General features: G+C 36.2%; 1 long non-coding RNA gene across 2 annotated transcripts; it reads right to left on the bottom strand.

The window, feature by feature from the left end:
- Positions 1 to 172546: 172546 nt before the first annotated feature.
- On the bottom strand, positions 172547 to 283022 carry LOC309835555. Of its 2 annotated transcripts, none has more exons than XR_014298024.1 (3): positions 282827 to 283022; positions 227160 to 227261; positions 172547 to 172732 (listed from the first exon to the last, which is right to left on the bottom strand). It is a non-coding gene; the product is annotated as an uncharacterized lncRNA (long non-coding RNA). The 2 variants fall into 2 exon arrangements; XR_014298025.1 differs by lacking the exon at positions 282827 to 283022 and adding an exon at positions 230844 to 230938.
- Positions 283023 to 288358: the final 5336 nt, after the last annotated feature.

The following is a 288358-nucleotide window of genomic DNA, read 5'->3' as shown; positions in this document are numbered from 1 at the left end:
AATTTGTGACTGTGTCTTGCCAAATGCTTAATATAGATAATTTATTTTACTCATTACAATCATGTCAAACAATGTAAAATAATCTCCATTTTAGAGATGAGAAAATGGACTATCAAACTCAAATATCCAGGTTCTTGACAACCGTATGTACAGTCCAAGTAATACCGATAAAATCGTACTTTGAGGCCATCACATAGACAATTTTAAATATTTTCATGGGCATTAAAACAGGAAGACAATAAATAATGCAAAGTTTGGAGTCATACAAGTTTAATTTCAACTTCAGTTATAGCATTTAGTAGTTGTGTGAGACGAAACTAAATATTTAATGTATCTGAACATGTTTCTTCACCGGTAAAATATGCAAAGTAAAATGCGATTTATAAGGGTGTTTCAAAATTAAATGATTATCAGAATGAATAAAAATTATTGTAAATTTGAGTTGATTCAATTTTAAAATTTCTGCTCTATGAAGACACTGTTAAGAGAATGAAGACAAACCACAGATTGGGAGAAGGTATTTGTAAAACTTATCTGATAAAGGACTTGCATCCAACTATTAAAAGTATCCTTAAAACTCAACAATAAGGAAGCAACCAACGCAATTAAAATGGGTAAAAAATATGACAGACATCTCATGAAAGATATAAATATGTCAAATAACCATATGGAAAGATGTTCAACCTCATTTGTCATTAGGAAATTACAGTAACCATGAGATACTATTATGCACAGGGATCAATTGAAGGAGCTCCCAATGGCCAAAGCTGGAACAATTAGAGCAATAAAAGAAAGTTGTATTAGATTATAACCCAAAGTGTAAAATAAATACCGAGTCCATGCTGATGTAAATACAAGATTGAGTAAATTAATAAATGAAGGAGAAAAGACCAATCTCCTGTGCAAGAGAATTCCAAACAAATTATAGAGATACTTCACCCTAAGGTGGGGGGAGCATAACTTCCCACTCTTCAAGTGTTGGCAACACATAGTCACTTTCTTCCAACAAGGGCAGTATAGAAAGGGGTGAACAAAGAGTAACATTGCAATGGAGAAACCTGACAGATACTCCTTCAGCAGGTGGTCAAGGTCAACATCAACATACATGAATCATGTAGATAGTATGTTTCCTTCATCGGATGTGATGAAAATGGCACTTCACTTCTGTGATGTTCTTCCTGAAAAACCCATAACATAACTCCAATCTAATCATGAGAAGAACATCAGACAAATTCCTATAGAAAGGCATCCCACAGTATACCTACACAGTACACCTCAAAACTGTACAGTTCATCAAAAGGAAGGGAAGTCTGAGAAATATCACATCGAAGAGGAGCCTAAGGAGACAAGACTACTAAGTCTAACATCTTATCCTGGATGGGATCATGGAACAAAAAACGTACATTAGATTAAAACTAAGGAAATTAATCAATCTTGGACTTTAGTTAATGTATAACAAGTGTACTATATTAAATAATATGTTAATAATAGGGAAAAATAATAGGTATAGGAACTCTGTACTATCTCCTTAGATTTTTCTGTAATCTGAAACTTATAAATTCTAGCAATAAAAAGGTAAAAAAATAAATAATTTGTCATATATATTACACTGGTGCAATTTGACACATGGCAAGTACTCAGTAAACTTGATGCCTTGTCGTTTTAATTTCAGACAAGGACGAACAGAATAGGCTAAAATGAGTCTGAATGGGTCCTCCTAAACTAGTAAATTGTTACCAACACAAATTCAAGTATTGAACTGCAGATCACATTATTTATGGGGTAGGGAGTTTTGCTATGTGTGATTGGCTGCCTAGTAAATATTAATGCAGTTTTATCCAGATTACGGATATTAGATTAATCTCAAATAAATATTTTGTTGTTGTTGTTGAGTAATTCTATCTTCAAAAAAATCTTTCCTTGTGAAATAACTTAAAATATTATTCAGAGGAATCTAACATCCTAGAATGAACTGTAGTCACCTAGAGATAATGTCATCTTCACGTAATGGGTGGAGAAGAATCTATGTGTAGTGGTTGGGGCTCAGGGAGAGAAGGAGGCTGAGGATAAAGTAGATTTCAAACAGAACATGATAGGAACCATTACTTACTTCTAGCTAGTAAAAGACTTTAAAACCATTTTTTCCTACATAAAAAGTTCCAGATATGCCAGTGAGATGTATTTATTTTCATCTTCAAACCTGATGGAAAGAGACCTCTTGATTAAAATCCCATAATGTCCACTTTCTTAGAGAAAACATTAAGTGGGATCACTTGCAAAGTTTGCATCAAATCATACACATTGTTCTGCTCATCAGGGAATTTATTCTCAATTTCTTCATAGTCTTTTTCAATGGAGTTGCTGTCTAATAACACTGATATCTATGCATGCTGGTGGGAGCTTTTAGTTTTTCTTTATTATTCAAGAAATCCTAGAATATTACTTGTGAAAACAATTGCATTTCAGCACTGATATAATTAATTTGTACAAGCAGAGAAGTTCAATTATAAGAAAGTTCTGTATGAAAAATATGACAATGTGGCAGGGGAATAGGAAAAAAGGATAAAATTTTAAAATACTCCTCTGTTGAAAGTTAATTCCCTGTTTAAATTATTTAAGAATCTGAAAAATGTTTAAAGTAGCAGTTCTTAGAAAATATGCTGGCATACCTAAAGATATAAAAATAAAGTGAAATTAATTCTTACCCTATATTTAAAATAATATCAGTTGTCTCTTTTAATTTAGAACTATACTTATTAATATGTGAATAACCAGGCATTTTTCACAAAGTTAACAGAGAATCATTGTCTGATGGACTCTGGATTCTTTTATCTTCAAGTGGAATTCACTGGGATCTCTAGCCATTTTATAGTACAAATAACAAGAACCAATTTTGGAATATTATCCTAAGATCATATATTTCTTTAATGGTCACTATGAAACAGTACCATTCACATCCAAGTCATAAATGTGGGCTGTTTCTGAATTCGTCTGCTTCACTGGGCACAAATGGGCAGAGCAGAGGGATTCAGCAAGGCTTCTATTCTTCAGAGATTAAAAAGACATCTTTATTCTTTCTTTCTCCAGTTAAACCAAGAATATTCTCCTTCTTTTCTTTTCCTTTCTTCTTTTTAAATTTTTTTTTAGTGCACTTAAGAGAAATCATTTGGCCTCTTTTCAAAACTGGAATTTACTAAGTGACAGTGTTTCTCTATCCACCTCCTATCATATATATATATATATATATATATATATATATATATATATATATATATATATATATGATATCTAACATCTAATCTCTTTCTAGATAGATAGATCTTAAAGAAATATATATATATATATATATATATGCTATGTATATATATTTATAGAGAGAGAGTGAGAGAGACAGAGACAGAGAGAAACAAAGAGAGCTGGTTCTTGCTCTACTGTGGTTTTGATCTATTTTGCATATCTGTTAATACATTACTATTGCTTATTGGCACCTTAAGTTTGGATGCCACCTCGTAGACTGCCACCGCATTCACACTAAAAATCAATCTAATTAGTTATTGATCCTTTGCTGCTTGTCTAGGGCTTTGCTGCTTTTCTGTTGGAGAAGGCGTAGAAGGATTACATGTGACACATATGACATAATTTCCCACATCAAGAAGCCTATGATCATGAGGATGTAAGTGTTACATGCAAACACTCTAAAGAATAACACATTATGGAGTAATGAATAGGATAATGAGAGCTAAATGAACTTCCTCCTATTCTCATTTTCACTGATTTCTTCTTTCATTTATCTCTCTGGGATGCTGCTGGTCTACTATTTTTCTCTTTCCTCATTTCTCTTTTATTCTGTATACATGCACACATAGGCATGCCCCATACTTGCCAAATATAATAAGTATGTGTATCCTTCAAATTTAAGTACAGTAGGAAAAACTATCTGCCTCTAAGGCAGTAGTTTTAGCAGTCTCATGGCACCTTGGCTTCCAGCAGGTCACACACCTACTTTCCATCAATCTTTAAGGCTAGGGAAGGTGAGACACTGATGAATCAGGGATGACTAAGTTCCATTCCATCCTCAAGCTAGAGGTTGATTCAGATCTATCTGAATAACATGAGCTGAGTGGAGAGGATGGACCTCTAAACAAAATTAAGGGAAGTTACTGGGATACTTGGAAATAAATACTGAGTGGTTTAAGAAAATCTACCTTCACATAGCTTATTAATCTGCATAAGATTATCTTCTTCATAGCTCTCTTCCCCTCCGCTCTTGACACCCTTGTTCATCCCCCTATGTCACTGTGCTTTATGCACATTGATCTTTTAGTTTTTTCAAATCTCTATGCTCCTACCCACTGAAGGACTTTTGAATATACTTTTTCTTCAACTTGGAATGATCTTCCCATCCCAGTCCCTTCATTTTCCACCCCTTCTTCTCCATCTCTTTCACTATAGATGACCCTTATTCTTTTAGTCTCCATTAAAATATACTTCCTTAGAGTCTGTTCAGCTCTTTTAATTTACTGCAGCCCATATTAGTCCCATATTTCATTCTTTCATAATACCAATACACTCCTACAATGTACTCATCATTATATTAAACCAAATACATAATTTATGGTTATCATAGGTATTTTAATAACAGTATCCCCTACTACAATTTGTAGGCTTCATGAACATAAGAAATTTGTCTCGGACTCTGGGTTGAAGGGCCGTGCAAGGCCTCTGCATGAGGCACCCTGTGAGCAAGTGAAACTCGACTCAGCTCCAGAATTGTTCGGCCAGGTTAGGAAGCCTGGTTTCTGCACCCAAGTGGCTTTCCTAGGGATCTGTCTGTGCTTTCTTCAGGATACAAGCTGTGTGGATTAAAGGCTCTTGGTGCTCCAGCCAGGAGTCAGTGCTATGCCTCTGAGGTGGGAGAGCCAACTTCAGGAAACCGGTTCACAAGAGATCTCCCAGCTCCATGTAATATCAAAGGGTGAAAATCTCCCAGAGATCTCCATCTCAACACCAACACCCAGCTTCACTCAACGACCAGCAAGCTACAGTGATGGATACCCTGTGCCAAACAACTAGCAAGACAGGAACAAAATCCACCCATTAGCAGAGATGCTGCCTAAAATCATACTAAGTTCACAGACCCCAAAACACACCACCAGAGAAAGGCCTACCCACCAGAAAGAGAAGATCCAGCCTCACCCACCAGAACACAGGCACCAGTCCCCTCCACCAGGAAGCCTACAAACTCACTGAACCAACCTTACTCACTGTGGGCAGACACCAAAAATAACAGGAACTACGAACCTGCAACCTGCAAAAAGGAGACCCCAAACACAGTAAGATAAGCAAAATGAGAAGAAAGAAACACACACAGCAGATGAAGGAGTAAGATAAAAACCCACCAGACCTAACAATTGAAGAGGAAATAGGCAGTCTACTTGAAAAAGAATTCAGAATAATGATAGTAAAGATGATCCAAAATCTTGGAAATAGAATAGAGAAAATGCAAGAAACATTTAACAAGGACCTAGAAGAACTAAAGAGGAAACAAGCAACGATAAACAACACAATAAATGAAATTAAAAATACTCTAGAGGGCATCGATAGCATAATAACTGAGGCAGAAGAACGGATAGGTGACCTGGATGATAAAATAGTGGAAATAACTTCTGCAGAGCAGAATAAAGAAAAAAGAATGAGAAGAATTGAGGACAGTCTCAGAGACGTCTGGGACACTATTAAAGGCACCAACATTCGATTATAGGGGTCCCAAAGAAGAAGAGAAAAAGAAAAGGACTGAGAAAATATTTGAAGAGATTATAGTTGAAAACTTCCCTAATATGGGAAAGGAAATAGTTAATCAAGTCCAAGAAGCACAGAGAGTCCCATACAGCATAAATCCAAGGAGAAACACACAAAGACACATATTAATCAAACTGTCAAAATTAAATACAAAGAAAAAAATAAAAATAGCAAGAGAAAAACAACAAATAACATACAAGGGAACCCCCTTAAGGTTAATAGCTGATCTTTCAGCAGAAACTCTGCAAGCCAGAAGGGAGTGGCAAGACATATTGAAAGTGATGAAGGAGAAAAATCTACAGACAAGATTACTCTACCCAGCAAGTATCTCATTCAGATTTGATGGAGAAATTAAAACCTTTACAGACAACCAAAAGCTGAGAGAGTTCAGCACCACAAAACCAGCTTTACAACAACTGCTAAAGGAACTTCTCTAGGCAAGAAACACAAAAGAAGGAAAAGACCGACAATAACAAACCTGAAACAATTAAGAAAATGGTAATAGGAACATACATTGATAATTACCTTAAATGTAACTGGATTAAATGCTCCCACCAAAAGACACAGACTGGCTGAATGGATATAAAACAAGACCCGTATATATGTTGTCTACAAGAGACCCACTTCAGATCTAGGGACACATACAGACTGAAAGTAAAGGGATAGAAAAAGATATTCCATGCAAATGGAAATCAAAAAAGCTGGAGGAGAAATTCTCATATCAGACAAAATAGACGTTAAAATAAAGACTATTACAAGGGACAAAGAAGGAGAGTACATAATGATCAAGGGATCAATCCAAGAAGAAGATATAACAATGGTATATATTTATGCACCCAACATAGGAGCACCACAATACATAAGGCAAATACTAACAGCCATAAAAGGGGAAATCGACAGTAACACAATCATAGTAGGGGACTTTAACACCCCACTTTCACCAATGGACAGATCATCCAAAATGAAAATAAATAAGGAAACACAAGCTTTAAATGATACATTAAACAAGATGGACTTAGTTGATATTAATAGGACATTCCATCCAAAAACAACAAAATACACATTTTTCTCAAGTGCTCATGGAACATTCTCCAGGATAGAACATATCTTGGATCACAAATCAAGCCTTGGTAAATTTAAGAAAATTGTAATTGTATCAAATATCTTTTCCAATCACAATGCTATGAGACCAGATATCAATTACAGGAAAAGATCCATAAAAAATACAAACACATGGAGAATAAACAATACAATACTTAATAACGAAGTGATCAGTGAAGAAATCAAAGACGAAATCAAAAAATACCTAGAAACAAATGACAATGGAGACACGATAACCCAAAATGTATAGGATACAGCAAAAGCATTCTAAGAGGGAGGAAGTTTATAGCAATGCAACCCTACTTTAAGAAACATGAAACATCTCAAATAAACAACCTAAACTTGCACCTAAAACAATTAGAGAAAGAAGAACAAAAAAACGCCAAAGTTAGCAGAAGGAAAGAAAGCATAAACATCAGATCAGAAATAAATGAAAAAGAAAGAAAGAAACGATAGCAAAGATCAATAAAACTAAAAGGTGGTTCTTTGAGAATATAAACAAAATTGATAAACCATTAGCCAGACTCATCAAGAAAAAAAGGGAGAAGACTCAAATCAATAGAATTAGAAATGAAAAGGAGAAGTTAACAACTGACACTGCAGAAATACAAAGGATCATGAGAGATTACTATAAGCAACTCTATGCCAATAAAATGAACAACCTGGAAGAAATGAACAAATTCTTAGAAATGCACAACCTGCCAAGACTGAAAAAGGAAGAAATAGAAAATATGAACAGACCAATAACAAGCACTGAAATTGAAACTGTGATTAAAAATCTTCCAACAAACAAAGGTCCAGGACTGGATGGCTTCACAGGTGAATTCTATCAAACATTTAGATAGAGCTAACACTAATCTTTCTCAAAATCTTATAAAATGTAGCAGAGGGAGGAACACTCCCAAACTCATTCTATGAGGTCACCATCAACCTGATACCAAAACCAGACAAAGATGTCACAAAGAAAGAAAACTAAAGGCCAATATCACTGATGAACATAGATGCAAAAATCCTCAACAAAATACTAGCAAACAGAATCCAACAGCCCGTTAAAAGGATCATACACCATGATCAAGTGTTTATTCCAGGAATGCAAGGATTCTTCAATATATGCAAATCAATCAACGTGATACATCATATTAACAAATTGAAGGAGAAAACCATATGATCATCTCAGTAGATGCAGAGAAAGCTTTCGACAAAATTCAACACCCATTTATGATAAAAACCCTGCAGAAAGTAGGCATAGAGGGAACTTTCCTCAACATAAAAAAAGGCCATATATGACAAACCCACAGCCAACATCGTCCTCAATGGTGAAAAACTGAAACCATTTCCACTAAGATCAGGAACAAGACAAGGTTGCCCACTCTCACCACTATTATTCAATATAGTTTTGGAAGTTTTAGCCACAACAGTCAAAGAAAAAGAAATAAAAGGAATCCAAATCAGAAAAGAAGAAGTAAATCTGTCACTGTTTGCAGATGACATGATACTCTACATAGAGAATCCTAAAGATGCTACCAGAAATCTACTAGAGTTAATCAGTGAACATGGTAAAGCATCACAGTACAAAATTAATGCACAGAAATCTCTGGCATTCCTATACACTAATGATGAAAAATCTGAAAGTGAAATTAAGAAAACACTCCCATTTACCATTGCAACAAAAAGAATAAAATATCTAGGTATAAACCTACCTAAGGAGAACAAAGACCTGCATGCAGAAAATTATAAGACACTGATGAAAGAAATTAAAGATGATACAAATAGATGGAGAGATATACCATGTTCTTGGATTGGAAGAATCAACATTGTGAAAATGACTCTACTACCCAAAGCAATCTACAGATTCGATGCAATCCCTATCAAACTACCACTGGCATTTTTCACAGAAATAGAACAAGAAATCTCACAATTTGTATGGAAACACAAAAGACCCCGAATAGCCAAAGCAATCTTGAGATAGAGAAATGGAGCTGGAGGATTCAGGCTCCCTGACTTCAGACTATACTACAAAGCTACAGTAATCAAGACAGTATGGTACGGTCCAAAACCAGAAATATAGATCAGTGGAATAGGGTAGAAAGCCCAGAAATAAACCCACGCACATATGGTCACCTTATCTTTGATAAAGGAGGCAGGAATATACAGTGGAGAGAAGACAGTCTCTTCAATAAGTAGTGCTGGGGAAACTGGACAGGTACATGTAAAAGTATGAGATTAGAACACTCCCTAACACCATACACAAAAATAAGCTCAAAATGGATTAAAGACCTAAATGTAAGGCCAGAAACTATCAAACTCTTAGAGGAAAACATAGGCAGAACACTCTATGACAGCAAGATCCTTTTTGACCCACCACCTAGAGAAATGGAAATAAAAACAAAAATAAACAAATGGGACCTAATGAAACTTCAAAGCTTTTGCACAGCAAAGGAAACCATAAAGAAGACGAAAAGACAACCCTCAGAATGGGAGAAAATATTTGCCAATGAAGCAACTGACAAAGGATTAATCTCCAAAATTTACAAGCAGCTCAATAACAAAAAAACAAACAACCCAATCCAAAAATGGGCAGAAGACCTAAATAGACATTTCTCCAAAGAAGATATACAGATTGCCAACAAACACATGAAAGAATACTCAACATCATTAGTCATTAGAGAAATGCAAATCAAAACTACAATGAGATTTCATCTCACACAGGTCAGAATGGTCATGATCAAAAAATCTACAAACAATAAGTGCTGGACAAGGTGTGGGGAAAAGGGAACACTCTTGCACTGCTGGTGGGAATGTAAATTGATACAGCCACTATGGAGAACAGTATGGAGGTTCCTTGAAAAACTACAAATAGAACCACCATACCACCCAGTAATCCCACTACTGGGCATATACCCTGAGAAAACCATAATTCAAAAAGGGTCTTGTACCAAAATGTTCATTGCAGCTCTATTTACAATAGCCAGACATGGAAGTAACCTAAGTGTCCGTCATCGGATGAATGGATAAAGAAGATGTGGCACATATATAGAATGGAATATTATTCAGCCATAAAAAGAAACGAAATTGAGTTATTTGTAGTGAGGTGGATGGACCTAGAGTCTGTCATATAGAGTGAAATAAGTCAGAAAGAGATAAATGAATACCATATGCTAACCCATATATATGAAATCTAAATATATATATATATATATATATATATATATATATTATAATGGTCATGAATAACCTAGGGGCAAGATGGTAATAAAGACACAGACCTACTAGAGATTGGACTTCAAGATATGGGGAGGGGGTAGGGTAAACTGTGACAAAGCGAGAGAGTGGCATGGACATATATACACTGCCAAACATAAAATAGCTAGTGGGAAGCAGCCGCATAGCACAGGGAGATCAGCTCGGTACTTTGTGACCACCTAGAGGGGTGGGATAGGGAGGGTGGGAGGGAGGGAGACACAAGAGGGAAGAGATATGGGAACATATGTATATGTATAACTGATTCACTTTGTTATAAAGCAGAAATTAATACACCATTGTAAAACAATTATACTCCAATAAAGATGTTAAAAAAAAAAAAAGGTACCATGAACTTCTGCACCACTCATCTGGGTGGACCAACTGAGATAACAGTTACAAAAGTGTTTTCTAATGTGGAAAATTCTCTTCTCACTTGCAGAAATGATTACAATAAAATGTTACTGGTGACAAAAAAATAAATAAATTTGTCTCTTTTTTTCACTGCTGTATCTTGAATTTGTAGAAAAATATTTGCAGAGAGAGTGTGCTCAATACATATTGCCAAATGCATGTATGTAGGAATGAATGAATAGTAGGATTAACATTAATGAGAAAGTTAATATGAATTTTTTTGCAAACTATATGTAATATTTCATAAATGTGAAACTTTGTTATTATCTTCATGATTATTATTAGCTAGGTAACAATGAAGTTAACTATAGGGTAAATTGACAAATATTCAATGTTGTTCCAAGACAAAATAAAAAGGTAAAATATTGTGACTTTTGTAACACATATACATTGCTGTGAGAAAAATTATGACTGTGAAAGCTTTAAACTGTAGGTGTTTCTTTGGTTGTTGTTTTTTTAACTGCTGCTTCAATTAAATAGCTTCAGGTAAAGGTATTCTGAGGAAGAATCCTAGAAAATAGTAAAATAAGATAGTTACAGAATAAAACAAACCATCTTTAAATCAAGGTAGCCTGATGGTGTTAATAAGGAACACTTTTATTAGCATGCCAGGGTTCTGAGAAGCAACCTCAAACCAATCTTCCAGCAATAATGTTTTGTCACTCTTCCCAGTATTTATTTTCTACAATCCTGCTTCATTTTTCCTCTATTTGTTTGCTCATTCCCTAAGTTTTGAATGTCATTCCACAACCATAGCCCTACTGCCTCCATTAGTTAAAACTGGAAAGGCTCACATTAATTAACACCCCTGGTGTTATCCCAAGACTCTTTCCTACCTCTTTGTCTGTATCCTATGCTGCTTTCCTGGTACCCAAATCCCATCACCACCTTCCTGGTTTCACTTTTGTTCTGTTCAATGTGACCCCTTGTGCACTCTTAAATTTGTGGCAATTGTATAACCTTGGCATTATCGTCATGTTAAACACTACAGAGTTTGTCTCATAGTAAAATTATTTGCACATTTATGCCCTGTGTTGGGATATCATCACATAGATTACTTTGTATTTTCCCCTCAAATTATTTATTGCAGTAATTGTATTGTTTTAACCATAACATGTTTTTAAAACTCTATTTTACATTTTGTACATTTATTGGTGTGAGAATTGGCAATTTTACAGTTCTGTTTCAATGCATGATTATTTTTGTAACAAAAATAAGTGTTAGATTGTAAAAGACACTGTAATGGGAACCAAGAGAAAGGAGGTCATTTACCTCTCTTACATCTCTGGTTCTTCTCATGTGAACCAGGATTTAGATTAACTGATCAAGAGGTCTTTTGGTTCTAACATTCAATGATCCCACGTGTGCTGGTCCTTCCCTAGGGAAGCTTCTATGCAGGACAGAATACGTCCAGGCTAAACTGATGTGACATTTCAGTATTGTTCTCTCTGCCTTGTCATAGAAGTCTCTTCATTCTCTCTTTATGGAAATATGGTTAATTGGACCCCCTCTCTCCCAAACTATAGAATAAGTGGAGCTAATAGCACATGAGATCGTTTAAGCAGATAAGTTTTTAAAACTTTTACTTTTTCTATCTTAAAATTTTACATATATATGCCATATATATGAAAAACGATCACATCAAACTCCTGATTTTATACATGTTAACATTTAGGTTGAGGCTAAATTTATTTAAGGTCAAAAAGTGAGTAAATCCAAGGAAAATTGTTGAATAAATATGTTACCGAGTCCAAGCTTGTACTACTTGTCTTACAGCAGGACAATAAATTGAGAGACCAGTTGTTGGGGCAATGAATAGTGACTTTATTTGGAAAGCCAGCAGACAGAGAAGATGGTGGACTAGTGTCCCAAAGAACCATCTTGCCCAGGGTTTGGACATTAATTTTTTTCATAGAACAAAACGGGAAAGGTAAGGAGATAAAATAAAAAGGCAGTAAGTTGTTGCAAATATTTCCTGGCTCAGGTCAGACTTTGGAGCGGATGTGTTAATTTCTTCTTTCCTGCAGCCATTCACAGGTGGGCCTGGTCATGATGTTTCCTGTGAGCTAAACAAAGGTATTTTAACTTAATGCTCAAGCATGGGAGGCAGGGCTCCTGGAAATGGGCCATTATGTATACCTTAAGCTATAGGAAACATCCCTTTATTGATTAACTTGTAGCAAAAGCCATAGAACACAAAGGTTAAAGTAAAAGAAACACATCCAATATGGAGTCAGATTTGTTCTTTCCTATTCCAAATTCATTTTATGTACTTAATCCCAGTGATACTTGTATATGGCAAAAACTATGAAAAATCTGCAGACATAGAAACTTTGGCTACATCAGTCCTAAAAGACCTAAGCAGATCCTAACCTGCTGGCTTTTTGTAATTTTGTACTTTCTCCTATATTCCTCTAATGCTGCTTTCCAAGGTTTCAGAGTCTACCTTTGCTCTTTTGCATGCTCAACTCTTTCACCAGGACACAGAAGAGTGTGTTGATGATGTTTATTTTGCCTATTTGTATGTTGGAATTTATCATTATTAAAATCCCTGCTAGCTTTGCTTCATTGGAGAATATTACATACATAGCCCCTTCAACACTAATGGGTTTTCTACCCTACTGAATTTTACTGTGACTTTGTCCCATCTCTAAAAATTGATCTGACAACATAGGCAACACCACCACACAGGAACTGACAGTCAGTGACAGTTACTGGGAGGAAGAAGGGACAATGGAATGTAACACTAAATAAAAATCTTTTTCAGAAATGCATCTGCAAGGCTACAAAAGGCTTCATTGTTTTAGGAAGCATCACTTCATTAATAGATTGGGGGTTTGAAGCTGAATTCAGCAATATTTTGAAAAATTCAAGTTCTCTTCATTAAATTATTTGTATCTGAGTTTTAAGAGATTTTTTAAAGGGCCATTTTACCGCGAATTTTGTAGATAGGGTAACTGAAATTCATTATCTTCTCAGCTCTATTCCCAGACTAACTTTAATCAAAGAGAGTTTTATACTGAAGACATACAATTTCTATTTAATTAGATGGTCTAGGGCATATAGATGAGCTAATATTTCTAGAGGCATCTCTAAGGCTTTTTACAAGGGCCATTGTGTTTTACAGTGTCACAGAAAAAAAGGAAGTTAAATCATGATTTTTACTAGGGCTGTAGGGAAAAAGAAAAGCAATTGCCTTGCATTGTAAACAGGGTTATTCAAACCCCTTCTGCCTTAAGCAAAAAGTATAACGGCAGCTTTTAATCAGGTTATTACCTAAAGGTTCAGCATAGTCTCAGTTTTTAGAGGATGGAAATCTAACGCACTGTACAGGTAAATTAAAGAATAATATGTAGATGCTCAAGGAGCGTTATTAAGCAAAAGAACAAATCTGATTTTAGGTGGCTAAAGACAGTTGAGCAATTTGGTTGAGTTTCCCAATTTTTACATATTCATGTTACCTATTTATGGTTCTCTGTTTTAGGTCATCTTAATAGTGAAAGATACAGATGATACTAAATCAGTATTGAATACAGTTTGATAAACGAGGCTCTCTGCATTCCCTCGTTTTTACAACATCCTTCAAACAGCTTCCTGGACTTTCTTAAAGGGGATACTCATAAAACCAGTAATACACATTAGTGTTTTATGTAAATGGTACTCGTTCTACAACCTATCTTGATGTTTTAATCCAACTGTTACACTGATCATAATCATTTTTGAATTCTCTCTGACTTCTAAAGTTATGAGAATAAATCAAAGTGTTTATGTATGGGAGACCAGTTGAGTCTTTTCAGATTTCACTTAAGTTGACCTCAAGCATATTTCTTTTTATTTTTATTTTTCTTTCTTTATATCTGACCTACAGATGCAATTTTGTTTCTATTTGATGGGAGAGCAAATACAATATCTTTGATACTATAGTAGTCTCTGATGTATTGTTATGCTCAGGTTTGTCTTAATTTTACTACAGATAAACTCTTACTCTTTTAGCCTAATAGTCTTGTTAAATTTAACCTTCAAAAAAATGATGAAATCTTTGCTAAGCAAAGAAAATTGGCTTTTTTCTTATTTAATACTAACATTAAATATGGAAGAAAACTCAATATGTTGTATTAGCCAATAAATCAATTCTAATTTCTTGAGCACTTAGTATATGTCAATAACCATGCTATAAGAAACATATACAATATTTCCAGCTGTTAACCAGCTACTTTTTAGTTTCAGACATAGCAGTAAAACATAATAAGATAAATTGACAATATTCTGAAACAATTTATTACTGAAAATTAAATTACCTGGACAAAAGTGGTATAGGCTTTGAAATTAAGAATACAGTAAAAACAGATGGAGGCAACTTACATAGGGAGAGGAATGATACAAGAAAAGTGAAGGAGGAAGGAAGAGGAATAGAGGTTTTTCCCATAGTGAAGGGAGCATCTCAAATGCTAAACTGACAACCACATCACTAAAAATGAATGTAAACTCCTTAGCCACGTGCCAGAACAACTGTGGAACCACTGAGGTAGTCATTACTGGAATTTGAGTTTGCTTCCACTTGATGGTGCTATTTTATTATCCAAGATTTGCTAGCTAAAATTAATTGATTACATTTAGAAATAAACATTCCGAAGTTAATTTTCTTGTTTCACAAATAAAGTAAATATTAACACTAATGTATTGGCAAACCATCAGAATACTTAAAACTATAAAAATAATGTAACAAAAGAGATACCAGTTAAGTATGAACAGATGAGATATAAAATATAGACCTAATTACATCTGTTATGTCTATATTCAGTTGTTCCCCAAAGAGACCTATAACGTACTGCATATTTTGTTATAAAAATTAGTTTCCTATCATTTTTCCCCCTTAAATCCGGTAACATCATTATTGCATTCCTTCTAGAAAAGCAGAGTTCAAACCACTGATTTGGCTGTCATCAGTTTCATTCAAGTTATCATCTTAAATGACAAATAATCTTTATTTCACTTTCATTTATATTTTTACTTCTGTTTGTCTTGTATTCAAAGTATGCATGTTCATATTTGAAGATCTGGAAAACACAAAGGAATATAAAGCACCAAAAAAATCAAAATTTGTTCATTGATTCACTTCTCAAATATTTACCCAACCCTTTACCCAGCACTGGCAACTCAACAGCAATTCAGATGCCATAGCTGACCTCAGGTCACCAGCAGTAGAGCAGAGGGGGCAAACATGCAAGCTGGCATTTCAAAGCAGAGTAATATGGACACTACAGGAGCACAGAAAGCCATGTAAGCTGGGCATAAAGGAGGCAACATACAAACTGAATCTTAGCAGTTTTGCTCCTTTTTTCTTCTTTCCTTTTTTGGTTAAGGAAGGAGGGAGTCAAATAAGTGTTTTGACTGAAAGACAGATGAGAGGAAATATTTAGGTAGGAGATTGGAGCCCAGGGTTTGAAACACTTGTGAAGGGGTTGGGCTTGAGTAGGCATAGAGGCAGACCCCTCATTCTTGGAGACTGATAATCAAACTCTTTTGATGTGGGAGAAGGCAAGTTGAAAATGATGGAGATAAATATTGGATAGTGACTCCTAGAGAAGAGTAATGAAGATTTGAAGTAGTCATTGGAAGAAATAGGGGAGTTTGTTGATCAAGAATTACTACAAAGGATTATACTGGAAGCTGAGATTCTAACTGAGACTCTAAAAGATGGGTTTGCAGTGAACCTGATCACCATTGTTTTTGTGTTTTATTAGAAGCATTGGTTTAAAAAAAAAGATAGATAGCTGCCATGTAAAACCTAGTAGCATTTATTATTATCATAGTAGTATTAATTCATTTTTGGCTTTAACAAGTTAATCCAAAACTATGAAAAACCAAGAGGGTGGAAAATTTACTTTTCTCAATTATAAATTGGAATGGAGTCTAAGAGTTTACTGTCTACCTTATTTTTAAGAACTCTAGAATTACATGAGTTAAGATATACCCTTTCAGGGAATATTCTCCTTAATATAATATTTCTTCATCACCCTAACTTCCAAGAATGTTAATAATAAAAATGTCTTTCATCCTCAACTCTGCATCTTCAAAACCTACCCATCTATCAAGTCTAAGTTTAGATCTTACCTTCTGCATGAAGCATTCCTTATGTCTTTACTTATGGCTTGAAATCCCATTTCAGACAAAATAACTCCTCCTCATGTAAGAATTCAGTATTTTATTATATTTAGTCAGTTTCAAGGTAGAAGATTGTATTGAGGTTAGTAGTGAATAGACCTAATTTCCTCTACTATCTATAAGCACATTTAGGATTAAATGCTAGTCTGTCCAGCTTTATACCACTCAGTGCAAACCATGTACACAGCAAGGGCCACTAAATCAATCAAGACTTTAAAAACATTGTGAACTGAGCAAATTGAGTAATTACTTGTTTTTATTCCTAAAAATTCTGGGGCTGAGAGTAAGAGGCCAAATAGAAATCTGGGTTTTAAGGGAGGAGTTCAATCAAAGTGTAGAGAAAGGTATTTTCTATGAAATGCAGTATCAATTTCCAACCACCAGCACATTGAAAATTGTAGTTGTCAATGTAGTGCACTGCTTTTAAGTTTTGAGAAGGATTAATATTATTCTAATGTATAGGAAGTACATACTACAAAAAAATGTTTATTAGCTCATTTCCATTTAAAAATGCAGAATATTAGGGCCCTCAGAGAACAAGTTAAAATCTATCCTAAGCCTACTATAAGCTTCCTCTTGGCACTAAACTTGTTTATGTAATATCAAATTGAACTGTACTTTTTTATTCTTGTTCATATGTCTAGAAATAATCTGAAATATCATATAAAACCGGGTCAGTCAGTTCTGATCCATCCATTTCCAATTGATTGATTTTTCCTTGATAGCTTCATTGTAATGAGAGATGTACTTTATATCAAATGTGAATATTTGGTCTGACAAATGCACTTTAATTTCTAAAATGAGAAAGGGCTATAAAGGAAATTTCCAATAGCTTTATCAGAAAAAAGAAAAGAAAACTTAATGGATTTCAACCATAGCTTGTCAAAAAAAACCCCCAGAAAACAAAAATCTGAATATAAACACTGAATTTCATATACTACAATAGAAAAATTTTTTTTTTCCGTTTTATCTTTTCAATAGTATCTCTGGATTGTAATTTTACCCCAGTACCGTAGAATCTTTGTCTTTATGTTTCTACCTGCTTTCCACAACTGGAGCCAATACTTCTAACTTGTCAGTCATATATGCTAGACTGGAACAAGCAAACTGTGGAAAACACAGGGATATTTCGAATAATCACCGTGGCGTATTGGGAGAATTGTTTGGGTGAATTGACACAGCATTCACCAGTTCTGTTTATACTATTTGCCTGCTGATTTTGTTACTGTAGTTCTTTTTGTTTAATATACAGAAACAAGCTTAGGCACCTGGCAGAGATTCTCGAAATAAAGCAAGCCTCCAACTACAGACAAGCAATTTGTTTGCATTTTCTTAATTCAAATAAAAATTTATTTTCTCCAGTTTTTCAAAGCATATGGCACAGCATGCTCAATTTCTACAAAATTCCATCCAAATAGTGTTGCAGTAGCAATGTTGTTTTTTCAAGCAAGATTGCTCTGAGAAGAAGAAAAGAAACAGCATTCTTTTTCTTGAAAACACAAGCATCTCCCAGGCCACCCAGGTGGGTCTGGCTTTAGTTTCCAAAGGAGCAGCAGCATAACCTAGTGGAAAGACCCCGGACAAGAGCCCGCAGATTCAAGTTCTCAAGTCAGATCTTCAGACTGCTAATCACTCATTCAGGCTGTCTCTCTAGTACAGGGTGAACCAAATAACTGGTGTAATCAGCTCACTGAGAGAAAATAGAAATTGCTTTTTGCTGTTAGGAATTGTGTACGTCGAACAGAGCTTTAAAAAAAAAATCTGGTCAACATAGTCAAATGAAATTATAAAGGTAATCATATTCTAAACATTTGCTTCTAACCTCAGAAACATAATATTGTCAAACTATCTGTGAAACTTAAAACTGTGGATAAAAGTGACTACAGATTTAAATGAAATTTGTCATAATATCTTGTGTAATATATATGACTTCTTTGATATTTTATTTTTTAACTATTTTCAAACATTATATGTGTATGTATGTGTGTGTAATATATTATATGTAATCATAGGTCAACATTAATCCACACAGTACATTTTCTCAACTTTAAACCTCCTAATTTTATTAGGTTATTAGTTAGGAATATATTTTAAATGTGTAACAGGCATTAGAGTTTTTAGTAAATAATTTAATTTTATGTGATCTAGAAATTTATTCACATAAATTATTGCAAAATATTCATCTGCATTAGGTAGTCCAGAAAAAAAATGTAACACAAGTGAGGGAAAAAATATATTTTCTACAACATTTTTTTAAAACCAGGAATAGATTTAGAAAGTTTATCTTTAATTGTATGCTATTAAAATTACTTATAAATGCATGAATAAAATATAAGGGCACTGGAGACTGAAAATGAAATTGTGTTGCAGTTCCAAATCTCAAATCCTATCTATATATATTGAGAAAAATAAATAGCAGCGTTAGCAATCATGAATATTCTATATTTAATCTATGAAGCCAATTGAGATATATTGGATATCTCATTTCCAGATGAAGAATTTGGGAGCAAAACATGTTACAGTATCAGCTGACAAATACAGCATGAATAGTAAAGGTACCTTTCAAATTACAGCAATCACCCCTGCCATTTTTATCCCTTTCTGGCTGGATCTTTAGTCAGTGGTTCATAATTTCACTGGGATTAATTTGCCAGCATTCTGAAGACACTTATCTTATTTTCTGGAATTCAGAAAGGGATCAGCCTCCACACAATCTATTTCACTTATCTTTCAGAACAGCAGCACATGATGAAAGGAGATTCATGTTGAATGAATATATTTGTCATTGTCCGTGGTGCCTAGATTATATGAATATGACCTAGATGATTTTTCTTTCTGAACACAATGGGACATACTTATGCATAAATAAATCCTATGCAGTTTAAGAACTATCCTTCTTACTAATTCCCATTTTAGTCATAATTGATATCCTCACCTTGATCATAAGTTATTTGCTCTTATAAGAATATTTTCTTGACTATGAAATAGAAAGTCTAGTTTCATACAAGCATTTTTACAATAAGCCATTAAATTATCTATTTGAATTCATTTATTTTTGAACCCAGATTATAATTACAAACTGCCTTGCTCATTTGGAGTCTATTTAGATGTCAAAATTAGTGTTATTATATATATATATATATATAATTTATATGATAGAGAACTAAAGATAAGATAAATATTTCTAAATATTTATATCCTTCTTTTTATATATATGAACCTGGTTTCATTGGTTTTTCTTCATTTTCTAAATGAAAAGGAAAAGAGCAAGTGAGACAAGCAGACTCAATAAAATATAAAACAGTGCTAAACTTGGGAAATCTTGATAGATGCAACTTCTCAGGAGTGACAATATAGGGGACATATTTCACTTTTAAACTTTTTTCCATTAGTTTTTTGACAGGAGTACACTAGTTCAGCTTTAATGAGATTCTAGTGTAAAAACTTCAGGGCTAAATAAAAGAAACAAATCAAAAGGACCGAATGATTGCCATTTAATGTGAGAGAATGAAAGTGCAAACAATCATTGTATGACATCTAGCTGTGCTAGTCACTGCAGAATGACAGGTAGAACAATTCAAAGTTACTGATCTAAAGACGGAATAACGGCTTATATGTTTGAAGTGCTTAGAAGATAAAGAAATAAAACAGACTCTGAGATGAGACATGGTTAAACCTTTTAAATTCCATGCCCTATTGTCAGTATCATTTGAATGGTTTTGTACACATTTTTTTCTGAAATAATGTGATTGAGGGAATTAATTTTAGAGCTTATTTTATGGTTTTATGCCTTGAGCTTCAGAGATTTTTTTAAGCTAAATGAGAATATCACATATAATACGCTTGCATAATCAAAAATACATTTTGCTGATTTGCTAGTCTGCATTGTAAGAACTCACGTTTGGGGTTATATTTGTAGGTAAACTTAATGCCATCTGAGTTCTGCTCTGATTTAAAAGAAGCCTGATTATTTTCACACTTAAAAATAGTTTTAATTTCATACCGTCCTTTTACTTATTTTTTTTTTATTTTAGAAGGAAAAAATCACCAATTCTTTCTTTCAATAAGCCTTTTTATCAGTGAAATAACCCATTCTAGTTACTGCTGGAAACAATAATCTGTAATTGCTGCTTTCAGTCCTAATTTGGCCTGTCCTTACTTTTTCATCTCAATCTAATCTAAACCTATTTGAGCAAATAAAATGATATTTACCTCATCCTCTGTTACAAGCTTTCAAGATTACAGGCTTCAGGAAAAATCAATACAAAATACCATCTTAGCAGCGGGCTTGTGCTCAGTAAGAATGCTAACTTTTCTCCCCAGTATTTCTGACTCTCAGCTATCCTGGAGTGAAAGCAGAACTCATACCATTAAAAACAGAAAAAAATTTAAAAAAGAAAGAAAAACAAAACCACTTTAGTGATGCACTTGGTGCTGCATTAGTGGCAACTTTCAGCTTACAAGCCAAAGTGGAGTGTGTGGTCAAGCTCCCAACCTTTAACTCCTGTTTCTGCATGACGCATCTTACAGAGTTCACAAAAAGGAGGTTCTTGACCTCACGGAAGATTTTTTTCAGACTCAAATACCATCTTCATTTATTATTTATTTGCTTCAAGCAGTTGGGACTTGAGGTATCATCATACCTGACTGGTTGATTTAAGGAAGTGGCCACCTCTCTGTGGGAGAATCTCATGAGAATAAAATCCTATTACTTTCCAAAAAGATTACTTCATTTACTTCCCAGAATAAGCTTTTGATGAAAACATTAGAATGTTGAGTTTGTAAACAACCAAGAATTCTCAAAAGTATTGCCCTTTTTTTGATGTTTCAAATGGAAGCTTATTTTACTTTTTTTTTTTTTTTGGCAGGGGTGGGGAGCATGTGGGTTTTTTAAACTTAGAACTTAGTGAACACAGATAAGTTAGCTCTTGTAAGCAGACCTTGCTGGAATATTGGATTGTGGCACATGCCTGTTCTTTAGTGGTCTAAAGGATAGGACTCCTACCTTTTCAAACTTCTGGTGGAATTTTTCTCTTGCATCTATCAACATCCCTTGATTTTTGAGTAGACTCTGATTTGAAGATCTATGGCAGAAGATTAATTTGTCTCTATAGGGTATTAAGATGCATGATTAGAATGTTGTTGTTTTTTTTTTTTAATCAAGCTGTAGACAAAAATTTTTGAAATATTTTTTTCAAAAAAAAAAAAAATCCTTTTCCCCCATCCCCTATTCCATTAAAGAAGTAGAAGAAGATGTCTGGCAAATAATTTTTTCCCTAAGCATTATCATAGAACGGTAAACACTATAGAATTCTCAATAAATTTTTGAATTAGGAACATGTGCTATTTCTTCCATGTTTAATTGGTATTGCTTTTAAGAGTATCATATTGGACACAAGTTAAAAAACTACTACTTTAAAAAGCTAGTAGTAAGAATACTATTCATTTTCGTAATACAAATTCCACTGTAACAAAGGCCAGTATATAACTGCTCTTGATTCAGCAGTATTTGATTTTAGAAAACACATTTTTCAAGATACTTTTTATTGAGAGTTATTCTTTTTATAAAGATGATTTTAAAGCTCCAAATGGTATAATTATATAATGTCATTAGATTTTATGACTCTCTTATAAATTGATATTTATTGTTATCCAAAAAAATTGATTAAACACCATTTTCTGATGATATTTTATATTAAGAAAAACATGTTTTCAGTGATAACCTCAGGTTAAATTTTTTTCAGACTTAAATTCTTACATAGTTAGTTTCAGGAACATTCAGTTCAGCAAAATAATAACACAGTAAAGCAAAATAATTTTGATTACCCATTGGTTCTTGCTGAAATGCAATCTGCATTTATTACCTAATTACTGGGTAAATACATTAAAACATTTTCAAGATTCTCCAATATCAATTCCTATATTATCACTTAATCATATCTGAAAATGTTCATTATGTAAAATCATATGCAAAATGGTGGATAAGCATACAATATATCCATTTTGAAAATTCTAAAACTAAAACATGGAAATTTTAAAACCTATTGGGCCGACCAAAAAGTTTGTTTGGGTTTTTCCATAAAATATTACATACATAAAGACAGAGCAAATGTTCTGGGTTTTTAATTTATTGTCAACCATTATATTCATCATTATAGCAATCCAATATCCAATCCAAGCAGAATATAAAGATATATACACATTTTCTATTTTATTCTATTGGGTGTATACATAGCATAATCTTTTATGTAGATGCACTAAAACAGTCTTAAAGTAATATAAATCTAAACACAGAATAGTAATTTCTGTGATTCTTTCTGAAATCTTGATTTTATTTGACAAATTTCATCTATGCATTATTTGAAACAGTTAATAAAAATGGTTAAATCACATGAACTTTTTCTTTTGGTAAAACATTTATGCTGCTGCAAGTAATACATAAGGATTTTTCACATAATATAGTTTAAGTCAAGCGTTACTTTTGAGGGCCTTCATTTCTAAAGTTAGTTGATCACCATATCACCTAGGCTTGAAAGTAGCTTTATATATTAAGGAAAATAATTATCATTTGAAAGACATTTTAGTTCTTCTGCATTTACTCTGTGCCATGTTTTTGTTGTTTTTTTCAAATGTGGAAAGCAGACAAGAACTTAATACAATCTAATTTTTAATTTCCTTTTTTTAATAAAAGGAAATGATAATTTCTTTTTCTTTCATGTGTTTTGATGGAATAGCACATAAATAATATGTATAGACATATATGCATATGTACATATATATTGTACACACATATGGATGCAGACACACTGCACATGATCAGAGTTCAGTGGAATGTGTCCTATGTTTAGCCACTGCAGTGTGTAAATAATCACCATTTGGTGAGTACATGACTATCACACATTATTTAATAGATGACACTGAAATTTAGATAGTGGCTGTTTACATAACGTTAACCATCTTTGGACCATTGTAAATTAAAGCTTAGAATTTCTATTGCATGGGATATTAAACTCAATATCTATTAGAATTTAATTTTTGTACACAACTAAATTTTTAATAACTGACTGCATTTTGGAATATTTATTTCCTTAGTAAGAGAAAATAGTCTTTTTAAGAATTTTATCTTAAAGAGTTAACCCCAAGAAGAGTTTTAAGACTATTTTTTAAACATGATTATCATGGCTTTGTGTACTAACTAAATTAATAGTCATTCCTTAATATTCATTCCCTATTCACATTTCCTTGACTGTCTCAAACATTTTTTTCTTATAAATGGTTTGTTCAAATAAGTACTCATCATCCACTTGCAGCATTCAGCTAATTTAATTTTTTTCCAGTTTTATTGAGAAATAATTGATATACAGCACTTATATGTTTAAGGTATACTAGCTGATATATTTCTAAAAGAGCTTTTATTCTATAGGTCTTCTGTTTTTCTCTTTTTTAAATTTTTCCCCCTTTTTTTTTTTTTGTAAGAACTGAGTCATTTGACTTGTGAAATGTTCAACTGTTTCTTTGTGGCATTGTTTAACTGGTTCTTTTATTTTCAGTGTTTGAATGGATTAGATTAAGGTGCAATTACTTAAAGAAAGCACAATTTTTAAGTTGTGTTACATCCTTCATATTGCATCACAACATGAGGTATACAGCGTTAGTTCATCTCATTTTGTGTCAGTGAGTTATTAATACAAAAATATTACCAAATATATTTTTGTGAAAAAGAAAGTCATGAAATCTCAGTGGTACACAATGAGAAGCATTTATTCTCATGGATCTGTGAGTCAGCTGTGCTCCAGCTAATCAGCCATAAGGAAAGTTGTTATATATAAAACTCTGATATCTGTGAAAACTCAGCTTCAAATGACTCTCATCTAACTAGGAATATCAGGCTTAACTCTTCTCAACAGAATTGAAAAGTCACAGGAGGATGTGGGGAAACCCACTAAATTTCTTAAAGCCTAGGTTTGGAACTGGTATAGTATTTCCACAAATATGCCATTGATCAGAGCAAGTCATATGACCAAGCCAAGTCAAACTTGACAATAAAAGTGGATACAAAGAGGGTTAAAGAATTGGGACCATTCAATCTACCAAACACATCCAGTGATGCTAAGATGGATCATTAGGTTTGTAGTGTTGGGCCTATTCATCTAATAAAAATTTGTCCTTAAGATTTTTATTCCATGGATTTAGCATTCATGAATGATTGTTATCTAGGTACATATTTTAATTGTTTTTATTTTTCAGAGGTTGCAAAATGCTAAATTTCTATTTTATCATTCCTTCTGTGTTTAGCAACTAGAATTATTTTTTTTAAAATTTCCCTCATTGTTAGGGATTGAATATTTATGCCTCAACAAAATTCATATGTTGAATTCCTAACCACCAATGTGATGGTATTTGGATATGGGGCCTTTGGGAGGTAATTCGGGTTAGATGAAGTCATGAGGGTGGGGCCCTCATAATATTAGTGCCCTTATCAGAAGAGAGCAGAGTTGATCTCTTTCTCCCCACTGAGGAAAGGCCATGTGAGGCCACAGCAAGGCTCCCATCCACAAGCTGGGAAGAGAGTTCTCACCAGAAACCAAATTATCCAGCTCTTTGATCATGGCTTGCCTAGCCTCTAGACTGTGATATATAAACTTCTGTTATTTTAGTCACACAGTCTATGATATTAGCAGACTACTATACTCATCAACAATTTCATTACCCTTTTCTTGCATGCAAGAAAAGAAAAATAAATGCTTGATAATTTCCTTGTACTTATCAATTTTCAGAATAATTAGCTGATATTCTAGTAACATTCACAGTGAGCAATGTTATTTTTAAATCTAGTATTTTTAAGTTCTCATTTTTTACATATATTTGGTGTTTCAATTTATTACACTCATTAAAAAATATTACTGTTTCAGGTTAGGCTATATAAACTCACTAAACTACCCATTTCTTTGCTGTGAACCCATGAATATTTGATATTTTTTCTTCCTTTTCAAAAAGTAAAATATCTCAATTTCATCCTGTATATTTCCTACCTTATATCTGGAACTAGCAATTTATCAAGGATTTCTGATTCCTTTCATTGGGAAATAGTGTTTAGACACCATAGTCTGACTGTTAAAGCCAGGAAATACCTTTTTAAGAGAAAAAAGAAAGCACAAGTTGTTCTCAATTACAAAGTAAAGATTAGGAAGATTTTATTTCTTAGATTCATAAGCAAATAACCTTTTTACTTACATACTTAGATAATGCTACTACTATCCTTAATATGACATGAAATTATGCTTATCTTTTCAGTGATTTATTGAGACTTTCTTGCTGGTGTGTGTGTGTGTGTGTGTGTGTGTGTGTGTGTGTGTGTGTGTGTGTGAGACTAATGGTAAAACTAACTAAAATTACTAATCTGGATATAGTTGATGTCTATGGCCATGGTGATCCATGAAGTAATCAAATTCATTACATAAACACCATTAAATCATAGAAATTTTGAGTTGGAAATCACCTAAGAGAACATATAGTTTAATAATAAAATTAAAATATGCAGGGAAGAGAAGTATGAGATACATAGAGAGCAGAAGCAGAGAACATACGAATCAAAATTCAGTGAAGACTGGGGATGGGAGAAGAATTGACTACACAGGGTCATGAGGGAAGTTTTGAGAGTGATAAAAATGTTCTATGTGTTGATTGAGGTGATGGTTACATGGGTGTGTGCTTTTATGACCTCATCATGTACATTTTAAATGAGTTAATATTACAGTATGAAAATTATATCTCGATAAAGTTGATTTCAAAAACTCCTATGGAGAGTTCAGTCAAAATTTTTATACCAATGGTCTGCTCAGACCTGGTAGATTCCGAGCAGGGATCTACAAGCAATTCTTCTGAGAAGCAGTTACCTCATTCTGCAGATGAAATAAGTGGAAAAAGGGGAAATTGAGTGACCATCGGCATAAAGGCAGAAGCTAACCAGGACGAGGATGAGTCTCCTGATTCCAGTTTCAGTGCTTTGCCTACAATGACAACAAATTGAGCTCACTGGTCTCTGTGTCTATAATTGGAGTCATTTTTGAGCCTTATAATAATAAAATTGTTCAAAAACTGTTGTGAAGAGCAAGAAGCCAATCTGGAACTGTTGTCAAAGTTAACTGGTTTTAAATCTATTTTTAAGGGAATCCATGGCTAATATATTTTGTAAGCATATTTTTATTCCTAGATAGTTGTAGAGTAAAAAGTTCCAAGTATGAACTATTTTCATGCATTTGGAAACATTATGCTGGATTTGTCAGGAAGGGAAATACTTTCAAAAGCTATTAAACTGTTTTGCCTAAAGTAAATGGATTTAGAGAAGATTGTTAAATGGAGAGGAGATGAGATGATAAATGAAATGCTTATGTGAGAATTGTGAATCAGTTTGAGATAAATACAAAATAGTAAATGTATAAGCAGAGCATCACTGTACTTGACATTTATACAAATATGACTTTAAAATAAGGATATTGAGAAGTTGAAGAAAAACACGAATTCCTTGACAACGGAAACAATAAAATAGTGGAATCATTTACATTTATTTAACTGCTATTCATATTTAATATTATTCTATTACTAACAAGTTAAGTGAATTACGTCAACAGAGAAAAGGCTTGTTCAAATGTTAGTCCCTCTTGTTAAGTTCTTTACATGTTGAGGGTCAGGTGCCTTCAGTTCATCTTAACTGTCACTAGGTGGCACTCTGGCACCCGTGGGAGCATAAACCAACCACCTGCTTCCATTGGTTGGTGGAATTGGGAAGTATCAACCACTCCCCCTAACAAGTTGCACATTTTTTTTCCAAAATATAACCATGGAGGGCTTCCCTGGTGGCGCAGTGGTTAAGAATCTGCCTGCCAATTCAGGGGACACGGGTTCGAGCCCTGGTCCAGGAAGATCCCATATGCCATGGAGCAACTAAGCCCGTGTGCCACAACTACTGAGCCTGCGCTCTAGAGCCCGTGAGCCACAATTACTGAAGCCCGCGTGCCTAGAGCCTGTGCTCTGCAACAAGAGAAACAACTGCAATGAGAAGCCCACTCACTGCAGCGAAGAGTAGCCCACACTCGCCGCAACTAGAGAAAGCCCGCAACAAAGACCCAATGCAGCCAAAAATAAATAAATAAATAAATTTATATTTAAAAATATATATCTATATATATAACCATGGAAATAGCTAATGACTTCAAGTTCTCTTGAATCCTCTCTTCAAAGTTCTTTACAATTTTTCCTCGTGGTACTTACTGAATACACTCTTAACCTGGGACTAAGCTTTGATTAGGGATAAAGTCTGGCTACATTCTTAGGTATGAAGTAGGTGCCACTCTGTTAAAGTGTCTCAAATAGACCAAGGCTTCTACCAAACTTGCTCTACAATAGTTAGTTCTTAATAATATCAACAACAAAAATATTATCCATGGAAAATTTCTAGGGACAATCCTAAGTATATGCATGCCCAAATCTAAAAGAAGCACTTATATTCTAGCCTAATCTTTAAAATATATTCTGAAATTCTCTCAGTAAAATATCCCTGATAACATCTATTAATACAACTATTTTTTCTTTATTTTATTACTTTGAGCATCAATCTTTCTGGATTTCATGATCCCAAACTCTGTTTAAAAAAAATCTTGTCTTAATAGCCTATTGCATCAAGATATCAGCATTTTTCACCTTATTAAATAGCAATTTAAATTTTACCATTTATACTGATTAAAGGTTTATGTTAAAAGAATCTTGTCTCTTTGGCACTTCTCTAAATCTGTTACAAATTAAATTATGTAACTCAAAATATGGGAACTTCTGTTGTCTCCAAAAACCCATGACATTTCTTTTCACCTTTCAGTGAAAGTAGGACAGGGATCAGTCTGGTAAGTGTAACTTGTGTTTTGTATAGTCTTTTATATATATCTGGAACTCACTTGTTAAATATGAAAAGGATAATTTAATTAACACACTATGATTAAAGTCAACAAAATCTACCAAAGCTAAAGGTGTTTTATACTCTTTGAAAACCATTCTACTTGGTAATAAGGAATTCTACTATATTTCTCAAATACAAAACATAGGCAATGACAGAAGATACCATTTGCCCCACAGTGCTTCTCACTGATGGGTTATCAGAGCAAGCATTTTCACAAGAAAATTGTTTAAACTAAAGAAAGCTAACTGTTTAGTTCACATACACTGTTGGAATTCTATGCATAACTGCCTAAAGAGTACTCCAAGTAAACATTCCAACTGGAAAAAATTGACTTGACAACTTTGTTACTTAGTAAATTATTCAAATCAAGTTTCTGATTTGGTATGTAGGAATTACCTCAACAATATTTCATCTAAGGTTATGATTACATTGTCATTGAAAAGAAATGAGCAATTTGGTTTCATTCTTGACTCTTGGAATGGTAGGACAAGACTTTCGGGGGGATACATTTATATATCTCTATACATTGTCTGTAAATTTACCACATTAAAAAAACGGTTACCCCTAAAGTTGTGACTTTAAATATGCCTTTCTCACTACCTTATTTTAGCAATAATCACTTCTTTAGTTTTCTTCCACATAAAGTATCTAGTGAATTCAGAATTCTACTTTGATTTTGCTTTTTGGCTTTGATTTTTTACTTTTCAATAAAGAAGACTGAAAGTAACTCTCTATAGTACTATATAGCTAAAGCACATCTAAATGAAAGGATGGAAAAAGAATCACTAAGACTTTCCTGGGAAATTTCTTAAGAATGATAGACATGAAAGAACTAAAGGTAACAGATGTTTCAAACAAGGCAATATAAAGCCCAGATGTCTGGCACATTCACGTAGTGGTAACTGGGCAAGTGAGAGTCATATTTTCCTTTTTCCAATAATCATTATGCTTTCCCTATTTAAAAAATCTTTTTAAATAAGCAATGTTGGTGAGAGAAAGAAAAACATCAACACAACAATAAACTAATTTACTGTCTCTCATAGTTTTTGACAATTGTGTGGTGAATTCCAGAGAAAACAGATATTTATACAAATGAATATATATTTTTTAAAGAAAGCATTACTGAAACTGAGATAACATAAAAGGAAAAATATTTTTTCTGCAGTTATTATTTTAGACATGTTGGGAGTAGGCTAGCACAGTTAATTGTTCTGTAGAATGTGTTCATTTCTGTATACCCAGATTGGAGAAAACAAGTTTTGGGATCATCTAAAAATATTGTATGTTTCTCAGGAGTGGAATAATAAAAGCCTTAGTCAAGAATAAAAGGAAGTATATAAATACGTTCTCTTATAAGGCAAAACTTCTGGCTGGTTGTCTTATCATATGTTCAACTGTTGTAAAAAGAAATAGAGTTTTATAAACAGCTTTAAGTAGTCAGACTATTTCTCTTTAAATTCTCTAGAAAATTTGTACTTATACAATTTTCAAATTATCCACTGTTGAATTAGGATAAAAATACAACAGCATTTAAATTTCCCATCCTACTCTCAAGAGATTATTGATTATATTTCATATGTAACCCTTGATTTTTAAATAACTATTCTTCATGGTTAAAATGAAAGAAAAGAGCCATTCAATATAATATTTTGTGCACTAAAAAATATACACTTATTTAAATAGAACCAATATCAGGTTTTGAAATAGAATATTATTTTCTTTATGGGAGGAAAATAAAGTTTTTACCTTTATAGACTATGTATCCCAGGATGATATCAAAGTATTTTCACATAGAAAAACTAGCTGCTATTACATATGAATTTTCAAGGCTTGCCAGAGCTTTGGAAGGAATGATGAAAATTACTATTGCACGACCTTCAGGTTTTCTTTGTTTCATAAAGGGCTAAGATAGCATTTTTGTCATTTTTCTTTCAGCTCTGGTCTTTCATCATAAATATCAAAGCATGCAATTATGCCTTCTCATATCCTACCATATTCTGCCTATTTTTCTATCCATGGTGATGGTGTTTTCTCTCTTTTTCACAAGACTTTTATTTTGTTTACTGAAACTCTGAAAAAACTCAATGTGTTGACTAAAATAGAATGAATGTTATACTGATAAAATATTATTAAAACAATAATAATATTTTTATCAAAGTCTACATCAGAAGCTGAGAGATTGCTCTACTATTGCTGAGTAGATTGCTGAATGTCATATGTACCGTATTCATACTAGAATGATTTGACCTACAGGTGGGATATTATTATTAATGTTTATTATGAGAAATAGGCTTATCTAACCCCATGCAGTCCTGAATTTTCCTATTTTCACTTTATTTCTCATATTGAATTTGCTTTCTAAATGAGTCTTATTTATTCCATCTTAATATATATTCCAGGTATTTTACCCTAAATTTTCCCAAGGTTTATTTATTATACTTATCTTAAATTAGAACTATCCTAAATAAGTCAGTGTGATAAATTGGCAATAACTTTCTATTTACTTCTTAGAAACTATAAATTAAAATAACATACAAGATAGATTAAGGCATGGGATACAATAATAGTTTTGTATACAGTATGTCCTGTCTCCAAGCACTGATAAAATCCTGAAAAGTTATAAGCCAGGTGAGTATATACATTCGGCTTTATTTCTATATTTGTTTCCATTAATATTAAAGAGTGCATTTATAAAAAAAGATAAGTTGTCCCTTAGTATAATACAAATCATACTTAAGCATCTGATTATTCACCTAAAGGATGAATAATTGATAATTGGGCACTGGAGCCAGACAGACCTGAGTTGAAATCCCTATTTCTTTTCTTATAAATGAACATCTTTTGCCAAGTTATTTAACCTAAAAATGGACACAGTAATGATAGCTATCACCTGATAAAGACATTGGAAGTTTTCAATGAGAATATGCTTGTGAAAAGTTGGGCCCATTGCCAGGCAAGTAATGAGTTAAATGTATTATTACTATTAGCTATTATTACTTTGTTGATTTTGTCACTTTGTTACAGTTTGTACATGTGAGAAAATTCTGATATATAATCATGTGTAAGGGGTGCGTTTAATAAAGAAGGATGATCATCCCTTCTTTGCTCAGTAAGAAAGCTGGCTTTAGAAAGCTCAACTGTGACGAGAGAACAGGCTGCTGCTTTGATCTGAGGTAGTGAGATCCTGCAAACAAGGATGAGAAAGGCAAGTGCAGAAAGATCAAACAACACTTACCACAAAAATGAAATAGCTACAGATTAATAAAAGCAATGAGAAAGTGTGCTGAGCTTGGTAAAAACTGAATAACATTCAAACACATGAAATAAGGGAAACATCACAGTCATGTTGGAGTTTGAGAATAGCTAGAAGAAAAATGTCAGATTTTCTTACAGTGGCTATGAACAATCTGTTATTGCTGAGTTAGGGCATTTAAAATGACATTTCGTATTGCACAAGATGCCCAAAGATATGATTTGCATGGGAGGAAAACTAGGTTTGGAATCCGGGTTTGCATTCAAGTTCACCTTTCACTTTACCAACAAAGTCTGTTTCAACAAATCAGTAACCTCTCTGATCTTGTTTCATTGTAAAACTGATGATATCAAGGGATGTGTTGAGGAGAGAGTGAGCCATTTTCAAGAGGAAGGGAAGAGAGTGAGACAGGGTCAAGAAAAGGCATTACAAGGATAGTACAGAAAGAGGGGTCCATGGCAGTAATTTGCAAGAGTAAAGAACCCAAGACACCCAACATGCCCATCATTGGAGGAATATTAAATTAGAGTTTCATATCTATACTATTAAATATTATGTGTCCATTGAAAACAGCTAGTCATAGCTGCAGTTTCCAAAGTGAAGTGTTTGTGTTGGAAGAACAGAGCAAGATGCAGGAGTGCATCTATAAAAAGACTCCATTTTTGTTTATTAAGAAAACGTTCTGGAAGTATACATAGCAATATATTTATAACATCTAAGTCTGGGGATTGGAAAAGGAAGAAAAGGTGGGAGGTAGGAGAAAACTTTCACATTTTTTTCCTAACATACTTCTATATTTTAAATTTTTTAATGAAAATAATAAAGCACTGTATAACTGTAAGTTATTTACATGGACGTTGACATTATCTATATATAGTTATACCTGTATTTGTATCGCAAGCTTTCAAAAAGCTGGCATGTAATTAAAATGTCAGAACTAAAAAAGCTGCTAAATATTACTAAATCAATTAACAACTAAATATTATAAATTACCAATTAAATGGACAAAGATTAATATGATTGGTAATGCTCAGTGCTGAAGAATATAAATATAAACCTAGATAGAGGTCAGTCTGCCAATATGTATCAAAAGTTAAAAAGGGCATACCATTTTCTTCAGTAATTCATTCATAGAACTTTATCCCGTGGAAGTGAATCATATAGTTCACTGTATGTATAAGGATTTACCGCAAAATTTTTTCTAATTTGGAGAAAATCTGCATTTTCTGCTGCAGGGGATTTTGTATAAATTATGTATATTCTGTACAACTGAATACTTTGTAGTAATTAAAAATAATATGGTAATTCTCTGTGCATTAATAAAGAAACATGCCCACGATAATTTTGGTGTGAAAAAATCTGGCTACAAATGAAATTTAAGGTATAATAACTTGTTGTTATGTTTGTGTTTTGGATGCAAAGATTTACATGAATGACCAAACTGTTAACAGTGATTATCTCTGGCATGTGAGATTCTGGGGATGGGGGCGAGTGGAGAGGGAGTGGTTAACTTTCTATTATTTGCAGGCTTTTTGAAATGAGGTGCATATTATTTTCTAATTTCAAAACAATAAAATAAATCAATTTTGGAGGAACAAAAAATGAAGTAATATGTTTTCTTCATGGAAACATAGAACAATAGAGAAATTAATCATCTGAGATGAATGTGTCTGTTGTCCAACTAAAGAGTAGATGGCAGTGTGACAGTTGGAATGAGAGAAAACAGAGACCAAGATCCCAGAGAATGGGAAAGGCAGTCTCCAAACATTGGAATAAGATCAGGCTTTAGTGGTGCAAAGACTAAGCACACAGATATATGAGTTTAAATGTAATTCCAAAACCACTGTTCAGTCTTCAAGAGAAATGGCAGGTGGGTCATGATGCCACCAAACAAAAGCAAAACCTAGGTTCCAGATAAGTGGAGTTTCTTTCCACTAAAGGTAAGGAACATTATGGGGGAGGGGAGGAAATGGCCACATAATAGGTAATTGGTGAAGAACAGGGCATCTAGTTGTCAGCAACATAGAGTCTGACAACCTCGACTTTAGTCGAAGAGAGGAGATATTTCTCATTCTGAGGCAGGAAATCTAGAGTCTGAGGAAACAAGATAATAAAACAGAGAAGAACAAGAACACATTTACTTAAAAGAAAATTGAGTTTCCAAGAGAAATATGGGACTAACATTAATCTGATTCTGTAATAAGTTTGTTTTCAAGTTTACTTTTCAGTACTTTTAACTAAACAAATATATGTGGTTGACTTCCACTTCTGGGAAAGTGGCAGGTTAGAAATATTAAAAATCTTCACACTAGAGGATACTGAGAAATTACAAGTAAAACACAGAAGAGAAACATTTTTAAATGCATTTCGGAGTGCACAAGGAATAAAGCAAAATCCCTCAGTCCAGAAAAGTGCATAAAGGAAAAAAGCAAATAGCGTTAAGGATGTAAAAGCAACTTTGGTGCCGTGGATGTCTGCCACCCTCAGGAATGTAAAGTCTTGATTTTCTAGGGCTACATGAATAGGATGGAAGTCTCAGGGCTTGCATGTGATAGAGAGCTAGAACTATGACTTTGTTCATAAATCAGGATCCTCAGAGGGCCGTACTTCAGTTAGAGTGCACTAGAAAAAAAATTCTATTTTCTGGCCAAGGAAGACAATAGGAAAATACAGTTCTTTTGGCCTGAGCTCTGGATTGGAAAAAAAAAAAACAAAGAAGAAGAATAAAAAGAATCCTGCACCTCCCTGCCTCCAAACTTTCCCACAAGGCCTCCCTGAGAATTTATAATCCCAGGTTTAACACTGCCTACATGGACTGGGAAACTTCAAACTGCAAACTTAACTTTCAATGGATTCTTGTTTCCCTTAACCTAGAAAGAGGCACACATTCTTTGAAGGACTATCCCTTCAATCTCAACCTCGCAGAATTCCTATAGATTTAAGTCAGTCAAATATGAGCTCAGACACATAATTTGAAAACACCAGAAAATAGTCACCATGGTCAAGGGTCAGCAAAACAAAAAAAGAGCAAAATTAGACTCTTAATAGAACTACAGATCCTAGAATTTTCACCTATAGAATTTAAGATGAGTATGTTTAAAATGTTTATAAAATGAAAAATAAAATTACAAATGAGTTATTATAGAAGACTTTAAAAAAAAGAAATAATTATAAAAAGATCAAGTAGAATTTCTAATATTTAAAAAAGTACATTGTTACATATTGTTCATTAAACACAATAGACAAGTTAAACAGTTTATCAGACACACCTAGAGAAAGAATTATGAACTGGAGAATAGGTGTGATGAAATTACCAGAAGCATTTGAAGACACAGACAAAATATGAAAAATCTGAAAGATTATGAGACATGGATGACAGAATGGAAATGACAAACAGCTAATTGGAGTCGCAGAAGGTAAGAATAGGGAGAATACAGGAAAAACCATGCTCAAATAACACATTTTCAGATTTAATAAAAGACATACAATCTCAGAATCATGAAGCACAAAAAAATCCTAATCATAATAAATAAAAATTGGGCTTCCCTGGTGGCGCAATGGTTAAGAATCTGCCTGCCAATGAAGGGGACACTAGTTCGAGCCCTGGTCTGTATAGATCCCACATGCCACGGAGCAACTAAGCCCATGCACCACAACTACTAAACCTGTGATATAGAGCCCACGAGCCACAACTACTGAGCCGCGTGTGGCAGCTACTGAAGGCCACGCACCTACAGCCCATACTCCAAAACAAGAGAAGCCACTGCAATGAGAAGCCTGTGCACCACAACAAAGAGTAGCCCCCATTCACCACAACTAGAGAAAGCCTGTGCACAGCAACGAAGACCCAACACAACCAAATATAAATAAATTAATTAACTTTAAAAAACTTAAAAAAAAGAATAAATAATAAATCAACAACTAGAATATTCTAGTACAAATTGAAAAGCAACAAAGACAAAAAAAAAAGTGCATAAAAGTAATCCAGCCTCATAGTTTCAAAAGATAATAAGAAAAGAATAGAGTATAAGATTTAGTACTTTTTAATTTTTCTATTTATTTCATTTTATTTTTTTTACATCTTTATTGGAGTATAATTACTTTACAATGTTGTGTTAGTTTCTGCTGTATAACAAAGTGAATCAGCTATACGTATACATATATCCCCATACCCCCTCCCTCTTGCATCCCCCCCCATCCCACCCCTCTAAGTGGTCACAAAGCACCAAGCTGATCTCCCTGTGCTATGCGGCTGCTTCCCACTACCTATCTATATTACATTTGGTAGTGTATATATATCAATAGTACTCTCTCACTTCATCCCAGCTTACCCTTCCCCCTCCCTGTGTCCTCAAGTCCATTTTCTACGTCTGCATCTTTATTCCTGTCCTGTCACTAGGTTCATCAGAACCATTTTTGTTTTTTAGATTCCATATATATGTGTCAGCATAAAGTATTTTTCTTTTTCTGACTTACTTCACTCTGTATGACAGGCTCAAGGTCCGTCTACCTCATTACAAATAACTCAATTTCATTTCTTTTTATGGCTGAGTAATATTCCATTGTATGTATACATGCCACATCTTCTTTATCAATTCATCTGTCTATGGATACTTAGGTTGCTTCCATGTCCCGGCTATTGTAAATAGTGCTGCAATGAACATTGTGGTACATGTTTCTTTTTGAATTTGGTTTTCTCAGGGTATATACCCAATAGTGGGATTGCTGGGTCATATGGTAGTTCTATTTTTAGTTTTTTAAGGAACCTCCATACTGTTCTCCATAGTGACTGCATCAATTTACATTCCCACCAACAGTGCAAGAGGGTTCCCTTTTCTCCAAACCCTCTCCAGCATTTATTATTTGTAGATTTTTTGATGATGGCCATTCTGACTGGTGTGAAGTGATATGTAATTGTAGTTTTGATTTGCATTTTTTTAATGATTAGTGAAGTTGAGCATCCTTTTATGGGTCTGATGACAATCTGTATATCTTCTTAGGAAAAATGTCTGTTTAGGTCTTCTGCCCATTTGTGGATTGGGTTGTTTATTTTTTTGATATTGATCTGCATGAGCTGCTTGGATACTTTGGAGATTAATCCTATATCAGTTGCTTCATTTGCAAATATTTTCTCCCATTCTGAGGGTTGCCTTTTCGTCTTGTATATGGTTTCCTTTGCTGTGCAAAAGTTTTAAGTTTCATTAGGTCCCATTTGTTTATTTTTGTTTTTATTTCCATTTCTCTAAGAGGTTGGTCAAAAAAGGTCTTGCTGTGATTTATGTCATAGAGTGTTCTGCCTATGTTTTCCTTTAAAGGTTTAATAGTGTCTGGCCTTACATTTAGGTCTTTAATTCATTTTCAGTTTATTTTTTTTGTACAGTGTAAGGGGGTGTTCTAACTTCATTCTTTTACATGTAGCTGTCCAGTTTTCCCAGCTCCATTTATTGCAGAGGCTGTCTTTTCTGCATTGTATGTTCTTGCTCCTTTATCAAAGATAAGGTGACCATATGTGCGTGGGTTTATCTCTGGGCTTTCTATCCTGATCCATTGATCTATATTTATATTTCTGTGTCAGTACCATACTCACTTGATTAGTGTAGCTCTGTAGTATAGTCTGAAATCAGGGAGCCTGATTTCTTCAGCTCCCTTTTTCTTTCTCAAGCTTACTTTGGCTATTTGGAGACTTTTTTGTTTCCATAAAAATAGTAAATTTTTTTGCTCTAGTTCTGCGAAAAATGCCATTGATAATTTGTTAGGGATTACATTGAATCTGTAGATGGCTTTGGGTAGTACAGTCATTTTCACAATGTTGATTCTTCCAATCTAAGAACATGGTATGTTTCTCCATCTGTATCATCTTTAATTTCTTTCATCAGTGTCTTATAGTTTTCCGAATACAGGTCTTTTGTCTCCTTAGGTAGGTTTATTCCTAAGTATTTTATTATTTTTGTTGCATTGCTAAATGGGAGTGTTTCTTTAATTTCTCTTTGAGATTTTTCATTATTTGTGTATAGGAATGCCAGAGATTTCTGTGCATTAATTTTGTATCCTGCTACGTTATCAGATTCATTGATTAGCTCTAGTAGTTTTCTGGTAGCATCTTTAGGATTCCCTATGTATACTATCATGTCATCTGCAAACAGGGACAGTTTTACTTCTTTTCCAATTTGGCTTCCTGTTATTTCTTTTTCATTCTGATTGCTCTGGCTAAAAATTCTAAAAGTATGTTGAATAATAGTGGTGAGAGTGGACAACCTTGTGTTGTTCCTGATCTTAGTGGGAATGGTTTCAATTTTTCACCATTGAGAACAAGGTTGGCTGTGGGTTTGTCATATATGGCCTTTATTATGTTGAGGTAAGTTCCCTCTATGCCTACTTTCTGGAGTGTTTTTATCATTATTGGGTGTTGAATTTGTCAAAACCTTTTTTCTGTATCTATTGAGATAATCATATGGTTTTTATTTTTTAATTTGATAATATGGTGTATCACATTGATTGATTTGAATATATTGAAGAATTCATGGATTCCTGGGATAAACCCCACTTGATCATGGTGTATGATCCTTTTAATGTGCTGCTGGATTCTGTTTGCTAGTATTGTGTTGAGGATTTTTGCATCTATATTCATCAGTGATATTGGTCTGTAGTTTTCTCTTTTTGTGACATCTTTTTCTGGTTTTGGTATCAGGGTGATGGTGGTCTCATAGAATGAGTTTGGGAGTCTTCCTCCCTCTGCTATATTTTGGAAGAGTTTGAGAAGGATAGGTTTTAGCTCTTCTCTAAATGTTTGATTGAATTCACCTGTGAAGCCATCTGGTCCTGGGCTTTTTTTTGTTGGAAGATTTTTAATCACAGTTTTAATTTCAGTGCTTGTGATTTGTCAGTTTATATTTTCTATTTCTTCCTGGTTCAGTCTCAGAAGGTTGTGCTTTTCTCAGAATTTGTCCATTTTTTTCCAGCCAGGTTGTCCATTTTATTGGCATATAGTTGCTTGTAGTAATCTCTTATGATCCCTTGTATTTCTGCAGTGGCAGTGTTACCTTTCCTTTTTCATTTCTAATTCTATTGATTTGAGTCATCTTTTTTTCTTGATGAGTCTGGCTAATGGTTTAACAATTTTGTTTATCTTCTCAAAGAACAAGTTTTTAGTTTTATTTATCTTTGCTATTGTTTCCTTCATTTCTTTTTCATTTATTTCTGAACTGATCTTTATGTTTTCTTTTCCTCAGCTAATTTTGGGGTTTTTTTTGTTCTTTCTCTAATTGCTTTCAGTGTAATGTTAGGTTGTTTATTTGAGATGTTTCTTGTTTCTTGAGGTAGGATTGTATTTCTATAAACTTCCCTCTTATAACTGCTTTTGCTGCACCCCATAGGTTTTGGGTCATCGTGTTTTCATTGTCATTTATTTCTAGGTATTTTTTTATTTCTTCAGTGATCTCTTGGTTATTTAGTAGTATATTGTTTAGCCTCCATGTTTTTGTACTTTTTACAGTTTTTTCTTGTAATTGATATCTAGCCTCATAGCATTGTTGTCAGAAAAGATAATTGATACAATTTTGATTTTCTTAAGTTTATCAAGGCTTGATTTGTAGCCCAAGATTTGATCTATCCTGGAGAATGTTCCATGAACCCTTGAGAAGAAAGTGTATTCTGGTATTTTTGGATGGAATGTCCTGTAAATATCAATTAAGTCCATCTTGTTTAATGTGTCATTTAAAGTTTGTGTTACTTATTTATTTTCATTTTGGATGATCTGTCTATTGGTGAAAGTGGATTATTTAAGTCCCCTACTTGACTGTGTTACTGTTGATTTCCCCTTTTATGGCTGTTAGCATTTGCCTTATGTATTGAGGTTCTCCAATGTTGGGTGTATAAATATTTACAATTGTTATATTTTCTTCTTGGATTGATCCCTTGATCATTATGTAGTGTCCCTCTTTGTCTTGTAATAGTCTTTATTTTAAAGTCTATTTTGTCTGATATGAGAATTGCTACTCCAGCTTTCTTTTGAATTCCATTTCCATGGAAAAATTTTTCCATCCCCTTACTTTCCATCTGTTGTGTCCCTAGGTCTTAAGTGGGTGTCTTGTAGACAACATATATATGGGTCTTGTTTTTGTATCCATTCAGCCAGTCTATGTCTTTTGGTTGGAGCATTTAATCCAGTTACATTTAAGGTAATTATTGATATGTATGTTCCTATTACCATTTTCTTAATTGTTTTGGGTTTGTTTTTGTAGCTCTTTTCCTTCTCTTTTGTTTCCTGCCTAGAGAAGTTCCTTTAGCATTTGTTGTAAACTGGTTTGGTGGTGCTGAATTTTCTTAGCTTTTGCTTGTCTGTAAAGGTTTTAATTTCTCTGTTGAATCTGAATGAGATCCTTGCTGAGTAGAGTAATCTTGGTTGTAGGTTTTTCCCTTTCATCACTTTAAATATGTCCTGCCACTGTCTTTTGGCTTGCAGAGTTTCTGCTGAAAGATCAGCTGTTAACCTTATGGGGATTCCCTTGCATGTTATTTGTTGCTTTTCCCTTGCTGCTTTTAATATTTCTCTTTGTATTTAATTTTTGATCATTTGATTAATATGTGTCTCGGCATGTTTCTCCTTGTGTTTACTCTGTATGGGACTCTCTGCACTTCCTGGACTTGATTATTTCCTTTCCCATATTAGGGAAGTTTTCAACTATAATCTCTTCAAATATTTTCTCAGTCCCTTTTTTTTCTTTTTTTCTCTTTTTCTTTGGGACCCCTATAATTCAAATATTGGTGTGTTTAATGTTGTCCCAGAGGTCTCTGAGATTGTCCTCAATTCTTTTCATTCTTTTTTCTTTATTCTGCTCTGCTGTAGTTATTTCCACTATTTTACCTTCCAGATCCCTTATCTGTTTTTCTACCTCAGTTATTCTGCTATTGATTCCTTCTAGAGAATTTTTAATTTCATTTATTGTGTTGTTCATCATTGTTTGTTTGCTCTTTAGTTCTTCTAGGTCCTTGTTAAACAATTTTCTATTTTCTTCATTCTGTTTCCAAGATTTTGGATCATCTTTACTGTCATTACTCTGAATTCTTTTTCAGGTAGACTGCCTATTTCCTCTTTATTTGTTTGGTCTGTTGGGTTTTTACTTTGCTCCTTCATCTGCTGTGTATTTCTCTGTCTTCTAATTTTGCTTAACTTACTGTGTTTGGGGTCTCCTTTTCGCAGGCTGCAGGTTCGTAGTTCCTGTTACTTGGTGTCTGCCCCCAGTAGGTAAGGTTTGTTCAATGAGTTTGTAGGCTTCCTGGTGGAGGGGACTGGTGCCTGTGTTCTGATGAATGAGGCTGAATCTTCTCTTTCTGGTGGGTAGGTCTTTCTCTGGTAGTGTGTTTTGGGGTGTCTGTGAATTTAGTATGATTTTAGGCAGCCTCTCTGCTCATGGGTGGGATTGTGTTCCTGTCTTGCTAGTTGTTTGGCATGAGGTGTCCACCACAGGAGCTTGCTGGTCGTTGAGTGGAGTTGGGTCTTAGTGTTGTGGTCGAGATCTCTGGGAGAGCTCTCGTCTATTGATATTATTTGGGGCTAGGTGGTCTCTGGTGGTCCAATGTCCCTGAACTCAGCTCTCTCACTTCAGAGGCCCAGGCCTGACAGCTGGCCAGAGCACCTAGACCCTGTTAGCCACACAGCTCAGAAGAAAATGGAGAAAAAATAAAGAATATAAATAAATAAATAAAATAAAATAAAAGTTATTAAAATTAAAAAAAAAAGTTATAAAAGAAATGAGAGCAACCAAACCATTAAACAAATCCACCAATGATAACAAGTGCTAACAACTATACTAAGATACACATAAAAATTAGACACTTGTCAGTCGCATACAGCAAACCTCAAGTCTATAGTTGCTCCCAATGTCCACTGCCTCAATTTTGGGAATATTCATTTTCTATTCAGGTATTCCACAGATGTAGGGTACATCAAGTTGATTGTGGGGATTTAATCCCCTGGTCCTGAGGCTGTGTGGAGATATTTCCCTTTCTCTTCTTTCTTCATGCAGCTCCTGGGGTTCAGCTTTGGATTTGGTCCTGCCTCTGCGTTAGCTCGCCCTCTGGTGTCTGTTCTTCACCCAGACAGCAGGGGGTTGAAGGAGTGGCTGATTAGGGGCCTCTGGCTCACTCAGGGCAGGAGGAGGGAGGGGTATGGAAAGTGAGGCAAGCTTGCAGCAGCAGAGGCCAGCGTGACATTGCAGTAGCCTGAGGTGTGCCTTGTGTACTTGCAATGAAGTTTTCCCTGGATTTCGAGACCCTTGCAGTGGCAAGCTGCATAGGGAGGTGTGGATAATGACCTGTGCTTGCACACAGGTTTCTTGGTGACTGCAGCAGCAGCCTTAGCATTTCATGCCCCCCTCTGGTGTCTAGGCTGATAGCTGCAGCTCGCGCCCATCTCTGAAACTCATTTAAGCAGTATTCTGAATCTCCTCTCCTTGTGCACCATGAAACAATGACCTCTTGACTCTTAAGCAGTTCCAGACTTTTTCTCGGACTCCCTCCCAGCTAGCTGTGGCACACTAGCCCCTTTCAGGCTGTGTTCATGCAGCCAACCCCAGTCCTCTCCCTGGGATCTGAACTCCGAAGCCCAAGCCTCAGCTCCCAGCTCCCACCCACCCCAGCGGGTGAGCAGACAAGCCTCTCAGGCTGGTGAGTGCTGGTCAACACTGATCCACTGTGCAGAAATCTCTCCGCTTTGCCCTCTGCACCCCTGTTGCTACGCTCTCCTCTGTGGCTCTGAAGCTTCCCCCCACCCATCCCCCTTTTCCACCAATGAAGGGGCTTCTGGGTGTGTGGGAACTTTTCCTCCTTCACAGCTCCCTCCCACTGGTGCAGGTCCCGTCCCTATTCTTTTGTCTCTGTTTTTACTTTTTTCTTTTGCCCTATCCAGGTACGTGAGGAGTCTTTTGCCTTTGGGAAGTCTGTGGTCTTCTGCCAGCATTCAGTAGGTGTTCTGTAGGAATTGTTCCACATGTAGATCTATTTTTGAGGTATTTGTGGGGAGGAAGGTGATCTCCAGGTCTTACTCCTCCACCATCTTGAAGGTCTTCCTCTATAAGATCTTTTAAAATGGTGGTTACCCTGGCTGGAATCGAGTGTCTTTGTGTGCTTCCCATCGCCCTCTCTCAGAAAAACTTGTTCTCAGGAAGGACCTGATAAATTCATTCAGTCTCAAGGGAGAGAGAGATGACCACTTTTAATAATTTAGAACTTATTCCTCATGATATTTTTATGTAGATACAGAAGAAGAGATGAATAGATATAAAAGCGAGTACTTAATTATTGCATATAGCTAAAATTATATAATTTTAAATGCAGAATTTTTTTTCCTGATTGCTGGATTTTTTTCACACAATTGCTTTAAAACTAATGTATTTTACTGTTAGTAGAAAACATACTTGCATCTATATTTTATCAATAATTAAATTGTATTTATAAACCCCAGCATGTACCACATAATCCAATTTTATACCACTTATTCCTTCATATTCTTTCTCAAGATTAAAGTTAAGATGGAACCCATAGTTGGACACAGGGACAGCCCAATATTCTGGGGTCAATAGACCCTATTTTCAAGTAATCCTCATGACAATTTTGTGAAGCAGATGCTATTTTTTCACCCCATATCACATATAAGATGATTGAGGCTTAATTAAACATTTTGCCCAAGATACACTACTAGTAAGTAAAAGATTCACACCCAGGGTTTCTTGTTCCAAAAGCCATGTAATCAACAATTCTACTCTACTATGTCAGTTTCCTTATTTAACCCATACGGATTTTTGTTTTCTATTTTTAACTCAGTATTTTCTTCTATAATCCATATATATTATACCATATAATTTTATTTAATTCACATGTTTTCTGGTAGCTAATGAGAGAAAACTCTATTCTCAAAAATGTATCTTAAGTTAGACTATCAATTATATCTATAAATAAAATCTGATGATTTATCACTACTAGTTAACAAGCAACAATAGCAACTAAATTTGCCAATAGTTGCTTCTTTCATGTGTCGTAAACCAAACTCTGCACACCAGTAAAACAAAGCAGAAAGATGAATTTATTGCAAGAGTTTCGATCTGCAAGCTGGGAAACCCAAGGTTTCAGGAGCAATGAGTTGTTAGTTGCTGACACACTAAGGGATGTTTATATGATAAATGTGGAAGTTACTTGGCTTTTTCAGCTGATTGGTTGCCTAGTGGTCTTTTTCCTTATTTGATCAGGGTAGCTGAGTCAGGGGAACAAGGAAGTCCAGAGATGGTGTAGACAGACTTGGCAGTTTGAATATTGGTTTCCTCTGCTGACTTCTGAGAAAATCTGTAAGTTCCTGCAACTGAGGCAAGGTTAAGTTTCATTTTCTGTGATGTTCCTATTTTGGATGAATCCATTTTGTACCTGTCATAAATGACTCCATTTTAGTTTGGTTCTACATCTGAATCAGATCATCTATTGTGGGGAGATGTCTCTAAATATGTTCCATTAAGAAGCTTCAGAGTGTACTCCTACCCTTGAAGAGTATGCAAAACAGTTCAAACCTCAGTTCTGTGATTCAAAATTCACTACACGCTTTTTTTCTCACAATATATGTTAGAAAAATTGAAAAGACAGAATCCAGGTGCATATCTCTAAAAGCAGTACACTATCTTTAAAAACAGATATATCAGTGATTAATATTTTTAACTTCTGGCAGTCAAAGCTATTCACACATGAAAATTGAATTTCATGTGGTGGTTCTATTTATGACATTCCTAATTATTATCAAATTTATTCTGACACAGAAATGCAATGTTTTCATGAATATGAACAGAGATGTGATGAGAATGTCAGAAAACATATATTTTCCTCACAAATAAAAGTTTTTGTAACCTCTGATAAAACAAAGCAAAGAATACTAGAAAAGGAGATAATGTCATTAACTCTTCTTTAAAAGCGAGGTTCTTAGATTTCAGCAGCACTTCATTTTTTTGGCATAAAAAGTACTTCAAATAATGCTTATTTATCTATGAAAGCCCTAGTCTATTGAAATAAGACATCATCAGATAATCCATTTAAAATGCTCCATGGTATATAGAAAATGTGATAGTTCATTGTCTCGTGGATAAAAGACAAAATTAAATTAAACTTTCTGGGTAATTTTTTTTTTTTTTGCGGTATGTGGGCCTCTCACTGTTGTGGCCTCTTGCATTGCGTAGCACAGGCTCCAGATGCGCAGGCTCAATGGCCATGGCTCACGGGCCTAGCCGCTCCGCAGCATGTGGGATCTTCCCAGATCGGGGCACGAACCCGTGTCCCCTGCATTGGCAGGCGGACTCTCAACCATTACACCACCAGGGAAGCCCTCTGGGTAAATTTTTAACTGACAATTTGCTTTAAACATAGAATAGTAAACATAATAGTAACGGTATTGTTATGATTGTTGATGAATTGACACTTGTATCACTATAATAATCTCTCCTTATCAATTTTAGGACTTTATATTGTCTATTTTGATATTAAAATGGCCACACCAGCTTTCTAATATTGACTTTTTGTGTGCTACATATTTTTCCAACCCTTTAACTTATTTGTGTCCCTATATTTAAAGTGTGTAGATATTGCATAGAAAGATGTAGGGAAGAATGAAGAGTGGGATTTGAAATGATCATAAGCAAATTTTGAGGGATGGTGCTATACTTCATGGAATATATCAGAATTCCCTGAATCTTACACTCTATTTATTTCTTAATTTGTTATTCCTCTCAGTTCTTTTTCTTTTTTTAAAATCTGTCTATAATTTTTTTCAGCTTTATTGAGGTATAACAAATTAAACTGTAATATTAATGTACTTTAATAAATAATAAATAATAATTAAATTGTACATATAAAGTATACAATGTGATGATTTGATATATGTATACATTGTGAAAAAAATTTCAAATTCAACTTAACACATTCATCCCCTCAGATATTTACCTTTTGAGGGGAAGTGGGCAGAACACTTCAGTGCCACTCTAGGCAAATTTCAATTATACAATATCATATTATCAACTACAGTTACCATGTTTTACACTAGATCTTCAGACCTTATTCATCTTATAGCCAAAAGTTTGTACCTTTTTACCAGCCTCTCTCTATTTTCCTGACTCCTCTTCCCTCTTCCTGACCCTGGCAAACACCATTTTATTCTCTACTTCTGAGTTTGACTTTTTTTTTTCAGATTCCATACATAAGTGATGGCATGCAGTATTTCTCTTTTTCTGTCTGACTTATTTCACTTAGCATATTGCTCCAGGTTAATCCATGTTGTTCCAAATAGCAGGATTTCCTTCTTTTCTAAGGCTTAATAATATTTCATTGTGTGTATGTGTATATATATATATATATATATATATATGTGTGTGTGTGTGTGTGTGTGTCTATGTGTGTATATATATATAGAGAGACACACACACACAGACACCTGTATCCATTCATCCATCACCAAACACTTACGTTGTTTCTGTATATTGACATTTGTGAATAATGTTGCAAAGAACTGGAGGGTGTAGATATCTCTTCAACATAGTGATTTTTTTTCCTTCAGATATGTACTCAGAAGTGGGATTGCTGAATCATATGGTAGTCCTATCTTTAAATTTTTGAGGAACCGCCAGACTATTTTCCATGTGGCTAGACCAGTTTACATTTCCACCAACAGTGTACACGTGTTCCCTTTTCTCTACATCTTTACCAGCATTTGTTATCGCTTTCCTTTTTGATAGTAGCCATCCTAACAGATGTGAGGTGAAAGCTCATCATGGTTTTGATTTGCATTTCCCTGATGATTAGTGATGTTGACCACCTTTTAATGTACCAACTGGCCATTTGCATGTCTTCTTTGGAAAATTACATATTCAATTCCTTTACCCACGTTTTAATTGGGTCATTGTTTTTGTTTGTTTGTTTATGTTATTGAATTGTATTATTTCCTTGTGTATTTGGGTATTAACCTCTTATGTGGACTGCAAATATTTTCTCCCATTCCATAGATAACCTTTTATTTTGTTAATAGTTTCCTTTGCTATGCAGAAGCTCTTTAGTTTGATGTAGTCCCACTTGTTTATGTTTGCTTCTGTAGACTTTGCTTTTGGAGCCAAACCCTCCAAAATCACTGCCAAGTTCAATGTCAAGGCAAATCTTCCCTATGATTTCTCCTAGGAATTTTACAGTTTCAGATTTTATATTCAAATCTTTTTCCATGTTGAGTTAATTTTTGTGTTCGATGTAAGATTGGGGTCTAATTTTATTCTTTTGCATATGGTTGTCCATTTTTCCAACACCATTTATTAAGACACTATCCTTTCCCTGTTGGATATTCTTAGCTCCTTTGCCAAAATTAATTGACCATATATGCATAGGTTTAATTCTGGGCTCTCTATTTTGTTCTATTCATCTATGTGTCTGCTTATATAACAACACCATACTGTTTTAATTACTATTAATATAAATTTGTAATATAGCATAGAAATCAGGAATTATGATACCTCCAGTTTTGTTCTTCTTTCTCAAGATTGCTTTGCCTATTTGTGATCCTTTGAGGTTCCATACAAATTTTAGGATTGTTTGTTCTATTTCTGTGAAAAAGTGCCATTGATATTTTGATAGGAGTTGCATTGAATCTGTAGATAATTTTGAGTAGTATGGAAATCTTAACAATATTAATTCTTCCAATCCATGAACATAGAATATCTCTCCATTTATTTATGTCTTTTTCAATTTCATTCATCAGTGTCTTATAATTTTCAATGGACAGTTCTTTTACCTCCTTGAATAAATTTATTTCTAAGTATTTTATTATTTTTTAAGCTTTTGTAAATGGGATTATTTTCTTAACTTCTCTTTCTGATTGTAGTTAGTGTATAGAAATACAACTGATTTTTATACATTGATTTTGTATACTGGAAATTTACTGAATTCCTTTATTAGTTCTAAGAATTTTTGGTGGAGTCTTTAGGGTTTTCTATATATGTTATCATGTCATCTGCAAACAGAGACAATTTTACTTCTTCCCATCTAATTCTGTTGTCTTTTTTTCTTTTTCTTGCCTAATTGATCCCTCTAGGATTTTCAGTACTGCAGTGAATAAAATTGGCAAGAATGCACATCCTTGTCTTATTCCTGAACTTAGTACAAGGTTAGCTACAGGTTTGTCATACATAACTTTGATTATGTTGAGGTACCTTCCTTCTATATACAATTTATTTATAGTTGTTTATCATGAAAGTATGTTGAATTTCATCACTTTTTTTCTGCATCTATTGAGTTGATTATATGATTTTATCCTTCATTTTATTAATGTGGTATATCCTATTTATTTTTTTGCATATGGTGAAACATCCTTGCACCCCTGAAATAAATCCATCATGATCCTTTTAATATACTATTGAATTTGGTTTGCTAATATTTTGCTGAGTATTCAAATCTTATACTTTAAGTAGTTCAGTTTATTGTACATCAATTATACTTCAATAAAGCCACTTGAGAGAATAAAGGATCTATTTTCTTACTAGCTTCAGTTTTTTCTCAATTTAAAACAGTCACAATTATATTGCTTACTTCACAGTTTTGCAGCTATGGTTAGAGGAAAGAATGCATGAAAAGTGTCTAGCGCATGTTGAGTTGTTAGTAAATACTTGCTTTATTTTTAAAGTATTTTGAAGATTTTACTACATTGATTTTTCTGCTTATTTATACACCATTCATTACTCCAACATTTAAAAATGTATTATAGTTTTATAAATTCTAAATATTTTTCTTAAGTCTTCTTCTCTCCTATTGTTGATTTCAAAAAGTGTATTTTTTATTTTTGCCTGATGAGTTTTTCTTCACCATCACAAAAAGAATAACTTTGATATTTCTGTTGATGAATATTTTCATTGAAATTGTGTTAAATTTGAAATTATTTTGAAGAAGTGCTGTCCTTATAAACTCTTTTTTGGTATTAGAATTGTAATTATTTTAAGCTGGAAAAAAGTTTAACTTTAATTAAATTATAGGACAATTATTTGCTGAGATGATGCCAAACAGCTGGTTTAATTTAATTTTTAACATTTAAATCGGTTACTCAAAATTACCACATGTGTTGGGATTTAATATACTGATTAAATACGTGCAATAGAATCACCTGTTTAGAATTTCAAGTTGCTTCTGCTATCGCTCATCATTTTACAGATCCTGCGAGTTTAGCCTGCTTTGGAAGCATTCTATGAGTAGATGACAAGCATCCCTGCATTTAGTTATCAGAAAATCATTTTTTCCCCAGATTCTTAGTGAAGTCAAACAATAAACCAAGGATAAATCATGGGAAATTTCTCTTCAAAAACTTAACATATTCGGCTGATCTTGGTAGCATAGTCCATAACTAGGAGTCAACATATCAAAAAGAGTTCTTAATAAAGGCTAGCCAGTATTTCACTGCAAAATTACAGTATAACTAAGATTTTAAATGTGCTTCTGTAACAAAACGATTAGAATATGTGGACTCAGCTTGTTATGGAACCTGCTGTGGCTCTGACTGAAGTCAAGAGGCTGATAGATGAGCTTTGCCTATTCAGGTCTTAAGGGCCTTGAAGTCACTTAGATGGATGACTGCTTAACAAGAACAACATAACATTTTTGTACAGGACAAGAAATCTAGCTTGGTGCCAATAGACTGTGATGCTTGCCTAAACTCAATATTCAGATCATGATTATTTAAGTTATCTGTCAATGGCTTTCTCCTGATTTGCATTACACCTATTTGGCATTTCTATGCAGAGTACAGTATCGCAGTTTTGTGTTCAAGGTGATGTAGAAGGAATGTTCTGAGCATTTAAGAAACACTATTTTTCTTCTAATCCTATTTTTATTTCACTGAGATATTTATATTTTAATTGATGTGGCTAGAAATTAGATATGGTGACATATGAAATGAAAACCATAAATATTCCAATAACTTGGCAGTCTTGAGATGGTTTAAATTAAGATATGGGATTCAAATGTTAACCCAGCACATCAAACAAAAGAGGATAGAAAGAGAGATTATTGCAAAAAGGTCTAATATAATATAGAAGAATAAATTTTAAAATTTTATTTAATAGATAGAGTCCCATTTATAATTAAATAGAATGTAAGGCCATATTCCTATAAGCTTCTTGGAATAAAGTGCTCCTTCTAAGTTATAGAAGTATGTTAAATCATGCATTTATTATATCAAATAATGTTTGGCAATAGTCTGGATATATAGGGCATGCTTGGTTTTAATAATTTATGTCTAAGATAAATTATTATTAACTTGCTTTCTACTGATACCATAGATATGTTTTATATCTTCTAGAAAATTTAGAACTAACATACAAAATGATGGTTAGGATAATAAATTCTGATAGGTGCAATCTATTAGTCTGCTTAAGCTACCAAAACAAAATACCATAGACTGGGTGGCTTAAACAGTAGAAATTTATTTCTCACAGTTCTGGAGGCTGAGAAGTTCAAGATCAAGTTGTGGCAAGTTAGGTTTTATTCTGAGGTCTCTTCCCTTGGCTCATAAACTTCCACCACCTCTTCATTTGCTGAAATTACCTCTTCTTTGTGCATATGCAAAGAGAGAGAGATCTCTCTGCTGTCTCCTCTTATAAGAACACCAATCCCATCAGACTGGGGCCCCACTCTCCTGACCTCATTTAGCCCTTCCAAAAGCCCCATCTCCAAGTAGCATCATATTACGGATTAGGGTTTCAACATATTAATTTGGAAGGACACAAACATTTAGTCTATAACATTTAAGAAGAGATTTATTGACTAAACCATTCCAAATATACAAGTCTGTAGTAAGCAATATACCATTTGTATCAAGCATTTGTTATAGAAAGTTTCTGTAAGTAGTATAAAGATGAACTTGATATGGTTCTTGCCCTGTGGGAGTTGACAGTCTAGTGGATAAGGCAAATGTATGGATTCAATTTTCATCTGAGTTGAACTAAATTTTACAATAGGAGTACAAACTAAATGTTTTCACTGCACAGAAGAGGGAAAGACCAGGTTTTCCTGAGACAGTCAGGAAAAGTTTACTAGTAGTAATGTCACCTCTGCTTGCTCCTAAAGTTTGAGTGGAAGGGGTGTAGTACCCTTACCTAAGAGGATAGACCTATGTGAGTGATATTAAATCCAGTTTATGAAAGCAAAAACTATTGCATATTAATTCTATTTTCAGTATGCCTCACTAGTTTGCTGCTCTACAAACCAATAAACATACATACTAATGGCTAGTTATGGGTACAACTACATGGGTAGATTGTGATAGATTTTTAAAAAGGATTTTATTATTATTTGTGCTTTTATTCTGTTCTCAATACATATTTGATAAGATATTTTTTCATTTTTCTTGCTGAAACTTATTAATATATTGATAAATTAAACAAGATTGTATGTAATTTATGTAATATATAGCTATGTGTCTACCCTACGCAAATTGCACATGAATGGCCTTGACAAATACTATTAAGACATTAATCTGAGACCATGAGCCTATTGCTCTAAAATGGTAGATCCCTAAATATGAAACTCTAAAATTAGTGCTATGCCTTGAGAAAGTATTCTGTTCTTAAACTCCCACTTACCCACTCAGCTTATATATCTGTTAAAGATGAAAATTTAAGGAAAAAGAGTTACGCCTCTTGACTAACCAGTCCTGTGCATTTTAACTTTCCCCTCTTTGCAAAATAAATTCATCATCATTGCAAAACTATTTTTTTAGAAAATAAAGCCAAGCAAAAAGAAGAAAATTTAAATTCCACTAATTCCACTCAGAATTGTTACTAAGTATTCTTCCAGTCATTTTCTGTGAATACATATAATGTTTAACACATATAGTTTTGTTACCAGACCTTAATATATATTAACACCTTTTCCTGACAAGATTCTTCTGCCTAGCCATTCAATTTCATTGTGTCCATGTATCTTAATTTATTTCATTAATTGTATAAGAGTTGGACATTTATTTCTATTTTTCTCTATTATAAACAATACTGTAATGAACATTTCTATAATTAAATCTTTCACAGATTATTGTTTAATTTTTCCAAATGGATTTCTGTACGTAGTATTGCTGGACATTTCATTTGCACGTTAGCACATTCACTAAGCACATTTTAGAAACTTTAATATAGTTCACAATTAGCCTTTTAAGAGATTGTGTTCATGTATGCTATAAACAAAGCATATGAGTGCCTATTTCTCTGAACCTTCACTGGGTTACAGCATATGTACTTCAGGTGATGTCTACCTGTTGAAAGAGCTAGATGCCAGTCTTAAAGCAAATCTGATGAGTTAAGTATTTGTTAAACTCAATTTAGTTTTCTTTCCTCTCCCTGAATCTGTCTCTCCTTTTCCAGCACCAAATCATACAGTTAGTTTATAAAAGTCAAGAAACACGTCCAATTTATTATTTATTTACTGTATGGAAACAGATGTAATAGATATGATTATAAAGAAATATTTGCAAAATTGCAAGTTTCAAACATGAATTCTTATAAACCATGGTAAATAACTTGCCATTTTATCATTAAATACCACTTCTTTCTTAATAAAAAGTGTCACCCTTCTACTATAATCTTAAGTCTGGAAGAACAAATTATCACCATGGCTGGAAACTAAATAATGTCTGTGATTCACTTTCAGTATACCACCTTAGATGACAAACACAGCATTTAGTGGTGTTATCATTAAACTCTATTCTGAGTCTTTCTTGCCTTCCATACCATCAGTTGAAATTACTATGTCGGTAGAAATTAATAGAAGAATCATGATGGGGTAAGTTGAAAAATGTCCAGCTGCCTCCTATATAACAGTCAGAGCTTAACCATCTACTAATTTAATCAGCCTTTAAAATTATTTTTTAAAAATATCTGGGAAAACGGTTAGCATCCTATAGAAAGTATGGCAGTATCTGCAACATTTGAATCTTTGTGATGATTCTTCCAGGATCGGTTTAATATGATTTGAGGTGGTCAATTAAATAAGCCCTTCTATTGTTCTGGCTGAATAATGATTTGATTTTCCAAGCCTACTAATCCATTATTTTAATTAGCATTAAATTCATAAAAAAAAAAGAGAAAACCTAAATAGGCTTTAAAGGATCTTAAAAACCCTGAAATAAATACCACAAATGCAATTATCAGAAGGAAAGACAATAATAACTCTCATTTGGGTAATAAAGTAGAACTGCTTTCACAGAAAATTAGAGCAATAAACCCACACTTTAGACATATTTAGAAGTGTTTGAATGCCACTTAAATTACTGCTGCCTTTAGGAAGATGCTTGGGAATATAGTTGACAAGGAAGACATTTATTGACTTATTCAGTTCATTCTACAGAGTTCACATAGAAGCAGCAATCTAGGGTGAATTAGAAAACACCAAAAGCTTCTCGTAGACAAAAGAAAAACAAAACAAAATAAAAACACTAAATGTCCATCTGAAGTTTGAGAAAGGCATTCCAAGGAAATTTCTTAATCCAGAGAAGTTATTCCAATGTTGGAGGAATATAAGGCACCACAGCAGAGTGGTGGAATGGTATATTTATATATTAAACTATATGTTACCGTAACTATTTATTATCCAGGGGAAAGCATCAGAATATGGAGAATTTGTGGAAAGAGCAAATGCAACAATGAAGCATTAATAAGTAAATAATAACAACATTAATACTTTCAAATGTGTTGCCAACCTTTATTATTTCTATTTTCTCATCACCTACTGACTTTTGACTCACATCAACCACTTATTTAATTTTTTTTACTTTATTCTGACTATTCTGTTATAAATGACACTATAATAAACATTATTTTAGCTAGACCTCTATGCACATTTTAAATATTTCTTTTATTTAAGATAAATCTCTTAGAATGGTTGGGATGACATTACTGCAACAATTAAGGCATAGAATAGACAGGTGAGCTTATAAGAAGAAAGAAACCTCAGTTTTGCTTTGAGTATGTCATAGGGTTTCCTCATGAGTCAAGAGATTGCCATAGAAAGGGTCCTTACTGTTAGAGCCATCAGACTGGTGCATAGTCATGTGGAAAAACCTGCTGGTCAGTTTCCCCACCAAACAGATGCTGAGCTGAAGGCCCACTTGCAGGAGGGTTATTAGTTAGTGCTCGCAACAGTAACACCTAGGGAGGACCAGAGGATTGGCTGGGGAGAAAAGGTGGACTTCCATACAATTGCACAGAGGCTTGGTTTATCACACAGGGAGCCCTGGAGTTGCTACCACCCTTCAGAGTTGTCCTGGATTGAGGTAAGGTAGCTGAGCCTTCGTAGAGCTTCATTGACCAGTTATGGGAGTGGAACATAACTTGGGCAAGGTCACTCCTTTCAGCTGAGGGCAACAGCCAGAACTCCACACAGCTGGAGGAATGGACACCTCAGTCCTTAAGGGGAGGTCTGGGTGGTGTCTCAGCAAACTGCATAAACACCAGCCCTCAACCGTCTTTCAGCCAATACACCATCGAAGTCTCATGTTTAGTGTTCAAGCATGATTTTTATGTGGGATACCTTTTCCATTCAATATTTCTAAATGATAAATGCTTACTATATTCCTTCCTTCCAATGATCTTCTTTCCTCTCATTGACCATCTTCTGCCTTCTGAGTTCTGTGTTGTTGAGAATTCCAATATCTGAAGAGCCTATTTCTAAATTCAGAGTTCTTCAATGTAAAAATGTTAAATAAAGCAACTCTCAGGCATTATTATTACACAAGTGTTTCATTCTTAAACATCACTTTACTCCTATATCACATCTCCTAGGCACTTCCAAAAAGGGAAAAATGAGATTTATTGTACATTTTGGTGTTAGCTATTATTATTTTATTTTAATTTTTCCAAGAATCTCACTGCTAAAGTTTTTGTTTGTTTGTTTTTTAACTCACTGGAATAGATGTATGCCCACAGCCTTGAGTTTCTGAAATGGCATTGTGATTAAAATTAGGCATTATTTGAAAGTTTAACCCTTTCAAATATGCTTAGTGTTTAAAACAAAACAAACAACACTTGTGAATACAGTGATATTTTTTAGATAGCCTTAAGAAAGGAACATAAAATTCAGTAACACTTCAAAGGGAAAACAAAAGAATACTAAGAAGTAGCTAAATATAAATACCAATTCGTATTAGTATTCTGCTACATTTAAATAATTATCTCACAAATCTCTTCAAACATTTATTAAAAAGATTTCTAAATTATGAAGTCATTAGTATATAATGCAGTTTCTCTAAATACCAGCATTCTTTCTAAAGTCATGTCATATTATGGCACACTAATTTGTAAAACAGGAGAAAAAATATCATATTACATTCATGACTTTGAACCTTACACATAAATATTAATGAAAAGTCTCTTTGTTTCCTTCCATTCAGAGAAAACCAATATTTACTTTAAAGCTACTTACTTAGAAAACAGGACACCATCATGTCACCCTCATCAACCAAAGTGTTTATTAAGCATGCATATAATGCTTTTCTTTGGGGATCGTCTGGTACAGGACTCAAATTCCTTCACCATGGCAGCGCATGATGCAGGAAAAATAGCAAAGCACAACCTAGAGTGTCCACGATAGATACTGTGTTTAGGTACTCGCATCCTTTGCACAATGGGACAATTTACATTTCAGGACCTGGACCAGGCCGTTCATCATCATTATTATGCTAATTACCAGTGATTGTGATATTTACATATCTTAAATTAGTCTTTGTAAAAGCGTTAGCTAGGGAACTACTATTCTCTAGAATAAAATAGCTAGAAGGGCATTGACCAGTATCTGATGAAGTCATCCTCACTCTATGGCCACTGATTCACTTTTTTAAAAAATTGAGATATAATTGACATATAACATTATATTCGTTTCAGGTATACAACATAATGATTCCATACTTGTACATCCTGCAAAAAGATCTTCACAATAAGTCTAACCATCATCACACATTACTTACAACTTTCTTTTTCTCGTGATGAGAACTTTTAAGATCTATATACTCTCTAAGTAACTTTCAAATATACAATATGATATTATTAACTATAGTCACCATGATGTACATTATATCTCCAGGACTTATTTTATCACTGGACGTTTGTACCTTTTGACCCCCTTCACTCATTTCTCTCCCCTCCGACCTCTGGTAACCACCCACTGATTCAGTTTTTAACTTTATTGAGACCTCTTATCCACTGACCACATCAACTTCTCATTATCTTTCAACTCCCTCCAGGTAACACTATCCTTATCTAACACAGATTTCACAGTCTATCATTATCTTCACTTTTTTCCCCAAATAGTATCAATTTCCTTGCCTTTTACTCCCATTATTTTCAATGAAGAAAACTCCAACCTGAGATGATTCCTACTGGGCATCTTTTTGCCAGCATCGCAGACTTGTTAGTGAAAAATCACACAACCAGATCTTTAGGTGCTCTCTCATATAAATATCACATTCCATTAATGGGCACTTAATGCTGTTTTTCCTATTTCTTAATTTCCCCAAAGCTTAATATTCTGAAGCCCCTTTCTCTTCTTTTCTTAAACCACCCACCCGTTCTTCACTCTCACTTAATGATGCATTCTGCCCTGACATTACATTGAGAAAATAGTAATCATCAAACGTGGTTTCCCTCATCTTCTCACCACCAAATTTAGAAATCTACTTGCATCTCCAAACATTGTTCTCTTTCTCTTTTCCTGTTACAATGGAGGTGCTATCCATCTTTATTGTGCCAAATGCCAGTTCCTTATTCTGTGCTCTGGGCCCTCCTTACCCACCCTAACTGAAAATTTTACTACTATTCTATTCAAGGATTTCTTTTCCTGACAACATTTCCTCTCCTGATTATCAATCTCTCACTCCCTCTCGTTCATTTCCGTTTTTCTCATAAGCATATACCATGCCATAATGAATCATGTTCATTTAAAAAAAACAGCAAGAAAACTGTATTTTTACCTCTAGTATCCTTTCTTTTTTAAAAATTTTATTGTTAGTATCGTTGATTTACAAAGTTGTGTTAGTTTCAGGTGTACCACTAAGTGATTGTTATACATATATTCATTCTTTTTCAGATTATTTTCTCATATAGGTTATCATAGAATACGGAGTAGAGTTCCCTCTGCTATACAGTAGGTCCTTGTGGGTTATCTATTTTATATATAGTAGTGTGTGTCTGTTAATCCCAGTTCCTGATTTATCCCTCCCCTCCAAGTCTCACCTTTGATAACCATAAGTTTGTTTTTGATACCTTTAAGTCTGTTTCTCTTTTGTAAATAAGTTCATTCAAGAACCATTTCATTTTTTGACTCTCTCTCTTCAGGTAAAACTTTGACTCTCTCTTCAGATAAAACTTCTGAACTGTGTTGTCTTAATCCCTGACACCATTTTGTCACGTCTATTGACTTTTTGACTCAACGCAGTCTGGCTTCCTTCTCTACCACGTCAGAAAACTGTTGTCTTCAAAATACTAATCACTTCTGTGTTGCCAAATTGAAAGAGACCTTTTCTATCTTAAATTTACTAAATCTCCTGTCAAAAATTACATGTGGACTATTCTTATTTTCCTGACTCTCCACTCTTTACTTCTATGACAACACATTTTCCAGTTTTACCTCTTTCTTATTTCTCTGTATCTTTCCCTAGTTTCTATTTCTCTGTCATCCCATAAATAATCATATTCTTATGGCCATGAGCCTGCATCTTCTTTTTTTTTTAATACTCTCTTTCTTGATTACTTCATCTAATTCCATAGTTTTAAATGCCACTATATGGTGACTGTTCATAAATTTTTATTTCTATGCAAGATCTTCCTTCTGAGCTCTAGATTAATATATTGAACCTATTATTTAACATTTCCAATTATATATCTCACCAATATCTCAAATGTAGCCTGTTCAAAATGAAACACTTGATCCACAACACTGTTCTACAATCAGTACACATAGAGATCTTTCATTTTAGAAAATGGCAAACATTAAAATCTTTCAAGTTGTTGAAGTCAGAAGCCTAGCAGTCACACTTGCTCATAATTCACATAACCAATTAACCAAAATGTCTTCAATTCTGCCTTCTACATAAGCCTTAAATCCATTCACTTCTTTCCATCTAGTCTGCCTCTTTCCAAGTATAGTCCACATCATGACTTCTCCCTCTTCACAAGAATGATCTTTTTGCCATATAAATTGGATTATGATACTCCCCAGTATAAAGTCTTTCAACAATTTCCCATTGTACTTATAAGTATAACCTGAATTTTTTGTTGTTTTCCATACATATAGACTCCAATTTTGAGGGAATCTCAGTTTTATCACATCCCACAAATAGCCTTCATGATCCACCTCCATCTTGATTTTTACCATTCTCTCTGGGCTCACTCTGCTCCAGCCACATCAACTTTCATTCATTTCCTCAATCCTCTTTCTCACCTTATGGTCTTTTCAAACTCTACGAAGAACATTTCCAACCCCTCAGCCTGATCTTTTCATTACTTGTTCCATCTTACACATCGTCTCAGTTTAAATGTCACCTCCCTATGTACCCTACTTAAAATAGATTTCCTCAGTTTATTATCTACCTCAAAAATGTGTTTTATTAAAAATTTATCAAATGTTTAATTTATTCTGTTTACTTGCTTTTGTTTTGTTCCATTTTTTATCATTCCTCCTTCTAGAAAAATAACTAGCCTGTTAAGTATTATGAGTGCAGCAACCATGTCAATTTTTTTTCACCACAGTAACCCCAGTTCCATAGTTTCTTACCTTATACATACTAGGCACTTAATCTTAGTTAAAGAAATGGCTATTATCTGACTATTATATATAATATTATACACGATATGTTTCAGTCTGTTCTGGCTGCTGTAACAAAATACCATAGATTAAGCAGGTTATAAACAACAGAAATTTATTTCTGACAGTTTTGTAGGCTGAGAAGTCTATGATCAAGGCAGTTGCAGATTTAGTGTTTGCTGAGAGCCTGCTTCCTGGTTCATAGATGGCCATCTTCTCACTGTGTGCTCGCATGGCAGAAGCGGGCTTGCAGATCTCTGGGGCCTCTTTTATAAGGACACTAATCTCACTCATGAATGCTCCGCCCTTATGACCTAATCACCCTCCCAAAGTTCCGCATCTAAATACTATCATATTAAGAATTAGGTTTCAACATATGCATTTTGGAGGGACAAAGTCAGTGTATAGTACTATATATATATATTATATATCATTAGCGTTTTCCATAGGGTAGAATGTTTCCACAGTTGGTATGTGATATGTTAAGTGACACATTTGAATAACCATATTTTCTCCTTATTTTAATAAGTAAATATAAAACTTTGTATAATTAATTATATTTTATGTAATTATTGTTTACATAGTAAATTATATATATATTATATATATATAATACAACAAATAAATATTTAGAAAAAATATTTAGAAAAAAATAGAGAACACTTCTAAAACCCATGATTTTCCAGATAATAGTCACCAGATATCATTGTTCCTCAATTTGAAGAAAAATATTAGATAAGTTATAATGTAGGTGAAAATTAGCCAGGCACAAATTTTGAGAGTAGCATGTACATTTTTGAAATATGGGAACACAGCCTCAAATAAGCTGCAAACTTGATTCTGTAGTAAATCCACTTGGCTGAGAAGAAAGTGGGTAATTAAAGACCCAGTGCATAAGTTACGAATCTGCTTTGGTAGATTATATTATTATGCACGAGTATTCACTGACTATCCATTCAGGTCAGGCTTGGCCATGTGACTTACTTAGAAAACAAAAAGTAAGCAGAAGTTATGGGTTTAAAAGAAGCTGTAAAGGCCAGAACATCACAACCATGTTCTCTATTTATCCTCTGCCAAAAGAACCAACAATATTCTAGATGTAAGCTGCTCTATCAGCTGAAGTCCCAAAGAGAAGTTAGACTGAAAGAGCTTGTGAAATTTTGCTCTACTTCCTAGCTAATCAATTAGGCTGCCACAATGTTGGCACACTGGTGAAAAACACAAGTCTACTGGATCAGAGACAAATTTATCACTCAGAGTAACAACAATAGCAAGACTATCATCGTTTGCTCAAGTTCTTTCTGAGCCTCAGTTTTCACAGGGTGACACAAAGAAGAAAGGTATGCTTACATACGCAGTAGGGTATTTGACAGGAGAGGAACCAGTAGCTTAGGGAACCCGAATCTTTTTAATGGCCTGACATTTGCCCTAGAGAAAGACATCTTTATTGTACTGGACAGAAAACAAACCTGCCCTTTTCTCTGGAGAGATACATATCTCTATCTTCATGGTTGTTAGCTATATATATATATAGTAGCATCTTTATTGGAGTATAATTTCTTTATATCGTTGTGTTAGTTCCTGCTGTATAATGAAGTGAATCAGCTATACGTATACATATATCCTCATATCCTCTCTCTCTTGTATCTCCCTCCCACCCTCCTTATCCCACCCCGCTAGGTGGTCACAAAGCACTGAGCTGATCTCTCTGTGCTATGCAGCTGCTTCCCACTAGCTATCTATTTTACATTTGGTAGTGTATATATGTCAATGCTACTCTCTCGCTTCGTCCCAGTTTACCCTTTCCTCTCCCTGTGTCCTCAAGTCTATTCTCTACTTCTGTGTCTTTATTCCTGCCCTGTCCCAGGTTCATCAGAACCTTTTTTTTTTTTTTTTTAGATTCCATATATATGTGTTAGCATATGGTATTTTTCTCTTTCTGACTTACTTCACTCTGCATGACAGACTCTAGGTCCATCAACCTCTCTACAAATAACTCTTGAAAAGATAGTTCAGAACAAAAGCAGTCAGGCCTGTTTCAAGATGTGCAAAAATGAAGAGACCTGTGGAGAACTGTCACTCAACCTAGTCAAGTAACAATGGATATGTAGTATGAGTGAAAATTAAATCCTTATTACTGTTAGCCCCTGAGATCTGGGGGTCATTTGTTACCATAGCATAATCTAGACTATTCTGAATAGTATACTTAGATCTGTTGATTTTATAGGGATGTATATGTGAAATTTTGGAATTCCATAAACCTCCAGAAATTATAGAAAAATAATTGTGTATGACTATATCCAAATACATTTTTTATTTAGTTAGAAACTATGTAGCATTTATCAGATCTTGAAGAGTTATGATCACTCAAAAATTCTAAAATTAGCCAAAAATGTATTTGATAATTCCCAAGAACAGACATTTTGACTTTTCATTTATGTCTAATCAGAAAGAGATTGCATTTTTTTAAAAAATGCAAAATGAAGTATGACTATGTATGTCATGAAAATGGAAAGTTTAATTGGAAATTGGTAAATAAAAGTATTTTCAGATTAATTCATATCAATATAAGAATATTCTCAGGGCTTCCTTGGTGGTGCAGTGGTTGAGAATCTGCCTGCTAATGCAGGGGACACGGGCTCGAGCCCTGGTCTGGGAGGATCCCACATGCCGCAGAGCAACTAGGCCCGTGAGCCACAACTACTGAGCCTGCGCATCTGGAGCCTGTGCTCCGCAACAAGAGAGGCTGTGATAGTGAGAGGCCCGCGCACCTCGATGAGGAGTGGCCCCCACTTGTCACAACTAGAGAAAGCCCTCGCACAGAAACGAAGACCCAACACAGCCATAAATAAATAAATAAACTTAAAAAAAAAAGAATATTCTCTTTATACCCAACAGTCCATGAAAAGTTTGTGTTATGTTTGGAATATGAATGTTTCTTCAGCCTCTCACCTAATGTTCATTTGGGTCATATTTTTTCTTTTCTAATATATTTGAGATCACACACTATAAAATAAAATGACTGAAATGGGAAAATATAAGACAAGCATTCTTTATATGCATACAAGACAACCAATTCTCCTAAAATTTCTTGGAATTGTAATTAGATTTCTCAATGCAATGGTGCTGAATAGAAGGATTTCTCTTTAAGTCTGGAAGTATTTTAATCAACTTAAAATATCGTATAATAGCACCCAGAAGTAAATATATAGAGATGACATACATTTTTACTTACTGACCTTTTATTTAGAATATAGTTGAGTGTATATGAGTGAGTGTGTATGTGTGAGTGAAACAGAGGCACAGAGAGATTGAGAATAAGAGAATGAATTCAACTCATGACCAGAAAAGGGAAAATTGTGTATTAGCATATTAGTGCCTCAGGCTATGGTGGCAGCCAACTAATCTGAAAGCAGAGATTGAGTTTAGAGGGCCCAGAATTAGGAATGGGAGAGGGAGCAGGGTGAAACTCTAGGTAGAGGGACAAGTCAAGTTAAAATCAATTAGGAAATGTGGAGATTGAAATTCCATAGAGACATGCATTAAGTGAAGGCAAAGGGCCCCATGCAAGATTGACATCAGGGTAAGGAGGGCTAGGGTTAGGGTTAGGTCAGGTTAAGGTTAGGGTTAGGTCAGGGAGACAGTTTGGAGCTTGGGCAGTCAGTGCCTGTGTAAGGGGACATGGGAGTAGTTTTCTGAAATAGCACTGGGCTCCCTAGCTCTTAACCCTTCTGGGAAAGTTTGGCGCTGGTTTTGAAACACCAAACAGAGGGAAAATAGTGTAGATCAGGGGATCTTAAGATGGTGTCTTGGAATTTGGAAAACGTTTCACATCTTTATTTTTATGAATTCTAACTGAAATTCTAACTAAAATGAATATAGGCAACAAACAACAAAAGTATTAATATTAATGATATCTGTGTCTTTATCGCCAATAGAAATCAGATATTTTTATATCACATTATGGTTGTTACATCTATCTTGAAATATCTTTTTTTTTTTTTTTTTTTTTTTTTTAATGCAGTATGCGGGCCTCTCACTGCTGTGGCCTCTCCCGTTGCGGAGCAGAGGCTCCGGACGCGCAGGCTCAGCGGCCATGGCTCACGGGCCCAACCACTCCGCGGCACGTGGGATCTTCGCAGACCGGGGCACGAACCGGTATCCCCTGCATCAGCAGGCGGACTCCCAACCACTGCGCCACCAGGGAAACCCCTGAAATATCTTTTACATTCATGATTACTTTGAAATCATGACAGCTACTAAACTCACTACCAGATATTATTTAATGTTACTAATGAAATACATATATTATTTTATTCAAAACTGATTTCGTAAATTACAATAAGTATTTTTACAAAACTGGCTTTGTCTGTAATGTTTTATTTTATGAATTTAAAAATTTTATTCTGACAGGAGGTCCGTGACTTCATGAGACTATCAATGGCATAGATGACACACAAAAATTTTAATAGCTGGGCTTCCCTGGTGGCGCAGTGGTTGAGAGTCCGCCTGCCGATGCAGGGAACACGGGTTCGTGCCCCGGCCCGGGAGGATTCCGCATGCCACGGAGAAGCTGAGCCCGTGAGCCATGGCCACTGAGCCTGCGCGTCCGGAAACGGGGGAGAGACCACAACAGTGAGAGGCCCGAAAAAAAAGTTACGAACCACCGATAAGAATGTATAAAGTTTCAGACTATTCAAAAATACTTACAATTTTAGGAACTGGATTGTTCTTACCTTCTGAATTCATAAAAGAAAGCTTCTAAATTTTCATTAAATGTTTAAAATTGACAAGTGTGTTCTGATAAATATTGAAAATTCTGAATTCATTTTTGTCAAAAGAACATGCTTTTCTTGTATATGCAAAATATATTAGTAATGAATATTTTCAAAATCATCAACAACCTGAATAGTTTTCATAATTATATCAATACGCTATGTGAAAAGAATCCCGGATTAGGAATTCAATATTCAGCTGTCCCAATTCTACCTCTAATAAACTCATTTCCTGGGCCTCAGTTTCTTCACCTGAGTTGACTGGGAGGTGATTTCCAAGGAGTCTTCCAATTTTGTGATTAGTAATTTTTAGTATTTACTAAGGAAGTTATTTCTGATTTAAATTTAACAGCATAATGGGTTAAAAAAAGGATTAAAAATTGCAACTTGACATAAAATAACCATAAAATAACTAGTTTGATTCAAATATGAAAAAAATATATGTACACATCTTTTTTGGTTAGCATAAATTTATAGTTGCATAGGCTGATCTTTAAAAAAAAAGGAAACTGATACGACTGACAAGCTACTTTCTGACTTTCATAATTTTCTTTTTGTTGTGGAAACTTGGGAGGTAATCGTAATTTTGTAGGAGGAGTTGTAACCAATACATTATTTTTTTTTTTTTTTTTTTTTTTTTTTGCGGTGCGCGGGCCTCTCGCTGTTGTGGCCTCTCCCGTTGCGGAGTGTGGGCTCTGGACACGCAGGCTCGGCGGCCATGACTCACAGGCCCGGCCACTCCGGGCCCGGTTGCTTTAGTGCCATATCTTGTTAATTCATAGAGACTAGCAGCTTTACAAGAAGCTGCCCTTGCTCTGAAAAGATAGACAATCCCTTTCAGACAGACCACTTCTGAGCTTAATGCTTCATGGAATAAGTATTATGGTTCACGTACGTCAATTAGACATTTCTTAGAGTTGCAAGATCAATTTGACATTCTAATTAAATAACACCTTTAAAAAAAAATCAAAACCACAAAGCTTCATGAGCTGAAACTGATCAGAGAATAGCACTAAACTTTACCTATTACCTGAGCTCTAAGAAATACATGTTGATGAAAACTGTGACTCAAGCAATAAGTCAGGTCTCTCTCATGCCTAATTCTCCATGTTGTTAAATTAAAAATTGTTCCTCAGAAATGCCATGATACAGAGTATTTGAAGACTGACCTGGATGGGTAATCTAAAACTCAGCAAAGAAAGGACGGTAAAAGAATTTTGAGCAAGCATTTGAAACATTTTCCTTCTAAAATTGACAAGATTCATTGTTGTCCGAATGAAAGACCTCAAATCTGTTAGCAAAGCAAGATGGAGTGAAATGCAGTTAATGCATCTAAAATTGTAAAATTGTTTTAAAAAGTGCCTTTCTTATTACATCCAAATACAATTTTCAAGATAGAGGCATTGTAACATGACTCTAACACGTGCAGTGCTGTGGTGTACAATAAAGTAGCAAAATTAATCCCTTCCCCTGACGACCTCTAGAAATGAAAACCCATTATAGTATAATATTTGTACTTAGGTCATGATGTTTTGCGCTGAATTTGAATGCCATGAAATGATTATGTATAGTGGTTGATGGGGACATATGTGCAGATAATTACATAAATAATCCTCTTCACATGGGTGCAAGGTGACTTTTTATATCAGGGGGAAAGTAGTTGCAACCTAATAAAACTCCTAATAATTTTCGTTACTGCTAAGGCATGGATGGATCTTCCTCTCCCAAAGATCGATTAGAGATATTTTACTTCTCACAGGGATCCAATGAGAGAATTTGACTAGAAGCCCTGCATCTTCAAGGCCATTGGCTACTACATTATATGACAAAGCCTATCCTCAAGATATAAGCCTCCATGAACATCTTTAACAGGGTCAAGGATCTTTCAGTGTTGCTTTGCTCTGAAAAGGAAGGCAACCTACAAGATTATGAAAATGAGCTTTCAGAAATTCGTGTTTAAAACCTGGGTATGTTTTTCACATATAAGAGATTTCCCCCTGAAACTAAATGTTGAACTACTCTTATTTACCTATTCAAGCTACTTTCATTTTCCCTAAGCCATGATAATTTTTTCTTAGCCTGTGAAATGAATGTCCTTATATTCTTCAAACAACTTATTAAAAAAAAAAAAAAAAAGGATTCTACCCTGTCACTTCACTTTCTTAATTGTTCCCTCTTTTTGCATCATTGCAAATTAGCTTTTACACCTTCTGTTGACCAAAATATCTACTTTAAACATAGCCAATTATTTCCTAGTACAATAATTGGACTATAAAAATTGTACAATAATAATTAATCATTGTACTATAAAAATTGTACAATAATTTTCTTAGTACAATAGTCTTTCTCAAGCCTTAGTCTATTTGGTAACTTTTTAGCATTTTCCGTGTACAACTCCTGCTTTCTTAAAATTCTCACATTGTCTATTTTTCATAGGCATTCGATAGTTATTTGCTGAATGAGCAAATGAATGCTTATACTCTCCTGATTTACCTTCTCCATTTTTAAGTGCTTCTTCTCTGTCTTATAATGCACGGCCATGGCTTTAACTTCTGCCTTTATAGATGATGCTCAGTTATCTAATTCTTTCTTCTCCAGGCCTCGTTACTGAATACCAGATCCTTAATTCCAAATGCCTTTTAAAAAATTCTCTCTACAATTTCATCACCAATAGATTAAGTTCAGTATGACTCCTGACCATCAGAATACCAAATAGCTTCTACATTCTCTGTTTTTGTTAATGACATTACTATCTCCTTGGTCATTAAAGTTTCACATCTCAGTTTTATTCTGAACTTCTCGCTTTCTGTTCAAACATGCAGTTTTGAAGATTCTGTCTCTATATTTTCTCTTCTATTTACTGGCATTGCCAACACTATAGTTCAAGTCAACAATAAAATTCTCTCTGAGCCTTCTTCTAATCATATACTTAGTTACTTCCCTGAACCCCTGGTGCAAAACACTTTGTATAGCAGACTACAATTGCTCAATAGAAAGTATAGGAAATTAACTAATTTTTCTACATAGCCTCAGCATTTTCCAAACCAAAAATAATGAATTTTTCTTCCTAAAAACAAACAGCTCTGATAATGTCATTCTTCAGCTAAGAACAAACCAAACATTGCAATGGTTCTGCATTACTTAGTGAATAAAAATCCCAATTATTGGTGTAGTACTCCACAATCTTTCCCAACACTAACCTTATTTTCTGTACTCTAATCCCACTTATCTTACTCTCCACTCCTGAATTACTGCTATTGTTTAATATTTCAGTCCCTACCAAGACTGAAATTCTCATTTAAATTTTCCCAATCTCTTTTCCAGAGATTAGACCTTTGGTTCTGACTCTAAGGCAGTGAGTCTGAGTTTGTGCAGTTCCCAAGGAAAATGTGCTACTAGCTTGGACTCCCTAATTAATAATTGGCAATCCTGCTACCTCACTCTGTAAATTTATTTCTACTTGCATCACCATGACCAGAAAATACTATAAAATTCAAACACCAAGGTGTACTTGCCCACCAAACTGAACTTTGCTTTCAGCACAAGGAATAATTTTGCTTCCCCCAAGAGGGTGAATTCAATACCAGGTCTCATCTTTACACTGTTTGCCCACCCTAATATAACTGACTATGTCTGCATATATCTTTCTTCTGCTAAAATATCCTAGAACATGTTTCATTTGGTTATTATAACAGATATAACAAGCCTCCATGAAACCATGGAATTATAAACTTATTAAGGGCAAAGAGTATGATTTGGTCTCTGTTGTATCATTCACTATAATTTGTATATTATCTCATACAAAGAAGATACTCAAATATTTATCAAATGAGTATTATACTTGTTTCATCATCTCTTTTTACCTCTGCCCCACCATAACTTGGTTGAAGCTGTCTTTCTGCCTGTTGACTTAGAGTGGAATTTGGTACAGTTATTCTGATCATGATGGGTCCATGACTGAAAATTTATCCTAAAGTAACTTTGGTATTAAGAAATGAAGAATCAGAGCTCTTGAAGGTCACAAAGAAGATTACGAATTATTGGTGAACTGTAGCATTTTGATGAATTTTGAGAAAAAAAATTGCCTTTCCTAAGACATTCGAAAGTTGCTTAAGACTACATTTTAGAGACATTTTTATGCTTGTGTAAAATTATTCTCTGTCTGTAGAATTAACACATTTTCGATTTCTCTTACTTGAATACAAAGAAAATCATGGAATTTAAAAGACAGAATAAAATTTACTTTGTAAAAAGCCAGTTCAAACCTTTCATTTTGCCAAAGAGAAAACTAACACAAAAATAGGCAGTGACTTCTAAGGCCAAATAGAGCCAGAATTTGAATAGCAATAAGGAGAAATTAGTGGGATGCACGGGCCAGAAAAGAGAAAGCACTTTGAGAGGAGTCTTCGAAATAGATATTAATTTCTCCCTGATTTTCATTCTCTCCTTCTTCCTAGTAGCTACATGTGCTCACCCAATTAAAAACTGTATTTTGAAGGGTCCTTATAATAGGAGTGGCTATGTGATTAAAATGCTGTACTTCCCTTTCTCTTTTCACACCTTCCCACCAGTTGGAATACAGACCTGATTTAAACTGAAAATGTTAGAGCAACATGACAGAAGGAAACAGGGAGCCAGTCTGAGCTTGTTCAGCTGCCCACTTACCCTCGACTGCCTCCTATCTGGACTATTCCATGAGGAATAACCTTCTGAGAGCTTGAACCACTATATTCTGGATCTCTGTTATTGCAGCTTAGTCTACACCCTAATACAGTCTTCAGGCCAACTGTGTGGACACACGAAACATTGATTTTTAGTGGTCAATAGGACCTTAAAGAATTTCTGTTCCAACCACTTATCTGTTGTTGATAGATGTACACTTATGCAGAGTACCTTACAATTCAAAGAAAACATCTCATAAACTGATAATCTTAAAGTTGAGTTGTAATGTTTTCCTCCACTGAAACATCATGTTAAAAATTTATGCCAATGAGAGCAGCAAACTAAAATGCCAGAGAAATTTATGCTTTAGCACTACATGCTATTCTGAAGTGTGTATAACTTTACTTCCAGAATTTACTTATTAATTCTGTTCTCAGAACTATTCATTCATTGAAACACTGGTTGACAAATAGTTAATGAATCATCACTACATATCAGGAACTGTGCTTAGTCAATGAGATAGACAGTGTTCCTGTCCTCACGTTTGATAAAAAATACAGTCATTAAAAATAATGAAATTAGCAAGTCTAGGCATCATTATTAAAAGGGAGCACAGAGTGGCACTGGAGTATGGAACAGGAGGACCTAATGTAGTCTGGTGTTGAGAATGCTAAACACTTCGTCTAGAATTTTTTAGCACAGAATCTGTTGTGTCCATAAAGTTCTCTTATTTTTCCCTTTGCCTCAGCAAGTCAGTTAAAATTTTTGAAAGCATGGGGAGGAATGTAAAAACAAGACATCATTTTTCATGGTATGGCGTAAAGAACCATAGCTATGGTAAAAAGCAGCAATAAGATCTCATGCACCTCTTTATGTAGGGCAGGAGGAGAGGCATGGGGAATAACTGAAGTTAAAACCAGAAGTGAGGGAGAGGAACACACAGGAGATGTTTTAGTCTGGTTACCCACAGAATAATGTCTGGCTTCCAACCAGCCCTTTCTAGGTTAAATAAACACAATTATGCAATGTTTTGAGTGTGCGATTGTCACAACTTTGAGTTTTAGGGTTACTTAAAAAATGAAATTGTGTGTGTGGGTGTGTATGAATGAATCTTACGTAAGATGTAGCCATTATAGTAAACTGACTAATTTCATACATTAAAACTTGATTTCAATAATTTAAAATAACTTATAATAATGACTGTTATATTCTAGACATGAAAATTCAGTAAAGACACTATATTAAAACATGACTAAAAACCTATATGGCCTAAATATTCGTTTGAACTTTTGAACTCTACCAGTTATTCCTAAATCAATAATAAAAATAATAATAATAATAATACAAGATTGGGGAGAGAAAGGAGAAGCCAATAGTCCTTCATGCTCATCCCTTTAAATCCATTACTATCTCTGAATTGTAAGATGATCTGTAAAGATGAAAAAACAATAAAAAGAGATGGTAAAGCAGAACCCAACATAAGCTTGGATAGTATCCAGTGGGAGGAAAAAGCTTTATAATTGGTAAATACTATAATGAAATATGTTAATTCATATCACAAGGATTTAGGAGTCAAGGCCCATCTGTGTGAAACAAATACCACCAATAAAGATGTTTTCCCACCTGGATTATCAAAGCATCAAACAGTGATTTTTACCACATTTCAGAAACAAGCCATATGTTGAAAAGTCTCTCACTTATCAAGGGCATAAACATGTTATAAGGACATATTTTCAGAAAGATTAGAGAGGATATTTTCATGCAACTCTTCATTGGTTTCTAGTATTTTATTTTCCAGCCTTTTCACTGATCTTTTGTGGGGTAGCTCTATCTTCTAGCTCACCATAGTTTCAGAGGTACTGTTGAAACTCTCTAGGACAACATTGTTAGTTCACACTTTCTGATTAAAAGAGGATGCTAATGGGATTGACAGTCCTTCTCATGTCAGTCTCTCCCCTCCTTTATTTTCCTTTATTCTGGAAGCCTAAGAAAGCTACAACTATTTCTTTCTGGGCACTTTGCAACACAACTAAAATATATTTTGAAGCAGAGCACTGTGCATGCAAAGATGGTTATTAATTATGCAAAAAACTGCTTGTTTGGGTGCATATTTTGTGCAGAAAATGGTATAGTAGCTGGACCACGTTCTTTACTGATGGAAAACATGTACCTGCTTACAGCTACATTGGGCCTTACAAAGGTCCAATTTACTAAAAATTAGCGATCCATCAGATTGATGGGCATAAAGCAATCTGCACTGTTGGCGCCTTGAAATTTCTTGCATCAGTCACCAGATCATGATTTACTAATAGGGTTTCAGGGCTTGCAAAATAGCACAACTCTAACCACATATTAATATTTAATCTGGCATTTTAAGTGCACCTAACAAAAGACCCCAGAGCTGCTGACAGAACCCTAAATTGTGAATTTCTTTAAAAGGAATTGAGCAGGTCTACAGTGATCTTATGAGAAAAAGGAAAATAAATGGGTTCTAACATTTCTTATGTAGACCTCACCAGCCAGGGCTCTCATTTTTTTTAAAAAGTATTTATCATGCATTTTTAGATATTTTATTAGAGAATCACAAGGCTGTTTCTGGCAGATGGCTGCAAAATCCACAATTAGATGACAGCAGATGCATTTTGGTTAATAAATTTTATATTAGACAATTTGCTCCTAAAATAATCCATTGGCACTTCCAAAATATTGCTAAATGAGAGAAGATCTAGCCTATAAATCACTCGAATCACCATATTACATGCTTTTAAGCAACTATATCTGTTCTGCAATAGTAAGTTGAAGAAGGCACTCAGTGGGCAAGTGGGTTTGCTTTGCAGCCCTATTTTCAAGGCTGAAGATACCCATTAATGCCAAGTTTCAGAGGTATCCAGAACCACTTCAAACAAGAGTGCGCAAAAGCTGAGGGAATGACTACCTGCTGATGATATTGAACACATATAATTGCTGTATCTAATATCTGTGATGAGTACACAAAATAGGTGTTGAATTACTTCCATTCGTGACAAAAAATATACCATAATTTACAAAAGATGTTCCTATAATAACAGGATGCCACCTGTAATAACAGAATGTTTATTAGTGTACAAATGAGGGTTATAAATATTTCTTTATCTGTGGAACAAAACACAAAAGACAACTTATTAGCAAAAGATAAATTGCATAGCAAAATCTCAATGACATGCTAGGTTTGTCATGAAAAAAAACAAAAAGCTTTTTATTTTCACAGACCAATGCCTTTATAATCCATTTAAAATAATATACTTGCCACTAGGTGGCTATTTCTGATCAGATCATTTTACCATTTTAATTACATTTTTAATATCCTGGCTGCATAAACAAAGATAAATTACAAACCCTGCACAATCTGGCTGCTAGCTCAGGCATAGTCAGTAATAATATCAGCTTTTGTTTGTGAGTCGTCTAATTAGATTCTGAAATCTAGGCTTTGTCAATCAATAATTTTAATTTTAGAATCGCCTTTTGATCTTGTATTTCATGTTTGTTTGGGAAAATGATCAGTAGGACAAAGCTGATAATTTATGCAGAAACAATCTCTCAGCAGAACTATACGCACATTCCTCCCCATCAACAGAAGCCTGCAGACTAAGCTTGGCACAGGTCTAATTAGCATGCAGATATGTGTCACCTCATTGGCAATTCAAATTGCTTTTTTATAATGTACCTCAAATTATGCTACTCAAACATTGTATTTGATTTCCAAAGCCCCCTGGGCACCCCATAATGTCTCCCTTCATCCTGGGTATGAAGCATTTATTGAACAATCTGCTGAGACTGGCTGCCTTTTCGAAAACACCCAAACATGGTATCCCTGGGACCAGATTTTCTTCTTGTCAGAGAGCAACTTGTTCTTCTGAGGAATTCCTTGTGCCCCATTTGTAGGTTTAGAGATGATAGGTTTCCTCAGGAGTTGCCTCTTCCACATGGTTGATCTATAAGGGCTTCACTCCTAAGCCACTCATTTTTAAAGTGGTGGGAGGCTGTCTGGTGAGCACACATTAATATGCGACACATAACCACATCTCTGAATGCCAGTCTTCCATTCTTCATTAAACAAAAATGGCTGGATTGCAAGGATTGTTTTTCCTCTCTCCCACATGCAGACACACACACACACACACACACACACACACACACACACACATTTGTTTTCTCGGGCACACATATGTGCACGTAACCTTCTCCTGCACCTACGCACCCCACCAAAGACACCCAGAGCATATCATGTCAGGATTGAGTTGTGTGTGAAAGTTGTCTGCTACACACATGACAAATAAGGAGATTCCAGCATACATACACTGGGGCTTTTTTTTTCCCTTTTTTTTTTTTTTTTTTGCCATGCATCAACAAGTGGCAGAATCAATGGTGTACAGTTATTCAGCAATGTAATTCATTTCACTGGCTTTGGCTCCTAGCCAGATCCGCCATCTGTCTCTAGCTCTCCCTCTCCCCCTCTCTCTCCCTCTCCCTCTCTTTCGCTTGAATTTGTCCTACATTTCGTAATATTACGTGCCTGCCATCCTTATCCTATGCCAGAGGTACACCACCAGTCTCACCCCCATTCCTGCGTGGAGTTCTCTGAGTTCGGTGGCACTTGGGATATTCCACTTCAGTGCCATGGGAAGAAAAGGGTAAGGAAAAAGCAAAAGGATTAATGCAAAAAATATATATACATATATATAATGTTCTGGTATCCAATTGCTCCTGCTTCAGCCTTTTATCCAAAGCCTTGAGATGGATCTGCCTCATCCAGGAACTTTTTCTGCTTCGTTAGAGTATCTTCGTTTTCTTTTTCAGACGCCGGCACCCCACGCCAGTGCACGGCTCCATGGAATGCTTGCTGTTGGACACTTGCAGGGCTCTGCCACCAAACAACCTCCTGCATTGGAAATCGGGGGACTACTCCAGGATCTTATGCGTGCTTGCTGTTTGAAGCTGCAGAAAAGTGAATAATCAATTAAGTATTGATTTCTTGTAAGATTTGGTAAATTTCAAAGCAAGACAAAGAGGATGGCTTAAGGAAACACTGCAGGGACTTGGCGTAAATTAGACAACTCACGGAAGCGCAGAATAAAATAACACCTCAACTGAAGATTTCCTTGGAAGAATTAGCACTAGCTATTGGAAGACAATGGTGGATTTAATCAAAACAGCAGGCATGCAAGAATTTTACCCGTGAACCAGAAAAAGGAGCTAATTATAACCACCTTTTTAATGGAGCTAATTTGACTGAATGGATGCAAATGTGCTTTATTTATGGATGAAGAAGCAAGCTTTACTGCAATGATCTTGGGATCATCGTATCTGCTAAGCTTTGCAGCTCCTGTTACCTTCAGTACATTTTTATTTCCAGAGAAGGTATTTATATGTAAACAACAGCTAACCATGCAAAAGATTCATCGGAACAATATACTATGGTGTATGAGATATAATCATAATTTTGCAGCCTCTCAGGGTTTCCCCTAACTTGGGGTTTTGCAAGCTTTGCGTGCATTGGGTTATGGTAAACAATAAATGAATGATGTTAAACTGTTGTGATTTTTCAGTGTGTAGTTTATTAATTTATCTTTATTAACATGTTGATTCAGAATTATTTGGCAATTAATCCATAATGAAAGGAAGGGAATTGTTGGGTGGGGTTTTTAAAATGCATTTGCAGTCTTCTTAGAGATCGGAATGTGTAGGTCCCACCAGCCCATGAGCTCTATAATTATTTAAAAATGGTAAAAATTTTTGACAATTTGAAGAATTGGTTTTATAATGGGAACAACGTGTTATAATAGGTAAAAAAAGAATTGTTATGTTTTCTCTCTAGTTAGAATGTTCTTGGGTGGTTAACTCCTCTGTTGCTGATGAGAAGTAAATATCTTATAAGTTGCAAGAAGGAGAGATTGTAATGACAATGCTTTGTTCTGATGCCCCCTCACATTTCAGGCTGAAGTGCATTTTAAACATTTCCTTCTATTTCTATTATTTTCTTTCTCTTCTTTCGTTTTCTTCTTTTCATCATATTTTGCTGTCTTGCAATCTACATTCCCTGAGCAGCCATAGGAACCAAGTTACATTAAGCTTCAACACAAAGACCTTGTAAGAATAATGAATCCTCATTTGCATCGACATTTGTATTCAGATTTGCCAGGCTATAAACTTGGCAGATCAAGCGGAATATTAAGTAGAGGCTTCCATGGTAAATTGTGGCTCTTGAAATTGCTAAGTGCCCCCCTCCTTTTTTCCTCTCTATCTGTGGTGGCAGGTGAAGTCTCATGACTACTAGCTTCTTCAGAACTGCATTGGCCCCTTCATCTTTCTGTACGTGATGTCAGTTTCAAGCAGAAGAGGGAAAAACCAGTAGTAGGTATTCTGGCTGAAGGTACAATATGACGTGTCACTGGAGAATTAACTCTAGAGCCCAGAGACCATGAGAGAGGCGCCTTTAAGCAATTAAAGGGTGTGGGAAAATTAATTATCATGTGTGGGCTAAGGTTTGATTTTCCTGGTATATTCAAAATATATTAATCTCGTAAAGGTTCACACTCATTTTTTAACATTTTTAAAGGTTATAGGAGGACCAGTGTAGCTCTTTACTCACGAAATAATTCAATTATGCCATTGAGTCATTGCCACTCATCTACTCATACCCATTCTTAAAATACTTGAAATGCCTTATTTTAATGTCACTATGGATTGACTAACTCAATCCTTAGCTTTGCTTGATTCTGAAATGGTAAAATAGGAATAGTCATAGTTACTTCTGTATAAGTTCAGAAATATGACCTATAATACAGTATTATATCTATATCTATTATATAGTAATATATCTATTGAATACAATACAGTAAACAATGGAGTGAAAAATGTAGACTTTACTTTCCGTGTTTGGTCCAGTCTATGTGATGATGCCAAACAAGTGAGTAATTGGAAACATTTGTGCATGACTTAATTTTTCATGCATTATTCCAGTTTCAGAATCTTGTAAACAGAGCCTGAATCTATGACCTATTAACAAACTCTCACTTCACTAGTAGGGAATAATAAAATGTGTTAGGAAATCAGCCTTGCAACAAACTTACAATGGACATCTGAACAAGGCTTTCCTTTTTTAAATCTTTATTTTATTTAAATAGTGTAAATGAGGAAATGTAGACTGTTTCTACTATAAAAACACTTCTTTATGGTATATCATAAGGAATTGTGAAATCCTAGTAACTAACATAAGTAACTGACTTAAATAACTCTTACTTTAGGTTGAGGTAAGGTTTAATTGTGTGGGGGAAATGGGAGCTGTTTCTTGGAAGATGCTGGATTTTTTTTTTTTTTTGAAAAAATATACCAGTAAATATTTAGACTGAAGGATAACATTTCATCAGTTTTCATAAACTTGTAAAAATATTTATAAGAATCCTGCCAATATATATAATATATCACAATGTAGTCTGTTCTAAAGCAGGGATTAGATATCTTAATCGTATCTGGGTTTTAAAAACTGAAAAGTAAAATGCAAATCATGACATGCTTGCATTCCACAAACTCATCATTTTTAAGGGAAATGAACTATTAGATAATTTGATACTAATCGTAACTATACTGAAAAACAAGGGTGTTACCACTAACTGGCAAAATTTAACTTTTATATTTACTCTTTAATGTGAAAAAATGAAAGCATGGTGACTATCATTAAGTTGCCTCGATCTAGAGCAATCATCGATAAACAACATTTAAATAGAGTTCTCCTCCTGAGGGAACTTAGTGATATAGCACCTTCTGATGAAGTATAGCCATCAACTTTATAACAAAATGCAAGCAAAGGTTAGAGAGTGATATATTACTTGGAAACAATGTTGTTTATAATGTCAAGCAAAGACATCGATGCACCTTTTTTTTAACATACTTGCTATTTCACATGAATCTGAGATTCAATTTAATAGGCTTCAAAATGGTGTTTTACCAATGTGGACTGGGGGAGGAGGATATGTATTGATCCCTTTTTCATTGAAAATATAAAAATACATTTGATTGTGTTCAAAAATACATTTTGGTTGTATATTCAAATACAATTTAGAAAGGAAGAGATTTATACTTATACCTTTCTTCAGGACTGCCCATCAATTTGAAACTGTCTTCTTTAATAAATGCTAATGATTTGGTTGATTACGTTTGTGCATGTACTTACCATGCAGTTTTGGGAATCAACCACTGATGAATCTTATCAAGAAGAGAAATTATAGCATTAGCTAATTTGCTTTCTAAACAGCAGGAGTGAGAATTCTATCCAAAATGATATTAGTGACATTGCTTTAACATCCACACAGAAACGTGTGTACTATTTCTTGCCTTCCTTCTTAGTGTTGCTTAGACAAGGCTATCATTTATTAACTATGGTCTCTTCCTTCTGGGTAGGAATACAAGTGGATGTATATTCTAAACCAGGAAATCAAAACTAAAACCAAGAACAAATAAAACACATTTAAATTTAAGTATTTTATCCAAGTTTGATAAAGGAACAAGTGGAGTTGTGAATGCTTTTTCCCTACAATAAGAAAATAGCAAAATGACATGTGCCAGGGTAATTACACTATGTCCTGTTACTATTTATATTAGAGGATTTTTTTTATTTTACTACATGGTAAAAATGCACATGACTGTGAGGTTTGCCCCACCATAACTTCTATAGCCACTGTTACACTGATGCACAAGGTTGTCAGCCACTGGCACAAAGCCCAAAGCACAGGGCTGAGCCTCCCAGGCAGGCGAGTCCTTGTCCTGTATAGGTTAGAGTAGCACAGCCCTGTGTGTGTTATCCTGAGAAACTGGGCTTCGCTGAGTTTAAAATCAACCTGTTTCATTGGTCTGTTTTAGTAGGATGGCTGAGAGCTTTGCCATATTTATGAGGCAGGCAGAATTGTGAGACTTAAACCACATCACGGAGTGCATCTGTGCTTATGACTTGACCTGTAAAGTCAGTTCAAGATTTTCACTTCTACTCAAGTGGGGAACAAGCAACAGAATGCCATTGATTGTATTTTCTTCATACTCCTCTAGACAAATATTGAAGGGCAAATTTCTAGAACTATAAATATAAACATAGAGATGATATAGATATGTCTCCCTATATTTGAAAGAAAAGATTATATATGTATATAAATATATGTATGTATAGATATTACAGATCTATGTATGATATATATCACTTTCCTCTCTAATTTCAAAGTGTATCCATCATTGTTGCTTAGAGAAATATTAGCAGTTCATAACCACAAACTCTTTAAATTAAGAATAGAAAATGTGTGTATACATATATGCCCTATGTATTTGCGTACATATACACAGCAAAAGTATGTTTTGATACTCAGAATGGATGATAGATCTATATAGACATCATGAAATAAAGAGATAAGGGAAAAAAACAAACCAAATCCTTAAGATCAGTGAAAAATTATTCTTACCTATGGTATCACTTGATGGTCTCTATACTTAATTTAAAACCTGGGTTTAATTTTACATTTAAATACTTAGTTTGTTCCTTTTATAGATAATTCACAATAGAGGCTATTCCAAGAATTAATGGAAACGTTTACTAATATTGCAGTAATTTTGAGATTATTGGGGGATTTTGTTTTAATGAAGAAATAATACATGATATTTTGTGACGATTAAAATGACATAAGTGAATTAGATTAATGTGCACTTAACTCTGCTTTAAGAGTTCCTTTTAATACTATAGTTACCAATAAATTGGAGTGAGAATTTATCTACTTTATGTTACCAAATTTTGGTGTAAAAAATTTACATAATAATTCAAATAGTCTTTTTTATACTACTGTTTCTGACTTTACTAAAAATTGCTAAGCATCACAGCACTCATCTTGTTGACTGTAAGGAAGCAGCTAGAGATTCCTATTTTTATTATCTTTTTCAAATTAGACCACAGGCATTCTTTCCCAGCTACCTCAGGTGTACGGTCAAATATCTCTAACTGTATACTCCCCACAAAAACTCACCTAAGTTTAATTCAATAAAATAATCATGGATTGGCTTCACTCTTACCTGTTGGATATTCTGACATTAGTAGGCAAGCCTCAATTTCAGAATTCAACTTGAGCTTTACTGCCTGTCAAAAAACAAATTTCCTAATTTTCTTATTTTGATTAACCTCCATGATATTAGCCTAAGTTGGTCAGCAATGATTTCAGAGGTGCGTGCCCTAAATTTTAAAATATCATGCAGCTAACTTCATGGTTCCTTCTGGGGATGCTAGTGACCCTTCCCTTGTCTGTATAGGTAATCATTTCTCAGCTGACACAGTTGTACATCTTTGACCAAGACTGTGCTCTTCATTTCTTAGTCCTCTCCCTAAATGAATTTACCTTTTTCCTCCTTCACTAAACTATTGACGGTTTTGAACATTTATTTCACATCGTCCTTTAGTCTTCTGTTCTTCGTACTGCCATTGATGCTTGAAACTGCCCTTTTTACTTTTAAAATCCTACCTCTTTCATGAAGCATTTACTGATCAAGGGGTGTAAGGTGACACTATTTCCTCCACTTTCAAACAGCAAAATTTTCAGCAATCATGAGCTAATGTTCAAGATGTATTTATTCATTTGCATCTACCCACATCATTATGGTGACTCTGAGATTTTCATCTATATCTGATTTCAGAACACCCTTTGTGTGAATGTCTATATTCATTCAGTTATTCATCCAACCAATACAGATTCATTGAGGCCCTATTTTGTGTCATGCACTTTTGTGGAAGCTATATGACTATAAAGATGAACTAGACAGATAAGGTATACAAATTCTTAAAGCAGCAAGCAATGGGAAAATCTGCCCAGGAAGATACACAAAAGCTTGCAGTTAGGCATTTTGTGCATTCATATATATATGAATGGCCTTTGGGGATTTGCATTACAATTTGAAATATTTCCTAAATGGAATATAAACTTCCCATTCCCGTTTGATTTGGTAATCCTATGGTGTTACAAACATCCTTAGCAATGACAGCTTAGAATAGATGTTCTCAAAACTTTTTTTATCTCAGAACCACTATAAGAAATTACCAAGGTGACAACAGCTTTTATTTGTGTATGTTATAGTTATTGGTATTTAACATATTCTCAAGTAGAGCAGAAACTATGTTTCTAAATTATTTATTAATTCTTTAAAAATAACAACTACAAACTCATTAAAAATGTTCACATATATAATATGCTCCACTAAGATAATCATATATTCCAAATTAAAAAAGCAAGGAAAAGGGTATTGCATTACAATTTTGTGAATCTCTTTAATGTGTGGCTTAATAAAGATACTGAATTCTCATATCTTCTTTTATGTACAGCCTTGCAATATGTAATTAGGGTTGAGGATACGAGGAAAATCCACCCTCTCACAAATATGTAATTGGAAAAGAGAAGAACGTTTTAGTAGCTTTTTCATCTAATTGTGGATATTTTTCTTTGATATACACCAAATATTGACAGGTGGTAGTTTCTTAAAAGTTAGTTGCAATGTGGAATCTGAAACTATGTCAATGAACTTATCATTCTTTTTTATGTTAAAATCCAGTATTTATCTTGCATTCTAAATAGATTTTTGACCCATGCATGATTTTATAACACTAAGAACTGGTCTGTTAGAAAACATTGGTTCACTGAGTTATGCAAATCTTTCAAATGTTGGCACATTTCATTATACAGTATCAAAAAATAATAACATTCATTAATATTACCATCATGGTCTCATCAGAAATTTCATTACATATTGGGAATCTGTCAAGCTCATGATGGCAGATATAAATTTTCCCAAAATTCTAATTTTCCTTGAAAGTTAAATTTTATCAACATATACTGTCAATTGTTTCCCTTCATGTTACAGACACACTTTGTTAATTTTCAAGTAGATATCGGTATATACCTAAGTCTGAATAATCATAGTTTGTAGGCCATGAAAAATGGGTCTACTGTATATAGCTCAAGCTCAAACTCAGTCACGTAAGTGCTTTACCTTGAGATAACCATTATAATTTGTACTTCAGTATGCAGCAAAAGTTCTATACTGTACTTCCCATCTTGTCATAGAAATTATTAAAAAGACATGTAACTAATAGAGGAAATTTAAGGAAAATTGCTTCATCAAGGATCAGGGACTTTTTTTTTTTTTTTTAGTTCAAGTGTATAACCCTGAAGATTATGATAACTTTCAATACAGTTTGGTGCTACTTGACTTATTCTAAGAAAGCAAAACTGTTAAGGCTCCAGTATTGTGTGCAAATTTCAGCCCAAATGAATAAAGAAAATAATAAAAGTATTAACATAAAAATAGTGTTGACTTCAAGGGCTCCTTGAAAGTATCTCAGGGTTTCTCAGATGTCTGGGAGCACTCTTTGAGAACCACTAACTTCAAAGAACCTAAAGCATAGCCATAGATGTTCACTAATCATTATCTGATATTCAGTATCATCTAAGGGTTGACTAGGATTCATGACCACCTACAATAACACCTAACATTTCCAAATTATTTTGCAAATAATTTTGTATATATTACCTTGTTTAATCATTTCAATAAGCCAATAAATTATTATTATATTCTAAGAGAAAATTACAGCTGCAGTTAATGATTTTTCCAAGGTCATGAGACCTGTAAATGACAGAATCCAGATTGGTATCCAGATTTTATGAAGTCCAGAGTTCTCATTTTACCATAGCTCTTCAATATAACTCTTTTACAGCCTCCTCTAAGTTAAGGAATAGTGACTAAGTCCTGTACCATAAGCTTGATAGAAGTCTCTATTTAAGCACCATGAGAACAGTATATGTATAAATCTTATTCCCATTCCAAATCATTTATGGCATGGAAGTCCAATTTTACATCTATTTCATCACAATCCAAAATTGCACTATAGTTATGTGAGGTCCCTTAACATACCTAGTTAGTTTTCTTTAACTGCTATAATGACTGATTGCTGATTTGGTCATTATATTGGCCCCCAAATATCTCCATTTCAGTGGATGACTGACCAGTTATTTCAAACTTCAAAATGAGTATATTAGCATACTCTTGTGATTGACTACATACTGGTTGCAACTGTGTTGACCAAAAGAACTTATCTAAGTCTTAGGAGGCACACAAATACAGGAAACAGTAGTTTACAAGATAATTCCTAAAATTTATGATGGGGTTTTGCATAAGACTTTAATCAGACCAACAGAAGCCCTGGTTCCTAGCCCTGATGCTAACGAATTAGCTATGTAAGTTAAGAAAATATTTAACATCACCTCGTCTTGGTTCCTCGTCCATTTAATGAGAGGGAAGTACTATATGATCTCTTGTTTTGCTTACAACTGTAATATTGTATGATTTTGATACAGAAATAAAAGTATTTCCCTTTTCGGCAGTCATGATTTTCTTAATGTATATGTTCTCTTTCCATGCCAGTGTGTCTTCACACTCTATATTGAAATCTTCAAAATCTAATTCATTGCTCAAATTTACAGATGAAAGTTTTATAGAAGCTATTTATTTTATCAGCCATTTAAACCCCTTAAGTAAGATATTTAATAAAATCTACTGAAACACTTTGTGTTTTCTTCCATGAAACAAAAATGAGATTGTTTTAATAACTTTATATTATGATAATTTGGAGTTGGGGTTTATGGAGATTGATTTCCTCCCCAGATGATTAATTGTAATCCATCCTGATATATTAATAAGAAACCCTTAAAAGCTATGTTGAGGGAGGGAGAGAAGAAAAGGAAACTTATGTTTGTTTGCAATTATTGAAATTATAGAAACAGAGGTCTTCCAGAGACAGAAATATAATTACAATTATCTAGCCTGTAAAGAAATTGTTTTTATTTCTGCAGTGAATGGACAGCAAATTATTGGTATCGGGAACCCTTTTTATAAAGAATCCTCCTTTGCATAGCTATAATTTTTTAAACTTCCTTTACAAGAAAATTTATCCCCTTCTATCTGATATTGAAATCAGAGACATCCTATTATCACTGAGAGTGTGTTTTAAACCAACAATGCTCTGGAACTTGGGCTTCACTGTTTGCAATCCACCTGGGTGCATGCAGATGACTGTGCTTCTAAATCTCTATGGAAGACGAATCCAGTGTCTCCAGGTTGCTGAAGGCCGTGTGAACAGTACATACAAACATGATCAGGTCACTGCTGTGCTCCCAACACTGCTTAATTGCCCTCTGGATAATGAGAAATGACAGTACAAAAAGATGCTGGCCCATAGGAGGTGATCAATGCACACTGGTTTCCCGGGAGCATTTCACGTTTATCCCTAAAACTAAATTGCAGACTTTTGCATTTATGGAGTAATGTGGAAACATGATTGTGAAAAACATTGAATAAGGATAGCAAATGTCAGTTTTATGCTATGATTTCAATTACATACATAAAACAAAATTAACAGTGAGCAGAGGCCATTGAATGACCGTTAGGTGACTGTTCAAATAAATTAAGGTGTTTCAATATAATAGAATACAGTGTAGCAATTAAAAATAATAATACAAAGCTATAATGTGTTCATGAGGAGTGATTTCCAAGATACATCAAATGCAAAAAGCAAGGTGCAGAAGAATGTGTATAATATGGTCCCAGGTGTGTAAAGAAGTGTACATACATTTAAATATACAAATGACAGAAAAATCACAAACTGATGAAAACAGTTAGAGTTAACAAGAGGGAAACAATTTTCACTGAATATACTTTTACATAATTTGCTTTTTTTAACACATGGGTACACTAGACTAGTTTTAAGATAAATAGTAGTTAATTCCTAATGTAAAATAAAGATTTTTAGATTTATAAGACAAATCCTTGATATGTTCTCCACCCAAAAAAAAAACACAAGTTGACAAAGGATCAGTTTATCATTAGTTGCTTAGCATCCTGTAAAACCAAAGAAAAGGTATTTTAAAATATTTCAATCCATGAATGCATTAATTCAGAACAGAACCAAAATATACTGTTGATAGGACAGCCAGATAAAATATAATATTTTTTATTTGCTAAATCTGGCAACCTTAATTGTTGAAAAGAGAAAAGTGTTCTGCATTCTTAGGATACTATGTATATTCAATGCCAAACATTAAGATGTTTCTAGGTAGACAATTTTTTTTTGAATTTTATTTTATTTTGTTTTTATACAGCAGGTTCTTATTAGTTATGTATTTTATACATATTGGTGTATCTATGTCAATCCCAATCTCCCAATTCAGCACACCACCACCACCACCACCACACCCCCATTTCCCTCCCTGGCGTCCATATGTTTGTTCTCTACATCTGTCTCTATTTCTGCCTTGCAAATGGGTTAATCTGAACCAGTTTTCTAGATTCTACATATATGTATTAATATATGATATTTGTCTTTCTCTTTCTGACTTACTTCACTCTGTATGACAGTCTCTAAGTCCATCCACGTCTCTACAAATGACCCAATTTTGTTCCTTTTTATGGCTGAGTAATATTCCATTGTATATATGTACCACATCCTCTTTATCCAGTTGTCTGTGGATGGGCATTTAGCTTACTTCCATGACCTAGCTACTGTAAATAGCTAGGGTGCATATGCAATTGGGGTGCATATGTCTTTTTGAATTATGGTTTTCTCTGGGTATATGCCCAGTAGTAGGATTGCTGCGTCATAGGGTTTTTAGTTTTTTAAGGAGCCTCCATGCTGTTCTCCATAGTAGCTGTATCAGTTTACATTCCCACCAACCATGCAAGAGGGTTCCCTCTTCTCCACACCCTCTCTAGCATTTGTTGTCTAGGTAGACTTTTCTATTATTGTTTAGGTAAAATATATTGCTCTTTTAATTGAATTTTTAAATAATATTTTTGAAAATATATGAGAAAATAATAAATGGTTCTCCCAAGTTTATGATATTAAAGTTCATGCAACATGTATTCTGGTTCTAATCTAACTTTTCAAATATGTATTTCAATACTTCCTTATGATACCATTTTACTGAAAGCAAATTAATCCTATCTCTTGTTCAGTGACCATTCTTCCTGAATACTCACTCTAACTCTGACTCTTAAATCTCCCTGCCCATGTTTATGTTTCCATGGATCTGAAATGTCCTCACAAGTTCTATTCTAACTGCTTCAGTTGAAAGACTCTTTTCATTCTCTGATCTCATTAGGACAGTCCTTGTTTTACAATGTCTTCTATTATAGTAATGTGTGTACAAATCAATGTCCCTAACAGATAAATAGAAGCGCCATGAAAGTAGGACACAAACACTTCATCCACATCTTTAATCACTACACATGTCCCAGGATGGACACTGGTCTAGTGTCCTACACAGAGAATTTATCCAACAAAGTCCAATAGATGTGTGGGCAAATGGCAATAAATAGTTCAGCCCCTCTGAAGATTAAACTCTAGTCAATTTGGAATCTAAGAAAAAAAAATAAAACTACCCCCATTCAGCATATTATAATCTCTCTTTGTAGGTGAAAATAGTTCTTAAAAGGATCCTTAGCCATATTCTTGCCAAGATAAAATTATAAGTTAAATTCCATGTCCTTTACTTAAGATTTCCATTTTATTTTCTTATCTCTTAATCATTCTGGCATTGCTCATCTGAGTCCTCAATTTCTTCTATTGTTCTTTAGGCTGAAGAATGCAGAGTGGGGCATTGTATTCTAGTGAATTAGAGCCATGATGAATGATTTCCTTCTTCACATTAAATTCCTTTTGAGTGTTCTTAGTATAATTTTTTTTTTTTACAAAATAGTATATTAATTATTCATTAGGCCTATACGCAGTCATTTCCTGTATTATACTTGAACAATTTATTTCTCTTTTAAGTGGTCTTTATTAAATGGTCTTTGCAGATTAATTTAGACTTTTTTTTTTTTAAAGCAAGACTATTTTGATTGCTATTCCTAAACTACAAGAGGCTATTTCTCTATTACTTTGATGCTATTGTAAAACACCCTGGGTGTGCAATTTGTCCTGTCTTTCAGTCAGTGATGTTTAAAACAATGATTCTCACATCTCAGACTGGTGTTATTTCTTGACAGTTTCTACTGCTCCGTGGTGGAACAGAATAATAAATACATTGTAAGGAGTTTTGTATAAAACCATTTTTGTTCTCTTTTTGTGTCTTAAAATACTTATCTCATATACTTGGTAGTAGATGATAGTAATTATTTTTCTACTGTCACTAAAATGCTGGATACCTTATTCCAGTTCCCTATTTTTTTCTTTTTTATGCTTCTGTAGAATACCAAATTTGAGAACACTAAGTTAATAATAGCTGTAGAAGTAGTAATAATGAATAAGAATAGCTAATGCTTGAAGTTAGTTATTGTATGTAAAGGATTATTCTAAGAACTTCAGATATATTAATTCACTTAATACAACAAATTTCTGATGAACTTACTATCATTGCTCAAACATTAGAGATGAGGAAATTGAAACAGAGAGAGGTTTAAAAACAAACTACACAATAAAAAGGAGTTATGATATTTAACATTAGTACTCTTAGAATATGAAGTAAATTATCTGAAAGATAATATTATATAAATATTAATTAAAGATATAAAAGAATTCAAACACCTAGTGAAAGATCAGCACACTATGGGCAAGAGTGAAATTTCTAGAAACAGATCACTGAAATTAGAAACTCAGTGTATTTAAATCATTTAAATAAATGATTTAAATACCAGATTAAATACAGCTAAAGAGTAAATCAGTATTGGATGATATGTCTGAGAAACTTACCTAGTTCAAGTCATGAAAAATATGAAAAAGTTGGAGGTGTGTGAAAGACAGAATAAGTAGATACAATATCTATTTAATAGATGGTTAAAAGAAGTGAATAAGGAAAATGGTATCAAGGAAATAAAGAATGAAAATTCACAGAATTGAAGAAACATACACATACTCAGATATAAAAGCATACAAATCATGTGTTGGGTAAATCAAAGTAAATCCACACTCATGTATCTAGTGAAACTGAAAATTAACAAAGACAAAAATATTAAAATTAGTGAGAATTAAAAGGCAGATTTAATAAGGAAACAACAATCATACAGACAGCAGATTCTCAGCCGCAATAACAGAGGCAATAACAGAAATAACAATGTCAAACTGCCAAGAACAAATAGTGATCAGATAAGAAATTTATACCCAGATAAACTACCATTCAAAAGTAAAAACATTTTTCTCACAAAGGGGTAAAATTTTCTATGCAGTTCGTCACTGAAAAATTATTGAAGTACACGCTTCATTAATTCAAAGGAAATAAATGAACACAGAAGGCAGTAAGATACACGAAACAATGCTGAGGGGAAAAAAGAAAAAGCTAAATAAACACTAAAAATCAGTAAAAATAATAAATTTTTAAAAGTTAAAAATAGTTGAAACTATATAACAATGACATGAAGGATGGGAATGAGAATAATGGGATTTAAATGTACAGTCCTCACGGTGTTCACTCTGATTTGTGTGCTGCTGTATCCTCGGTGCCAGGGAAGTAGCATGTACTCAATTAATATTTGTTGAATGACTCACAGAATGAAAATTTCATAGCTGAAGATGACCAGAGATCTGACCTCCAACTGCATTCCTCAGACTCTGAGGATACCACACAGTTTGCTCTGGGACCATCCATAGTGTGCCTGCAGGCTTAGTGTTTGAAGTTAGGCAGGTATGTTGCAGTAAGTGTGGTAGCCCTTGAGATCTGCCTTTGAGGGAACATGCTACACCAGCAGAGTCCACTGATGACCTCCAGCTGCCACCCATCTATCAGCTATAGCTTTAATACTGAGACTATGCTATGCTAGCCCTGCTAGTAACCATTACTGAGCACAGGAGATGGAGGTCCTAGAGCAGGCCAGGTAGGCCCAAGGCAGGACTACTCAAACCCGCCACCTTTGCTTTGGGACCTCCCATCGACCTGGTCATGATTTTCGGAGCCTCCCTGTGGACTCAGTCTCATTCTAACCAATCCTTCTTTTGCTCTCTATTCTAAGGTATCACACATGCATTGAGGTCAGAGAGGTCTCTTTGCCTTTTCCTGCTCCCTCTCCCTTTATTCTTACAGACATTTCCACCAATCTCTTTCATGTCTAATTCTGTCTTAATGTCTGTCTGAATCTTGAAAGAACCACACTGACATATCAAGGCAAGAAGGTAGACACTGAGTTAGGCCTACTAGATCAACAGCTTGGCCCTTCATTGAACAGCAGTCATGAATAACTGGATCCACTCAGGGAGCAAACTTTCTTGAGTAGAAAACCTGTGGTATATCTCTTACACATGATTAACTGCCTAAGCTCAGGAGAGCTGAGACATCCTTTCAGGCAACAAAATCTATGTGGCCTAAGACTTGCTTATTTATGTACTTACTCACTCAATCTGTCCTCTAAGTTGAGGAGGTGTTTCAGTCTTAAGATCTTTAAAGCTTATTATCCTCCTAGTTTTCTTGGGGGTCCCTGGCCATAGGCTATACCATCTGAACACTCTCAGGTGCTGCCATCCTCTCACCCATTAAGATTCTGGAGACTGGTCAAATCTTCTGGCCCATTCCAAATCTTGCCAGCCCCTGGTGAAACCATCATATTTGTGAGTCATCCGTACTACACACTAGCATCTAAATTTCATGCCCTTATGTCCACTGTGATGCAGTCACTCAATGTTCTAGTTATATCTGGACCATACACTCTCCCTGATCATTTCAATCCAAATTTTTCAAATAGACTCAATCTCTTATGCCTCCAACTTGCTAACATCATTATGTCACAGCACCTGTTTTTGACTATTTGGTAGCTGCAGTCATGTACCCTTCTATATTCTTCCTATGTCTTAGTACTCTGTTATCTTTACTTCCTACTATATCCAGTCTACATTTTATAATGGGTCTTTTCAATCATTTTCATGTTTTGCATTTTTTATGTCCTTGAAACCTACTATAAGTAATAAATGGGTTAACAGCAAAATAACAGAATATTAGAAATTAAATAGCTGAAAATATGGGATTTTTTTGTTTTGACTTTGTTTCCCTCATTACAATGAGATCCAGCATTTTGAGTGCTTAGCTGGATGTAAGAATCACTCATCCTTTATGAAAAACCTATTTTTTTCTGTTGCTCAGTATGCAAAACAATATTATTTTATTGTGTGTCAGTTGCATGTATCTTTATTGAAAGCTACTGTAGACTATACTAAGTCAAAATTCAGAGTCTAGTGAAAAACTCCATGAACAAGAAATCGTTTAAGACATTTCTAAGTTGTAATTTGCTTAAGTATTTTTTCATTAGTTTTCTTTCTACCATGTCCATAAGATGCCAAGTTTAGTTTTGAATTCTTAACTCAATCTTTAGTAAAGACTGAATTAGTTACAATAAATTACCAGAAAGCTCAGCCTTTTTTTTTTTTTTTTTTGAATCCTCTTTCTTTCATGCACTTTGTTAAAGATACCAAAAGTTATTTTGACATTTTTGTAGTTATGTTTCTCTCTGGTGTATTACTGGAGCCACAAGAATTGAAACACCATGAGTAAAGAACTTACTGTGAGTGTAAGATCTATTACTTAGATGACAAAGATGAAAACATTGTCCAAAATAATTCCATATTAATTTATATACATTTTATTAGTTCAGAAAACAGGGAAAAACCACTGAAACTTTGTGGCTGCTAAAGCTGTTCATGTTAATTAACTTCTTTGAGGCTATTTCATCACATTATAAAAGCACATCACTGTTAGGGTTATTGATGAAAATTCTAGTTTCCTAAAGTCAAGATAATCTGACAATGGAGTATTTTTAGAAGCATAAATTATCCAGAATTCAGGGACTCTTAAAACTAGCTCTTTCTGCTCTGTCTTTTCTGACACTAACTCTTAACAAGTAGAGTATCTACTGCCCCATCTCTTTATGTCTACTGTCTGTGATAAAGCAGCTAGCCTGGGAATTAGAAGAACAATTTATTTTATATGAAAGTCAGAACTTTAAAAATTTTTTGCTACAAATTATAAAGTAAGTCTTATAACCTCCATATAAGTAATTTTGTATCCCTAATATATGCATGGAAGCTTTTAATTTTTTTTAAAGATTCCATAGATGGCAGGGAGAACCAGTCATATTCTTATAAATAAGTAACAATTGTCATGTCTGTTCTGGTAGTAAAGGTAATGACAGATTTTTCTGTACCTCTTCCTTTAATAGAACATTAAGGTCTTATTAAATGAAATAAAGCTAAGGCTCATAACCAAAGTTAAAAATCTCCAGATATAGAAGATTACACAACAAACACTTAAAAGACTGTCTTCTTCCAAGTTGTACAGCCAAGAAACATGTGGACCCCAGATTTTTATTTATAAATTACTTCAGATTAGTCTTTGACTCCTATACCTAAAATCACCCATTTTTAAAGAAGACAAATTATACATTCAGTTACATTATTTCAGCCATATGACAGACACCTAAAATAATGTACTAAAAGTAGACGTTACTTGAAAGCTATCACTAGAAATTCAGTTTTATTATGTGCACAACAAATTAAAGAAAAAAAAAAAACCAAAACAACCCCATGCAGCCTAGTGGACTGCGAATGTTTTAAGGCTAAGGGAACACACAAAGGCTTTTTCCCGCTTCTGCTACATTTTTATATCTCAAACACACTGAGTGAATCCCAGAGAATCACCAGTCCAAAGTATGCAAAATCCAAACGCACTCACCACATTAACCCTGTCCCTGACTCCAGACGTATTATTGTAAATCACAAAATAAAAAAAATAAAATGAAAAGTCCCTCTATTGCAATAGCCTTACAGAGTTTGTAAGAACATCTCAGAAACTAGTTACTAGATTAAAGGAAAGAAAGTGGTTAGATTATGTGGTATGTGGTTAATCTAAATTAAAAATTTCATAGCTTTTATGGGAAATCTTCAGAAGCAGAAATTCTAAAAGGAAGAGTGAAAAAAAAGTCATCATGGGCACATGCATTTCTAGAATAAATTATGACTTCAATTTATATGAAAATCTAAACTTATTTGACCCAAGTTAATAATATGTTTTGTAGAGGTTTATTTTTTTTTTGGAATGTTATAGGGAGACATTTGTGGGAAAACTCGTAAGCTTTCTATTTTGTAGACAGTATGGTATATTACTTTAATTATCTTTTGGTTCACTCTTTGCCATCTGAAAAATAGGATAAATTATGCATTCATCCCATCTTGTTCATGATTAGTTGACCAAATATATGTGTATGTGTAGATATTCATGTACATGTACATACACATGTGTGTAAATAGCCAGTTTATCATGCCTGCTATGAATTACCCTATACTTATTTCATAAAAGTTATTCTCTCATACCATATAAAATCCCAACTGGAAAGTCAGACAGAGGTTGCAGTGACCAGGTAATCTCAAAAGGATCCCATCTTGGAACAGTGAGTAACTTTTGTACCAAGAATAGCACTTGGTCTCCTGGGAATTATCGATTCTTCCTAAACTTCACTTTATCATTTGTTTACTTTCTTTACACTAAATGTGAGCTTAGATTGACAGATGAGTAAACTGCCATGTTTAGTGATAAATACATACTTTGGGTTGTTGGCTAGATACATGGCCTGCTGGTTAGAATCAAAGAAGGACACAGGTACTAGATGATTTACCAGGCTAAAGGCTGGTAAATAGTACAAGTAGATGCTGTGTAAATACTTGCTCTATGTCATGTCTGTTCTAAATGATCTACAGATATCAACTAATTTAATGCTCAACCATGAGGCAGGTATTATTACCTTCATTTACAGATGAAGAAATTGAAGGACAGAAAAATTAAGTAACTTGAGCAAAGACACACAACTTAGATTTTGGTGGATCCAAATCAGTGGGTGGATCTTGGATTTGAACTTAGGCAGGCTAACTCTGGAGTCCACACTCATAACTACATGAGGCCACCTTTCAAACTCAGACATTCATGAAGGCCTTCAACATGAAGGTTTTCAGAGAAAGTTGTTGGTGGATTTGTTGCTTAAAAATATTACAGCAAATTCTACCTTTGACATCCCTCCCAATCCCATATCCAAATCCTAGACACCATTTTAACTAGAAACATGAATCCATAATAAGGAATAAGAAAACAATTTCCTGTTTTAATTAGAAGGTATGGAACTAGAAGTAGAAGAGAATTAAAGAGAATAGTTATTTCCAGGAATTAATATAAAACAAATTTACACATAGCATTTTTATTTATAATTTTCAACTCTTCTTAACAATGCTAAGTCAACAAGCCATTTCTTATAAAACTAGCAACTAAATAAAAGGAAGATGCAGCACCTTAACTAAGCCAGGCTGGGTGTGGTAGACCAGGCAAGTGCCTAAGTGCATAACCATACCTGTGTGAGTCAGTAGAGAGCATGGCCATCTAGAGAGGTCATGTTTTAGCTCACAAGCACAGCTACCACTCAACTCCAAAAAGATTTTGCCACCTGGAAATCTAGACCCAGTGTTGACTTTTGTTTTTTTTAAAGAAAGGTGTAAATCCAGATTTATATGTTAAATCTTATGATTTTAAAATTTTGTTTCAAACTTTAAAAACACCAAGTACTATAAATATAAAATATCTATCAAACTAAAAACATTTTCATCTATGAGATTCATATCTATCTATCTACCTATGTATCTACATGTATATTTTAATGGATTTGTTGACTAATAAGTCTTATTCCTTATTTGGACATTGAAAATCATTACAAGAAATTACAAGTATAGTCAAATGGTTATAGAAGCATAGAAACCCCAGTATATACTTTCAAACAGGCAAAACCCATTGTATTAGTTTCCTATTGCTGCTGTAAAAAATTGCCACAAATTTAGTGGTTTAAAACATCATTTCTTACAGTTCTGGAGGTCAAAAGTCCAAAATCATTCTCACTGGGCTAAGATCAAAGTGTTGGTATGGCTGCATTCCTTTCAGAAGTTCCTTGTGAGAATCCATTTCCTTTTCCAGCTTTTAGAGGCCACTGGGTGTTTATAGGCTTGTGGCTTCTTCCTCTGTCTCCAAATCCATCAGCATAGCACTTTCAAATTAGATATATAATTAACAGATTATATATATATATAATTATATATATAATTGTACATTTATGTATATAGTCACTCAGCTATTCATCATGGGACAGATTCAAAGAAATAAAAAAATAATAGAATAGATCTAATTCAACCTTTAAGAACTTTCCATCTGCAACACACTGAATGTTCGTATTCCTCCCAGAGTTCATATGTGGAAACTCATTCCCCAATATGATGGTATCTGGAGATGGAGCCTTTGGGAGGTGATTAAGTCATGATGGTGGAGCCCTAAGAGTCCCTAGAGAGCTCCCTTATCCCTTCCAGCATTTGAGGACACAGTGAGAAGATGCCATCTGTGATCCAGGAAGCAGGCTCTCACCAGATACAGAATCTGCTGGTGCCTTGATCTTGAACTTCCCAGTCTCCAGAATTGTAAGAAATAAATGTTTGTTTTTTATAAACCACCTAGTCTATGATGTTTTGTTATAGCAACCCAAATGTACTAATGGAGAAGTGGTATAAATTGGATATTCTAAAGTTGAAACAATCAATAGGTATTAGGCAGAATTAGTCTATCATGTTTATTGGCCCCACCTAGTCATTTCATCAAGGATGACACTCAAATTGGAGTCTGCAGTGGGTGCTCTGGTGCATGAACTAGATATCTCTTCCCTGAGGACCAAAGTACTCATCTCCCCAGATGCTAGAAACGTTACCTATCCATGACTTAATACTTAATTACTCCTCAGGAATTGTCCTTGGCCGAGTGAGCTGCCTTAGTTATGTCACCTGAACTAGGGGGAAGATTTGTGGAGGGAGGAGAAACCCATAACTGATGGCTGGATGATGCAGGGGACAAAGTGCTGACTCCTTTTCCCCATTTGGGACATTTCTGAAAGGCCATCTCAACTCAACATAGAGCTCTTTATGAGATCTAATATGGCTTCTATGTCAAATGTATTACAGTTTTTCTCCTTCTGCCCAATTCTGCTTCCTTAAGTCCCTCACAGAAGTTATGCCTCAAAGCACTTACCAAAAAACATCCTGCATGCATTTCTCAAGGAATCTGAACTACGACAGAGGTGTTCCTTTATAGAGGAATAAACAAATAAATAAATAAAATACTGAGTAGTGCTGTCCTTTCACACACATTCCATGAAGGATTTGAAGCTTTTTGGAAGGGTTGGATAAACAGTCATATTAAAGGCATTGATTTTGAGGTTTGGAAACTCTTAGAGAGACCCAGACCAGAATTCTTTAATCATTGACGCCACCTCTGTCCCAACACACATACATACACCCCTGTATAGCAGTCAGAAGTCAAGCCAGTTAAAAAATCCCAAAGAATAAATTAGGACAAAGATATGATTTTCTTTCCAACTTGGCCTTCAACTTGGTTTGCAACAATTAATATTGAGCAGGTGATGATTAAGAAGAAACTGAGCTGGAACAAATATTTAAATGTCTGGAAATCACTATTCAAATCCATTCCAAATCCATTTTAAGAAATGAGAAGTTGAAAATTATAGTTGTATATAGACCCAAATTTAACTCAGCGGATGGGAATGTTACAAATTATTATGCAATATAGTGGTATTGTTGTTATTCACTTTTCAATATTGTCTTCTTTGCTCCACTCTTTAATTACTTTACAACCTGGTTCATTTACACGGCAAAAGCTTGTTGGTGGGCTGGCGGGATGAATTTTAACTTTGACCATCTTTCAAAAACGATGCAGATTCTTCAGGAATCTACAAATCCTTGGATTTTTTCTATCTTCCTCTCTCCGTCTCTTCTATGATTTCATACATATGTGTAGTATAAGTACATAATAGTACAAAAGTTAAGGTAATGTATTTAACTACAACTACACTTAATAATGAAGAGTAGTCTTAGGAGATGCTAAGATGACCTTATTATAGGAGTCTAAATAAACTTTTGAAAATTGCTCACCATGCAATTGGATTGCTGCCCAATTGATCCAGTTGAACAATTAAGATAAACTTAAGCAATCAGTCCTGTATTTCAGTGATTTAACAATGAAATAAGATCAGATATACTACATTGTAAATGATTGCTTGAATTCTAGTATGTTTATTGATAAGGAGTAAAAAGGAAGAAAGAAAAAAAAAAACCCTGACCATATCATAGTTGAAATTTACTAGATAAAAATTAATGACGAAATAGCAACATTTGTACTGTTATAGTTGTACTGATATAACTACAAACATTTTCTAAGTATTTGCTATCTGCCAGATACTTTTATAGGCAATGATAGACAAAAGTCTCGTGAGATACTATTCTTCACTTAGAAGGAGTAATACCTTAAATATTTACAATATAGTGTATGTGTGTTGCAACGTAAATATATGGGAAGGAAGAGTGCAAGGGGTTCACAGAGGAGAGACTAATGCTGCCTAGGAGAGTTGAGAAGTGGAAAATTGAAATAAAATGAGTAGGATTTTGCCAGATGAAGTAGGAGGGTAGGAATTTCAGCTTATAATGTGTTTAGAAGGGCAGAGTTTTGGAAATGTGTCTGGGTTATAGAAAGCAGGAAATATATTTTGCCATAAATTTATGAAAGGTTTGACATGCCTGGCTAAGAAACTTTGAGTTTTATCTTGCAGACAACAAGGTGACCCATAACAGCTTAAATGAGTTAAGGATATTGGGTGACTTCTGAGCTAGGAGAGAAAGTCAAAAAATGAGAAATATGTAGACAAAAGCTTACAGGGGCTACACAGCAAGGACTCTGTATAATAAAAGAGATTTATTGATTACTTTTTATAATAAAAAAAGAATCAATCAATTCCAGAAGCATGTAATTACTACATAAAATTATGGAATACATATACATACCTACGTATATAATATCCATCCATCTCAGGTACCATGTGTAAAATATAGATCAGATGCATAATATTAATGCCTGATATTTATATAGACCCTTATAGTTTACAATCTATGTTCATTTAATTGTTAGAGTTTCTTTGAAGGAAGGCATTATCTCTAGGTAGGTAGAGAAGTCTGAAGACTCACTCAGAGCCACCCAACAACTAAATGACAGAGCTGGATTCTGAACTCAGATCTCAGACTCAAATTTCAGTGTTCTTTCTATCAATGCAACAATATATACATAGAGAGATACATTAGGGAAAACTTAAAGTGTGCATAAATTCAGATTTAGTTTATGTAAGCAAATGCTGAACAGCCTGAGCATCAAAATGTGAATAAAGGAAGAACCGAAAAGAGACATGGGTACATTAATAAACAGAGCAAACAATTCAGAATTCTGTATATTGGTTGTTAGAATTCATCCTCTTTGGGGGAGTAAGACTGATTCTTCTACCTCTTTACGTCTCTCCCATGTCTATGTCCTCACACCAAGCCTCTATAGTCCAAACTGACCAAACATTACTTTATAAGCACTGCTTCACAAACAGAACTTGAAACTTCTAAACACACACACACACACACACACACACACACACACACACAGAAAGAGAGAACTAAAATAAGCCTCAACTTAACTTGACCAACACTTTCATTTTTATAATAAGAAAAATAAAATCCAAGGAGGCTAACGGCTTGACAAGTATGGCACCTTAATTGGTGGTATAGCTGAGTGTAAACCCACCCATGCTAACCTTCCACCCATGGAGGTTTCCACAGCCTGTGGCCAAGAATCATAGTGGATATTCTGCCAAAAAGGAAACTGGAAGAAGGAGGGATTCACAGGAGTGCCCATCTGGAACTAGGAAAGGAGAAGGAAAGGGTTTACGGTAGTGCTTCCCAGACTTTTAGATTTAATGGGGCAGTAAAATTTCGAATAAGTATATAAGTTCCACCTTTGAGTTGCCAACAATTTAATTTTACCAAGAGAAGACTTTTAAAAACAAACAAAGGGAAAACAAGTATAAACGACTTTCACCACCATTTCACATAAGAACAGATACTGCCCTACCAAAGTTTAAGACATTCTTTGAAATGAAATGAAGTCAGCTCTATGAAAAATTCACCTTCTTGTGGCTTTTCTTCATTTAGCTGGGGACGACCACATCCTTCATCATGGACCAGCTACAGGCCAATGGCCAATATTCTAGAACTACCAGTATGTAGGAACAGGCCACAAATTGAGGTCAGAGAACTGGGCATTAGTCTATCACTCAAGGATTTTGTGACATGAACCAAGTCGTTCCACACCTCTGGCTCTCACACTCGCTCATTTAGGAAATAAGACCTTCTGACCAGCTCTGTATTTTGAGCATTCTAAGAGCAGTGAACTCTCTGAAACAGACCAACTCATCTGATGCTCCTGAGAAACTGGGTCCTTCAGAAAGCCCCTTTCCCATGTCTCATCCTCTCAAGCCTCAGTATAAAATGCTGGCAAGTGAGGAATGGCCTAATGTTGCTCTACCTGACACTGAACATTTCACAGAAGTCCTCAGTAGCTTTTTTTTAAAAAAAAATTGAAGTGTAGTTGACGTGCAATATTCTATAAGTGTACAATATAGTGATTCACAATTTTTAAAGTTTATACTCCATTTATAGTTATTATAAAATATCGGCTATATTCCCTGTGTTGTACAATATAGCCTTGTAGCTTACTTTATACATAATAATTTGTGCCTCTTAATTTCCTACTCTTATATTGCCCCCCCCCCACACTGGTAACCACTAGTTTGTTCTCTGTATCTGTGAGTCTGCTTCTTTTTTGCTATATTCACTAATTTTTGTATTTTTTAAATTCCACATATAAGTGATATCATACAGTATTTGTCTTTCTCTGTCTGACTTATTTCACTTAGCGTAATGCCCTCCAAGTCCATCCAGGCTGCTGTGTGGCAAAATTTCATTCTTTTATATGACTGAGTAATATTCCATTGCATATATGTATATATACCACATCTTCTTCATCTATTCATCTGTTGATGGACATAGGTTGCTTCCGTATCTTGGCTTTTGTAACTAATGCTCACAGTAGCTTTTAAATTGTCTTTCATGAGAGAAAATGTCAGACTGGATGGGACTATGTGTTTTAACATTATCAGTCACCCTATTTTCGTGGTAACTATTATTCCCAGTGCCACTATTGCTACTATCTTTGTATAAAAAAAAAAAAAAAAGGCAACAGAGGAGGAAGGGGGAAGGGAGTGTGGCAGGCACTGAGGTGTGGAGAAATGATGGGAGAGAAGGATGAGTCGGAAGGTATGAACCTTATTTAAAAGGAAGCCACATCAGGCACTGCTCTTTATAAAAAGTCCCGATCTCAGAGTCACTGCTGGTACATTCAAAGCCTCGTGTGTCCATCAATGAAAAAGGAAAAGAAAAAACGTAAGCAGGAGAATAGAGCAGAACTTGACAATGTATCATCAGAAGCATGCTATTTTATCCTTATTGTCCTGGGGTCTGCAGAAGGGATTATGAAAACCTGCACATTCAGCTAAACTTTAATGAAGCCTTGTAGAGTTACGCTAGACTCTTTGGATCAAATACAGTTTAAAAGTTGAGAGAAGAAACCACAGGAAACCTAGAAACAACAAGGTAGAAGCAGATTTAACTAAGAATTTCCTTCGCTCTGTTTTAGTGACACCCATAATATAATTATAACCTAGCATTTGCATTTAATTACACAGTGTTGAGAAACACTGGATTTTATAGCAAAGCTGAACCAAATACAGAGCTTTATTGCCAATAGGTTTTGTACTTCTGAGGAATGAATTTCAGAGCAGGCAAATACAAAATCTTGGCTAAATAAGACAGAATGAAGACGTTTATGGTCTTGCCAAATATAGACATATTTGCACCGAAAAATGGTACAAACAACCAAATGTTACAAATTTGCTTCGGCAAATAGTAAGCTCTCAATAAATGTTAGGTGTTATTATCATCATCATATTTGCAAAAAATGATTCAGTATTTTTTCTTTTTGTGCTTCCAGGCCCATAAAGTAAAATCTACAGAAGGGTTAGTGTAAGGCCCTCGAGCTACTTTTTTTTACCGAAAACCCACAGCTATCAGTGGAGCCATATATATCTCCTTTGGTATTATTCCACTTCCTTTTTTTTTGTCTTAAACTCCAGAGGTGTTAAAAAGATGGCAAGGTCCTTCCTTGGGGTAGATTTTGTGGTACCAACCACAGGAATTTTGCATGACTTTGGTGTATAAGTAATTGTTATCATGAAAAGTCCTGATTTTTCAAAAATAAATGATGCATAAAGGCACATAAAAGTTCAGTTAATAAGTCCCAACGCGTTCAAGAACACATCTTAGCTCAGCCAGTGGAACTAGTTTTTATTCAGTGGAGACCTCTTAAATGCATTGCCTCAGTGCACAGTAAATCTATTCTTTTAGCAGGTTTATTCCTTTATCTGGTAGTCAATTAAATGGCCTTTCATGAAATGTAACAATGACATACATTGTGGAGGGAGGTATATTCTTATAACTTGTCTGATTATCTTTTGGCTTTAGCATGTATTATTTATGAGTATTATTCCTTGAGCAGGTTTATGCCTTCATCAAGTAATCATGAACACATTTTAAGTATAAATATGAGTCTGTAGCAACGGGAAACCACCATGGTTTTAACAAGGTTCATTCTTGCACAAATATCTCATTCAATTTGGAGAGAATTGTATTTTGAGAATAAAATTTATTTAGTTATTTTCCCTCCTCACTTTCCAAATGGTAATACCTATACCAAAAAGGAAAGCAATCAACACTGTTGCATGCATTGGACTAAATATTTCTAGCTATAGAAATGCCATTAGCTTGTTTCATACAACTAAGATGAACTGAGAGAAAAGCTTTTAAAATGCAACAGCATCGATGATAATTCCTCAACCTGCGAGGGACTTCACAGAATAAATGTCAGAAAATCTATTGATACACTTGTGGGAGACAGAATATAATCAGCCTTTTAATGTTCTGGATATTCGAGTGTTTTGTTGCTTGTTTTTGTTAAACGTCCAGTCTGACAGGTGAATCGCATTTTCCCTACTGCAAAATATTTTAAAAATAAAAGTTATTATTCTATCTTCAGAGATCAAATCTTTAACTAAATTTTGCCCAATTTCTTTTGCACACAAACAAAACAAATGAAATATTAGATAGATTAAAAACTGTATTTTTCCCTCTAATCTGGTTATTTACGTATTATTTTAAGCAACCACCTTTTGTTTAATTGAATATTTTTGTCACTATTAATTTGGAAATAATTAAAGTAGCAATGTGATTGGATAATATTACAACACAATTCTGCTATCATCTTTATATGTAGGCACCAAGCCCAATCTACAGATGAATTAGCTGTTCTTAAATGAAGGAATATTATGAGTCAGTAATGGTATGACATTCTTTTTTATGACTATAGCTTGGGTTATAATGTGACAAGAAAAAAAATGTAATGTTTCCAAAATGACAGTTTTTTAGATTTGTGTTGCCTGAGGTAGTTCAGCTGAATAATAAACTACAATTTGATTGATGGAAAATTGACGTGGTTCATCTTATCTGCCAGTCTAGCCTACCACGGGCTTTGATTTTGCATGTATGATGATGTATCACGGTTTTACAGATAATGTCGTTTGTATTAGACAGGAGATTTGTTTTCCTCCCACATAAGAAAAGAGAACTTTATTACATAGGGATGATCAGACTATGTCATGGATTAGCATGGAATCAAATTTGTTGGAGTATAAATTTGCAAGTTCAACTGTGGAAAACTCAATGATATACATAAAGCCTTAGAACACAGTTATTTGTTGGGGGTAATCTGGCCATCTACTAGCTGGAGAATTATTCAGGCTGAGGTAGATTGACATCTGCACCTGCAAAAACCAATAAGACAATAGCTATTTCACTTTTATTTTAAACAAATGCTGCCTTGATCGAGAAATCTTACAAACATCAATGATATTAAGACTCCTAAACTCTAGAGAGAAAAATACATTTGAAAAAAAGTAATAAAAGAGTAATAAACAAAGCTAAACACTTTAAACATATGCAAATCCAAATAACAAATTGGTAATCAAAGAACATGAGGCTATTTATAATTAACTGCTGAATATTGATGATTTCTCAGATTTAACCATGGCAAATTGAAATTAAGATTCCTGAGTTAATTTCAGAGTATAATTTAAACAGGATGGTTCCACCTCATCTTCTGTTATTAGCAGACAGTCAAAACAATGTTCGAATATTATGTACATAACTCAAAAATAATAAGAAAAGTGTCCAACTATTTTTGTCTTTAAGTTAATTCAGAAAATTAAATGTATAAAGATGCTTCAAAGTTACTAAAAATTTTACTAAAATCATCCAGGAATGCATTTCGGAACATTCCAGTTATGAGTACATCTCCAAGCAGAGAAGATAAATATTTTTAAAAGAAAACTACAGAATTGGAATGGGAAATTTCATACATAATTTTCTATTCAGGAATAAATAGTGATCACTGAAAAGAAAACCATAAAAAAAATTGGGGGTTTGATATAATTTCTGGCCTATATAATTTATTCAAAGTAAAATAACAATGGAAGCATTTTTCACCCATCAATTAAGAAAACATTTAAAATGTTTGTTAACATTTAAGCAGTCAGTACTAGCCACTTCATTGTGATAAGAGTGCTCATATAAGAGGAATGGAAGTGTAAACTATTACTCCCTTTCTGGAAAGTAATTTGAAAATATGTGTCATTTCTTGAGTGCTTACAATCTTCTAGGATCTGTGATATTCATGTATTTGCTCAAGTATAAAGTTTATCAGTTTCTATCAAGAGCCATAAAAATGGTCATAGCTTCTGACTTATTAATTTTACTTTTAAGAATATATCTTAAGAAAATAAAAATAATACGAGATATGTATATATTCATTGCAACACTACTTAACATGAGAAAATTGAAGATAACCATAGTGTTCAGAAACTATTTAATCATGCCATATCCCCCATCACATATTATGTTTATGTAGAAATTGAAGATTATTTTATGTAGAATGTTTTACAGTATAGAAATTGTTTATCATATGTTAGGTTAGAAAAGTAGGAAACAAAATTATATTCATTATATATATTAAAAGAAAACTATGCAAAATCAGAACAGCAAAAGAGTCTAAGGAAGTAGCTGGTAGAAATATACAGTTTTCCTTTTCTTTTTTAAACTTTTTTATATTCCCAAATATTTTCCAATCAGTATGCCCTACTTCCATAACTTGACAAGAAAAGTCACGATCTCCATTAATTTGATTTTATTCCTATCTGCTTACATAGGCATATAAGGTCCCTCACAAGACAGCGGAAATAGTATAAGCTTTGGGGTCAGGTAGACTTTGCTTGGAATGCTAGCTCCACTACTTAACTAGCTGTGTGGCCCTGGGCATGTTATCTAACCTCTCTGAGCCTCAGTTTCCTCATACGTAAAATTAATCAATAAAAAAACTTAGTAAAAGGGATAGTTAGGGAGTTTGGGATTGACATGTACACACTGCTATATTTAAAATGGATAACCAACAAGAACCTACTGATAGCACAGAGAACTCTGTTCAATATGCTACAACCTAAATGGGAAAATAATTTGAAAAAGAATAGTTACATGTATATGTATAACTGAATCACTTTTCTGTATACCTGAAACTAACACATTGTTAATCACCTATACTCCAATATAAAATAAAATGTTAAAATAAAATAAAAACAACAACAATAACATGTAAAAGATTCAAAGAGGAGAGATTGATTAACATTAACCTTAATGAGGAAGAGGGTCCTAGGAAAGGTTTCAACAAGAAGATAATGTTTAAGCAGTCCTGGAGGATGAGCTGCCTGTATAGCTATGACACCAGAAAAAAGGTGTCCCAAGCAGAGGGTGCATAGTGAAAACTGATAGAAGCAAGGGATAGAATGACGCAGTCTGGAACTGGCTGCCAGTCTCTAAGTGCTACAGAGTAACAGATGCAAAAGAGGTACACAAGTGAAAGAATATAATTCTCCATATCAGGACATGAAAGAAGTTTCCCCAAATTTACATATCACTGCATTCAGACATCAGTGTTCAATTATTTTAGTTCCTAAGTCAATTTGTTTGTGTTCTTCTGGAAAACTGCTTTGATTTTTCCCTCTCCTGGCATTCATAAAACATAATCGAATCGTGGAAATTTAGAGACAGAAGAGACATCACACTCTCACCAAGACCACATCAACAGATGAGAGTAATGAGACCTAGAGATTTAGAATTTGCCACAATCCTTAATACTACAAGTGAGAGAGAGACCGAGAGAGAGAGGCAAAAAGACAGAGACAGGCGGAGATGTTCTAATGGACACATGAAACAGAAGGTCCAGGACTCTACCTATCTCAACTTCCATCCCCAGGGACAAGTTGTGGTATATGGCAGTGGAACTCAGGGCTCTAGAGACTGACATGACATACTCACTGGCACAGAGACTCCATTACAAGAACTTTCCATCACTGTGGCCCAAGGAATAGCTGTCACCTTACAAGCAGACATAGTTCGTTAATCTGATTTTCACTCTTTTCAGTACCTCTACCCTTACTTCTCCACTTGGCCACTCTTTCCCAGCCTGTATACCTCTAGTCCACTTTAATATACATAATCATTTAGGAATAAGAGATGTGTCCAATCTCCCTTTTTCAATACCTTCTAACTGCATCTATTAGAATTCAGCCAAAAGCATGGGCCCTTCACCTCTCTGCTAGCCCAGAAGTAAACAGCATAAAATTTTGTCACAGCTATGAAAATTCCTAACACCAACAATTTATTGACCAAGAGTTAAACACTAAAGTTTCAAATTAAGTTTCAAATTATCCTAAGATCGTTATCTGTGACAAATCTATTCTTAGATATAGTTAACAAACCTGCATCATTTCATTCTACTAACCATACTTTAAAATAAAACCTATTGGTAATTTTCCAGAACACTCTGGGCTGACACGATGGTCTGAAAAAAAGATATTTCTCATAATTTCCTGCATTGCCTATATCCTAAGGATACAAAACTGGGTGTGTGAGTAGGTGAAGCCCTAGAGCAGGAGAGGTGGGAGGTGTAAGGCCTCCCTTCTTGGAATATCATTTTATTTAAAAACATATTTTAGAAAAATAACATAAAACAACGCAGCACTCTTCTACATGTATAACAATATTGGGGAGTAGAATTAGAAATTCACACCACTTTTTTAGAATATACAAGATAAAGATAGGCTTGATGGACTTGTGCCTTTAGCCCTCTCCTCACCTTCTTATCAACCACCCCCCATTCCCACTAAGAATTCACACTTTGCCTCAGGACGCACTTCAACAACAACAACAGCAACAAAATTTGCAAAGAACATCCATACTAAAGGCATTTGGTACATAATGGCCAAATATATTCTGCACGTCCAGATATATCAGGTGATCCTGATCAAGTCATTTACCTTTCTCACCCTTCAACTACCTCATTTCTTAAATGAGAAAATAGTATGACTCTCAAAACAAGTAAATCATTAAGCTGTTATTAAAGGAATGTGAGAAAACCAAAAGAACAAAAAAACTATGTACTGCCTTTGGCAGCCTACTCCTGTCCTACAAATAGAAACTGGAAGGAAGACTTAAAGAAAGAATATTTGCAGCCCAGTAAGCTGAGAATATTGAAACAAACTGAATGAAAGAGGAAAAGATCATGAATGACATCTAGCCAATTTCTCTATCAGGCTTTCTGTGTGTACTCACATCTCTCTACCAGAAGCCACTGCTAATTATATACACATGTGAAGATTTAATTTCTAAAAAGCATATACTTGTTCACTGGCATCATATAAAAATCATGTATGCATACTTTTGTATACTTTAAAAGGCATTTAAAGTCTACTTACCATATGAGGAAATCAGTGAATGGTGTTAGTTTGATTTGGGCACAGGTATTTAGATAAAGAATCACACCAGTTGGTTTTATGTTTTAAGCACAGAGTAACTTAACATCTGGAAGTTTTACAGGGCAGGTATTGAAAGTTGCTGAGTTAGAAAAGAAGTCCCCTTATTATTCAGCACAAAATAAGGCTGACACAATAACATTTGGATAAGCCACTTTTTTGTTAATTTTAGAAAACTTACACTCCAAAGCAATTTAGCGTTTCTGCGTTTGTTGATATTACCTTTTAATGTGACAACCATGACACCATTTTCCAAAACAGATGGATTAATGTCATTTAAAAAAAAATTACTTCACCTAGACAGGTGTTTCCTGTGTATGTTTGACATGAAATTAAACATAGCTCCAGATGTTCTGTTTGTAGCAAAGCCAGTTAATTTTATTAGAACATTTAATCACAGATCAACAGTGTAATAGAAGGGCAGTGAACGTGAAGCAGAGACTTAACAGAACCTCCTAATGAATTGTGAATTAGCTTATAGAGGGGGATCTACTGAACTACAATGCTGCTTACGTGAATCCCATAAATATATTGATTTGAGCGTGGTATTTTCCCTGAATTCCAGTACTGTTCACATTTAGAAGTATCACTAGAACTGTAAAGTTGTGTGTATGTGTGTGTGTGTGTGTGTGTGTGTGTGTTTTGAGCTGGCAATGCAATACATTTTTTTAAAGTTCAACATTCGCGATGTTTTGTAAACACTGCTCCTTAGGCGTGAATGAGCTTGGGATCCACTCATATGGCCTCAAAGTGCATTTGGGTGTCCCTGATATTCACAATAACTGCTCTGCCTGCAATGCACATACTCAAGAGACAGCAGCACAGAGTTCAGCTATGCCAGGTTTAAACATCATTATATGCCTAGTTATTTTTCCTCTAAGATTAGCTATAGATTTCCCATTAATTATAACATCAGGTTGATTCACCATTAATAAAATAAATCTCAGTGAACTGTCACTGATTTCTTGACTAAAATGAAAACAAATGAAGAAAAACCCGTTCCTGTCTTTGTTATGCTCTTATCAAATTTGTCTTTGCAGCAGCATGGTCATTCCAGAGCTGGAGCAAAATATTCATAATTTTCTACTTTGAAATATTAGTGTGCCCATATGCACTAATAAAAACTTAAAGCCCTGCTATGATTGATGTTTTTTGTTGGCCCGTCACCTCATTGTATAGAAGTTTGTTTTAATGAGTTTCTCTAATGAATATTTTATATTGCTACTTGGATGAATGGCATATGGTAAATGCAAGGTAAATTACAGCTCTTTAAATAAATATTTTTCATAAATTATTTATTTTGTGATGCCTGTATTGGTAAGATGTCATGTCAGATAAAGATTGGAAAGTATTTACTGTAATACTTATTTGTAACTTGAAGAAGTAAAAATTTTTAATTATTAACAAGCTTCCAATATACTCATGAAATTTATGGCAAAATTAGCATAAATTCTATCACATTACAAATTTATATGGACAGCTTCCATTCTAAAATGCAAAAATAAGATAAGCTCTTATGTTTACAATAATTTTTATATAGTGCTATACAAATAAGAAAAAAATCTATCTACAAGGATAAAAAAAGGGGAACTTGGTAGGAACCAATTTAAAATGAGATTTAATCTTGAGAATTATTTAATCTCTGAATTATATTTTTAAAATTATTCTCTAATTATTTTAATTGAGTAACTGCACATTTTTCATGGTACTTCTTATTTTCTTTGGGGATATATTTGAGTGAATGGGTTTTCATCTAATAAATATTAATAGCTAGTATTTATTGACGCTTTTATGAACATTATCTTATTAAATTCTCATGATAATCATGAAAATATGGTAGTGTTATCTCTAATTCTACATATAAGAAAATTGAGACTCACATGGCTAGGAAGTAACAAAGATTTGAACCCACAGTAGATTGGCTGCAATGCCTATGGCTTTCTAGCTAAATTAACAGAGCCCCAAAATATGCCATCTTCTACCAAAAAGTTTTAGAATAGGGAAAATCAAATATCCTCTCTTCCTAAACTATTTAATTATTATTAATAATAGTAATATCTAGCACTTAAAGAGTGATTACACTGTGCCTGGTACTAAGGGCTTTGCATATATAAGCTTATATAAACTCCCTTAAGATACTAAGAGATGGGTACTATCATGACCCCCACTGTACAGATGATAAAGCTGAGGCACAGATTGTTTAGGAACTTGCCCAAGGTCACACAGCTTGTAGTAGCAGAGCTAGCATTCAAACTCAGACATTGGGTCAAAGTCTGTGCTCTAAATAATGAAGGTTACCATGTCAAGCTAAAGCATGTTCAAGTGTCTCTTTCTTCCCTGAAGCTATAAGCACCCTAAATTTGAGTGTGCCTTATTCATTTGTGTAATTGCAGAACCCTACAACATTGCTTGGAAAACAGTAGATGCTCAGTAAATATTTGTTGAACTGAAATGACTCACCAATGTCTACTGTTTTTTTTTTTTTTTTTTAATAAATTTATTTATTTTATTTATTTATTTTTGGCTGCATTGGGCCTCCATCCCTGCGCGCGGGCTTTCTCTAGCTGCAGCGAGCGGGGGCTACTCTTCGTTGTGCTGCGCGGGCTTCTTGTTGCAGAGCTCGGGCTCTAGGTGAGCGGGTTTCAGTAGTTGTGGCGTGGGGGCTCCATAATTGTGGCTCGGGGGCTCTAGAGCGCAGGCTCAGTAGTTGTGGCTCACGGGCTTAGTTGCTCTGAGGCTTGTGGGATCTTCCCGGACCAGGGCTCGAACCCGTGTCCCCTGAATTGGCAGGCAGATTCTTAACCACTGCACCACCAGGGAAGTCCTTCTACTATTGATACATACATTTGAAATTGAATGGTTTTCAATATTTTAATTCCAAAAAAGCAGAAAAATAAGCAAATGAAAATAGCTATGTGCTGAAATTCAACCACATAGGGTCTCACTCTTGCTTACCCCAAATTAATTAATAATAACTTTCGTGTATAGATGCAACAATTATTTGGGACAAAAAAAAAGAAAGAAAAGAAGATTTATATGTACCTGTATGTTGGCTACACTCATATCTCTAGATTTTTTTAATACATTTGACCATTTAGGCTAATTGTGTTCACACTGTCATTGCTCCATGAACATTTATTTAAGGTTCTATCTCAAATACTTCAAACACATTAAGTTCAAATATGTATAGATCCTATGCTAACAATTAAGTAAGATAAGAAGTCACATTTTGCCCCTCAGAATATCACTAGCACTATGATAAGCATTTTAGAATAATAGAATAGAAAACCATCTCCTTAAAGTGGCCAATAAGGTGAAGCATCATTTTTTTTTTTTTTTTTTTGCGGTACGCGGGCCTCTCACTGCTGTGGCCTCTCCCGTTGCGGAGCACAGGCTCCGGACGCGCAGGCTCAGCGGCCATGGCTCACGGGCCCAGCCGCTCCGCGTCATGTGGGATCTTCCCGGACCGGGGCACGAACCCGCGTCCTCTACATCAGCAGGCGGACTCTCAACCACTGCGCCACTAGGGAAGCCCGAAGTATCATTGTTAAATTAGGTTGATCCACAGGAAATAGCTCATAGGCAATCATTTTTCACCCAGAAAAATGGCAATTTCCTGTGGTTCAATCTAACTGGTTAACTTGAGAGTTGACTTTTATACCATACCATACCATGCTTACCAATTTTAACCTACAGAAAAGCATTCATGTTATGCTAAACTCTATAAGGTGCAATTGAATCTTTCTTTAGTAATTTCAAAAGGAATATGAAGATTTTATAGTAGTTTCAGGGGTATTGTGACAACAAAGTCCTTTTTTACAGCTATTGTAAACACCACACAAGCTAACATTTCTAGTTAGTCTAACATCTTGGTTTTAGAGAATGGAAATTTGCTATACTTATCTTTTATTATTAATACATAGATTAGTTCCTCTACAGTTAAAATGTTACCTTTCATTCTCTGCAGGTTAATTCAAAGATCCAAAAGCAAGCATTAGCAATCAAAATTGTCATGTAGTTTGGTGACATGTTTTGAAACATATTGATTCCAAAATATCTAGATAAACAAAAAAAATTCATCCATATGTTGTTGTTGTTTTTCTTTCTTCTCTGACAGATAGCATGCTTGAAAATAAATAAAAACAAATGCCTTAAATCAGAAGAGTCCTTATGTTTATATCTCAATTCTGACTAACGATATGAATGTAAAATATTATTTTATTTATTTAGATTTGAAGTATAATTCAAGAAAAACCACAATATATTGTCACTGATTATGAAATGGGGGAGGGGGGAAGAAACAAAGTAGAGTTTGCATTTTAGGACCTGCTTTTTCCCTCCTTATTCAATGGAAAGCATGTCAATTGTTTTGTTATAGACTCCAGCTACAGCCTGGTGGGCACGTCATGTTTGAAAAGCCACATTGAGATACTGCCTTCACTCCTCTGAAGACAGCTTAGCAAAATATTTCAGCTTTCATTGCAGTATACTTCCAGAGGTCTCTGATTTTTATTTAATGTTATTTTAAATTTTGTTCTAGTAGCCAGATACTAGGGGAATAGATACAAGAATATAATTACTGGCAAAACAATTGATATTTGCAGATTAGGTGAACATTGCTTGAGAGGCAGGACAGTTTTCAAAAGACTCAAGGATGTTTTAAAGTGGTTACTTCTGATAACTGGTTTGAAAGTGTTGGCACCATCATACGTAAATAGACAAGAATGTATACCAAAAGTAGAACTGGGAAAACAAATGTAGCAAGCATTACATGCTTGCGAGAGCAGAAAGCAAAGCTACTGAGCAGAGCAGAGGTTAGGAGTAACCAGTGCCAAGATCTCTCACCCTCACATCCCGTTCTTCCTTCCTAGCATCACAGTCATCCCTTTCTTTCTGGTCGCGTTTGAGATCTGAAGGGAAAATGCTGGTGGACTACAGAGAACACAGGCAGCTAGGCTGTGGGCAGAAGCTGTGTTCCGTGGAGGTGGTGAGTACTGGTATCTTCAGAGCTCAGCATTGTCTCTGCCGATGCCCATCATCAGATTCCAAGTCTGTGTAGGGTTGGCTGCAGCAGGTGACTGCTTTGGTGTAGGGGTTTGGGAGCATGCAGGAAAGAACTATAGGAATGGATATTCTCTCTCTAAGAACTATAAGAATGAATATATTAATGCTAAGTGAACAAAGACCCACATTTTAAAAATCAAAAAGTATGGTTTATCCCATGTAATCACAGACTAGGGATCTCAAAGTAAATGTTTATTTTATTTTTTTTTCTGAGTGGAGATTTTATTTTAGTTTAGTTTTTATTTTATATTGGAATATAGTTGATTAACAGTGTTGTGTTAGTTTCAGGTGTACATCTAAGTGATGAGTTATACATTTATCTATTCTTTTTCAAATTCTTTTCCCATTTAGGTTATTACAAGTACTTAGCAGAGTTCCCTGTGCTATATAGTGGGTCCTTGTTTGTTATCTATACACACTGCTATATTCAAAGTAAATGTTTAAATAAAAGTACATAGGGCCAAATAAAACCGACCTTCTGAGAGTCATCCACATTTATAAAGGAAGGATTATTTGTCCAAGGTCCTAAAGTAATAGCATAGAATTAATTCATATATATTGTTTTAAATTTCTCAGAAAATTTGCATCCTATTTTGGCCACATTCACTACATAACAAAAGATACTCTATTTTATAAGTAACATATCCTTACTTTTGACACTTTATATATTTCCCAAGCGACCATAGAACAATCCTTGGGGAGGAGAAGTGGTGGGGAGGGATTTAAATCAAAATTCTTTGACAATCACTGGCTTCAGACCTTCTAAATTAGAGTGGTAACTCAATCATTGGGTTGAGGGGGCAGTTTCAAAATCACCTGGGAACTCTTTCCAAATTATAGGTATGCCACCATTGTCTCCACCCTCCCACATCATTGCTGGAGGACACTATTATTAATAAAAAGTATGTTATATCACTCAGGTGTTTGGTGTGTGGGCAGGAGTGGGCAGGGTGAGGTGTTGAGAAACCCCAGCAGCTCATACTGAAATTCCAAACACTGTGATTTGCAGGTGAAGGCCATCCTAAAACTTGATTCTAAAGCAGGGTTTCTCAAATGTGGCACTCCTGACATTTTAGATGAATCATTCTTTGTTGTGGGTGAGCTGTCCTATATACTGGAGGACATTTAGCAGCATCCTACTCTTCTACCCTCTAAATGCCAGTAGCTAGCCACCCGCCGCCCCCCAACGCAGGCAGTACAATCACAAAGGTCTCCAGATTTGCCAAAAGTCCCCTGGGTGGGGTCGGTGGGGAGGAGGGATCACCCCTGTTAAGAACCACTGAGGTAAACAGGAGGTCCCTGGTGGCCTAGTGGTTAGGATTCTGGGCTTTCACTGTCATGGCCTGGGTTCAATTTTTTTTTTTTTTTTTTTTTTTTGCGGTACGCGGGCCTCTCACTGTTGTGGCCTCTCCCGTTGCGGAGCACAGGCTCCGGACGTGCAGGCTCAGCGGCCATGGCTCACGGGCCCAGCTGCTCCGTGGCATGTGGGATCTTCCCAGACCGGGGCACGAACCCTTGACCCCTGCATCGGCAGGTGTACTCTCAACCACTGCGCCACCAGGGAAGCCCCCTGGGTTCAATTTTTGATCGGGGAACTGAGATCCTGCAAGCTGCACAGCACAGCCAAAACGAACAAACAAACAAAACCCGCTGAGCTAAAGATATGCGAGATATGAACAGGGAGAAGAATGCTGATTCGAATCAGGCTGGAGACATCTTAATTAAATATAAATGATCACAATTAGGCAGCAAGACAACAACTGGGACAAAAGGCTGATTCCAACAGTCACAGTGTATTTTGTCAGGATTGGAAAAAAGCAAACACGCATAGTTGTGTTCGTTCTACTCTAACTTGGAGCGGAAAGTTCTAACCCTAGGACACATAGTTTGTCTCTCGTGAAAGAGAGGACTGCCCACTTTGCCCTGAAGAACGTGCTTACTGTTGATTTAAAAACAAACAAAAAAATTAAGTTCTTTTAAACAAGTTAGGTATTGTGAAGATGCATATAATCTTTTGTGTGAGAACAGAGCCACATATTGAAAACAGACTTGCCCTGGTGAGACGGTGAGTCAAGGTAAATCTTTGATGTTCCTAGTTTTGTAAGGATTGTCTACCACGCAGTGTCCCTAAGCACTCTGCGTCCTTTGCGTAACTTCCGTATATTTATCATTACAAAATGAGTGGAGATATGAACAGACAATTTTTAAAGGAAAAATTACGTCTGGAAAATATAAAACTGAAATGATGCACAACTTCACTAGAAATCAACACCATAAAACATAAACAGCATTAAGATCTGATTTTCACCACCTGTTAGATTGGAAAAATGCCATATTTTCTTGAAACTATGGTATCATTGGTGACAAAGCACAATCATGAATTTATGTATCAAGGAGAAAGCTAACATGCTCTGACTCACCTATTACACCTTGTTGATTATAAAACATGTTCAAATTTCAGAGCTGCTAAAACTGGAAAAAAGAATTGCATCTAAGAATCAATGAATTCTGTACTTAAAAGTTTTATATGGCCTAATGTCAGGAAGGGTATGGAAAGTAGACATTCTCCTACAATATTGGTAGCACTGTAAATTGGTACAGATTTTGGAAAGAAATTTGACAGAAGAATCAAAGTAGTGAATCCATATACCCTGTGACTTAGCAATCTAATGTCTAGGAATCTATCATACAAAAATACAAACACAAGAGTATAAAGATACATGTACAAACATACTTAATAAAATATTACTTAAAAAGTGGCTTTGGGGGCTTCCCTGGTGGCACAGTGGTTGAGAATCTGCCTGCCAATGCAGCGGAGATGGTTTCGAGCCCTGGTCTGGGAAGATCCCACATGCCGCGGAGCAACTGGGCCCGTGAGCCACAATTACTGAGCCTGCGCATCTGGACCTGTGCTCCACAACAAGAGAGGCCGCGATAGTGAGAGGCCCGTGCACCGCGATGAAGAGTGGTCCCCGCTTGCCACAACCAGAGAAAGCCCTCACACAGAAACAAAGACCCAACACAGCCATAAATTAATTAATTAATTAATTTTTAAAAAAAGTGGCTGAAAAATTAGAAACAACTTCAGTGTCCACCAATAGGTGAGGGAACACATAAATTTTAGCATAACATTGGAATTCAAGGCAGTCATTTAAAAAAAAACGATGGTTCCACTTACATTACTTTGAAAACATGTTATGGTTAAATATTAGCAAGATACAGAAAAAGAATATCACATAATCCCATCTTTCTGTAAAGACAATTTTTTGATCATGTCATTTTTAATAATCACTTTTAGAAGATTGAAGGAGAGACTCATTTTTATTATATTTATTTCTACATTTAGAAATTTCTTAATAATTTTATAATAAGTAACATAGCATCAAGAGCAAGAGGGGGGAAAGAAGAGTGAGTATAGAATGCTACCATTTCACTTAATAGGATGATATTTATACACATGTATGCTGAATAGTTTTCAACACCTCTTGAAGGGACTCTAGAAACTGGTAATAGTACTGGCCATTGTGTTATAAAAATAGGGAAACTAGAAAACAGAAAAAAAAAGTGAGATTCTTTTTTCTCTTTTAGTTTATTCTTTTCTATTTGTATACAAAAAAATAAAGTTTTATATATTGTACAGTTTTTCATGTTATTTTGGAATGTCTCCTTAATCTCCTTGCATTGGTACAAGTCTAATTACATAACTTCAAATATTTTCCTACTTGCTCTCCCTTCTGGTTGAATTTATACTGTTGGGTAAGAAGAAGGAGTTATAAACAATCTGAGTAAGAGCAGTGTTGCAGTGCCTTGACTCCAACACCTGAGTCTGAATCCAACAAACAGTTTTCAGCAGTGTGACCTTGGGCAAGTCACTTCCCATGTGCCAGATATTGTTTTAAACATTTCACATATATTAACTTGTCTAATCCTTGTTCCAATGGGTAAGCTTGTTATTACTGCCATTTTAAAGATGAGGAAATGGAGATACTACTAGAAATCAGAGCATCCTGCCCCATACTATTAAAAAGTTGGAGGTGTGAGATGAGGAAAGCAAATCCTCTTCTAATATAGAATAGCTCACAATCCATGGAGAGTATGGTTCATTGTGTCCTCTAAGGAGAAAATTCTCAGCCTTGGTGTAGGGGAGGGATGCAGTATGTATTTTAAATGAGTGTTTGCCAAGGGCCTGGGTTCACTTTGAACCCCAAGAAAAGTACAGGATTTGGGACGGTGGCTATATCTGAACAACTAGACTTAGTTTAGGGCTTAGGTTAAGTGTCAAGGTCATCTCAACACTTACTTTTGTAACTGAAGACTGATGACTTCATCTATGTATACAGGTGGTTCCTAAGGTGCCTTGGAATGACCCACAGCCTCTGGGCTGCAGGCAGGGAGAAGTGGGAGAGTCCATTTATCTTCTTAGAAAGTTTGTTTTAATTCAAGCACCTGATAGTGTCGTTTTAAGCACTTCAGTTGTATTATCAGTAAGTAAAGACCACTTGCATTTATTCAGCAACTTCGTTCATCTCTCAATACTCCTTCAAGATATGATTTGTTATTCACAGGTAACTGTCCATAAAACTGAGGCTCTGAGAAGTGACCTGCCAATGACCACATAGACAATAAGAATCGTTAGCAAGATTCAAACCTTTGTCTACCTGGCTCCAAAGCCAGTGCTTCTGTACAAAACCGCATGGCCTAATGGTGATGATCCAAAGTCTAACGTGCCTAACCTGGTTGCCCAATTATAGCTAGATCAAGTTATATATCTAGATCACCTAAAACCATATGAACATAGATGTCAAGCTTTATTTCAAAACTGCTGAATCAATCTTCCTGGGAGAGAGGCCCATAATCACTGTTTGCAGCAAGTTGCCCAGGCATAAACTATTAAAATGGCTGAAACTTCCAGGCAAATGTTATCCTTTTCCCATGGTTTACACACATCAATGTTAAATACACAATATTTTATGTTCAACAAAATCATGACTATTATATTTACCTAAGTGTATACAGTAATTATAGGTATAGGACAAATACACCTAAGTGCATTTTTAAACTGGAAGTATGCAATCTATACATTTTATACTTTTCAGTTAATCAAAAAATTATGTGACAATGTAACACGTCAGGAAAAGTGGAATTCATATTTTTAAGTGGAAATATTTATTTTATTTTGCACTGCCATTAGGTATGCTAACCATGGACCAGGAAAATACAGGGGTGATTTAACATGCAACCAGAGCTTGGTCATTTGATTATCTTTATTTCCACCATTCAGTTAGAAAAGAATTAATGAATCACACAAACAATATTTTTTAAATAATCTGTAATACACTGAAATGCATCTGATGCTTTGACAAACACCAAATTTCCTCTTTAGAATACTGTTTACTATGCCTTGCAAAGCATTGCATACTTCTCTCTGAAAAGCTTTACATCAGTGATGTGACAGCCCCTCAAATCTATAGCTGAACTTTGTGTGTATAAAATTGAAAGTATCACTGAAAATTAGATAATTGCATTGAATGGCCATAAATTGTGCATTTTTTTTAAAGCCCTATTTTTTAAAAAGTATTTTGAGTCCAATCGTTCCCTTTAATGCCTCTGGACAGTATTTTCAGAACTCATTTGTTTGAGGGGTTTTTAATCTGAAGACATTGAAAAGTTACACCCGCTGTGCTGTCGTCAATCACGCCAGGAGGAAAAATAGTGGCATGATTTGTTATCTGTTATTCCCCTTGCTGTGGTGACTGTCTCCCAGTGCCAGCTCTGTCCTTAAGGCCATCACTTATAGGGACCACTGTCTGTCAAAACCACAGCCAACTTTAAGGGCTGCCTTTGTTGGAGCAGACAAATGAGTATGACCTTTAACAATGAAATAGGCACCTACTGAGAAAGATGAAACAGCAGCTGAAATTAAGAACACCATATAGCCATTTCAAACACTTGAGAAAAGTTAGAAGTTGGACTAAAACTTAATTATAAGAGTAAATGTGGGTAGACATTGTCAATAATGAAACAGACATGGTCAGAAGTATCGATTCGCCACCTGAACTAAAACTTCATCCAGGAATCATCCTACCTTTCGTTAATAATGAATGGTATTGATGGGATTTATTTAAAAGAGGGGATCAAATTATGATAGCTAAAGGTTTATCAGGGGGTGATATTTTCTCAGTGGATGCAGAGATATACAATTTGTTTATGAATATTCTAGAAGGGCAAAGGGGAAAAATTAAGAACACACTAAACCTTTGATTTGCACTAATAGCTACTTCAAACGATCAGCAGCAAAGTGCCTCCGCCTGGATAGGTATTGGCTGTGAACTGGTCATTGATATTTCGTAGTGTTTGAAAGCTTAGTGTAAGTATTCCAGGCATTGCATTGGAAAGACCACAGCACAGTTTGTGGTTTGAAAGGCTCTTGTAACCCAACCTGGCAAGTGGTCAGTGGAGACTACATTTTACAGAGAACACAAATCAATCTTATTGAGCACTTTTCAAGTAATATAATATTCTGCCTGTGACAATAATGAAATTAGTCTGTGGATTTTGTTTAAATATTGAAATGCTATTTGAATATTTAATGAAACAGTACTTTATAAATTTGCATATTTGTGTGGTTTTTACGAAAATGTCATTGATTTTTACAGAGAAATCATTGAGCATAATTTCAGAAAATCCCCTTTAATCAAAATTAGTGATATTTGTTAATTCAGCAGTACCTGTTCAAGGTAGTTAAGGAGTTCATGGATTTCCCATCTACAATTCTGTCATCTCCTGTGTGACAGACATTTGGGTGACTCACCTGTATTTCCTGTTCTCCTCCTTCAGTTTATGGTGGGAATGGGAGGTGGTGGTCATTTAAATTCCCCACCCCCTTGATATTGTTAGGCCAGTGAAACATGAGTGGAAGTGATGTGTCATTTCCAGATGAACGTATTTATTTACCCCTGTGAGACTCTGAGCTGTTTCTTCCCTTGCCACAGAAATAAAGGAGAAAACCTTGTGTCGAGATGTTGAGGAAATTGGATCACTAAGAATGGAAGACAGATTCTTACAGCCTCCTCAGGGCTCCTGTGAGGGAGAATTAAACAGTATGTGTTCAAATTCATTGAGATTTGGAGTTTCTGCTACCTTAGTACATCCTAGGTTATCCTTAATATATTCTAAGTGGGCTTTTTAATTTTCAAATTATCAAAACACAATTCTACCGTGATTTCGTCTATAGGATCTGTTTATGCATATACATATGTATACATGTGATTTAGAATGAGATATTTCAGAGCCTACATATAATTTTTCTACGTTTTATGGCAGCTGTGTTCCTAGCACCATTTATATTTGTACTTCATGAGTTTAACTTGAGTGGGTTTGCCCCATAACTCTTCTAGCCCAAAATAAAATCACAATGCTTTCAAAAAAGAAAGGATCTAAGGTCTGGGTTCTAATCCTAGAATTGGCTGCACCTGTAATAAGTCCAGGGTTCACAATATAACCTCTAGTACAGAGGTGTACATCCTCAAAAGTACATAGAATTTGTTATAATCAAAAGCCTGCACCAATGTAAAGGCCCAGGTTTTTAATAGGTTTGGAGTTTCCATTGTAACCTCACTCTGAAGTGGTTATCCTTTCAGCGTAGGGTTAAAAAGCTTTGACAAAGCACTGCAGGGAACATTGGATTGCCCTCACCTACATTGTACCTAGCTTGGGATGGATAAATACAGTCTCATTCTCTAATGTTCCCGACTGTCTCTAGGAACACTAAATTTTAAGAGAGAAAAACATGAATCCTGTATTTCAAGAGAGGTAGAACTAAGCCATTGTTAACTCCCCTTAAAAAGGATATTCAGTGGCCAGTTCAGTTTGCCCCTGAGACACCTAAAGCTGCATTAAGTACTTGTGAAAGTGAAAATCCACTGGGAACCCGATTCCAGTGTTTAAACCTCAGCATGAATAGTAGAGTTCCTAGCAGGGTGCACTTTTACATGTCTTTATAAGCAGATTCAAAACTTACTGTATGCGGTCGGGCTACGCTATTTTTATTAACCTATAGCTAACCACAGTCTTCCAGAAAATGAGCAATCTAAATATTAAACATTATATAACCTCTGTAAAATTCAAGGAAAAAAGCTGACGAGCCTCTGCAAATCAAGAGTCTGTACATTACGTGTCACTTAGACAATGTTTGAACAATAAAATGTAATAGATTGAAGCATTTAAAATCTCTAGGGTCTGTCTTCCTACCAATATGGCATAATATAAATTCCCCAAATTTATTTTAAAATAAACTGATATTTGCTATTGATTGGATCGTATATTTCTAATAAATACGTTCCACAGATAGGTGCTTTATGAATGCTATTAATAAAAACTTGGTAGCATAAAATAGTTCAAAATTTACTCTGTGTATTACATGAAATCAGTGAACATATAGTTTTAAATTAATACCACAGGTACACATATATTTATTTATTTCAAAGAGCACATGTCTAAAGGTAACCCCATTTCAAATATGTGTGTTTCTATCAGAAACTACTGAGACATCTGCATTTCCTTCAATATTGCTTAGCAAATGCATTGTTATTCTGCTTTAAAATCAGTTTTAAGCACAGCATCTCGATTGCTATTTGACAGTAATAGGTCAAGCATAAGATATTTTAGATCCTATTAAAAACGTTCAGGTCTAGCAAAGGCGACAGAAAAACAACCATTACAGGATCTTTATTATATACGATAGGACCACAGATAAACTTTGCATCCCAACTCCCAATGTGTCCAGACTTGACTGAAAGCTAAAGGGTGAGCTTTTCTATTGATTTTCACGTGTAAGCTAAGAGGTGAAATAACCCCGGCTCATTAAAAGTGCCAGTGTGGTGGATGATTTTGTGCCTTTTATCTTCTGAAAATAAAATCAGCTAAATCTTAGACATATGCTAAGGTTGTAAATGGACAGAACAGCACAACTAGAAGTACACACTCCACGGACCCCAGTTTCTTAAGTATTTCTGGCTCTGTCCATTTATTCTTACACTTCAACATTTCCAACCTGCAGAAAGGAGACTGACTTTCAACCCGTGGCCGCAACATGTTGCTTTATTTTTGAATAGTCATACCACTCTCAAAGTTTGGCAATTGATTCCTACATGTTGTTTGTGAAAAAGCGCATTGTTTTTTTGAAAACGAGACCTATAAGAACTTTATGAATGGAAATCTTTCAGAACCTGTGTATGAGAAATAAATGCTACAATTTTACCTTTTCACATCTAGCTCTTAAGGTTTAGTTCTAATTTTTTAAAATGTATTATCAAACAAACAAACAAAACTCCTTCATGCATATAAAAATGAGTGATTGGGATCATTTCCCCACAAATGTCACATGCAAGAAATGCTTCCCTTTTCCTAAAGTACTTCTACTGGGTTTGTTTGTTTGTTTGTTTGTTTTTGGTGAAGTCATTTATCTTTGTCTCAGTTTCATAGAAGCTTCTCTTACAAACTGCACTTCTTGTGTCACACACTTCAAAGAGAGAAGGTGGCCAATGATTAGATGGGGAAATATTCTTTGAAACAATATTTAAATTAAAAAATATAAGATGTTAAGGAAACTAAAAGCTCATAGCAAAAATTGCTTTGAATTCTAAAAGATAGAGCAAAGTTAAAAATTCCCAGTTCTACCTCTAAGTCACAGACTATCCTCTTTAAAAAACACAATATATATATATATATATATTTTTTAACATCTTTATTGGGGTATAATTGCTTTACAATGGTGTGTTAGTTTCTGCTTTATAACAAAGTGAATCAGTCATACATAAACATATGTTCCCATATGTCTTCCCTGTTGCGTCTCCCTCCCTCCCACCCTCCCCATCCCACCCCTCCAGGCTGTCACAAAGCACCGAGCCAATATCCCTGGGCCATGCGGCTGCTTCCCACTAGTTATCTACCTTACTGCGTAAAAAACACAATATATTTTTAATGTTTAACTTCTAGATACCTGAAAAGAGTATTTCAATAATAACGATTTTATTTTTCTTTCCAATTTATAAAATTTCCTTAAGAAGTTATTTACCTTGGTAACCTTATACTTCACATTCCCACTTCTCTTTCCTCACATCTGTCTTTCCAGTATCATTCCCTCCTCTTCCTAACCTACCCTATTCCAAATCAATGCTCCAATAAATATATTTCCTCACTAAGAAGGTGATGACCACAGAGTTAGTTGTGAATAGGTATGTTAAAAAGCATGGATAACCCTAATACAAAAAAGTAATTTTTAAATACCTTCAAGTTCTAAAACTCTGGTGCTAGTCAACAACTAATGCATAAAGAATCATAGAATCTCAGAACTAAAAGGAAACTTCAAGGTCACCTTTAACATATCACTGAAATACTCAGAGAAAAGACCCAGAAGGCCTAGTGGGACCATCACCATGACCGTCAGATAATGTGTAGCAGTCTTTCTCACCCCCAGATTGAACGAGGTCAGAAAATTAGGCAAACGACATAACCTTATTTTTAAAAACTAGACCTATTGTTTTATGTGCTGTGAAAGTACTGATCAAGATAGAAATCATAACTTTTTGATGGATAAAGAAATACAGAAAATTTTGACATGTTATCTACTCATCATAGGAAAAATCTTAAAGAAGTATTGAAAATCCTTTGTCCAATTTTTTTCCAGATCCTGCTTAGAAACTACAACTAGCAGCAAATAATATCAGTCTCCTACTTTTGTGCATCATTGGCAAGTTCTAAATCTTAAATTAGACCCTATACTTGGTTAAAAAGAAAAAAAAATATCACAGGATTAGCATAAATAATATAGACAAAATGACAACAAGAAGACACGGACCACCAGATTATGGTTTAAACCACTCAAAGGATTGCCGAGGAACCCTTGCTTTGAAACACCAAGGATTTTGGTGTGGGATTTAGAAAAAGAACTGAACCTTTTCAGCCCCTGGATTGACTTTAGAATCCTATCATAATTAAACATGTGCTATAAACTCCCCACCGGGAATTTGTTAATGACTCAGGTCTGACTTAAATATGGAAGAAGGATTTAGTTGCTATTGTTCCCAAAACCCCTTAAACAAGCTGCAAATTTGCATGAAGGTAAAGCACTCTTTATCAATAAAATTATTTCGTGTTAGTGCATTTAATGAACTCTGCTCCTTTCCAAAAAGGATTTGAATCAGTACTTATAGAGCAGCAATTTTTAATCATTTGGGTGAGGGAAAGTGGGTAATAGACTCCAATGAAAAACTGATGAAATACACATTGGCACCCACAATATCTAGAAGTTTTAAAAGTTCATCATTTTCTGAAACTCATCCATGGACTACATATTAGTGACAAAGGTATTTTTGAAATCTGCCTCCAGCATTAAATAAATGATTAAATATATATAAATACATGATTTACATGTATTTATAGAAATAAGTCAAGGAAATAATGTATGTAAGATGTGTACATAGAATTTGACATAAGGGGCTCCATTAAGAATAACTTACCATGAACAGACTATTTTCCTTTAAGTGTAGAAGAAAATTATTCCCAGATAAAGGAAGTTTATCAAACAGTTGAAAAACAAAGGCATGTACATTCCCAGCAGTAAATATAGTGTTGCTTTTTTAACCAAATACACAGAATTAAAAATGAATGAATAATAATAACATTCATTGAATTCTTATGGTATGCCGGAATTCATCCTCACAACAAGGTTATGGAGGAATGTACTACAAATATCTTCATTAAACAGGTAAGTGAACTAAGGCATAATTTATTCCCAAGGGTCTACTGATAATATTCTGGAGACCTATATTCAAATATATACAAATTTAAAGTAATCATCTTTATTCAAATTGCCATTTCCAGTGAAGTCCCTGGTGGTCCAGTGCTTAGACTCTGTGCTTTCCCTGCCAAGGGCTCTTACAGCACGTGGCCAATAAAAAAATAAGTACAAGCTATATATATATTTTTAAAAAAATCATTTCTCCTCGTCCTACCAGAGCTCTTAAAATTCCGTCATCTTGAGATATAATGACTCAAACCGTGGAGTGATCTTTAGTCTCCCTTCACCCCATATGGTCTGTTAGGAATGGCTGCACAGGACTCCTCATCTCTCCCCGTCTCTCCCTATGGCTCGCATTACTGCCTGAACCATTCCCCCGCCACGGAAAAATTGTCTTCCATGAAACTGGTCTCTGGTGCCAAAAAGGTTGGGGACCACTGCCACATGGTGAGGTAACGTAAAATGTTTTAAGAACCGGGACATAGACATCAGACTGACGCCGGTTTGAAGCCCCCCTTTGTGGCTTCTAACCTCTGGGCAAGTAGGCAGGCTGTTTAACACCTCCGAGTTTCCACTTGTTAAATGGACACGAGGACACCTACATCACAGAGTTTAAGTGTAAGATAAAAACTGATAAAGCATGTAACCTGGAGCACAGCGAATGTTCAATTAAAATATAACTTCCTTACTATTAATTCATTCTCCAAAATCTCTCAAAACTGCTCCTTTCTTTCTTGCCATAGCTACTCCTAGTTTCATCCTAAAGGATCGTTATATTATTCTAATCCAGAAAAAAAGTCGATTATTTTGTACATGGAGCTTTGAGGTCTGTGATATCTTTTCACTGAGTAGATCCCCTGGGGCAGGCTTGTTTTAACAGGATAGGATTACTCCGCTGGCCAACTTCATGGTCTTCTTTGTATTGCAGCCCTGTGGGTTTTCTTCCCAGCCTCTGCTACAGTCACCAGATCACTCACAGCACTGAGCAACAATGCTCAGCTGGAGAGTGTTGGGTGAATAGAGATGGGGGTGGAGTGGAGGAAGAGAGGGCTCTAAAACAGCCCAGTCCCCCTAAGGCCCATCTTTTTGTTTTTGGTCCCCAGTGAAATAGTTGTTCTAGATAACACCTAAAAGCATGCACGCCTGCCTTCAAGCTGTCCCTTTGAAGGCAAGGATGTCAGCTTCCTGCTCTACTGAAACGAGGCTACAGTTTCATTCCCATTCTGGACCTCCCGATGGTCATTACTTAATTTATTCAGAATGCCATTTATTTATGAGTTCATTCACTCAATTATTGAGCATCCTCCCAGGGCTCAAGGACAGGGTCTGAAGGCTCATTATGTAAAAGGACAGACAGGCATCTAAACAATTAAGGGAACACAGTGGGTCAGTGCAAGAACAACGTATGGGAGTAGCAGTGAGGAAGAAACAATGAACTGGAGGGGGTGAGTGTGTGGAAGGTTTCAGAAATCTTTCCTAAGGGATTTGAAACTTCTGAGCCGAGTGTTCAAGATAAACCCAATGTTTAAAATGCTCCCTGACCGCTGAAAAGGCTCCTGACCTCCCCACGCCACGCTCAGCTAGCCTGCAACTTACTAAAATGTTAGCGTTTGCTCAATGAGCAAATGAATGAATAAATGAATGGAGTTTAGATTTAATTGGCAAGGTAGTTTTTTTGTTTTTTTATTAAACTGAGTAAACATAATGGGAATGCATATCTGGGGTAGATCATAGAGATAATGGGAAATATCTCTACCCTTCGCCCTCTCCCTCTTAAGTGTCTGTGGACACTGATAAAGCATGTAACCTGGAGCACAACAAATGTTCAATTAAAATATAACTTTCTTACTATTAATTCATTCTCCAAAATCTCTCAAAGCTGCTCCTTTCTCTTTCTTGCCATAGCTAGTGTGTGAAGACACCATTTCAGCGGCTCCCCGATAAATAATATTAGTGAGACTAGTTATTTTTCCTTCAGCATGCAAATACCAGACTCGGTATTCTGCCTATATTAAAAAATCTTCAAAATAGCATTAGTCACTCCATTTTAGATATACTTTAAAAATTGCAGTTCAGTGGCACACTTGAGTCACAGTAAGTGCCAGAGCAGGGATGTATCAGCAGATGGGCCAAACTTCTGTTTCTTGTGCACACGGAAAGGAATCTCCCAGCTCAGCTCTTCTGGCTGGAGATGACATGTGCCCTTCCCCCTCACAAATCTAGAAGAAAGAGCCAAAGCCATCGAGTTTCAAAAACTGTGTATAATCTCAGCAGAAAAAGGGAAAATATACTCATCTAAATTAAAAACGCAGAAATGATGCTATGTTTCAGCAGGATATTTAGACCTGTCCCCCTCCACGAAATAAAATGTATTGCCTTTAGCAAAATCTTTATCTTTCATTGGCAAATAAGTCATAAACTGAAATCAGTTCTGACTTGATACCATAGATATGATGTCTTTGCAAGATTCATACATGGAAAATGATGAACTGGGGCTCCCTTCATAAGGGCAGTGTAACAACTATGGTTCACACACGGTTCCATCAAAGGAGAGATCTCCCTACTGACCTGGAGACCTGAATGGCCAGAGAGTGATTCTTTCCAACTCGGAGAGAAGAAGCCGCACATGATTAGGAGGTAGAGCAGGTAGGATGGTGAAGTGCTAAATCAGTAGCCGAGCAATCAATAAACAACAACAGGTCAAATCAGTTAAATTGAATTAAATTGACCTTATATCTTTGGAGAAAAGCCTGAGGACAGAGAGAAAGAGAACAGGTTAGGGTTGACTGGCCTTGTAACAACAAAGGAAGTCCAGCAGTGGAGGCATTTTAGGTTATATCCTTTCAAAGCCCAGTTAGAGATGTATGTATCCTCGATGTGAGGGGGCTTCAAATAGGGGGGAAAGCAGTGTTGTCTACGTAATATAGAATTTGCTTATATAGAGATTTTCCTGTGCATCTGTTTCCCTCTCTCTGTTGGTTCCTTTTCTAAACCAATAAACATAATCAAGCCTCTTCTACTTCCTAGCTCCGATACAAATTTGTTCTTTCTTTTCTCAAGCTTTCTTACTTCCTATTCTCTATTTAATACACTTCGATATAATTCCTCACTGCCCTACTGAAACTACACTACTGACTCCTAATCGCCTCATTCCCTAATTGTAGAGGAGTCTTGATCTACACACTCAGATACACAAGAAGTATCACAATTTAAGTGTTACGTATAAAACATACACAAGGGCTTCCCTGGTGGTGCAGTGGTTGAGAATCCACCTGCCGATGCAGGGGATGCGGGTTCGTGCCCCGGTGCGGGAAAATCCCACATGCCGCGGAGCGGCTGGGTCCGTGAGCCATGGCCGCTGAGTCTGCGCGTCCGGAGCCTGCGCTCCGCAACGGGAGAGGCCACAACAGTGAGAGGCCCGCGTACCACAAAATAAAATAAAATAATGCAAGGGAATATAATATCAGTCTTTATATCTAACCCACTTCTATTGCGCTGTGCTATAAGTTCCTCAATTTTGAGATTACCAACTATCATCTTCCTTCCCTTATAGATTCAAAAAGATATAAATTTCCCTCTAACACTATAATTATAATTCCATTCATTTTTTTCCTAAAAAGAAACAATTCTGTAATTTTTAACCTCTTAAAATAGTCAACTTTATATTTTTCTTAAAAATCATGAGCCTAAACTGAACTGAACTCAGACTTCCAAAATTCTTTCCTTATCCTGTCATATGTTTTCACTAGAAACTGTGAGGAATATAACTAGTATAAGTAACTTTAAAAGAAATTATCACTAATTACTCTGCATATGAAAATAAGTGATTGTCTTATGTGGAAGAGAATGATAGCAAATAATAAGTGAGTATACCAATTTTGTCCAAGGGAAATTCAGGGCAAAACTGATGTTCAATAAATCCTTTTGTTTTTCAAAATGAGAGGTGAATGTCATCACACATCTTTTTTTTTTTTTTTTTTTTATTTATTTATTTATTTATTTTTTTGTCATCACACATCTTATTCTTCCCTGTACGTACCTAAACAAATAGGTGGGGCATTAAAACAACCTTGTGAAGATCCCAGATGAAAACTTTCCTTTAGTGAAAGCAGATCTTGGAATACACTTAACATAATTAGCTAAGATTGTTCTTTACATGTAGCTTTAACTAATATAATAACTGACATTCTTTAATGTAGACCCTACTGAGAATTCTCAGGCTGCCCAGAGATCTTGTCACTAAACAAGAGAGACACACATCTTTGGGATCACCATCACTTTATATGGGGAGAGTGACTGCCTGGAATGTCATGTACCTAGTATGCAACTTGAGAATTGAGAAAAGGAAAAATTCTATTACTGTCTTCTGGACTTGAAGGTTATTAAAATACATGTCAATTATTTTCGATTACGTTTCGATTTTACTGTGCTTTATGTTATGACCATTATTTTGTAGCAAAGTCACTGCCTCCATCTTAAGGGTTAGCATAGAATTACTTCCTGCTAATTAATACCAGAAAGTGGTCATGCATGAAAAAAAAGACCTGTTTATCCAGATAAATTTTTGTTTTTCAAATGGCACAGGTGATCAGACATTGTGCTGGTCTTTTGTTTCTATTGAATAAAGGTGAAGGTAGGCTGCTCAAATGGTACAAAATGCCTGGTGGGAATGTTAGATTTCACCTCTCTACTCCAGAGGTATGCTGGGCTCTAGCTTCCACCAGAAAAAGCAAACTTGAAAAATACCCCATTTTCATGCCCCAAATACCTGAGATTATTGTATGTATCTACACGTTACTTAAGCCTTGAAAGCCATTTTATTCTGTTCCTACATCATTAGAAAGCCCCCATAAATAGGGAGTCCCAGATAAGGTAGAGGTTGCCACAGATCCTTCCACCAAATCAGTGTACGTGAACGGCCCTTGGGAACCCCAAATGGACATTTAATGACTTGGGTAAAGTGCTGGCAGATTATACTTGCTTGATACTAGTTGCCTCAGAAATGGCTAGAGTAGTGGTTCTCAGACTTGAGAATACATTAGAATCATCCAGAGAGGGGAGAGTGACGTTGATGCTGCTGGTCCAGGGATCATGTTTTGAGAACCTACAGGCTACAGTAATGTACAGGTTGAGAGGTGGGCCTCAAGAGTCATTCAATATGGTCAATCACTAGTAGACTTTAGACCGTTCATGGCATTTATTAAGTCCAAGTTGTCACAGAAACATCAAGGCAGTGGCTAGCCTCAATATCTACAAAAGATTTAATATAAGATGGTTGGTAGAATGAGTCATAGTCTTTGTTATCGCAACTGGTCTTGAGGTTAGAATTAATACTCATAATCTGCATTCTTCACCATGTGTCTTAGATTTCTCATACTCTTGACCAGCACATTAGCAGGTCCAGATTGGGCTTGCTCAGTGATATGACAGACTTTCATCTCCAAAGGAGTTGGAGCCCTTAGTTCTTTTACCTTGTTACACCAAGTTTGCTGCAATTGCCCACTTATAGTTGTCACTAAACATAGAAACATAAAAATCACACCAGTTGACCCCCTGAGTTCCCCCATTAGAGACAAGCAAAATCGTCTTCTACTGGTAGTCCCCAGTACTTTATGTTGAACTGTGATATTGTCAGTCCAGTATACTACCTACCCTATGAATTCATTTGTGTAATTTTGAAGAGAGGCAACAGAGGTAGATGACATGTCAATCTGGCAACGCATTCATGTAGCTTATTAGTGCCTTCTTTGATCTGCATGGATCCATTCCTTAACATGCCATTTCCTTCATACAGTGACTTGTTTCTGTGCCTACCCAAATTTTTGACTCAGAGAATATGATAATACTCAGTTCATGATGGACAGCCCATTGTCCCATGGTCAGGTCTCTACGGGGGCCCAATGTCATGCTACAAGGCATGCCAAATGGCAAATAGTTCTCTTCTTCAGAAGGCATGACCTTGCTCCAGAGCCATAGCAGTTGTCTTGTGACTCTTCTATTGGGGTATGATGGGGACTCCACATGTCATTCTATCTATGACAGATACCTCCAGCACTGTATAATATGTATATATAATGAGTGCATAATTATATATATATGCATATATACATATAGATAATGTGATGTAATCATTTATTTTGTTTGTTTTTTTTTTCTGATCATCATTATTATTTATTTTATTTTATGTTTATCACTGAAAATAACAGAGTAGGGGATAGAAATAATCTACAAATTCTCTGCCCTCATTCAGCTTTAAATCTAGAGCTGGAGGTGGCTAGGTGAGAAGATTAAAAAAATAAAAGTCAGTTAAAAGAGAGAAATGCTGCGGGATAGAAGAGCATGGCCAGAAAACTGGAAATGTCACCAAGGGGTGGGGTGGGGAGGTGGGATGGTCTGTGAGGTGGAATTTTAAAGAGGTTGCCCAAAGTAGATTTTATCATGAATGGAAATACTCCAAAATGCCTATATACAAATTGCTTATGTAATTTTTTCTTATTTATTTACCAAATAAGTTTAAATGAACATGTAAAATTTTTAGGAAAAGAAAAGGTTGTGACTTACTGCTTATTGATCTATTATCAGTCTTTGATTATTTAGTCAGACAATACCTATGGGGCCAAGCTATATATTAGGGAATCAATTCAAGAGTTTTAATTTTTTTTTCAAATCCTGTGTCATATTGCTACTTACCCAGGTAAAACTTTTTGTTTTTTTTGTAAATTAAGTAAGAAATAATATAAACATAAAAATAACATAATTACTTCTTCTAAAGTTTATATCTAAATAACTTGACTGTCTAACTGCCTGCCCTAACAGAGAGGCATAGGGAAAAACATAAAAGCATTTTCTAGACTAATGAAATCGTTTTAGTAACATACGACAATAAGCATCCTGAAAATACATGGAGACATTTAGCTAATTATCTTCAGAGATATCTTCACATAGTCCACCTCAGAAGTAAAGCTAAACTTATATTATGCCTTGGATTTGTGTTAAATTAATCCATCAGGGAGGGAAAAAAGGATGGGAGAATAGATAAAACAAGATGGCAAAATACTGAAGTTGACTGATAGCTACCGCTTTTGGGGGGTTCAATATACCATTCTTCCTATTTCTCTGTTATGTTTGAGATGCTTTATAACAAATTATAAAAAAAAATAAGGTCCCCGTTTTAGAATATTTCAAATCATTATCAGATGCTAAAGCAGTCATAATAATTCACTTCTTTCAGCTGCTTTCACAGCTATTGAGGACATATATTCCAAATCTAATGTTTTAAATATTTCATAATGAAATCATCATATGGTCAAATGGCTAGTTAATAATATCCACCTTTAAATTATGTGTGAGCAGAAATAAAATATTCCATGCTTTTTAAGGCAGTACATCAGTATTTCATTTATGTATGTGTCCCCGTAGATAAGAAAATTATACTTCCTCAATTTGGGTCTGTCCACACATATACCCACAGCCTGTATTCCTATGGGGGTGGGATGGCCCTCGGCCTCAGCTTGAATGTCTCAGGCTCCCTAATTTTAACACCAAATGTCATCTTGGCACCTATTTACGTTGGTTTTAAAGTATAGGATCTTCCGGTATTCAACTTGAAAGCATGATTTGAGGCATTTGTCAAAGAGGTCAGCTTTGAATTAAGCAAAATACAGCAGAAGGATGACGGAAATAGCCTATTTGAGAGAGCACCTTTTTCCAGATTCTCTGAGCTAATGATGACCAGTAATCAAGATGAAATCATCAGGAACAGAGAGGTGCCCCAAACAGCTAGAGATCCAAGGAGTCTCAGATATGTACGCCATTGCTCAGTCGGGAACCTGGCCCAAAGCAGCAAATCTCAGGAACCTCTACTTCTGCCAACACCCTGCAGCCTAAGACTGCCAACAACACACGCAAGTAAGACAAAGTTAGATGTATTCCCTCCTCTGAACAATAGAAACAACACACTACGGGGGAACTGCAGGATGTCCCTGTAAGCCTGAGTTGGAAGGGACTCCAAGGGTTTGGGCTCACATTAGGTGATTTTGGGGGAGTGTTCAAGGAAGCAGGTGTTTGCTTCTAGATTGGGTGCTCTCAGAAAGGGGACAATACTGTGATTAGGTATCTTAAGAATTTTTATCAAGAAGAGAGACGAATATAGCAGTGATGAAGCTGTGATTAGTGAGGAAGCGGCGTTCTGTCCTGTTAGCTGGTACAGGGAGATATTTGGTAATTTTTGAGGTTTGCACAGCAACCTGGTATTTGTTTGTGCTCAAATACAAAAGTAGGCTTGTTTTTGTCTCAATTCACCATGTCCACAGAGCAACCTTGTCTGATGTTGGTGATCTTTAAGATAGTTTATGTTCCACAGATAAACTCCGTAGCCAAACTGTAAGTGCCAGGCCAGCTCCTAGCAACCTCAAGGCAGATATATTAAGCCTGGCTATTAGGGATTGCTTTTCTCCTTTTCAGAGCTCTATCCTTCTATTAGCTTGAAACATGGTATAACCGTTTATGTGCATCAAAAATGATCGATATTGACAATTTCATGTAGTACAACCTACATCAACTTAGATCTAAAGGGTGTTACACTTAGTCTACATTAGTTAAAATACACCAAGTATGTTCTTTGTTATATTACAAATTTTAAATTATGGATGCCATTTTTAATAAAGAATCAATATACAGTGGGGTCACGTCAAGAACATGATCTATATTCTACAGCTTAATATAGTAGAAAGAACACACGTGAGCTTTGGAAGACAGACTGAATTCAAGTTCTGACCACAGCATATTACTTATATAACCTTGGATAAATTATGTAATCCCTCTAAATCTCTGTAGGATCACTTATAAAACATGCTTAAAAAATACTAATCATTCAATAAAAATTAGGTTTATCCTCGCCCCCCTAGATCTGCAACTTAAGACAAACTCCATTATGTTTGCTCAGTGTTCCCTATATAATTATCATAATGAACTCTTCCTAAAGAATATGGTTTCAGAAATACATTTTTAAGATTTCAAACAAATGCGTGATTTCTGGTATCATAAATTTCCTCATTATTTTATTTCCCTCTAGGGCCTAATTGTCAGGAATGTCACACTTTCAAAAAGAAACATAGTGGCCAATCTTTATTTCAAATATCTTCTTCTAAGTATGTTTCTATTTTATAAAGCTACCTCATATCGTATTTGAAAATTGGCAAAGTATGATTTTTAAAAACTAGTCCAGTAAATTATCCCTCCAAATGCATATAAAATTCAAGAAGGTAAACAAAATGATTGACCATTAATCATGTCATGTCTTTTGTATTTAGCATAGAACCTGAATGAACATATAGTAGTAGTTTATAATATACCATAGTAATTTTGTGTGCACTTTACACATTTATAGGACTTGGAACATGGAATAATTTCTGATTGTTCAAAATTTGGGGGGAATTTATGAGAGGAGGGTTAGTTGGGCAAACTCTGGCTACCATTATTGTAGTTGGTCCTGAGGCCAAACTGATAGTCATTATGTCTTTCCTACCCCACCCATTAGAGATTCCCTTCCCTCCAGCTAGAACTGTTGGTTTCATCCTGATCACTTGGCTGTTAGTGTCTCCTCCACAGTGGATTCTCTCTGCTCTAATAAAATTAAAAGACAGTTTGCTCATTTCCATAGGTCTACTTAGATACCACTTTCCCAGACTTCCTTTCATCTTTATCAAGGCCCCTGACTAACTAAGTTATTTGCTCTTTCCCGTGAGTCTGTGAATATCCTTGCCTCAGGTCACTTCTCTCTTCACACAAAGTAGATGCCCCATCTGCAATTTGATGCATTGACAAGATTTCCACTATCCACCTCTCTCTCGACCACACAAGTAACTACAGTGTAGCATCTAGAGTACTTGTCACTTCTTGCTTATCTTCTCCAGTTGATGTATTGTCATGGATGACACCAATGTATTGCTCTGCAGAACGTTTAAATACAGTTCAAGTCCCTCTGGGTAAGACCATGAAGAACTTCTGTGAATATGAGCTGTTTCTGATAAATTCTTGATAGGTATTAAAAAGAACACATTAACGTGATTGCTAACTCACTTACCACATATCGTAGGCTATGTTGACCTTCTCTAGTAAAGATACAACATCTAGCACAGTAGCTGAAACTGAGGCTAATTCATTAAGTCCATAGTAGTCCATTGTCATGTGAAGTGATCCATCTTATTTTTTCAGGAGCCAAACTGGTAAATTAAGTGAGAATATGATGGGGAGAAACACTCCAGCATCTTTGAGGGTAGCGTTAAACTCTGTCATTTCCCCAAGGGGATGATACTTTCTTTGACTTACCTTCTTGGCTGAGAGGGTTAGGGAAGTTTCAGGGACTTTTATGTGGCCTTTCCTACCATAATATCTTTTACTCTATTGAATACTTCTTACTCCTAAGTCAAAGAACCAGTATGAGAATTTTGACAACTGATAAGAGTATCTATTTCAATGGTGCATTTGGGAAATTGGAAATGGCCACCAAATTTCCCACTGTGAGCTGTACCTGAATGAGCACTCCATTTGTTACCTGATTCACATGTGACCCTACTCTAACAGGGGTCTACACTTGTACTTTGGGTCCCCAGGTACCAGAGACAATTTGAACCTAGAATCTAACAACTCTTGAAAGATATAAGCCTTTCCCTTCCCTTAGTATATGGTTACCTAAGTAAATAGCTATAATCTCTGGGTCTGAGAATTGACTCAGGATTGGAAACTAGTCAAGGATTCATGAATATCCATTGGAGTAATTAATCTCAGCCTTTTACTTATTCATTTCTTAACTCTTGATTATATCTAGTAAGCCATCACTTTGTTAGCTGCTCATCTGTCATTCTGCTAGGACACCATGTTATAATAGTCCTTTTCATATCAGTTATACCCCATGGCTGCTATTCTCACTCTGTTACCCATTACAGTAATTTTGTTCACCTTAGTTCTTATGGTCAAGTGCTGCATTTGCTATTATATTATCCTATCATCCCAATTCCTACTAGAATCCCAGATCTATAAAAGTACCTCCCCTGCAACCCAAGCCTACAGAGGAAAGCCACTACTGAGTATTAGATATTTTTCGTGCCCCTTAACCAATGCACTTGTTATTGCTTTGTTAAACAAAGTGTCCTCCATGTCATCCTGAAGATTAACTAGTAGATTTTCTTATAAAGTATATACATTCTAGTATTCTTTGGGCATATAATCCCTCCTCCACCTTGGAGAGTATAGCACTTCCCCAGTCATGCCCTGCTTATTATTGACCTGATGGCTAGGAGGGGAGGTGTAGGCAAGTTTCATAGAGGACAATTATTGTCTTATAAGAAACCTACTTCATTTGCTACATTACATAATTTTCAAGCAAAAGACAACCGTTATCCTCAAAAACAGGAGAGTAGGTCAATGCCGTAGATTCAGAGTGTTCCAGGCTGTCTGTGGTTCAAGCTTCTCAAACCAGATATCCCAGATATTCTTATCCAAAGTCTCAGAATACAGCTCTTACCTTGTTAAGACTCTAACATAAAGGATTTGTTGGAACTGACTTCAGTCTCTTTACAGTTAGATCCTGAGGCTGATTTTCAGTTTGGCCTGATCTCCAGCTTCAGGAGATGAAAGATTTTTTTAATGCTACCAATTTGACCCTCTCGTCTCATCTGACTTTCACTTGTGGGTTTTAATTGGTGATAGATTGCCCCGCACCTGTCATTTTCTCTCTTCAAAGCATCAGTGGAATTCATTAATATCAACCAAGTACATAGTTCTTATTGCTACTTCCCCCAAATATTAGAAGTATATTTCTCAACACTCTCAAACACTAGAAATATTACACATGCCAGTGCATCCCCTTTCTCTTTTATGCTATTCCAATTCAGCACTGATGAAAGAAAGTCTTAGCAGGTGCTTTACTATAGCATGTCAGGGAATCTCAACACTCCACCCTAGCACCACTGATAGAGTCTTCATTGTCAACTGACCAGCTAGTGATGCAACTTCCAAATACTATTCTTAGTATTTTCTTCTGGTACAAAAGAGAAAAAAAATACAGCTAAAATTTGTATAAAATCACAAAAAATCCCAAATAGCCAAAGTAATCTTGAGAAAAAATAAAGCTGGGAGGTATCATACTTCTTGATTTCAAACTATATTAAAAAGCTCTAGTAATCAAAACAGCATGCTACTGGCATAAAAACTAAAAGCAGACACATGGATCAGTGGAGAGCCCAGAAATGAACCCATGTACATATGGTCAATTAATTTTCAACAGAGGAGCCATGAATATATAGAGATTGTATCTCAGAGGAGCGCTTAAGGCAGTAAACAAGTAAACAAACAACACAACTACACATTGGGTGAGTACAATGAAGTATATACCCAACATGCTCGCAGAAATAGCAAAAGGGGCTCAGGGTGAACTGTGTGAGCTAGAGAGAATGGTCTGGAAGGCCTTTCTGAAGAGTCAACATTTAAGCTGAAGCCTGAAAATTGAGGAGTCTCCCATGCAGATTGCCAGGGACATAAGTTCAAGGCAGAAAAGCAGGAAGAGGAAAGAGGAAAGTTGTGAAGGGCCTGGCCTGCTCTTGGAACCAGCAGAAAGTATCAAGAGCACAGACAAAAAAATGGGGTGATAGCTACAGATGGAAAGACAAACCTCAGGACTGTTTGAAGAAAACGTAGTATATTTTGAAGATTGTCTTTTTGTTTGTTTGTTTGTTTTTGCGGTACGCGGGCCTCTCACTGTTGTGGCCTCTCCCGTTGCGGAGCACAGGCTCCGGACGCACAGGCTCAGCGGCCATGGCTCACGGGCCCAGCCGCTCCGTGGCATTGTGGGATCCTCCTGGACCGGGACACAAACCCGTGTCCCCTGCAGCGGCAGGCGGACTCTCAACCACCGCGCCACCAGGGAAGCCCTGAAGATTGTCTTTTGAATTAAGAAAGATTTTGTTACATAAAATAAGACCATATTTCCACATTTATGCCTTTTCTTATTTAAAATATGCCTTATCAGATATCCAAAATAAATGAAGTAAAAAAAAGCAAGATGTAAAACTGCATGCCATCATCCATCTTTACATGTATAGAATATTCTGGAATGATACATAAGAAACTGGTAACACTGGTTCCCCCAAGGAAGGAAATTGGATGGCTGCAGAGGGAAGAGCATTTAACATTTGAGCTATCATTTCGTACCTTATCAATTTTGTGTCATGTACTTGTATTACATTTAAGAAAAAAATTACTAGTTTATTAAAATATTTTAAAAAAATATTTTTAATGTGTCATTATAGAGATTCAGTCCAAACTTGCTTTTGTTTCATTTTGGGTTTTTTTTTTTTTTTTTTTTTTTTTTGCGGTACGCGGGCTTCTCACTGTTGTGGCCTCTCCCGTTGCGGAGCACAGGCTCCGGACGCGCAAGCTCAGCGGCCATGGCTCACAGGCCTAGCCGCTCCGCAGCACGTGGTATCGTCCCGGACCGGGTCACGAACACGTGTCCCCTTCATCGGCAGGCGGACTCCCAACCACTGCGCCACCAGGGAAGCCCAGAAACTTGCTTAATTTTGTTCTGATTTCCCACTGACCTCTTTGGAGATAAAGGAGCATATTACAGAAAAGCTTTCAGTGCAATACTACAGAGATGTAATCTCCCTTTTAAAAAGCTTACTCTTCTATTAAAGATCCCTTAGATTTGTCAGGGTAATTTTACTGCTTTAAAAAGATTTTTTGCTAATGAGCTTCGCACCATACCAGCTATTGCAGTATTTTGTGATTTTGTAGTATTTTGAATGGGCGAAGTTGACAGTCAATCTAAGACTCCATCTCCAAGCCTCCAAATCAATGTTACTAGAAGTGATGTACTGATAGATAGTCAAATCCTGGGTCTTGCACCTCCTCTTCAAATTCCTCCTTTTCACTCTATGTCTGAAGTGTAGATGTAATTGCAGAAGCTAGATCAACTGTCTTAGTTGACAGGATGGAAGTGATATTTGGAGGCTAGAAGTGGTAAAGCATGTGACCCGACATTGTGGAGTTGCCATGTCAATCGTGAATTGCTTAAGATCAGATAGATGAGAGAAAACCTATCTTGTTTAAACCACTTTATTTCTTTTCATTTTTTTTGTTATAGCAACTTAATTGTATCTTAAATAATATAGGGTTCCTGTACCAAAGGAAGTCATAATCAAAAGAAAGAGGAACATATTAATAAATGATTGTAACGTTAATTGGCAAGTCCTTTAATCATAGCATAGATTGAGTATTCCAGGGAAGAAAGATCAACTCACCCTGATTAAGAAAATCAAGAAAATTTTACAGAAAGAAAAATGACCTTTAGCTGAGTCTTAAAGGATGAATAGTATTTTTCTAGATATAAAAGAAGATAAGGATATTCCTGAAAAAAAAAATCAAATGTAAAAATTCCCAAATCGCGACAAGACGTGTCTTGCATTGAGAATATTGAAAAGCTCATTGTGACTGACATTTGAGTTATATAAGGGAAGAAAGGCAACAGATGCTAAGTTGAGTGAAATTCTGACAGCGAATAAGTTTGGCCTTTGTCTTTTAGGTAATGGGGAACCCACAAGAATCATAAACAGGAGAGTGACACCATCAGATTTGTTTCTTAGGAAGTTAACTCTGATGGCAGTTTGAAAGATAGATATATTGGCGGAGGGAGAGATGTGTGGGAGCAATGCTAATATTAACCATGGATAGTGTGTAACGAACAGGAAGGCATACATTTTTCATACTGGTTAATTAATTATTAAGTATATACAAGAAAACCAATCTTAACTAGTTTTCTTTCTTATTCTGGATTTACATATTAAAAACATTAGTGGAACCCCTATGAAAGGTAGTAAAATAATTATTAACAGAAGTAATAAATATGAAAGAAAACAATTTATATGTGAGCATTTATACACATACACATATGTGCAGAGAGAAAGAGAGAGGGAGAAAGTAGTAGTTAAATATAATGTAAGCTTTGCATGTGTATTTATATATGGATATCATTAATAAGCAAATTTACAAGAAAAATTTACATGTGTTCTGTTCTGTGTGTAGGTAGAAGACAGAATCAACCTAATAATTGATCTGTCCCGTCAGATAAGCATTCCAAGAGAAGACCAATTACACTAAGGCCAAATTATACTTTTCAATTACACAGGTGAATCAATCGAACTCAACATGTCAAAGCATAAAAAAATGTTTTAGAAAAGACAGGCAACATACTAAATTTCCCTACCCATTACCTAGAAGTAAGTAGTATTCAGAAGAGTAAAATGTCATTCTGTCAATATCTGTGAGCTTATGGTTTCCCAACCCCATCCATCAGGACGCCTTCACTTCACTCTCAAATACTACCCCCAAATGTATTACCTTGTGAATTACCTCGGAAATGCTTTTGAATTCAAGAAAAGAAGGCAATAGTAAAATAACTACATTCAGAGACCCATCAATGTTCCCAGTATACATAATCTCATCTTTCTCTTTCTGTGTTTTATGTCTCATTTTTAAACCTTGCCTTCCTGAATTAGGGTGTGTGACGCATAAGGTGAGGTTAATGTATCAAACTACGTAATACTCAAGCAAGTAGGGTAAAAAGAAAAACAAAACAAAACAAAACAAAACTTGTCTACATATCCATGTGGTTGTGACTTAACAGTTGAGAAGTAAGGAGTGAGATGAAGCAGGAGTAGTAATTTGGGGCAGATCATGCAGAGTTTTTAGACCAACTTAAGGTTTTGTTCTTCATCCTGATAACGATGGGATGACAGTGAAGGACTTTAAGCAGAAATGTGTTATAATCGGGTTTGTATTTCTTTTTTTTTTTTTTTTGCGGTACGCGGGCCTCTCACTGTTGTGGCCTCTCCCGTTGCGGAGCGCAGGCTCCGGACACGCAGGCTCAGCGGCCACGGCTCACGGGCCCAGCCGCTCCGCGGCATGTGGGATCCTCCCGGACCGGGGCACGAACCCGTGTCCCCTGCATCGGCCGGCGGACTCTCAACCACTGCGCCACCAGGGAAGTCCAGGTTTGTATTTCTTAAAAGATCTCTCTGGCTCCAGTTAGGAAAATGAATTGCGTGACAATAAGGAGAAGGAAGGACAGATAAAAAAGTAGGGAGAAAAAAGTGGCTTCAACTAGGTTGTGGGGAAAGCAGAGAAATGGACACACCCTAAAGTTATCTCCGAAGTAAAATTGACAGGACTCTGTGAGAGATTAGATAAGGGGAATAGAAATGGGGAGAAGTTGAGGGTAATAATCTATATTGTAGGTTTGCTATTCACAAAACATTTCCTATTTCTTTCACTCAATCCTGACACTATGGAAAGAATGACAGTTGTAATTACTCTCAGTGTTACTGCGGAATAAACAGAGACTGAAAGAAGCTAAGTGACCTAACCAGGGTCTTAAGCAGCTGTTACTGTTTGGAGCTTGTACTTGAACTCAGGAATTCTCTCTTCAAGTTGAGGATGCTTTCTATTGAAAATCCACCCATCTGCCCTTTTATGAGAAGCTAGTCCCTGAAAAGGCCCTTGGATCAGCATTGGGTACTGATTTATCTACTCACCTCTCAATTCTAATCTCACTGGGCAAGGGGCCCAATCGATTTGGCAGGAACTTCAAAGCAAAGAAAGGCAAGGCCACAACCACACAGCATTCAAGAATGAGGGGAAAAGAAAACAAAGAGGAAAAGGAAAGCGGAGAACCTTTTTGCCCCACAATCGCCTCTAAAAGAAATCATGGTTGGACCTGGTTAAATTGCACCTAAATGGTATGTCACCAAAGTTGTGGAATAATAACAATAGAAGCTAATGCCTCTCTGAAGCAGCAAGTTCAAATTCCAGGTATCCAAAGCGTTAGTGTCAGGCATATGTGCTGATGAGTTTCTTATACAGTAAACAATGTTAAACAATATAAGCCTTTTTAACATTAGCATAATTATTCGTAAGTATTTTTGAAACAGTGAATGACATGAGAACAAATTGATGCACCTGGAGCTAGCTTAATGGAATTTAGGTGGAAAGGTGTCTACCTTCATGGCTGAGTACCTAGTCACAATGCCTCTGTCTTATAATGTCTTACATGGAGTGATTGGGGTAAATAAGTTTCAACTTATGATCAGGCAAGGAAGGAGGGAGTTGCATGGGATAACCTCAGTATTTCTGGAAATTTCCCCATCTAATAAACTTATAACCTAATGAAAGAAATAAAATATTATTGGTGCAGTTGAATCTATCAGTAAATTCCTCCCTGATTTGATCTACCAGCCATCAAATAGAGAGACCTCTATCTTGAATTTTGTGTTAATCATTTTCTTGCTTTTTTATACTCATACCACATAGCTATGTATTCCTAAGCAGTAGGTTATTTTATTGTTCTTTTTCTGAATTTTGTTTTTAAAATTCAATCGTAATATATACTGTTTTCTCTGATTTGCTTTCTGAATTCAAAATTCCAGTTGAAAAATGCTTTGTTTATGTTAAAATGTAAATCATTGGCATACTTCAGCATTGGACGATTTTATTATTGGTGACATATTACTTGTAAAATACCTCAAAACAGACCTTGACAAAACTATGCCCTGTGACACTGGCCTTGAGAATCCATCAGCCTAAAGCAGTAAGACAGCCAAAAGAATTATAGCCATGCTTCAGAAACAGTTCTCATCCAGCCAGAGAGAAACTTAACCCATCTTGTCCCCCATCTCATACAGGCCACAGCCTGGCCATCCCATCATCACTGAGGCTCCTGGGTGGATGAAGGACTCGACCTGGTCTTTGTCAAGAAGTGTTGGAAACTGTCTTGAAAGGAACCTGCCCTTTGAAAGCCTGAGCAGAGACTGGGACAAGAAACAAGTGGTCTGCTTTTCTGGAGGGCTACTGGGAGCTATCCCTGGTGCTGCCCCAGAATCAACCCCTCTAACACTGACTTTGGGTTGTTTGGCCCCAATAAAAGTCCACCAGTGATTTGAGATAGATTAAGCCTCAACTGGTGGAGCTACTGGAGCTGACCAAACCCCTCATTTCAGCTCTGCAAGTGACTGTGCTGTGTTCCAAGCCCTGTATCTCTACCACCCCCTCCCTTTACCTCACATGCGCCATGTCCTTCCTTCAGCACCACCACCACCAACACTACCACAACCACATCTTGAAGGGTTACTGTCTCCAGGCACTGGCTAATTATTTATATTAATCTCTCTCTCTCTTATCTAATTGAGAAAAAGCCCTGTATGATAGTATATATTTTACAGATGAAGAAGTAGGCTGAAGAACAGACAAACTCAAAGTTATACATCTCATAAGAGGTAAGGCTTGGCACTGTTTGCCTGACTCCAAAGCTATAACTATTTCCCTACTTCTTTCATTATATACTGCCTTAACTGCACTTTTTTCTGGACTCCCTGAAACTCCTACTCTTTCACAGGACATGACTACTTTAGGCTGAATTGTAATAACACTATTTAGAGACATCTTTCTTGAAAACATAGCTAACACATATTGAATATTTTATATTTGCCAGGCACTGTTTAAGCATTTGTATGTAATCCTCACAACAATCCTATGAAACAGGATTTTATACTTTCTCCCATTTTATAGATCAGGAAATTGGAGCACTGAGAGTGTTAGCAGATGCCAGGATTTGAACATAGGCATTGGAGTCCAAAGCCCATATTATTGAGTAGCTAGCCATATTGCTTTTCTTTATCTTTAAATATCATCTTCAGTTAAATTGTTTCAGAGGAATCCTAAGTACTTCTAATTTTATTTTGTAAAATAATAAGGTCATGTTATTACTATAATATTGCTTTAGAAATTAACTTAGGAAGTAAGATAGAATGATCAATTTTCCTAATGGCCTTTTAAACGAAAAATTAATTATTAAATAAAACAGTTTAATATTATAAATTAATACAGGTGAAATGGTGAAACATCCAACATCTGGTTATTAAAAGTAAATTGAAATATTATAAGAATCAGATTTGAATACACGTGGAAAAATAAAACTGGCAAATAATATCTTTGAGGCTATTTTACATATTCTTTCTAGTAGTCTTGCTTTTATTTTAAAATTTTTATATTTTTTAATGACTTTGAAATAAATTAGGAAATGTCAGCCTTTTTAAAATCTATTCAAACCGAATGTCAAGCCAGTAGGTTTCATTCAGGGCCGTGGGAGCTCCTTCGGTTGTTTCCTCTTTCTCCCTCACTTTTGAGAATCCTCAATCACTGCCATTTCTGATCTCAGCGTTCACAGCACAGCTGAAAAGGAAGCCCTTCTCAGAGAGAGAAATGCATTCCTTCCATGAACCTGAGATACCCTCAGGTGTGGCAAGGAAGGAGTTTAGCACTTGAACCTAGACAGCGTTGTTTTTTGTTTTTTTCTTTTTAATCAAAGTGCACCATTTATGCTCCCTACTGCCTGTGGCACCATTTATTTAAAACAGTAAGGTAGGAACTTCCCTGGTGGCGCAGTGGTTGAGAGTCCGCCTGCCGATGCAGGGGACACGGGTTCGTGCCCCGGTCCGGGAAGATCCCACATGCCGCGGAGTGGCTGGGCCCGTGAGCCATGGCCGCTGAGCCTGCGCGTCCGGAGCCTGTGCTCCGCAACGGGAGAGGCCACAACAGTGAGAGGCCCGCGTACCACATAAAACAAACAAACAAAACAAAACAAAACAAAACCAGTAAGGTATATCAGAGAAGGTAAACAATACTAACAATAGAGGAATAACAATGTGTCCACAAATAACACGGAAAACCACATGGCCCCCAGCACCTTCCTGAAATGGGACTTCAATATACATATTTCTTATATAGCTTTATGCATGACTTCATTTCTATGGTTTACACTTCACTGCTTGGTTGTGTCACTCTCCCAATAAACCTATACGTCATGCAGAGTGAAATACTTTCACAGTCTCTTTACTTAATGAAAAAAGGAGCAGTGTGGTTTAGAAGAGTGAGCACTGAACCAGCAGTCCAAAGATTCGAACTTGAGTCCCAGCCCTGCCACTTTCTGGATTCTGGATACTGGGTGAGTTGCATCTCCTCTCTGCAATTCCATTTTCACACCAATGGGACATCTCTGTCCACATCTCACAGTCCTTGTGGTAATGAGTTGAGCTAATTCATAAGAAAGCATTCTGAAAAATTGCTATACATAAAAGGAATTTTTTGCAATGGGAGGCTCAGAACTCTACAAAAAAATAAACAGTTTTACTTTTTTTACTCTACAAATTTACAAATCTTTACTTTTCTTGAATTTACTTACCAGTAACCTAGTTCCTGGTATTTCTTTGTAGTTTATTGTCATTTAAAACAATACATTTATCTAAAACGGATGAAGATTTTTGGCGTTTCTTTGGACGTGTTATATTTTAGGAGTGATAAAGATTGAAAAATATATGCTTAGGTTTGAATCATGTCTTCATTTTTCTTCAGTGAACTATAATTTCACTTTTAAGTACCCCTGGTATTTTTTGCAAAGAAAAAAAATAACAAAGTGAAAATGCAAAAGCATGTTAACAGACGTTGGTAGTTTTTAATCATACTGTATTTTATCTGACTGTGGATATCAATCTAATTAGAAAACCATTATCTAACTTGTTCTATGTTACCAATAATTCTGTCTTTTAAATAATTCAGGCATGGTGCATTTTTTGGTAAACTTTTGGATACATGCCTTTACAATGACATTGATATTGTTTAAGTCATAGTACATCTTGGAAATGAGAGGTTTATTTTAATTAAAAATTTTGACTTTAATGCTGTTGGGACTTATCTTTTCTAATACAACTTTTTCCTATAACTTTAGAGATATACAAAAACATACAAAGCCTGTACAGAATGTTAAGAATATAAATATTTTCTAAGCATATATGATCCATGTGCTACATTAGGGCTGTAAATGAAGGTCTGTTGTGTTGCAGAAATCAGCCTTCCATATCACAGTTTTCCTCTCCGAATGAGGCAAGAGTCAGCCAGTAAATATATGTGGTCAACCTCAGATTTGCCTCACTGGGAGTTCACGTGTATTTTTAAGTGCCTTCAGTTGTTAATGTATTCCTCAAATGAGATGCATCCCCTTGAAGAATGACTTTTTGCCCTCTGGGAATAAGCCAAACAAGTATTTCATTCGCTATGATAATCAGTTCTAACTTCACCCACATGTAAACCCAAATTTAATAGGCACTGGTGATTAGGTTTGAAGTCAGAGAGTCATCACTGTCTACTGTACAAAATAATAAGAAAAAATACAAATTATAGCAAATTTGCCTTCAGGAGGCCTTGTTAGACATAATGGGACCATAACTACTTCAGGAGACTATGAATAAATGTTTTTCCTTCTCATTATAGACATTTTTGAATCACCAATTTTCAGTGATAAGAAAGATTTTCTTTAACTCATGCTAAAGATATCTTAGGTCATTTGTTTTGTCCATTTAGTGTAGAATAGTGTTGAAAGAAAAGAAAAAAAAAGGATGACTTACCATAAAATACTTATTTAAATCTTTTAAAATGCTTAAAACTATATAGAGCCATTCAAAGGGAAAGATAAATTTAATCTTATCCAAACCTTCCACTGTCAAAATTATCTAAAGCTTTTCTCCAACTTAAATTTTGCATTGAAATCAAAAAGAATTGTACAGGACATTATGGAAAATAACAAATCAACCCTTAAATCAGCAGCTCAGGTTGTGAACAGTAAATGATACAGTGGTTCCACTTTCTTGGAACTGAGTAGCAGAAGAAAATGAAGAAAGATACTACTGACAGGGCAAGGATGATGGGAGCAGGCTAGCATTATGAATGATATGTTAAGTGATTGGCTCCGATGGAATCATGGGATTGCTGCTGCCTTTTGCAGAAGCTGATTTTCATTCTTATTGTTCACCTCATAAGACTCCAACATATGGGAGGGGGAAGGGAGCAGAGTAGCTATGTGTACATGCATTCCCTATATATATACATATTTGGAAATATTCTGAACGTTTGCCCATATATACAGAGTGGTAGGAATAAATACCTAATGCCAAGAACATAGATCTTGTCAGCAAGGTTTATTAGTTTTAATATTCATGTATGCTTTCTGCATTCTTCCCTGTGAATTGAAGCGCCATATTCCTTTTTATTTGATAAGAGCAAAGATATATATATTCCTAACTCCAAAAAGTGTGAAATAATAATTCAGTACTCTGTAATAATATATTGAAGATAATAACGAAGATGTGCTATAGGCTGTTTTGATATGCTTAGAGATGCATTCTATATATTTCTTTCTTCAATCCAGTAGACACTACTTGATTCATTTGGTCTGCCTGGTGTGGTTTTGTGCGTGTGTGTGTGTGTGTGTGTGTGTCTATGCGCCCACGCACGCGCACATGTGTGGGTTATCAGGCTGAAGGGAAGCGGGGAAGGGGCTAAAGATGGACCAGCAATCAGAGAAAATGACTGTTACATGATGCAGTAGATCAGAAATACAGGCATAAAATTAAACACAATGCTGCTGTCAAAGGGTTCATTTACTAAGGTTTTCTTTACGTAAATGTGATTAACTCAGAGCTTTTATAAATGTCAATTCTTTTGTGCACCAACACTTAAATTTATAACATGACTAATGTTATAACTTTTGTTATTATGAATTTCTGGGTCCAAAACATCATCAAAATAGCCAACAATTTATTTTTTGCATTTTTAGAAATCCAAATGAGCAAATTAGCAACCTGTCTGTATAAGAATTATTTTTTCAGAAGGAAAATATAACAACAGGCATCACTAATAAAAAAAAACAAATCAGAGCAATTCAAAGTATGATATTATAAGCTTAGCATTTGCTGTTTATAGACTTGAATAGACATGTGTGGGTAGCCATGCTAATTGAGGAGAGAAAAAATTCGGCAAGTAGGTGATGATTAATTCATTTATCAAATCTTAGACAACGAGCCATCTTCTTTTAAATAAACATTTTAGAAGTTATCTGAGGAGGGGCATGAATAATTTTTATAATCAACAAATAATATGAACCTGAAAACTAATTCTTACTTGAGGATAGACAAAATTCTAGCTATAAAATTGCCTTGAGAATTTGGATAGAAGGCAAAAAGAGTGTGATTTAAGGGAGATAAGCAAAAGAGCAATCATCAGACTACTATAATTACTATGCCTTCTAAATTGATGATAGAGTTATACACTTGTTAGTATTAGGGGACCCTACAGATTTCATTTTCTAAAATATAGCCCAGCAGGCATGTTCAGTGAAAGGGGTGCCTCTGAATCCCCCTGTACCACTCAGCTCACCCCCTGAGGGGAAACGCCACGTGCATTTAAATCAAACGTTTTCCTATCAAGTTCTCAACTAATGGTTTTCCTAGGAGACCTAAGCCTGTCAGTCACCTACTTCCTATTTAGACATGTTAAAACAGAATTTGTTGTTTATTTGTATTTCATTGAAGTGAGTCTGTTTTCTCATATTGAATTTGTATCCAAACCCCAGGTTGTCAATACTGCTTAGTTAGGGCTTCTGTTAGTTTTGTTTTTCTCTGCGTGTAATCCAGAAAAAATGGTGCCGTTCATGCCAATTTCAACCCTTGTATAAGTTTATAGGCAGTGCATTAATTAATTGTTTAAAGTCGCTGGTGCTAATGCCAGAAGCTGAAAAACACACCTCTTTCACTAAAGGCTGCTTTGTCAAATTCGTTAATATACTAGAGCCACAGCCCAGCCTAAGTCCCCATATGGAAGAATCAGGAAAGGAAAAGATATCTACATTTAATAATGAAAAGCAGGGGGAGCATTTTTAACTTAATTATTTTCTATGTGATTTAAAGCATAACTGGTCTCCTTAGAGAAAAATCCAGTAACGTAATATCACATATTTGACCGGCTTGTGATTTTTGTTCCTGGTAGAGAAAAAAAAATGATGTGTGTGCGTGCATGTGTGTGTGTATTCCTGTGCTTACAACATCTAAGTTAGTTTACTTGTGTTTAAGACTAAATGTAAGTATTAAGCATTCCATAAAAACAAGAACTGTTATGTTTGATATGCACTTCAAAAGCCTAAAAGGCCAAAGAAAGCCCTTCCTTAATTATTGAAGAGGTGTCTGTAAAGGAAACATGAGCAAATAGCATTCATGCTTTCATCCCCAGTAACCTTTTATTGTCCTTTTCTTCAGATGGCCAAGTCAGTATATTTAATAAAGGCAGCAGCAACCATCAAAGAAGGCAGGGCTCTAATAAATGGTCCTGATTAAAGGCCCTGACAGGGTATGAACTTTGCATAAATTTTCTTATGGTGTCAGGCTAGGATACTGATTGAAAACTCATTAACATAATCACACATTTAGAGGAAATGCTGTAATGTATCAAAAACATTTCCCTTAGTGTAATAATTTTAAGGACATTAAAATGCAAATGACAATAAGGAACTGTGTTTAGTGATCTTCTGAAAGCCTGATTATTCAGATATTTAGTATGAAGTATAGAGGTGCCTTCAGTAATGCGTCCACGTGAATTTAAAAATGTAACCTATATATGGACCCCAGACTCTTCTTTGGTCCTTCCAACTCTTTTTCCAGTCCAGAGACACATAAAATTAAACAAGAAAATTTGGCTTAGCGATTACAGAGAAATACTAAAAGATAATTTTAAACCACCACATTTAAAAAAAAAAATGAATGCAAGCTACTGGGATCCTTTTCTTCCTATGTTTAAAAAAATACTGAAAAGCAGTTAGCATTTTTCTTTCCGTGCAATGGTGCTTTGAAAAATCTGCTGAAGTATTTTTAGTGTCCTTTTCCCTGCTTTTATTAAAATGTGTATAAAGCAGCAGAGACTGTCCTAGATCACAGCAGTGTTATCCGTTAATGCTAATTCTTAACAATAAAAGAAACACTACCCTCCCCCCACACAAATAGCCATAATTATGTAAAGAATGACTGCTTCAGACTGATGACTTTCAATACGCTCAAGCCTAGCATACTGGTATAAGAGGCCAGAAAGGTCAACAGTAATTCATAACTGCTATAAAATTGTGTAGCATCCCAGGGCTTCTGCAGGATGCTGACATTATCATGCGTCTTCTGCTGGTTTGTATATGTAAATTTGTGATAGGAAGGGCACTGCTTTTACCGTATCACATGCAGAGCATCAATCAGCCAGTGGAATATATCAGAGTATTTTCATTATACCTAGTTATTTACTGCATCAGAAGAAATTACCCTGGCAAGCCAAGCGGCCTTCTCTGGGTAGCATGATACGACAAACCAGGTTTCAGCTCAGGAGTCTTGTAAACATTACAGGATTAATCTCACAATCACAATCATCAATCTTTCCTAGGCCTGCCTGGGTGCAACTGTGGAGACTGGTAACCAGGCCATGTGGATTTAAATTTAACCCTGAACATCAAAAACTAGTTGTCAGATCTCAGCTGCACATGGCCAAACACCTGTGCTTTTTCCAATCTGGGTGGAAGACGATAGATGAAAGTGTACAATGAAGTAGCTTAAAGTCATATTTAATTTGTTGCTTTCCTTTTTAGTACATGCTTGGGAAATTAGCACTTTCTATTTTTTTTAAAAAAAGGGATTTTTTTAACATCAGCGCTAAGTGGGAAACGAGAGACCATGTTTTACCCACATAAACAAACATTATGTATGGAAATAACGTAGACACCACAGGAGGCTCTGCAGAGTCATGAGAAGGGACCCTGGCCTGAGGTTTGGAGCCCTGCTCCAACTCCTTTGGCACTGGGCGGGAGGAGGTGACAGCCTTGGGGAATTATAGAGTTAGGCCCTAACCAAGAGAGCCTTAAACGCGTCTTGCTGACTCATAAGATGACACTGGCATTGACTGCAGAAACAATGGCCTGCTTACCCTCCTGCCAAAGCAAAAGACTGTCTCTCCTTCCCTCCCCTCCCCATCAAAGGAGGGGGAGACGAGATGGGTAAGACAGACGGGCTAAATGAACATTCTATCATTTTAAGTTTGGCAACTGCACAGAACATAGTCTATTCTATTTAGATAATGCAAAAGATTATGTGCATTCATTTTTGAAAGCCAGGTGAAAACCATGGTGATAATGATCATTTTTCCATAGTCAAGAAACAATAAATATATAATGAGCGGGACACGTATAGACTGCCTGGCAGTTTAATTTGAACTGTGACCTTTTATTATTATTTTTATCCAAAGCACTTTTTACTGAACACATAGCACAGAGTCAATTCTTTCTTTCTTCCTCTCTCACTATCTGGCTGGCTCCCATCTTTGAATAAAAGATGTAGTAACCGTAAAAACATGCCTTTCCCTTTCTTCCTATAAAAGTTGCAAATCTAGCAGTTTATATTCATCCTATATATAAAAAGTAGATATTTCTTCTATATGCTTTAATCCCTTGTTGATTTAGTCAGCACTATAGGTACTTTGCTAGAATTTTATGACTACTGTAAAAGAAAAAAAAAAAAGTCGTGTCATATATTGAGAATTCCATAAGAGCTATTCATCCCTACACAAGTGATCATTTTCTGACTTCCTGACCGTATGAAGTTTAGCTTTAAAAAATACTGAAAAGAATTAGGAATAAAATTCTTTTTCCCAAATAAATCGGATGACCATTAAAGGGAAAATCATCTTAAAGAGACTGAAATGACGCATTTGAAGCCTCCTTGCCTCTCTATTTTCTTTCTTGTTGTGTGGTTTTGTTTTATTTTTTGATTTTGCTGCTGTTGACGGCACTGAGGTTTTTTTGTCGTTAACGTTATTGCTGACTTTTGTCGTATGCCTATCCTGAGGGGGACCGGCTTTAAAGTAGCTAATATCTTGATGCTGTGTTTATGTTTATAGAATTCTGTCTTCCACATCCTCCTTAAGGTTTTGGATTCTGTATGTGGGGTTTTAGGCGCAAGGGCATTGTGCATCTTCAGCTTTTCACACAAGGGGAAATAACATGCATGTTTCTGGCTCTTGCAGTTTTACAACCAAGGAGAAATTCTGTTCTCTTATTCTTTAAGAGCATGATGTGTTATACGAAAATGATGATTTTGCAAAATCCTCATAACACATCTCTGATCAGCTGCAGGAAGATGGAAATAAAGCTGGTGGTGTGTGCATTGCCATGGCATAAGTTTGAGCAATTTCTTTGGGCTACTTGCTTGAATGTTTATAATATTCTGCCAGATTCTATTCTTTGCTGAAGATTTGAAACAACAAATAGCTACTAGATATCCATGGTGGAGATGCTCAGGCAGTGAAAATGTTAGTGCAACCATCAGTGGGTTGGCAGATAAAGAGCCAATCTCCTGAGACAGGAATGCAGGGCAGTGGTTACATTCCTCAGCAGGAGAAGCCATCAGGGAAAACCTTGGACTGGAGAGTCAGGAAATTTGGGCTTGATCCTCAGCTCTACTGCTTCCCAGGCGCATCACCTTAAACAAATCATTTGACTCTACTACTCTCAGTTCTAACTTTTTCTTTTTATTTATTTGCTCAACAAACATCAGCTGGGCTCCTATGCACACCACTGGGTACTAAATAGTGAGCTGAGGGGACAAAGTTAAAAATGCAGGGTCCTCATCTTCAAGCAATGACAGCAGCTAGTGTGTGTGCCAGGTACTATGTAAATGCTTTATACTGTTTATCACATTTAATCCTGGGAACATTTATCCTGAGTATGAAGTGTGATACCAAACTTTAAAGTAGTTCAATAAACTCGTGGGAGAGGCAAGACCTGAACCCAGCTCCATCTGATGCTGAATTTCCTGCTTAGGATTTTGTAGGGCACCTCAAAGAACTTTTTTTTTTTTTTTAACATTTTACAAAATTTTAGTGAGGGTCAAATGAGAAAAAGCATGTGACAAAAAGTGTTATCAACTGTAATGTACTATGTGAATATCTGTTGGCATTACCATTAACACAAAAATAACAAGAGTTTTGCTCATATCGCTTTCAGCCTTAATAATCCCCACTCAGATCATTTGGACCATCCCAGATAAATGGCACCCACAGACGAAAGAGAAACTTCTGTCTATATTAACAGAAACAGTATCAGAGATTCCCTATCAGTGTTTCTAAGCCAGTTGTACATGGCTCCTCAGTGAATATTAAACAAATACAAACCCAAGTAAGACATTTTTCTACATATGAAAATCTCTGAAAAGCACAAGTCTACTGTTTACTTTAGACCTGGAACATCTTATTAATTCTTTAGGCATTTTAGGGTTATCTACCAATTAAGTGAGAATGATAACATTAGTATAGCACTTGCAGAACTTATAAATTTAAAATGTTTTTTTAATTCAATCAGATTCTCTAATTTAATATTTATGCCATATAACACCGAATTTTCCTCTTACACACAATTTTTATATTTTTATCCCAAACCGGGGCTTTAAAACCAAAACATGTAACAATAAGGAACAAGATGAAAACAAATGAACAAAGAAACCCTCCATCTCTCAGCTTTGCCTTCTTTATATCATTCCTACCATTTGTATTCTGTGTACCTTTAATAGAACAATGTGATTTTATGGACAAAGTGATAGGAGTAGGAATAAAAAAAATGATTACCTCCATTGCTAATACAACACAAATTTATGCTTCAATTTGAAGGAAGATTTGTCAAAATTTGTTGTCTCATTTTTCAATTTCTCACATACAATTAGTAAATGCATTTACCCAAAACTCTTTATCTGAGGAAGAACATTAAATGAAGGATTTTTTTTTATTTCGATATTACCAACCTAACTAGTTAAATGGAATAAAGTGAAGTACATGATAGTTTTTTAGTTGTTATTTGATATCCATTGCCACAAGATAAAATTTGATTACTGCGATCTTGATTAAAGGAACTCATTAATGAGTTGAGGATGAATTGTTGGTGGGAAATTCTATTTTGACAGACCTGTTTTGAAAACTAAAGAAAAATAATATTTTTATTGAAAGAAAACAAATGTTGACCTTTGAAAATAAAATTGAGAGGAACTTAACAGATGCTAAAAGCATAAAGAAATATCCCAGATTTTTTTAATGTCATAATTAATTTTATCTCCAAAAATTATCTTTAAAAAATACATTTTTATTGGAATACGTTATTTAATTAATATCATTTAAACTTCTATTTCTTCCAAGTATTTTCAAATGACCAAAATTTTATCATACAAGGTTAATAGTTGTACATGTTATGGTTCTCAAGTAAGTTCTAAAAGAATTTTCCATCATGTGAAAAGCACGTCACTAAGTACAGAATGCATTTTGATCGATATTATAATAAATAGTATACAAATATTGAATTAAAATTTTAACTCTACTCGGCCAGTATAAACATGTGAGATTGGCCTTTATGTGTATAATGTTTAAAAATATGTGATCAATAAAGGTTTCAAAGTACACATTGGAAATTTCTTCACTGAAGAATGGGATATTTATAAACGTTTTCCTTGAATTCAGTTTTAATTTCCTTTATTTTTTCCAAGCAGCACTTGGAAAATTTGCCCAAATTTTTCTTTTTGTTGATCATAGCACCAGATATGTTTAAATACTTACCATCTCTCATTCATAATAAAGCACACAAAGTTTGGATTTGCATATAGGAAATGTAATATTAAATAACACCAAAATAATGTTATTATACCTTTTTTGCAATGCAGAGTACTCTGGAAATGAAAGACTTTGTTTTACAATGCTACTGTTCTCAATTTCAAACACAACACCAGTATAGAAATATTAGAAGTGAAGTAATGACAACCTTTTCAAAGATTGCATCGTTCTAGTTTAGTGACACATGCAGACTTACCTTCTCTAACAAACTTGCAAAGACATCATTTACAGGTTTATTAAGGACAAATTGGATTATGATTTGAGCTGATAATAATTAATGACATTTATAAATGAGTACATGGAAGCTGTTCAATTCATCTGGGAATGTGGGAGTTTCTGTCAAATTAGAGATTTTCCTGTTTAGGTAACAAAAAAAGAAGTATCGTCTTACCGGAAGGGTACTACCCATTCTCTAATAGAGTGATGGCCAAATAAAAATGGTTAAGTACAGGCTTCTAGAACTTATTTATCATCATGCACAGCCATCGATGTGTAAATTTATTAAAATGATTACAATGGTCACAAAACAAATAAAACAAGGAAATAAATTTGCAACAGCTTTGCAGTTTGTGTGGGGTTTTATTACATAGTAAAAATGGTTATATTTAATTTTACTGTGCTTCCAAAATTAAAGACACACACACACACACACATACATAATCTTTAATATAGAAAATTAGCTACTAGATATGCATGTATTCGTTTAACATTGTGTCTTTTTAAAGAAAACTGAAATATTAAGCATGGCCCATCAGATAAAATTTATGAAAATTTACAGATTACCTAAAATGCTAGAAGTTAATTATAGTCTGCTTTCCCCGGCATGTCAGCTTGATTAAATTTGGAGTTTGGAGATGAATTGGCCCAAATTCATTAGTGTTCCCTGGGTGCAGATGTTGGTCAAGGTCAAGCAAAGCATGGTGACTATAATGTTAGAGAGGAGGGGGGGAAGGGATTCCAAAGAAGGTAGACTCTTAAAAGGTCTGGGGTTGCAGCAAGAAACTTTGATACTTTTTAACTTAATATATCTTGACAGCCTAATCATGGCTAAGCCTTTGCCATGTTATTGGTACAGATGGCAAAGCTAGACATATTTAAAGTGATCTCAGCAGCTAGTAGTAAGAGAATGCTGAATCCAAATGCAGTGCTGGGCTCTAGGAGAAAGTAAAAGAAAGGAGGATTAAAAGTTACACAGCATTTCCATCTCCTGACATCTCCAACAGCCTCAGATACAAAATATGATAAGGCCCCTGCTGAGCTAATAAGCCCAACAAATGTCTGTGTCCCTGAAGTAGATGAAATGGGATCAAGCAGAAGGGCTGCTGTATGAAAATAAGCCAGCACCCGGGGTATAATGGCACTAGAGAAAGCTACAAGGTCAGGCTGATGACAGAGACACCAGTTAAGTAGAGACCCCTTCAGTAAGAAAGGTTTGCTTGCTGGATCCAAGACAGGACCATTAAAACAAAATGAACTACCTATTTAAAGAAGGGAAGAAAATAAGAAAACAAAAAAACCCTGATAAGGTGTTTTTTTAATTTTATTTTTCTCACATATAGCAGCTGTGTCCTTTTGTTTATTTACAGGCTAACTATTCAAAGCAGAAACTAGAATATTGAGTTAGGACTGGGCAATTGAGACTGGACATGCACTTCATGATGCGGTTAAATGTGTCGGTTCTGCTCTACGATTTTAGTGGGTTCACAACCTAACCTGAGCATTATTTGTTTGATCCAGTACTGCATCAGAAAAACAGAATAACGATCTCTGCCTCAAGATCCACCAGTTTTCCAAGAGAAAAAGATTACTAGATGAAACACGGATTCTTCCTCAGCGTCTGCCTTTCTCTGTTTCCTTTTAGATAGAGAAGGTACTCATTCATTCTTGGTGTAAAGTAACATTTTTCAGTAAAGTAAAGCATTGACTGCAGTTGACATTATATAATTCAGAACAGCAGATCTGACACAAGTACAATAAAAGGCAGCTAATATGCTTGGCTTCTGATGGTATACCTATCTAGGATGACAAGCCTCCCAGTTTTTCCAGAATGATCCCAGTTTTAGAACTGAAAATTCGGTGTCCCACAAGACCTCTTAGTACTCACTATACTAGCATGGCTGAAGCAGTATTTCTGAGGCAAAACTACAGCCGACTGTATGGTGAGTCTGTCTGGGTCTAGGAGCAAACCATGTAGAAAGAGGGAGTGATTAGTCATCAGACAGACAAGCCAGATGATTCAGGGCAAGAAACGCTCATAGGAGGCGATATCATCCAGATTGGTTGTCACTTTGATCCAATTAGCTTTATCATTCTCAACTTTTCCCATTGCAGCTTGAAGCCACTACTGCTTATTTAAACACACACACACACACAAAGTGTAGAACAACAAAAATGATATCTATAATTTTTTTTACTGTTTTCCCTGTTGGTTCAAGTGATCCACATTGACCTTAAAACCAACCCTGGCAAGTTCACAGAGCAGCTAATTCATTCTGCATCCCACTGTCCAGGCCAACAGAAACATTCACAGATTAGAGGAAAATGACAATGCTTTTCTTCAGGCTTATGAAAATGAAAACTAGCATATTGAAATAATACTTTAGAATCTCCAACTTATGGTTACCAAAGGGGGAAGTTGGGGGAGAATGAACTGGGAGATTGGGACTGACATATATACACTACTATGTATAAAATAGATAACTAATGAGAATCTACTGTATAGCACAGGGAACTCAATGCTCTGTGGTGACCTAAATGGGAAGGAAATCTAGAAAAGAGTGGATATATGTACAGGTATGACTGATTCACTCTGCTGTATAGCAAGAAATTAACACAGCATTGTAAAGCAACTATACTCCAATAAAAATTGATTAAAAAAAAAAGAATCTCTCTTTTCATGTTTAGGAATAGTTTTACATAATCTTCAGGAGTTTTTTACTAGCTTAATAATTAGACTATGCTTGAAATTTCAAGAGTATGTAAAATTGCTATATTAATTCTTAACCGATCATGTCAATTTCATAATATCTGTGAAGCCTTTTTAAAAATGTGAAAAACTTTTAAACACCATGGTATGGGGTTCATTAAACATGTAAGAAAGCTTTGAAATTCTGACAGCATTACCATGAAAGATCAGATTGGGTACACCCCTAGTATTTTTTAAAATCCATCTTTTGGGTATAGTTCTGAAATAGCATGTTATTGGTCTTAGAAATATAAATTTTATGATTTTGAGATAATTATGATGAAGGTGATGATCAGGTGATAAATTACCAATAGTTGCTTTGAACAATTGTGAAGAGTTTTCTCAAGCTATAATTAATATCTCTTTAAAAATATCTTCCCTACAAGAAAAAAATCCAAAGGAGATAACGATTGCATTTACCTTCTTTCAGTTTAGCTTATTATTTTAAAAAGTTAAACATCAATGAAACTGATTGCCAATCATATAAGAAATATGTTCAAATAAATATTAATCTTCAAAAGTGACAGCTGCCATTTAAAAGAAAAGAGTCTCCGATTCCAATTGTTTTTGTTGACTTATTTCCGGATTGCTGAGGAAGGGCTTCTTGTGTTAGTCTAATATTGAAGGAATGATCTGTCAGTTTTCTTCCAGCTATACAGTTCCATAATTCTGAGAACATCCATCCAGGTTATACATGAAAATAAGATCTGCCCATAAGAGGGGCTATAGAACCCTTAACCTACCTCTTGACATTTTATGTCTTCCCCCTAACTCGTTCCGTACAAAATGGTTTTTGTTTTAGGAAAACAAAAGGAGTAGTAAGTATAACCTGGGATAAAGAAAGATTAGTGCTGACATTGCCACCAGTAGTACTAAGAAAGATAAAGAAAGACTTTAATAATTCAAGTGTTTAATAAGTAGAAAGCACCATGCAGATAGTACTATTAGCTTAGTTCAAAGAGATGCTATGAGTAAAAGTGATAAGCAAAAGCAATAACATTAAGATTTTTTTGGTACACAGGTCAGGAACAATACATAGTATATAGAGTGTCTTGAAAGTACACAGACTTTTCTGATATAATTTCTAGCTATTCATGTTATAGCTAGTATTGACTGAATGTCTTCTTATTTACAGAAACATTTTGCTGATAACAATTATAAGTACTATGAGTTCCAGTTTTATAAATAAATATGAAACATTAAGTTTATTTCATTTCAAGACAATATGGACAAGTGTATATTTCATTATTAGTTTTATCAAGTTTATTAAGTTGAAATCTATAGTCTTAAAAACTGCCTTAGGTTTCTCTTCTCGTATATTTTTCCATTACAATAAATATGGGAAATATATAATTAAGTTTACATTGAAAAAAAGAACAAGAAGTCTGGAAACTATGCTTATAACAGGTGTTCAGGACAAACTCTGAAATCAAGAAGAACAGGGTCAAATCCTACCTCTGGAACTTACTGTTTGAACAAGTTTAAATTCACTAATCCCAGATTTCCCATGAAGAAAATGAAGCTGGGGCTTCCCTGGTGGCGCAGTGGTTGAGAGTCCACCTGCCGATGCAGGGGATACGGGTTCGTGCCCCAGTCCGGGAAGATCCCAGATGCCGCAGAGCGGCTGGGCCCGTGAGCCATGGCCGCTGAGCCTGCGCGTCCGGAGCCTGTGCTCCGCAACGGGAGAGGCCACAACAGTGAGAGGCCCGCGTACCGCAAAAAAAAGAAAAGAAAATGAAGCTAATAAGAGTACTTATTTTAAAAGGCGTGTGGAATTATAAAATATATATTTGATGTTAGACAACAAACTCCTTTAAGGCAGAGACTGTTCAGCTTGTAACTTCTTGAATTGAGGTGACACTAGAAGCAAAAGCTAAGTAACCAACATGAGCTCCTTGAAAAAAAATTCTTTCCTCTCAAAATGAAGCTTTTGTAAATATTGGATTAATCATTTCTCCAATTCCTCAAACTTGTTGGCTTTCCCAACATCCTTCTCAAAGGTAGCGATAGTTTCCCCTGGGTAGAGTCTGCTTTTTCATTCATTCCTATTTATCCCTAATCCTCCTTTGCTTTCTCTCTTCTTCTCCTCTTCCTCTACCACCACCAATCATCACCGGCATCATAACAATAAAGCGCACTAATGGGCTCATTGAATCGTAAAGTTCAGGGATATCTTTGTTCAGGAATAGCTGGATCAAAGAAGGCAGAGAGCATCATCAAACAGGCTCTTTCTCCCTCTCTTGACTCTGTGCTGTCTTGATTTCTTAGGAAGTCCTCTGGTGAAATGGTCCAGAGGGGCTCATTGCATGCTATCGGCCAAATTTTCCCTTTCTGCCTGCCTCCTGGCTGATTAACTCCATCTATTTTTCTCGCTAATTCACTTTCATATTGATAACATTCACTTTCTTGCCAATATTTCTGAATTCATGCATAGGGTGTGACTAGAAAATGACTTTTTAATGTTGTGTTTAGCAAAATTACAATTTTCAACTGAAGATCAGCTTTCGAGACTCGAGGCAAACCCCAATGATGACATTTTTAAAAGCTTCTGGATTTCCTTTGGGGATTTTTAGCTTGAACAACAAGAAATGTAATCTTACCTTTGATCATCAAACTCATAACCCTGTGACTCAGGTGACTCACTCACCTTCCTAGGAATTCACTCCACATTCTTTTGGCTGTTCCTAGAAATCATTGATTCTCCAAAATCTATCTTTAATGGTGCTTGGTAAAAGGTATTATCAAAGGAGAAAATTTAAAACAAAGATAGACTTCTAAATTTAGGGAGAATATGAAGATAAGTATAAAGCTTTTCAAGAGAACTAGTCTCCAAGGAGGAACATGTAGTTAGAGATATAACTTTTGGTATGTTAGGTTAAAAAATCAGTCATAATTTTTTACATATTCATATTTTAAATATAAGTGTATCATAAATATACATGGGCATGCTTATGTATAGGTACACATGTACATGGAGGAAAACCTCTGTAAAAGTTAGGAAATATAAACTTCATTGTCACAGATTTTCATTTTATCAATCTGTCAACTAAAAATAGAGAGATGCCTTTAGGTAAAGATACCTATTTCCCCTATGTTTTTTAAGTATGGTCAGGCATAAGACCCGATAGTTTACCTGTCACATTCATATTGTGATCCAGGAAAGGCTTGTCTTTTCCTGGTCAGGTAACTTCAGCCTTCAGGGAATTCACTCATCATTTCATCATTAGTTGTACCTAAACTCCAGGAATATCCAGTGAACTTGGGCACCCTAACTGAAGGAAGTGTGATTATGGGAGTATTTCTGGATATATCATAACCAAGATTTCTTGCAGCCTTACTATAGATTTCCACATTCATCCTATTCTGACTTTTCACCTTAACCCAAATTCTGCAGCAGCAAAAACAACACGCTTTTTTAACGACACACGATAGTTAAAATAAACACTGGCCACAGACTAAGAATTCAGCTTTTTAACCTTAGCAAACATAATCATACTCTTCACAGGCACAAAATAACCCTTCACTTTAAAAAAAAAATTAATGGACACCAAATATTCCAAATTGTCATAATATGAAAACATAAAGAACACGATCAATTCCACAAGGTTCCCAACATAAAATGCAGCATACTTGCAAAGTAGCCTCATTAAACATTTCAAAGTTTTCTCTATCTTTCACCTTGCATGTTTATCAATGTAACACATGAGCAGAGTTTAAAAATCATGTAGCAATAAAAGGCTTATAATAGAAAGCAGTAGTACCCCATTCCTGTGCTTTCCACTCCTACTATAACTGTTTACTTCCATTTTCTTTGTTTTAGCTGCTTCTTTTAGGAATTAGCTATGAATTTTTAAATAATATGCTACTACTATTGCATCTTGGTTTACTCAGTTTACTCATTATCCTCTAAAATCCTGTCCTCCCAATATACCTATTTTTAGTTAAATAAATAGCAAGAGTTTTCATTAATATAATTATATCAATTTTATTCACTTCAGAGCCAAGTAGTATACTATGAATAAGTCTCCTTTCTAGGGCAACAATTTCCTTTTCCTGGAATAAATAAATGCTTTGCTATTTGCAACCTCTGGCACACATTGCTTCATTTTGGAGCTGTGGAAAAGTCTTGGCACTTGAGATTAGTAAAGTAGCGTTCAATGTTAGCTGTGTTATTACTTGTGACCTTTGGTAGGTTATTTAGATTTCTGAGCCTTGGTATTAATTTCTGGGTGCAGACGTGAAAATTAATAACTTCCTTGAAGAATATCTATGAGGAATAAAAAGAGTTACATATGTGTACACATCTACCTGTAGCTCCCTCCACTAAGTGTAGCATCTTCTACTTTGATCCTCACAGCAAAACCATGAGGGAGGTGAGACTGGAATTATTACCACAGGTTAGAAAAGAACTGCTACTCAAGGACACTAAAGGACACATCCAAAAATGCTTAGCAGAAAAGTACTCAAATTCAAGCTTTCTAATTCCAAGTCAAGGGCTCTTCACCCCAAAGCTCTGTCCAGCCAAATAATCAATATTAAACCTCTGAAACAAAATTATGCAAAATATCCTTTTTCTTAGTTATTTTGGATTATTGGTACAGTGAATCTAATTTGTTTTTTCTCTATTTTCTCAAGACCAGTAAAAAAGACTCTAACAGAGACAAAGTAAAAAAGTATAAAAGATTGGCATAGAAAGTTGCATATTATTTTATAAAGACTCCAGGGTGGTAAAGGCTGGCTGTTAGTGTTCTACCATCGTCTATGTATTTAAAAGTCCCTTGTGGCTCTGAATCTGAAAATGTAACTGTGCTCTTGCTCTCGCTTTGGTATTTCACAGCTTGTAAATTCTCATAAAACTAAAACATTCTCAGGCTAGATATCTTGAGTTCAAAAATAATTATAACAGATACTGGGAATATTAAAAGAACCAATTATTTATAAGTTGGATGATAGCGTTATTTGGCTACAGTCCTTTTTTTTTTTTTTTTTCCTCTTATCTTTACCAGTTGGAATATCAGAAAAACATGGAGTGCTTTTACAATCTTCTAGAACTTCATTATGCCATCCTGAAAATCTGGTATGCACCAACCCCTTTTTGAGAATTCACTAATCTGTATAAAGCTTAATAACTTATTCTTGGCCTTAATAACTTTTATTTGGCTTGCTTCCCTCAAAAAATATTTTCATAGCCTCCTTAACCAGTTATTTTCATGTTACATATGTGTAAAAGTGAAGTTAAGTGAAATTAAGGAACTAATAAACAGAATACCTGGGGTTCAAATACGGCACTTTGAATTCTAGGTCTGATCATATTTAGGCTCTACCACAATCATTTTGTCACTGATATTTCAAAGAGTGAAATAAAAATAAGTAAAATGGTATCATACAACTAAATACATAGACCAGGAAGAATTCATCACCACATTTAAAACTGTAATTTTTGAATGCTAGTATATTCTAGATGTTGATGCCCTTATAGACTATGGACAAATGAAAGCATCAACCTCTGATTCTTGAAGATCCTTGCCAATATGCCAACCAAATTGAACACCTCCAATGATGAGACTTCACTGTTTTCTAAGAAAACATATTTTGCCTTTGCACAACTTGGACTGTAAGAAAATTCTTTCTTTACATTGTGCTGAAATACGCCTTCCTGTAACATCCACTCTTGGATGTTGTTTCAGTTCTCCCTCAGAAACAACACGGAATGAGTCTAGGTTTTTTCTCACATGACAGCACCTTAAATATTTGAAAACAACTCTCATGTTTCCTCTAAGGTTTTCTCTTATCCAGTCTAAATGCCCCCAGTCTCTTCAACTGTTCCTCTTATGGTACACTTTCCTCACTATTCTTTTCTTTTGCCCTGGATTCTTTCCCTGTTCGGCATTATCTATTTTAAAGTGTGGCACACTTTAAAATAGATAATACTAAAGTAAAAGCTTGCCATTGTTCCTCAGAGCATAGCTATCATCTCCCTTGTTCTACTCACTATACCTTCATTAATACATCTTAAGATCACATAAGTATTTAGGAAGAGCAAGCACAATACAGCATTAACCCAACACCCTAACCTCCATGTTACCATCCATCCCTACATTCTGGCCGCTGAGTTCCTGACCTCCTCAACTCCAGTGATAATTTTCTCCCTCCGTCTCAGTCATTCACTGCCATGGGCATCTAGGCATTATCATCACTGGAAATGCCATCTAGGCCTTATCATCACTGGAAATTGTCTCTCTGTTGAAACCTCAGTATTAAACATTTCACTGTGTCGCTACACACAATCATACATTAACTTGCTCTGAAGACCCTAGTGTTTTATTTTTTTTTGAACTCCAACTTGCTTACCCTACCTCTATTTCACCATCTAGAAGTCCACGCTTAACTTTAGTCTCGCTGTCCGGTAGAGATTGCATGCTCTGTCATTTAATCATTCCCTCAAAATATCTTCAATTCCTTTTCCCCCCTCTTTGTAATGTTCCCCTGGCAGATCCCAACACTAGATGAACCATACCCTTTCCTTGAGTGCTGGCAGCAGAGTAGCTGAAGTTCTTTGGAGTAAACCACCCAAGCTGACTAGTTTGCTGTAGATTCATTATCAAAACCTCAACTGCATGCTCAGTTTTTCCACATAATCATATTGGGTTTCTCTATGTGGCTAGTTTTTAAACTCCCCACAGTGACTCTTTCATACCTTATCTTTTTTTTTCTCAAACCTCAAAACATAAATTCTTCCACCCCTCAGACTTAACTATTGACATCATCTCATATTTCTTTGAGAAAATAGAAGCAGCTTAAAGTCCTTCACTCTCCTAAATCAAAGCTACAAACCAATGTTCATCTATACTCCTTGTATCTTGCTGATTATCCCTTTAGACTTATTCATCATTTTGATTGTGCAGTTATTATAACTTCCTCCATTTCTACTGGATTCACATCCGCATGCTATCCTGCTTTAGGATTTTTCCCTTAAGAATCAACACTCGTTTAACACCACATCTCTTTCCAGCCAACACTCAAGTCTATCATTGTTCTCTTTGCAGAAACTTCTGGAAGTATTGGACTAAATATAATGTCTCCATTTCTTTTCCTCACATTTCCTTTTCTATCTCTTCTTACCTACTATATCTATCTAACTTATTTTCCTTGTCTATTATCTTGCCTTACCTATATCTTAACTATTTTTACTTCCTATATCTAATTTATTTGCCCCCGGCTTCAATGAAACGACATTTATCAAGATTTTCCATCACTTTCAAATTGTCAGATCCAATAGCTTTTTGGTTCTCATCTTATTCAATCTGACTACACTGATTTTCCCCTCATTTAAAAAATACTTTTGGGCTTCCCTGGTGGCGCAGTGGTTAAGAATCTGCCTGTCAATGCAGGGGACACGGGTTCGAGCCCGGGTCCGGGAAGATCCCACATGCCGTGGAGCAGCTAAGCCCGTGCGCCACAACTACTGAGCCTGTGCTCTAGAGCCCGTGAGCCACAACTGCTGAAGCCTGGGTGCCTAGAGCCTGTGCTCTGCAACAGGAGAAGCCACCGCAATGAGAAGCCCGCACACCACAACTAGAGAAAGCCTGCACACAGCAACAAAGACCCAACACAGCCAAAAAAAAATTAAAAATAATAATAAAAAAAATATTTTCTTCTCTTGGCTTCCATGAACCCCCAAAACTCCTGGTATTCACCACCCTCGTAAACAATTCTTTGGTCTCCTTCACTAGCTCTTTCTCTCCCCAACCTTAAATGCTAAGTTCCTACCTTTTCAGCCCTGGACTTTCCCTTATCCTTTGCCAATACTTTTTAATTCTTAATAAACTTCACTACTAGAAGTTCTGTTTTATATCAAACTCAACTTCCTCATGCTAATGTAAACTGTAAGTCCAATTTTACTTGATTTTTTCCCCCTCTGTCATACTATGGTAAGCATGCTGCAGAGTGGGCTTAAACAAATTCAAAGGTAGCTTAAGCTTACAGCCCCAGAACAATTCCAAATAAATAAATATTTATAGGCTTAGCAACTATTATTGTTTTTTTAAAATTTTTAATATTTATATGCCTAGACTAGACAATCCAGTTTATTAAACTTTCTTCATTAACATGACTTTATTTTAAATTTGAATCCTGCCTTTATCACCATCCTTCCATTAGCAAACCCTGTGTATCATAAGGTAGACCTGGGAATGAATTGTTAGAAATTTTAAAAATTAAAATATCAAATTTTGAACTACCAATTAAAAAATTCACAAATGTTAAAACTCTTTCTAAACCCTAGAACCACAACAGTGAAGTAGCAACCCTCTCGCTTTTCTAGACAAACGGCAATTATAAACTAAAAGCACTGACCCTATACAGTTTTCTTTAACCCATAACGACTTGAATAGCTCCAACAGAGTTGTGGAAACAAATGAGCTTTGCTCTATCCTTCATTCACCACAGTTTTAGTTTAATACTTCTTTGACAGCACCTAGATATCACTCTGATAGACATTATGGAAATACTCAGACATATTTGTCAGGTGTCATGGAAATAGTCAAGAAATTACCAATAACTTTAGAGTCGACAGCAGAAGAAGGAAAAGCACTGTGGTTTTATAATAATAATGTTTTTAAAAGATCACATTACCTGTATAAAAAAATGGAATTGTGTCTACCAACGCACTCCAGAACTTAAGGGTTTATTGCACAAGGTATCACAAAAAGTACACAAATATTAAGGTTTAAACAGGGAATTGGTCACTTACATTTTACATATTTTTATATAATGCACCTTGAATCATGCAACAATATTTTGTAACATTATTTGATTAAGGTAATACAGCAGAAAATAGGACAATTTATTTTGAATAACAATTTGGTGAAATCAGGAGTTCTCATTTTGGATCTATTGCTCCTGACAGGTAACTGAAGTAAGAAGTATTTTCATATTGAGTTTTTGGATGATTTTGTGTTCATTTACCATCATTAGAAAGTCTATAGTGAGAAAAAACTTGCAGACATTATGCAATTTTCCCCATAGCTGTGCTAATGCCTAACCAAGAAAATGATGTATTGACTAATATAACTTTATATTTAATATCTAATAAGATATCTTTTTGAGATTTTTTGGCACCTGATTGATAAATGTATACCTATGTATGTGTGTATGCATGTATGTATATATATATATATAAGTATAAATCAGTAGTTTCATGAAACAGAAACAGTTGAATGCATTTTACAAATAAAATGTAGGCTGTAGATTTGTTCTAGAGCTTATGATAACAAAACACTGTGTAGAATTTATTTAAAATTAAGTTTGAATTTTCTCTGTGTAGTACCTATTCTTGATATAGAATTGAATAATACAAAATGGATCCTTTTAATTGCAATGCCTCAGACTTAGATTACTGACAGAAAATATCTAGTAAAGCATACCTGATGAGATTCTTTGTAAGCAGCTGATCATTTGGTTGACATGATAAGTTTGCTGGTTTTTAATAGCATTTATCAATTAACAGATGCCTGAGAGCTCATACCTGGGCTACTCACTCAGCAATAAAATAAAACCCCACAGACGACCATAGCATCACTGTGAAGCTGTGTCAGTTACTGGAGTTAAGGTGGTGAGGATGCAATAAATATAACCATTGTTTATTGAGTAACTAGTATGTGCCGGCCGTTTGGCTAACCACACCACATACATTAGTACCTCTACTTAATCCCAATTAAGGGATCAACAATCTTGCAATTTAGATACTATCCCCACACTTTACAGGTAACAATCTTGCAATTTAGATACTATCCCCACACTTTACAGGTAAGATCGTTGAGCCTCTTGAGGGTTTTGGTAATTTGGCTAAGTGGGCATGACAATAAGTTTCCGCGGCAGCATGCCAACATGGGTCTGTCAGATAGTACAGCCGGTATGCTTAAATACTATGATTTGCAGTCTTCCATTAAACAAAGGTCAAGGACTCACTCTCCATGTCATCTTTGAAGATGATACCCATGTGTTATAGACCTTTATATCTCTAGGGTCAAACACAGCCACTGGTCTATAAGAGGTGCTTGTGAAGGAGTGGTAAAGTGAATACGCCAACTGCATAAACAGCTAAAAATAAAATTTTGTTTTCCCTCCTGGCTCAGAAGTATATGGGTGTGTATCAAAGTGGATGAAAATGAACTTCACTGTTCTTTTTCCTGTATTCCCACCATAGGTCAGGAAGTGTGTGCTTACAATCTTTACACATCAGGGTCTGTTACCGTGATTATTGAGATCTGAGCATCACTAATCCAGATGAGTTTCAGCCCGTTCACTCCCTATATGTAATAAACCTTTACAATGTGTGTAAGCAGTTATCTTAACCTTGAGCACTTTGGGATGCCAATTTAGTAAATTGGAATAGGAATGATATCTGAACTTTAAAAATTGGCATGAGACACTTAATTTGTAAGTTTAGAGCCCAAATCTGTATGACTCTCAATTCATGTATAAATGGCAATTAAGAGTTAAAAGCCTAAAAGAACAAAGTTTAGATGCAGAAATTCGCTGCTTTAGACTCAGTTAAGAAATCCTCCTTCAGTTTTGCAAGAAAGAACTTAAAACTTTATTAGAAGGCTTGAGTCAACACTGAATCTTATTTACATAACCAACACATATGTGCATTGATGTAATGATGAATAAAAATTAGCAAAAGCCCATAGTTCAAATATAAAGAGAAAAAGGTGACAGCAAGGCAATTTCTTGTATATAATATTAATTTAGTTCACTACACATGCAATACTGTTATCTTGATGTGGAACTTCATGTTCCATCAGAAAGTGACGGGGTGCATTGTTTTTGATAATGATACAATGTTTATTGAAGGACTTCTTTATGCCACGATATTAGCACATTATCTCTAATCCTCAAAAACTCAGAAAATAAATATCATTCATCTTATCTTACAGAAGATGAAACTTCAACTCAGTGAAATGTTTATTTACAGTCAAAATCAGAACTTGCACGCAGGCCTACAAAAGCCTATAATATTTTGTATTATCTACAAAACCCATAATGTTTTTTCCTTTCTATAAGAAGTCTTAACCTGAGGTAGAAATCCCTTTGGGCAAAACTAGTAGATTCATACATGGTTTCGGGGGTAAACCTCCTAAAGTTACATGAGAAATAATATGTATGTATATGTACTTTCTTTCTTGAGTGTTCATAATAATTTTAACTAGATCCCAAAGAGTTCTGGGACCCAAACTATTACAATAACCATTGCTTTCCCTCTGCTATATTCCCTGCTTGCAGAAAAGGTAAGCTGCTCTCTCTACCATGCAAACATTGGAACAGAATTTCAGAGTCATTCTCTATACCAGGCTGTAGTTTTAGCTGGGATTCAGGAAGTAGTACTAAAGGAGGTGAAAGCTACACCATTAAAAGTGAGAGGATGGGATATGCATTTAAGGTGAGAGCAGAAGAAGGAGTCCAGAGAGAGAACAGGGAGTGAGAGGGATACACAGGCAAAGATTCAAAATCCTTGCAGCAGCAGGTGCAGGGAATCAGAAAAAACAAACTTTGGAATAGAAGCAAAAACATGCAGTAACCCAGTGTTGTGAAAGGTAAAAATCAAAGAACATAATGAAAAAAAAAGAGTGCTGGAGAATTAAGAGTAGTGTTGGGAATTTCCAGAAAGATTAGCAAAACCTTAAAAGAAATATTGACACTGCAGAACACACAATTTCACAAGCTTCAAGAAGGTGTTAATGGATCTGGTATTTTCTGATTAGTATGTGCAAGGGGGGAAAGGATGGGATATCAAAGTTAAACTGATACTTCTATAGCTTGTGTACCTTTGACAATAAGGTACCTTTTTGTATTAAATTCATTGACCTAAGTAACTAGAGTTAGTAGAAGTATTAAGGCAATAGGTATCAATAAACTCTCATTAAAATAATCATTTATAATTGACAAAACCCTCTAAAATATTACCTCATTGGATTCTCATAGCAAACCCTGAATGTCAGCCTTCCTCTCACTCTCCTCCCACCCCAATAAATATCGTCTTCCAAATCCTGTGTTCCACAAAGAAGTATACTTCCCCTCAATGGTAGTAAATGTTCTGCACCAGTTTTCAGATCAATCCTAATTTGAGGTAGACATTTCTTTTATTGTTTCAGCTTCTTTACCCACTGACCTTACCATTAAGTCAACAACAACAAAAAAATGCCCTAGAGCAAAATTCAGGGCTTCTAGAGTAATATTCAGGGCTTCTAGAGTATTCTCTAAGGTATTCATCTTAAGGTGCATCATTGGGATAAGAGGGTCTTGTGCTCAAGTCCACCACAAATGCACTAGTTTCATATAACCCGATAGTCTTCTGCACCCATCTTTAGTACAGAAGAATTTACTGCAACTGTCCGTCTAGGCCCTGAATGACATGGCTTTATTCTTGTGAACCTCCATTTCAGCTCTGGGAGCCCTGCCACTACACTAGACCAGTGTCTGGAATCTTCCTTCCTTGTTTGTGACCTTCTCTGCTGCTAATTGCTTACCTGTCTGGCCTTCTTGTTTTGTTTCTACTGGAGCTTCCTTCTAAAGCACTCTGTTACTGACTGATAGACCAAGTCCAGTAACTGTGTTAGCTTTAGGGTATCGCCTTTTGCCTACCAGCCTGGACACTCCAATAGGCTTAAGTATCTGGATCAGTTTCTTCAATACTCAGGCTGTCCTGGAGCTAACAATTTGAAAAGGAAGATGGGAGGTGAATCAGGATGGTGGTGCTGAAGTGGAGTAGAGCAGAGATAAAAATAAGGGGAGGCTTAAAATGGATATTTGGAAACATGTGTTGCTAGATACAGCTTATTGCAGGTGTTGGCACAATTCACTTGCTTGTCAAACCCTCTTTTTACAGATCATAATGAGAAACATTGGTCTAAGTTAATACAAACTGTGAATGTTGAGCAAGTCATTATTTTTGTTTACATGCTATTTTTGGACAAACAGCTTATTCATGAAATATTCAAAAGTAACAAAAAGTTATACTTTTTATTTATTTTATTTTATTTATTTATTTATTTATTTTTTGTGGTACGCGGGCCTCTCACTGTTGTGGCCTCTCCCGTTGCGGAGCACAGGCTCCGGACGCGCAGGCTCGGCGGCCATGGCTCAGGAGCCCAGCCGCTCCGCGGCATGTTGGATCTTCCCAGACCGGGGCACAAACCCGTGTCCCCTGCATAGGCAGGCGGACTCTCAACCACTGCACCACCAGGGAAGCCCCAAAGTTATACTTTTTAAATAGAAAAAACATTGGCACAGTTTTCCCCTTCAGCCTAGTGGGTCTTCCCATGACTGTTTTCTCCTTTCTCCATTTCTCTGTCTTTATGCCAGAGCCCAGAGGGCAGCCAGCCACCTCCAGGTCAAATGGAGAAAATGGGAAAGAGCTGCTCTTTCCTGACAACATCTACTGTCTAAAACACAGAAATTTGTAACCCCACTAGTTAAGAATTTAAAGAATAGTTAATAAAGATTATAAACTAGTGCTTTGACTAAGGTTGTAACTGAAAGTGAGTTATTGTCTGCCTAATTTAGTTAAATTGAGTCATTTTTTAATACTTGGACCAAATTATTGCACATACTATTCAACTATTAACACGACTAAGAACTCAAGTGTTCTATAAATTCATCTCTAACATTGTTCACTGATCTAATAGCTTTTTCCAATCTGAACTGAGAAGTTTCTGTTCAGTGGTTTTGGTTTGCTAAACCCAGAGGGCTAAAGTTATGTCAGAGCTTACTGTTTGTTTTGTTGTTTTCCCACTTTTAAGTTAGAAAGAAAAGCATGAATTTTTCCTATCAGTCCTCAAGAACACTAGTCTAAGTAACCAAACTTATATTTTGGGAAGCAATTTTTTTAGTTGTACTTACAATTGAATTTATTTCCATTTATTTTCCTTACCTGAGGTAAAATAAAATTATTATTCCCATGTGGAATATATCAAGTTTTTAACAATTCCCATGAAAATGAACTTTCTAGGATTATCTTTTTATCAATAGTTAAATTATGTTATGTTTTTAATTGGACTCTTAAGTCACAGCCTCTAGCTTCCCAGAATTGTAATGGTGTTGAATTAATTTAAAGAGACTCAGAGGAACCAGATATGGAAGGCTGTCACCATGATAATTTAGTTTTATGATTAGATCATGGAAAACGCTGTAGAATTCTGAAGAGATTTTTAACCCTTCTATCTTGAAAAAACTTTCATTCAGTTTGTCTGTCTCAAAAGATTTGCATCTATGGAGAGATTTCTAATCCTGTAGAAAATTCAATAAAATAAATGTCACAATAAAAATAACGGAGACAACCACATTAAACACACACAGTATTTATGATCTACAAATTAAAGTAACCAAACACACACACACACTCAAACTTGCATGCAGGCACATGCATACAATAAGCTACAGTATGAGTATCAATTGTGATACAATGGTATTTGAGAACTTTCTGTATGTTTTGCATAATAAGTAACATGGATACTTTAGAGGGGGTAAAGTACTTTATTTGAATATTTTAACTGCTTTAGATACTTTAAAATTGCATTTGTAGTAAATAATTCTGGTGTTTTGATATTGAGTTTTTAATATTCTTTTTTCCAAGAATTCTCTCTGAGAACAAAGAAACTAAAATTTGGGAGAGGCTGACTGCTGAGAAGGCAAAGACTGAATTGACATTGAAGAAATTCTTTTCAGGTTTCAAACAAAAGCAAGTGTATTGGACCTATCAAAGTACTACGCAGTGGCACACATAAATAGAAATGACTTTATTTAAAAATATTTGTGGAAAATTAGATAAAGGGCATATGGGATCTCTCTGCATTCTCTCTCAAAACTGCATGTGAATCTATAGTTTTCTCAAAAAAAAGTTTTAAAAAATGTGTTCTCCAATGGTAATATCTTTTTTGCCATCTGTAGGTTCCTCAATACTTCAACATACACTGCAATATTTAAATTGTATGTACTTGACAATGAAAGAGATCCTGCTCTAGTGTTTATGTTGGCATTTTTAGGGTAATTGACTCAAAGTCAACTCTGTGTTAATTTTTGGTTATAGTAGGCTGGTGGGGAGTTCTGTATGGAGATAAAGGGTTGTTTTACTATGTTTGTTAAATTAATTCATGATGTTAGATTTTTTTTTGTAAACTATAGCAGAATGGAGGGGAAAAAGCCCTTCTTTGAATACATCAGTCACAAGAGCTGGATAACGGAGAATGCAGCTCTTTTATTTGATGGGATGAGAAAGCTAATAATGTATGACAGTAAAAAGGCAGAGGCTTTTAACGCTTTTTTTAACCTTACAAAAAAGGTCAACTCTGATCTGGAAATGAGAACAGCCAACACATGGGAAAGAAGGGCAAAAAGCCAAGTGGAAAGTAAGAAGGAGCTGGGGATGAATGCACTCAGATGGTGTATTCCAGTCCCTGGCACCCCAAGATTCTCAAGGCCTGGGCTCATCATCTCTGGATTAATTTAGTTGTTTTTCACAGCATGAGAGGAGGACCAAGTAAAAGACTGGCAAAGTTACCAAGACCAGAAAAGAGACAATGCTTTATCTTGATTTAAACAGAGAGGAAAGGAAAAATTCTGCAACCAGCATGCTAGCTTCATTTCTGGTGAAGACAGTGCCAGTTTAATGTTTCTGCTTCCAACTCAATGGTTAATGTGCTTAATCTATAAAAGTATTGACAATGGTTATTGAAGGCCTACTCTGTAACCAGTACTGATGTGGGGTAGAGCCCTCATTTTGTAGATGTGAATTCTAAGAGGAAAAGAAACTTGCTTGAGATAAACCAGTCAATAAGAGCTGAACGGGATTTGAATCCAGACCTGCTGACTTTGAAACTCTTGCCCTTTCCACCAGAGAAACCAGGCCTGAAGACTTTTGTTTTGTTAGGGTGTTTAATTAAAACAATGCTGATTTTGCTGAAAATGAAAAAGCAAGTTTACTTTTTAAATTCCAAAGCTAATAGCTTGCCTTAAATCATCCTGTCATATGATAAGAGGCCCCAAGAAGACAGCTCAATGAATCACTACGTTACATTGACAACAATGTGATAGAGGTTGTGCTGTGTTGTAGTTCACCATAAGGATAGGATTCCTGCCCCTGCCATTTACTAACCGGTGATCAAGGGCAAATTACACAACCTCTCTGAACTTCAGCTTCATTATATGATAGATGGGGATAATATTTGTTCTTACATCAAGATTAAGATAAAATGAGATAATATAAGTAAATTACTTAGTACAGTGTCTGACAGGTCATGCATTCAATACATGCTAGCTATTTTCTATGTGATTATAAATAAAATAAGTTAATATTATAATATTGAACAAATAGGTATAATCTTTGCCAACTAGTTTATTGATTAAAATACCCTCATATGCAGCTCTGTAAATGTTGTTAATGAGATATAATCACTTTTTTAATAAATACAATAACTATAAGTACCTGACACTATACTATTTAGATATTTAGATTCCAAGTTGATAGAAACAATTTAATAGTTTTTAGTGTGCACGACTTTCCAACTACCATACTATTATTCACTCTTAGAAATTTATTTTTTATTAAAAATGAGACTTCTCTTTCATACTGTAAGCCCTTTACCCTTTTTATAGCCTCTTTCTCTCCTCATCCAACTCATGTTTCCTTCTTTTCCTGTATTCTCTATCTTGGAAAATGCCAACAACCACCAGAAAACTGGGAAATATTCTAGACATCTACATCTCCTGTTTCTCTCCACTGATGTTTAATGTGTCTACTATACAGCCATGGCCTTAGCTTATGGCTTTAAGCGCTTGTCTCTTTTCAGGCAGACAACTACTTTCCATGCCAAACACACTCAATCCATCCTCCCCAGGCTATCAGGAAGGCTCACTCTAAAACGCAAATTTGTAGGAGTTTGGGATTAGCAGGTACAAATTACTATATATAAAAGAGATAACCAACAAGTATCTACTGTATAGCACAGGGCACTATATTTAATATCTTGTAATAAACTATAATGGAAAAGAATCTGAAAGAGAATATAGACATACATGTATATAACTGAATCACTTTGCTGAACAACAGAACACAACATCGTAAATCATCTATGCTTCAGTTTGGCGCAGGGAGATCAGCTCCGTGCTCTGTGACCACCTACAGGGGTGGGATAGGGAGGGAGGGAGGGAGACGCAAGAGGGAGGAGATATGGAGATATATGTATATGTATAGCTGATTCACTTTGTTATAAAGCAAAAACGAACACACCATTGTAAAGCAATTATAATCCAATAAAGATGTTAAAAAAAAAAAAAAGAATGGGGCTTCCCGGGTGGCGCTGTGGTTGAGGGTTCGCCTGCTGATGCAGGGGACACGGGTTCATGCCCAGGTTCGGGAAGATCCCACATGCCGCAGAGCGGCTGGGCCCGTGAGCCATGGCTGCTGAGCCTGTGTGTCCGGAGCCTGTGCTCCGCAACGGGAGAGGCCACAGCAGTGAGAGGCCCATGTACCGCAAAAAAACAAAAACAAAAACAAAAGAATGATTTATACCAACCCTAAAAAAAAAGTAATAAAGTAAAATAAAAAATAATAATAAATTAAAAGGAAATTTAATCATGCTATACCCGTACTTGGGTCCTTCCAATGTTCTATTGTTTTGAAGATAAAGTCCAAATATCTTTGTATGATACACAAGACTCCTCATGACTGTACTTCTGGTTATACTCCTGGACCTCATCTTCTGCCCCAGAATGACTGATAATTTCTTACACTCTCTTTGCTGCCTTCTGCTCTGCTTCTTCAGCCAGTTTACCCACCTGAATCATCCAATGATAGTTAATCCTTCAAAACTCAAACTCATATATCACCTCCTCGAGCAAGTCTTTCTCAAGTATGGGTTAGGTGTATATCCTAATACATCCATGAATTTTTCTAGTTACATCTAGTCTCACATCTCCCTATAAGTCTGTATGTGGCAACAATTTAATGTTGCTTAAAACCTTTCAGTGGTTTCTTATTCCAAACAGAGTAAATAGAATTTATTCAGGACTACAAACAGTCCTTCTGACTCCCTCTCATACCCCTGGATCACTGTTCTTCAACCCACTGTCCATTGACACCTGTGATAAACGCTCCCAACTTCATGTTATTTGCCTTCTTTACACTTGCCATCCTCATTACCTTGAAAATTTCCACCTGAATATTTGCGTAGCTGACACCTTATCATTCACATCATCTTGTAACTGCCACCTTTTCAGGAGGTCTCTCTGACCAGCTCTCTAATGTTGCCTGCCTTTCCCATTCACTCTCTCTTTCATGGCACTTATCACTATCTGGGCATTCGCTTCTTTATATTTCCATATTTTCATATGTGTTTCATTGGTAGTCTCCCCACCAGAATATAAGCTTTATATCTCTTATTCACTACTGTATATCAGTGTCCAGAAAAGTGTTAAATATATACAAGTTCATCTGAATCACTATTTTATTCCCAAGGAGAAGTTAAATAATTGCTTATTGAAATCAACTGTGATCCCTAACTATGTCAAATCTAGTTGTTATTTATTGATGGGATATAACCACTATAACTATGGAGGATTTGCAAGTGATGAAAATATGACCCACATATAGAAATTTAAGCACTGAGATTAAACAATCTGCCAAATTAAGATCATTACATTTTCAGAGCAGAGGCTGAATGCAGAAGTAGATATTTATGGCGGAATGATAGCTGTTCCCCCAAATCTCTTCTTCCATCCATAGTACATGAATACTTGTAGCTGGAAATACTTGTAGCTGCCTCACCAAGGACTACAGTCCTCAGGTCCCTTGCAGAGAGGCATGGCTACATGACTTATTTCGTGCCTTTGGAAAGTGAACAGAAGGCCGCATCCTACCTCTGGACACAGTGTATAAAAAGTAGGTTTGTCTCCCAAACTCTCTTTCTCCTGTTTCCATCAGGAAGCAGATGATGATAAGAAGCCAAGTGATGACCGAGGCACAGAGGTAAGAGTCCAGCCTTGATTCATCATGCAGAGAAGAGCCCCAGTGACGACTGTCCTGCAAGAGACAGTGACATACTTCACTGTATCTGAGCCATTAACCATTTTGCATCCACTTGTTCCAGCACTTTGGCCTACTAACCCTAAATAATACTATAGTCAATATGCTAATTTTCACCAGGTTTCCCAAAATTTCTTGAAGAATTCTCAATTTTCAATTGATGAGTTTAGGTTTATGAAATACATGTTTCCTACTCTCCCTATATATGTTCATGACAGAGGACCAAGTCATAAACTTATGAATATTTCCTTAATCTGAAAATAGAAGGTTCACATCAGGTAAAGAAAAAAAAAACTACTATAAGTAGCAGTAAAAGAACTAGCTGAAATCAAAATGAAAAAGAATGTGCAGTTAGATCTTCTGTGTATTTGTTTGTATGTAAAGCATGTCTCTGCCTAAGAGCTGACCACATCAAATACCCACAGCAAATAAAATTAATTCATAAGTTGTTTGTAATTTTCCAAATTATAAATTATGCTTTTAATACAAGACTATTTTAAGGAAAACCTTTATGATTTCATAAGTTTTTTTATTTGTTTTAATTTCAAGAGCCTTAGGTTTTTCCTGGCTTATTAAATTTAGATTCATGTGAAGAGACCTTTTAATTTACGATTTTTTTGAGAATAAAGATGTAGGAAAAGGAGAAAGAAAAATTAAATGAATCTGCTGGCATCTTTTTTTTTATTTTTTTTATTTTTTAACATCTTTATTGGGGTATAATTGCTTTACAATGGTGTGTTAGTTTCTGCTTTATAACAATGGCATCTTTTTTTTATTTGAAGTAAACCTCATCTGCTATTAGATAATGTGGGAGCAAAATTTTAATACTTCTTTGATCTAGTTACATCAAAATCTCTGCCATAGCAATTCAAATCCACAAATATTATTTCTGTCATAAAATACTAATTCCCTATTATGAAAATAACTGATGCTCCAATTTTGTGTCCTTTCTTTGTGTTGGGGTGGGATGAAGGAATGGGGATTTACAGAAAGGAGTTCTGCGGTGGGCTAAGCAATGTCCCATGGTAGGTAAGGAGCCATGACACAAACCATCTCCACTTCTTAGTTTTTTCTTCCTCATCCTATTTATTTCTATTTCTTGATCAAGTTTTCCCTCTGCTAATACTTTTTTTAAAAATTTTTATTGGAGTATAGTTAATTTACAATGCTGTGTTAGTTTAATGTGTACAGCAAAGAGAATCAGTTATATATACATATATCTCCTCTTTTTTAGATTCTTTTCCCATATAGGCCATTACAGAGTATTGAGTAGAGCTCCCTGTGCCATACAGTAAGTCCTTATTAGTTATCTATTTTATAAAACCATCTCCGCTTCTGATTGCCTTCCCAGTACTAACTTAACCCAACTGACTAATCACCCTCTCTCCCTTCCTCACGACTTCCCCAGGAAATTCTCCCCCAAACTACATCTCCAAATTATATATACCACATTACATAAGAATTTTTTTAAATTAATTATTTTTTTTTAATTTATGGCTGTGTTGGGTCTTCGTTTCTGTGCAAGGGCTTTCTCTAGTTGCGGCAAGCTGGGGCTACTCTTCATCGCGGTGCACGGGTCTCTCACTATCGTGGCCTCTCTTGTTGCGGAGCTTAGGCTCCAGACACGCAGGCTCAGTAGTTGTGGCTCACGGGCCCAGTTGCTCCGCGGCATGTGGGATCTTCCCAGACCAGGGCTCGAACCCATGTCCCCTGCATTGGCAGGCAGATTCTCAACCACTGCGCCACCAGGGGAGCCCCTACATATGAATTTTGAAAAAAAGAAAATTATTGGTAACAAAAATAACAATTCAGCATTTACCCTACTAAATTCTAGGTTTGTCTTACTTTGTTTTGTTTGTTTTAACTTTCTATGTCATGTCAGGGAAACTGGGATCCACCATTGTTTTGTTTCTTATTACTGCAAACTAGGTATAATTTCAAACATTGTACCCAGTATAAAAATTTTCTTCCATAACAGAATTATTTGAAGTCCCATGGTGTTTTTGTTCTGGTTTTTTGGGGGTTTTTTGTGGTACGCGGTCCTCTCACTGCTGTGGCCTTTCCCGTTGCAGAGCACAGGCTCTGGACGCGCAGGCTCAGCGGCCATGGCTCACGGGCCCAGCCGCTCCGCAGCGTGTGGGATCTTCCCGGACCGGGGCACGAACCCGTGTCCCCTGCATCGGCAGGCGGACTCTCAACCACTGCGCCACCAGGGAAGCCCCCACGGTGCTTTTTATAATTGCTTTACAGACTAGCCTTCTATCTGAATGTCAGTGCTACTCTGGAAATTACAGCACTTTCATATTATAATATATATTGATTATTAACCAATGCTAAGTATTTTAATTGATGCCGTTTCACGTTATAATTGCTACCTGAATCTATTCACGAAATTTAGATTGTTTTTAAATCTAAAATTGATCTTCATTATTATACTTTGTGAGTATTTGGAATTGTTGTCAGACATCGGCAATTTTTATATGCAAATAAGTTACTGAATGTGAATTAAAAGGACAATTATAGCAATAGCAGAAATTACTTTAAGAAAACTTCAAAGGAGGTTTGTTTGCCTTAGGGGATCAAAACTGTATAACTCTATACTCAGACACATTTATATGGAGATATGGAACAGAATGACCTGGTGCCTATCGGCATGAGTGAGACTTTTATGAATGAACATCAGTAGTGATGCTCAGAAGGTATGATTTACTTCATATTAACATATAGTCTACTTGGAAGGGGAGATTTTTAGACAAAGTCTCACAATTGGCTTTCAGAAATGTATATATATACATACACATATATATTTCTTCTCTATTGAGAGACACCTGCAACTGAATAATTGTGACTATGTAACAAGTCTTAAAAATAGGTGTAACCATATAATAAAACCATATAATAAAAAAGTAAAATATAATTTTTAACAAGTCTTAAAAATAGGTGTAACCATATAATAAAACCATATAATAAAAAAGTAAAATATAATTTTTAACAAGTCTTAAGAATAGGTGTAACCATGTAATAAAATGGGAAATGTGAAAGGACACTAAAATTAATTTTGTCAGAGCCGTAAGGAAAACCAGTCAGGAAGAATTTTTTTCTTAAGTAACTTGACATTTGACTCTGAAGGTGCTTAGAATTGGGGCAGGAGGAAAAAATAGAGATGGTGAGGAGGGGTGAGTTTAAGTCACTTTAGGTAAAGGAAGTAGGAAGATGCAGAGAAACAGCATACTCGGGAAATACAAGTAGGTGGATGGGGACCACAGTAGATGAGAAAAGTGGTGGGAAATGACACCAAAAGGGGAAGCCCAGCCTGTGAGATCCCTTTACCATGCAAAGGAGTCGGCTCTTCACCATTTAGTAGGAAACATTAAATGTGTTCTGAATTTCAGACAAGAAATAGAACGCCACTGTAGAGAAGGAATTGAGGGAGGGCAACTAGAAACACAGCTTAGCAGGGTGCTTGCTCGTTCATTTCTTCAATAGAGCAGCATTTACCAGCCGTCTGTTAGGAACCAGACATAAAGTATTATTCTGGGGTAGAAAAATAAAAACGCGGTCCTAATCTCCAGGAGCTCGCTATCTTGTGGGAGTGGGTGTTGGTTGGCGGAAAATAGTTTAATATACAACACGATTACAGTATCACGTGGCATGTGCTTTAACATAATGTTGATCAAAATAAGAAATGTAAGAGCAAATGTAAAACAGATTGGGAGAAAGAATGTATATTCAGTTGGAGATTTACTGAAATTGAATTGCTTATGGCAAATCTACATAGACCTTGCTAATAGTATTTGGGATGGAAGTCCAAAGCTTGGATGAGGTATCTGGCCTAGAGATACAGATTTGACTGCCATCAATGTGTAAGTGATTGTTGAAGACATGGGTGTGGATGAGATCACCTTAAATAGTCGAAAGAATTACAAGTAAATAAAGAACAGGATCATTAGAATCTTTTTAGAGTGTAAAGAATATTGTAGTATTTGTTCAAAATATTCCCTGCCTTTTCCTACTGGTTGCATCTCTACCAAATGTACTCCTTCCAGGTCTGTCCCGGAGGGAAAATTATAGTTCTTGACTAATTAATGTAAATCTGGGCCTTGTGATTTTCTTTGGCCAATGAGATGTAAGCAAAGAGAACATTAGCCACTTCTGTGCAAAACTTTTAAAAGCCTGTAACATAATTCTGCCCTCGTTCTCTCTCTTGGGCCTCAATGTCAGCAATCAGTCCCAGAGGTAAGAGCCAAAGGTGTCCTGTGATGAACACGTAACTTGAACTGAAGAAAAACTGAGATTTTGAAGGTTGTTACAGTAAAATACTTTTGCCTGAGATGAATAAGTCAGGATGATTAGAAAGAAGTATGAGAGATCAAACAGCAATGATGCTGTAGAAATAAGATTTTGAAATATCCAGGAACTCTGAAATATTTGATATGAGGTTTTAAGAATGAGTCCAAAATGACTTTGGGATTTTTGACTTGAGTGACTGTGGGAAGGTGACCTTGTTATATGAGGTAGGACAGAGAACCCTACTACTACTTTTATATCAGAGCTTGCAATCAAATTCACTTTGGAACTGAAGGAAGAACAAAGCTGTGATGTTGAAATTTGGACGTATTTTGTTTAAGATGCCTCTGGTTTATTCAGGTGGAGATGCCTACTAGGCAGTGGAATATAGGGGCCTGGGATTCAGGATAGGTTTCTGAGAAGATGGGGCCACCCTGAGAGACTGCCTCCAATCAGAAAGTGGTTGAAGATGGAATTCTGGAGGAATCTAATTTTTAAGGGAAAAATAAAAGAAGAAAAGGGATTAAAATAAACTTAATAGAATAGTTAGAAAGTGATGAAAAAGTGATGTTTTATATACTAAAGTGAAAAGATGCTACCAGAAGTGCACTCAAGTGTGTGGACCGCTGCAGAGAAGTAAATAAGGTAACAATTTGAGAAGTTATTGGAGTTTACAATTAAGAGATAAATTAGATTAGCACATTGCAGGAGGGACGTGTAAATCATCCTGTGTGCAAATAAATCTCATCGTGTCCTTAAGGGAAGTTATGCAAGAGTAATTTGTAAACTCTACCAGCACTGAACAAATATTAGTCCCTATTATTAGTTTATTTTGGTTTATTATTATTATTAATATTAGTTATTATTATTATTTATTTTTATTATTTATATTTTTATTTTATTATTATTATTTTTTTATTTATTATTTTTATTATTATTTATTATTAGTTTCATTTTGGTGAGTTATCAGGAATGCAGTCTGGGGGCCAGGTCAGAAATGGACTGTCACTTTGAGAGTTACCTGTAGCAGAGTGATAGTTAAATACATGAGATTTAAATGACATTTTCCAGGTAAGAGTGTAGAGAGAAGAGCAGGGAAATGAGGACAGCGCATTAAGCTTATTCATTCTGTGGAAACTGGTTGAGGACAACGATACACTAAAGAAGTCAGTGCTTATGAGAAGTGGGAAAAATTAGACAATTTAGAGTCACAGTGAGCAGTGTCATCAAAAGGGAGGACACCAAGTGTTCCAAGCTACAAAGTCAATGACAATGACTCTGACCAAGCCCTTGGAACAACCCCCGACTGGGGTAGATGAAATGAGTGTTTGTGGCAGAATGACTGCAGGCTATGATTAAGAGTGTGCAATTTAGTGAAGAGTAGGGCATTTTGAGAATCCAAGCTTCGATCAGAGAATCCTGATGGTGTCCCAGTTGAAAGCGTGGTCAGGCAATGGAGAAGGAAGAGAGCTTGTAGAGAACGTGTGTATCAGAACCTTCATTCTGAGCAGAGGGCCGTTGAGGATCCCAGCCAGATAAGACATGGACCAGAGTTTTATCACAAGAGCAGAAACATAGCAGTCAGTTCAGGGAAAGACTCCAAACAGTAGGAGAACTTGAAGACCCAAGAAGGAAGCAGCAATAATTAAGGGAGTGAAGACCTGAAATTGAACAACTTTTTCCTGGGAATGTCCATACCTGCTGCTACAACATCCTTCTACCAGACCTTTCACTGAGGATATTGGTCCCTGGGTCACAGTTTTCCTTTTCCTTCAGTCATCATTATGGGTCGCAAGTTGATGGCCTATAAAATGTTGCTCTCATGGTGTTTGGATCTTCACTACTCAAATGGCTTTCATTCCCTCTCTTCAGCAAGTCAGTCTCTAACTTTCTGTTAAGATCCTTTTACCTCTGTTACCTCCTCAGTCCTGCAAGCTTGGAGCTTCAACTCCCCCAGTACTTCCTGTCCTGTACCAATTCTTCTCCATATCTTAGGCTCAGCACACACCTACTTTTCCCTCTTCCCTGGAAAATAACGTTTGTCAAGTATTTACTGTGTGTCAGATCCTGGGCTAAACTCTTTATATTAAATTTTCTCCATTTGTTCTCCCCAAAATTAAGAGGTAAGGGCTAGTAACCTCCCCATTTCAGCTCAAACATTTGAAGGAACTTCCCCAAGTTCACAGAACCTGGTGGAGCCTGGAAGTGAACAAGGCAATCAGGACTCCCAACGTTGTGTTGGTGTTCATCCTGCTGTATGTCTTTTCCAAATATTCCTTCCTTGCACAAGACCTGGCTCTCGTGGCCAATCTTAGTGCCACTGCTCAGGCCAGCACCCTTCCTTTCCTTCCCTTTCCTTTCCTTCCATACCTTTGCACATACCAAGTCAGTTCCTAATTCCGAGGTGCCCTAGTTGCCTATTTCCATCATGCCTATTTCCAGGCTGCTGAGGGTTATTGGAGAAAATTAAATAGCTGTGCTGACTGCCTTCATTACATTGTCATGATGTCCCAACCTCAGCCGGGCCTTTGCAAACACTGGCAATCCCTCTGCTCCTCTCTCAACAGCTCTTTCCCATTTCCCAGCATCTGTTCCAAATCTGTCTAGTTTTCCTCGAGTCTGCTTTAATTAAAAACATTCTTAACATGGCTTACTAGGCTCTCCGGAATTGGCCCCTTCCCACCTCCCTGGTCTCCCTGAGGGCTGTGCTCTCTCTTATCTTTGCTAGGCTCTAGCCGCACTGATACTTTGAATCCCTTTGTCTTGTCCCTTTTGGATGTTCTCTTTGCTGAGTCTGGGAAGCTTTCTCTTGCTTCTTTGTTTAACTAAGTACTCATCCTTCAATGTTACATCATCTGATGAGCCTTTCCTGACCTCCGAGATTAGCTTAGATCCCAACACCACATTTTTTAATATTCTGCACGTTTCTAATGATTCGTCTGAAGCCAGCCTTCCTCTTTAGGTGGCTAATGATGTGCAGACAGTAACAATGTTGTCTCATTTAAAAAGTTATAGCCCCAGCACATGGCATAACGCCCAGCCCTTGAGAAGTGCATGATACATATTTATATTTAACTGGAATTGAAATGTTGGCATTAATAATCATATAGATCATTTTTTATTCACAGACTGAAGAGACCTGGAATACCTTGGTTGTACACAGAATCTGTGAAGATATAAAAGGTACATACAGTTGAGGTATTTTGTGCTGACAATGAGCTGGGGCAGAAGAGCTTCTCAGATGAGATATAAGACCTGTGAAGGTAAAGAGCAGATGGGGGTCTGTGGAAATATGGCTCTTGGTCTTGACCCTGAAGGAACCAAGATGTTTTGTAGAATGGTCTATAAGATGGTATCATTTGTTCAAAGACAGACCAAAAACTAGGAAATCAAAATACAAAGGAAAATGTCAGCCATTGGGATGAAGGTGTTAATAATTCAGAAAAATGTTGTGCTCTACGAATGAATGAATTGGACCAACTAAGCTACTGAGAACTGCGGGACCTGGGACATTTTTATTCTTACTGTCTTCTCTCCGCTTACTTCCATTGTCATCCTTTCCCACCTGACATCTCTATCCTCTATCTGAGGGTTGAGATTTACTCTTGTGCTACAAACCTGGCGACACACTATATCGGGAGCTGAAAGTTGCTGAGCTTGGGTAGAGAAGTGAGTAAAAAGCAAAATGAACAAAGGTAAACAGGTGATGCAGGTCAATCCTAAGTTCAGGTTAAATTTAAAAAGGTCTGATTTATTCATTCACTCGTTAATTCATTCAAAATGTGGAGAACAGGGAAGAGGTATAACTGTGAAAATGCTGAGGGGAGAGGATGGGGATACTGAGCTGGGTCCTTCAAAGAATTCTGTTCCATAACAAGACAGGAAAAGTATGAAAAGTTTCTGGCTTCTAACGAGCATGACTATTTGAGGCACACCTCCTTACCTTTCCCCAGTTCCTCTTCTGTCGCTTCTCCTAGATGTCAGCATTCCCAGCAGAAAGAGCTATATCTGTTCTCAAGTTTCATAAAAGCACTGGGCTTGACTCCCAATGGCCCCAACTGCATCTTACATTTCTCTGAGATGGTATGGAGTCAGTGACACCACCACTGTAAAGTCCCAGGTCTGACCACCAAGAAATCAGGGATCACTGCTTAAGAGTATACCTTGAAACATGCAGGGTCATAATTCAAACAAAACAGTAAAAAATATTCTCAAACCTTCCTTTTTCAGAGGGGGCAGTTTATTGATCTAGTGACTACAGACACCTCATACATTCCTAGAGAAGGTTAAACCCCAGGCACACAACCAGACCCTAGATGACAATATTTAGGAAAAAAGATTTTAGAGGACTTTGGTCTGGCTTGGGTACTAAGGGCATATTATTCAGGACTCTTTTTTGGCTTCAAGACAGAAACCAAACTCAAATGGACTTAAGATGAAAAAATGTGAAGGCTATTTACTGCTTTACAGAATTGCAAAATCTAAAGGAAGACTGCTGAGTGCATAAGAATCCATCATTGACATGACTGGATGTAGGAGCTCAAATGAAGTCACTAGGGTCTGGTCCATTTCAAAGTCTCTGCTCGGCATTCCACAGAGAGGGCATGGTACCTCCAGCACCACTTCTTGTTGTCAGCAGTCCCAATGGAAAGAGCTAGGTCTTTTGTCAAGTTTCATAAAAGCACTTGACTCCCAATAGTCCAGATTTTATCTTCTGTTGAACCTGGCCGGGACCAGAAAATGTGCTGAGTGGCTGAGTCCTGCATCACATTCTCACCCTTTCAGCTTAAGGTGGGTCAGCCTCATCCCTATGGAGTAGATTGAGAATAGGGAGAGGCAGTATCCCAAGGAAAACTAGTAGACTTCTTATGAAAGAAGAGGGGAAGGATTCTGAATCGACAGAAATAATAGATGTCCATAATAATGATGTTTCTAAGGAAAGAGATTTGTGATATTGCCTGAGTCAGAGATGAAAGGGACAAAGATATTTCTTTCTATTAGTTAGGATGTTTTTGTTGTTGTCATGGTTGTTAGAAGATCCAGAAATCCATCCTAAACTAATTCAAAAATGAAACCCATTGGCTTGTATAACTCAAATATGGAAGACTGGGGCTGCCTCAGGGACTGGATCTAGGGATAAGAACAATCATCAAGACTTTCTACTCTCCACCGCTTCCCCTTATCTTGCTTGTTGGTTTTATTTTCTTCTACCACTGAACTTCCTTCACCTAGTGGTGAAACGGAGCAAGACCCTATGGTCTTTCTTTCCTCCCATATCCTTCACCTGCTTTTTGACTGTAGAAAAACTTTACCTAAAGAATAAGTTTAATCAGAGAAGTGGGAAAATGTAGAAGCAAAGGAAAACAGTCAAGCAAGACTAAATAATAATAGTTCAGTCATCAAGTAAAGTCGAGGACCTTTAGTTCCTCCTCAAGGGTAATAGATAATATTCTGAGTCATATACTTTGAACTGTCTTGTAGATACTGAAACCTTCAGCAGGTGGAAGAAGTTAACTACATGATGACCAGACTGTAGCCATGACATAAACTTCCACACTCCCAAGAACTGGCCTCAAAGAAATGGGAACAAACCAACCTTGGAACTAAAGATTAACTGTACTTCAAGCAATAAAAATGATGCTGATTAGACAACCACATGACCCAGTTCAAGATGACCGGTAGAGATGACGGTGCTGTTTCTGCATGTAGTCGCCTCCCTCCACCTTTAAAAGCTCTTGCCCACTGATTGTCAGTGGGGGCAGTCAGCCTTTGGACACAAATCCACCCTCCCCCGCTTGACTCCCCCCTCTCATTGCCGGCCTCAGAAATAAAGCAAACTTTCCTTTCCACCAACCTTGCCTCTTTATTGTCTTTAGAGCGGTGAGCAGCCGGACCCCACTTTCGGCAACAGTGGTAAACATGGCTCCCTAGATCCATATCCCCACAGTTTAATCAAAAAGAAAAGGGCATTTTACAAATCAAAACTACAACGACGTATCACCTCACACCAGTCGGAAGGCCATCATCAAAAAGTCTATAAAAACAAATGCTGAAGAGGGTGTGGGAAAAAAGGGAACCCTCCTATACTGTGGGTGGGAATGTAAATTGGTGCAGCCACTATGGAGAACATTCTGGAGGTTCCTTAAAAAACAAAAAATAGAATTGCCATGTGATCCTGCAATCTCACTCCTGGGCATATGTCCAGAGAAAACCATAATCTGAAAAGATACATGCACCTCAATGCTCATAGCAGCACTATTTACAATAGCCAAGACAAGGAAGCAACCTAAACGTCCATCAACAGATGAATGGATGAAAAAGATGTGAGATATAGAAATATAGATATGTAACTGAGCCATGAAAACAGAATGAAATAATGCCATGTGCAGCAACATGGATGGACCCAGAAATTATCATGCTAAGTGAAGTAAGTCAGACAGGGAAAGACACATATCATATGATATCACTTATATTTAGAATATAAAATATGGTACAAATGAATTTATTTACAAAACAGAAATAGACTCATAGACATAGAAAACAAACTTATGGTACCAAAGGGGAAAGAGAGGTGAGAGAGGGATAAATTAGGAGTTTGGGATTAGTAGGTACAAACAGTATTATATTATATATTAATATATATATATATAATATATTATACCATATTATATTGTATAGTTATATATGTATATAACTGAATCACTCTGCTGTACACCAGAAACTAAGACAACTTTGTACGTCAACTATACTTCAATAAAAAATTTAAAAAAAAAAAGATAAATAAAATTTTAAAAAAAAGAAAAGGGAATTTTATTGTCATTTCTAGCCTGAAAAATCTGGAGGAAAAAAATTTTTTTTGACCAGCTTGAATCATTTATTTCTATCTTGATCTAGAAAGGAAGTAGAGTCTAATATCTGAAGAATAGAAGTTTGCTGGGTAAAGATGAAGTCAGTAGCATAAGTTCTCAAACTTCTTGTGCCGTAGACCTCACTGGCAGTCTAGGGAAGTCTAAAAACTCCAAGTAAGAAAAATGCATTTAGGGCTTCCCTGGTGGCGCAGTGGTTGAGAGTCCGCCTGCCGATGCAGGGGACACGGGTTCGTGCCCCGGTCCGGGAAGATCCCACATGCCTCGGAGCGGCTGGGCCCGTGAGCCATGGCCGCTGAGCCTGCACGTCCGGAGCCTGTGCTCCGCAACGGGAGAGGCCACAATGGTGAGAGGCCCGCGTACCAAAAAAAAAAAAAAAAGAAAGAAAAAAGAAAAATGCATTTACACCTAGAAAATGTAACATTAAGGACTACAAAGGAAAGCTATGATACTTAAATGTAGTCATTGAAATGATTTAAAAATAACATGATAAGTGACATTTGTGCTTCATTATGAATGCATTAAATTATAAGATATGGTAACAGAGTGAAGTAAGTCAGAAAGAGAAAAACAAATACCATATGCTAACACATATATGTATGGAATCTAAAAAAAAAAAACAAAAAACATGGTTCTGACGAACCGAGCGGTCAGACAGGAATAAAGACACAGACATAGAGAAAGGACTTGAGGACATGGGGAAGGGGAGGGGTAAGCTGGGATGAAGTGAGAGAGTAGCATTGACATATATACACTACCAAATGTAAAGTAGATAGCTGGTGGGAAGCAGCCGTGTAGCACAGGGAGATCAGCTCACTGCTTTGTGACCACCTAGAGGGGTGGGATAAGGAGGGTGGGAGAGAGGGAGACACAAGAGGGAGGGGATATGGGGATATATGTATATGTGTAGCTGATTCACTTTGTTATACAGCAGCAACTAACACACCATTGTAAAGCAATTATACTCCAATAAAGATGTTAAAAAAAAAAAAGATATGGTAACAGACCTAACTACTACCTCATATAATTTTGAAGTATTAATGAGTATAAATGATATGCTACATGCATAATGTGATATGAAAAATCAGTGATTATTATGGTAATATTACTGTGGTTTATTGTCTGCATTCAAATTTGAACAAAATTAAAAATTTTAGTTTGGGGTTAGTGAAAATAAAGTTATAACCTTCCCATCCAAGTTGTCAGTCCCTCTAAATCCTGTTCAAGATCACTGCAGGGGGGCTCCCCTGGTGGCACAGTGGTTGAGAGTCCACCTGCCGATGCAGGGGATGCGGGTTCGTGCCCCGGTCCAGGAAGATCCCACATGCCTCGGAGCGGCTGGACCCGTGAGCCATGGCCACTGAGCCTGCGTGTCCGGAGCCTGTGCTCCGCAATGGGAGAGGCCACAACAGTGAGAGGCACGCGTACCACACACACACAAAAAAGATCACTGCAGGGTCCATGGACTCCAGGAGCTGCCACACTAGAGGGTCAGTGAGGTAATAGAGAGAACCTTAATTAAAAGTGGATTTCAGGAGCTGCTGGATCAGGGCTATCCATCTCCACCTGGATAATTTTATGCCAGGGCCAATAGTGATATTCGTTTTCATAAGAAATGCAGTTTCACTAATATTATAGTAACTGCAACTTTGGCATTATATTGGGTGGGTGCCTTCACTGACCTAGTTATTCCTTATATGTCTCACCTGAAGAGTGAGATAATTTGTGATGTCACTCTAACGAGACAAGGTTTTTTCTCAGACCTACACTTTAATTTGAGTTGAAACGTCCTAAGTGGGTGGCAAGGCTCATCTTTAGCACTAAGCCTGAATACCAGAGCTTAATGTGTCAAAAAGAACAATTTTTTTCTGGTGGAAGATGAGGCATTCTCCCCATTTCAATGGGCAACCAAGGGTGTGGAAACACAGACCAGAAGCACATGGACAAAGTCCTTGGTTTTTTTTTTGTCTTTGTTTTTTTTTTAAATTTTTATCGCAATATAGTTGATTTACAATGTTGCATTAGTTTCAGGTATACAGCAAAGTGATTCAGTTATACATACACACACACACATATATATATATATATATATATATATATATATTCTTTTTTAGATTCTTATCCATTACAGGTTATCACAAGATATTGAGTATAGTTCCCTGTACTATACAGTAGGTCCTTGTTGGTTATGTATTTTATACATAGTAGTGTGTATATTTTAATCCCAAACTCCTAATTTATCCCTTCCCGCCTCCCTTTACCCTTTGGTAACCATAAACTTGTTTTCTATGTCTGTGAGTCTATTTCTGTTTTGTGAATAAGTTCATCTGCATCATTTTTTAGATTCCACAATTAAGTGATATCATATGATATTTGTCTTTGTTTGACTTAGTATGATAATCTCTTTTGCAAAGCAAAGGAAACTATAAAAAAATGAATAGACAACTTATGGAATAGGAGAAAATATTTGCAAATGATGTGATGGACAAGAGGCTAATTTCCACAATGTACAAACAGCTCATACAGCTCAATATCGAAAAAACACACAAACAACCCAATCAAAAAAATGGGCAGAAGATCTAAATAGACATTTCTCCAAAGAAGACATGCAGATGGCCAAAAGGCACGTGAAAAGATGCTCAACATCACTAATTATCAGAGAAATGAAAATCAAAACTGTAATGACGTATCACCTCACATTGGTCAGAATGGCCATCATCAAAAAGTCTACGAATATTAAATGCTAAAGAGGGTGTGGAGAAAGGGAACCCTCCTATGCTGTTGGTGGGAATGTAAATTGGTGCAGCCACTATGGAGAACACTCTGGAGGTTCCTTACAAAACTAAAAATAGACTTTGACATATGATCCAGCAATCCCACTCCAGGGCATGTATTGGGTGAAAATCATATTTCGAAAAGCCCTTGTGTTTAGATCCAAAACTGGACCGACCTTGGTGAGAGCTAACTCTGATGAGTCAAAATCTCTACTTCAAGAACCTATGACTTTTAAAATTTTTACTTATTTATGTTTTTTCTTTCATAGTATTTTAAAATTATTTTAAGACCTCAGCCTTCTTCAGCTGTGCTAAAAACAACCAAGGAAATCATCTATGATTGGGACAAAACTTTTGAAGGGTAGTGAAGAACATAGCACTGGAAACTGGCACTGGCAGCCATCGTAATTTATGTGGCATAAATGGTTCAGGAAATAGATTAAGGCTCATTGATCAACCACTCCTTGCTAATTGGCAATCTATTTTCAGTGTTAAACCTTGGAGCTTCCGAGTGGGTTTCAATAAGAAAACATTTAGCAAAGCATTAGTCAGATTACTGTGAACTCAGTTGGGGACAGAGCCAAAAAATCAAATCCAACACAAACTGAGTAACTATTATGAGTCAGACCTTACGGAAGTCACTATATATATATATATATATATATATATATATATATATATATATATATATATATAAAACCTTATTTAATCCTCCCCCAAACCTTGTGAAAGAGCTACTATTATTTCCGTTTGACAAGTGAAAAAACTGAAACTCAGAGAAGCTGAGTAATTTATGGAAGATCACACAGCTGGCAAACAGCAGAATGAGTAAGGGATGCTGGGATGCCTGATAACAAACCTAGTACTTGTCTTTTCTCTTGTAGATCATTGCCAGAAAAGCACACTTGTTCACCCAATTATTTCTAGTACCCATTAGCCAGGTTCCCTGGGCCCCAGGCAATTTGCCAATAGAAAGAAAAAAAAAAAAATAAGGCGACCAGTGTCAGAAACCTGGGAATGGACCTTATGTGACCTCAAAACACATGTGCTTATCTTGCTTTGTGCTAAGAAGAAAGTCAAAATTATTGCAAAAAAGAGCAAAAGCTTGCAAGTTTCCTATGTCCTCACTTGAGTTGTACTCAAATTTTTTTTCAATAGTGATGATTTTAATCACTGGATTACAGTGAGATCAGAAAAGAATTATCTAGTCTATCTCTGACTTAACACTGGGAACCATAATAGGAAACGTATGTAAAATATCAATTTTCACAAAACAAATATTTATCCATGGGGAGAATGAGGGGAGAGAGAATTTAAGCTTTATGTTTGTTGTGCTTCAGACTGATAGAACTATTACATAGAACTAAACATAACGATATATCATGATTAGTTATGACAGATTGGCACCACTCTCAAATTAATCCAGACATTTAGATCTTCAAAGCGGGTCACTGTTTTTTGGACTACGGCAGCAATTAATAAATCAATCTTATCACACAGAGTGATTGATTAGTACTTTTCAAAGAATGTATAGCAAATGGCTCTCCAATCAAAGGAAATAAAACTATTCATAGATCTTCTATTAATTTGAATTCTCTCCAATTATAAACAGATTTTTCTTTCCTCTGGCCAGATCTAAGTGCATTTAATATTCTATGGGTAGCAAAGTGTTTAAGACTGACAAAATATCCACAGTCTGTAACCTCTATTGGAAAAGGCTTTGATTACAGTAAAATTACATTAAAACGTGTCATTAAAAGGCATTGGACAGACATAAAATCTAACCTTTTGAGCTGAGGAATATTTAAGATTCTCTTCATGATCATGCAAGGGGAAATTCTTTGCTATGGAATAGCTATTTTCCTGTTAAGCAGGCTATTTCACCAATGATTTATTCCTGAGATGTAATAGGTCATTTAAAATGGTGGTTTAAAAGTTGGGCCTTTTTGTTTAATTTTCTCACAGGCGGTTGGTAATTATCATGGTCCTGCAGTTTCTCTGGAATGCTGTGGAGGGTCAAATGGCAATGGAACCCTGCTTTATAGGGTAATTAAGACAGTCGACATGGTTATTAAATACATCATGCTAAACTAAACTGGAATGCTGTGAAATAAAATCCAAAATCATAAATAAAACTTGGGTATTCCAGCAAAGGGGTATGTGTGAAAAGAAGGACCTTATGCTCTCAGAATTGCAATAAATAGCTCTTGCCCACTCAGACTTACTAAAATCTGGCTACCGAAAGCCTCTGGATTTGTCTTTTAGACAGTGATACTGAAATCAATGCTACAACTCCACGTCTTTTTGTAGCTCTAATTCCCATTATTCCTTATTACATAAAACAACATAAAAATGCTTTTTGATGAATCATTTTTCCTATATTCCTTATTGCAAAGATCAAATGCTGAAAAATGTATGATAAATTAAGTGATCCAATATGTTTGATATGACTATCAAGTGAATGTTAGAGTTAAAAAAAATGATCTCAAGAATCTTTCCCTTTGTAAGGTCTTTCCAATGACTGCTCATCACTCTGTATTCATGCTGCCTTTCAGAATTCATCTGTAACCTGCATTAAGACCACAGTATAATGACCAGAAATCAAAGAAACAAGTAACAGGCTATCTGAAGGCTTGTTGATGCTGGTAATTCTAAACAGTGGTGATAGGTAAATATTGTCATCAGTAGAGATATAAGTCCTCCAAATATGTGTCTGTCTTGTGGTCATAAGCTTTCAAACTCAAGAGCCGAAGGCTTTATTAATTTAATTTCTTTGAGAAAATGTGATGAGTATACAAAAATGCTGGCAAAAGGGCCAGACCAAATGAGAACAGAAAAAAATACAAACTTTCCAAGCTATAATATGCTGCCTACAAGAGATTTTAAATTATTCTTCCCTTGCGTCTTGCCTGGAAGTCTTTTTTTCCGTATGCATGTTTACAGGCAAATTCATTGGTTTACTAGGCAAAGGAAAAGAACTAGTCTTAAATAGAGGAAATAAATATTTCCAATTCTAGCTGTAAAACTAGAAGCCAAAACGTGTAGTTGACAGGCGTGGAGCCAGCTGACTTCAGATCACTAGCCTTTCCTTAAAATCAGTCTTCCTATTTCCACATGGAACACATTTTAAGTTAACAATGTGTAGTTTGGCAAAGGAATTGTTTTTCTTTGGCATGAAACGGTTGTCTCGTTTTTTAAAAATGTATTTTCTGCCTGCTCCTATATACAACGTATGTCAACATTCTTTAGAACTTGAAAAACGGTTGTTACATCAGGAAAGTTTTAGATAATTACTTTTTTCATTTTTGCCTAAATAGGAAAAAATATATTTAACATATCCATACGCCTCATATAATTCTGAACATGGCTTAAATATACCTTGAAATGCATCTTGAATGGCGATTTAACTATATGGTTTACTTTGGGAAAACAGGCCTCTCAAAGAAGTCATTTAAACTTTCTTTGATGAGTATTTTTACAGGCTATATTGACAATGTACAACCTGAAAATAAATCCTGCCGTTTCCTTCTCTTCTCTCCATCGGTCTTAAAATTGAGTCATTCTATCCCCAATGTATTTATAGCACTGAAAACAGTAGAGTGGAATGCTAACCCATTCAAACATTTGCAGTCCTCCCCCCGGCCCCGCCCCGTTTCTGGCTACTGTCGCAGAAAACTCAGAAAAGCAGAAATGCAAATTTTCAGACATTGGTTCCACGTGAAATGGGACAGACGGCTGCACCAGCTACTGTTGTGAGACCAGATAGGACCACTGCTGCCTCCACATAAAGAAGGCCATTAAGGAGAAGTTGTTTATTTCTGCTTCTGCAGAAATCATAAACACCAACCCTGAGCCTGACAGCGCAAGCTGTGCCGCAGTAAATTCTAGTACTTTGCCGGCCATTCTAAGCTGCCCAGTAAAAGTTGCTATAGCTAAATCCCATATACATTTCACGAAATAATCCTACTCAGAAGATGGTATCATATTCCTGCACAGCAGGGTGTGCAAATGCCCATAAATCACATGTAGAATCTGAAATATCTATTTTACAAAATCTGTGCAAATTTAACCATGACCCTTTGCCAGACAATGGGCCTTCATATGCTTTGCAGCTTAGCAGACACCCAGGAATTCTGTTTGGAAGTGATAGCTACTGTCTATGTAATATTTAGGACCTATTCATGAAGCATCTGGCAGGAAATAAAAGGGTTTTCTGCACGAACATATGCTAAAGGATGTGGTCCTGTGCCGACTCCTCCTTTTCTGATTTTTTGCAAATAGCACAACATAAGAGACGGTTGTTTCTGGCTGCCCTGCTGCCTGTCATGGCTGTCAGGAGAAATCCCATGAATTATTGCTCTTCCAGATGTAAGAGATTTTCAGGCTGCCTTAAACTGCCTGTGGTTTGTGGTACTGGAGAGGAGAGAAACGAGATTAAACTTCATCTCATCAGTGCAATCTGAAAAGATCACACAGAGGACTAATAATCAGGGCTTTTTCATTCCAGAGCCAGACTTGAGAGCTGTGTGTTTTTGTTTCAAGGTGATGTCACATTAAGCTTGTTGGAAGACAGTGATTAAGGTCAAACAATATTTGAGGAAGATCAAAAATAAAAAAAAAAAGAAAAAGCCTTCAGCCCTTTTCTGATGCTTTCCTTATTGCATTTGCTTAAAGGGGAAGGACTGATCATTTTCACTGAAGGCAAAGAATAGGAAGTGGGTTTAGCCCTGTAATTCAACGTTGTCAGCATTTCTCAACACAAGGTTAATGTGAGAAAAATTAGAAATGTTCCCATAAAATTACAGCTCTATTGTTCATTGTAATTTAGTGGATGCATTTATCACCATCAAAAAAAAAAAAAAAATCGAGTGTCATTTTTTGTTATCTCTAAAGGTCAATTCTGAAGTCTTGATTTTTTTTTTTTTAATTCTATGAACATGTCATAGAAAGTCTGGAAATATTCGTTAGAAAATCAGCAGGTGATAGTAATGCTTTTTGATATGTAGAGTTTTTTAAAGACATTTTGGTTTGGTTTTCTTCTCAAGAAAATGCACTCCTATAACCCACCCCCCGTAAGTGGTAAACATCAGCAGATTCAATAAACCCAGTTACCAACATTTAACTAAACGTTTTCATAACTGTTTCCAGAATGACTCAGAAAATAAAGCGCAACCTCTCCCATTATGTACAGTTTGAGTCCTCAGGGAGAAAACTTATAACTCATTACATTTCCATTCCCTTTGATCAAATACCACATACAGCACCTGGATATTATAATTTTAAATAATAGTTGTGACACAAACTAGGAAAATGCTTAAAAACCTACGAATCTTAATATGGTTACTACTAGTTCTTATCATTTATGGCATGGAGAAATGGTGAGTGGTTTTGTGGCATTTTGCTAGAGTTCCATTAGCAAAATATTAATTATAGATCAAGGAAACATGTTTTTTTTAAAAACACCTGGAAATAATTGACAAATATATGTCTTAGATCAGAACATAATTGCCCCAATTCAACCTGTATAACTTTTTTTTTTTTTCAGATGTAGACTGTTTAAGTAATGGGGTAGGCTACCAGATGTAAACCCTCCCAGGCCAGCTTTTTTTTCCATTTCAGCTCAGGTACCTCCCAAAGGTTCTCTAATGGGAGGGATCCCAGTGAAACAGTGATGAAAACCACAGGTACCAGTGGTTCACATGAAAGCATTTATGGCTTTCCATGCATCACATTATAGCAGAGTGGAAAAAAGTCCTCTGTTGAAAATGCATTAATTATTTGACACTGGTTTGCCTCAAAGTAATTTTTTACTATGGGATGCAAGTGAAAGATCACAGCTGAAAAAAAGATCATCATACCTGAGGTAGGCTCACAGAGTCTTTTCTTATGTTCTGTGTGAAGTTGTCTTGAACTGAAACCTATGCTCCTTAAGGATTAAGGGATTGAAAAGCAAAGACTGAAGCTGCTGTAATTTAAACCTAGAGATTCTCTAGCACAAAGGTGCAAAATGGACTAAGCCAATCTCTTTCCCTGTTCAGTAAAGAAATAATTTTCCTTTGGAAAGTTTTACACTATTAACATTCCAAAGGCATTATCATCTTTAAAGCAAGTGGTCTTCTCTTGGCTTTTACTAGGCACTGAGTACCTGCAGACATTGAACAAGTGGACATGGTTTTAAATTACAATTTATGACCTCTCTAAACAACCATTTATGTATGAGAAATATGAATAAATTTTAAAGAAAAAAATGCATAATGATCATCAATGAGTTGCATTTGCTTAGTTAAATTGGTATTTTATTCATTAAATATTTTTGTGAAGTTTGGGGCTGTATATGCACTTATTGCTTAGTTTCTAGAAAAATGCTTATTTCCAGCTCAATGAAATTTAAAAGTATTATTTATCCTTCAAATAGCAAAACAAAATCATTTCTGAGTAATTGAAAGCCACTTAGTTGCCGGCATCTGTTTTCTTACATGTGAGTTAAGTCAAAATGAAAGCTCAAAGAGTGCTTTATTTATTCATTGATCCAATTGTTCATTCAACAGTTATTAAGCACCTACTATGTGCCATGCAGTTAGGCACTTCAGATGCAGTGGTGCAGAAATAATCTTGTCCTCATGTCTAGTGAGATACACCTATATTAAATTAATAAGTAAGTATGTAGCTATTTCAACTAAAATGGTTATACATGCTGCAAAAGGGATGCATAGGGAAGAATCATGGAAATATGGAATTCACATAAATGTGATATTTTCAGATACTTATGGTTGTATAGCTCTGCTGTGAGGCTGCAGTGGTTTACCCCAAATAAAGTAACTGAAAGCTTTATTTCTATATTTTCTAAAAACAAGCAAAAAAAAACAAAGATGTGGAAAAGCTGAAAGCTTTGTGTGCTGATGTCAGAATTCTGAGTTTCATATTTAGTTTCTCTGTTAGGTAGGAAAAATAGTGAGTGAAAGAAGATATTATTTCCAGAATAAGCCATTTCTAAATGGTTCTTACTGGTTACATCCAATCTCCCTTTGAAAAGCCATATGAAGAAAAGAGACCATCTTAAAATATCTTAAAATATCAAGCTAAAAATCCTTAGTCACAAAACCTGAATTTTAACTTTTGATTTTTCCTCACATCAATACTCTACTCCGATCCTTCTCAGATATTCAGCCCACATTTCTAATCTACTCTTTGAAGACAAAGTGTAGCATCATTTTCTCACTTCCAACTTGATAATGGTTTCAATATTTCCTATCTTGATCTTTTCAATCTTTTACCCTCTGGATTTTACTTCTTTTCTTCATATTGTTATTACTATTTAGCTAATATTTTTGCCACTCACATTTCATGTCTTCACTGAAGTACAGCTGGGTAATGTTTTTTGTTTTTTTTCTTTTGGTAATGACTTGTTTTATTTGATCAATTTTGGCCAAATCCAGTAATATAAAATATACAGATCATCTATGTACGTAGATCAGAGGAGGCTGGCTTGCTTTTTATTTGAACCAGTCAACCCAATTTCCTTTAAGTAATTAATTTTTTTAATGTAGTTTTTATTTTATATTGGGGTATAGTTGATTTACAATGTTGTGTTAGTTTCAAATGTATAGAAAAGTGATTCACTTATACATATATCCATTCTTTTTCAGATTCTTTTCTCATATAGGTTATTAAAGAATATTGAGTAGAGTTCCCTGTGCTGTACAGTAGCTCCTTGTTGATTATCTATTTTACATATAGTAGGGCGTATATGTTAATCCCAAACTCCTAATTTATCCCTCCCCCCTCCACCTTTCTACTTTGGTAACCATAAGTTTTTTGTTCGTTTTTTTTTTTTTTTTTTTGCGGTACGCGGGCCTCTCACTGTTGTGGCCTCTCCCGTTGCAGAGCACAGGCTCCGGACGTGCAGGCTCAGCAGCCATGGCTCACGGGCCCAGCCGCTCCGCGGCATGTGGGATCTCCCCGGACCGGGGCACGAACCCGCGTCCCCTGCATCGGCAGGCGGACTCTCAACAACTGCGCCACCAGGGAAGCCCCATAAGTTTGTTTTTGACAGAGAAAGACAAATATCATATGATATCAACTTACATGTTGAATCTAAAAAAATGATACAAATGAACTTATTTACAAAACAGAAACAGAATCACAGACACTTTAAGTATTTTCAAATTTTTGTTCCTTTCCAGCCACTCTTGCCTCTGTTCTTGAATTTGAATTCTTCACCTTAATTGAGTTCACCTTCACTCAACTTTCAACTCAAATTACTCATGACATAAAAATTTTGAAGTATTCTCCCTTTTAATATCCAAAGGACTTACTGAGTTTTAGGTTTACAGTATGAATACTATATTTAGTTTTTCACACATGAGTGATGGTTAAAGAAAAAGGTGTAATGAGGTCAAATTTAGGGAGCAGTATTTGTTTCAGAGGTAATTTTTCCTGGTTAAAAAATCATAATAAACGTTAATTGTTTAGCAGCTGTAAAACTATAGAAAAATATTAAAAAGTAAGTGAAAATAACCTGCAAACCAACCAGATTAAATTAGGAGTTTTTACCACTTTATTCTTTTTTGTCATATGTCATATATCGTAGGGAAAAAATATTATTTCTTTTTCTTTTGTTAATTTTAAAATAGTTGATGTAGAACTGCATATTACAAAGTTCTTAGTAGTATGTAAATGAAAGCTCTACTTAAATTAAGTGACAATAGCCATTGTCTTCTCTCTAAGGGAGAAAAAGAAACATGTTTAATCACTCTATTACCTTCCGTTAGAGGAAAGCTTTTTCAAGTTTAACCTGATACCTTTCACTGCTAAAATTTTTAAGTATTTGAATATTTTTATAGGAATTGTTCAACCTCCCCACCCTCATTATTTCTGCAAAACTGAAACATTTAACAGTTTTTTTTCAACTTAAAATGACCTCCCACCATGCAATAACAGCTTATTTGATCATTACTCATTCATTCATCATAAAGTAGATCGTGCACATCTACTGTGCATTGTTGGGTTGTATATTTGAAAACTCAAAGAAGCAAAAAAACAGTGATCATGTCCTCAAGAAGTTTACATCATCTTTTAATTACTTCCAATGTTTAGTTGATAAGGGAATTAATTTTAATATTAGGTAAGTAAAATTTCAATAATAAAATGAAAACTTGTCACAGCTTCATATCACATACTACAGAATAAAATGCAGAAATGTGCATGTTATTTAATATTTTAGAAACTCTAGTCCACACTTTTCTGTGATTCTGTGAACATTAAGTTAGCTCTGTTTGTAACAAATTGCATTGCATGCTCCTATCTACTTCATGCAACTGCTACTCCCTAGTACATTCAAGTTATTTTTTTCCTGTAAAGAAATAGAATAAAATATTTTACAAATTGCATTTGAAGACATACCAAATAAAAGGTAAAAGTATGAATATTGAAAAGTATGCCAGTAGCTCAAATTTGCATGTGACTCTGGGCGTGAGGAGTGGCTTTCACACAGTTCTATGGATTCCTGTCTGTAGATGCTACTTTGGCCAATGCTTTCCACTTATAACCTTAAAATCCTATCTTGAAGGTTCAGACACCCACTCCAGGAGTAGAAGTAATTCCATTTCTATACTCCATGTGCCTCTTGAGGCCAGATCTGCCAGTAAGTGCTTAATTGGGTTAGAAGATAGTGGATAGTACCAGTTTATCATAGAGGCAACTGACACAAAACTTTTTCACTTATCTGAGGTTAGACTGTGTCTGGGTTCAGAGATGAAAGGTCAGTTCTTTATCCACTAAGTCTCCTAGACATTCCAAAATCCCCAGTACATTACAAATTTGAACAGTTTAAGCTCTCTTAAATAGAGAATCTCTTCTCTGGGTAAAGTATACAGTGTATAGAGATACAGTGGAGAAGAAACATGTGAAAGGTCCCAGCCATGACCTTTTAACATCAATAGTTTTATTTATAGCCAGGCTCTTAGTCTATAGGGCTTAATATAAAAGCAAGAAGAAAGACAAAGGTACCTGGTTAGCTTTATAGTAGCTATCCGGTTATATAAAATTTGTCTTTTTACTCTTGAGCTGAGAATAAAAATTATAAATAATTAAAGTGACGGCTATTCCAAAGTAAAGAATAACATTCCTCAATCATTTTTAATCAAACACATTCCATTTCTCTCTTTATATGGCCTAAAATACTCTACTAGATTTTAAAGGAATAGATTTATTTCTTCAGATGTATGATTTATTTTTAAAAGACGAAATAATATTATTTTGGGCTTCCCTGGTGGCGCAGTGGTTGAGAGTCCGACGCCTGCCGATGCAGGGGACACCGGTTCGTGCCCCAGTCCGGGAAGATCCCACATGCAGCGGAGCGGCTAGGCCCGTGAGCCATGGCCTCTGAGCCTGCGCGTCCGGAGCCTGCGCTCGCAACGGGAGAGGCCACAACAGTGAGAGGCCCGCGTATCACAAAAAAAAAAATAAATATATATATAATTTTGTTTTTCTTACTACCTGCCTCCTTGTCACATATTTGGTGTCTTGCTGTATTTAAAATTACATGTTAGAAAGCTGTAGATTATAGCAGCCAAAACCATGTTTCATGGAACTTTAGTAGTTTAGAAAATTTAGCAAGCACAGATGTATGCCTTGGTTTGCTGTTTTCAAAATAGTTCTCAAGGACTTTTAAGAAATGCCTGAAGGTACATTGGGAGAAGTTCAAAGAGGTCAGAAAATCCACAGTGGGAGGAAAGTGTGAAACAAAGCTGGAGACTAGGCCACCAAGGTCTCTGTGTGACAAGCCAGAGAAGATGACTTAACCTAAGGGAAGCCTGGAAAGGTTTTATATGGAAGAGAGCCTGATCTTAGTTCCCAACTCTATTCTGTAGAATTACAGGAAGGCACTTTGGGCTTTCATTATCTCCAGGGAAGACCACGACCCTCTCCTTTCAACCCTCAGGGACTCATCCGCCTCCCTGAGTATCCCTAGCTGATGGGTAGCCTTTCACAGATATGATAACCTGTGTGCAGTTTCTCACAAGTTGTTAGTTTCATTCATGCTAAAATAGTCATAGAAACTAACAGGTAACCTTTTATGTTTAACTGGAACCTCCAGAGGCAACATCTTTACCCCAAAATGTCACTAAATTGGTCAGAGTTTCAAGTGTTGTATCTATGTTTTGAGTTGTCAAGGATGCTCTTCTACACTTCATTTTAGGTTGAGTGTAACACTTGGGACTTTTCTCTTCTAGTTCAATGTTCTAGCTTCAAATTCCCAGCCAACCATCCCAGTGTGATACAGAAATCTGTGAATGACTACCAACACTTTAGAGACAAAACCACCAGGGCTGCATTATTTTCTAGTTAAGAGATATCTGCTTAGTCATTAAGTTGAAAAGGAAAAAAAGATCTTTGGTAAACAGTTCTGAGGATCTAATAGTGGGTAAAAGCCCAAAGTATCAGAACTGATAAGATACTGAGTATCTTATAGCAGATAGAAGCCCAGCTTCCAGAGTTAGACAGACCTGGATTAGAATCTCTAGTCAAAGAGCCCAAAATATATAGTTGACTGACTATTCTCTTTCTTGTAGTCGTTTTACATGTCTCTAATATTTATCAGTAAATAGATTGAGAGAAAACTCTAAAACATATGTAGAAAGAACAGCAATGATAAAATATTACTAATGAAATTCATTTCCTTCAAATGTACCCTCCTTGTGGTCTCCAGAAAGTGATTATTTTCACCTCTCTGGTGAATGAAAGGGAAAAAACTTGTCCACATTCTCTACTACAGAAGAACTTTGTCAGATTGTATTACAGAATCATTCTAGTGTCATAACAGAATCCGAAATGGTGAAGTTATCAACTCTCCTCTCTCATATCCTATTGCGGGAGACCTAAACCAGCCCCAGAAAATTGCTCTCCTCTTTCTGTCCTGCTCTAAGTCATACTAAGAATGAAAATTGTCCCAGGTATATGTTGGTACTTCAGTATCACCAAGATCAAAACCCCTTTATCGCCAGGAATAATTTCTGGCTCCAATGTCCTCAGGTTCTCCTTCCTTCCATTGCTTTCCATTTTTATTAGTCAATCTAATTACTGAATGCCTACTATATTCCAAACCCTACATGAGGCCCCTCAGGTAAAGATGAACAGATAATCCATAATCCTTGCCATGGATGAGTCTAGAGCCAAAATAAGGAAGAAAATAAATGAATCAATAAATGTCTCATTTTCTAGAAACTGTTATCTGTTTACATGGTAGAGAATCTGAGGGAAGCTAGTGCTTAAAAATTTAGATTTTATGTTGTAGAAGGCAGATGGTGTTTACTCTTGGTGACTTAAGGGGGACTCAGAGAAACCATCTTGGGTGCTACAGATCTTCTGTTTCTTGGTCTGGGAGTAGATTTCACAGCTGTGCTCAGTTTGTGAAAAAATCATTGAGTTTCACACTTATATGCACTTTTCCCTTATATATTGCACTTCCATTAAAAATGTTTTAATTATATCTAGATATCTTTTTCCTTTTCATAGAACAGATATTTTACATAGGCTAGGCACATGTATTCCATAGACTCAACAAATATTTTAAAAAATTGAATTATAATTTAAGTTTCTAAAAAATTAAAAACTAAAAATTCTTAAGTCCTTTTCCAACCATGAAAAAAAAATCCTTATTTTTGTAAATGAATCGCTATGCTGAAGCTTCAGTTATGCTTCTATTTGTAATAAGATCATTCTGTTCAAAGCCTTTAAAACTATTCCCACATATTCAAGAGATATTATATTCACATAGTCATCCTAAAGAGTACTTCCCACCAGAAAAGTCAGCACACCAGTTGCTCTGAAATTCCCATTTGGGTCTCTTTTTTTTCACCTACCAACAGCTTACTAAATGATGTCTTGAGCAAACTAGCAATTGCATTCACTATATCCTCTTGGTATTACACTATATTAACATCCATCATTTTTTTTTTCATGAAAATGTCATTTGCGGGTATGATTTACTTTTTAAAAATGCTCAGTTTCTACTGCTGAATATAAAATGCATCCAACTCGTGGAAAAAATATAGCACCAAGCCAAGCAGACCCTCAAAATTGTTTTAGAATTAATTCCATAGACATCATATAATTTTCCCAATAAATATATCGCCGAACAACACGTAGCAAGTAGTGTTAAATTTACTTTTCTCTGTAGAATTTAATCCTGTTGAATACATACTCTTTTGAATTTTCCTTTGATTTCAAGCCACGGGATTCATATTATTCCTTACTCCTCCTGAGCCCACATTCTAGGTTCCTCCTTCTCTAACCCCTGATGACAAAACAAGATTCTATAACATTTGTCTCTGGAAAGTACTTGCTCATCCTTAAGGTTCTACCCCACAACTCACTCTGGTCTCCCTGTATATATTTCTCTCTCAATGTGAACAGATGTTGCCATAATTTTAATAGCATCACGCTTAGTTCTAGCTTCCAAACCCTAGTGACAACTAGAACTCTTAACTTGGAAGGTTCCAACCATTTCCAGCTCAATATATCCAAAATCCAACTTCATGCTCTTGAAATCTGCTTCTCCCTTCCACCACCTCACCTCAGCTTGCCCTCAGCCAACCCTCTGGGTTTTCCGTATTGGTTAAGGACAGTCCCTCTCCTGAATGCCTTTCCAATATCCCGCTCACTATACTTTGCTACATAATTCCACTGTCACCTATTACCTCATTCCTGGTGCCCTCTAACCCCATACCCCTGCAATCAAAGTATATATTGTCATGTGCTTAATGCTATCCTTTTACTCATTCATTCACTTTTTCATTCAACAAATATTTGTTGAATAACTGCCCCTGCTAGGCTTTGGATACTCAGAGATAAACAGGACACAGACTTTTCTATGAAGAAACACTGTCTCAAGGGGGAACACGTACAAGATTGGCTTATATTCTGCAGCAGAGGGTTTAAATGCCTTTGTATGTCACATAAATGTTCTTCATAATCTGGACTCAACAAACCTCTCTTGCTTCTCTGACTGCATTTGCCTAGTGTGTGTCCTTGACTCCAGGCACCCAGAACTCCATGTAGATCTTCAATGAGTCTTTCCCTTATTCCTTTATTCCCTCTGCCTGAAATGTCCTTCTCAACCTTGTCAGTCCAGAAGACTGATTCTGGAGCTATTTTCTGCCCTCCTCAGACAGTTGACATCTGTTCTCTGTACTCAATAACATCCTGTGCAAATTTAACATTTATCACACTACTTACTAATTATTGATTTTCACTTCTGCCTTTCCTGCTAGATAGTGAGGTGCATGAGAGTAGTGATTGAATCTCCTGTGGCCTTCGGGTTGAATGAGCAATAATCATATACTTGAGAATAAGAAAATGATTAAGAACACAGCCCAGGTTGGCTGCATGAACACAGCCTGAATGGGGTTAGTGCAAGAGAATTATTTTTGCCTCTTTGTTTCCTGGTGCGCGAGGAGAGGGGATTAAGAGCGCTGCTTAAAGGAGCTCCAGAGACGGGCGCGAGCCGCGGCTAAAAGCGCGGACCCCAGAGACGGGCATGAAATGCTAAGGCTGCTGCTGCCGCTGCCACCAAGAAGCCTGTGTGCAAGCGCAGGTCACTATCCACACCGCCCCTCCCAGGAGCCTGTGCAGCCCGCCACTGCCAGGGTCCTGTGATCCAGGGACAACTTCCCCAGGAGAAGGCACGGCGCACCTCAGGCTGGTGCAACGTCACGCTGGCCTCTGCCGCCGCAGGCTCGCCCCGCATCCGAACCCCTCCCTGCCACCCCCCCACCCCCACCCCCGGCCTGAGTGAGGCGGAGCCCTTTAACCTGGTCCTGTCTGAGCGAAGAACAGATGCCCTCAGTCGACCTACGCGCAGAGGCGGGGCCAAAGCCAAAGCTGAACCCCGGAACAGTATGAACAAAGAAGAGAAAGGGAAATCTCTCCCAGCAGCCTCAGGAGCAGCAGATTAAATCTCCACAAACAAGTTGATGTACCCTGCATCTCTGGAATTCCTGAATAGACAAGGAATCATCCCAAATTGAGGAGGTGGACTTTGGGAGCCACGATATACATTTGTTCCCCCTTTTTCTCTTTTTGTGAGTGTGTATGCATATGTTTCTGTGTGATTTTTGTCGATATAGCTTTGCTTTTAACATTTGTCCTAGGGTTCTGTCCTTTTTTTTAGTATAGTTTCCAGTGCTTCTTATCATTGGTGGATTTGTTTATTTGGTTTGGTTGTTCTCTTCTTTCTTTCTTTTTTTTAATTACTTTAAAATTTTTTAATAATTATATTTTGTTTTTATTTTAATAACTTTTTAATTTAATTTAATTTAATTTTATTTTATCTTTTTCTTTTTTTCTTCCTTTTATTCTGAGCCGTGTGGATGACAGACTTTTGGTGCTCCAACCAGGCGTCAGGGCTGTGCCTCTGTGGTGGGAGAGCCAAGTTCAGGACACTGGTCCACCAGAGACCTCCTGACCACACGTAATATCAAATGGCAAAAATCTCCCAGAGATCTCCATCTCAATGCCAAGACCCAGCTCCACTCAACAACCAGCAAGATACAGTGCTAGGGCTTTCCTTGTGGCGCAGTGGTTGAGAGTCCACCTGCCGATGCAGGGGACACGGGTTCGTGCCCCGGTCCGGGAAGATCCCACATGCCACGGAGCGGCTGGGCCCATGAGCCATGGCTGCTGGGCCTATGCGTCCGGAGCCTGTGCTCCACAATGGGAGAGGCCACAACAGTGAGAGGCCTGAACACCACAAAAAAAAAAAAAAAAGAAGAAGATACAGTGCTGGACACCTCATGCCAAACAACTAGCAAGACAGGAACACGACCCCACCCATTAGCAGAAAGGCTGCCTAAAATCATAATAAGGTCACAGACACCCCAAAACACACCACCAGACGTGGACCTGCCCACCAGAAAGACAAGATTCAGCTTCATCCACCAGAACACAGGCACTGGTCCCCTCCACCAAGAGGGCTACACAAACCACTGAACCAACCTTACCCACTGGGGACAGACACCAAAAACAATGGGAACTATGAACTTGCAGCCTGTGAAAAGGAGACCCCAAACACAATAAGTTAAGCAAAATGAGAAGACAGAGAAACACACAGCAGATGAAGGAGCAAGGTAAAAACCCACCAGAACTAACAAATGAACAGGAAATAGGCAGTCTACCTGAAAAGAATTCAGAAAAATGGTAGTAAAGATGATCCAAAATCTTGGAAATAGAATGGAGGAAATACAAGAAAAGTTTAACAAAGGCCTAGAAGAACTAAAGAGCAAACAAACAATCATGAACAACACAATAAATGAAATTAAAAATTCTCTAGAAGGGATCAATAGCAGAATAACTGAGGCAGAAGAACGGATAAGTGACCTGGAAGATAAAATAGTGGAAATAACTACTGCAGAGCAGAATAATAATAAAAAAATAGAATGAAAATAATTGAGGACAGTCTCAGAGACCTCTGGGACAATATTAAAGGCACCAACATTTGAATTATAGGGGTCTCAAAGAAGAAGAGAAAAATAAAGGGACTGAGAAAATAGTTGAAGAGATTATAGTTGAAAACTTCCCTAATATGGGAAAGGAAATAGTTAATCAAGTCCAGGAAGCACAGAGTCCCATACAGGATAAATCCAAGGAGAAACACGCCAAGACACATATTAATAAAACTATCAAAAATTAAAGACAAAAAATTAAAAGTAGCAAGGGAAAAACAACAAATAATATAAAAGGGAATCCCCATAAGGTTAACAGCTGATCTCTCAGCAGAAACTCTGCAAGCCAGAAGAGAGTGGCAGGACATATTTAAAGTGATGAAAGGGAAAAACCTACAACCAAGATTACTCTACCCAGCAAGGATCTCATTCAGATTTGATTAATTCTCTTAGCAAAAACTAAGAGAATTCAGCACCGCCAAACCAGCTTTACAACAAATGCTAAAGGAACTTCTCTAGGCAGGAAACACCAGAGAAGGAAAAGACCTACAATAACAAACCCAAAACAATTAAGAAAATGGTAATAGGAACATACGTAATTTACCTTAAACATAAGTGGATTAAATGCTCCAACCAAAAGACATAGACTGGCTGAATGGATACAAAAACAAGACCCATATATATGCTGTCTACAAGGGACCCACTTCAGACCTAAGGACACATACACAGACTGAAAGTGAGGAGATGGAAAAAGATATTCCATGCAAATGGAAATCAGAAGAAAGCTGGAGTAACAATTCTCATATCAGACAAAATATACTTTAAAACAAAGACTATTACAAGAGACAAAGAAGGACACTACATAATGATCAAGGGATCAATCCCAGAAGAAGATGTAACAACTGTAAATATTTATGCACCCAACATAGGAGCACCTCGATACATAAAGCAAATACTAACAACCATAAAAGGGGAAATCGACAGTAACATTCACAGTAGGGGACTTTAACACCCCACTTTCACCAATGGACATATCGTTCAAAATGAAAATAAATAAGGAAACACAAGCTTTAAATGACACATTAAAGAAGATGGACTTAATTAATATTTATAGGACATTCCACCCAAAAACAACAGAAAACACTTTCTTCTCAACTGCTCATGGATCAGTCTCCTGGATAGATCATATCTTGGGTCACAAATCAAGCCTTGGTAAATTTAAGAAAATTGAAACCGTATCAAGTATCTTTTCTGACCACAACACTATGAGACTAGATATCAATTACAGGAAAAACATCTGTAAAAATTACAAACACATGGAGGCTAATCAATACACTACTTAATAAGAAAGAGATCACTGGAGAAGTTAAAGAGGAAATCAAAAAATACCTAGAAACAAATGAAATGAAAACACGATGACCCAAAACCTATGGGATGCAGGAAAAGTAGTTCTAAGAGGGAAGTTTATAGCAATATAATCCTACATTAAAAAACAAGAAACATCTCAAATAAACAACCTAACCTTACACCTAAAGCAATTAGAGAAAGAAGAAAAAAACAAACAAACAAACAAAAAAACCCAAAGTTAGCAGAAGGAAAGAAATCATAAAGATCAGATCAGAAATAAATGAAAAAGACATGAAGGAAACGATAGCAAAGATCAATAAAACTAAAAGCTCGTTCTTTGAGAAGATAAACAAAATTGATAAACCGTTGGCCAAACCCATCAAGAAAAAATGGGAGAAGAACTCAAATCAATAGAATTAGAAATGGAAAAGGGGAAGAAACAACTGACACTGCAGAAATACAAAGTATCATGAGAGATTACTACAAATAATTATATGCCAATAAAATAGACAACCTAGAAGAAATGGACAAATTCTTAGAAATGCACAACCTTCCGAGACTGAACCAGGAAGAAATAGAAAATATGAACAGACAAATCACAAGCCCTGAAATTGAAACTGTGATTAAAAATCTTCCAACAAACAAAAAGCCCAGGAACAGTGGCTTCACAGGCAAAGTCTATCAAACATTTAGAGAAGAGCTAACACCTATCCTTCTCAAACCTTCTAAAATATAGTAGAGGGCGGAACACTCCCAAACTCATTCTATGAGGCTACCATCACCCTGATACCAAAACCAGACAAAGATGTCACAAAGAAAGAAGACTACAGACCAATATCATTGATGAACATAGATGCAAAGATCCTCAACAAAACACTAGCAAACAGAATCCAACAGCACATTAAAAGGATCATACAACATGATCAAGTGAGGTTTATCTCAGGAATGCAAGGATTCTTCAATATATGCAAATCAATCAATGTGATACAGCATACTAACAAATTGAAGGAGAAAAAACATGTGATCATCTCAATAGATGCAAAGAAAGCTTTTGACAAAATTCAACACCAATTTATGATAAAAAGTCTCCAGAAAGTAGGCATAGAGGGAACATTCCTCAACATAATAAAGGCCATATATGACAAACCCACAACCAACATCATGCTCAATGGTGAAAAACGGAAAGCATTTCCACTAAGATCAGGAACAACACAAGGTTGCCCATTCTTATCACTATTATTCAACATAGTTTTGGAAGTTTCAGCCACAGCAATCAGAAACTAAAAAGAAATAAAAGGAAGCCAAATCAGAAAAGAAGAAGTATTGCTGTCACTGTTTGCAGATGACATAATACTATACATAGAGAATCCTAAAAATGCTACCAGAAAACTACTAGAGCTAATCAATGTATTTGGTAAAGTAGCAGGATACAAAATTAATGTACAGAAGTCTCTTGCATTCCTATGCACTAATGATGAAAAATCTGAAAGTGAAATTAAGAAAACACTCCCATTTACCATTGCAACAAAAATAATAAAAAATCTAGGAATAAACCTACCTAAGAAAAAAGACCTGTATGCAGAAAATTATAAGACACTGATGAAAGAAATTAAAGATGATTCAAATAGATGGAGAGATATACCATGTTCTTGAATTAGAAGAATCAACATTGTGAAAATGACTATACTACCCAAAACAATCTACAGATTCAATGCAATCCCTATCAAACTACCAGTGGCATTTTTCACAGAACTAGAACAAAAATTTTCACAATTTGTATGGAAACACAAAAGACCCCGAATAGCCAAAGCAATCTTGAGAAAGAAAAACTGAGCTGGAGGAATCAGGCTCCCTGACTTCAGACTATACTACAAAGCTACAGTAATCAAGACAGTATGGTACTGGCACAAAAACAGATATATAGATCAATGGAACAGGATAGAAAGCCCAGAGATAAACCCTTGTACATATGGTCACCTTATCTTTGATAAAGGATGCAAGAATATACAATGGAGAAAAGACAGCCTCTTCAATAAATGGTGGTGGGAAAACTGGACAGCTTCATGTAAAAGAATGAAATTAGAACAGTCCCTAACACCATACACAAAAATAAGCTCAAAATGGATTAAAGACCTAAATGTAAGGTGAGATGCTATAAAACTCTTAGAGGAAAACATAGGCAGAACACTCTATGACATAAATCACAGCAAGATCCTTTTTGACCAACCCCCTAGAGAAATGGAAATAAAACCAAAAATAAACAAATGGGACCTAATGAAACTTAAAAGCTGTTGCACAGCAAGGGAAACCATAAACAAGATGAAAAGACAACCCTCAGAATGGGAGAAAATATTTGCAAATGCAACAACTAACAAAAGATTAATCTCCAAAATGTATAAGCAGCTCATGCAGCTCAATATCAAAAAAAAAGAAACAACCCCAACCAAAAATGAGCATAAGACCTAAATAGACATTTCTCCAAAGAAGATATACAGATTGCCAACAAACTCATGAAAGAATGCTGAACATCATTAATCATTAGAGAAATGCAAATCAATACTACAATGAGATATCATCTCACACAGCTCAGAATGGCCATTATCAAAAGTCTACAAACAATAAATGCTGGAGAGGGTGTGGAGAAAAGGGAACCCTCATACACTGTTGATGGGAAAGTAAATTGTTACAGCCACTATGGAGAACAGTATGGAGGTTCCTGAAAAAAACTAAAAATCAAACTGCCATACGAACCAGCAATCCCACTACTGGGCATATACCCTGAGAAAACCATAATTCAGAAAGAGTCATGTATCACAATGTTCATTGCAGCTCTATTTACAATCACCAGGACATGGAAGCAACCTAAGTGTCCATCAACAGATGAATGGATAAAGAAGGTGTGGCACATATATACAATGGAATATTACTCAGCCATAAAAAGAAACGAAATTGAGTTATTTGTAGTGAGGTGGATGGACTTAGAGTCTCTCATACAGAGTGGAGTAAGTCAGAAAGACAAAAACAAATACCATATGCTATAGCACACATATATATGGAATCTAAAAAAAAAATGTTCATGAAGAACCTAGGGGCAAGACAGGAATAAAGATGCAGACCTACTAGAGAATGGATTTGAAGACACAGGGAGGGGGAAGGGTAAGCTGTGACAAAGTGAGAGAGTGGTGGTGTATATATGGACATATATACACTACCAAATATAAAATAGATAGCTAGTGGGAAGTAGACACATAGCACAGGGAGATCAGCTCAGTGCTTTGGGACCACCTAGAGGGGTGGGATAGAGAGGGTGGGAGGGAGGGAGACACCAGAGGGAAGAGATATGGGAACATATGTATATGTATAACTGATTCACTTTGTTATAAAGCAGAAACTAACACACAATTGTAAGGCAATTATACTCCAATAAAAATGTTAAAAAAAAAAAAAAATAAAGAACACAGCCCAGGGAGTAAGACAGATGTGGATATGAATCCCAGCTCCACTATATAATAACTATGTACTCAAGAATTTGCTTGTCTCCTCTGAGCCTCAGTTTCCTTATCTGTTAAGAGGAATAACAATATTTATTTTAAATTGTTCTGTGAGGACTCAACAAGATAATGCAAATAAAGTGTTAGGTACAGTGTCTCATCCATAATAAGTACTCAGTACTTTTTAGCTATTGTTATTATGTCTGATGGAAAGTGGGGGTGGCATTATGATTCCCTTCACATTTTACAATTGTGATCAGATGATAAGAAAAACAGATGGAAGGGGAAAGGAAGTAACCTTTTAAGAATTCACTCTGTATTCGTCTTACTTCAGGTATGTTATCTCCTTGATACTCCCAGCCACTCCGGTGGAATAAGGATTGTTAATGCCAATTTACACATTAGAAAACTGAGTCTCAAAGAGTGTAAGTGACTCATTCAAGGGCATAGAGCTCCAGTTTTAAGATGCATTGGATGAAACATCTGTGACTGCCATAACAAAATGCCATAGACTGAGTGGCTTAAGCAACAAAAAAGTATTTATCACAGTTCTGGAGGCTTGGAAGTCCAAGATTAGGTGCTGGTAGATTTTGATCCCAGGGAGGGCTCCCTTTTTGGCTTGCAGATGTTCACCTTCTTGCTATGCCCTCTCATGGTGACAAGAGACAGATTTCTTTCTTCCTCTTTTTATAAAGCCACCAATACTAGAGCCCCATTCTTATGATCTTATTTTAACTTAATTACCTCCTAAAAGCCCTATCTCCAAATACAGTCACACTGAGTGTAGGGCTTTGACAAATGAATTTGAGGGGGGATACAATTCAGTCCATGGCATTCATGTTCTTTGTGCTGAATCTCACTGCCATCAACACAAGATGAACCAACGTGAACAGGGTCCACTGGTAAAGTCCTTAAGAGCAGAAACTATGGATCTAATTTTCCCCAAAGCGTGAGTCTTTTTAGCCATTCTCCCTTTATTCCATCCCTTATTACTAGAGTTTCTTGATCATCCATAATATAAAATAGCTGTTGGTAAAGCAAACAGTAGGTCTGTGTCATGTGCTACCCATCCAAGAGGAGCACCCTAAGGGACAAATAATTTAAGTCAGAAGACATTCTGGACGATGAGTTTGAAAATGTCTAGCTCTTCAACATAGCCATGGGGGTTGGGAGAAGGGACAGCAGAAACTAGAGTAACAGGCTAGAATACCTACGTGGATGATCGTGTAGGAAATGGTGGCGAATCACCCGGGAATGTGGTGGTCTGGTGCTGATAGAGTGGAGAAGAGGTTTGGAGGAAGTGTTGAGTCAAAAGGAGCCCACTGAATATGCCAAGAACTACAAATCCTGTGGCTGTGATGGAAGAAGCAAGAGATGCCCACTCAGGCTGGATACCTGGTCTTCTTCCCAATACTTCTCTGCCCCCCGCACCTCTGTTTTTGGACCTCGACTCCAGTGGCAGGACCTCTAAACCACATTGACATTAAAATATAGAATGACTAATATTGGATCACCTGTTTGTTTTTTGTTTTTTGTTTTTGCGGTACGCAGGCCTGTCACTTCTGTGGCCTCTCCCGTTGTGGAGCACAGGCTCCAGACGTGCAGGCTCAGCGGCCATGGCTCACGGGCCCAGCTTCCTGGACAGGGGCACGAACCCACGTCCCCTGCATTGGCAGGCGGACTCTCAACCACTGTGCCACCAGGGAAGCCCTGTATTACCCTTTAATCCTGAGGGGAAAAGAACAATTTCTAGATTGTCCAGGTAAGTATCCCTAAGAGAAGGATAAAATACGGGAAGAGAATTTTTCTAGTCATCAGGAACCTCCAGCTGAATGGCAGTACTGGCAAATCAAAAGAACCCCAAATATAGATTGAAAATTCAATGGTAATTGATGGCTTTTTTCAAAGACAAAGTATGTAGTTGCCTCATTAAATTCTCTTATAGTACAAGAAGTAAAGTGGCAGGACCTGAAGCCCAACACCCTGATTTCCTCTATAAGGACTCTCAACCACTTATGTGTTTTGTGAGAATAAAAGAGTTAAGAATGGAAGCACTATTCTCATCAATCATGGATGAGCATATAAATTGTGTAATATTCACATAATGGAATATTATGTATCAATATGGATTTTTTTGAGATCTCACAAACCTAATGTTAACCTCAGAAACATTGTATCTCACAAACATAATGCTGAGTGAAAAAAATGAGTACAAGTTGTATGGTTCCATTTGTATAAAGTTCAGAATTAGACAAGACTGATCTGAAAGTCAGGAGGTTGGGCACCCTTGAGGAAGGACAGGAACTGGAAAGAGGTGGGGTTTGTGGTGCTGGTAAGGTTCCATTTCTTTATCTGCCTTCTGATCACATGAGTATGTTTGCTTAAGGACAATTCATTAAGCTGTACACATGATTTGTGTGCCATTCTATTTGTTTATCTCAATTAAAATTTCTAAAATTTAAAAACACCACACTGGGTATATACTGAAAAGAGTTGAAAGCAAGGATTCAAATAGATATTTGTACACCTGTGTTTATAGTAGCATTATTCACAATAACCAAAAGAGGGAAACAACCTAAATGTCCATTGACAGATGAATGGATAAACAAAATGTGGGGCTTCCCTGGTGGCGCAGCGGTTGAGAGTCCACCTGCCGATGCAGGGGACACGGGTTCGTGTCCCGGTCCGGGAAGATCCCACATGTTGTGGAGCGGCTGGGCCCGTGAGCCATGGCCGCTGAGCCTGCACGTCCGGAGCCTGTGCTCCGCAACAGGAGTAGGCCAAAACAGTGAGAGGCCCACGTACCGCAAAAAACAAAAACAAAAACAAAATGTGGTATATCCACACAATGGAATATTATTCAGCCTTAAAAAGGAATGATATTCTGATACATGCTACACCAGGGAAGAAACTTGAAAACGTTACACTAAGTGAAATAAGCCAAACACAAAAGGAGATATATCGTATGTTTCCATTTTTATGATGCCTTAGTCAATTCTGACTTCTATGACAAAATACCATCAACTTGGTGGCTTATAAACAACAAACATTAATTTCTCACAGTTCTGGAGGCTAGGAAGTCCAGTATCAAGGTGCTAGAAAATTCAGTGTCTGATGTTCATAGTTGTCTTCTTGCTGTGTCTGCACATGGCAGAAGGGACAAAGGAGCTCTCTGGAGTCCCTTTTATGAGGGCACTAATCCAGTCCATGCAGGCAGAGCCCTTATGACCTAATCACCTACCAAAGGCCCACCTCTTAATAACATCACATTGGGGATGAGAATTTCAACATATGAATCCTGGGGGGTGGCAACAAAAACATTCAGTCTATGGCATGACATACCTATGGTTGTCAAATTCATAGAGACAGAAAGTAGAATAGTGTTGACCAGGGGCTGAGGGGAGAGAGGAATGGAAATTATTACTTAACAGGTCTGGAGTTTGAGTCTGAGATGATGAAAAATTTCTGGAGACTGATAGTGGTAATGGTTGCCCAATAATGTGAATATAATTAGTGCCACTGAATTGTACATCTAAAAATGGTTAAAATGGTAAATTATACATTATATGTATTTTATCAAAATAAAAAAAATCAAGAAACAAGAAAAGAATGGAGGCACACGTCTTTCCCTTCTCTTTCAGTGGGAGCTTGCCACCCTGTCCACAGGATCCTCCAGACGAATTCCCACCGTCACTTCTTTTCAAGGCCAACAGTTTCGAATTCTCGGGATCCAACTCTGGGATGTCCTTCTGACTTTGACCAACTTCTTTATCTCGAGGCCACATGCTAAAATTTCCTTGGGCTGGTTCTATTTCACTTATAGGAGTAGAAGAAAGTATTTTGAGAGGAATCTACTTGTTTAATATGATCAGGCGATTTGAGTTATTGACCACCACACAGAAACATCTTACAAACATACATCATTCCCAGACCAATCTTCTAAAATATACCTCTTGGAATGAAAACCTTGGTAATATAGAGGGAATTCCTTGTTCCTCTGAGAAGAATACAATCCACTGAGCAAAAATTTCAGCATTTATTTATACCCCACCTATGTGTAAACAGACCTAAGACTAAAATTATTAAATGGCCAGATTCACAAAAGAATAATCTGGAAACAATAGTGAAAATACTTTAAGACATTTTATTTTCAAATAATGCCAAAACATCTATTCAACTGAGCTAACTATTCATTTACTTTTGTCTACATAATATCAAAAAGTTTGACTGAATTTTTCACTGAGCTTATTAATATTTTCACTGAATTTCCAGATGTTTTCCTTTCACATATTGGTGTCACTATATATCTTTATTTTCCCCTTACACTATCATTCCTACGTATAGTTTATTGTTGGGAGATAGCTGCAGGGCAGGACAGATATTAAAACTATATAAGATCTCATAAGATGTGAAGCTGAATATCTATTTTTAGATCAGGTAACCTTTTTATAGCTTTGGGGGAAAACATGGATAGTACTCCAGTGTGTGTGTGTGTGTGTGTGTGTGTGTGTGTGTGTATGTGTGTGTGTGTACACTGACAAGGAATTCTTCTATATTGAGAATGAGCAAAACCCTATGCCAACCATTGCAAGAAAACCCTAGAAGTTTTTTTTTTTTTTTTTTTTAATATATAGGTTTACAAAGGATCTTCATTTATGTACATCTCAGCCGAACTTATATACTACTTCAGGGGAATTAGTATAGAATACTGGTTAAGAAGACAGTTTTACTCTTCACTCTGACAATTTCCTAGCTTTCCTCAGTTTTCTCATCTGTATTACAGGGATAAAAACCACACTTTTCTTTTGGAATGCTGAGTGAGAAAGGACTTAACACAGTGACATGCTCAGTTAATGTTAGTGCTCATACTAAGAACCAGGAAACTGGGCATTTTTAATTATGAAATAACTTTCAACAAGCAGATATTCAAATATGCAGTGACATTTGAATTTTGTTGTTGTTTTGAGAAGCGACATTTCATAGGCAGATTGTGACCTGAGGGAGGCAGAGCCCAGAGCCAACAATTTTGTTTTGTTCTTAGTTTAGGCAGCAAAACGAGTATTTGGAAAAGTAGGAATCTGATAGCGTTTTGTTAATACGACTACACTATCCTACTATTTTGTTCCTTTTGAAATGATGAAATTTTCTGATTTAATTTTGATGACAATAATTCACTTGAGTTAACTCATGGTCAGTCATGTATATCTCTGTTCTCCTTTGTTGCTGCTGGTGACTCAGTTGCTCAACTACCGTCAGCTGGGGCTTTAAAAACAAGGTTTTAGTTCTTAGCTTTATCTTCTTATGGTCCAACTGGATGGCATGAACTTGCTTGACGTTAAGAGACAAAATGTATTTTCCTAAACAAAATATCTAAGATTCAGGTTCCCGAGTGTCATGGAGGTTCCAGGTCCTTGGTTTAGGACCTGTAAAATCCCTACCCACCGCTGGAGCAACTCCTTTTATGGGAATGTCTCTGGTTACTTGGCTCTTTGCCTCTTCTAGTCCCTAGAACAAAGAACGTCAGGATTCACAGGCAAGCATATGTCCTTCTGTCTAGCTCTCAAATTATAAGTCCATTATTCTACTGCACAAGAAGAAATTGTTCCAAATTAAATCAAGACTAACTTGCAAGAATCCTGCTTGGTTGTGTCTCTAACGATTTCCAGACTAATAAGCAACACGTAGATGGCTCAATACAATTCTCAGTGTCCCAAAGCATATTAATTTTTTTGTCAAAGAACTAGATCTTTGCCTGAGCTTTTTCCCCTGCCCCAGGTCTTCAAACTCTCCAAAAATTGTACCTTTTGGAAATATATGTGTTATATTGTTATTTTTCCATAACTGGAGTTTTAGTTTTCAAATAGTTCAAATTATAATAAAGAATTTATTTTAAATAAACATCCAAACTTTTGTCTCTGTATCTCCGTCACCTAAGTGAGCACAGTATTTTAGAGTTTAGGAAGTTTCCTTAACTTGGTTATAACTCTAAGAATCATAAACTGAATTTTTATAGACATCTTGTTTGATCTATTTTGCTTCTTGAGTTAATTTTTTTCTAATTCACAAAAGTAGCAAATTCTCGTAAATATTTCAGATATCACAGTTATATATAAAGTTAAAAGTAGAGGTATTTTCTGCACCCCCAATCTCATGACTCAAAAGTAACTCTTTTTAAAATTATTTGGTATTGTTCTAGATCTCTTCCTATGCACATAATCAATCCGAATATGAGGATATATTCCTTACAAATTTGTTTATCTTTCCTATTTTCCCCTCCTTCATCCTATAGCCCCTTCCCATACCCTACCTCTCAATTCAGCCAGTTATGCATATTTCATGGTCTTTTTCTTCAGGAAATTTTGTGTGTGTGTGTGTGTGTGTGTGTGTGTGTGTGTGTGTGTGTGTGTGTGTCAAGGATAAAATAAATGGCCCTAAGACAGTTTCCTTTAGTCTTTTATACTAATTTTAACTCATATAAGGGGCTTCCTTGGTGGCGCAGTGGTTGAGAGTCCGCCTGCCGATGCAGGGGACACGGGTTCGTGCCCCGGTCCGGGAAGATCCCACATGCCGCGGAGCGGATGCGCCCGTGAGCCATGGCCGCTGAGCCTGCGCGTCCAGAGCCTGTGCTCCGCAACGGGAGAGGCCACAACAGTGAGAGGCCCGCGTACCGCAAAAAACAAAAACAAAAACAAAAAAAACCCAAGTTATCTAGGTACCTTTGAAAAAACTAGCGAAAAAGAGAGAATTTTTGAGGTCCATTAAATGAGAGAGCACAATTCTACCCCAAACTAAAGGATGGAAATCTGGGGAATTTGTGAGAGTGAAGAGGGGGATTCCTACCTTCCAAGCTCAGTGCCAAGACTTCTCAGGGTAATTGCATGAGTTTACCTAAGAAAACAGGGCTTTAAACAAGAGCTCCATACTTCTTGTAATTCTACATGAATTCCTCTACCCTACATGTGCAAGGGAAGCAGAAATACACCAGTTTCAAATGTTTATTCCTGGCTTGGAATATAAGTGATCAGTGTTGACAGTGATGGACTGAAGATTAGATCTTTCTGCTACATGTGGGGCAGTAACCAGTGAAGGTGGACCAGGACCTCAATGCAGCTGTGGCTGAATTGTTCATAAAATAAACAGGATAGGGTTTGGAATACGATTTAAATAGATACAAAGAAAAGATGCTTCAAATATATCTGAGATGTCTGTTGGGATGGTCTCCAAAACATGAGGAAAATTTGGGGATGTAATTCATTTTTCATAACAGAAAAGGGATCATACTGTGCCTTATTTTTCTATGCATTGGTTTTTCAATCATTCTGGAGATCTTTCCATGAAGTCTATTCTGTTTCATAGTTAAATAGTATTTTGTGATGGACATACAATTATTTATTTAGCCATTTCCTTATTGGTAAACATTTAGATTATCTCTAATGTCTGTTTTTGCAAGTATGGTTGCATTGTGTATTTCTACCTGTAGGATTTCTAGAAGTGAAATTACTATACCAATGGATTGAATATTTTAAATTGTGTTAGCTTTGAGAATCTCCTAATGTTCTGTATTATTACACATTTCTCCCTGCTTTTATTAACATTCTATATTATCAGAATTTTAATGTTTTGTCAATTTAATGTACAAAAAAGTTACCTTAGTATTGTTTTATTAACATACATCTGTCATGATGAGTTTAAAGGTTTTTCCATGTTTTTTCAGCCTTTAATATCTCTCTGCAGTGAATCACTTCTATTTTTTTCTCATTTTTATATATTTTGTTATTCTATAGATAGGAGTTATTTCTGTATAAGAGAGAGTAAGAGTTTATAAAATATATGTAGAATATACTTTTCCAACTTACATAATATATATTTATAATAGATGTTATCTATCTCATTATTTTATATTCATACACCTATAAATATTATAATTAAATATGTATTAAATACTTAAATAAACATCAAAAATGAATATATGGATATTCATATATCTGAGATAAAATTGTCTTTAATTTTTTTTAGATTTTGTTTATAGGATCTTTTACAGAGTAGGCACTTTTCAATTTTGACAATTTGTCAATATTTTTTCTCTTCTGCTTTCCTGACATTCACGTTATACTCAGACAGTTCTCATCCCCTATTTTTTAAGTATTTTTATAATTTTATTTCTTACAGACTTTTTTAAAAAAATGTGATATAATATAATGTCCTAATTCTATTTGCTCCCAAATACATAGCTAACTATCACTATTCTTGCAAAGTTTTTCCCTTCCACTGATTCAAAGCACCACTTTTATTAGATACTGAATTATCATCTAGAAGTGCATGTGTTTCTGGGTCTCTTTTGCCTGTACTTGACTATATAATTTAATCGCTGTTACTTAGAATGTATTTTGATGTCTGACAAAGCAAGTCTCTTTTCATTATTATTATATTACCAAATTTTCTTGAGTCTTTTTCAAGAGAAACTGAGAGTCAACTCACTAGTTAGAATTTATAGACTAATATTCAGGAGAATTAGCATCTCTGCACTATTATGTTTTACCCTTCAAGACGGGGTATAACTGTTCATTTATTAACATATTCTCTTTTATCTTTCAATAACGACAATTTTAGTACATATAGGTTTAGTGTTTTCCATATATTTTACTTTTTTCATTATTTAAATTACTTTTTCTTAGTGGTTACTCCTAGATTATAAGAAAGCTATTGATTTATGTGTGTTTAACTCTTTTTTAAGTTACAAATGCATAATTCTTTGCAGTCTAGGCTTTATTCTTCCAAGGTAAATCCACTTCTGGAGCCAGGTGAAGAAAGTGTTACACAATGTAAAGAGTGATCAATTGATGTCAAATGCTGCTGAGAGAACAGAGAAAAAGGACTGAAGGATGCCATTGAACTTGGCCAGATGAGCGTTTTGGTGATCTTGTCAAGAGTGGCTTCCAAAGAGAAGTGGAAATAAGAATCTGAGTGGAGAGTTTGGGGAGAGAATGGGGTTTGAATAAGCCCATTAAGATGGGGTTTGAATAAGCCCAATAAGATGAATTTTGTTTTAAAGAAAGAAAGAAACCTGATGGGAACCAGGAGATCTGGAATGGGTTTATTTTTCTTAGCTGACTGCTATTCAGCCTATTGTGTCTCATCACATTGGTAAGAAATTGGTGGGATAGGCAAGAGAGAGGAGATTCAGACTTGACTAGCAGGAGGAGGGGGAAATCCACTGCACAACTAAATAATGGCTTGGACTTTGAAAAAGGAAGACCTTATCCATTTAGCCAGAATACAGGATACAAAAATAGACAAGTTGATAGGTTTGGTGAAGGGAAAATAAAGTAGTTCTTCTAACTGCTTCTAGTTTCTTTCACTGTTTTACTGACTTGATTTTTCATATTTAGGATTTTAATTCATCTGGAATTATGTTATGGTTCAAGTTAGGGGATCACCTGTTATATTTGTCCAGGTAGACAGTTACCTGTTTCCATACCATATTTTCCCTGATACTTAGCAATGCCACCTTTGTCCTAGAGGAAGCTCCCTCATCTTTGAAGGCTTGTTGCTAAGTTCTCTATTCTATTCTTCTAGTCTATTTGTGGCAAATTGCACTGCTTTAATTATTATAGCATTATTGTAAGTCTTCATAATTGGTAAAATAAAAGGTTTGCTTAAGATATTTTTACATAACTTGTAAAACAAAACTTTGTTTATTTTTCTACCAGATTGTCTTATTTTTAGTCATCTAAGTATTGTCTGTATCCACATATATATTTTCCCTTCTTATTTTTAGTATTATTTAATAATACTCTCTTTTTACCTTGATGAAACTTGCTGGAGGATTTTCCATTGTTTAGTTTTGCTTCTGGTTTTGACTTTTTGCTTTTTAGTCTAGTCAATAAAACACTTTTCAATTTCATTTAATGTCTATTTTTATCTGTTTTTCTCTGTTTTTTCCATTTTCATTAATTTTTAACTTTAAAAAATTCTCTTAGAAATACCTTCCTTCCTTCTAAGGGGAAATTTTTAAATGACTTAAAATTAAATTATAAAAAAATATAAAATCAAATTACAAAGGTGAACATGATTTCTTCTTTCACTATATATATATATATTTATATATTTATATATCAAATCATCACATTGTACACTTTAAATATCTTTTGATTTTGTCAATTATACCCAATAAAATAATGAAATGAAAGCAAAATAAAATAATGAAATGAAAGCAAAAAAGTAAACATGATTCCAAAATAGTAATAAAGAAAATGCCTCATGTCAAGAGCAATTTTTAAAAAATTCTCCTGGTGGGCAAGTGGGCTTTATTACATTGAATCATGTTAGTCAATAAGTCCACAATGAGCCTATGTACAGATGGCTTTCTATTGTATGATTTGAGGAGCAACAAAAATAATCTTTTTCCAAAAATATCTCCTTCGATACCTAAACTTGGCATTGCTCCCTATTCCTATGCAGCTAATATTCAACTATGAGGTTCTTGGTAATTGGATTCCAATACCAAGAACCTTTGTTCTTCTCAGCAAAGTTTCTCAGACTTCAACATTTCATAACAGTGAATGAGGAAGCTGGATTAAAATGCAGATTCAGAAGATTTAACAAGGGGCCCAAGAATTTGAAATTTAAATAGTCATCCCAGTTGATTATGATACCAGTTATCCTAGGACCTCACTCTGAAAAATACTGCTGTAGAAGATGAAAGGTTAGCCAATCCTTAACCTGAGTTCTCTCCCTGTTAACATTTCAGCACCTGACTTTCCATTAGTTTATAGTATACAAAGGACAGGGAAATCTCAGAGAAAGAAGGCATTAGAGTGATAACATTGAACAGGAAGCAGTTTTGATGGCTCCAGACGAAGAAAGGATACAAGTTATTTGCGTCTTGGACAGCACTGGCCAATAGAATGTTCTTCAATGATAGAAATTTTATTTGCACACTCTCCAATATAGTAGTCACTGGTCCCATGGCTTTTCAGCCCTTGAAATGTGGCTAGTCCAACTGAGTAACTGAATTTTAAATTTTCTTTAATTTTAATTAATTTTAATTTTAACCTATATAAGACACATGTGACAGTGGCTACCTTAGCCAATAGCACAGGGCTGCAGCTCTGCCTAAGGCTGGAAGAAGGATTTAGCAAAAAGAAAGTAAATTATACAATTTCTAATTTACAATTTTCCAAAGGTCAGCTTTGTTATTTAAGATCACAGTATCAAATCTTGATATCATGCTACCAGAGAGAGTTGTAAAATTGGTAAAATGTATTTTACTAATAGTTCCTCTATCACACTGCCAGTCAAATAAATTACCTTCAATACAGAAACCATTGAAGTGTATTTTCAAGAAATCTTAGTGACAGTTTGGCAAATGATAGGCAGAAGAAAATATATTGGTGGTAAATATCCTTACTACACTCTTCAAAGTCTTTCAAGCTAAATTTTCAGTGGACATTGAAAATTTTATTGAGTTTTTAAAATTGAAAAAGATTTTTGAATGAGGAAACTTTATTAGTAATGGTAGTTAACACGGTTATGGAACACCAACTACATGACAAGGAGCACGTTAAGTATTCTACATGTGTTATTTAATTTAATCCAGACAACACCATTAGAAATGCATTGTTATTAATCACACTTTGAGATAAGAGAATTGAAAATCAGGGAAGTTAAGAAACCTACACAAAGTGGCAGGCAAACCTACACAAACAACTATTTACAGAACAACTATTGATGAGAATGACCTGAAGACTAGCAGGATAGATTTTTCACAACTAAAGGGATAAAAAAGAAATCACAACAAGATGGGTAGGAGAGACAGAGATGAGTTTAGTTAAGGCCCACTCTTTTAGGTAAGCAACACACAAAGGGGAGGATAATTGTATTATTGAATTCAGTTTGCTAATATTTTGTTCACGATTTTTACATCTATGTTCATCAGTGATATTGGCCTATAATTTCCTTTTTTCTGTGGTTCTCTGTCTGGTTTTTGTATCAAGGTGATGCTAGCCTTGTAAAATTAATTCAGAAGCATTTCTTTCTCTGCAGTTTTTTTGGAATATTTGAGAAGGATACTTTTTTTGTTTTGTTTTGTTTTTTTGCTGTACGCGGGCCTCTCACTGCTGTGACCTCTCCCGTTGTGGAGCACAGGCTCCAGATGCGCAGGCTCAGTGGCCATGGCTCACGGGCCCAGCCGCTCTGCGGCATGTGGGATCTTCCCGGACCGGGGCACGAACCCGTGTCCCCTGCATCGGCAGGCGGACTCTCAACCACTGCGCCACCAGGGAAGCCCAAGGATACGTTTTAACTCATTTAAATGTTTGGTAGAATTCACCCCGTGAAGCCATCTGATCCTGGATTATTGTTTGTTGATAGTTTCTTTCTTTTTTCTTTTTTAATTTTAAATTACAGATTCAATTCTATTACTGGTAATCAGTCTGTTCATATATTCTACTTCTCCCTATTTCAGTCCTGGGAGATTGTACCTTTCTTAGACTTTATCCATTTATCCTAGGCTGTCCATTTTATTGGTACATAATTGTTCATAGTAATTTCTTATGTTCCTTTATATTTCTGTGTTTTCAGTTGTAACTTCTCCTTTTTTATTTCTGATTTTACTAATTTGGGCCCTCTCTCTTTTTTGCTTGATGAGTCTTGCTAAAGGTTTATCAGTTTTGTTTATCTTTTCAAAGATGGTTTGGAAGAATTACTATTTTTAAATGACCATACTTGCCAAAGCAAACTACAGACCCAATGCATTTCCTATCAAAATACCAATTGTATTTTTCACAGAAGTAGAACAAATAATTCTAAAATTTGTATGGAAATGTGAAAGACCCCAAATAGGCAACACAATCTTGATAGAGAAGAACAAAGCTGGAAGTATCATGCTCCCTGATTACAAACTACACTGCAAATCAAATCAGTATGGTACTTGCACATATAGGTCAATGGAACAGACTAAAGAGCCCAGAAATAAACCCATGCTTATATAGTCAATTAATCCACAACAAAGGAGGGAAGAATATACCATGGGGAAAAGATAATTTCTTCAATAAATGGTTTTTGGAAAACTGAACAGTTAAATGCAAAAGAATCAAACTGGGCTACTCTCTCACCCATGCACAGAAATAAATTCAAAATGGATTAAAGACTTAAATGAAGACCAGAAAGCAAAAAAAATTCTAGAAGAAACCATAGGCAGTATGCTCTTTTACATTTGACTTAGCAGTGTTTTTTTGAATATGTCTCCTCAAGCAAGGGAAACAAAAGCAAAAATAAACTAATTGGACTACATCAAACTGAAAAGCTTTGCACAGGGAAGGAAATTATCAACAAAACAAAAAGGCAGCCTACAGAATGGGAGAAAATATTTACAAACAAGATATCTTACAAGGGGTTAATATCCAAAATATATAAAGAACTGATACAACTCTACATTTAAAAGAAAAATAACCTGATCAAAAAATGGGCAGAGGACATGAATAGACATTTTTTTTCTCAAAGAAGACATACTGATGGCCAACAGAAACGTGAAAAAATGTTCAGCATCACTAATCATCAGGGAAATGCAAGTCAAACCACAATGAGATATCACCTCTCATCTGTCAGCATGGCTAGTATCAAAAAGAAAACAAATAACAAGTGTTGGTAAGGATGTGGAGAAAAGGGACTCCTTGAGAGTTTGAGAGCTGGGGAAAGCTGACCTTCAAGAGTGGAAAAAAATTGGAGCTTCTGAGGGCAATTCTGAGGTAGGAAATGAGGAGGAGAGATGAGATTGGGGAAGAAGGAGAAGAGAGAAGGGCCACTGAGTTTTATGAGGGTGGGCCAACATGGATTAAAGGGCCAGTTAGTCCCGTGTGATTGGTAGGACCTTGTGGTTTTAATTAGCCACACCCTTTGTGCAATTTTGTTACTTTGCTGCAGTATAAACTCTGCCCTCTCTCCACCTGCCTCTCTTTAAATTTTATTACATCTTACTAAATTCATTAATGTTTGCAGGAGTGTTTTTTGTTTTCTTTTGGGGGGGAAAAAACAAACAAACGTAGTTTCAATTCTCTGCTAGCTCAGAAACCTGGAAGTAAAAAGAATGCAAACATCTCCTCCTGACTCACCTTCCACTCCAGTAATTCATGTTACATTGTATTTAGAATTTTCTCAGGGCATAGAATTTGGGGTTCAAGTCTATTTTAGCTTGCTCTTGGGGAGCAGGAAGGCCTCAGCTGAGATCCATATAACATTTTAATTAAGTATATATTTATTGTTATTAAGTAGAATGGGATAGATATCTGACTGCTGGCCCTAAATCCTCCCACAAGTGGATGCAGAATGAGTCTTTTCTAACAGCATGAGATGCAACTGTCAGAAGACACCCAAAGTTTATCTAGCTCAATTTTCCCTTTGATACTTGAATTCCTCTTAAAACTTCCCTACTGTGATCATCTGGGTTTTTTTTCCCCTGAACTCTTCCAGTAGCATAGAACTCAGTAACACCTGAAGCAGTATATTTCACCTAAGAAACTTGGCTTCTACTCATAATCATATTTTTATTTTTTGGATCCATATTGAATGATTGAAGTTTCTGGTCTATATGACTGTCAGTAACTTCTGACTCTTCCCCCCTCCTACTCTAGTTAACACATTCCAAATTCCATCAACCATTTCTCTCAGGACGTTTTGTGAGGATTTTAGTGATCCTGATTACATTCCTGGAATAATTTTCAGTCTTTCTATAACCTTCAAAGTATGATGCCCAGATTCACCCATAAGTTCTGAAATGCTTTGAACAGCACAGTGTAGATCTGGGTTATCACCCCAATCTCTATGGATACATCAATCAAGTAACATAATCTAAGTTTTGGTTTAGTCGTTCTTCGACAGCCATATCAAATGGCTTAAGGGTAATGTCAGTTTTTACCTGTGTTGCTACTTAACCCTCATTTTGAATCTGACTTTTTTTTTTTTTTGCACTTTAAAAGTGAATCTTAATAGCACAATGGAAAAAGAATGAACATCAAAGTTAGAAAATAACCCGTATGCATCCAATCTACATCATATATTAGCCCTGTGACCTTAAGAAAGTTACTTAACCTCTCTGAAACTCAGTTTCAGTGTTTCAATAAGAGTATGATAATGTCTAGAGGTTTAGTTTTGTTGTTAGACTCAAAAAAATAACATATGTAAAATAACCAACATGATGTCAAAAGTATAGATATCTTCTGTTTGGGGCAGCATGTTATCTTTGTCCATGGTCAAGTTCATCAACATCTTTCATCGTTAATTTTATAATTCAGTGAATTAGCTCTTCCTCCCAGATTTCAGCCTCTATGACATGTAACACACTATCAAATTTTTCATCTAGGTTATTGATAATAATGCTAATAGGACAAAGCAAATAGTGATGTTTTCGTAAAAGGAAACTTCCAAATTTATGTTAATTCATCTTTTACTGATCGGAAAAATGTAGGCAAAATAAGACATCTAAAATTCAGTGAAGCACAAAGGACTTTTCATGCACAAGATGGTCATATAAAGACTGGATGTTATAATATGAGGTAGAATCCAAATGCTTCCCATTCCCAGAGATTATCTCATTTAATGCTCGTAGAAACCCTTTGTAGTAGTTTAAGAAGGTATCACTGTCCCCATTTTACAGATGAGCTTTAAAAAGGCCACACAAATAACAAGTAATTCATATATTTTCCTCAATAATTGCAGATCTTTATTTCAATTACCCACTCTAGAATATTACCTAGAATATGCAAAGGTTTGTAGTTTATTACATCTACTTCCTCCACATAGAAAAATTAATTCAATGAGCATCTACTTATGCCTGACGTTGCCCTAGGGTATAGAGGAAAGCAGCAAACAAAGGTCTGTGCATGTTCTCATAGGTATTTGAGTGGAATTGAAAGCAAGAAAAAAATAAATAAAAATGGCAAATGATGATAGCTAATAAAAAAGAGAAAAATATCATATATTAACACATATATGTGGAATCTAGAAAAATGGTACAGATGAACTGGTTTGCAAGGCAGAAATGGAGACACAGACGTACAGAACAAACATATGGACACCAAGGGAGGAAAGGGGGTGGGGTGGGTGGGATGCATTGGGAGATTGGGATTGACATATATATACTAATATGTATAAAATAGATAATTAGTAAGAACCTGCTGTATAAAAAAATAAAATTCAAAAAAAAAGAAAATATGGGAACATATGTATATGTATAACTGATTCACTTTGTTATAAAGCAGAAACTAACACACCATTGTAAAGCAATTATACTCCAATAAAGATGTAAAAAAAAAAAAAGAATTGATGGAAGTGAGAAATTGGGATTGACATATATACACTAATATGTATAAAATAGATAACTAACAAGAACCTGCTGTATAAAAAAATAAAATTCAATAAAAAAGAAATAGAAAATAAAGAATTGATGGAAGTGATGATCCTTTAAATAAGAGTGGTTGGGAAAACTCTTTGATAAGCCGCCATCTGGGCAGAAACATGTAGAAGCTGAGAATCTGCTGCATCCCAGGCAGTGGGATTAGCAAATTCAAAGGTGCCAAAGCAGAAGCATGCTTGCGTTGCTTAAGGAACAGCAAAAAAGTGAGACGAGGGTGGAGTGAATGACGGAGTTGTGGTTGGGGTAGTAGATAGGTCAGATAGGCGGGGGACCACAGCAGGCAGGGACTTCTAAGCAATGAGATAAAATATGGATTAACCATCAGAGGGACTTGAACAAAGGAGTCACATGATCTAACCCATATTTTAAAAGGCTCACTCTGGCTGCTGTGGTCAACGTGAACTGTAGGAGCAAGGGTAGAATAAGGGAGATCAGTGAGTAGCTACTGCAATAATCCAGGCAAGACTTCATGTTATCCAGACTAGAGTGATAATGATGATGACGATGAAAAGCGCTCTGATTTTCGGATATTTTGAAAGCAATGCCTCTGTATTTGCAGTGGTATTACATGTAGGATGTGAGAAAAAGAAAATCATCAAGAATGACTTTGTCCTGGATAACAGGAAGAATGGAGTTACCCATTATTAAAGCTGGGAATCTGTGGAAGGAATCACAGATTTTAAGACTTAAAATCAGGAGTTCATTTTGGACATACTGAGTTTTGGATGCCTATTACATATTCCACCTGGAAACTATGAGAAAGTTTCTGCATAGGGGTCTAGAATTCAAGTCTGGAGAGGTCTGGGCTACAGAAAAAAAACTGAGGCTGTCCAGAGGATGGGTGTTATTTAAGGCCACAGGAGAGGATGTGGTCACCTTGAATGAGAAGAGATAGAGAAGAAAGGATGAAAGACAGAATGAGCAAAACTCCCACACTTGCTAACATCTAGAAGGTAATAGGAAGAAAGTAACCGTGAGTGAAATTATTTGTATCACAAGCAATTTCTTAATACCATTGACAGTACTGCTTTGATCCCATCAGCCAGTATTCCTAGCACTCAATGCCAGAATACTTGAACTTGTTTAGAGAAGTTGGATGCTCTTAGAATTAGTCACCCATCTTGGCGTAATGCAACCGGGAACATTCTCTTGAAAGTTAGACTGCAAAGCATGCTTCACTGCTCAGGCTGTCTCAGCAAGAGCAACTCGGGCTGTGTTTAGCTTTGACCCTTCATTCATCTCAAATCCTTGTTTTAGCTAAAACCAAGCTCTTATTCATCATCCCTGCCACCCATTGAGCAGAGCTCCTGGATGTGTAATTCCCAGGAGACAAAGAATAGAAATAAACATTCTGGTTCATAAGTTTATAAACAATCCACTGTCGTGTTAAAGGCTAAATACATTTAGACATGTGTGGTCACACTGCTTTTTGTTTGCCAATCTCATTTTATATAACCTGGACCAACAAAACCAACAAGAGGGGAAACACAGGTATAAGGTCAATTCAAGGGTTCAACAAAGTGCTCAAAATGATGGGATCAGCAGATAAAATGTTTCATAGGTTGCTAAGATACATTAATCTCAGAAAAGAATCAGAATTAAGTTCTTGTTAAGAGGTTTATCATTCCCTATCCTGATGCTTTGACAGAGATAGTCTATAGGAATCTTAGCTTAGCAATTATATGGCTGTTATAATTGGGAGAAAGTTAGAAAAGTGGTTTTAACAAAAAGATAATAGCTTAAGAATTTGAGAAGTCACTTGGGGAGAGTTGGGTCATCTTGAAATTGTTTTAGGCATGTTTCAGCTGTTTAGAAGATTTTCTCTTTGTAAAAGAAAAGAAATAAAACTAAGCATCAGTATTCTTCTAGGTGGTTTTGTACCTGATAAGCTACTAATGGTTGAGTAAAGCAATCACAAAATCCATTTAATTATTTAAAAATGGCATTAACAGGGCTTCCCTGGTGGCGCAGTGGTTGGGAGTCCGCCTGCCGTTGCAGGGGACACGGTTCGTGCCCTGGTCCAGGAAGATTCCACATGCCGCGGAGCGGCTGGGCCCGTGAGCCATGGCCGCTGAGCCTGCGCGTCCAGAACCTGTGCTCCGCAATGGGAGAGGCCACAACAGTGAGAGGCCCGCGTACAGCAAAAAAAAAAAAAAAAAAAAAATGGCATTAACAAATCTTGTTATCATTTGTCCTCTGAGAAAAATTCAGTTTTGCATGTTTCACGTACTGTTATTCACTTCAAGCTATCTGATTTACTTTTTACTTGGTAAAGGGAAAAGATGCAGTTTCAAACTTCAATCATTCCAGGCAGTGTCAATAGAAAAAATAAAAATATGCAACCATATTGAGTATTTTGAAATTTTTTTGTAAATTTTTACTTTTATAGAAACTTATTGAAAAGGATGTAAAACCAAGACCTCTCATATACCCTTTACTCAGATGTAATTATTTACAACTTGCCCCATTTGCTAGTAATTTATTCTCTTTCTCTAGTTCTCTCTATTGATAGATGAGAGATGCAGGGGGAGGAGAGAGGAGTGAGATGTGTGTGCATTTCATTTGAGAGTAAGTTGCAGACATGGGGACATTTTATCCCTAATGTTTCAGTGTATATTTCCTGAGAACTAGGACATTCTCATGCATAACCATGATGCAAAATCAAGATATTTAACACGTATACAATATTATTATCTAATCCACAATCCATATTTAAAGCGTGTCAAGTCTGCAAAAAAGTAAATAACCATATATAAAAACTGTAAGCTTTTACCAATCCAGGATCCATTCTAAGAGGACACATTACCTTTAGACATGATGTCTTTTTAATCTCCTTTAATCTGGAATATTTCCTCAGTCATTATTTGTCATAGATGATCTTGACATTTTTGAAGAATACAGACCATGGCTGTGAATAACAAAGAGAGAGGTAAATATGATATACATGGATCTACATAGACAGTGGCTGTAGCCACTGAGAGGGACTCTGAATAACGATACTCCAGTAACCGTGTGCACACCTAGCACACAGATCTTGGTTTCTAAATACCATTTCCTACTACAAGAAGCCAGGGGTCCTTGGAGAAATGGCTGGTTTGGGCACTGAAGCTTATATTCTACTGAGAGCAGTAAAAATAAATAAGAGATAGGGCTTCCCCGGTGGTGCAGTGGTTGAGAGTCCGCCTGCCGATGCAGGGGACACGGGTTGGTGCCCCGGTCCGGGAGAATCCCACATGCTGCGGAGCGGCTGGGCCTGTGAGCCATGGCCGCTGAGCCTGCGCATCTGGAGCCTGTGCTCCGCAACAGGAGAGGCCACAACAGTGAGAGGCCCGCGTACCGCAAAAAAAAAAAATCATAAATAAATAAGAGATAAGGAAATTATGCAAGGTAATTCTAGATTGTGAGAGGTGTTATAATGAAATAAGGATATGACAATAAGAGAGGTCAACTTTTGTTATGGTGGATAGAAAAGGACTCACTGAGTAAGAACCTGAGACCCAAAGAAGGAAAAAAGGTCAGCCATGTGGAGATTATGGGGAAAGAATTTTAGGCATAAAGAACAGAAAGAAGAAGACTCTTAGATGGAAAGTGTTTTGCTGGAGCAGAGTACTGTGCACTACTAGGGAGTGGCGGGGAGTGGGTGCCGGGGTATGCGGAGGAGAATGTGAATCTGATGTTAGACGAGGTTGGAAAAATAGGCATGAGCTGGTAAACCAAGCAATTCCAATTTTATTCTGGGTGCAAAGGGGAAGTCTTGGAAAGATTTAACGTGGGTAGTGACATGACCTGACTCACAGGTTACAAAAAGCTCACTCAACTGCTTTGTGAAAAATCAGTTAGAAAGAGTTTGAGAATGGAAACAAAGAGACCAGATAGGAAACTACTGTGAAAATTAAGACAAGAAATAGTGGTGGCCTGAACCAGTGGCGTCAGTCAAGATGAAAAGATCTGGGTGAATTCAGATTACATTTTGCAGTTACAAACACCAGGATTTATGTTAGAATGAATGTGTGAGGTGGCTGAGGAAAGGCATAGGTGAAAGGGTGATGTCCAGGTTTCTATTTTTGGATCACGCTTAGAGAAGAAGATCCACTGCTCCATTCTGAGCACCATACGCTGAGATGTGTTTTAGACACCAAATGGAAGTATCAAATAAACAGGGAAATTTACAAATTCTAAAGTCCTACGGGGTTCTTCTTACCTTTTTACGAGATTAAAATATAATACTTAAATGAAAACATCTGCATCATTTCGTCAAAATTGAAAAATTAAAGGAAATCTTAGTCACCTTTAGATATTCTGCAAATTTAAAGAGCACTGTGTGCTTAAGAAAGATGAAATATTGAGATTACCTAGAATGACTTAAAGGGGGAATTATGAGAAAAATTAATTTTCTAAGATAGTCTGAAGAGCTACAATTGAATAAAGGAGAATATAAGTTAAACATCAGAAATAATTTTCTAAGCAAGAGTAATTCAAATCAGGATGTCTTTTAAGGGCTTATGAAAGCCCCTTCAACTGAGACATTAAAAATGAGACTGTATGAAGCCTAGTTTAAAAAGGGAGGAAAAAAAAAAAAAAAGGGAGAAAAAGTATACTACAAAGGAGATGGATTAAATGTTCTAATAATGTTTTTTAAAGTATTATTAGTATTTATGAAACCAAATCCAGTGAGTTAAAAGTTCCACGTTTCTCCAGACTAACAACTATAGTTCTTTGTGTAATTTCTTACAATTGGTGGAGGTGAAGTTAAATGGGCCAGTGTAATTTTTTAAATGTCATTTCTGGAAGTTTTTATAACATGGAGAAGAAAATATTAAGATGCATATCTCATGTAAAATGGAGGTGTGCTAAAGAGAGGTAGGAGAAAAATGGTAATGCTCTGGGGAAAAACTAGATTTGCCTCTACTTAAGTGAAGGCAAAATAGATTACTGAAGAGTATAATGCCACATTCAGTTGAAAACAAATGTAGTTGTTGTGAGTAAATGAATTCGATCTTAGTTGAAAGAATTTTTATTCCAAAACAACTTTCATAAACACAGTGTGTGTGAATATAATTTCTTCTTAAGAAACTGGTATATGATTTCTATTTTTAAGGTTAGATCTTGAAATTACGTGTATTTATTGTTTTCCCATTAATCATTATACTTCTATAGAAAAGTTGGGGTAAATTTTATTCTTGATATAGAGCATTGGTAATCTTTTTCTATTGTACAAGGTCATTCAAAATATTTTTCAGTAAAAATTCTTTTGATATACCATTTCTCTGAAGGCAGCAATTTCAATTAAAAAGAAGTATAGCATTATTTATGTATTGATACCCCAATTTGTTTCCAAAAGAATTTGAAGCAGAGTGTAGCATTATGAATCGGGAAGCAAAGCATCTCTGCCATTATATAGCATTCTGCATCAGTAAAAGAAAAGATGTGAGAGCCATTTAAATGCCATGAAGAAAAACATGAGAAAAATCAATGCTGAAATGAGTAATTGAATGATGTTCACAAGGGCTGAATAGGTCATCATTAGGCTTGACACGATTGCAACAAAATTCCTAGGGTTATTCAACCTAATGTACAGGGAATCCAGTAAGACAACACATTGCATTTACTGCTTAGATTTACATTGCTTTAAAGAATCAGAATATAGTCATCAAGCTAATATGAAGTAAAGGAAGACGCAATAATCAAACAGTATGAAAATCCAATGACAACAGTGGCCTTGGAATGCTGTATTATAAGGTATTCCTGAGAACCACAGAAAATTGCTTTTTCACTAAAAGTAAGAGCACAGACTTTATACAATAGAACAAAAATAAATTTAAAAAATACAGCCAATAATAATACTTGAGAGAGTTTCCATGTCAGATACTTACAACAGAAAGTTCTACCTGGAGAGTGAAGATACACAATGTTCCCTAGTACATCACGACAGGTGCAGCCTCCCGGATGATTAAGGTTTAATACGTCTTATTTTATGTAACCAAAGCAAGGAATCCCACTTCAGGCATTGCATCCCGCCAGAACCTCCCTGAGACTAGACTGTTGCATCTTTCCTCTCCTCTCAATACTGTCGTTATATCCAGATAACGAAAAGCAGAGCAACACCATAGCATGCCTCTCTTTAGGCCTATTTCAGTCATGTTATATGAGACTCTCTACTTTCAAACTACATCATCTTAGAAAGGAGTTCTGTATTTTTAAAAAATGAAGCAAAATTGTAAAGGTATGTAGAATATTTCTAGTAACGCAAAACTTATATCCTCCTTGTAAGACAAACTCTTCCATTGATACATGGCAATGATAATTAGGGGAAAAAACTTCCCAGGGGGTTGTCAAAACGTCCCTCTCTACAACTCTTGCATATTATTCCTATTGCTTTTTTAAAGCACTATAAGCAATGTGCCTAATCTCTTCTCTAGAAAGAATTTTTCAGATATTTGAAGACAGCTGTTATATCCTCAGTCTTTGCTTTTTTAAACAAGTGTCTCACCTTTTTAAACCGGTAGAGTATTGCTTCTAGAACCCTCCCCCATGGCAGCAATCTCTCCTTGATATGCTCCAGTGTGTACTTCTTGCTATAAACCTCTGCTGACAAGAACCACAGACCACGCACCAAATGTGTTTTCCCAAGACATGATCATTTTCTTTTCTTTTGGCATGCTTCCCCTGTTAATATTAACAACAGTAACATTAACAAACAAAACATTAACAGCAGAAAAAGCAAGCAACTGGATCCCCTCATTTTATTGTTGGTTTATTGAGTTTGCTGCCAACAAAAAAACCCTCATTCATTTTTACCGTGATGTTCTTCTATGTAAATTTCCTACAGCCTTTCAATGTACACTCCCTTCTCAAGCTTCCACTCAAGCTTTTATATTTAACCCAGAAAACAGCTGTGATATGCTTTAGTTCTAATTCGGTCTTCCAACGACATTCTCTTGTGCACTCTCACTCTCTCTCTCTCTCTCTCTCTCTCTCTCTCTCTCTCTCTCCTTTATCTCTGTGTCTCTCAGTCTGGGGTCATCTGTAAATCGGAAAGACACACCTTCACTTTTTGTGTTGAACAGATGAGGATAAGGTGAGGGCTGGGTAGTCTGCCGCTAGAGACTATGCCAGGACGATCTGCATACTCCAGGGTGTTCCAACGCAATATTACTAGCCAGCCAGCATCTTCTTTTCTGCAGAAATTTAAGTCAACACATTATAAGACAACTGCTAATATTGTTACATTTTATGTACGAGGAGCAATTAGTTTACCATGAGTTGGAAAATGCATATATTTATCCAAGACCGTGTACTGCAGTGTTTTAACTGAAAACTAGTGCAAAGTATTTCAGGATCTATATTTTCAGGACTAGATTTACCTGGAGCATGTCATCCGTCTTGCCCCTCCTTTCTAGACCCAAACTAATGCTAGACAGGCCTGAAATAAATTATTCTGGAGATGTTCATATATCAATAAAAATGCAAATAATGTCCTAAAGTATATGTTTTGAATTCTGCTTTAAGAAGAATCACAATTTAAATATGGAAATCTATAGAGAGTATGAGTAAAATTGTTGCCGTCTAATAAAAATATTTTTCCAGGTAAAGTAACTTTTAAAAACCTTTCAAACTTTGGAAGAAAGCCTGCCTAAGTCAGAAAAAATCAACTTCTCTTTGGAATGGATTTGATTTATGATTGTTATTCTAATCATTAATTACAGTTACCTCCTAGCCTCTAAGGCCTTAAAATGGAAATCTGGAAGTCACAATTCTATTTCCTGTTCAAATATTATTTTCTACTAGGTCCTGGCCTCTTTAAAATGATAACCTAAACATAGTTAATTTATTTCTGTCTACCTCAAGGTATGCTATTTTGTGGGGGCAGAGAAGATTAAATAGAGGAGAAATTATAAAAATCATCTTTTATGTATTTTTATTATTATACATTCAAGCCATGTTTATGAATTTTTATAGATTTTTTATTTCTGAATTAGTCACATTTTATAGAATTTTAGAATACTATTTTTACATTCTACAACACAATTTCTGCTGAAAACTCTAAGTAAATTCACATTAAGACAAGTAAAATAAGTAACATGCAATCTAAAACATTTTATCGTTTGTTATTTGAGCAGTTGTAGTAAAATCGCCAGAGAGGAATATGTAGTCGCAACCATCCACTGTATCTTCAAGATGCTCAGTAACCACGAAATGAATTTCACATCAAGACCATAATGAGAAAAAAGATTCCAGAATAATTTCCTCTTTCTCGACTTGGATATGAATGAACAGAGAAGGCAGATCATTTCTAAAAACAACATCTCATCCAATGGACTGAATCCTTACAATCTTTGTATTAGGAGCCAACATTTGAAAACAGCGTGCAATCATTTTGACATGGTCAGGTGATACTTATTTTGAATATAGTCTATTTTTTCAGAAAACAACAACAATATCTGTTTATTCCCATTTTGTTTGTCTTACAAGTTGAAGAATAATAACAACCTTCTCAAATGAACAAGAAAGCAACTTTCCCAAATTCTCCTGTGAACGGTCTCCAGAAGAAATGGTGGTATTTTTGTTACCCTTTCCCCATCTTCCAGCAGGTCATGTATAATTATAGCTGTTAACTCTGTGACCATCCACCAATATCTTTTCTGTGACATAACCCTTCCATCAGTTAAATGAAGAACTTTACTTTTTTGATCTTTGTTCATAATATTAGTATTGGTCTTAACACCTTGTGTAATGGTTAGTTGTAAATACGGCTGATACGATGGAATCAAGTTGCTACCTTCTTACTAAGGACGTGTCATTTATCTTCTTTAAGCCTCACTTTCTTGTGCATAATGTGGGAATATTAATGGCCTACACCTCATAGGGATGAATACATATTGAATCAAATAATGAATGTAAATTGCTTGTAACAGTGCCTGACATACAGTAAGTACTCAATATATCTTTCTTATTATGTATAAAAATATCCACTGTGCATGACACACAGTATATAATCAACAAATTGGAATTTAGGCCATTTTTAATCATTCTCTTACTCTGTGTCCCTTCCAGCTTTACGGATTCACCTAGTACTTGATATATAGCTATTGTTTGTATGGCTTTATATTAGGGTTCCCTAATATATTATGGTTTTCCTGGGTGTTTCCCTTTATATAAAAAGAACAGGTTATGTGGTGAAAGAAGTTTGGGAAATGCAGGACAAATTAAAAGAGCATTCTCAATTTCATTCATATGTTAATGTGCATGATAAATGTCCAATAGCAGCTCTGCAGCTTTCCTAATACCTACTTGACCACACGCCTAACTCCCACATTCACCACCTTTCTTTAAAGCAGTTTTTCCATTGTTGCCTATAACTATGACCTGCTTGCTTAGTTTTTAATGCCTTGAGACATTAGTTGCATACAGGTTCATCAAGGGAAGAGACTGGCTTTCCAGTTGCCCTTATATCATTTTGCAGTACACCATCTGGGCTGGTGTGACCTTGGGGATTTTATCTTTTTACATCAACCTGGCTTACATACTTAGAGTGTTGACTGAGAGAGCCGCCTGCTTCTCAGCTGCTTCTCAGAGCCAGCATTGTGGGATTCTCTTAAATATAGGACCTCTGCTATTGTTCACAACCTCGTTGAATATCTGCGTGGCTCTTTGGCACCGAGTTAAGGCAGCAGAAATCACTGTCCATGAAGAAAATTGCCACCCCTTTCCTTCTCACCCATTCCCATTCTTCAGACTAGAAGTGCTAGCCTCCCTGTCAAGTTCTCCACTGGAGGACCAGGTTTTGTGTAAGGAAATCTAACCTAAGAGAAATCCTATGGGATTTCCTCCAGAAATTCCTAAGTAGGTGATCTCTCAAGGGTGGAATTTTCTACAAGAATCAGGCCGCTGCCTGATCTCACTAGGGATTCTAGTGACCCAAAATGATAGCACAACCTACATCCCTTGAGGGAGTCTGAAGAATAGGTTTATGAAGACCCTGCGTGAAATCTTTTCGTCTACAAAAAGTCCCTTGAGTTACATTTAAAAATACCTGCAAAATAAGAGTCTTGTATATAGGAACAATAGTCAATCTGTTGACAAAATAGTATATGGGAGTGCATTTAGGGGAGAGATCATTAGAGGAGAGATCATTAGATCACTCCTTGCTATTAGAATATTTCATAATAAAATGGTCATATTTTTATTTGCATTACAGAGTATTACAATTGATAATTGTTTTATATATGCATATATAGATAGATCTGTATCTAGTTATAGATACATATGCCTTTTTTCACATAGAACTACTATAGAGAGAACACCTTGAAGAATAAATTTTCTAATAATTCTGAATCCAAAAATCTTGTTATTAAGATTTTATTTGGGGGGACTTCCCTGGCAGTCCAGTGGTTAAGACTCCACACTTCCAGTGCAGGGGGTGTGGGTTCGATCCCTGGTCGGGGAACTAAGGTCCCACATGCTGCATGGTGTGGCCAAAAAAAAAAAAAAAGATTTTATTTTTTGTACCTGAACAGACTTTTTATTGAAGTATAGTTGATTTACAATATCACATTAGTTTCAGGTGTACAGCATAGTGATTCAATATTTTACGGATTATATTCCATTAAAAGTTATCACAAGGTAATACTATAATTCCTTCTGCTGTACAACATATCCTTGTTGCTTATCTATTTTATATATAGCAGTTTGTGTCTCTTAATCCCATACCCCGATCTTGCCCCTCCCCTCTTCCCTCTCCTCACTGGTGAAAATAAACCACTATTTATGTTCTATATCTGTGAGTCTGTTTCTGTTTTGCATGTATATTTTTTAAATTCCACATACGTGATATCACACAATATTTGTCTTTGTCTGACTTATTTCACTAGGTATAATAATCTCTAGGTCCATCCACATTGCTGCAAGTGGAAGAATTTCATTCTTTGTTTTATGGCTGAGTAACATTCTATTGTATATCACATCTTTATCCATTCTTCTGTTGATAGACACTTGGGTTGCTTTCATACCTTGGTTATTGTAAACAGTGCTGTTATGAACATCGGGGTGCATGTATCTTTTCAAATTTGTGTTGTCATTTTTCTCAGGATATATACCCAGGAGTGGAATTGCTGGGTCATATAATAGTCCCATTCTTAGTTTTTTGAGGAAATTCCATACTGGTCTCCAGAGTGGCTGTTCCAGTTCACATTCCCACAAACATTTGTAAGAGGATTTCCTTTTCTTCACATCCTCTCCAACATTTGTTATTTGTAGACTTTTGATGGTAGCCATAGTAAGATTTTAGAAAGGACAAAGTAAGTATGTAGTAAGGGGAACAGAGATATTCCCTTATATTTTATTTGAACTATAAAAACACAAATAAATTAGTCTGACATTCAAACTGAAGAATTCACTTGGTCTTCCGATTAAAATATATACTTCTGGGTAGTTTGATAAAATTTGTTTCCAATTAGCTTTATGCCACTCCTGTCACCTTCCTCCCCATTGAATTCAGTAAATACTGTAGACATTGATGAGCTATGGGGCTGGGCGTTCAGCGGCTGCGCAGGTCTGAATGAAGAGAAGGTAACAGTCCTTTATTTTGTAGTAACCACATTGTCATTGAAGATGAGCTTGGAAGGGGAAGAGTGGGTTTTCAAAAGGTATTTTTGCCTTAAGAGCTGTTTTTGCACACAATGCCATGCTAAGGTGAAGATTTTGGAGTGGATACCTCATGCTAACACCGCTTTCACCATTTCATTAATTTGTCAGAGACAAACAGTCCTTTAAACACTGTATCTTAAAAACTCTTTCAACTTCCATATGAAAAAGGGTTTTATCTGTTTTGCAGAACAGTAGCATCTTTGCCGACTACTAAGTACAGTGCTCATGCAGTACTCCAGCTCAGAGCTTACATCTCACAAAATACATTGTGCTGTTTTTAAGGATCATTCTACTTTTTTTTTTTTTTTTTTTTTTTTTTTGCGGTACACGGGCCTCTCACTGTTGTGGCCTCTCCCGTTGCGGAGCACAGGCTCCAGATGCGCAGGCTCAGCGGCCATGGCTCACGGGCCCAGCCGCTCCGCGGCATGTGGGATCTTCCCGGACCGGGGCACGAACCCATATCCCCTGCATCGGCAGGCGGACTCTCAACCACTGCGCCACCAGGGAAGCCCCATTCTACCTATTTTTTTTTTTTAATAGAACTTCCTTCCTCCTTTTCAAAATAGAACCTTCAAGCCAATAGCAGCAATACCTTATTTTAAATCAGCTTGTACAGGGTACATCTGCTCAAAAAGGGTGTCACCTCACCACAGGGACCTTACTATGTTTTTGTGGCCAAGTGAAGAGCATCATGTGTCATGAGTTACGTCAGAAACACTTTAGGTACCGCTTCATTTATTTAAAATCGAATTTTAAGAAGGAAAACTAGCTTAGATGCAGTACTTTGAGTTTCTGAGTAGATGAAATTAACTTGAGGGGAAAATGTGAACGGAAATATTTTCCCTAAAAAATTTCCAAAGTCTGTTTCTGATCACTTAAAAGGTGCGCATTAAATCCTCTGTCAGAAAAATGAGAAAAATATCAACGTCTACGGTTGCGGTTGCTGTGGGAACATCTCTTTTTATTTCATAGAAGAGTAAATAGTCACATAAAGCATTCATTAATAGCCAGGAAACAAATCAGACTTTCTCTTAAGCAGACTTATGTAATGCACTCATTTTCATTAGAGAAAGTTTTAATTGAGTGATATTTCAAAAATCAGAACAAACGAATATATTTCTCTTTTCACTTAATCCTAATTTAGTACTCAAATCCATCCTGATGGTTCATTTAGATCAATATATTATACCTGTTAAGACTTGAATAAATCTTTTACACATCCAAAAGTCTTCCTTTTTATTGTCTTGCTGAACTGCTTTGTTAAGTATATTCTTTTGCTCTGAAATGTATCAGAATCTTAGAGTAACTGGAACAATAAGAATATACCCATAAAGGTATGCATACATGAAAAACATAAAGAAAATATAGAGGCTTCCCTGGTGGCGCAGTGGTTGAGAGTCCGCCTGCCGATGCAGGGAACACGGGTTCGTGCCCCAGTCCGGGAGAATCCCACATGCCGAGGAGCGGCTGGGCCCGTGAGCCATAGCCGCTGAGCCTGCGCGTCCAGAACCTGTGCTCCGCAACGGGAGAGGCCACAGTAGTGAGAGGCCTGCGTACCACAAAAAAAAAAAAAAAAAAAAAAAAAAAAAAAGAAAAGAAAAAGAAAATATAGAGCATATATATGTATGTACATATATTATATATGTATATATATAATGTTCTACATGAGATAAATATAAAGTAAGCTGTTCTTCTGGTAAAACTAAGATCCTTAACCACATTAACTAATTTATTCTACTTTTTATTTTGAAATACATACAGTTTTACAGAAAAGTTTCAAGGATAGTACCTGGCTCTCATTATCCTCAGCACACTTACTTGCTCGTGTAAATTACCTGCCCAACTCACCAGCAGCGCCAGCCAAATCCTTCTCCCTACCCCCTAAGCGCAGTGGCTGCACTGGCTGAATCCTTGACCCAGACCAAGGAGAAGCCAAAGGGACCACATTAACTTTTCAATATCATTTGAATTTTATTGAGGAATGCCAGGAGCTTCCAGATGAGTCTTCTGCTTCAAGACAAGATGGTACAATTTCCATTTCACACATTTCTTCTTTCCTTGTAAAGTTCTAAGGAAGGAGTCCACATCAGAATTTCATACAGACTACCAACTTAACATTTTTTTTCAAAAAAATCACCATGAGGCTTGTGAAGTTTTAAATTTCATGACAAATTCTATTTCTAGTCTTCTTTCACAATCAGTAACAGTAGCAAAAGCTGGGAGAAAAATTAAAAATGAGGAAAAAAGTGGGGAAATCAATTTTATCTCCTGCAATTACAGGAAATAAACTCCATGAAATATTCTGCTTTATTGGATTGGGTCTGAACCATCAAATGAAAGACACTTTATCTATTTGGTTTATTCATAGAATGTGGTTTATTACATTATATAGTAAACCGGAAGATACTGGGTGAGTCATTTAACCACTTGCCAAGTTTCATTTAGTAAAAGACCACCTCTGTTGCTCTATATGTTATCATAGAGACTCAGAAAAGCAAAATGCATTTTATAGCAATTATCAGTATTAGTCACAATTCCTCCTTTTATTGTACGAGGGACAGATATTTTGTAGAAAAATAAAAGCCAGTGACCTAAAAGGTAAATGACTTGCCTAATGTCCTAGAAAGGTTGAGCAGCAGAGGGAGATTAAGGTCTCCTAGCTCCTAATCTGGCACACAAACCAGTGGAACACATTGCTCTCATCAATGCATGTAATTGATAAGAGGTTCCCTATTCCTGTTTGCACACAGGAAAACATTCATTATATGCTTTTCTGGGTGAAAAGGGACTTTAAGCCACAGGGTTTTTTCTTCCCCTACCATGAAAGAAGGGCACATTTGAATTAAATAAAACACCTCCGCATCCAAAGAAATCTGCCAAAAGTAAGGGGAAAGGACTATCCAGCTTAATGTTTTTTCTCTAGTAGGGAGGAATGAAGCAGCGTTCAGCTACTCAGAAATTGTATCCTAAATATAAGAAGTGATGTTTGTCCCCAAATAAAGCCATATGATAAACACATGTGCTTGTAAAACAGCCCACTCCAAACCACGTACTGAAGTGAAAAGAGGGTTGAAGATGTATTTTATTTGATGAGCCATATACAAATCTTAGTGTATGTTCACAACCTCATTAAATATATGGCAGCCCCTTTGGAACAAATCAAACATGGTCACAAACTTCCTGAGCTTATTTTGGGAAACAGAACTGCTGGGCAAGTTAAGCTTCAGGCCACAGACCAACCACAAGAGCCACAAGTATGGCTGGTTGGATGAATTTGGAAACCCATAGCACAGAGCCTGGATTATTCCCTGGGGCTAGAGGTAGAGCAGTGAGCTGTTACTCAGGGAATTACCATATTTGTCCATATCTGACACATTTCAAAAGTTGAAGCTATGAAAATGACGATGCTTCTTGTGCTATACCCTAGTCTCACCTGTGGCTGAAGATCAATAGTATAAAATTCTGCTGACTGGGTGGAACAAACGGAGTTCAGCTGGCAGATACACACACACGCACCACCCCCACATACACACACGCACACACACGCGCGTGGAAAATGTATATTTCTAAATAGTATATTAACTTGTGACCTATATTATTAACGCCCTAATTTGAAAGTTTCAGGACAGATTTTCTCTAAGCATCTGAGAAACTCTGTGGGTATATGAATGTATTCTTGGGGATTCAAGTCGTCTCTAACATTTATGTTCGATGCTAGGTTTTTGCTGCTCTGATCACCTTTAAAAACTTAATACAGCGTATTCTGGATCATCTGGAGTATCCCAAACTGCCATTTGATTTGTGCTTACAAACAAATTGATGCCACATGGTATTTCTAAAGGGAAAAAAGAAATGGCTTTAATATATAAACCATGCATTCACCCCCAAATGAAGGCCAAATGCTGTCATGATTTACTGTACAAAAGAAGTTTTCACAGCAGTTCCCAAAGGGCAAATTGGGGTGAAGTGAATCATCACATAACACATGGTAATGCAGACCTAGCCGTCCCTGCCACAAGGAAGGCTGTAAAGGGAGCCCTTTGTGCCAGGGTCTCTGGCTTCTACTCCCATAACATATTTGGAACATGCACAAAGGTAGGAGAATCCAGAGATGGTCCGCATCGGCAAGCGTCTTGGAGGACATGTTTTGCAGAAGGCTTTAGTAGAGCACACTCTCATGTCATGGGGGCAGAGCCTCACCTTTAAACCTAGTACAGAAAGATGGGATAGCAAATTGGGGCAGAAATAGCTAAACTGAAAGAATATCCCTGATAGAAGTCTCTCTATTAAAAAATTCAATGTGTAGCAATTACAAGTTGAAAGACTGAGAACTTTTGGAAGCGTGCATGCCATGCTATTCCACTAAGTAATGTTTGAGCACCCATTAGGAGACAGGCTGTAAACATTGGCAAAACATGGTCCCTATCCTTAGGGTACTTACATTTTAAGGAAAGAGACAGGCTCCTAAGAAAAATAATTTCAGGGGCTTCCCTGGTGGCGCAGTGGTTGAGAGTCCGCCTGCCGATACAGGGGACGCAGGTTCGTGCCCCAGTCTGAGAAGATCCCACATGCCGCGGAGCGGCTGGGCCCATGAGCCAAGGCCGCTGGGCCTGCACGTCTGGAGGCTGTGCTCCGCAATGGGAGAGGCCACAACAGCGAGAGGCCCACGTACCGCAAAACAAAAATAATAATAATTTCAGTAGAATTGGGGTGCTATGGGAGAAAAAGAAGAGCACTTTTCCAGCCTGATACAAAAGAAGGACCAAATAATCCTGAACCAACACGGGCCCATGTGGATATGCATCAGAGTGAGAAATAGAAGTGGAGCCACAGAATTCAAGTGATGAAAAGAAGAGTATCAGACCCAAGCTCACAGTAGACACACTGTCCTTCATAATGAGAAAGGATTTGTCCTTCTGCTAAACATCAACACACACGCTCTTTGGTGTAACATTTCAGGCCACTGCATATTCTTGATACCTTGTACTTAATTCAGAGTCTGAGCTGCAGTCCTCTCAACTCATCCTGCTGAGTATCACTTTTTTATTTTTTTAAGTAGTGACAAATCATCCCAGCATCCTAGGGTATTTCTAGTATCTCAAAGGGCATTCTAAAATCTTAAACATGATTTTCATTCTTTTTGAAATTAAAAAAATCAGGTATTTGTATAGGAAAATTATTTTTAATCCAAGGAACACCCTATTATGTCTTTAAAAGGGGAAAAAGAGTGGTGCTTTATCAAGATAGCCCAAGGATCAGAACAATTCAGGTCGGAACTGTGCTAAACCTTATGAGAGTCACGTGGCTTGGTTAGCTAATCTATAGCCCAGACTGCCAAGCACACCTCCAAGAAGCCACATTTAACTTTTTCATTCACTTTCAAGAGTAAACTTATAAATAATGAAGGTTAAAAAATCTTCTGGGGCTTCCCTGGTGGCGCAGTGGTTGAGAGTCCGCCTGCCGATACAGGGGACACGGGTTCGTGCCCCGGTCCGGAAAGATCCCACATGCCGAGGAGCGGCTGGGCCCGTGAGCCATGGCCGCTGAGCCTGCGCGTCCGGAGCCTGTGCTCCGCAACGGGAGAGGCCGCAACGGTGAGAGGACCGCGTACTGCAAAAATACAAAACAAACAAACAAAAAAAACAAAAACAGTCTTCTGCCTCTGTCGCCTTGAAGTCAATGCCACAGATGAGCCAGGAAAGCCGGAGTCCAACGGGTCCAAAGAGCTCTTCGAAGTTTGGATGCTTACAGCTTTTCAGCGGAAGCCTACAGATCAGGGAGGCAAGCTGCAGCACAAAACTGAAAAGGTTACAAGCTTCAAAGGTAATTCTAAGTAATGGGATCTTGAGCTGGAAGTCCTCTAGAAATCTGATGAAGTTCAATAGCTAAGTATCTGACAACAAGTTCGATAAATTGGAAACTGTGAATTTACTTGTAATAGTAATTATTCTCCCCAGACCTACCCACACTCATGAGATTCTGTGTAATTTAGACACAGAGAATCTTAAAATAAAAATCCAGAGAAGAAGATAAATGTATAACATAAAAAGATCAGTCCTAATTGCAGTTTATGTTGGTGTTGGGTAAGAATTCGGAAGCTTATCTAAACCAAATTCTGGACCCTTGGGGAGTGTGCTGCTTTATTTATTGTTCTGCAATACCGCCTGCCTTTTTCCCAGTTTCCTTTGTGCTTAGGAAATATCTTGTGCATGTCCCTTTTTTGCAGCATAGCTGCTGATTTCAGTGAAAAATGGATGGTGGGATATTTATTCATGTATGTAGTTTTCTTTTTCTTTGTGCATTCTTTAAAAGTAAAACCTTATAACTTCCCTCCCCTAGGTAGTGACAGAAGTCAGGCAGAAATTATTTAAAGGAAAAAATGAGATTAATATTTTAGTTTAAATGTCAAAGTAGAGGGAACTTGGGCAGTGTAAAAGGGTCATGAATTCATAGGCAATATTATCTGTAGTGTTTTATCTTCACATATAACTGGAAAAAAAGATTTAAAATCTACTCTTTAATTTGAAATAAATATTTTCTAAACTAAACTAAACTAAACTAAACTAAAACTAAATTGTTTTTAGAAAATTAAAAATTATCCACTAGATCTTTTCATTTTCTTTGTCTTTTGTTCATTTCACTGCTTTCTTGAAATCTCATTCCATAAGCATGTTTTATTAATGCTCTATTAATAAGCATTCACTTAAAACATGACTGATTAAAAAGTAGACCTGATTTTAAGTAAGTGTTCTGAAAATGTTTCATTTATTGAATTCATTGAGGTTTAAGTTCTCATTTGTATTGCTAGAGGGTAAATTACAGATACTTATGCTTGTTTTATCATTATAATGAAAGCAGTACTCATATTTGCAACACTAATTAAAATTCTTCTCTGACCCATATAAATTCCGCCTCTCCCTCAAATAGATTATTTTCAAATCTTTATACAAATATTACTATATATGTGTGTGATAATGTAAGTATCTATCTTTAGTGTAACATATGTAAGTATCTATCTTTAGTGTAACATAATCAAGAGTAAGAGAAAGTAAAAATTAGGTTCAGACTTTTTAATACTGCAGGGTACATTTTTAGTACCCTACAGAGAGAATTAGTCACACGACTCCCATTAACTTTAATGGAACTTGTATGGGCAAATTGTATGCTGAAATTCTTAGGAAGTGGAACGTCAGTAGAGTTTATTAGTTTCATTTTTCCTCTTCAGAACTTCAGTTTTGACTAACTTTACTTTCTAATGGTCTAGAGGGAAGACATGTCAATAAAAATGCTTAGCATAAATGTTTTCCAAGTTTTATAAGATCACATTTTCTATACATTTGCCCAGAAGTTAGAAATTTGCAAACGATGCTTAAATAGAATTTGAGATTTAATTAGCAAGTAAATTCAACTAAACAAAAGACATACCTTTTAGATATGAAAATAACAGTATTCTTTAAACATGAATATTGTAGCATTATTTATCCCCTAGTGAGTATTCATTTTTCACATTCCTATTTGAGATTACAATAGCAAAATCGAAAACTTTAAAAGTATTTTCAGTATAATAAATGTGAAATTAAATACCTTCCTATTACTACATTTAGGTGTTTGTATTTGAAATGAAATGTATTTGGAATTCTACATATTGGTCTTATTAAAATATTATATACCACACTTAGGCACTGATGAGAAAGAAACACATGGACAATTAAAAATTAAAGCATCCTATTTGTAATGAGGTGGATAGACCTAGAGTCTGTCATACAGAGTGAAGTAAGTCAGAAAGAGAAAGACAAATACCGTATGCTAACACATATATATGGAATTTAAGAAAAAAAAAATGTCATGAAGAACCTAGGGGTAAGACGGGAATAAAGACACAGACCTACTAGAGAATGGACTTGAGGATATGGGGAGGGGGAAGGGTGAGCTGTGACAAAGCGAGAGAGAGGCGTGGACATATATACACTACCAAACGTAAGGTAGATAGCTAGTGGGAAGCAGCCGCATAGCACAGGGAGATCAGCTCGGTGCTTTGTGACCACCTGGAGGGGTGGGATAGGGAGGGTGGGAGAGAGGGAGATGCAAAAGGGAAGAGATATGGGAACATATGTATATGTATAACTGATTCACTTTGTTATAAAGCAGAAACTAACACACCATTGTAAAGCAATTATACTCTAATAAAGATGTAAAAAAGAAAATTAAAGCATCCTCATGAGGGGCAAAAGGAACCTAAATGTTCTTTACCAGCAGTACCTTTCCACAATTATGGATTCGATCACCTGACTACGTGGTGAAGTTATGATCAGTTAACAAATCCACTCAAAAGAGTTTAGTTTAATATTAACTTTACATTCACAATACAGAATACAAAAAGAGATAAATGAAGATTCTTCTAATGTCCACTCATTCAAGATGTTGATAGCACTACAAAATTTGGAAACGACTAAATATCTCTCAACTTTCTCTTTCCTTCATCAAATAGATCTATCTGTATTTACAATTTTCTAGAAATTCACCATTTAAAACATTCACTTTAAAAAGTTTTTAAAAGAACCCTCAGTGTAAGTTGTGATAATCTTTCATTTTACGTTATTTGGGTATGTAAATAACCAAAACTGGATTTATCAGACCAAAATAACTTTGTTTAATCAGGAATAAAAAGTAGACATTAATGAACTGATAATTAACAACATAAATAATTTCAACTTGGATCAAAGTTTCAGGAAAACAAAAAGAGATTGATCAAGTCCAGTCTGTTACATAAGTGAAGTTTCTTGTAAAAATATTGGTTGGTTATCATACAAACCCATGAAACATGCATGCCATCAGTGACTATTAGTGCTGCAAGAAACATTAGCCATCTAGTCTACTCCATCATTTTAAAGGTGAAGAAACTAATCCTTCAAGAGGTTAAATGATAATCCTAAGGTCTCTCAGCTACTTAGTTGTAAGGAAAACTAGAATCCAAATCTCTTGATTCCTCGTTCATTCATAGAGCAATTTTTTATTGAGCACCTACATTAGCCTAACACAGTTGTAGGAATTGGATTAAAGTGATGAACAAAACATAGAAGAGCCTTGCCATCATGGATCTGATATTCTAAATAGGGAGATAAAACAAAGAAATAAGTAAAGAAAAAAGACAATTTCAGATTGTGGTTCATATGCAAAAAGATTCGGTATGATTTTCACCAACTGAGAATGTAGCTATTTGCTAGTATTTCTCTTCTCAACTCCTTTGATATCTCCTTTTCTCTCCTTGTAGTTAACATAAACAGAGGGGATTCCCTGGTGGTCCAGTGGTTAGGACTCTGCACTTTCACTGCTGAGGGCCTGGGCCCGGTCCCTGGTCAGAGAACAAGAATCCTGCAGGCTGTGTGGCGTGACCAAAAAATAAAAATAAAATAAATACAGAGACACTTACCAGTAGACCCACCTTTCTACCATCTCTCATTGGTCAAGTACCCTCAAAAGACACCCACATATTCACAGATTCATGAAACACATCAATATTTGCCTTGCTTCATTCCTTTCATATTATGTGTTTATGAGACAGCAAAGATGTTCACTTTCACTAGAGTTTTTAAGTATCTGACTGTTGTAGTTTTGGATCTTTTGAGTTTGTCCCTGTGTCATAGGAGAAGTTAAAAGCCTGAAAAACTCAGACCAGGTGGTAAAAACAATTTCAGAAAATGTGTACAGTTAAGGATTCTCTTGCAGATCAAAATAGCTATCCCTTCATGGTTATTTCTCATTCCATGTGATTTTTTTGTGTAGAGAACAAAAGAGAGTGAAAGATGAAGTGGGGTATGAACCTGGCTGCTTGTAATTGTATGAAATTACACTAACTGTCTTGTCTTTGGTGTCAGACAGTGAAATTGTTTCCCGTAACTAGCAAAAGGGATGCTCAGTGCTTTTGCCTTTCATTTTTTCTTAATGCATAATTTATGTATGGCCCATTTATTAATAACCATGAAGTGTTATACCTGGAAATCTGTTCACAAAAGAACAGAATATATAGAATCAAAATGAACATTTCATAAGGCCGATATTATTTTTACATTAAAAAAAAAACTTGCCCTGGTTAATTCTTGTTGAGAATGTTGGATAAAATCCAACAGATATTACTCAATTATTAATATAACCATATTTATCAAATTAAACAAGAATTTTAACTATATCCTGATTACTGATAAATCTCAAGAGAGATAAAACATTTTTATAATGACATATTCTACCTAGAAGGGAAAATATTTCAACAAAGCACCATTTCTGTGAGTTCCTTCAAGGCAGAGAAACTTTATTATTCACCTTGCATGTATTTCTCTTGCCTAACATAAATGGCATATTATATTTTAATGATAATAAAATCTACAACAGCTAATATTTAAATAATTAATATTTGTGAAGCAACAATCTTATAAGCTAGGTATTATTGTCATTTCATGTTATCAATGAAGAGAGATTAAATATTTTGCCCAGTGTCACTCAGCTGATGAGAGGAAGAGCCTGGGATTTGAACTCAAGCATCTAACTCTAGAACCTACCTTCTTTTATTTATTTATTTATTTATTTATTTATTTGGGGCTGCGTTAGGTCTTAGTTGCAGCATGCAGGATCTTTCGTTGTGGCGCACGGGTTTCTCTCTAGTTGTGGTGCATGGGCTCTCTAGTTGTGGTGCCTGCACTCAGTTGTCCCGCGGCAGGTGGGATCTTAGTTCCCCGACCAGAGATCAAACCCGTGTTCCCTGCATTGGAAGGCAGATTCTCAACCACTGGACTGCCAGGGAAGTCCCTAGAAACTACCTTCTTAATCATTAATTTTACTAAGTTCCATGACCTGTTTAGAGTAGACATTCAAAAATGCATTTAAATTAAATTGAAATCCTGACAGATTTGGTCTTTTTGTTGTAAACTATTAAGAAGACTTAAACTTCTGAATAAATATCTGGGTTAAAAAAGTAAAACATATAGTTCATTGAATAATTCTATGCATTCCAAATATTCTAGGCCTTGTAGAAGTCTAAAGCTGAAAAGGATTTTAGCAATCATTCTAGTCCAATTTTCAGATGTGAACTCAATCCCGTATGGGTCCAAAGAGGTGTCTCAGGTTACTGAAAGCCATACAGTAGGCCAAATTTCCTAATTTACAGGCAAGAATATTTGAACTACACCTACTGTTTTTATTTTTGTTCATGTATTTATTTGCAAATGAATTGCTCATACCTAGATTGTTAGTTTTACATAGTATGGCAGACAGACTCTTAGTGTCTCTTATCACCCCTACCTCCTGATGTCCATGGCCTTGTGTGACTTCCTTTCCTTGAGTATGAATAAGACATGTGACTTGCTTTTAACCAATAAAATACAACAAAGGCAAAGGAATATACATAATTGCATGTATGTGATTATGCTCGTAAGATCATAGCTCCCATTTAGCAGGAATCTCTCTTGCTCTTGCTGACTTTGATGAAGCAAGCAGTGGTGTTGGGAGACTCATGTGGTAAGAAACTGGGAGTAGCTTCTAGGAACTGAGAGGAGCTTGCAGACAATAGCCTGACAGCCAGCAAGAAAATGAGGCCCTCAGTCCCACAACCACAAGGAAATGAATTATGGCAGTGACAGAACCTAAGTGAATTTGCAAATGGATCCTTCCCTGGTTGAGTATTCAGATGAGAACCCAATCCTGAAGAAAGCCTTGACCTCAGTTTTTCAGAGAACACAGCTAATCTGTGTTCAGACTCCTGATCCACAGAAATTTTTAGATAAAAAATGTCTGTTGTTTTAAGCCACTACTTAAAGGTAATTTCTTATACAACAATAAAAAAACTAGTATATGTAGTCATCCTTATTATGACAAGAATCTGACACTGAATTTAGACTAAATAAGGTTTAGCTAGGCAAGGTTTAGTTACATTTAATGTAATAGGAGGACCCCAATAAATATCTGTTAAATGAAAGAATGATATAATATCTCTAGTATAACATCAACAAGGAAGAAGTGACATCTGATCATGGTATTACTATGATTATAACTTTAAAACAATGTTTATTGCCTGATAATACCACTTATTCTTTTATCTGTGTGTATGTAGAGATGGAGTTGCAGTCAAAACAGCTTTGGTTTGAAGCTCAAACTTAGAAAGGAAAAAATGACTTAGCCTCTAGAAATTTTCTAATGTGACTTCTCTACACATGTGGTATGTACGATGCTATTATAGCTTCTCGTGTTACTTCAGGATAAGTGTTATAAAGAATTCATCAGTGTGGCTTTTAAACAATCATTTCTATGTTTAAGTTCATTAAAAGAACTGCTTTTGACTACATTCTCCTTTGCAAAAACTCTAAATCACACTTAAATGGACATTTACTTTATCCCTGTTATTCAGGCATTCTATAATGCCTAGTAAAAAGTCTTCAAAAACCAGCTAGCTTTAAAAAAATAAAAATAGAATTACCATATAACCCAGCAATCCCACTACTGGGCATATACCCAGAGAAAACCATAACTCAAAAAGACACATGCACCCCAATGTTCATTGCAGCACTATTTGCAATAGCCAGGTCATGGAAGCAACCTAAGTGTCCATTGACAGATGAATGGATAAAGAAGATGTGGTACATATATACAATGGAATATTACTCAGCCATAAAAAGGAACAAAATTGGGTCATTTGTAGAGACATGGATGGAGCTAGAGACTGTCATACAGAGTGAAATCAGCAAGAAAAACAAATATCATATATTAATGCATATATGTGGAACCTAGAAAAATAGTACAGATGAACCAGTTTGCAGGGCAGAAATAGAGACACAGATGTAGAGAACAAACATATGGACACCAAGGGGGGAAAGTGGTGGTGGGTGGGGGTGGTGGGATGAACTGGGAGATTGGGATTGACATATATACACTAATATGTATAAAATAGATAACTAATAAGAACGTGCTGTATAAAAAAATAAATAAAATTCAAGAAAAAACTAGCTATGAAAAACACATATGTAGAGTTGAGTGCTTATAAAACTGCTCACCTATTTTTTAAATGTGACTGTAAAATTAAGATATAATGGAACCATTTCTACAGTTACTATTTGTCGTTGACTATAACATTACTAGGAATATAGGCAAATGAAGTTAAATACAGTAGCCATTAAAACAGTCTTGAATTTAAAAAGCCTTCATTTTGTACACATAAAATAAATTGTTTTGTTTTCAGACACATAACATTCTGGTGTCATGGCTAATAAGAAAACAAATCTTACCTATATTAAGAAAATTTAAAATCGTTCACTTTGCTTCATTTTACATATGAAGATATTGAAGTTCAGAGAGAGACCAAAAAGAAAGTTATCAGTGACAGAGTAGCACTGGAAATCTCTTTCCCTGAAACTAACTAATGAACAAAGACCACTAATTTTTTGTACATTTATCAAAATTATTAACCAAAACAGTCAAGTAGAATATACCAATTATATGTTCCTGTCTTATCTTAGAATACAAGGACCTAAATATAGAAACCTTAGTTTCTATATATAGATTTATGCTTTCAGATGCATTCTAGATACCAAAGAAGGCTAATACAAGTGAATTTGAAGCAAAAATTTCCCAAAAGAAAGGAAAGAATCTTAAGAAATCATGGCTGTGGAGGAATAGGAATATCATGTCAACACACTGAATAATTTTTGAAAAGAGATAGAATATTAATTCATTGATAAAGGGTGGGATTCACTGTGTTTCTTGAATCTGAATCATTGCTTTCTGTACTTCTGAAAGCATATAGTTACCATTCATTGTTCTAAACACATATAATGAAAGCCAGAATATGAAGAATGAAATTTGGAAAAATATTAGAAATTCAAAAATTAAAAACTAATTATAGACTATTGATAACACATGAAAGTGTTCAGAATTCACTTCTGAAGATTATAAATTATATATCAATTTAGCAAATTACAATCTTTCTCAAAGTTATGTGTTATATATTAGATGAAAAAGTAGAGCAACCATGATAACTTAAAAATAATTTTAGAAAGTCCAAAATAACCAAGCATTGCCAACCTTTTATGTATATTCACATTTAAAATTGAAAATCTGTACATTTTAGGTTTTTTTTTTTACCTAGTCCAAAATGCAATATTGTATTTTTCTTATTCCATTTAGAGGCAGAAGAGTAAAAGTGGATAGAAAAAAGAATATGATTTTTAACATAATTTTAGAATACAAAAGCAATTGGGAAAACTGAAAATATTTCACTCTTACGAACAGTACTTTAAAAGAAGATCTCCTGAAAAAAACCTGTTTCAGAGGTAACAGTGGGACATAAGTTAAAATAGGAAAATTTTTGAATTGAAGAACTTACTGGCTTTACCAACTTTTATTGGTTGGAGTGTGTGAACTTTGGAACTCTTTTTAGGACTGCATGATTTTCATATTCAGTATGCCTGCATGCATATAAATGTATAGATAATTGCTATGCCTTGTATCGAGGATATGAACTGTGTAAAATTACTGTAGGAAGTTGTAAATGATGTATGAAATGAGAAATCTTTGCCCACTGGCAGTACATAGATAGAACAGAGATAGTGACGCGCAATCTCTTCTCTGTCATTTGTCATAGTACTCATCTTATAAAAGGCAGAACATATCAATAAACCTGAGTGTCAAATATGCATGCTAAACAATATATTGAATTTTCCTCTTTTAGGTCTTACCTCTTTCTTGAAAACCCGTTTACAAAAACCTCTGAGCCCAAGGGAAATGTAAGGAACTTATACATTAATGATTTCAATTATCCGTCCCAAAACATTAAATGCCAAATTTCTAAATAGCACTGTGTGAATGTACCTTTATCCTTATACTCAGTGTTGCTGAATTTCTAGACTTGCCATCCAAAGGAAAGCTTTTTGTGAGGACATATAGAGAGGCTTTATCTACAATATTTAACATACAACCATTTAGAGACATCTAAGAGTAGTACTGATATTTTCATCTTGCCGCCCGATGCTTGAAAGACTTCAGATTTCACTCCATTGTTGACTAGCAGAAGCAAATAGAAGCAACACCTTTCTACTAAATTAGTTTTAATATAAAATTCTCATGGCTGACTTCTCAATCCCACTGACGAATCCCCAAATCAAATATTTAATCAAATAATTGTGGCAATTAAACTTATGCAGGTCCAATGCCATCTTGTCACAAAATATACTTGTACCAGGAAAACAGAAATTAAAAAAAAAAACCTTTACAAGTTGTCACATACTTTTATTGATAGATTACAGAATTTAAGTCTAGAAATTAAAATAAACAACAAATGATTCAAGACTCTACCTATATACTATTTTAGAACCAACAAGATCAAGTAAGCTCAAAAAAGCACATGAAAGCAAAAGCTAAACTATCCTTTTTGTCTTCAAGAAGTTGACAGCTTGCTAATGTAGAGCTCTAAGTATGAGGTGTTTTTCAATGACACCTGAATTTTATTTTTTATGAACACAGAAACACAGAGGGAAATTTAAATATTTATGCAATTGCATCTTCCTCAAATATGAATATGTTCCTTCATGTGCCACTTATGGTTTTGTTAAAAAAGAAAGAAAGAAAGAAAGAATATGCTAAGGCATTCGACTCTTTTTTTTACAGTATGTTATTGATAATTCTTTCTGAAAATTGTAAAACAAATATTTCCTTACCAAGAGTTCATCCCTTCTTGGAATCACAACTGATTTTTCTTTTGCCTGATAGAGTTAGAAGTGAAATATCTGATTTTATTTCCCATCAGCAGACCTCAGAGATTAATGTATTTCATTTTGCATATGAGTCACATAAAAATGATGGTATCATTGTGTCGCTGTGAATAATGTCAAAGGGCATAAGACAAAACAGTATCTACATTTGGCTTATTTTCTAAGTAGAATGTAAATATTGTCTTATACAAACACATAAAGAGCAGAAATTTAAAATGCTCAATCTCAAAAAGACCTTTCAAGTATTGATCCACTATTTAGATTATATCTAGAACCCATGCATTTTCACCACCATCTTTAAGGTTAATATACTTATTATACTAATATTGTTAGTTTCGTGCTCTCTTTCTTCTTCCTTCCATTACACTTGTCCCATTTTAGTTGGTGGTGCTTCTGTCACTCAGCTGCTACTACCTATTCAGCTACCTGTCCAAGACCCCGTTCTTGTTACTCTCATTAGCTTACAGAAAATTTCTCAGTGTCTCTTTTCTCCTTTTTACCTTCTTTCTAAGTATCAATACACAATAAAACCTTGGAGCAAGCATATTAGCAACTGACTGTTCAATTCCTCTCTCAGGATATTTTCATTTTACATTGTTTACGTGATCAAAAACACAAAAGCTGGGAAAATTTGGAGGGCACCACGTGGTGGACAATTAAGGAAACGCCTGCTCATGTCCATATGTCAGGTCATTATCCCCATCATCTACACGGAGATGCTGTCGAAGAGCATCAGCAGCTACATAGTTTGTTTCCCAGGACAAACCAACCATCGCCACTGTACCCACACGCAACCAATACCACAACAACACTGGGATTAATTTACATGAGGAAAATAGGAAAAAGTCTGGAAGACAAGGAAAAACAGGGCCCATTTCTGATACTGATCAGATTCTCTGGATTAAAATGATCAGTCCAGTATGATTCTATTTGCTCTTAGGTAGGGCTAATTTTTCCAAAATAGTTGTAGGAGTTGTATCATTGGATTATACATTTTCATTTCTCTTCATGTGTATATAATAATGTCGAAAATGGCATAGGACTTTATACAATTTATAACACAACCACATGGCTCTCTAGATCAGACATCTCCCCTATTAGGAAATACTCACATGAACTTCAATTGGCACAACCCATTTGAAACATTTAAACCCACACGGTGAGGATGAGACTTGAATATAAGTCAAAATGCCCCATAATTTGTCCTTAACCAAAAATTCCATCAACAATAATTGTCTCAGTAAAAAGACCACTTAGGGGCTTCCCTGGTGGCGCAGTGGTTGAGAGTCTGCCTGCCGATGCAGGGGACACGGGTTTGTGCCCCGGTCTGGGAAGATCCAACATGCCGCGGAGCGGCTGGGCCCGTGAGCCATGGCCGCTGAGCCTGTGCGTCCGGAGCCTGTGCTCTGCAACGGGAGAGGCCACAACAGTAAGAGGCCGGCGTACCGCAAAAAAACCCAAAAACAAACAAACAAAAAACACTTTAATTAAACCAATTTTATTATAAGCCTGAAGTTGCTGCTTATTTACCTAAGCCAGACACCCTCTACAGGAAGCCCTGTCCTACAGGTAGAATTCTTTAAGTAACAGCTCCCTCCTTCTCACTTTCTCTTAGTTTTGTCCATACCTTATAAATAAATTCTTCAATAAATCTCATCAATTATCGCATTGAATGTGCCATCTATTTCCTGATAGATCAAATCTGCAACTCTGTGGCAGAATTCACAGTCTTTTCTACATGTTGTTTTGTTGAATCTTATGAATAAGTATACTGATAATGTAATCCATATTTTACACATAAAGAAACAAAGACTCAGAAGGTTTAATAAACTTTCCCAGACACTCAGCTAATATCTAAAATAGCCAGAACTTAAATTATGGTCTCTTACTCAAGGTCTAGTATTCTTTTTCCTGCTGTTCAGTTTTCTCCTACTCCCTCCTAAATGGCTTGCCCTTGGTAACATCCATCTATGGTTACTATTGAGGGCCTACAGCCCATTGTAATGTATTGACACTGTACCCAGCTAAATTCATAGGTATATAGGAACAACAGGCATGCATCTAACTAGTTGTCATTTTGGCCAAGAATATCTAACTATTGAGCACTAGTAAGGGGTCACATTTTTCACTGTTAGTATCAACACTGAATTTAAGGGCTGTCTCCTTATGGGTCTTTGAAAGCTTTAGAAATAGAATTCCTTTGCTTATCCTTGACAATACGTTAAATAAAATGATGGCAAATGGATAGACAGACAAGACAAGACAAGATAGAAGACTATTAACAGATCTGGGGGGTTGGGGGTGGGGAAGAGACACCTGACTTAGACCCAGGTGCTGACCATGGAGAGAACACCAGTTCATTTAAAGCTCACTGAGTCAGTCAGTTGGCAATGCCAGCAGGTAGAATCTCGTGATGGAACACAGGTTCTGGAGTTCCATGGAGCTATACACATCACCTGAAAACATGTCCACGTACAGCAAAATTGCAAGTTCTGAGGGATATGGGAAAAAAATAGTACTAGTAAAAATTAGGTGGGAATCCAGAATAATATGTACTTTTCGTATTTGTTTGGGGGAATAATTAAAATAAAAAATATAAAATATGCAACCCAGAACTTGGTGCAAAATGTATGGGTGGTATAATGAAAGCTATGGAGAAAGATGCTGACAACCATGGCTCTGATAAGATGGTCTCAAGATGTGAGTTGGAACTAAGATATAGGGCAGTGGATATCAGAGATCTTAACTGGAATAAAAAGAAAACTGGGAATCAGGCATGAACTGATATCATGGGTCAAATATAAGCACCTACCCTACAAACACTTGGGCTCATACAAAATTGCAACAGAAAAATGATGCCTGCTAACAACATTTCCACGGACCTCTCTCCACAGGCACTCTGGTTTCCTCTGTTATCCAAGCTTCTAAACTTATGATACAGATTAGATCTATTTTTCCCACAACCAACCTGCAACCCAGAATTACTGTTCCTTTCTTATCAACACCCTTATTCTGAAATTTCAGGTATAAGGAAATCTGATCTCACAATTGTTCATGAGATAAGGACTTTTAGGGTTAATGTCTTCTCCTCAAGATGTTTGTTAACCTAAGTAATCTTCAATTGGCTAAATATTTTAATGTTTTCAGGAACTACTCCCATGAGTCCTGGAACATTCATTGGTAACCATTAGCAGCACAGAGAAGGTGAGTTTTGTTAGGTTTGGGGTGTTGCTTCCCAGAGCCTTTTGAGGGAAAAGGCAAAGATACAGAAGTTTTGGGGATTGTGTCTCCATTTATGCCTCTGCAGGAATTATTAGTTTCTCTTGCTACAAGGAGTCAGAAAATTCAATTGAGTTCAAATAAATAATTAAATTCTTCATAATTATTCAATTTTCTAAATTAATTTGTACATTTAATATAATTCTCAACCTTAAATAACCTGAAATAGATTTTTTTCTTGGAGCATGGCAGAAATTGGTAGTAAGATTAATCTAGGAAAGTAAAGAGGCAAGAATATTTTAAAATGTACAAAAAAGAAATGTGTTACAAACATAAACTATTACAATTCATTAAGATTAAAGCAAGGTTAATTAAAATATGTATTTGAGACAGATGTACAAACTTCTATACATGTGTACAAACTAAAAAAAATAGATTCAATACTAATATACTATACATACATATTCATATATACCTATTCTATACATATCTATGTATTCATATGTATGTGAGTATATATAATTAAAGGAAGTATCATTAAAAATGTAAATAGTGGTGTTGGGACCATTTATTAGCATTCCAAAAAACTGTAGGTCAATACAACAAACAATACTCTATAAATGCTAATTTTAAATGTTCAGTTAAAAACTACAGAGAACTAGCCAAACAATAGCAAAACCACCAAAAATAATTTAATATTTATAAAATTCTGGAGGACTAAAACCTTTTAAAATGTGAGATTATAAGTAAAGTCACAACAGAAAATATTTAAAAATTTGGTCATTTAAAACTACTGACATGTACTCACTGCTATATTTAAAACAGATAACCAACAAGGACCTACTGTATAGCACAGGGAATGTTGCTCAATATTCTGTAATAACCTAAGTGGGAAAAGAATTTGAAAAAGAATAGATACATATACATGTATAACTGAATCACTTTGCTGTACACCTGAAACTAATACAACATTGTTAATCAACTATGCGCCAATATTAAATAAAATTTTTTAAAAAAATAAAAATAAATAAAACTGCTGAAGAGTAAACAATATAAAATTTAAAAAATGCAGCCAAAGGGAATATTTGCAGCAAATGTTAATGTAAAATAAAGCATTCTTAAAAAGGGAAAAAGAAACTAGAACTATGGACAAAGGACATTATAAGTAATTCAGACAAAAAGAAATACCTTTTAGAAATTAGAAATCAGAGAAAAATAATCATCATATATTCTAATCAAAAAATGCAAATAGCAATGAGATATTTTTACTTATTAAAGAAGGCAAATTTTTTTCTTTTATTTTGACTGAGTGTTAGTATCACTAATATTCTTGGTGCCTGTTTAAGTTGATAAAAGTCATCCAGAAAAAAACTAGAAATATCTTTCAAAACTATAAATTATTTACTTTTGATTGAAAATCAGATCACTTGAAACTTTAGGCATATAGATGTTGTCTGATTCTAAAAAAAAGACAGTCTTTAGAGAAAAACTTTATAAAAGCAAAGAATAAAAAGAAAAATCATTAGTAATTAACTATAACCCCACATACAAAATTTACCACATGTAAAAGTTTGGTAAAATTTCCTTGATAGTTTCGTATGTATACAAAATTGAGCTCAATCTATAAACATGACTGAGCTCTTAATATATAAATGTGTGTATATAATTCAGTTTTTGCTCTACTTTTTCATTGTAAAATCCTTAAAGAGTGTTGGCAAGAGTCATTTTAATGTTGTATAGTCCTCTATTGCACATCTATGTCATGATTTATTCCCTCATTTCTTTATTATTGGACATTGAGGCAATCTTCAAATTTCTAAATAATAATGTCAATGATAGAAAAAGTTCAGAAACAATCTAAAAGTTTAATGTATGAGGAGTTAAAATATAATACATCTAGCCATAAAAAATAATAAATCTACAATATGATGGAAATATGTTTATGATATGATGTCTATGCATCAAATTGCAATGTGGAAGTTAGCCCTTCTAAGAAACTGTGCCTGCTTCATTACATTGTACCAGTACTAAATGTTCATCTCACTCCCATTTAATAGGTAGGAATTCTAGTCTTGTTTGTACTCTGCACCTCCAGTTCTACAATGCCTCTTCTTCAGGCACCCTGTGAGCACCCAAGATATATTAGTTATATGACTGAGTAAATCTCTAATGAAAAGACTAAAGATTAACAAAGCTTTGCTCATGTTGTTTATCTCTTTTTCTGCCAGTTAGTTGTTTTCCTTTCTCTTGTTGGCATGTAGGCATTCTTTACTCTTGGGCTTTTGGGTTAAGAGCAAATGATTTCCAAAAGATTTGGAATATATATCACTTCAATTCTATCATGAGGTTACATTGAGAGAGCAACAGTCCAGGTGAGGAAATCAGCATTAGAGATGTATTTGGTTCCCACTTGTCTTGGCACACAGAATATCAGAGTTAAGCTCAAGAACTAGATTTCCATCTGATGACACCTGTGATAATAGATGGCAGTCAGACATGCTTTTAATGTTAATACCAAATTAGAATAGAAAATAATGCCTATCTTTCTTGGGAAAAAAAGAGAAAATTTACCAAATACATCTTATAGACTCTGAAAAGTGGGTTTAATTTCAACAATCTAATGTTGAGAAATGTTTTTGTCTCTAGCAGTTAGAAAACCCTAAGTCATCTAATTCATTTCATTTATGAATGAAATATGGTCGAAAATTTAGGAATGCTCAATCTCTGTCCTTTTGTCTGTTTTGTCTACGTGTCCAGAAAGATGGGTATACCGTGCTTCAAACACCTACACTTTTGGTGCCCAGATCATCCTTAACATCCTGGCTTATTTGGACTGTGCATACAGTCCAACAGAGCATCTCTACTTTGCTTGTAACTGTCAACAGAAAGGGTGCCTTGTGGTCATACACGAGGGCACAAGTCACCCAAGTCAAAGGACAGGAAGAGATGGGATATTTGTTATTCCTGTCAGTGATAAAGGGAAAGAGCTTTGCCTTTCTTCCTCAAAAGTTATGTATGGCACTGCCCAGCAGACTTTGAAAGAAAGCAGAAAACTTAAAAATGAAGGAATGTGGAAAACATCATAAATATTACTACTTCTGTTGAAGAAATTTTGCTATTTATAACGACTTCACTGTTTACATGACTGTGTAACAGAAGCCTTGTCTGCCAGTTTATGCATGCACGTAACTATTCCTTCAGGGAAATAGATTCTTCACTTAAGAGTGAGAGAGGAAAACACTATTTCTTTTCCTACAAACATGGCAATGAAAGCCGGATTAAAAGACGAGTTTTTAAAATTTTGTTTTCTCAGTTCATGAACACACACGCACGTGCACACACACACACACACGCACGTGCATACATACACAATAGTGACAGATGTAGAGCTTTAGAACGTTTGAAAAAACATGGCATTCTCAGTAGCCCACAACATACATTAAATCCTGACTTTACACTCTTAAATTAGTCTCATGGAATTAATATTTACCTTAATGCTCTTACATCATAATTTTGGTCATTAAACATGCCATCGAGCTTCAAGTTTTTAAAATATAGAGACAGTAACTCATTCATCATTGTAGCCACAGCACAGTTCAAAAATGTGAATCCCAAATGTGAAATAGATAGATAGTGGGAAGCAGCTGCATAACACAGGGATATCAGCTCGGTGCTTTGTGTCCACCTAGAGGGATGGGATGGGGGGGGTGGATAGGGAGGGTGGGAGGGAGATGCAAGAGGGAAGGGATATGGGTATATATGTATACGTATAGCTGATTCACTTTGTTATACAGCAGAAACACACCATTGTAAGCAATTATACTCCAATAAAGATGTTTAAAAAAAATGTGAATCCCATGCCAACTATGAAAGGAAAATTCTACTTAATTTAAAATTTTTATAGGTTATTTCTACCACATATAAGACCAAATTATTCAAGTTTCATGTTTTGAACTCAACAAGTTTATAGAACCATAATATTCTGAATTACAACTCTGTTTTTAAAGAGTTTCCTCTTGGATTTGAGTCTGCTTTGATTCTTAAGAGAATCCTCAAAAGAAAACAAGTTTTTGATTTGAAAGATCACTCATTTGTGTAACATACCAAAACCAGAAATTTTCAAATAGCAAACCAATATATATTTACAGCCATCAAAATATCCTATATATTAATAGGGGCAGGTAAAGTTTACTGAGTACTTACACAATGCCAGGCTCTGTGCTATTCCACAGAATATTTAAAAACCATCTCTTGAGGCATCTCTCCCTGTTATTATAATACCCACTTTATAGAAAAGGCAAACTAGGTCTGAAGAGGTTAATAACTGGTCTAGGATCACAACACCATATTAACTAGAGCTAGAATTCTAACCCTCTCTTCACTGATTCCAATGCTTCCGCTCTTATGTACTTCGCTCTATTGTTTGCTGAATAATAATTGTGCACCTCTGACATTCCCTGTCTCCAACATTATAGGTGCCAGCTCCCTGTATTTGCCTATATCCTCATCCTCATGGTTGCCTAAGAGGGGAAAAAAGTAATCTTTAACAAACCTGAATAACCAATGTTGAGATCAAAGGCCTGTGGTCCTTTTAAATCATATTTTAATCAAAGCAAATATGTATTTTCTTGCTTAACACATATTGAGCACCTACTGTTTACAAAGCATCCTGTACACATAAGTAAATGTTATAATTTTTAATGAAGCAATATATATATATATTACCTCAACAGACTATACACCTGTAATAGGATTTGGCGTGATGGGTATCAACAATTTTCACATCATCTGCAACTCATGAGTAAATAAAACAAGTAATTTTTAGTGAATGTCTTTTTGAACAAAAGTGAATGCAGAAGAAATAATAAAAGCAATCATTGATGAGAATATAGAAAGTTAAGCACTAAATCCTATCTAAGGAGTAAAAAAAAAATAAATTCTCCCACTGAACCATAAGTTTATACTTGATCTCATACAATAGCATGTAAATGCAACAACTAGAACCAAAGAATACAGTTGTGGAAACCATCGATAACTCCTATTAATGTTACAGAAACACGTAATTGAAAACAGATCCACTCACATGGAATACTTGGATTTTACTAAATTTGTGCATCCTCTACAAACCCATCAGTAAAGTCACACCACTGAGAATAGTTGGGGTCTGGACATCAAACCACCAAAGAAGCCTAGAAGATTAAAGCTGCCACACTGAACATTCTGACGTCTGTACCCTAGGATGTATTAATACATCTAACTCTGATATGTTTACTCTGTTTACCCTAGGACAAAATAGCTAGAAAAAGTCAGCAGACCTTGGCCAAGGATTCTTTCTCCTTATTTCTTAGCTAGGAGAAAAGATGGAAGAGCTGTTTCTCCTCCATTGATACAGACTACATTTTTACTTTCTTGGATTCAAAGACCGGTTTTTACTAAGCGACTACTAGGGAAGCAGCATAACAGTGCTCAGGGGAAGGCTGAGTCCCATGTCTAGTACTTAAGTGCTCTATCAACTTGTGCAAGTTATTTCACCTCTCTGCTTTAATTTCCTTCATCTGCAAAGTGGGGATATAACAGTATCTACCTCAGTGGGGACTTGAATGGATGAATGTGACAATGTAAGTAAAGCCCTTATCCCACTGTGAACACGCAATTAACATTCACCTCACTTCCCAACCATCAGCAATGACGAAAATGGTGGCTACGAGTCTCATTGTACCTGTTTCCTGTAAGAATCCACCAGCCTTTCTGTTCTGACTCCCCTCCCACGGCAGTCTCCTAGTAAGTGAACTGTTTTATTCCATGGCGAACATTCCAACTAAGCCCCTTCTCTGTGACCCCCCAAGGAAAGGGAGAATAAGGCTAGACCCGGAAAGGTATCCTGATGCCCCCTGAGGACATTATGCTAAGTGAAATAAGGCAGTCACAGAAAGACAAATACTAAATGATTCCACTTATGTGAAATATCTAAATGGTCAAATTCATAAAAACAGAGAGTAAAATGGTTGCAGGGCTTTGGGAACATGGACATAAGGAGTTAGGTAAAAAGTTTCAGTTAGGGCTTCCCTGGTGGCGCAGTTGTTGAGAGTCGGCCTGCCGATGCAGGGGACATGGGTTTGTGACCCGGTCCGGGAAGATCCCACATGCCGCGGAGCGGCTGGGCCCGTGAGCCATGGCCGCTGAGCCTGCGTGTCTGGAGCCTGTGCTCCGCAACGGGAGAAAGTTTCAGCTATATAAGATGAAAAAATTCTAGAGATTGGCTGTACAGTCTTGCACCTATAGTTGAATACTGTACACTTAAAATTTTGATAAGAGGGTAAATCTCATGTTATGTGTTTTTTACCATAAAAAAAAGGTATCCTGAGATGCTGAGCTGTGCTAAAGAGGTTAGGCCAATAACAAAAATATGTGCTTTCTATATATTCCATTTGTTTTTGCTAAATCCCTAAGAAAAGAGACCCAAAAGATACTTCCAAAACTTACCTTACAGTTAGACGTTATCTGACACTTTGTGCCAGATTCTCCCAATCTGTCAGCTGCTGTCTGTTAGAGAAATTTTATGCCCGGAAGCAGTTGGGGCACATAATAATTCATAAGTGTGACTTCCAGGAACACCCACTTCACACAATACCAGCATTAAGCATCCAAACCCCTCAGCTGTAAAATACAAGGAGAATGGCACCAATAGAATGAGGATTTTAAAAGGACTGTGGTTTCAACAATTTCAAAGCTTTTAATCACGTAACACTTCGTGTTTTCCCAAACATTAATTTCTCAGATTAAGTAGGAGCATCTAAATTGGTATTGTGAGACCTGAGGAAAAAATTGTGTTTCTTCTAAATTGAAATAGTGACACTATCGACTATTATAAAAATAAAAAGGGATGGCGAGGAATAAAGTTCTCAGGAATTGGAAATGCATAGCAGAATGATTACAAGTGTGTGTCATGCATTCTGTCATTTCTAATCATACACAGATAAGACTTCCCGTAGGGAAAAAAAAGTCTATGAGCATATATGTGCACAATTTCATTCCTGAATTAGGCAGGGACTATCTTCACTGGCCTCACAAAATAAGGGAGAAACAGCTATATCCTTCAAACGAAGACCATGTCGGTTAAACACTTGAAACAGGAATGAGTCAGGGAGTGATGGATTTTAAGTTGACAATTGAAGCTCAGTCTTTTCTTTATCCTTGAATAATAACATAAATGTGAAAAACACAAAACCTTAAAGACTTTAAACCTCTTAATTAATATGCAGATATACTGTGAAATTTTTCAGAATTCTTCATATTACTGGAGTTTTTCGTTTTTCACTATTGATATTAGGGAATGTATTTCTTAACTGACATGATTTCTTTACTGAATATTAATTTCTAAGGTATTTAGAAAATAGAAATAGGTAAGTAAAATATTTTTAACCTCAGATCTGAAAGAAAATTCTTGCAAATACAGTATCAGCATTCTCGATATATTTTAAAAGATATGTACATTTATGTAGCTATCAAGCACTTAATAAATGATGACTACTCAAGGCAATTTGCAAACTATGGTTTCATCAAGATACATGTCAGTGTAAATCAGGGACCTTCAGTTCACCGTTTTTCTGAACAAGTATGCCATCATCTTTGCTAGCTCTGTTTCCGGTTTCCATGAGGCCATCATAAATCTACCACACTGCACGGTCTCCTCAGAACACAGTCACAGATTCAAATGCTTGAAAGTATAGTGAACTATACCTTCAACGAGTCTATATCAGAGTTAGTAATCTCCTTCACCTGTGGGGCATATTTCAACAAAATTGTCAGAGAAATGCACCCATCGCGCTTAAAATCTATCCATTATTATCACACTTTATGGAAAACTACCTTTTCTGTCAGCCTAGAAACATGAAATAGGAATGGACACTCCTTTTAATGTCTGTACATAAATGGTTTGTATACAATGTCTACTAAATTAGCCAGGGTGGACTTTGGTGGATTGAATGCAAACATAGATTCAACTGGTATAAAACATTTTTCTCAATTTGTCACTGCTGATATTTAATTTGCTTTGATCTAAAACTGCTAACGTTATCCAAGTGGAAGGAACAACTAAGATTCATTATTTTAGATTTATTTCTAATACTGAAGGTGTCTGCTAAAAAAAAGTAAAATAAAATGTATGAAATTATTGAATTTTCATCCTTCAAACTTAAAATGGTATATTAAAATCAGAAAACTGTTTAAACCTTTCCCTTTTCTGGAATTACAGTTTATAGTTTTGTATTTATTGAATGCATTCATAGGCTCCCTGAGGATGTGAAATGTATGGAAATATATGTGCATTACTAAAGAAAGAACTAAATTTATTCTTTCCCCACATCATGCTCTTCTTTGCAGTGGAGGTTTTTAATTCAATACAGAGCTAGAATGAGATGGAGCCAATTTCCTGGTCTATATGTGTGACAAATGCTAAAAGTGGCACAAGATTAACAAATTAGTTGAAGTATAGATCTTAAAAGATTTTTTTCTGTGTCTCTAAATCAAAATTCATATTTTATTTGAAACGAAACCTTCTTTAGAATTCAAGAATGACCAAGGACCTTTTATTTCTCTGTATTTAAGATGAAAAGAGAGGATTTATGACAACATACTTGCAATTTTTTTAAAAGCAAATTTTATTTGTAGGAAAGCTTACAAAGATTATATATTTGGAATATGAAATTATTTTAATTGGAATCCAGTGACTTGGGTTAATAATTCCAATGTGTGATTTGGTAAAAAAAATTAAAAGTTTTTTTTTCAAAATAAAGAGTTATTCCTAAAATAAAAGCATAAAATGAATATCAGGGGTAAAATTTATTTATTTCTGTATTTTTATGAGTAAAAATAATGTTTACAATGTTAGGTCCCAGATAAATTTGCTTTGATTTTAAACTTGCTTTTCTAATAACATTTCTTATATTTAATTTTAAGTGAAAACTATCAAAGCTTGGCTGTTTTACCTAACTTCAGAATTATGTGTTGATATATATCTAACACCAAACAATAAAAACATCTGAGACAATAAAAGCATGGAACAGTTGTGGAATTCTTTAATTTAAGAGAAAATGGCTATGTTTGATAATCACGTGTCCATGAATAGATTTCTCCTCTTTGTCGAGAAACTTATATTTTGCAATTTTTTTTTTTCTTAAAGGAACCAACGTATGATGTGTAAGGGATTTTTAAAAAGGTATTCTGAAATAGGTGTTTTGGATTTAGCTCACTCATTCAGGTTGGAAGCTTTGTCACGTAGCCCACCTGTTTTGCTTGGGCTTAAATTATGTAAAAATACAGCATCTTAAAGCAAGCACAGTCTTACTTGTTGTACCCAAACACTATAACATGCTTAAAATTCAAGAAGAGTTCTGTGCAGGTTGTATGTCTCAGTCACCCAATCTCCTTCCACATATCTGTTCATGTTGACAGACTATGTCATAATACATCAACAGAAAGATCAGCACAGAAGAACAAAATTTCATCGCCTGACAGCAAGAGGAAAACTGATTTTCAGTATTAAATTAGTACAAATATACCATTACCTCACTTCCAATAAGTCTACTACCTTTAAAAAATAAGGCGTCTGCTATAATCACAAGTATATGCAAAGGCAATTAGGTTCGTTTATTTCTTTGGTATCACCCTTTGACTGACAGCCTATTTTCATTTATCTTTTACAAGTTATTTTATTTGTTGTATCTTGGAAACAACTTAGAAAATTTTAAAAAAATACAATTTCTTCCTGAGACATGAAATATTACATATGTAAAAATATATATCTGCCAAATGTTTGGAAGACAATCTCTCCTAGACTAATCATGAGCAGAAACCTTCTGGCCATTGAAATGGAAATGGGTATTTAAGCTTCTGAGAAAAGTTCGGTACCTTTTTCATATAGCATCTTGCTCTGTTTGGATTTCAGGATAAATTTACCAATACCTGTAATCAATAATGTCTTTTACAGCCTAGGATATCATCTGCCACTTAGGCTTTTAATTTTGCCCCTGTTTGAACACCCTGCAACATATGCACTTCTCTTTTGTCTATTATCCTAGAGTTGTGCTATTCCCAAATATTGACATCATCTACTTTTATCAGCATTAACTGCTCTGAAGCTTCCCAGGCTCATGCTCGGCTCTATTTCTCCCTATTGATTATCTTCCTCACTCCAGCAGGTAGCTAGCCAGCGAGGCTGTCCTGAGAAATAGCTTCCAATGACTTTATACGCACAATTTACACGGAATTGTTTAAAGAAGATATTAGCCTCAATACAAATCAGTGAACCTCATTTAGTCAATACTGCACAATTCCGCTGTTGGCACCCTGTCACATGTTCGACTTTACAGTCAGCTGCTGCACCCAATCTGCACATTAGCCATAGTATTTAGTTTCATATTAAAATGAAGCTGTTTTTTTTCGCTTTTGCTTTTCTTTTTGAAATCTTTTCAGTATACTTTTTACATCACCTCTCTGAGCCATGTGATAGTAATATATTTTGAAATACAAAAACCTGAGATTAAATGTTTGATTTTTGACAGTGTTCTTAAATATAATAAATTCAAAAGGAAATACTGTTAAGTTAAAATGGAGTGTTTTTCATTAAGTCCAATCAAATGGTAGACAACAAAGGATCTTTTATTTGAGAATATGAAGTGAAAATGAAAACCAGAAAACCTTTACTAAGAAAAGGTCCAGCTAAATTATGTTGGAAGGAGGTCTCCAGATTGAGCTTGGGTGTTTCTTTTGCTAAAAGTGAATTAAACTAAGATATGTTATGAAGAAATATTTTACAAAGAAGCAAAACTTAATGCTTTGTGGAGATGAAAATAAGGTCTAAGGACGGTTGACTTTGAAAATAATTCGAAAGAAAGATCACATATGAAAAAGATTGCCACAGCATCTGATCTTTTCTTATAATCATAACAGGGAAATGTTTGGGGGAAAGTAATGCTGCCATGGCAATGCTGTAAAATTCTAGAAGGGGTGTTTACATTTCAGAATTACCCCTCCTTAAACTACTGGTTTATGATAGCTAATGAGATGATATCCAAATGTTGAAAACGGGAAAATTCGAATGAAAATCTAAATGTGAAATATAATATAATGAAATAACTAAGCAACATAATACTACTCTGATCATTTGTGCAAATATTGCAAAATGAACTGCAATACATTAAAATTCTTCAGTGGTTGTGTAATACATAAGTGAAGGTTTACATATAAAAGCTTTAGCTATCAAAAAAAAAAGGATCTTTATATCATATTGTCCTAAATTTTTTACTTGAAAACATCACTAACCTCTTGGGGTGTATTCTGAAAAGTTGTCATTAAATCTATTTGCATATCTCTTTGTAAACTGAAGTTCAAGGTAAAATAGTGCATGCTGATCAAAATAGTCCATTTGTTATAAAATGCATCATTTAGCTTTAGTGGGTGAGTGGCAGAAAGCTTTGGAGAATATGAATGGTAGAGAAAATAATAATTTCAGGTTTAAAGGTTTTAGAGGGGTGAATATTTTTTCTGTAAGTAAGAGTTGAACACAATGACAATTTTAAATGAGTTATAGTTATAATAGTAGATTTTGAAAATTAATACAGAAAAAAAATTAAAATAAAATTACATAACAAATTATTGTAAATATTTCAAAATGTTCTCTTTTTTACTATAAAATATTAAAGGTGATTTTTGTATGACCTTTGCTTTCATTTCCTTTCTCTTTAAATATCACTGGTACGGAGCTGGAGCCCTGAAGCCCAGGTAGGAAAGACACACTGAAAGACGGCCAGTCTATCCTGACTGTACATTTTTTCACACATTTATTGCAAACTGACACTCATATAACAGCTTTCTTTTTTTTTTTAATCACAAAGATTCAACAAAGAACAATTCCAGTATCAAGGGAAAATCATATCTCAGAAAAGAGAGAAATGCCATAACTGCATATTCAGGCTGCGTAAACCAAGTTTGGCAAAGATAATTGTACTATTTGTGTGTGACAGCATTTTACCATTTAAAGAAGTCAGTAATCTAAATTTGAGAGTATTTAGGTGTAATTGTGTATATGCATGTATATATCATATATTACATGCAATGCACAAATATAAATTTCAGCCCCAAATGAAATGCACAAACATTTCATTTGTCTTTTTTTAGTTTAAAATATTCTTTGATGAATACGTATTTATATATTAAATATACCTCTGCCAACTAAATTATGAGATTTCTTGTTAGTCCATATGTCATATGATATTCTACTATTAAATAAGATTGTATACTTTATGTATTCACTTAAACACAAGAACATTCTGAATGAAGCAAATGAAAGCACAAGCAATGCACACAAATTAAGATAGGTTTTTAAACTAACAGCAACAAAATAGTCTGATAAACTTTTCAAATAAATAAAGACACATTTTTTTTCCAAAAAAATATCTAAATTAATGCTTTAAATGTAAGTGAATGTTGTTTTCAAATTACGTCAAAACATAAAATTCTCAATGATTCTCCATAGTAACTTTCAAAAGAAACTAATTTTTAAAGAGCTTTGATTATATCCCTAAAATATAAAGGAAAATTATTTTTATTTTCTGTTTATTAAGACCCATCTATAGCGGAAAACATGATTCCAGATCTATAATCTTTATAAACATTATGAATGTTCATATTTATGATGCATATTAAAGATTAATGTTTAAGATCTATAGTGACTGCCCATACAGATTACCAAGATGATGGCAAAAATCATGCATATCATTTCACTGAATTAGTTTTAGTAGCTTAAATGTGTTATAGTGAGTCCAGCTATTTCAAATAAATCTTTTCTAGAAATATTCTGACTAGTATAGCCTAGTCACAAAGGATATTTTACAACAAAAATTAACTTTCAAAAATAATATTGAATTCTGTGGGATACTATCCTTTCTAAAAGTATAAATTTATCTAAACTAAGCACACATACATACACACTCACACATACACACACAAATTTTGTCGGTTTTGTCATTAGAGTAAACTGAAAATGAAGCCATTAAGGTGATCATTACATTGTCATCTATGCAACTATGTAGCTTTTAAAATATGTAAGCATTTCATTTAATCCTAGTTTTACATATTTAACAATAGATCAGTAACTATTGTCATTGATTTTTATAAAGTGTAAATATTTTAAAATATCAACTAACACATGTATCTATTCAAATTCTAAGACAATTTCATTCGTCTAAGAATGTAAAATCAAACTAAATAGCTAATTGAGATATTTCATAATGTCTCCATTTTACAGAAAAATATGTATTAACAAAGTACAGTATTTAAGGAAATTAATGTTAGCCTTCTTATACATAGAGAGTATATTTGTGCACCTATTACTATCCATATAAGTATAGATATATCATTATATATGTCTTGTCAATCTATGTATTTTGTGCAGAGAAGAAAAGCATTCTCATAACCTAGAATAAAGCAATAAAGGAGTATAGGTATGTGTGTATGTGTGTGTCTGCTTGTAGAGACGGAGGAAAAGAATTGGTAGATTTACAGAGAGGTGTTAAAGTAGAATATGAACGTGTTTGAAAATGAATATGAAGGCATTATACTATATAAAGAAATATCATTGATAATTTTTCTTCTCTCTCCTTCTTCCTCTCTCTACATGAGTGTATTTGGCTGCTAACAAGGAAATGAACATTTGAGATAAAAGGAAAAGAGAACTGTATAGAAATTTCAAATGGATATTTTGGTTAAAATTACTAAATTAAAATTTAAATTCAATTGGGTTTTCTTTTCTGAAATATGAAATAAGGAGCTTGTAAAATGGGCACGAGAATCACAACATATTTTGAAATATTTCTATTAAAATTTTCCCATATAAATATTTGTATCATTAGTACCTTATAATATTACAAAATATTCTGAAGGAATGTAAAAATAGCATGAAATAAACCTGAAGGGGTAATCTTTGTAGCATAAAGACCAAGATTCTAAGTAAAGACAAAGTTCCTTATCGTTTGATTCAGCCATAACTGTTTCAAACCTCCTAGTTTAATGATTTTTATGTATTTCTACTTGTTGGTTTTTCAAATTTGTCATTGCTTCAATATTCTAGGGCTGAAAAGGAAGTAATGTAGGGGGTAAAACAAGAATTTACATAGCCACTTAATAGTTAATATCTTGACCACTTTAAGATTATGCATTTAAATAGTTATAATCCCAGTAATTCCAATGCTACAGCATCCAGGGGATGCTATTAGATGCCTTCAACAGATAGATGTCCTCAGTGATACTTCATAGCAAGTATCATTTACTAGTACCTGACTACCTAGATTCCTGAGGCTTTTAGTCTAAAAACACATTTCTATATAAAAAGAGCCCAATTTAACTATAAGGGTAACAATGATGTTGTCATGAAGTTGACAAAAAGTGGTAGACAAAAAGTTATCTGTAACTTTTCATTCCCTAATTTCTAGATAATTAACGAGGATAAAACTATACCTTGATCACCTCTTTTCAAGATGGTAAATTAATGATATAAACTAATGATACAGTGGAATCAAAGTGAGTTATGGAGGTGGGGGAGGATATGGGCGATGGAGAGAGAAATACCTTTTTTCCCGGCTCCACAAAGGGTTGAGGGCCTAATTATTTTTAAGTATAATCCAACCAACCTCTTCTCATGCTTAGCTGCACTGAGTGACACTATTTGTGATGCCCAGTGTGCTGAAACTGAGCATGTTGCTGTCAGTTTAAAAATGACTATAATAAAAGTGACCATGAAGATGGATCTTGTGATTTTGCGTTTCTAATCAGTCATCTGTGAAGAACACTTTTGCTTTGATTCAGCAGACTGGTGACAGCCATGATTGATAGTGCACAAGGATGAAAAAAGGTTATTAACTGTCTTCCCATTAAGCTCAATGTTTTACCCCTCTAGGTGCATCTCATACTTTAAGTTAAAATACTTACTCAGGTAAGGTCAAGAATGAACTCTATGGAGATGGTATCCATTCTGCTGAAAACGAGCAAGGCATCCTTACATAGATTTTTTTTTTTAATTTAGCACTTAAACTACATTTAATTCCACCATCTTATTCATTAGCTAAAAAGAGAAATTCCCTCCTTCCAACAGCATCCTATGGTGAAAACACTAAATGTACAGAAAATAGCTTTAAATGTAAAGATTTGAATGTGGAACTGACTAGAAACATGTGTGTGGTACGTATGTAAATCTGTGTTTAAACAGATGGTCATATACACATAATCTGAGGGTATTTTTAAGGGTAGACACTAAATTGATTTATGATTACCAAATAAATATCTGCATAATATATGCAAAAATTGTTTAATTTTAGATAATCTATACATGGCAGAGAAAAAATAATAAAGAAAAAATAATCATTTCTAAGAAACTCAAAGGATCTAATAGAATATCTAGATACTTGTTTTCATTTAAATGTAATATATTAATTTATGAACTTCATCTTATTTTAATTTTTTAAAATTAGAAATATTACATATAGATAAACATTTGAATGGCAGTATCTGTTCACATCTTTGACTAGCATACAGACGCACACCCGTACACAAGTAGTATTATAGAACCTAAGGTACTCCACTAACTGAGGATGTACCATTCATTAAATGAAATAATAAAATTTTTAATGCTATCATATTTCCTGTATTCCTTTATTCTTACTGAAGCCAAAATGTACTGAAAGATTTTTGCACACTTTATTTAACTTCTCTTTAAAAGCATTTTAAATTTACAAGTTTGTTTCTGGGAGATAACGAATTAAATATATGCATTTTAATGTAAAATTGTGGTATTATGTTTCTTCCTACATTTCCCACTGTAAACACTCAGTACATGGCAAATGTAATATGAATTAGGAAAAAATATTAAAGGATGTCAATAACTTGGCACTGAAATAACCATTTAAACTCTAACCAAATTTCAGTTCTGTGTGCTTGGCAGTTCTTCATTGAACAACTCTGCAGAGTGGCACAGAATAAGAAAATGTTACCAGCATGTTATTAGAGTTTCGTTACAGGGAATATCATAGTATGTCCAAATGTTTTCTCTAGTATATCATGACCTGTTTCTCCAATGTCCGTTATTATACCCGTTTTGGGTCTGTAATAAATTATATTTTGAAAATGCACTGTTTTAATATTAGGATCCATCAACAATGAAATATAGAGAAAGTAAGGAAATGAAGTTCAAGATTTCATTGAATTTTTCTCTAGAGCCAAAAAAATTGGCTCTCTGTCCTACTTTCTTAATATTACAATTGCTGTTTTAAGAAACCTTTCCAATTCTCTAGGATTTTATGCATGCCAAGGATAATTTAAATACACACTGAGAGCCTAAAAATGTTAAAATGTTAGATCAATATGAAAGCTGTTTACTTAGTGAATTGTGTTTATGTGAAGTGGACTTAAGGGTAGATTTTAGAATTCATACAAGATTTCCTCAATTCGACACATTAACTTCAATATTAAATGGATTTCTCTTTCTGTCTTTTCCAACTTCAACAGACAAATGCGTGTTCTGAAATTTAGAAATCAACGACGAGATAAGTGATAGAGGGGTTTATATGATCAATGATAACATATTGTACAATTATTTGTCAAAGTTTTCACAGCAGAATTATAATTATAATGGAGAAATAACATGTTGTGTTTCTCAAAAACATTGTGTGCTTTTAAAATCAAAAATGAAAAATGCAGTTTCTATCTATTTCATGTTAACTAACAAGATGTACTAAAATATTAGTGAAAGTCCTGTCTTCTTCCATCTGCCTACTTGGGAGTTTCTTAAGGAAAAGGAGGAAATACAAAGGCTGGGTAGGCCCAAGAGGGACACACAGATTTCCCAGTTACCCATTTCCTAGTCTTCTCTGTTTCTTCTCTAGAGAATCAAGATCTAGAACACACATTACACACAGCACACATTTTAGGAAAGAACAAGGCAAAGGCCATTTCAGGTAAAGTTTAGGTCATTTCCAAAGCAATTAGCATGGCTGAAAGTGATGTTGAGCTTTTGTAGAAACCAACACTTAGCAGACAGTAAAAGTTAAAAGTGCCACAGTTTCTTGTATCCTTTTGGAACTCCAGAACAGAATGTTTCCTTAATTTTGTTCAAGCAAGCGATAGAACTGGTGAAGAAAAGCCCCACACCTTTGTGCAAACCCCTTAAATTTGGTTCTGAGGCTACTGCGATTTGGTTTCATGGAATGCTGGGGCACAAGGCACCTTTAGTTTACAATACCTAGGGCTTTGATTACTTTAGCTTGAAAGTCTCTTCCGAAGCCCTTCCAATCCTACTGGTATCCCTCCTTCTCCTCCTCCAGACCTACGAGGGGACACAGGGTAGGGGTATGAACTGAGTGGTGCACATCTGTGTAGCCAGACCGTGGAGGCTGACAGCTGCTGTCCACTCCCAGACTGTGTACCTGAGCGTAGAGGCCACTCTGCTCTTCTGCCCAGCCCACTCCAGCCTGCAGTGTTGCTGCTGTCACACCAGCCGGTGATCTGATAGGCTTGTCGGGTTGCCATGGTGTTGACTTCTTGCCTCTGAGGAGCTGCCCAATGACTGGAGGTCTGGGATTAAAGCGGGAAGAGGCAGCGGCCGCAGCGAATTTCAGCGGCAGCTGCAGCAGCAAGAAACAAGAAGCGAGAGGACGAGGTCTTTAGACTGAGCTCCGCTCGCAGCCAGGGCTGCCGGGGAGGGAAGGAGAGGAAAGGGGGGAAGTTTGGAAGGATGACCACTCGAAGCCAGAAGATGCAAGTGAGGAGTTTGAGACCCGCTCAGGAATAACTCATAAGCAATCTGCACGCGCTGAGAGGGGAAATCGTCCAGAATTCGTTATTATTCACATAAGATATTACCAGGGCGGGGGGTGGGACTGGGGTGTTAAAAGGGACTTAAGTGGGTGATATACTGCCTCCCCAAACCCCCTCCCTTAACTTGGGCAACGAAGTAATTTGACAAATTAAAGAGGGGCTATACAGAGAACTTTAAATCTGGATAGCTAACTTATTCCGAGAAGAGAAAGTGCAACTAGACGGCAACCGAGTAAATGAAAATAGTTGCCGGGGAGCACGGCCGGCGGGGGCGATGCGGGCTGGTGGGGGCGGGGAGGGGGAGGTGCGGAGAGTGCGTGGGACGCACAACCCCGGACCGGAACCGTAAACTAGGCAATGAAAGGGAAAGAAACCGCTTCTGTTATAAATTAGTAGGTAGGTGAAGGTTACGCAAAGAAGAAAAGGGAAAGTAAAGCTGTTAAAAGAATAGAATAAACCCCCTGGGAGTTGAAATCGCAATCCCCCCCCCCCCGCCCGCACCCCCACCCACCCCCGGCTCTCCAATCCAAGGGGAGGAGGAAGAGAAAGAGAGTGCATTCTGGTGTGATGAGAACTCTCTGGAATGTCTGGAGGAGAGGATAGGAGCGCGAGGGTAAGAAGACCCGGGTGCTAAATAAATGGCGTGAGAGAGAAACGGGGGAGGGGCGGGGTAGGAAGGAAATATTCGGCGATTCACCGGAGGGACTTGGAGATGGAGAAGAGTGAGATTCCAGTAGAAGGAAAAGAAGTGCAGAAGTTCAGACCTGTAGCGTAAAGGAAGGAGGGAACGACTAGAGTCAGTAAGAGAGAAGGCGGAAAAAGGTGTGTGCTGCTGAGGGAGGGCGTGGGAAGGCACCCGTTGTCAACTAGAGGGAGCGACTGCTAGGACAGAGGGCAGAAAGGGCAGAGAATTGTACGGACTCTGGCGTTGGCGCGAGCACCGCGGGGCAGCACCGGCGAGCTGGAACCAGGTGCCGTGCAGCCCGCGCCCCGGCTCGGGGCGACGCAGGGACTTTTCTGGCAAGAGGAAGAGCTGCTCGTTCACCCTGACGGAGTCACGATTCACCGCGAGTCCCAAACACACGCCTCACTAACTACTTTACAGCCTCTTTCATTGATTTTCTTTAACAAATAAACAGAATACCCGTTGCAGCAACACTTCCTCTTGCTGCAGCTAGCTAGAATGCCAGAAGCTCTCTGATGGTTTCATTTCTCCGGATAGCAGTTTTTATATCTCTAAATAAATTATTTTCCTTCACTTAAAGGATCAAATGTGTGATTCCATTCAGTTTTGGGGAGTCCAGTCCTCGCCCCCCCCTCTATAATTTGGGAATCACCTTTTAGAATAAGTAGAAGACAGGTTCAGACACAAGTTTGCAGACCTGGTAAGGCTCACTGACATTTGCATATTAATTTTTGCTAATAAGAAGTAACTCAATTTGGAAGGAAAACGCCGGTAAAGAAATTGATTCCCTTGCAATTGCAGGGAAATTAACACTAGTCCAAGAGCCACACCTAAGCTACTCCCCTTGAGTTGTCTCTTAAAAAGATTTCCTTTAAAAATAAAGTATTTATTTTAAAGTGGCCCCCTTCAAGAGCGGTTCTGCTCGAGGTTCTTCCATACATGTCAAAGGGTTGTTGAATTATTCATTATTGTAATTACTATCATCATTGTCATTATCCTTTTCCATGTGGAAATAATTTTATTATCGTAATTTGATATCTGAAGAATTTCCTGTTAGTCGTTTGATAATCACTTTTTTCTGCTGAAAAGAAAAGTTTTGTTTATAAATGAGATAGGGAAAATGTTTTAAATGCTTTGATGTTTGCTATAGATTTCCGTTTATCTAATCGATCGGAATGCCAATAAAATCGATTAAAGGTTTAGTGTTTTACAAACAACCATTTTGTGCTTTTTGATTTTACGTTCAGAATGATTTTAATAAAACTAACGCTTTCCTTTAACATTCTCCCTTTAAAAAAAACAAATCTTTATCGTTTTTTTCTTTTATTATTAGAAATTGCCACTTAAAGTTCTAATAGGAAAATAAAATATATAAGCAATGGCCGCAATGGTTTAAATTCCATCCTCTTGTTGCTCAAGGTATTTAAATAAAGCCCTTTAAAATCTTGGTGAATTATATGCGATCATTCAGTGATTGCGGAATATTAAATTAAACTTAGATAAATCCGCATTGAAGGAGGCAGCACCCAATCCTAAATTTATTTCCCATTTTCTCTAACAGCATCATTGCGCTCCTCTCTTTGCAGTGACAATGTGCCAAATCTGGGCATTCTGAAAACATTTTCCATATGCTTTAACAGGGGACTGATAGACAAAGAAGAAAAGGAGATGATCTTTTTGCTCTGAGGTATATTTTCCTTAATCTTTTTCTGGTAGACTTTCACTGATAATTATTTTAAAGCAAAAGTTTGAAAATCATTTAATTCTTTTTTTTTTTTTTTTTTGCTTTCACCATTTTTTTTTTTCCTATCTTGTAATTTATATTCCTGAAATGGAATTTTGGTGACAATATAATGTAAAGCTATCATTTCTGTACCTTGGCAAACAACATTTGTTTCAAAATCTTTGATTCATTTAGCTTGCTAGCTGCCTTTTGTAATTAAAGATGGATTTAATTATACATTTTGTAACTTAGATCAGATGGGCTGTTTGTTTGCTGTAGGATTTAATGGTGCTTTTGTGTCTAATATTTAGGGATGTTACATACAGAGGTGATGGCTTTTCTTCAACTATAAAGATCTGGACTTTTTTTTTTTTTTTTGTCTTGGAAATGTGGATGTTTGGATGAATGTAATGTCCTGTTTTAAAATAATTCTGTTTAGTGGCTGGAGTTAATATATTGTCTCTACAGCATTTCATTGACTAAATATAGATGTTTTAGGTTTAAAAAGATCACAACTGTATCTTCTATTCAATGAAATCAGTTATTCTTTATTTTGTTTTTCCTCACTTGTCTATCTTTTCCCATCTGCATCGCTGTCTCTTACAGCTCTTCCCCAGACGGAGTGTAAAATTTTCGTTGGATACTCTTGCTGGAAATATCTCCTTGTATTGTGAGAAGGGTGTGCTTGTGACCCTGGATGGAGTGAGTGTGCATGTGTATGGTGTGGGGGGCAGTGGTGGTCCTCATTAATTTGCATAAGAGCTGTAGAAGTGCTTGTGAAGTTAGCGAAGTGCTATTGTTTGGGAAGAGACCTGCCTGATTTTGTTTATAAACACTGGTCTGGTTGCCTAGGGGGAAAGAAGGTCACAGTACTGTCTGAGCCCTGACCTCTGAAAGGCCAGAGTGTGTCTGACTTTTTCTGTCTTTCCTTTCTTCCTCCCTTAATTCTTCCCTCCTCAGACCCTCTATACCTCAGACTCTCTATAACTCCTCTCCCCTCCCCATTCCTTACCTTACCTGTGTCTAACTGTACATAATGACCCCCTACACACACACACACACACACACACACACACACACACAACCAGGTCTGAACCTCCAGGGGGGGAAAAAGGTAAAACCGATTTACTTCGAAGTTAAAGCAAAAACTGGGCTTCAGTCTGGAAAGGTAGAAATATATGGGGATATGGAAGTACAGAGATAGATCCCGGGATCAGGAGGGAGTCATTTTTATGTTGGGGAAAAAAAAAAAATGAGACTACGGAGGAGAGAAGAACGAGGTTGGGGGAGGGGAGGGAATAAGCGAACGACGGATTTCACTGCCCACAAACACGTACATACACACTCAAAATACCTTTCGTCTTTGAATGTCATTTCATCTAGTTCACTCTCACCATCAAAGAGAGTGTCCATTCTGGATGTTAGGTCATATTTTCATTCTCCCTCCTCCCTTTTTTAATTCTCAAGAAAATATACTTTTTTTCATAGTAATGGGAAGTGGCTCTCCCACACTATTTCTTGAATTATTTCACTAGAAATATAATGCTTGTGACACTTTCCCCAATAAGCCCTGCACTTTCCGATTCACTGTCAACTTCATCGTCTCCCCCTTACATACATACATACTCCTCCCCCCCCCCCCCCCCCCCCGCCACACACACACACAAAATAACAGACCTTGGTATCAGGTTTAAGTGTGTTTTGGAAAGGAGTTGCTGAGTTAAACAAAAATGTTAGTTAACAGACTGCCTTTGTTAAATAGCCCCCGGGAGGAGAAGACCCAACAAAAAGAGGGAAAGAGGAGGGGGGCTGAGGATCTGAAAGTGTCTATGGTGACATAAAGGGTTCCTAACGCTGAAATCACTTGTAATGCCCCGTTTCAAACTGAGCTCATCTATAGACCCCGGAAGCGCGGTCAAAAGACTGGGAACCTTTTCCCCTTGGGCTGGGGCTAGTCTTGAGCTGGAGGGAAGCGGGGGAGAGGGAGGTGGGGTATTTATTAGTGACTCAGCGAGAGCAGGGCGGGGGAAGGGGGGAACATACAGCTCAAGACTCATTAAACCGATTGTAAAGCCCTGAGTGTCCTCCGCAGAGATGTGGGAAATAAAATACGCCGAGGAAAATCTGGGAGTGGAAATTACCTTTTGTCTCAATGTTAATTACTCCTTGCTTCCAACACTCAACACCTAACCACCTGGTAGCCCTTTCTGGTCCTTCCCCAACTCGGCGCCGGGTGTCAGGATCCGAGTGCTCTGCAGTGGGCTTGGCTCGGCGGGGCAGCCCTGGAAAGTGCAGAAAAGGGTCTAGGGAAAGTTCTGGGTGCGGCGGGGAAACCTCTGCTCGTTTCACTTTGAAATTAAAAGTAGCCAAACGTTCCGCGAAGGCGGCGGTGGGTTCGTGCAGAGTTTAGGGACAGCGGCATGGGGGGTGGGGGTGTTGTGTGGGGTCAAAGGTTGAAGGCGAGGAGTCCGCAGAGACCTGAAAGGAGCAGCTGGGTTTCCCGAAGCCAGGGGCCGAGGAGGAGGGCGCCAGGGGCCGCGGGGCAGCAGCGCAGCCGGGTCGAGCCGGGCGGATCGCGCCCGCGCCCCGGAGCAGCCTGCGGGCTGGGCTCGAGCTCGCTCCCCTCGCCGCGCCCCTGCCCGCGGCGCCGCGCTCCGCGCCTCCGGGCCCACCCCTTGCAAACCTGCGGCCGCTGCTCCCAGCTCCCCTTCGCGCGCTGACGCGCTCCAAGGCCGAGCCCTGGAGGAAACTCTTGACTCTGTGCTAGTTCCTCTCTGCCCCTTCCCCTCAGCCCATTAACCCCCGACCCTCATCCCAGCTTCTCTTCTTAGGAAGGAGGTGAAAGAGGACGAGGAAGAGATGATTCAAAAGAAAACACACACACATACACACACACACACAAACGCTAGAAGAGGAATACTCGCTTGCAGAAAGGATTGCAAAAGTGGGCGCCCCTCTTACAAATCCTCCTTCCTTTTGTTTTCTTACTTAGAATTCGATAACTCCCCTCCCCAACACACACACACACACACACACTACTACTACTACTACTACTACTACTACTACTACTACTACTACTACTACTACTACAGCTGTATTTTTCAGGGAAGAGGGGATGAGGGCATAGAGGAGAAATAGCCACAAAATTTTTTAAATGGTTTTCCTGATTTGACGTTTGGTGTTTTGACATCAATGACATTAGTATTATTGATGATGTTTCAGGGAGAAAAAAGGCAAAAGAAATAAAGGAAAACTTGAAAACGAAATGATCATCATTTCCCTATTCTTCAGTGCCAGAAATAGACCCCTTTCTTCACCTGAGCCTGAAACAGACTTATTGTTCTCAGGTGTTACCTTCATCATACGCATTTACCCGTCTGAAATCGCAGGAAATGGTTTTTCCATCAGTGAGCTTGTACATGGAGCCCTCTCCTGCAAAGGGCTTGATCTTTTCTGATTTGAACCTGAAAGTTTCCCTGCCTTCATTTCCCCTCACCCTCTTCCCCCTACACGCACCTCAAATTGTTTCTTAAAGCCAGAATTTTTGCTCTCTGGGGTGTTTTTCGGTAAACAGTAACGCTACATAAACGCCTTCTTCACTTGCAAGTTACAGAGAATTTAAATTTTACCCTCGTGGGCATGTATATTTCTTAAGGCACATGGATAAACCCCACTGAGGTGCAATCAGACACCAACCACTAGCACACCGGTGATACAGTTGCTGTGTGTAAAGGTGGGGCTGTAAAGAAAGTAAATCAAAAATTTTAGGAAGCTGTCCACTTTGGTCAGATTTCTTCCCAAACAAGTTTGAAATGGAATAAAGTCTTTGGAGAAGTAGATAATTTTCTTTCTGTTAATGTTTAGTAGTCCTGGTTTCTAATACACTAGTACATGGACTGACTCTAGATTCTTATGGTGGTGATTTGCTTTTTTCTCTTAATAAAGACCATATCTAGGGTTTATTCTCCACTCCAAGCCTCTGCACTTTCATTGTAACCTTACCCAGCTGCTGTAGGCAACCAGCTTTCCTGATCAGGGCCTAGGTGTGCTCTTTTGAGGACTATGCTTTTATCCTCCCACGTGTTTTGTTTGTTTTTTAATCCTATTTGCATCAGTCTTAGGATTTTCCAAATGTTTCCTGATAACGCAAGGTTTCAGGTCCAGAAGTGTGTGTGTTTGCAGGCTCTGTTTTTCCTAGTGCTTGTGCAGTAAACCTTTCTGTTGGTATTTGGTAGATTTGGTGCTTAAGGCCCAAGACAAGGTTTTGGAGCAGATCCTGGCCATCCAGAACTTCAAAGGCCTGTCAACTCAAAAGCAGCTGACGCCTCACCTGTCCAGGAAGCTGGACATTGCAAGTATTTCCTGTTTTTAGCTTGTTTGATTTGTTACTCTCACCTTCTCTCTAGAATTCCTATTTTTGAAATATTACGTAGATGGTATCTACTTGTGACCTGCAGTATAGCAGTGTATCAAGATGCTATCTTTGAGGAGCAATGGAGATATACACACACACACACACACACACACACACACACACACACATACATACATACATATATATAGTCCATATTCAGTATAGTCCGTATTCAGTATAGTCCATATTCAGTAGGGGGTATTTAAAAGTATGTCTATTCCTAGTTTTAGTTAATTATCTTTTAATGAAAGTGTCACTCATATTCACATCTGTAATATTGGAAAGAGATAATTAGATTTTCAAATGAGAATCAGCCACCTTAAATTTTGCACCAGAAAATACCAAGTATATTTCATTCTAATGAGATCTGTAGTGGGGTTTTAAAATTCATCATAATGTGCTTCAAGAAAGATAATTCAACACACTTGCAAGATGAAAGGTTTTCTTCCTAAGTCTTCTTAAAGCTATTACACTGAACTTATGCAATTCTGATAAAATATTCAAAAATATTACATAAGGGCTAGAACCGTACCCTCACTATCATCCTCGCAACCATCCCTTATTCTCATTTGAAAGTTTACTTTGACTAAACTAACCGCTTCCATCTTCCACGCCCTGGGTTTTCTTTCCTGCGTGTACAAACGAAAGATACGTGTTCACATTGAGTGCCTACAGATCCAGAGTGCAATCCCTCCTTTGAAATAGGTTGGGCAGAGCGGTATTTGCACACTGCCAGGCACCCTTTATTTACATACATCTGCATATTTGCTCAGGACCCCGCATTTCGCCGTTAAAGTGCTTTCCTGTACGTAGCAGAATAAACTAAGCAGAGAAAACCTTTTCATTGCCCTCACTCCTCTTTCTGCTTAAAGCTTCCTAGTAAACACAGCTCTGGTCCGATTATAATTACTTTGCCTCATTAAAATAAAAAACAAAATTTTTTTCGAGTGGTTAAAGGGCACGTTTTGGGCGGTATTATGTTTTATTTGCTCCCCCTCCTTGCCGAGTGTGTGTGTGTGTGTGTGTGTGTGTGAGTGTGTGAGAGTGTGTGTGTGTGTGTGTGTGTGTCTGATGAAGTTTGGGAGTCGCGCGCGCAGGGGCGCGTGGGGTGCGAGCCCCGGAGGTCCCCATCCCCTGCCCTCTCTGTGGTCGCCGCGTCCCGGACTCCCGCCGCAGCGCTCCGAGCTTCGGAAGCCGCGAGGCTCCCGGGCTGCTCCGGGTCCGGGCTTGCGCGTCATTTGCAGTCTGGGGAATGTTGATCACCTCACTAATTACACCTCTCTCTCCCCCCTCTCCCTCTCCCTCTCCCTCGCTCTCCTCTCTCATTCCCAGAGTGCATATCGGGAATAGACACACAAAGACATGCGCACTCAACTTAATCAGCCATTTTTTTAAACAGGGCTAAAACGATAATAATTAGCAGAATAAAGACATATCGGATTTTCATTTCCTTTCCTCCTTTTCCCAACCCCTTCACAACCAAACAGCGAGACCGCGGTCGGCACATGCTTTAACTCCTCCCGGACCCCCGAGGACCGCTCCATGCCCCCCACTTTCTGCTCCAGCGTTTTTATTTTCACCCAATAAAGTTCGAGGATTATTTTTTTAATTTTTTTAATTTTTTATTTTTTAATGAACCCTCTCGTTTTACTTGGATGTGATCAGCTGTAAGTAAAATAAAAGCAAAACAAAAAAGAGGCGAAGATCGAGTAGGAACTGCAGGGGAAATGGAAAGTAAGTTTTTTCTTTAACTTTTATTGAGTAGTTTGTGTTAAATTTAGGTCGAGTATCGATTATCTTTCCAGCCTGATCTTGCACAATCTTTGATATTTCGCTCCCTCTCTCTCCCTCTCCGCCTCTCTCCCTCTCTGCGCCTGGCTCGCTCGCTCCCGCTCGCTCTCGCACACATCCCCTCAGCCCGACCATCTCTTCCGCTCTGCCCCCCCTTTTCTATCTCTTTCCCCCTTTTTTGGCTCCAGGATTTGCTCCGCCGAGGGAGGAAGGGGGCACTGAAGGACCTGATTTTCCACTTTCTTTGGGGTGTGTGTGTGTGTGTGCGTTTTTCGGGATTTAACTTTTGGATTAAGTGGCGGGTCATCCACGTTTGGCCGAGCAGTTTTCTCTCATTTTGCCTGTCTTTTCGGGTTCTGTCTCCACCGCGAGCCCGGGGCTTTCTCGAGGCGCGGGGAAGCTGTCAGCTCCGCGGCGGCGCGGACACTGCCAGGGGCCCCCGGTCGCCCCGCGCCCCCTCACCCCGGTCGGGATGACCCTTCCTTCGCACCCATCCTCCGAAAGTTTGGACGTTGGTCGATGGGACTCGGAGCCCCTCTCTCCCTCTTCTCTCCCTGCTCCCCTCCCCTCCCATTCAGCCTCGGTTTTCTCCTCCTCTCACCACCCCTCTTCCCTCGCTCAAGTTCTACGAAGGGCGCTTAGCGCGCCGGAGCTGCGGAGGCCCGCGGCTCCGTGCGCGGTGGGCAGGGGGTTCCGAGAGGCTGGGGCGCGAGCCGGGGCTGGGGCTGCAGGTAGACGCCCGCCCGCCGGAGAGGGAGGCGGCGCGGGCGGCGCGGACCCGGGCGCCGGCGAACGCCAGACAGGTCCGTTAGTAGGCGGGATCGCCGGGCCTCGGGGCCAGGGACCCGGGAGGCGGCCGCAGCTCTCTCGGGGCGCTTTCGCTGCTGGGTGTGTCTTAGACTGGAGGAGAGCTGCCCGCGGCTCGGGGTCAAGAATCTTTTCCTTTCCTTTTGGCGAAGGGCAAGGTGTGTGTGTGTGTGTGTGTGTGTGTGTGTGTGTGTGTGTGTGTGTGTGTGTATGGGGGGGGGGCTGTGACCGGTTGTGAGAACTGATTTATTCCCCGGCACCCCCAAAGGGGTTCCAGGTCTACAAACGAACTTCACCTTCTTCGCCTCTCCCGGCATCAAGTGCGCCTTCCGGCCGGGAGCAGCTAAGGGAAGAGGGGCTGGAATGCGTCGGGTCTCGCCTTCCTTCTACTTCTATCTCGTTCCCCCTCCCCCCATTCTTTCTGCTCTTTTCTATCGGAAAAATAAATAATAAAATTTCTCATGGAATTGTATAAAGTTTCTCTGCCGATGCCCAAGTTACAGAGGACTCCCCACCCAGCCCCTCCCACCCCCAGTCCCGAAGACGGTGCACTGGTTTGTATTTCTTTTGTTACCTGTGGTCCGGGCGGGGGGTTCCTTTCGGCCGCTCGGGTTGGGGTCCGGCCCAGAGACGAGGCTCCGGCGGGCGCCTTTGGCCGCGACTCCTCGCTTCCGCGCGGTCCTGGTGAGGTCTTAGCTACCGTTCGGTGAGACACCCTCCTTGTAGGTACCAAAGGTTCAGATCGCGAACACGGACCCCCCCACCCCGACCCCTACACACACATACACACTCACACTCAACACACTCACAGACACACACGGTCTCCCTACTCCCCCCCACCGCCAGCCCCCACCTTGCCTTTCCCCTCCCCCGTTCCAAAAAAAGCACACACACACAACAACAACAACCCCCCCAGACCAAGCAAAAACCCAAAGACAAGTTCACTGGCGGAAGATGGTGGATTGACACTGACTCAGAGAGGCAGGTTCACCAGGAAATCTGGCGGTCCCGATTTCTGACAGTTGCATTTCCTCTCCTTGAGTCCTCCCCCCCCCTTTTTTTATTAACTCTGTTCCATGTTTAATCAAGGATCATGTAGATGGCAAAAGGAGAGACAGAGAGAGAGGAGAGAGAGAGGAAGAGAGAGGAGAGAGAGACAAGAGACAGAAGGAGGGCTTTTTTTTTTTTTTTTATTGTGTTCTCCTGGATTTTCAGTGGCTTGATCCCTATAAACGTGGAGTGGTTAAAGCTCATATGTAGTATTATATTTTTAGTTGGGTGGATGGATGGAAGAGTCAGGGAGAGGCTGCGGCTGCCGCTGCCTTTTCGGATGTTGCTTAGATTAAGGCTGAGACTTGGCTGCGATTGGGACGCGACAGTGACACGGGCATCGATCGCTTCCATTGAGAGCAATGCAAAAACACAGCCCGGGTATGTAACACTCTCGGTACCATCAACACTTGTTTTACTTTATATTTACTGGCAAAACTGACAGAGCAAGCTCAGACTTTCTCTCTTTCTTTCTTTTTTCTCTCTTTTTTCCTAACTGAAGAATAAAAACAATTGTGTCTAGAAGTTGTTGGAAAGGATGGTTTAAATACAACAGAAAGGAGGGATTGGGATTATTTCACAATCTCTGTGACTGATTGTGTTTTAGAGTTTTTCTTCTCCACGGAGAAGCATATTAAAGAAAATGAAGGTTTTCTTTTTTCCTTCCTCTTCTTAAAAAAAAAAAAAATCCTTAAGGGAATATTTGATAGTTTTCAACGTTTGCGGTTTCAATCAGCAGGAAGGCACACAAAAATAAAAGATGGCTAGCCAGCTGTTTTAACCTCTTGCACCTGGCTTCAATGTGGGGCTCATAAGGTTTATACAGCTATTAAAAAAAAAAAAACTGTTCTAATATTTATGGCATAAACTGGGGAGAGAGTATCACTGTGTATTTATTCAGTAGCTGGTTGCTTTTGGATTTTGAAAAGTCAACTCATTTGTTTTCATTTTTATGTCAATGAAGATAGAGTCAATGAAATATGGGGGAAATATCATAAATCTGAAAAGTGATATGTACCTAAGGAACAAAGAAAGGTCAGGTAAACCAGCTGTGTAAGTCAAAGCAATAGCACCCAATTGTGAGGTAGGCAGGGAGAGTGGGCTCTGGGTCTAGGAAGTGAAAGTTGCCACTTAAAGTTAAAAATGAAGGAAACACGCTCAGCTTTATTGTAATCTTTTGCAGTTTTTAGCAGATGAGCCCAGATCTGCCCATTAATTTTGAGCTAGTTGGATTATTTTAAAAGATGCTGTCCCAGCAAAGGAAAACATAAAGGAGGCTGAGAAAATCGGTGTTTAATATTGCAGAATTTACTGCTTCCATTCTGACCATGAGCCTAAATTTACACAATGAAATTTGATTATCTCTAATAACAATATTAGATCCTGCACTGGATGGATGAGAATTGAGGTGGTTTTGTTGATTGCAAGGGTTTAATGTTGCATTTCAGAATCTGATGTGGTTTGGCCTCCCTTCCATTAACTGGAAAACCCCTGAGGTTTTACAATTATTTCTTAAAGATAATACATTTAAGATTGCATTGGTAGGCTGAAGAAAAGTCATAAAGGCAAGAAGGGAAGCCCTTAATAACTCTTGAGATTCAGACATGTTCAGCAGTTAGATTGGCTCTGACTTCACCAAGGGTCGACAATGTGTCATTTCCACGAAGCCAAATTGCCCTCTGCCTATATGATATTAATGTGCAAATCAATATTTCAGGGATTAAATTTCCCTTCTTCATTTTTTATGGTTTCTACCTCAATAAGTCTCAAGTCTATTAAAAGAGGCTGGATGATTTAAAATCTTTCACTGCAGAATGGCTTGTCGTCATAGTCTTGTTTCACAGACCATTTTAGGATTTTTGTTATAAAGACCAAGGGCATCCTAAAGAAGTTGTGAGGCTATGTAGAGCAGGCTCCACAGCATAAAGCCCTTGTTCGATTAAGAGCTAAGAGGTGTTGGAAATATATATGTTTATGTAATATATAGAGATATACACACACATACATTCTGCTGCTTTAAAAATATTATGTTAATCACCTATTGATTTATTTCAAAATCAATTGAAGTTCCTTTCTTATTAGTGATTTGTTCAGCATTCTTGAAGACTGTGTTCATTTTCTTAAAGAGTATGCATGAATTAGCTTGGTGTGAAAGTATTTGGAAGGGATTTTCATCTAGCACTATTTTTCCCAAGAAATATTTCTAGTAACCATTGTAATAACCAAGTATTGTCATTTGCATTGTTGTCATGGCTATCATTGCATTTTGGGGCTGAGTGATTTAGCTGGTATCTGTTCATAGAGGCCTTCTTCCATTCGCTTAACATTCATTTCTAACACTTAGTAGGCGCAACGTTTCTTTAACCCTCTTGGAGAAACACATTTGTAAAAGAAAAGATGTGATTTGATGGGAAATAATACAAAGCAGAAATTTGGGAGGTCAAAATAAAAGATTGTGACTTTATCACATAATCTTGGGAAGGCCTACTGTCTATCATTTGGGGGTGTTTTATAGTCTAAAACCATCTGGACCAAGTTCCGCGCAGCTGCACGAATTTCATATGTGATAGAACATTTTTTCCATTCAGTGTGAAATGTTCCTTCCTAAAACACGTACACCAGACTCGCTTAATTTAGTCTGTTAAAAGAAATGCACATGAAAAAGGACAAAAGGCTCTTTAATCTCTGCAAGCTGTTTGTTTTTCTTCAAGATTCCTGTCTGTTTGGGTTTGAAAAGTCATGTTTATTGAGGAGATGATTCTGAGGTGTGACATTAAAATAATATATGATTTTTGGACTGGTGGCCACGCTCCTGCTTCATTTGCAGAACTACTTTTTATGGCTGTCAAAACACAGAGTTAATCTATCCTTATTTACAATTAATCTCAATAAAATTAATCTTAACTATGCTTTATTCAGTGGCTTAAAATATCTAATTATATTCAATTAACTGCTGTCATAGTAATTAACATTGCTTAATTGCCTCTGCATATATTTATGTAAAGCTCATTAGGTGCTGCTGGTTCCTTTTTCCTTTTCTACTTGCTGTTTTTGCTGTTGTCAAATCATTTTCATCTCCCAACGTTCGACAATGTCAGTGACAGCAAACTCTTCCTTAACATTTTTCTTGAAATGAGTGTTATTACTTACCTATGAGAAGATACTAGTTATGAGTCTTTAAAGATGAATCCACCCCCCCACCCCCCCATCCCTAGCACATTCACAAAATATTTTCTGTCATTGTTGCTAGAAATATGAGAAGCCAGGTTAAGCTTTGTGTTTATAATTGAGGAGCCTTTCTGTGTCTGCCTAGGGGCTGTACCCACAGGCAGAGTTTCTTTTTTTTTTCCTCTCAAACCATTCTAAGGGTTAAAGACTTTGCCAAGGTTCAAACTGAAAAGCGCCCAGGGAAAGTGCATGTGAATATGTACAAGTTTCATGTAATTAGTGCTTAATTATATTAACATATGCAAATTGTCAACTTAGAAGCTTGTTGAGCTGGCAAAGATCAGCTAGGCACAATTGCTGTATTGTTCTGAAACAATAATGGATTTCAAGTTGGATTGTGGAAACACATAACTAGCTATCTAATTTAACTCATACCATGGTGAAATTTCATTAGTCTCCATGGAGACTGGTTTAATTGTGCTGACTAATGTTCTGGGCTGCAGAATGTCCTAAAAAGAAAGCGTTGTTTGCCTAATCCACCTTACAATGACACTTGTTTGTACATGTTTCCCTTGTGTGAGAATTTACATATGCAAATAAATAGTTTCTCTGCCCCATTTGTCATGGCTGTTCATTACCCATGAAGAGGACATTGTTACTAGGCTGTGACTGAGTCTCCCAAGATGGGATAGTGTCAACCAGTCCAGCTACATTCTTTCATAATTTGTTTCTGATTAATAGACCAGAGTGAGACTCCGCATCTTTGGGCATCTGCAAAGGAAAGGTCAGTTGTGTCACAGAAAAGAGTTTCTGCTGTAACTGAAGGACTTTTTCTTCCTATGATTCTTCTCCTTTTCCCGCTCATTGGTTCACATAATCATATTTAAAATAATGTATTCTTGTTCTAAGAATGCCTCTACTAATAATCTCTAGTTTCCTAAAGCAGAAAGATAGGAGAAGAAAGGAAATTCTGTTATTGGAATATTAATCCTGTTTTTGACAGAAAGGTAAACTGATATAATTGCTTTTCAGTTGAAGGAATGGGGGTTTATACAAGTGTGAAAGCATCGGAAAAGGATTAGCATTTTTTTGCATAATGAAAAGCTCTGTTGAATAGGGTTCTGAATGGCTGACTGAATGACCGAGATGAAAGGAAGATGAAAATGCAGGCTCCTCTTTCTTTATGCCTATGCTCTGCTCGCTCTAAAGTTATGTTTGTCCAAGACTTGAGAAAACAAGCAGGGGCTCAGATTTCAGCAACTTTCTAAGATGCCCTGAGTTTTCATCATCACTGGGAAGTAATATGTATGGCAGTAGTGCAGCTAGAGGACGATAAACAGAGGTTTGTATATAGAAGAGTTTTCAGAAACATGCTAGGCTAGCCAAATATTGACTATTGGGTATCAAGAATTCCCAGCACTTTGCTGGCAAAAACAGTTATTTCAGAAGAGGCCAGTAGTATGGTGTGGATATCTCATGTAGTTAATAATGGAATATATGATGCTCCCTCCCCCATCCCCTACCCTACCGGCTATAAATAGTTGTCCCAGTTGGTAGAACACTTCACTTGGGAAAGAGTTGTGTATTCTGATTTTTTGGCAATGTTAAGTGTTTTAAGTGGCCTTTCAGCTTTTCGGGCTGGGAGGGGCTGGTGGAAGAGGATACAGAGTTATTTTCTTAGGATTTAATTCATCTTCGTGTTGCTTTGTAGGAGTATTGTGTATTTCACTTAGAGATAAGTCTTTTTGAAAGTGTCTAAGTACTCTTGGAGACATTTGCAGTAGGGTTTTCCCTTGTCACTAGTTAGGGCTGTAACTGGTTATCAGTTGACATGATCAGGGCTCTTAATGATGTTTCTTCAACCATAATTAGGGCAGTTAAAATACCA

Source organism: Grampus griseus (genome assembly GCF_964374135.1).
Source record: "Grampus griseus genome assembly, chromosome: 17".
NCBI classification, from domain to species: domain Eukaryota; kingdom Metazoa; phylum Chordata; class Mammalia; order Artiodactyla; family Delphinidae; genus Grampus; species Grampus griseus.
This window is presented reverse-complemented; position numbering and strand designations above follow the sequence as displayed.